This window comes from Crinia signifera, chromosome 11, assembly GCF_055691185.1.
Source record: "Crinia signifera chromosome 11, ASM5569118v1, whole genome shotgun sequence".
Classification (NCBI taxonomy): domain Eukaryota; kingdom Metazoa; phylum Chordata; class Amphibia; order Anura; family Myobatrachidae; genus Crinia; species Crinia signifera.
In genome coordinates this window covers 1,073,392-1,290,891 of record NC_139227.1, presented here as the reverse complement: position 1 = coordinate 1,290,891, position 217,500 = coordinate 1,073,392, and the positions used below count along the sequence as shown (strand labels likewise).

Here is a 217,500-nt window from a genome sequence, read left to right as displayed (position 1 = left end):
GAAGTGCTAGGTGCTTCCACCTCATAATTTTTTCAGCTCAGCCTTTTCACCTTTCACAGAAAATGGCTGACTGCTTCAGGCTGCCATAGACAAGTTATTGGAGACCTGTGTTATAGTGATAGTTCCTGTTCATCAAAGACATTAGGGATTTTATTCCAGTCTTTTTCTGGTTCCCAAACCAGACGGAATAATGAGAGTGATCTTGAATCTGAAGTCGCTAAATCCCTATTTCCGGGTGTTGAGGTTCAAGTGGAATACTCAACTACCAGTTTCAGGCCTTGCCTTTCAACAGCTCCAAAGGTGTTCACTATAGTGATGGCAGTAATTATGTCATATCTACAGACACAGATAATCAGATAATTTTATTATTTGGATGATTTCCATGATGTCATTCAGCATGGATTGATAATCAATGTGGTCAAATCACAGTTGGTTCCCTAACAGGTAATTACAATTTTAGGCATGATCATAGACACCATACTGCTAAAGGTATTTCTGCCAGTAAATAAAGTGCATGCCATTCAAGTGTTAGTACACCAGATCCTGCAAACCAAATGGGTATCGGTTCATCTTTCCATTCAGTTGTTAGAAATGATGGTCGCAGCTTTCGAGGCTTTGCAATTTGGAAGGTTCTATTCCAGGCCCTTCCAACTGGATCTTCTATTCAAGTGGACAGGGTTGCATCTGCATCTCTAACATCTTGTCAGATTGTCCCCTCAGGCTCGACTTTCTCACTTGTGGTGGCTGAATCAGACAAATCTGGTGGAGGGTCATCGGTTTGGACTCATCCAGTGAGTGATTCTGACAACCGATGCCAGTCAACACGGTTGGGGTGCAGTGACCAGAACACTTTTTAAGAAACGGTCCCACCCTTAAATGTATTAGAGTTGTGGGCAGTGTACTGAGCATTGTCTCACGCTGCTCCTCTTCTCAAAGGAAAAGCTTTACAAGTGCAGCCTGAGAATGCCACGGCTGTGGCAAACATCCCCAAACAAGGTGGAACCAAAAGCAAAGCATCCGTGAAGGCGGTTATACCAATACTTTGTTTAGCCTAAAGAAATGTACAAACACTCCCCGCCAGCATCTTCCACCAGTTATTAAATCGATGGGGGATTCCAGAAGTGCATCTCATGGATTTATGGAACAACACAAAGCTTCCGAGTTACTATTCCAGAACTCGGGATCTGGAAGCTCTAGAAGAAGACACATTGACGGCTCAATGGCCATTCCAATTGGTCTATGCATCTCCAACTTTCCAGTTTCTATCACTTTTTCTCAAGAGGATGAAGTGGGAACAGGTAATAGTCCTCCTCATTGCTCCAGATTGGCTGTTGAGATCCTGGTATACCAATCTGCAACTTCTACTAACAGAGAAGCCACTTTGGCCAGACCTGCTTCAGCAGGGTCCTTTTCTCTATCAAAACTTACATTGGCTGTGTTTGACGGCTTGGCTGTTGCACAGATATTGTTACAAAAGTTTGGCATTCCCTCAGTAGTCATTCCAACAATGATTCAAACACATAAAGCCATTATTTCCAAACAATATTGTTATATTTGGAAGGTGTATGTCTTGTGGTGTATGAAAGACTTCTTTTATCCATAACTTTTATGTTAAACCTTCTTCTCTGGTTCCTACGATTAGGATTGGAAGCTGGTCTTCATCTTAGTTCTCTCAATAGTTCAGGTTTTAGCACTTTCAATCTTCTTCCAAAAGAGTTTGGATCCTCTTCCAGATGTTACAGGGTGTGTTAAGGCTTTCAGCCACCTTTTGTACCGCCTATGGCTCTGTGCGATCTCACTCTGATACTGCAGTTCCTGCAGTCTCCACTTTTTGAACAACTTGAGTCTGCAGATCTCAAGTACTGTATCTGCAGACTGCTTTGCAGACTATTGGAAGACCAATTTGTTAATTAAACTCGCATCGACCAGACGAGTGTCTGAATTGGGAGCCCTCTTCTGTCGTTCGCCTTATCTAATCTTTCATGAGGACAGGGCCGAACTTTGAATTCATCAGGATTTTCTACCTAAGGTGGTTTCAACATTCCACATAAATCAACCTATTGTGGTGCTGGTGCTACCTGGCGACTCTCCATCTGCGAAGTCACTAGATGCTGTAAGGGCTCTTTGCATCTATGTTAAAAGGATGGTTTCTATCTGGAAGACAAATGCTCTTTCTTTCTGTATGCAAATAGACACGGTTGGCTTGCCTCATAACAGACCTGGTCTAGATGGATACATATTACAATTCGTCAGGCATACACCACAGCCTCAAGGACAGTTCTGGTATCAGTATCGGTTCATTACATCCATGCGGCTCCAGAATCTTTGTTCAACCGCACAGATTTGCAAGACTCTCAGTGCTCTTCCGCCCGTGAGCGAGGCTCTGGGATGTCCCAATCGTAATGACTACTACTCCAGCATCCCCTATGGATGAAAGAGAAAATAAGATTTTGGTACTTACCAATAAATCCCTTTCTCCGATTCCATCTGCAACTATATTTTACCTGATAGATTCTAGTATATTATGCCTCTGCTTAATGTTGTTTCTATCATTCTTTTTCTTCCTTTATTTTGTTCCATTATTATTGCACATGCCTTACTGTCTCCTTGTCTCCTTGTATCTCCAGTCAATGTTGGTGGTTACATCCAGGCTGTATTAGATCGTAACCTTGCTGAAAACATCTCACGTGTTCTGTATCCAAATGATAATGTAAGTAATAATTCTGTATTATGTCTGTTATATAAACCGAGAACTCTGACTGCTAGGACTAGGCCTCACCTGTAGGAAAATCTATCTAATATATGCTGTGCAATGCCTGTAATACCAGCATTGCATGGCTGGGGGAGTGGCTACAATGCAGAGATCACTCCCAGAGAGGGCAGCCAGAAAGAAGGCAACCCTGAATATATGGCAGCCCTCCTGGAGCACTCAGGTGTCAATCCTTCCAAATAGTGGTTAGTGTGATGAATTGAGCCCATACACTGGATCAGATAAAGTCTTGGTCTTTATATTTCATAGCATATAATGTAATCAGCACAGTAATGATGGTCAAAGCATCATACAAGCACTGCAGGAAGCTCCAGTGTTCTCTACCATAGTCCACACCCCGGCCTATCACACCGGCGATCAGGTACCGCCCAGTCAGAGTAAAGTACCTCCCTGCAAATGCTCATGAAAATATGGCAGCCCAGGGATTAGCAGCAAATCCATATGGAACCACTCACCATAGAATTATATTTCCAGTGTGTACAGTCAGCGCATAGCCCAGGACTTACGTTTTTGGCGGCTGATTGTAGCCGGAGCTGACGTCATAGAACTTCCCTCAGAAAATGTGTGGCATGCACAGTTGTTCGATTATCTTCTGACCTGCAAATTCGCAGTCGTGCGTTTAGGTCTGAATAACCCCCAACGTTTTCATTAAACCCTAAACAAATAACTATTATCTGTTTAGTATGTATTAAAATGTTGAATTTCTATTGTTTTCATTTGATTCACACTCCGGCCACTCCCAGTTTTTTGAAGGTAAAGAGTTGCGTCTGAAACAGGAGTATTTTGTGGTAGCTGCCACACTGCAAGATATCATCAGACGGTTCAAGTCCTCTAAGTTTGGGTGCCGCGATGCAGTCCGCACATCCTTTGAAGCATTTCCTGAGAAGGTAATCATTTCTGCTGCACTTATCTTCATCATCACCCCTATGTTTCCTTTTGCAACGTTTTGTAATGCTAAGTTCTCCTCCTTAGGTGGCCATACAACTCAATGACACTCACCCATCTCTTGCTATTCCTGAGCTCATGAGACTGTTTCTGGATGTTGAGAAAATGGACTGGGATATGGTAATGTAACATTGTGTTATCAGTAGTAGCAAGCATCATGTATTCAGACAGGGAACGTAAGCAGCACATAATGGTATGAGCACAAACGAATGTATTCACCCTTGTCCTAAAACCCGTAGAGCGCATAGCAGCCAGCTCTGCTTGATAACCCCCAATGTTTAGGCTGCCACCCATGCCAATGCATGCCATCTTTCAGTCACATGGACAATCATCTCTATATTATGTTATTCCTGACAGGGACTTAGAACAAGTAATTTGTGTTTGTTCCAGCTAACAAAAATATAGATGGTCTAGCATGGGCATAAGCCAGGTACCCGAAAATTAAATAGATGGTTGAGCCCCTCCCAATGGTTCCATATGACCTACTCTTCTGCTGTTATCGTCACACATTGCAGGACTCTTCAGTACAACGGCGCTGCCAAGGGAGCTTATTCGCAGTCAGCAGTAACTCCAGCATTCACTATGAAATGTGTGGAGAAAGATTTGTCCTAATTCAGCAGCCCCCATAGTCCTTCTTCCTTCGTGCTCCCCTGACAGCTGGAGCCCAGGGGCCAATGCTTCCACTACTGTATCTCTAGGAATTATGCAACTATGGTCCAGAGATGGCCACACTATCCGATAGAATCACCACACCTCTCTGTACCTAGTGTGTTGCTGGATTAGCAGTTTTCACCTGTCCTGTCTCAGCCACATCAATTATAATGATTCATTTACATCCGGACACTAGTCGGAAGTTCTCCTTCCAACAAGTGGACACCTCTGTAGCAGGTCAGCTGGTAGTGATGGAACCCATACTGTATAAATAGACACATTATTGTCACCACTCACTGCAGTGAAGAGGGGAGGAGTTAACTGAGGCTCCCCTGTCAAAGTAAACCGAACAGCTCACAGAGGTAATAATGCAATATGGAGAATGGAAGAAGCAGCAATAGGTTGGATGCACAGAAACACCCAAATCTAAGGGCCATTAGTTTAAACCGAAGGTCTTGAAGTGGATGGGGAAGGTGGGGGAAATATTGGATGGACAAAAATGAAATGATTGTTTCTGAATGATGTTTTCATCTCCGGCCTATTTCAGTTAATCTTCTAATTACCCTGTGTAACAGTAGATGCAAATAAAGTCATACACATATATGGATGACGCAGGTATGTAGTGATAGGTATGTAGTGATATGGGTGACGCCGGTATGTAGTGATATGTATGTAGTGATAGGTATGTAGTGATATGGGTGACGCCGGTATGTAGTTATATGACAATGGTCTAGTACAATTAACAATGCAAAACACACATACTTGATTGATTAGTGCTTCTTTAAATGAAATACAGTTCTAAAAAGCAAAAGTCTTTGGTTAAAGTTATTGCTGATGGCAGAGGTGTTCATAAGAATGAGCTCCTAGATTCCTAGCGCTGTCTTATTCTATATACTGGGTAGATGGTGTCTCCACCGCAACGGTCAGGGCTTCTTTGTATTCAAACGAGAAAGACACAACTGACCTCTTAAAAAGGCCCTATAGGCACATAAGGGAATCTTTTATCTTCTCAGGATATTTCATGCATTCCCATTCATATGGTCAAGATCTCACCTGCGGGCATTGCCCTATATTCACCAAAAGGTATCTTTAGATGGTATCCACAGCCTTCGATTAAGGTCCAGATTTCTCAGAGCGATTTTCTTAAAATCAGCAGCTTTATTCCAAACAGGACACACCATATACATAAAAAGATAAAAATAGTAAAAAGTCCAAGAGAAGGTGTCTAGCAGCTGTGTCTGGTTTACTACGGCCCACTGTCCACCCGAAATAAACAGTGGTAGGTCTAGTGAGATGACTGCACAGGTCCAAGACAACAGCAACGCAAGAACACCAACCTCCACAGCACCTGTGCATGGTCTGTGACCAACAAGTCCCAATAAAAAATATCTGAAGGACTCAATGGCTCACCTAATTGCTATGCACTCCTGCTCTACAGTACATTCTCTGGGCAGTAACTTACCACTAAGGTAGGGGATAGGCTTCTCCTCTCCATCTGCCTCCTGGGAAAGGAATGCCCAGAGGCAACCATCTGTAACACAAATTGTTTATTAGTCAGGAGCTTGAAAGGTACAGGCTCGGTACATAAAGCTTGTCTTAAATCCGGCCAAGCAGTTTCCACTGGTCTATACCATGTTTTCTTGTCTGGGAACTGTTTTTGAAGACATTCGATTAGTGGCGACTAGTTCGCTCTAGTGGCGAAATCTTGAATAAACGCTATAATATCCCACCAGACGGAGAAATGTCCGAAACTGTGTCTTACACTTAGGGTTAGACCAGGTGAGGACGGCTTGTACTGTACTTATATGGTGTGTTGTTATGGAAAGTATTGGGAAGAGCTGAAGAAGCAACGTCACAAAGAAACATGAACAAGCATACAGATAATAACAGCTAATGCTGGGGGGAAGAATTGAATAATGCCAAAAAGAGAAAGGAATGTCTTGTGTAATATTGCCACCGCTACTGTGTATGTACGGAGTAGGCTATGTCAGTGGAGCACGCCAGGCCGCACCTGTTCTGCTCATTCATTGTTTGTACACAGTCTATATAAAGGAATGACAGTGTATATTATAATTTAATACCAAATTATTTAGATACATGAACATATAAGCATCCATATGAGCATTGTAATATTGTTCACAAGGTGTGGAATACTACAAAATCTCCGTTTTGTTCCTCTGTGCTTCTAGAAATTCTTACCACCAGCCTCTCTTCTTCCATAGAACTTTATCTTGGTTCTTGTCTTACCATGTTGCCATACAATTAATTCATTTTGCTGTACATTATTTCTCCCTTGGCTTTATATGGTGATTGTCTTTTGTCATCATTAGCTACCTGCTGTTTTTTTCCATTTCAATAGCTCTTTCTTCCGCAGCATGCCCTCCTTAATTCCTCTAGTTCCATTAATCAAATCAGCTACACCTAATAATAGGCAGGGACATGTAGGACTGCAGCATCTTGGGACATACTGTATCATCTGGTGCTGAAATACGAACAGCAATTCACACACGTAGTCAGCAACCGTTCCCAGCATCCTCTCTGCTCTTTGCCTTTATATTGACACTATTAGGCAGTTTATAGTGAATGATGGGTCTATGACAAATGACAGGTGCTGGTTGGTTGCTACTCTGTCTCTCTCCAAGCTTTGGTACATACACAAAGGTCAATTCTCTTAACTGCAAAAGTTGCGATGTGCTATTGCCACAGTGTTTTAGTGCCAGCAGCAGCATCAAATCACACTTCTGTACAGATTTGCACCACTGTAAAGTGCAGCTCTCCAGCTTATCTTTCTCCAAGCTTACATATGCCCCTATGCAAGGGCAGAGAGAATGACAGAGAGAGGATGACAAGCAGAGAGTGACAAGGAGAGGGTAACAGAGAGATGGACATGTGACAAGGAACAGCAGTGAGACAGAGGGTGACCAGGAGTGGGTGAAAGAGAAACAGAGAGTGATAAGCAGTGGGTTACAGGGAGAAGCAGAGAGTGATAAGCAGTGTGATAAGCAGTGGGTTACAGGGAGAAGCAGAGAGTGATAAGCAGTGGGTTACAGGGAGAAGCAGAGGGTGATAAGCAGTGGGTTACAGGAAGAAGCAGAGAGTGATAAGCAGTGGGTTACAGGGAGAAGCAGAGAGTGATAAGCAGTGGGTTACAGGGAGAAGCAGCGGGTGATAAGCAGTGGGTTACAGGGAGAAGCAGAGGGTGATAAGCAGTGGGTTACAGGGAGAAGCAGAGCGTGATAAGCAGTGGGTTACAGGGAGAAGCAGAGAGTGATAAGCAGTGGGTTACAGGGAGAAGCAGAGGGTGATAAGCAGTGGGTTACAGGGAGAAGCAGAGGGTGATAAGCAGTGGGTTACAGGGAGAAGCAGAGGGTGATAAGCAGTGGGTTACAGGGAGAAGCAGAGGGTGATAAGCAGTGGGTTACAGGGAGAAGCAGAGGGTGATAAGCAGTGGGTTACAGGGAGAAGCAGAGGGTGATAAGCAGTGGGACAGGGAGAAGCAGAGGGTGATAAGCAGTGGGTTACAGGGAGAAGCAGAGGGTGATAAGCAGTGGGTTACAGGGAGAAGCAGAGGGTGATAAGCAGTGGGTTACAGGGAGAAGCAGAGGGTGATAAGCAGTGGGTTACAGGGAGAAGCAGAGGGTGATAAGCAGTGGGTTACAGGGAGAAGCAGAGAGTGATAAGCAGTGGGTTACAGGGAGAAGCAGAGAGTGATAAGCAGTGGGTTACAGGGAGAAGCAGAGAGTGATAAGCAGTGGGTTACAGGGAGAAGCAGAGGGTGATAAGCAGTGGGTTACAGGGAGAAGCAGAGGGTGATAAGCAGTGGGTTACAGGGAGAAGCAGAGGGTGATAAGCAGTGGGTTACAGGGAGAAGCAGAGGGTGATAAGCAGTGGCTTACAGGGAGAAGCAGCGGGTGATAAGCAGTGGGTTACAGGGAGAAGCAGAGAGTGATAAGCAGTGGGTTACAGGGAGAAGCAGCGGGTGATAAGCAGTGGGTTACAGGGAGAAGCAGAGAGTGATAAGCAGTGGGTTACAGGGAGAAGAAGAGGGTGATAAGCAGTGGGTTACAGAGAGAAGCAGCGGGGGATAAGCAGTGGGTTACAGGGAGAAGCAGAGGGGGATAAGTAGTGGGTTACAAGGAGAAGCAGAGGGTGATAAGCAGTGGGTTACAGGGAGAAGCAGAGAGTGATAAGCAGTGGGTTACAGGGAGAAGCAGAGGGTGATAAGCAGTGGGTTACAGGGAGAAGCAGAGGGTGATAAGCAGTGGGTTACAGGGAGAAGCAGAGAGTGATAAGCAGTGGGTTACAGGGAGAAGCAGAGGGTGATAAGCAGTGGGTTACAGGGAGAAGCAGAGGGTGATAAGCAGTGGGTTACAGGGAGAAGCAGAGGGTGATAAGCAGTGGGTTATAGGGAGAAGCAGAGGGTGATAAGCAGTGGGTTACAGGGAGAAGCAGAGGGTGATAAGCAGTGGGTTACAGGGAGAAGCAGAGGGTGATAAGCAGTGGGTTACAGGGAGAAGCAGAGGGTGATAAGCAGTGGGTTACAGGGAGAAGCAGAGGGTGATAAGCAGTGGGTTACAGGGAGAAGCAGAGAGTGATAAGCAGTGGGTTACAGGGAGAAGCAGAGAGTGATAAGCAGTGGGTTACAGGGAGAAGCAGAGGGTGATAAGCAGTGGGGTACAGGGAGAAGCAGAGGGTGATAAGCAGTGGGTTACAGGGAGAAGCAGCGGGTGATAAGCAGTGGGTTACAGGGAGAAGCAGAGGGGGATAAGTAGTGGGTTACAGGGAGAAGCAGAGGGTGATAAGCAGTGGGTTACAGGGAGAAGCAGAGGGTGAGAAGCAGTGGGTTACAGGGAGAAGCAGAGGGTGATAAGCAGTGGGTTACAGGGAGAAGCAGAGGGTGATAAGCAGTGGGTTACAGGGAGAAGCAGAGAGTGATAAGCAGTGGGTTACAGGGAGAAGCAGAGAGTGATAAGCAGTGGGTTACAGGGAGAAGCAGAGGGTGATAAGCAGTGGGTTACAGGGAGAAGCAGAGGGTGATAAGCAGTGGGTTACAGGGAGAAGCAGCGGGTGATAAGCAGTGGGTTACAGGGAGAAGCAGAGGGGGATAAGTAGTGGGTTACAGGGAGAAGCAGAGGGTGATAAGCAGTGGGTTACAGGGAGAAGCAGAGTGTGATAAGCAGTGGGTTACAGGGAGAAGCAGAGAGTGATAAGCAGTGGGTTACAGGGAGAAGCAGAGGGTGATAAGCAGTGGGTTACAGGGAGAAGCAGAGGGTGATAAGCAGTGGGTTACAGGGAGAAGCAGAGGGTGATAAGCAGTGGGTTACAGGGAGAAGCAGAGGGTGATAAGCAGTGGGTTACAGGGAGAAGCAGAGGGTGATAAGCAGTGGGTTACAGGGAGAAGCAGAGGGTGATAAGCAGTGGGTTACAGGGAGAAGCAGAGGGTGATAAGCAGTGGGTTACAGGGAGAAGCAGAGGGTGATAAGCAGTGGGTTACAGGGAGAAGCAGAGAGTGATAAGCAGTGGGTTACAGGGAGAAACAGAGAGTGATAAGCAGTGGGTTACAGGGAGAAGCAGAGGGGGATAAGCAGTGGGTTACAGAGAGAAGCAGAGGGTGATAAGCAGTGGGTTACAGGGAGAAGCAGAGGGTGATAAGCAGTGGGTTACAGGGAGAAGCAGAGGGGGATAAGCAGTGGGTTACAGGGAGAAGCAGAGGGTGATAAGCAGTGGGTTACAGGGAGAAGCAGAGAGTGATAAGCAGTGGGTTACAGGGAGAAGCAGAGGGTGATAAGCAGTGGGTTACAGGGAGAAGCAGAGAGTGATAAGCAGTGGGTTACAGGGAGAAGCAGAGGGTGATAAGCAGTGGGTTACAGGGAGAAGCAGAGGGTGATAAGCAGTGGGTTACAGGGAGAAGCAGAGGGTGATGTGGACACACAGATGGCATCTGGTCTCTATATGAGGGAGCACAGGTGGAAAATAGGTCTGAAAGGGTTCACTGGGACATAAAGGGAAAGCATATGCATAGGAGAAAGGCAGAAAAAACATGGGGGTTTAATGTGAGAGCTTAGAGGGGGTGAAAGTAGAGATAGGGACAACAGAGCAAAGAGAGTGAGAAGGAGAACAAGAGAGCGTTGAGAGGGAAGGAGATGGGAGAGGAGAGAAATGAGAGCAGAGCGGAAGAAGACAGAGAAGGAGAGCATGGAGAGTGGAGAGAGATGAGAGCAGAGAGAGTGGAGAGAGAGAAAAGGAGAGTGGGAGAGAAAATGAGTGCAGCGAGAGAGAAGGAGAGCAGTAAGAGAAAGCAGGAGAGCTGGGAAGGAGAGCGAGAGTGAAGGAGAGTGGAGAGAGTGGAGAGGAGGGAAAGAGAAAAGGAAAGGGGAGAAGAGCAGAGAGAGACAGTGGGGAGATAGGACAGCAGAGAAAAGAGGCCCACTGCGGTTCCTAAGGCCACAGTGGGCCTCCGCTTTTAGGGCCGGCTGGGCAGCAGCGAGGCCTCCTGTCATCAGGGACGGAGCACCGGACAGCAGCGGGGACAGTGGAGGCAGCACTGGGCAGCCGCGGGGACGGTGGAGGGAATGGATGAGTGGCAGTGGAACCCATCATCAGCACCGACCCTCATTTGTTTCTTACGCCGGGCGGCAGTCACTATATTGTGACATCGAGCCCTGGCAGCAGCCTAAGGAGAGGAGGCGGCAGGTCTGGCCATAAAAATAAGAAAATAAAAATTGACTAACAGCAAACTGTAAATGGTAGTAAGGTACAAATTCCAACAAATGAGGATATACCTAAAGAAAGCTCTCCAACTCTGCTGTATAATGTATATGAGCACGTTGAATGACAAATGGACCACTGTTGCCTTTTTTAGTAAATACAATGTGTTCTTGGTCCCCCTAAAAACTTGGTACTTCACTGTGATTTCAGTGGTTCCAGCTGATATACAGCAAGTGCCAGATTTAGCATTATGACATCAACACGCTGGCACAGCAAACTGAGCATCTCATTCCAATATTTTATTTTTAGCTCTGGCCTTTTTTGACCAATAATAATACTGAAAGATATCAATTCCAGTCCTTGATGCACTTAGAGAGCTAACGGCAAAATAATTTACATAGGTCGACAGGACATTTAAGCCCCATACACACGCTAGACGATATTGTTCACAATATGGTTCAGACAGGGCTTTCTGAGCAATATCGCCTAGTGTGTACACTCCACATTGTTGAACATGCTCAGACGAGGGAGTCCTCGTTAGTGATGGTCATGCTGCAGCGGCAGGATGACTCTCGCTTCAGTTTCCCCCTGGCACCCTGCTGGGTCCCTGCCACCACCAGTATCGGCATCGGCAGGGACACGTGTATTGTGCTCTGGAACTGATTACCGCCATATTTACACATCACTGCATCGTAAGGCCACTGTAATAATTCTCTCTTTCTGTCTGTCATGCAGGCCTGGGATCTGACGAACCGTACGTGCGCTTACACCAATCACACCGTGTTACCTGAGGCTCTGGAGCGCTGGCCGGTTCATCTGCTGCAGAATTTACTTCCAAGGCATCTGGAAATCATCTTTGAAATTAATCTGAGACACCTCAATGTACAGTCAATGTTCCTACGTCTATAGAAGTTTGTCATTCTCTCTAGTCTTTGTTTTCTTACTTCTAAGGCCACCTTTGTTCTGCTTCTCTGTACACTTCCCTGTGACATTACATGGCTATTTTCTCATATACATCTTTAGTTCATCTCTCTTTTCCTCTCCGTCCCATGTAGCGTGTCTCGGCCATGTTCCCTGGAGACGTAGACCGCCTACGTAGGATGTCCCTTGTTGAAGAGGGCTCTGTTAAGCGCATTAATATGGCTCATTTGTGTATTGTGGGCTCTCATGCTGTAAATGGTGTTGCTCAGATCCACTCTGATATCATAAAAGACACCGTGTAAGTCTTCCCTGCACAATGCACTTTCCTCTGTCTTCAGTTCCTTTATTTTCATGGCACTTGTTTCCATGTTTGCAGTTTCCACGATTTCTATGAAATGGACCCCCACAAGTTCCAGAACAAGACTAATGGCATCACTCCACGGCGCTGGCTGGTATTGTGTAATCCAGGCCTGGCAGAGGTCATAGCAGAGGTAGGAGGAGAGTGTTTGCTTGTAGCACCATCTTCACCAAATTCTACATACGTCCTTGGTCATTTCTGCAATGAGTGCCGTGTGTATGATGCACCTTGTTTCTGGAGATCTGTGCCGTAGATATCACCGGAAACATGGCCATGCATATTATTGTAATCACTGGAAAATGACACCTGCCCCAATTCTCCTGAGGACTGGCACAGGTACAGAAAGGGCTCTTACCAGGAGTCTGCTGATGGAGAACTCAGGGGTAGATGTATGAAGCAGTGATACGGGAGAAGTGATACAGTGGGCGAGATGTACTAAAGGGAAAATGCGGTAACCCCCCCGTTTTACCGCATTTTCCTATGTACTATTACCCGACCGCACCGTCACCGCAGTGTAGGGTATCGCCACCTTTGGGTGGCGATACCCTATAGAAGCCTATGGGCTTCTTTTCGCCGCCCGACGCCTCCGCCGAAAAACCCGCCGACCCCCCTCTCCCCCTCCCTCTCTTACCTGGTCCAGGTCCTCCTGGACCCGGAAGGTAACACCTTCCTCCCCCTAGTGACGCAGCCAGACGTCCTTCCGGCTGCAGGGGGGAGGAAGAGGCGCTGGGGACAGCTTGCATAGCTGTCCCCGGCGTGAGGGATGCAGAAGGGGGCAGAGAGGTGACGGAGACCCCCCGCACACCACATTCCAGGTATCGCGGGGGGCCTCCGTCACCGCATCGCGATGCCAGCCGCATATGTTAGTACATATGCGGCGGCATCGCGGCGGGGGGGACGCGATGGGCGGCGATGTATTTTAATACATCCCGCCCAGTGCCTGGTACTTTATCACCGCCCAATCAGCTCCTGGTTGTTAAGTTACAGGCTGGGTTTAAAAAGGGACGGTCAGGAGCTGATTGGCCGGTGATAAAATACCAGGCACTTTATCACTTCTCCTCCACTGCTTCATACATCTAACCCTCTAGGAGCCAGGGAAGGTCCCGAACATATTTCTGCATTTGTCATTGGTAGTACATCTGTTGGCAATGGCATATCACTACTTATTTCTGCAATACATTTACCTGGTGCACAATAAAAGAATTGGTCCTATTTTCAGACCCTTTCATTATATGAGATGGACTAACGTGCCGGTGGATGGATTGGACAAGGCAACAGAGGAGATCTCTCTTGCAACCAATAAGATTTGTGCTGTAAGCAGTAGCGTAACTAGCAAGGGGTCAGGGGGTGCAGCTGCTATGAGGCCCAAACTTCCATACCAGCTCCCCTGCACCCAAAACTCCTTCCTAGCCCCGCTAATAACATCCACACTCCTCCAGCCTATTAGTGTCCCGCGCTTGGTGGACATTTAGGGGGACATTTCCTCCCCCCCTCTCTCCACTCTTTGTCTCCCTGACACTGTCGCTCTCTGTCTATCTCTCTCACAGACCTTGCTGCTCTCTCTTCCTAACACTCTCTCTCCCAGCCCCTCCTAAGCAAGTGGACTAGTTCCTGTAACTTACGAAAGTGGTCTGACTTCTATGGAGACTGTATGACCTTATCTAGGATAAGCAAGCACATAGGGCCGCTACTAGAAATCGCGGGGCCCGGGACACCTGTACCCACAGCACCCCCCTGTTGGCGGCCCTGCAGGCACATGTCCTTCCTATTACACATAAGCAGAATAACTTGGTTCTCTGGGCAGAATGACATATCAATAAATGGTGGTGGTTATTAATAGGAAGCGAAAGTGACTGTATGGAGCCACGGGGTGAAACTCTGCCCTTAACTTTTTAGTAAGTGCCACTACCCTGCACTGTAAGAGGGACACTAACTGCACCTACTGGGGCTTATGATATAGGGTAACCCATATTTTTTTGGACAAGAAACCTGCAATCTATGGGTCGCTGCGTGCTAGATGTGGATTTACCAGAGTGGGAAGTTTTCTCTGAGGTTTAGCTGCCCTTAAGGGGGAAGAAACCCACGGCAGCAGTGTGCTCTGGTGCATATAGAATATTTGTGTTTGTTGTGATGTGTGCACAGGTCCCCCCCCCCCCCCCAAAAAAAACAAAAAAAAAAAAAACAAAAAACAATGTAGACCAGTCAAAATGGCAAAATTCTGATACTTTTATATATTGTATCCAATGTTCTGTGTTGGATTTGTTCACCTTTAAAACTCAATATTGTCCTCAGTAAAAAAAATTTTTTTTGAATGTTTAGCTGCAAAAACCAGGTAGTACTAAGGGCTGTTAGTTAATACACGTTGGTTTGTACTCACAGCGCATCGGGGAGGATTATATCACTGACCTTGACCAGCTAGTACTAAGGGCTGTTAGTTAATACACGTTGGTTTGTACTCACAGCGCATCGGGGAGGATTATATCACTGACCTGGACCAGCTAGTACTAAGGGCTGTTAGTTAATACATGTTGGTTTGTACTCACAGCGCATCGGGGAGGATTATATCACTGACCTGGACCAGCTAGTACTAAGGGCTGTTAGTTAATACACGTTGGTTTGTACTCACAGCGCATCGGGGAGGATTATATCACTGACCTGGACCAGCTAGTACTAAGGGCTGTTAGTTAATACACGTTGGTTTGTTCTCACAGCGCATCGGGGAGGATTATATCACTGACCTGGACCAGCTAGTACTAAGGGCTGTTAGTTAATACATGTTGGTTTGTACTCACAGCGCATCGGGGAGGATTATATCACTGACCTGGACCAGCTAGTACTAAGGGCTGTTAGTTAATACACGTTGGTTTGTACTCACAGCGCATCGGGGAGGATTATATCACTGACTTGGACCAGCTAGTACTAAGGGCTGTTAGTTAATACACGTTGGTTTGTACTCACAGCGCATCGGGGAGGATTATATCACTGACCTGGACCAGCTAGTACTAAGGGCTGTTAGTTAATACACGTTGGTTTGTACTCACAGCGCATCGGGGAGGATTATATCACTGACCTGGACCAGCTAGTACTAAGGGCTGTTAGTTAATACACGTTGGTTTGTACTCACAGCGCATCGGGGAGGATTATATCACTGACCTGGACCAGCTAGTACTAAGGGCTGTTAGTTAATACACGTTGGTTTGTACTCACAGCGCATCGGGGAAGATTATATCACTGACCTGGACCAGCTAGTACTAAGGGCTGTTAGTTAATACACGTTGGTTTGTTCTCACAGCGCATCGGGGAGGATTATATCACTGACCTGGACCAGCTAGTACTAAGGGCTGTTAGTTAATACACGTTGGTTTGTTCTCACAGCGCATCGGGGAGGATTATATCACTGACCTGGACCAGCTAGTACTAAGGGCTGTTAGTTAATACACGTTGGTTTGTTCTCACAGCGCATCGGGGAGGATTATATCACTGACCTGGACCAGCTGAAGAAGCTGCTTAACTTTGTGAATGATGAGGGATTCATCAGAGATGTTGCGAAAGTTAAACAGGTATTGTACAGCACTGTCCTAATCCTCTGTCATTATAGACGTACCTGAATATCCATCAATATACTCTATCTGTGCTAACAACCACATGTAATATTAGAACATACATGTCATACACACATACACTAGGGCGCTGCTGATTCTAATGAATTGAACAAGTCCTTTTAATGCATCCCTTCCACCCAGGTGACTGCACCCCCCCCCCCCCCCCCACTGCCATTTCCCCTTGCATGTGCCTGCAGCTGGAAAATTTATTTGATGGCCTCAGGGACCGCAAATAACGGATACTGACTTATATTTGCGAGTATCGGGCCGCGCCGGCACACCTCGTTCTGCCACCAATCTCATGGAAATGCCCAGGGTTTTCACGGGGATGCCCATGAAATACTGGGAGTTCCCATGCCGCAACACCCGACTCCACCACCCCAAGCCCCGGCCCGCATCGCTCCATGTGACCGGCTCGGCAAATATGCATGTCAACGAATCTATACACCCCTGTATATGTGAATACATCATTATGTGTGTGCACAGTCAAAAAACATTGGTCCCCCGTGCAAACACGTGGGGGAACCGAAGGAACAGGAATGACGCCCTAGGAGTGAAACTTTATACGCTGGATGTGCGCAACTTTGTGTGAGTATTTCTAATGTGAAGCCAGATTGCTATAAAATATACCTGGGCAGACTCGTACAAAGTCCTGCATAGTCTGTATTCCGCAGACTCGTACAAAGTCCTGCATAGTCTGTATCCCGCAGACTCGTACAAAGTCTGTATCGTACTGCATAGTCTGTATCCCGCAGACTCGTACAAAGTCTGTATCGTACTGCATAGTCTGTATCCCGCAGACTCGTACAAAGTCCTGCATAGTCTGTATCCCGCAGACTCATACAAAGTCCTGCATAGTCTGTATTCCGCAGACTCGTACAAAGTCCTGCATAGTCTGTATCCCGCAGACTCATACAACGTCCTGCATAGTCTGTATCCCGCAGACTCATACAAAGTCCTGCATAGTCTGTATCCCGCAGACTCGTACAAAGTCCTGCATAGTCTGTATCCCGCAGACTCATACAAAGTCCTGCATAGTCTGTATCCCGCAGACTCGTACAAAGTCCTGCATAGTCTGTATCCCGCAGACTCGTACAAAGTCCTGCATAGTCTGTATCCCGCAGACTCGTACAAAGTCCTGCATAGTCTGTATCCCGCAGACTCATACAAAGTCCTGCATAGTCTGTATCCCGCAGACTCGTACAAAGTCCTGCATAGTCTGTATCCCGCAGACTCGTACAAAGTCCTGCATAGTCTGTATCCCGCAGACTCATACAAAGTCCTGCATAGTCTGTATCCCGCAGACTCATACAAAGTCCTGCATAGTCTGTATCCCGCAGACTCGTACAAAGTCCTGCATAGTCTGTATCCCGCAGACTCGTACAAAGTCCTGCATATTCTGTATCCCGCAGACTCGTACAAAGTCCTGCATAGTCTGTATCCCGCAGACTCGTACAAAGTCCTGCATAGTCTGTATCCCGCAGACTCGTACAAAGTCCTGCATAGTCTGTATCCCACAGACTCGTTACAAAGTCCTGCATAGTCTGTATCCCGCAGACTTATTCAATTTCACCTTACACCTCTTATATTATACACTAGGCCTCCTTTATAAAGCAGCCCAGGCAGAGAGTACAATCCTTATCCTCAGGGATTTCTGCCTTGTATTGTGCATATGCTCCTGGGTACTTATGTATTATCTGGGCTCCCATGTTAAATGCACCCCATTTTTTCATACCCCTACTATCCAACTGCGCATGGAGTTGATTTTATATAGTGTGGCGAGCGCAGCGAGCCACCGTGCCCGAAGCGTGGCGAGCGGACATGGTCTCATAAGAAAAATGGGAGCCCAGATATAACATAAGTACCTGCTCCTGGATGCCCACAGTGGCTTGCAGACCATAATATGTGCTGAGGTGAGGTGATATGTTCCCTGAGGTGAGGTGATATGCCTCCTGAGGTGAGCTGATATGCCTCCTGAGGTGAGCTGATATGCCTCCTGAGGTGTGCTGTTATGCCTCCTGAGGTGTGCTGATATGCCTCCTGAGGTGTGCTGTTATGCCTCCTGAGGTGTGATGATATTCCTCCTGAGGTGAGGTGATATGCCTCCTGAGGTGTGCGGATATGCCTCCTGAGGTGTGCTGATATGCCTCCTGAGGTGAGCTGATATGCCTCCTGAGGTGAGCTGATATGCCTCCTGAGGTGAGCTGATATTCCTCCTGAGGTGAGCTGATATTCCTCCTGAGGTGAGCTGATCTCCTGAGGTGAGGTGATATGCCTTCTGAGGTGTGATGATATGCCTCCTGAGGTGTGCTGTTATGCCTCCTGAGGTGTGATGATATTCCTCCTGAGGTGAGGTGATATGCCTCCTGAGGTGTGCGGATATGCCTCCTGAGGTGTGCTGATATGCCTCCTGAGGTGAGCTGATATGCCTCCTGAGGTGAGCTGATATGCCTCCTGAGGTGAGCTGATATTCCTCCTGAGGTGAGCTGATATTCCCCCTGAGGTGAGCTGATCTCCTGAGTTGAGGTGATATGCCTCCTGAGGTGTGCGGATATGCCTCCTGAGGTGTGCTGATATGCCTCTTGAGGTGAGCTGATATGCCTCCTGAGGTGAGCTGATATTCCTCCTGAGGTGAGCTGATATTCCTCCTGAGGTGAGCTGATATTCCTCCTGAGGTGTGCTGTTATGCCTCCTGAGGTGTGATGATATGCCTCCTGAGGTGTGCTGATATGCCTCCTGAGGTGTGCTTATATGCCTCCTGAGGTGTGCTGATATGCCTCCTGAGGTGTGCTGATATGCCTCCTGAGGTGTGCTGATATGCCTCCTGAGGTGTGCTGATATGCCTCCTGAGGTGTGATGATATGCCTCCTGAGGTGTGATGATATGCCTCCTGAGGTGTGCTGATATGCCCCCTGAGGTGTGTGGATATGCCTCCTGAGGTGTAATGATATGCCTCCTGAGGTGTGATGATATGCCTCCTGAGGTGTGATGATATGCCTCCTGAGGTGTGCTGATATGCCCCCTGAGGTGTGTGGATATGCCTCCTGAAATGCAATCTGCTTTATAAAAGACACGCACTGCTGTTTGACCTACAGTACTACAGTATATCACCTTTTCTTTCACAATGATCCAGATTTAGGCCCTTATTCTGATTCGTGCGGTACGGCCCGCGTGCGGCCGTACCGCCGATGTTTTCCGTCTGCACATGCGCAGAGGTCAATCTGCGCATGTGCAGGCGAATTCGCCGCACATAACGTTACTACGCCGCAAAGGGGGCGTATAGGGGAGTGAGGGGCTTCATGCCCTCATTTCCCTATGTATACGCCCCGCGTTTCATGGGCGTTCCCATGCAAACGCGGGGCGTACGCATGCTAATGAGGGCATGACGCAACTCATGGGGGCGGAAAGCTGACGTCGCCGGATGTCAGCTTTCAGCCCCCATACAAGCTACCACACGGACGATTGTCGATCGAATGCAGGGGGCAGCTCCCAACATGGTGGAGGCGTACGCCCCGCCATTTTCATGCGGATCGGCAGCCGTCCGTGTACGGACGGCCGTGCCGATCCGTCTTGTAGGCGGGGATTCGTCTGGTGCGGTCGGAGCCGCATATGCGGCTCGACCGCACCAACCAGAATAAGGGCCATAGTTTTCTGACTTTGTTATGTAGAATTTTAAGCCCAAATTACTTCATCTGCTCAGGTATTTTAATGAACCACTTTTACTGAATCAGAGAAAATTGAGTAAATCTTTGTGCAGACACAACATAATTAACACATTCTCTATGTGCTGGTAAAGCGCCTTTATAATTGGGAGTTTTTCTACACAGCAGATCATCTTTAACAGTGACAGAGAATGAACGGTTTCTGTATCTACAACTATATGTATGAAAGGAAAATCTAGAGGCTATGCCACCACCCCTGACAATTACATCTATCTCATTAGGAAAACAAGCTGAAGTTCTCACGGTATTTGGAGAGTGAATACAAAGTGAAGATTAACCCAAACTCCATGTTTGACATCCATGTGAAGAGAATTCATGAGTACAAGCGGCAGTTACTGAACTGTCTACATGTCATCACCATATACAACCGTAAGTGTAACATGGAAGAGCAAAGGAAATGACTGACTCCTTAGTATACTTTCCTTTTCATCTTATGTTGTTTATTTGATTGGTTTGCAGTAGAAAGTCACACTGCAAATGCCTTCCACTGCTTGCTCCTACTGGGGACGTTTCTGTATTGGTGCATAGCACTGGCTTGTGTGATATGGAACTGACTTTCACAGAAGTAAACCATACATACCAACCCTGCCAGAATGAGCGGGACGGTCCCTAAAATCAGGTCCCCTATAAGAGTGGGCAACCCTCCCACATTTAGCGGGGCCCACCACATCGGGCTCCCTCTGCCGGTCAAATATCAGCATTCGCTGCTCTAATAATAATAATAATAATATCTTTATTGGGTACTTGTTTCCTAGAACGGCCACAGTCGCGGGCATCGTGTACCTTTAAGTTAAGGTACACGATGCCCGCGATGGACCCGATTTCCTTTGAAATCAGGTCCATTTTGCCGGCAAAGGGAAAATCGGGGGCATCGCGTCGGTCGCGACCATTAACATTGGCCCTGATGCGATGCCCCCGATTTCCCCATAGGCTTCAATGTTAAAATAATTTTTAACATTGAAATCGGAAGCATCGCGTCGGTCTTGTGCCATTATAATGGCACAAGATGAGATGGACTTGATAAAGTCCATCTCACATAGTAAAAAATGTGAAATGGGCCAATATGACCCATTTCACATTATATATGGCCCCGTCGTCACCCCACTATTGACGTGAACCCGAAGCGTGGCGAGCGCAGTGAGCCCGCGTGGGGCGGCAGTGCGCGTCCTCCGACCTTTTCATTCCCCTACTATCCACGTCGGCGTGGAGTTGAGAATATAAAGTGTGGCGAGCGCAGCGAGCCACCGAGCCCGAAGCGTGGCGAGCGGACGCCTATACCTGTGAAGTTATACGTGTCCCCTTGCGGGGCTTGCTACGCTCGCCACGCTTCGGGCTCGGTGGCTCGCTGCACTCACCACACTTTATATTCTCAACTCCGCGCCGATGTGGATAGTAGGGGAATGAAAAGGTCGGAGGACGCGCGTGGGGTGCAGTTTACGCTGTAAAATTGGGGGTCTAGGGAATATCTTACATTGAATCCAATGTAAAATCGGGTCCCAGGGACCCTATTCACATTTGATTCAATTAAAAAATCGGGTCGGTCACGTCGGTCGCATCGCGATTTTTCCGACACAACCACCCCGATGGATGTGGCTTTATTGTCATAAAATGCCCACATGTGAACATTAACCAAAAATCAGGTGTAAACAGTGCCTATTCTCCTGGATGCCCACAGTTGCTTGCCCACAGTTGCTTGCCCACAGTTGCTTGCAGACCATGTGTTAGCACCAGCAAGTAAGAAAGGTTACCCAGTAGAAGGTGCTTTAGCTTCCTAGCTATGGAGTATTTGCATCAGAGGCCTTTAGTTTTGAGCAAGATTGTACATTGCAGATTAAGATCATTCTAAAAAAATTTTTAAACAGGCATATTTCAGATGTCAGGACTAACCACATGCAATGAACTGATGGCTGGAACATTTGGCACGGATCCCAGCCTGATGGTCATTGTAACAACTGTTGCAGTTAAATAGGGGGTAATGCATAGATGGCCACAATACGAACCAAGTCATAGGCATGAGATGCTTTGTGTCTTATTCTCTATCTCCCCCACAGGTATAAAGAAGGATCCCAGCAAGCAATATGTGCCCAGAACAGTGATGATTGGAGGAAAGGTAAGTACACAAAGGCATGGCTGGCAAAATAGACCTGGTACATGGGTATCTTGCTCCACCCCCCCCCCCCCCATGTGGCCATTGTGTAATAGCTTGGATTGTAGGGTAGTAATGCCAATTGTGCCATCTGCCACATGTTGCCACACAATACCCATATGCTGTTAATGCTTCCAAGGCAATCTCACTGTCACTGGCATGACAACAGCGTTAAGGTCATGCAGCCAGCAGCCAAGGAGGATGTGAGTGGACAGTTGAGGGTGAGACTGGGGGCTGCTTGTCTAGCAGGGATAAAGGAGCCCCCCACACAGTCCTCCATTGTATGGGGACTGGTCATCGCCACAGTGGGCTGCTGCTGCATGTGTCTGCTGAAGGTGGCCCCATCCCTGGTTACTCCATGCCAGCTACTCACCTACTGCCCACCACAGTGCCTCATTAATGGGCCATTGCACCAATATTGATGATGCGGCCCCACTTCTTGTGACACATTCTCGAGGCTCCTCTGTTCCTCTGGGCAATGCAGGTGTCCACTTTGACCCCCATTCCCCTGCGTTGCCAGGGCCTTAATAAAGGAATAACATACTCCTGTGTGCTGTGAAAACATCGGCCAAACTCCTGTGTGCTGTGAAAACATCGGCCAAACTCCTGTGTGCTGTGAAAACATCGGCCAAACTCCTGTGTGTTGTAGTCAATTATCGCATTATATGTATCAGTTATTACATACAGGGACAGAGCATGTGATAAAGCTCTGTCCCTGCGATTGGTCTCCGAAACACTATCAGGGTCATTTTTAGGAAAAAATACCCAAATGCTTTGCGTCATTGTCAATGTCAACACTACCACGGCACCGGCACTGGCACCGGCACCCCACTGCGCCATATAGTCAGGGCTGCCTCCTTCTGTGACCACCTGTGTTGTTAGTGAGCTGCCACTTTGCAGAATAACTGAGCTGCACCATGGCTTACATACTGTAGCAGCAAGGTGACCCAAAGACTGGCAGTCCTCACCAGAGCACCCTGGGTAGGTGAAAATTATTATTATTATTATTATTTATTTTTACACAGTGATCTGCTTGTGCATCCATCAAACACACACACAGCTCATCACACTGTACCTGTCCCTGCACGGCTCTCTACCTAGGGGCAAAAAAAGCTGTACAGAGCCCCCCTTATTTACATGTCAGTCCTATGATTCACCAGCTGAAGCTTTTTTTTTAATTAAAATACACCTAGAAATACAACTGTCCAGCCATATTTTTTCTATGTTTTTACACTAAAGCCTGCACAGAACTTAGTGATTTATGCAGGCTTCAGTGTAAAAAAAACTAAATATTAATTTAAAAAATGGCGTGGGGTCCCCCCCCCATGGCCTTAACCAGCCCCAGGCTCAAAGTGCCGGTCCTGGTTTTATAAAAAAAATCATGGGGCAAACCAGCCAAAGCATTTACCCCCGTGACTGGTCAGCCTAGGCAGGGATCCTGGGGAAGTGGGGACCCCCCAATAAAGGGTTCCCCCCTTCAGAATTTACCTGCCCAGGCTGAAGCCTGGGGCTGTCCCCGGTGCTCCTGGGCTTTGGGCACCGAGCTGATGTTTGTGTTAAAAATAGAAAAAACTATTGTGTATTGTTGTGGAACTATGGGTCCCAGCAAGCCTGCTGTACTTGTATTGTAGTTCCACAATAGCACAAATATTATGTTATATAAACACACACTGATACTATTAAAGTAAAACAATTTTACCCCCTAATTAAAACAAATATACAAAACAGGTTAATTTCTGGCTGTGCTGCCTTAAGGTCCGTGCGCACTGTGTGATATGCGGTGCGATATAATTAATGATATCATACAGTGCGGTCACCAGAACCCACTCACTGCCGATATCGTCAGATTGGACTGCGTGTTCAGCTGGTTGGGGTTATCGTTAACGATCTGCGGGAGCACGCATTGTAATGATGTAGCGGGGATACACTGAACTATGACATTTGCATGATGACATTGTTAATGATATCGTTAGAGTGCATATCGTTTATGCAGATCGAATAGAACTTTAGAGAAAATAAACTCTATTTTCCGGGGCACTCAGGGCCGTTGCCACCAACAGGCATCTTTAGGCATTTGCCACTGGAGGGCAGCACTTTGGAGCAGGGCACATCCCCCCCCCCCCCCCTTCTCCCCGTGGAGCGCCTCTGGCGCTGATATCACAATACATTTGTGACCACTGAGCAAGTTTTAGTAACAAGTGTTACAACTGTATACATTTATTGTGGGACAGTCTTTAATGGGGTTCTGTAGACTTTATTTGAACACTGAATTGAAGTTATTTCTAAGGGTACAAGGCTACCAGGTATTATCATGATTATGGGCCTTATTCAGTAAGGATGGCAAGTGTAAAGCACAATGGAATCTGCTGCGTATATAAGGAACTGTTAATAAATAAATGTTTGCAGCAGCTTAGCACTATTATCCTCAAGCAATGCAAATGCAGGATTAGGTGCACACTACGTCCTATCTGCATTTGTGATGTAATTGGAGTTTAAGAGGAACATTGCAACCATCGATTGTCCCTCTACGACTGCAGCCAGAGTAGATCTCGGTTTGTTCAGGCTTCCTGTCACAGGCAGCTTGCTAGGATAAGGAAACTATTCCTTGCGACACAATCCTTGGAATGGCCAGTCCTGGAAAACGCCCCCATGTCAGCAAATGCTGGAAACCCCACCCCTCCCACGAATACCCCTCCTGTCAGTCAGGCAGAACTGCTTGCTTTTCTGCATTGTGATCGCAGGTCATGTTTTGCAATGTGCAAGTGAATAAGGTATAATAAAAATGACTGTAGTATCAATTTGCCAATATAGTGATCAATTGCTTTATTTTACACTACTGCAGGGAATTGATTGACACAAAATCCCTTTGTGTATTATATATCTTTGTTTGTTCATTTTTTTATCCTAAATTGGAATAAAGGATTTTTATATAATTGTACATAAGTAGTAGCACATGAATTTTGTACTAGATGCGATCTACTACATAAAACAGGAACGTACGGAGGGCATCGCAGCCTGTATGGGCACCTTACCATATTATTCTTGCACATTGTTTGCATTTATTTTAAGGCGGTGAAAACTAATAACACAAACAAAAAAAAATAATAATAAAAACTCATTATCATGTTCAATTACAGATTTTATTATTAAAATATATATTTAGAATTCTGCTTTTTGTTGTTTTAGAAACTTGCACTTTAAGCCAATGCCAGGACCATAGTATTTCTTTGTGGCATTTATCAAAAGAAAATAAATAAGGCATCTTTTGGCCTACCATCTTGTCATTACAATAACAATAAACTTGGGGTCGTTTTTATTTGCCGTATATTTATAAACAAACTAACATTATTTTCTGAAATTCGGAGTCTTCTGAAGAAGAGAAATCATGGTAACATTTTTATGATTACTGCATTAAAAATACTAATATTGATTTTGGAGTGCGACCAGTACGAAAAGAGGCTTAACACAGGGGTGAGAGAACTCTTGGGAGCGAAGGGATTAAACTTGGATTTAGAAGGAATAACTCTATTGTGACAAAATGCATAAAAATATTGAGTTTCTGGACCTCTATGAGGCGCTCACCTTGTGCACTTTTAAAAGATCATAGAACTTCTTTGTGAGTTTTGATCAGGCTCTGGAAGTGTTGAACAGAAGACCCCTCCTCATTTTTTATTGGTGTGGTATTGCTCACAGACCGTGTCTAGACAGACAGTCAATAAATTGACACCAAAGCTTAGACATGCATTAGTTAGACACTGACAAAAGTTAGACAGTCATTAGTAAGGCACTGACAAAAGTTAGACATGCATTAGTAAGCAATGAAGAAGGCAAGTCCGATGCTTGGTTGCATAGGGAGAGGTATCAGCAGTAGAAAGAAAGAAGTAATAATGCCACTGTATAGGTCATTGGTACGACCTCACCTAGAGTATTGTGTTCAGTTCTGGAGGCCATGGGCGGGATTCTCTAAAATCCGCAGCCCTCTTCGCCGGCCACCGCATTTCTAATGACCGCATATTCTCTAAAATATGCGGTCATTAACGCAAGGGACAGCTCTTGCGGTAAGAGCTGTCCCTTGCGATGCGGCGCCGTTGCTGGACTTCCGGGTTTATGACCCGGGAGTCCGTCTGCGCATGCGCAGACTGACGCGCCGGCCGCAGGGCATGCTGGGAGGGATCCGTGACGGATCCCTCACACACCGCTGCGGTAAGAAGCCCATAGGCTTCTGCAGGGAACCGCCAGCTTTTGCTGGCGATTCCCTCCGCAGCGGTGACACTGCGGAGGGGGGTTAGAGAATACAGAAATGCGGTAAAAACCCCGATAACGGGGTTTTTACCGCAATTCTGTAATAGAGAATCTCGCCCCATATCTCCAGAAGGATATAAATACATTAGAGACTGTACAAAGAAGGGCAACTAAAATGGTGCATGGTCTACATCACAAAATGTACCAGGAAAGACTAAAAGATCTTAATATGTATACTTTAGAGCAGAGAAGGGAAAGGGGGGACATGATAGAAACTCTCACATATATCAGGGGTTATAACAAGGTGCAGGTGGGAGACATTCCTCACAGGAAGAGGAGCAGCAGAACACGAGGACATGCACTGACACTAGGGGGAGGAAGGTACAGGTGGGAGACATTCCTCACAGGAAGAGGAGCAGCAGAACACGAGGACATGCACTGAAACTAGAGGGAGGAAGGTACAGGTGGGAGACATTAGTCACAGGAAGAGGAGCAGCAGAACACGAGGACATGCACTGACACTAGGGGGAAGAAGGTACAGGTGGGAGACATTAGTCACAGGAAGAGGAGCAGCAGAACACAAGGACATGCACTGACACTAGGGGGAGGAAGGTACAGGTGGGAGACATTAATCACAGGAAGAGGAGCAGCAGAACACGAGGACATGCACTGACAATAGAGGGAGGAAGGTACAGGTGGGAGAGATTCGTCACAGGAAGAGGAGCAGCAGAACACGAGGACATGCACTGACAATAGAGGGAGGAAGGTACAGGTGGGAGAGATTCGTCACAGGAAGAGGAGCAGCAGAACACGAGGACATGCACTGACAATAGAGGGAGGAAGGTACAGGTGGGAGACATTCTTCACAGGAAGAGGAGCAGCAGAACACGAGGACATGCACTGAAACTAGAGGGAGGAAGATTCAGGGGAAATGTGAGGAAGAATTTTTTCACAGAAAGAGTAGTAGATAAGTGGAATAGCCTCCCAACAGAGGTGGTAGACGCAAATACAGTAGTACAATTTAAACATGCTCGGGATAAGCATATTGATATCCTTACAAAAAAAATAAGGATCAAATATGGTTTGAGGTAACATGTTTAAAAAAAGGGGCAGACTAGATGGGCCAAGTGGTTCTTATCTGCCGTCAAATTCTATGTTTCTATGTTTAAGGCACTGACAAAAGTTAGACATTCATTAGTAAGGCACTGACAAAAGTTAGACATTCATTAGGCATGTCTAACTAACTAATGTCAATGTCTAACTAATACATGTCTAACTTTTGGTGTCAACCTATTGACTGTGTAACTAGACATTGTCCGCCGTCTGGAACCCATTTTTTATCATTTCTTCTCGTTGTGCATGATGCTGTCCATGTGAATGTGAAGTGCAGTTGCTGTTGTTGTGTAGGACACATTTTTGGAGAAATACAATACCTAGAACAATATAACATTTATTGCGTTTTGTGTGCACAGCTAATTTGAATTTTGGATTTCTCATTTTTGTAATAAATTAATTAATATGAAATGAAATCATGCACATGGTGATTTCACTGTTTGAAAAGGAGACTATTTTTAAAGCGCTTGGTAGTATTTGGTATGAGTAGGATAGATGATCAATTCTTACTGTTAGTCGATAATCCCCAAAATATCTGTTTGCCAAAATCATGTAAAATGTTCAGTGCCAAGAATCCTCTGTGTATCGCCTGCTTTTGGAAATACCCCACACATTCAGAAAAGTCAATTTATGGCTATTGTCTATTATCTATTTTTAATAATACATTTTGGATCTCAGTTGGTGTTAGTCTGGCTACACAAGCACAAATCTGTGATCTGTTGGATAAAAACATGGCCGTGCAGACAGTCGCGAATGTACCTGGCTTCTCTAACACAAGGTGTAAATAGATGTTGGCGTGTGATAAAGCAGAGCGTGACAAAATTACAGATGTGCACGTTTATTATTACTATCCATCTCTTTGTTTACGCTTCCTCTCTCTGGCAATATATCACTTTCTATCCATCATTGTCACATTTATTCTCTCTCCATCTCTGTCTCTCTGTTCTCCTGTCTTCAGTATTCTCAGTGTTCCGTCTTCCCTCTTGTAATATTGGTCTCTCTATCACTTCTTGATAGGCTGCTCCTGGGTATCATATGGCTAAGATGATCATCAAGCTGATCACTTCTGTGGGAGACGTTATCAATAATGACCCAGCAGTTGGAGACAGGCTGAAGCTCATATTCTTGGAGAACTATCGTGTTTCCCTTGCAGAAAAGGGTATTTTCTTTCAATTATAATCTCATCTATAGGTCAGATGAAAACATTTACAGTATATATAATCAAGAACTAACATCCATCCTTTCTTTTATTCATATATGGACAATTTAAAATGTGTATGCAAAATTAAAAAAATGTATATATGGTCTATATAATAAATATATATATATATATATATATATATTATTATTATTATTATTATTATTTTTCTCAAGATGTGTACTAAAAACTAGTTAAACTTTAACAAATGAATGCGGTGATACTTTTTTTTTATATGTAATCATGTGATAACTAGTAAAAAGTTAAATAACTACAATGTAATAAAATTAAATAAACAAAAGATGTGTAATATAGGGCTTGTAGGGGAGGTAATTCAGTTTTTTCTAGTTGTTTAGTCAGAAAATATACACGATTAATGGTGATGATTAAAAAAAGTTAAGACCTTTTAATTTTTATACAGTATTTGTGTTTTCTCAGTGGTCCCAGCAGCTGACCTCTCAGAGCAAATCTCCACGGCCGGAACAGAGGCATCAGGCACCGGAAACATGAAGTTCATGTTGAATGGTGCTCTTACAATTGGCACCATGGATGGGGCTAATGTGGAAATGGCTGAAGAAGCGGGAGAAGATAACCTCTTCATCTTTGGCATGCGAGTGCCTGATGTAGACCGTATGGACCGTGATGGGTAAGAACTCAAATGGCCTTTTCCTCTTACAAGCTGCAGTCGCTGTTTTCTTGCTTATACTAGTTTTTGCTCTGGCACCTGAATTGCATTTTGTTAAAGGACAGATGATGATGACCAAGGAGTTTGGAAGTCTTATGTAAGTCCCCCTTTACTTACATTCTGCCTTATTTCAGACTCCAATAATATAGTTACAGATGCTAGAGAAATACATGTAGATTGTGCACATTCTTTCCAACAGTGAGCCTATAAGGTGTAGTTTTCCCTTGGTCTGAGATGGCACCTTGTCACTAGATCCTATGCATTTCACATTAGGATCCGTGTAATGTAGCTCTGCCAAACTGTGTTCCTCATCTTTACAACACAACTACAGTACTCAGGGCATGATTAACCATATGGTGGAGCTGCAGCTCCAGGCCGCCACATAACAATAGGCCCATCATCCTCACAGCATGATAATTACCAGACAGACACCAACTTAGCAGGGTTAGCCATAAATCACAAGTATAAAAATGTCATTTCTATTTTTTACACATTAATGCAATTTTTGTAATTTTATATATTTATAGAGACATTTTGGCTTCTAGTGTATGTGTTCTACATGGCATTGACCTCACCTCCTCCCCTTCTCATTATAAGACCTGGAACATGTTCAACTCCAGGCCCATGAGGCTTTTAACCAGTGGTGTAGCTAAGGAGCCACAGTGCCCGGAGCAAGGGCATGTTTCACGCCCCACAGGCTGCTCCCCCTGTACAATCACAACAGGACCCCACAGTCTGCTCCCCCTGTATAATAATAATAACAGGACCCCACAGTCTGCTCCGCCTGTATAATAATAATAATAATAATAATAACAGGACCCCACAGTCTGCTCCCCCTGTATAATAATAATAACAGGACCCCACAGTCTGCTCCCCCTGTATAATAATGATAACAGGACCCCACAGTCTGCTCCCCCTGTATAATAATAATAACAGGATCCCACAGTCTGCTCCCCCTGTATAAAAATAATAACAGGACCCCACAGTCTACTCCCCCTGTATAATAATAATAATAACAGGACCCCACAGTCTGCTCCCCCTGTATAATAATAACAGGATCCCACAGTCTGCTCCCCCTGTATAATAAAATGACCCAACAGTCTGCTCCCCCTGTATAATCACAACAGGACCCCACAGTCTGCTCCCCCTGTATAATAATAATAATAATAATAATAATAATAATAACAGGACCCCACAGGCTGCTCCCCCTGTATAATAATAATAACAGGACCCCACAGTCTGCTCCCCCTGAATAATAATGATAACAGGACCCCACAGTCTGCTCCCCCTGTATAATAATAACAGGATCCCACAGTCTGCTCCCCCTGTATAATAATAATAACAGGACCCCACAGTCTACTCCCCCTGTATAATAATAATAATAATAACAGGACCCCACAGTCTGCTCCCCCTGTATAATAATAACAGGATCCCACAGTCTGCTTCCCCTGTATAATAAAATGACCCAACAGTCTGCTCCCCCTGTATAATCACAACAGGACCCCACAGTCTGCTCCCCCTGTATAATAATAATAATAATAATAATAATAATAATAATAATAATAACAGGACCCCACAGGCTGCTCCCCCTTTATAATAATAATAAAAGGACCCAACAGGCTGCTCCCCCTGTATAATAAAAGGACCCCACAGGCTGCTCCCCCTGTATAATAAAAGGACCCCACAGATTGCTCCCCCTGTATAATATTGACAACAACAGAACCAAACATGCTGCTCCCCTGTATAATCACAACAGGACCCCACAGATTGCTCCCCTGTACAACAATAACAACAACAACAGGACCCCACAGTCTGCTCCCCCTGTATAATAATAATAACAGGACCCCACAGGCCGCTCCCCCTTTATAATAATAATAACAGGACCCAACAGGCTGCTCCCCCTGTATAATAAAAGGACCCCACAGGCTGCTCCCCCTGTATAATAAAAGGACCCCACAGATTGCTCCCCCTGTATAATATTGACAACAGAACCAAACAGGCTGCTCCCCTGTATAATCACAACAGGACCCCACAGATTGCTCCCCTGTACAACAATAACAACAACAGGACCCCACAGGCTGCTCCTCCTGTATAATAATAGCAACAGGACCAAACATGCTGCTCCCCTGTATAATAATAACAGGACACCACAGATTGCTCCCCTGTACAACAATAACAACAGGACCCCACAGGCTGCTCCTCCTGTATAATAAAAGGACACCACAGGCTGCTCCCCCTGTATAATAATAATAATAACAGGACCCCACAGGCTGCTCCTCCTGTATAATAAAAGGACACCACAGGCTGCTCCCCCTGAATAATAATAATAACAGGACCCCACAGGCTGCTCCTCCTGTATAATAAAAGGACCCCACATATGGCTCCCCCTGTATAATAATAACAACAGGACCCCACAGATTGCTCCCCTGTACAACAATAATAACAACAGGATCCCATAGGCTGCTCCTTCTGTATAATAAAAGGACACCACAGGCTGCTCCCCCTGTATAATAATAATAATAATAAAAGGAGAAAAGGAAGAAGCCCCAGCCCACTACCCCAATGATCTACCTGGCTACAGTCAAGTGTGTCCCGGTGTCTGTCCGTCGGCTCCGCCTCCGTCCCTCCACAGGCTGTCTAGACTCCAGCCGCTCACCCCTTGACACTGCCGGCTCCCCCATCCTGCTCACACACTCCCTGCTGTGCCCGGCATCAGTACCCCGTACCGCCATAAAAACCCGGCAAGCGCCGGCTATGGATGCTGGTACCAGTGATGCGGCACCATGACCTTGTGACTTTATGGTGCCTCATCCCTGGCACCGGCATCCCAAACCAGCGCTTGGCAGGTTTTTATGGCGATACGGGGTACTGATGCCGGGCACAGCAGGCGAGCAGGGCGGGGGAGCCGGCGGCAGAGTGCACGGCTCTGATGCCCGGTGACAGTTCGGCACCCAGAGCTTGTGCTCCACCGGCTCCGCCCTAGCTATGCCTCTGCCCTTAACATGGCCCTGACAGTACTGACATTTTACTAATCTTCTGACCCACTTGGTATCATTGTAAACAGCTCAGGAAGGTGAAGGAGCCAAATGAATGTCTTATATTTATGTATCAAGCAAAGGCGTAACTCTGGGAGACAATGGAGTCATCTGCTGCCGGGCTCCTGCTCTCAGGGGGTCACCTCTGCTCCTGCCAGTTTGAATCAGTTAATTGAAAGCAATCGATATGGCTTCTGTGGTTGACTCCCCTCCTCACTGGACAATAGACCTCGCACTCTCTTTAGTGTGTCACACCCTGTGTTAGAAGCAGACACCTTTCTGATTGGGCTATTTGCCCCGCGTAGGATTGTGGTTATATGGTGGTGTAACACTACAAAGCTCTGCCTAATAGTAATGGTTGTGAATCTGAACCCTTACTGTGCAGCAGGCCTGCCACTAGGAACTTCGGGGCCCGGGACTGATTTCCAGAAATCCAAAATAGTTTGAGGACCCCTGGTCTAGATAGACAGTCAGTAGGTTGTCAGGGTATTTGGACCTTTATATACTTTTCCATCCATGTGGACTACGATTGAGAATGGTAGATTGTGCCAAGTAATGCGAGGCATCAGGCCCGAAGCATGGGGAGCGTACCTGTTACACTAATTGGAGGTCCATGTCAACACATGTCGACATTGGCAAGAAAAAAATAGGAAACTCATGTCAACCTTTTCATGTGTCTACCTCTTTCATGTCGAACTTTTCCATGTTGACCTTTTCACCATGTGGTCCTTTTAACCCTGTTGACTTATTGCATGTCAACCTTTTGATGTCAACCTATAGACACTGTCTACCTGGACGCCCAGCGCTGCTTAGTGTAAAATAAATAAAAATAAATACAAATAAATCATAAAAATAAATAAGGCTGCACAAAGCAGGCGACATACTAAAACTGGCTGCCTGAGGTGGAGGCGGGGCATAGGGGAAGGAGGAGCCTGGGCTACCTGGAGGCAAAAGTTTAACCAGTTTTATGCCAGGTCCATCGGTTCAACCCTATACCCTAGCGTCAGCCCTGTATCTCCTATGGATTTTGAAGAAAGAGATTTAACAGGTAACAATATAAATCTCTTTTTTCTAACCGCAAAGTTGTATGCTGAGATGTACAGTTCCACAGCAGCTAGAGTGCTGCATATTGGTTGTTTCCCATACCCAGGGTGCAAGTACACAAGTGCTGTATTTTTGGATTACTTCAGGACAGAATGCAGCAGATTTTGTTAGTAACTGAGGTGCATTGTGTGAGTCTGTCAACTGGTAGAAAAGCCAATTCCTTCTGCTTATCCGCTATCTTGTGCTATTCATGGCTCCTAGCGAAGCCAATGACCTTAATCGTTTTATATTAGAACATCTTCAGCGCACCCATTCTGACATCACCATCTGATATTGAAACAGCATATAAGAGAGGTGGCGTAACTACAATTTGGGCGCCCTCCTGCCACTAAAATATGTGCGCCCCCCTTACCCCTGCATCTGCCATCTGGTCCGTGCTCCATTCTCCTGTCTGCGGTCCCAGCACGGCGCTTCTCCTATTACAATGTCACATGCAAAATGGCCGCCACCTTATTGCAGACCGTTATTTAGGATGCAATAGGAGGTCGCCGCCTGCTCTAGCATCCTTAACAATGTCTGCTGTGAAGAGGGCGGCCATTTTGCAAAAGACATTCTAAGAGGTGGTGGAGGAGCGCCATGGCTGCAGACAGCAGGAAGCTATGCTGGTCCCGGCGGCAGCAACAGGTAAGTGGTGGCGGCGGCCCCAATAACAATATCTTCCGCAGACCCCCGCAGCGCCCACACTTACCTAGCACCTCCAAGCCACCGCGGGGTCTGCGGAGCTATGGTTAAGCCACTGGTTAAGAATGTATATACATAACTTGCATTATTATAAGAGCACTTTTTATTTAATGCTCCATATAATGGGAGAATGTCTGTGATTTCTGTGCAGCTACAATGCTCGGTCGTACTATGAGAGGATTCCTGAGCTCAGACAAGTGATTGATCAGCTTAATTCTGGATATTTCTCCCCCAAACAACCTGACCTCTTCAAGGACATTGTCAACATGTTGATGAATCACGACAGGTAACAATTTCTCCTCTTTCAGTCCGGTATTTCCTCATGCCTCATATTTTCTCATCGTCTTTCCAGCTCATCACGTCCCTTTCCTTCGATGCCCACTTGCTCATCCTTCATCCTATCTCACCAATGCTGTTTTATTCTCTGCAGGTTCAAAGTATTTGCAGATTATGAAGATTATATCAGATCCCAGGATTCTGTCAGTGCCCTCTACAAGGTGAACTGTCATAGTACAGACTGACACCGTGACACACATAGCAAGGCGATCACGCTTTCCTCCTGACACTTAATGAAGCCATAATTCTGCCCTCCTCCTGCAGGATGACAATTGCTGACACTATAATGTGATGATCCCTGCCCTTTCTCAGTAGTTTTACTTATGACAAATGTGACAGACACAGTAGAAAGCAAGTGACACTTAAAGCTTTAGAGAAGGAAGCTGACTTAAGGTTGTTTATTTTGTTACAAGGAGATAATTCATTCAGTGTATTTACGGCATTTCTTCACTTTTTTCTTCACCCTACTCTTTCATTTCTCTTACGCAGAACCCAAAAGAATGGACTCGCAAGGTGATCCACAACATTGCTGGTTCTGGAAAGTTCTCCAGTGACCGGACCATTGCCCAGTATGCCAGAGAAATATGGGGTGTGGAACCCAGCACCTTGAAAATCCCACCACCCGATGTTCCACGTGATTGAATTCTTCAAACTTTGTTACTTGATGTCTTCCAAAGTCAAACACTTCTGCCTCCCCAAGGCACCCAAGGCTCTCAAGATGTGATCTATGCAGCCAACAGTCTTATATCTGCCACAGTGACTAGTAATACATCACTTCCCATCCCACCACCGCGTAGAAAACACAAGTAATTCATCACAGTCCCTCATACATTTAGCAAATAATGCGCCTTACACTCATCAGGAGACCCACACATTTCTCACCTGAATCACATAGTTCTGTTACCTGCTTTTCTGGGTTATCCAACAAATATACAGCTGCTTGTCAGACCATGCTGACTATCATATCCTCAATGAAGGAGAGAATAGACAGCACATGCAGCTGCCCGCAAGATCTTTCTGCCCAGCATCGTCTGCTTCCTCTATGGCACTTACACCAGTCACTCTGTACTGGATGCTAGTAATTCCGTATTCCTCTTCTATGTCCTTGTCCTTATATATTTGATTGTTGAACAGATAATCCCTGAGTTAAATCTAAGGTACAATGACATTCCCCCCAACATGACCCTCTCCAGGAGCGACACAATGCTCTGTTTCTGGACTTCCATTGGAATGTATGATTGCCATCACCTGCTTTGAACAGGTTAAGTAATACGATTGGCGTCTGTACACAGGTGATGGTAATCATAAATGAAGAGGATAGTCCAGAAGCAGAGCAATGTGTCCCTCCTGGAGAGGGTCATGTTGGGAGGTATGCAATGATAAACATGCATATTATATTTATGTTGGATTCCAGTTACTTCTTATACAAGATTATCAAATGTAACCCTAGGAGGGCTTTCATTGACCTACAAAGTCTTCAGGAACAACAGTACCTTCTGTATAACATAATCATCAAACAGCTAGCATGTATTAATATGAAAACTATTGGATAGCACTAGTAGACCCTGGGATTGTTATTTAAAAATGTCTCCTGTTATTTAATAAAGTTATAGTATAACTATCTCTGTGCCTGGTCTGATGTGTAATACTTAGTATATAGAAATATTGCTGTATTCCGCCCCACATCCTGCCCACTGCCTTCTTGCATTCCTCTTTCTCTCATTTCCTCATTCTGTCTCTCTTCTTATCACTTTCCCACAGGCTTCCCCTCCTCTTCCTTTTGGGACCAAAGTGAATATCCGATTCTAGATGTCTCTTGTTTTTTTATGTCATCACTTAAGCCATTTCCTTGTAAAGCCTCTGACGATGCCACGTTCCATTCCTCCCGTTCTGTGTTCACATTGCAGACTAGAATTGTGCACATGGCCTGATGTTCTTCTCTCGTTCTAGATGTATGTACAGCTTCGTTCTTCAGAAGCCATGGCCTCACAGAGAGACCAAGATCAGAGAAATAAATTCCATCTCTGACCTTTCCCATGAGCTATTAATACTGTCACTTCCCACACAGTGAGAGACAGAAGTGCAGCGATTCCTTGTTGTTCCCCATTCAGATAAGGTAGCGATCCCCTGGGTGATGTGTGCCCACAATGTGAGACATAAATATACTTCTATATAGAGACAGAATTAGGATATAAACAGACATCTAAGTAACCAGGTATAATAATCACTGGGGTAAATGTACCAAGATGGGACTTCTATTGAAGATGGGATGTTGCCTGTAGCAACCAATCAGAAGTGCCTTCTTATTTATTTAGTGTCTTCTTTAAGATAATAGATAGACTCTGGTTGCTATGGGCAACATCCCATCTTCAACAGAACTCCCATCTTAGTAAAGGTATGGTCTATTTATATGTGCTCTGCAATGTATACAGTGTAACGCTTAGGGCTCAGGGAAACATATAACTGACCTCTAGAAAACTAGGTAAAACCAAAGATATTTCATTGATTCTTATAAAATCACATCAATCTGGAATTAAAATCATGCAGAGGTTTCCAAGTGTTCCCCGCCGAAAGGTGACACCAAAATACCAGCAGCTCCTGCTCAGGGACGGGAGCTGGATGCTGCACTGTAATATTATATGCAGCCTCTGGCTCCTGACACTGGGTAGGAGCCATGCATCTCACAGGAAGCTATGTCCCCATTTCACAGACCGCTGCACCGTGTGTGATCAGGGTGAGTGGCACCTCTGTGTCTTCTGACCAGGTTCTGACAGCCAACCCTGTGAGAGATGGGCTGGTGCAAAAGCCCAGACACAATGGCTGCCTGCTCAGACGTATTACACTTCCCGCAGCTTGGGACATAGTAAACTCTGGAAAGGTTTCCTTACCTGCAAATACTTTTGTTGGGTCTCCATTGTCAGCATTGTGAAAGAAGAGGCACATGTTAAAGAGGAAGTTAATGAATAGGAAGATCAAAATTAGCAACCAGTTCTCATCAAAGTGTCTACCCAGGTCAACAAAATGAACATTTTCACAAGGAAATTGAGAACAGGGGAAATACATTTTTGGTTAGTGCAATATCTTAGTACTGTGAGTATGTCACTCCCTGAATGACATTACTAATAAAGACAGTGAGTACCACACCATTGTCTATGCCAGTGGTTCCCAAACTGTGTGCCGTGGCTCCCTGGGGTGCCTCAGGACACATGCAGGGGTGCCCTGGGTTGGTGGTCCAGGACCAACTCAGATCATGAATGGTTAGTTATTTATGAGCAAAACCAGTGCTGGTGGCTGACAATAATAAAATGTATACAAACAGAAGCAAATCCTGCACTTTACCACATAACTGATCCTAAGAATCGCATATAAACCCAATCTAATTAATTATTTTTTTTGGCCTAGGGGTGCCGTGAAAAAATTCTGATACTCAAGGGTGCCTTGATTCAAAAAAGATTGGGAACCCCTGGTCTATGCTGTAATAATAACTAGACAGTAATAATAACTAGACAGTGTGCCAAATGTAATAGGGGGAGAGTTTCAGAAATGAGAGATTTTGGGAGAGTTTTCCCCCTTTTTTTTAAAGCACCAATCAATTACACTGCAAAACCAGGTTGATTTTGCCACGTAATTGATTGCTGCTTTAAAAAAAGGGGAAAACTCTCCCAAAATCTCTCACTTTCTGAAACTCTCACCCTATGACATTGGCCCAGTATTTGCTCTATTAACTAGTCAATAAAACATATGAGGGGCTATCTAATTCTGTGCAATTGGGAATGGAATTTTGAGCGTTTATTTTTTGCAATATTTCCCAATGTTTCACCACCATATATTTAGTGGGGATTTTGATTTGCATGCCTATGGCAGGTAAAACGACATACTTGATAAGCTGCGTCTCGTGACAGCTTATCGGGGCTAATAGGATAGTACCCAGCAAAAGCAATTACACGTGATCAATGATTGGGGGTAATTGGATAACTCCCAGGGAAAACTACTTCACTCTGTGTAAATACAATCCAAACATATTCTATAGTTTCCCAGTTATACTTACAAACACCAGAAAACTAGCCACTGTTCCCACTCACAAACTACTACTGTTTATTTACTATTATTTATTTATTTACAGTTTCTTATATAGCGCACCATATTCAGTTACAGTGTCTTATATAGCGCAGCAGATTCCGTTACAGCGTATTATATAGCGCAGCAGATTCCGTTACAGCGTCTTATATAGCGCAGCAGATTCCGTTACAGTGTCTTATATAGCGCAGCAGTTTCCGTTACGTTGTCTTATATAGCGCAGCAGATTCCGTTACAGTGTCTTATATAGCGCAACAGATTCCGTTACAGTGTCTTATATAGCGCAGCAGATTCCGTTACAGTGTCTTATATAGCGCAGCAGATTCCGTTAGTGTCTTATATAGCGCAGCAGATTCCGTTACAGCATCTTATATAGCGCAGCAGATTCCGTTACAGTGTCTTATATAGCGCAGCAGATTCCGTTACAGTGTCGAATATAGCGCAGCAGATTCCGTTACAGTGTGTTATATAGCGCAGCAGATTCCGTTACATTGTCTTATATAGTGCAGCAGATTCCGTTACAGCGTCTTATATAGCGCAGCAGATTCCGTTACAGTGTCTTATATAGCGCAGCAGATTCCATTACAGCGTCTTATATAGCGCAGCAGATTCCGTTACAGCGGCTTATATAGCGCAGCAGATTCCGTTACAGTGTCTTATATAGAGCAGCAGATTCTGTTACAGTGTGTTATATAGCGCAGCAGATTTCGTTACAGCGTCTTATATAGCGCAGCAGATTCCGTTACAGTGTCATATATAGCGCAGCAGATTCCGTTACAGTGTCATATATAGCGCAGCAGATTCCATTACAGTGTCTTATATAGTGCAGCAGATTCCGTTACAGTGTCTTATATAGCGCAGCAGATTCCGTTATAGCGTCTAATATAGCGCAGCATGTTCCGTTACAGTGTCTTATATAGCGCAGCAGATTCCGTTACAGCGTCTTATATAGCGCAGCAGATTCCATTACAGAGTCTTATATAGCGCAGCAGATTCCGTTAGTGTATTATATAGCGCAGCAGATTCCATTACAGAGTCTTATATAGCGCAGCAGATTCCGTTAGTGTATTATATAGCGCAGCAGATTCCATTACAGAGTCTTATATAGCGCAGCAGATTCCGTTAGTGTATTATATAGCGCAGCAGATCTCTTTTACAGTTTCTTATATAGCGCAGCAGATTCCGTTGCGCTTTACAATAGTAGACAGTGATAAGACAAACTGGGTAACAACAGACAGACTTGGAGGTTGGAGGGCCCTGCTGCAAGCTTACCATCTATAGGTATATAGGAGGGAAACAAAAGGACAGGCACCAATTATAGCATAGCAGTCCCACCAAGTTACAAGTCCAGAAGGGAAGCAAAATAATACATAAGTGCCTCAGAGGGTTATGTGTGCGGTATATAAATATGACAGGCTTGCCTGAAGAGGTGAGTTTTTAGGGAATGCCTGAAAGTTTATCACTATGGGCATTATTCTGGTCGATGCGGTCCGTTCCGAATTCTTTCGGAGGGAGGGCGCTTTTTAGCCGTCTGCGCATGCGTAGGCAACGCTATGCGCATGTGCCACGCATGGTCTCCGTACTCGTTCTCACTAATACCGTACAGAAATGTCCACCGAATTGACTCGAAAAATATGGGCGTTTTTGGGCGTCATTCGGACTTACACAAGGGCGTGGTTTCAAAGTGGGAAAAACTGGGCGAAAAAATATGGGCGTACACGAGGGAGTGCACGAATTCTGGTAGGCGTGCATTCGGACAGCACACCGACTGCAAACGAACCAACACTCATGAAATATGCGGTCTTCATAAGCAAGTTTCACTTTGCGGAGAGCACTTGTTCATGTGCTAGGCATTCGGTTCGCCCAATTAGTACACCCGCACCTGAAGCACTGTCAGCTGAACACAATACAATCCACTCCTCTACTCATTAATTATACTCTTTTCATTGCTTCAATTGGAAGCATTGCTGCCTAAAGTGTATACAATTTTTGCCATTTCATACATAGCCACAGCAGAATCTTTAGGAACACATCAGGTGGCTTCACAACAAAAGAATATGACCAACACTTCAAGAACAGCAGACAGTAATGGTAGCAGAAAGAGGGCAACAGGGGAACCAACCAAAACATTCCAAACGAAGGAACCACAAATTAGTGTACCCTTTGCACGGGATTGGGTTGCACACATTAGGTTGACACACACAGCAAAATGAAAGAGCTTCCCGTCCGTTCTGATGCTGTAAGACCGTGCAGAATCTTTGTGTGGCCACCGCACACGCACAGTTTGGATGTTGTCCGAAAACACACCCTCTTCTTAGAGAGCGAGTCCGTCCGAATGCGGAGGACCTGTGGGCGTTTGTTCTTACAATGTCCGCACAGCGTGGCGTGCGGTCCGCTCCGAAAGAATTCGGAAAGTTACGCACCAACCAGAATAACCTCCTATGTTTAATAATATTAACAACTCCTGCATACAGTATATCACAGGTCCTGTGTAACTTAAATGTATCTCGCATAAAATGTTCTATACCTTATTTAATTACATCATTTCTACAGATCTTTATCATACTCATAATTATAGTGTATAGAAAGCATCATGCCATTCATAACACAACAGTATATCTGCCATGGACCGTGTGTATGCGCTAGTGTTGGGAAGCTGCTCGGTATGGAATTTGAGAGATGGGATTAGCTTTGTAGATTTGGTGTGTGTGTCGGGCAGAAATTAAAACGATAATGTAATGTTTACAGTCTGTTTAGAACATTTAGAGCAGAGGGTGTAGATGTTCCGGTTGTGACATATGGGGCCTACACACGTAGCGATGTAGGGGCATTTTCTCAGTGATCTCACTAGATTGCGTAGAACGTTCAGCACATCTCTCTGTGTGTAAGCCCTAATTTACCCGAGGTAAAGCCCAGGCTGATTCTTATCCCAGTAATATGAAGTAGGAGCCTTGCCAGAAGTTTAATGCGACAACACTGGAGATTGGGGTGTGGTATGTGGCTCCAACAGTCGGGATCCCAACAGTCAGTATCCCGACGCCAGGATCCTGACTGCCGGTTCTCCGACAGGGGGGCGAGTGCAAAGAAGCCCCTTGTGGTCTCGCTGTGCTTGCCATGCTGCGCTCGCCATACCATGGGCCCAGTGTCTCGCCACAGGTTCTATTCTCCCTCTATGGGGGTTTTGGACCCCTGTGAGTCGGGATCCCACAAGTCAGAGTACCGGCAGTCGGAATCTCAATGTCTGGATACTGACTGTTGGGATCCCCACTGTCGCAGCGTCATCCGGCACCCGGAGATTGTCAGGTTTCTTTCCAGTGTTCACCCTGGTGGCTCCATCTCTGACCAATGCATTTTGGGATATTTATCCACCTATCCCTGATCCTAATCTCTAACCCTCATGTGATTGCCTAAACCAGTGATGGCTTACCTTGATACTCCAGCTGTTGTTGAACTACACATCCCAGCATGCCCTGCTACAGTTTTGCTATTTGGCCATGCCAAAACTGATGCAGGACATGCTGGGATGTGTAGTTCAACAATAACTGGAGTGTCAAGGTTACCCATCACTGGCCTAACCTACCCCCCCCCTTCCCCCAGCAGTTTAAGCCTAACCTCACCCTGCAGTCTTACTCTGTAGCTCCTCACACTGGACCAGATTCTCTAAGCATCAAAAGTGATAAAACAGAGAGTGATAAACAGCCAGCCAATCAGCTCCTGTCTGACATTTTCAAACACAGTCTGTGACATGGCAGGTAGGAGCTGATTGGTTGGCTGTTTATCACTCTCCATTTTATCACTTTTGAAGCTTAGAGAATCTGGCCCAGTGGACTATCTGTTAATGGTGTGACGTTTATATGTTGACAGGTTGACATCCTCATCATCTCTCTCCCTCTGTTGACAGTTTGAGGAAGTCAACCTGGTGGCCCTCGACAGCTCTAAATGTGTCAATGCTACACATTTTGTTGGATTAGTCTTACAGAACCTGAAACAATAGAAGCACTTGAATATAAAAATTTCCATCTACAAAGTATGATTTCTGGATTTCTGATAAATGAAAAAACAAAATAACTAAAATTACATAATTTGGGCCTTCTGTTTAATTAACCTCAATAATATTGATTTCCAGTCATTTTCAATAAATGTGGACCACCGTACAGCTTACAATATTGTTCACCAACATACATCTGTATTAAAAAATGAATTCCAGACTTTTGGATCCAATTTTAAATCAACAGGGCTGGTATATGTGGAATAATGCTTAAGGCAACACTTTACATAGCCAGCACCCTGGGTTTGAGTACAGAGTTTGGCACAATCACAGCTGCAAATATTGGTTATATTTAATAATCACTACACTATACATTAGTTAGCTGTTATTATTATTATTCTTTATTAATTTATTTTGTGGAACAGACGCTTGCAAAGCATTTCACAGAATGAGTTAAGTTCAGGTGTAATCATGTTTGGCTAACCTTCTAAACTCTCTTTGTCTCTACTGTCATAAGCTACTGTATTAAACTCCGCACATGGTTTAGCTTCTACAGTTACAGCACTGTACGCTACTGTATGTCCCCAAACGGCATTGAGCACTAAACTGACTGATTGAAAAAAGTGTTAAATAAACCTCAATTTTATGGAGTATACTCTTGCAAAGCATTTCACACAGTCAGCTCAGTTTATTTATTATTAACAGTTTCTTATATAGCGCACACATATTCTGCAGCACTTTACAGAGAATATTTGAGCATTCACATCAGTCACTGCCCCAATGGAGCTTACAATCTATATTCCCTACCACAGGTACACACACACAGACATTCTAGGGTTAATTTGTTGGGAGCCAATCAGCCTGCCAGTATATTTTTGGATTGTGGGAGGAAACTGGAGTACCCGGAGAAAACCCACGCAAGCACGGGGAGAATATACAAACTCCAGTCCCACTGAGCCAAAGCACACGGCAAACAGCTCAGCAACGGCTCCCTCCATCAGCCTCCTACCTTCACTGCCATTACTAAGGGGCCTATTCAGACCTGTTCATAATGGGCCAAATTTGACCCCGTCCCTGGCTATCTGGGTTTGTGCATGCAAGAATATGTGCATGAACGTAGTTTCGTCGTATCTGTACGGATGTCCTTAATGTTCTTCCCTCTCATATGGCATACCATCAATTGCGTTTGTTTAAAGCTGGGTAACCCTCGATCACTTGTTACTATTGGCCATAGCGCCATGGGACTAGAAATGGAATATTTACATGTCCATGGACTAACTTCCATGTTCTTTCATTTATTTGGTATGAAAAGATCCTGTCTCTGTATTTAAAGGACCTCTGCTTTTAATTTTTCAAAAAGCTTGTGGTTGTATCCGCTTTACCGGAATTTTTATATAACCTTTTCTAGTTCCTTGTCAAGGATGGATCTGTCGCCTGTAAGTCTTGCCACTCTTATGAACTTGGGCAGGCCTTCTTTAAGCAGCTCACCAAAATTCCCCAACCATAAAAACAGGGTTTCCTGACCACAGGATACAGTGGTCGGATACAGTGCAAGTCTGATACAGTGCAAGTCGGATACAGTGCGGCCCTAATACAGTTGATGTCTGATACACTATGGGTTACAATGTGGGTTGGATACACCAATAGTTCACTTACTTTGACAAGAGCTGTTGGCAGTGAGAGGGTGTCCTCACTGCAGGGGTGACTATGGTGGCATCAGTGTGGGGGTTCAGGAGTAGCTGGCAGTGTTTGGGGTGGATAACCTCACCCATGTGCTCTGCCTATTGAAATCTGTGGGGAGGTGCTTATTGGCTGAGAGCTGTGACAGATGATGCTCTCAGTCAATTAGCGGTCAGTCCATTGATTTCAGTGGTGCGGATCCAAAACCCGTGAGATCCAACAGTGTGGGGATGATGTTTTACTTTGTTCTGGGATACAAATCCAAGCTCCTTCTCTGATCATATCGGATACTGAAAGTTCGGGTGGACTTGGATCTCTAATTCCATGTAAAGCTAAATGTATTTTTTTTATTCATAGTTTCTTATGTTCATACATTGAGTCCTATTAGAGAAATAGCGGTATACAAATACTATTACACGTTGAGTATCCCTTTTCCAAAATGCTCGGAACCAGAAGAATTTTGGATAACGGATTATTCCATATTTCAGAATATTTTTATATTTCAATGAGGTATCTTGAGGTATCTTGCATTTATGTTGTGCAAACACATGAAATACAAACAAATATATTTTATTTGTGCATAAAACAAGGTTCCAAAACATGAAAGAAAGTTTGAACTGAATTTGAATACCAAGCAATCATTGCACATATTTAGTGCCAGTTGTATCATATCCCCGGTAAAGCTGGTACAGATGTCCCAAGTAGGTTTTAGCAAAAAAAATAAAAAATTAAATAATAATAATAATTTGTTCACTTTCTGGAATGTATGGTTTTCGGAATAATTTGGATAATGGATACTCAACCTGTATTATCATTATCATTATTATTGTAATTATTATTGATAATAATAATAAACATTTACTATTGGATAACTTAATCCCTTTTTTATGTCATAAAAACTAAAATCTGACAGTATATAAGAACCACTTGGCCCACTTCATTTTAACCTTTTCTTATCCTTATGGCAAACTCAAACCCTAAATAATCTTTAAAACTTTGCAAAGATATCTCTATGTCCAGGGCTTAAAGTGGTCCTGGAAAGGTGGTGGAACTCGTTTCCTCTGCATGACATTACATATGCCTTGCCAAAAAAGGAAGCCGCTGGGAACTGGGAATGGGACGAACGTCGTCAGACAGCCACAGTGTGTGAGAATACTAGGAGAGGCAGGCCACAGGTGGAAGAGTACCATGAAGCTGCCAGGATTTAAGCAAGGTGGAGGTGGCTGCAGCTTGTCAGTGACACTAGCACCACCTGCATCATCTATTCACATGAATGGTGCGGCAGGCCATTCTGTTAGAATTATTGTGGAGGTGGAACTAATTCCATCTACCATAAAGGGCAGTGGAACTCCGTTCCACCTCGTACGAAGAAGAGGCACTGATGAGGAGGGGAGACAGATGCACAATTTGGAGACAGCGGTCATGGGCAGTCATTGGTATGTGGGGCAGAGGCACATATGCGAAGGTGCATATAGGGTGGTAGGAGGCAGAGGCTCTCATTAGAAAGGGGGTTTCATAGACATGCTTGGTCAGGCAGGAGGTAGAAGCACTCATTGGGAGGGGGTCAGAGTCACTTATGGGGAGGGAGGGAAAACAGGGACATATGGGGCTAGGAGATGATACGTGCATGTGGGGACCTAGGAGAGACATTGATGGGAATTGGGGTCAGAGGCAGGTGGCAGAGGCACTAAATGGAAAAATACTCATGAAAGCCGGCAAAGAAGGAGCATTAATGAAAGATGGAGGCATTGACATATGTGGGATTAGCTGTGATGAATTAATGAAGCCTTCTATGAGAGGCAGAAGGGACAGTGAAGCTGATGCTGATAAATCATTCGGCACGGCTACTGCAGCACCACTCCTGGCCATTGTGTGTACTGCAGAGCACTAAAACTCTTCTCTCACTTATATTGTCAGCACCCAGCTCCATGTTGTCATAGATTAAGGTTTATACACCTAATCTTCAACACTAGAGATTCACAAGGGGGGGGGGGGGCACTTTATCTTAATTTATCACTATATTTAACACCATCCTCAGTATATTCCTGATGGACACAATCACATTACGGTACTTAGAACGTTACAACTGCTACCTTGCCTTGAACAAAATATAAGTTTGTGTACCCATGATATGTGCAATTTGTACACAGTATCCCACATGAGATGGACTTATGTTGGTCAGAAATTTCCTGTGGAATCATCCACTATTAAAGGGACCTGATGGGACTATTAAAGGGACCTGATTACTTCATTTGGTACTTGCTTAAAAGATTTTTCTTTATGATAATTCATTTTATTTACAGTTGGTCGGATGTGCTATGGGGCGGCATATGCTAATTTCTTTATATTTGATTTAGAACAATCTGTATTTTTTTTAAATACCATCATTTCAGATCATATCATTTTTTGTTCACCCGTTATATAGATGATTTATTGGACCTGTTATTGATCTTACTCATTATATTGATCTACATATTGCTGGCAAATAAACATTATACATTTACATACAATACAAGCAGTTCTCATGGTAATTTTTAGATTTATCAATTTGTTGTAATTAATAATTATATATATAATCATTTTATTTATATAGCACCCGTTCTGTACTTAACAGATAGAATAAACGTAATACAGGAACAGTGAAGTGTAGAAAAGCTTTTTATAAACTACAGAGATCTTGGACATAGTTATGGGAATTGCAGAATGCTTGAGTAAATGAGACAGTATGGAATCAAAAGCTGCTTCAGGTGCCTTGGGCCTTGGTCATATAGGGATTTGAAACTCATTAAATTATTCTTAAAAGATGATTCGCAATCTTGTAGGCACCCAGTGGAGGGTTGGGTTGTGGCTGGTTGGGTAACAGTCTGCCAGCTGTGTTTTATACCAGCTGTAATTGCTGGGAGACAAATCGAATTAAAGAAGGCCATATGGTTACCAGCCTACAACGATTTATTGTGTTACACTAGTTTCCATCCTAAACCCTTAATCAAAGGTCTTCCTTATTCCCAGCTGTAACAGATAAAACATCACCTGATCCTGTGCTTGCTAAAATAATAAATGGATAGTATATCTAAGTTTATACAATGTGGGCATCACCCAGACCATTTAGAAGAACTAAGGCCCTCATTCTGATTGATGTTTTAGCGATGCGCATATTCGAATATGCACATTTGCAGGACTGCTGTATGGGCAGACTTGCTGGGTGCGCCCAGATAAACGCTGGGTGTCCTCCAGCTCTCAGAGCAGGACACTGCAAGTCTAAGTCAGCAACAAAGATAATAAAGGGAATGGAGAATTTAAGCTACGAGGACAGTTTGGACAATTTGGGATTGTTTACGCTAGAGAAAAGACGTTTTAGGGGGGACATGCTCAACATGTACAAATATATCAGGGGGCAATATAAGGAACAGTCAAGCGCCCTTTTTACTGCAAGGAAGGAATCTAGGACACGTGGGCACAAGTTTAAATTAGAAGAAAGAAGATTTCGTTCCCTTAGAAGGACCATTTTTTTCACGGCCAGGGCAGCCAAACTATGGAACTCTCCTCCTGGAGATGTGGTGTCGGCAGACACAATAAATACATTTAAAATAAAGTTGGACACACATTTATTGGTTAAAAACATTCAGGGGTACAAACAATAATCATATTCTGTCTTTAAAAATATCAGAATATACTATATAACAAGGGATGAGCTAATAACCCAGGTTGAACTCGATGGAAACACGTCTTTATTCAGCCTTAACCACTATGTAACTACGTAGACAGACATTTACAAGCGGTGTAGAAATCATTCAATGCTCGGTAACCTTCAAATGATTTCGGGCCGCACGCTAGCCTGCGATTCGATGCATATGCAAATTTTCCTTTCGCAGATCGGCGTGTATATTCACTGGAGGGGAGGGGGGTGGGGCAGGCATTCGCACACCTGGCGGGTAGCGTTACAAGGGTTGCTAAGCAGCCAGATAACTCTGCTTGGTGAGCCAACCAGAATCAGGGCCAATGTGATCACTTGCTTAACCCCTTCAGTGGTGTTTTTTTTTTAAGGGAGCGCTCCCCACTGGGTGAGTTTTTTATGGGGAGCGCTCCCTAAAAAAACCCCACCACTGCCTCCCTGGGTCCACAATTAGCCGCTGCTGATAAGCCAGAGGGGAGGGGGGAGGAGGAGGGGGAGGAGGCTCGGCTAAGGGGAGGGAGCCGGACAGCGCTGAAGCTGCCTGAGTTCAGTGATTTAACTCCGCAGCGCTGCCCGGCTTAAAACAGTGGCAATCCTGAGGATTTTCCAGTCTTGCCAGACTGGGCACTGAGGCACAGCCTGGAAAATTCTCGGGATTGCCACTGAAGGGGTTAATAGTTCACCTGATACAAAGTCTGATGTATCATTCATGCCCTTGGTTAATATGTTAATTCATGTTAGCCCTCGTATTAACAAAGTCACAAATAAACTCTCTCTAATCATTCAGACAGATCCAGAACTTAATTAGAGCAAGACAAGATTAATGCCTTGCTATATACGAGGCCACAACTTGCGTGATATACTTGTCAAGACCAGCATTTCAGTTAATAAGGCCCCTACTATTGGTGATAAAATTGCGTCGTATAAGATGCACCTGTGTGACTTACCGATACCTTTTACCCGAATGTGGATGGTAAAATATATTGCCTGGCATTGTAATGTGGTCAAGCTCACATGTGGTGTTACCGGTACCTTGAACTCTTTACTCCGGCCTGTCATGGTCCGTCAGTGGTCTTCTGGTTTCACTCGCCTGAACTCTGAGGGCAAAGGGACAAGGAACCCCAAGGACCAACACCCCCCACACACAATAACAGGTTCACCACACGTGAGGACGATGAATAAAAGTTTTATTTGGCAGCTCTGGATCACGGGTCACCGTTATGAGTAAGTAAGGAGTAACAGATGTACTGACTGGCAACAATAATGGAGGCGATAGAGCAAATGTATATCGTGCGCTATGAGACCCTATCACACAGGTCGCAACTCGCACGGTACACAACACTTACTGTTACATTTAGACAAGCAATGGAAAATACATTCACCTTAAAACAGCTGAGCAGTATTATGCAGTAAGTACTACACAACAATACAAAACATTTAACGGATACTGTGCGCGGTGGGGCCCCAGTCGATATTGGTTCGCACAATATACTGCAAAAACACAAACAGTATCACATCACCAATATGAGCATACAGGTCAGACAGTTTAGAAATGCAACAATATACACTGGGTAACAATGGAACTCTGTTAAAGTACAATAGTCCCTCTAAACTGCGCAGTTTACCCCTAAAGTTAGGTACCTTGGGATACGGTTCTAGATCAGGAGGTAGTAAGGCTGCGGGTTACTGAGTACACTGACACTAATGGGGTTGATGACTCGGGAGCAAGTGGCCACCCAGGAGGGGCTAGCGGCGGATACCTGGGGTTCTGGTGCTGTTGCCAGCTCCTTCCGGTCACCGCTGAATCAGGAGCATGCTGCTGGAAGCCGCTGCAGGGCACTTGGGACCACTGCTGGGCACTTGGAACCTCTGCTGGGCACTTGGAACCTCTGCTGGGTCACAGAGATGCTGTAGGGATCACTGGTGCAGCTGGCTATGCGGCGGATACCTGGGGTTCTGGTGCCGTTGCCAGCTCCTGCCGGTCACCGCTGAATCAGGAGCACGCTGCTGGAAGCCGCTGCAGGGCACTTGGGACCACTGCTGGGCACTTGGGACCTCTGCTGGGCACTTGGGACCTCTGCTGGGTCACAGGGATGCTGTAGGGATCACTGGTGCAGCTGGCTATCCCTCAATAGCTGGTGGGGCCTGCTTCAGGCCCCTCTGCTGGTGCTACACACAGGGGTCACCTGGTGTCTCCTCTCGGGAGGTCCCCAGCGTCCTTGCTTCTTAACGCCGGGTCCTGCTGTCAATCACTGCGCGCCTCTGTCTGCCACCGGGTTGCGCGACTCTCCTGTCCTGTCTCTGGCCGGGGTCTCTCCCCCGCTCAGCCCCGATCTCACTCCTCTGCAGGCCGGTTCTTCCTTGCAGCACTCCCTTCTCCTCACGTCCCTCTCTCTCCAGGTCAGTACGCCCTGGCACAGCCTGCGGCGTGCCTCTCTTGTTACACACTCTGGGCCACACCGCTCACTCCATACGTTGGCGCCAGCCCTCCTCTCTCCCCAGTGGCACTTGATACATCCTAATCTGCCTAGAAACAGGCAGAGATGCCCCCTCAGTTTGGCACCCTCCTCGAATAAAAAAAGGGTATTTTAAGCTGCAGGGTGTCCAGGTGGGCACTGGTCCCTCAGCTATTCATACCAGAAGTCCACCATTTTGTTTATGGGCAGACATATGGGCAACATGAGCAGGTTCTGGGGTACCACAGTATATCTTTCACAATACCAAATTTACCATTTATCAAATGATGTGCTCATGCGTCCTCTCCTACATTGGCAAGATGGAATGCGGCGCCTGTTTAAAGATCGCATAGCGGCTCACTGATCATCAATCAAAACTGCTATACTGTAGCTATGGAAACTAACAACCTGTGTCTCGGCACTCAAGTGTAACAAAGCTGCGGGGCGGCTGCCACCCTCCGCGGTAACCCGGCGGGGGATGCTTAGTGCATCCCAAAATGTGGTAAAACCCCCGATAACTGGGTTTTTACCGCATTTTTAGCTTAGAGCAGTCATTTTCAACCTTTTCACCTTATGGCACACTAAATAAGATTTTAAAATGGCCAAGGCACACCCTGAGATCCCCACAGTGCAAAACACAATGCCCCCACAGGAAAAAAAAAGAAACGTACAGTATTTTCCCCCATATAAAAACAATCACACTGGTCCCCACAGGTAACACAAATAAAATACAATGGCCCTTTACATGAAAAGAAGAGACCAGTAAATAACAATTAAACTGGTGGTGGCTGTAAACTGGTTTGGGCATCTCTAGATCTGGAGGCACACTTAAGAACAGCTCAAGGCACACAAGTGTGCCATGGCACAGTGGTTGAAAAGCACTGGCTTAGAGAATCTCCCCATGTATCTATCTCTCATTCCTTTTTTCCCAAAAAAATGTACCAGTGTAATGTGGGCTAGGTGAAATGAGGGAGATTGCTAGACTAATGAGGAAGAGAGGGAGATTGTTGCTATGTCAGGGAGTCTCCTGCAGAATGCAGGAGGGGAGGTAACTATGATGTAACAGTGTAATGTGGGCTAGGTGAAATGAGGGAGATTGCTAGACTAATGAGGGAGAGAGGGAGATTGCTGCTATGTCAGGGAGTCTCCTGCAGAATGCAGGAGGGGAGGTAACTATGATGTAAAAGTGTAATGTGGGCTAGGAGACATGGGGGAGATTGCTAGACTAACGAGGGAGAGAGGGAGATTGCTGCTATGTCAGGGAGTCACCTGCAGCATGCAGGAGGGGAGATAACTATGATGTAACAATCAGGGCCGGATTTGTCACTAGGCCCGTGAGGCACATGCCTAGGGGCGGCACCCTTTTAGGGGCGGCAGCTGTCAAGCCACTGCCAGTTACAATCCTCTGCAGTCTGCACCATTTGAAATTTTTATTTTAAATATAGTGCTGCGGGCTAACAGTCCCTCCCACCATCTCATTTTCCCCTCGCCGGGGGCTGGTGAGAGAAAGACCCCCCTCCAGTGCTGACGCAGTCCCACGCTCACCCTGCTGCAGTTCTATCCCCCTCAGTGGCGCCTCCTCAGTCCAGCGATACTCCCCTCCAGCAGAGCTGTTGCGGTCAAGCTCCTGCTGCCACCGCTACATGCTCCCCTCACCAGTGCTGGTGAGGGGGAACTACCAGAGCCAGTCAGCGGCGGTCGAGTTGCGCTACCTCCATCCCACGCTCCTTACCGCACTGGTGAGAGACTGAGGCTGAGCTTGCCAATGAGGACCCAGCGGACCCTATGTTAGTCAAGTGATAACTGCTGCCATGGCTTTCAGGTAGTCGGGGCCACAGTGAGGAAGCAGGGGGAGGCACAGTGCAGCCTGCACTGGCAGTGGGTGGGGAGTGGTGGACATTAAGAGGAATAAGGTGTTGGCTGAAGCCTTTCATACCCCTGCACTCTCTCTCCCTCCTCCTCTCTATCTCACCCAGCCCCCTCTCTATTCTCTGTTTTTCTCTCTCCACATACCGGTCTCTCTCCTCTCTTCTATGCTCTCTCCACCTGCCCCACCTTTCTCTAACTCTTTCTCCTCCCCTCCTGTCTCCTCTATTTCCCTCTGTCCCCCCCCCCCTCATCTTTCTCTCCCCCAGCCCCCCTCATGTCTAATAGGGGGGCGGCAAAAATGTTTGTGCCTATGGGCGGCCAGACCCCTAAATCCGCCCCTGGTAACAATGTAATGTGGGCTAGGTGACATGAGGGAGATTGGTAGACTAATATGGGAGAGAGGGAGATTGCTGCTATGTCAGGGAGTCTCCTGCAGAATGGAGGAGGGGAGGTAACTATGATGTAACAGTGTAATGTGGGCTATGTGACATGAGGGAGATTGCTAGACTAATGAGGGAGAGAGGGAGATTGCTGCTATGTCAGGGAGTCTCCTGCAGAATGCAGGAGGGGAGGTAACTATGATGTAACAGTGTAATGTGAGCTAGGTGACATGGGGATATTGCTAGACTAATGTGGGAGAGAGGAAGATTGCTGCTTTGTCAGGGAGTCTCCTGCAGAATGCAGCAGGGGAGGTAACAATGATGTAACAGTGTAATGTGGGCTAGGTGACATGAGGGAGATTGCTAGACTAATGAGGGAGAGAGGGAGATTGCTGCTATGTCAGGGAGTCTCCTGCAGAATGCAGGAGGAGAGGTAACTATGATGTAACAGTGTAATGTGGGCTAGGTGGCATGAGGGAGATTGCTAGACTAATGAGGGAGAGAGGGAGATTGCTGCTATTTCAGGGAGTCTCCTGCAGAATGCTGTAGGGGAGGTAACTATGATGTAACAGTGTAATGTGGGCTAGGTGACATGAGGGAGATTGCTAGACTAATGAGGGAGAGAGGGAGACTGCTGCTATTTCAGGGAGTCTCCTGCAGAATGCAGGAGGGTAGGTAACTATGATGTAACAGTGTAATGTGGGCTAGGTGACATGAGGGAGATTGCTAGACTAATGAGGGAGAGAGGGAGACTGCTGCTATTTCAGGGAGTCTCCTGCAGAATGCAGGAGGGTAGGTAACTATGATGTAACAGTGTAATGTGGGCTCGGTGACATGGGGGAGATTGTTAGACTAATGAGGGAGAGAGGGAGATTGCTGCTATATCAGGGAGTCTCCTGCAGAATGCAGGAGGGGAGGTAACTATGGTGTAACAGTGTAATGTGGGCTAGGTGAAATGAGGGAGATTGCTAGACTAATGAGGGAGAGAGGGAGATTGCTGCAGAATGCAGGAGGGGAGGCAGCTATGAGCGAGCATCAGCACACAACACATGCAAAGAAAGTCACACAACATACTGTTAGGTACGAACAACCTCTCAAATGCAATCTATTGGAAAGGCATACACTATAACTACTTGCATCTATGAGAGGAAACCCACATTTTCCTGCTTACCAATTGTACAACTTACATTCAGAGATTATTTGCTTATTACATACTGTGACAATAATAATTGTATGAAATTGTTTTAATTTGCATTTCTTACGCGGTGTCTTATTGTCCTCTTTGCTTCTAAATCACACTACTTACATGTTGTTTTAGTGCCTTTTGTTCTCACTATATGAAACGGCTGATGTCACATGTCCTGTCTTCGTCCCACTGCCCGCAAATATAAGTCAGTCTCCACTGCGTGGCCTGAAGACATGTGCGAACCCGCCGTAAATTCACTTACGCTTTCAGGTGAGCCTATCGACCCACAAGCGATGTCTATCACGGAATGGACCACCTCCGGGGACCCGATGAGCCCCGGGATGTAACTAGAAGGAAAAGATACCTGTAAACCTTAATCAGACCTCTCCGCGAGGGTGGGGGGTGCGGAAGGGGGGGGGGGGTGGTGACGTGGGCACCCACGGGCAGCTGCGAGCTTCGCCGGTAAGGAAAAAAGTTCCTTCCCTCCCTACTCCAACCTAGCCCCAGGAAGAGCTGCCGCTGAGCCAACTGTTCCTAGTACCAGGCTTTCTGCAGGGGGTATATACTGTCTAATAATTACTATACCCTTTCTTGTAAATGCAGGCCTAAGATGGCTGACAGGTCTAGGACACAAAATGGCTGGCAGGCCTAGGACACAAAATGGCTGGCAGGCCTAGGACACAAAATGGCTGACAGGCCTAGGACACAAAATGGATGACAGGCCTAGGCCTGTAATTGAGTTTAGGCAGGGAGCCTCCGATGTGAGCTCAGGCCTAATGTCTGTAATGGAGGCTCAGACCGGAGGCCTGTAATGGAGGCTCAGGCCGGAGGCCTGGGGATGGGTACAGGCAGGAGGCCTGGAGATGGGCACAGGCAGGGCCGGCAACAGAAATCTTGGGGCCCTATACAATGATATTTCTGGGGCCCCCCACCTAATCCCAAATCCACACAACCCTCTTCTGGATGAGCCTCATTCAACCTTTCACTGCTCCAGATCCTGTTTTCAGGTGCGGACTTGTTCTCAGTCCTGCTGGCCTAGCTCCTGGCTGCTGTTTCCTGCTGGCTCCTGGCTGCTGCTTCCTTCTGGCTCCCAGCTACTGCTGGCCTGTCACTTTTACTAAATAATGCCAAGTACAGGAGCCAGAGACTGAGGCCACAGTGCCAGCAGCGGGTACATCTGTGCGCCCGTGGCCCCAGGCCATATGCACACACAGAGTAGATGGCTAAGCGCCGAGCAGCAGGGCGCACACAGTGAGTCAGTCAGACTCAGCCACACACAGATGGTGCACAGTAGACTGACAGGCCAGCTAGTACAGGCTGTGGCCGTGTTGGGGCATGGAGGCTCTGGGGCCCTTCGGATCGCTGGGGCCCGTCACAGTTGTCCCCCTTGACCCCCCCTGTTGCCTGCCCTGGGCACAGGCAGGAGGCCTGGGGAGTATCCCAACCTTGGGTTGGGACCAGAGCACAGGCCAGGAGGGCCTGGACTTGCCCACGGGCCTACCGCCCGGTGGTCTAGGGGGGATCACAGGTAAGTTGTGGCTGCCCAAGGCCACTTACTAGGTCCGGCGGGAGAGGATGCAGCAGGGAAGTTCGTTAGCTCTTCTGCTTCTCAACTGCTGCATGGTCCTCAGCTTCTGGCTTCAGGCGCATCTGTAGCCCCTGCCGCTGTTTCTGGGTCTTCTGCCGCCATCTCTGCCGCCGTCTTTTCTTTCTTCCTTCTTAGGGAGATCTTCACTGCTCCCTCTTTGCCGACGGACTGAGCTCCGCTGCTCCGCAGCGTCTAATATAAGACGCTGAGAGGAGGCAGAGCTATGACGCGGCGAACCCAGATTGGCCTGTCGCGTCTCCCTCTGATTGGCCGCCCCACCGCGAGCGCTGATTGGCTCGCGTGAGGCGCGCCATTTAAAAGGCCGGCCGCCGATTGGAGGGACTTGAATCCTCCCGGCCGGGACCAAACCGCCAACGCCACCAGACCGAAGGGGAGCCAACCGGAGGGAGACGGAGGTAAGCCTCCTCTGTCCCCTCCCCAGCACAGCCCCCTCCCTCATGCCTTCTCACACATGCGAGGGGATGTGTCTGAGCGATATCTTTTACTATATCCTCAAGTGTGTATGGGCTTTACTCTGTACCTCTTTTGCTTTGCTTTTGGTACTGTAGGGATGATACTTCAAACAGGTTGTGTGTGTGTGTGTGTGTGTGTGTGTGTGTGTGTGTCAGGAGTTCCTATAGAAATCTTGTGAACTGATAATGTCAATAACAAAGCACATCAGCCTCCGAGATGCTAGGACAGAGGAGAGAGTGACAGGACTGCGGACACATGGGGAGAGTGACAGGACTGCCCTGTGTTCGGCAGCAGAAGAGGATGTTGTTGTGTTAGGGTTAAAGACACTACTATGTTGATTATCTGTTGCTGTTTCCTGGACAGATGCTTTGGGAGGAAGTATAACTCAACTTGTATCAGAGGAGGGTGTTTTGGGCGTTGATAAAGTGACAGAGGAGAGCTGTGCACTGCCACAACTGCTGCAGAGAGGTGAGGGGTATGTATGTGTTACTGTACTAGTGCAGATATAGCGCTGTTATTGTGTAGTGGTATGTGTTACTGTACTAGTGCAGATATAGTGCTGTTATTGTGTAGTGGTATGTGTATGTGTTACTGTACTAGTGCAGATATAGCAGTTATTGTGTAGTGGTATGTGCACTTTGTGTTACTGTACTAGTGCAGATATAGCAGTTATTGTGTAGTGGTATGTGCGCTTTGTGTTACTGTACTAGTGCAGATATAGCGCTGTTATTGTGTAGTGGTATGTGTATGTGTTACTGTACTAGTGCAGATATAGCAGTTATTGTGTAGTGGTATGTGCGCTTTGTGTTACTGTACTAGTGCAGATATAGCGCTGTTATTGTGTAGTGGTATGTGTTACTGTACTAGTGCAGATATAGCAGTTATTGTGTAGTGGTATGTGCGCATTGTGTTACTGTACTAGTGCAGATATAGCGCTGTTATTGTGTAGTGGTATGTGTATGTGTTACTGTACTAGTGCAGATATAGCAGTTATTGTGTAGTGGTATGTGCACTTTGTGTTACTGTACTAGTGCAGATATAGCACTGTTATTGTGTAGTGGTATGTGCGCATTGTGTTACTGTACTAGTGCAGATATAGCGCTGTTATTGTGTAGTGGTATGTGTATGTGTTACTGTACTAGTGCAGATATAGCAGTTATTGTGTAGTGGTATGTGTATGTGTTACTGTACTAGTGCAGATATAGCACTGTTATTGTGTAGTGGTATGTGTATGTGTTACTGTACTAGTGCAGATATAGCAGTTATTGTGTAGTGGTATGTGCACTTTGTGTTACTGTTCTAGTGCAGATATAGCACTGTTATTGTGTAGTGGTATGTGCGCATTGTGTTACTGTACTAGTGCAGATATAGCGCTGTTATTGTGTAGTGGTATGTGCGCTTTGTGTTACTGTACTAGTGCAGATATAGCGCTGTTATTGTGTAGTGGTATGTGTTACTGTACTAGTGCAGATATAGCAGTTATTGTGTAGTGGTATGTGCGCATTGTGTTACTGTACTAGTGCAGATATAGCGCTGTTATTGTGTAGTGGTATGTGTATGTGTTACTGTACTAGTGCAGATATAGCGCTGTTATTGTGTAGTGGTATGTGTATGTGTTACTGTACTAGTGCAGATATAGCAGTTATTGTGTAGTGGTATGTGCACTTTGTGTTACTGTACTAGTGCAGATATAGCGCTGTTATTGTGTAGTGGTATGTGTTACTGTACTAGTGCAGATATAGCAGTTATTGTGTAGTGGTATGTGCGCATTGTGTTACTGTACTAGTGCAGATATAGCGCTGTTATTGTGTAGTGGTATGTGTATGTGTTACTGTACTAGTGCAGATATAGCAGTTATTGTGTAGTGGTATGTGCACTTTGTGTTACTGTACTAGTGCAGATATAGCACTGTTATTGTGTAGTGGTATGTGCGCATTGTGTTACTGTACTAGTGCAGATATAGCGCTGTTATTGTGTAGTGGTATGTGTATGTGTTACTGTACTAGTGCAGATATAGCAGTTATTGTGTAGTGGTATGTGCACTTTGTGTTACTGTTCTAGTGCAGATATAGCACTGTTATTGTGTAGTGGTATGTGTGCATTGTGTTACTGTACTAGTGCAGATATAGCGCTGTTATTGTGTAGTGGTATGTGTATGTGTTACTGTACTAGTGCAGATATAGCAGTTATTGTGTAGTGGTATGTGCACTTTGTGTTACTGTACTAGTGCAGATGTAGCAGTTATTGTGTAGTGGTATGTGCGCTTTGTGTTACTGTACTAGTGCAGATACCACTGTTATTGTGTAGTGGTATGTGCACTGTGTGTTACTGTTCTAGTGCAGATATAGCACTGTTATTGTGTAGTGGTATGTGCACTTTGTGTTACTGTACTAGTGCAGATATACCACTGTTATTGTTTAGCGGTAGGTGCGCTTTGTGTTACTGTTCTAGTGCAGATATAGCACTGTTATTGTGTAGTGGTATGTGCGCTTTGTGTTACTGCACTAGTGCAGATATAGCACTGTTATTGTGTAGCGGTATGTGCGCTTTGTGTTACTGTTCTAGTGCAGATATAGCACTGTTATTGTGTAGTGGTATGTGCGCTTTGTGTTACTGCACTAGTGCAGATATACCACTGTTATTGTGTAGTGGTATGTGCACTTTGTGTTACTGTACTAGTGCAGATATACTGTTATTGTGTAGTGGTATGTGCGCTTTGTGTTACTGTTCTAGTGCAGATATAGCACTGTTATTGTGTAGTGGTATGTGCTCATTGTGTTACTGTACTAGTGCAGGTATAGCGCTGTTATTGTGTAGTGGTATGTGTATGTGTTACTGTACTAGTGCAGATATAGCAGTTATTGTGTAGTGGTATGTGCGCTTTGTGTTACTGTACTAGTGCAGATATAGCGCTGTTATTGTGTAGTGGTATGTGCGCTTTGTGTTACTGTACTAGTGCAGATATACCACTGTTATTGTGTAGCGGTATGTGTGCTTTGTGTTACTGTACTAGTGCAGATATAGCACTGTTATTGTGTAGCGGTAGGTGCGCTTTGTGTTACAGCACTAGTGCAGATATAGCGCTGTTATTGTGTAGTGGTATGTGCGCTTTGTGTTACTGCACCAGATATACTGTTATTGTGTAGTGGTATGTGCGCTTTGTGTTACTGTACTAGTGCAGATATAGCACTGTTATTGTGTAGTGGTATGTGCGCTTTGTGTTACTGCACTAGTGCAGATATACCACTGTTATTATGTAGTGGTATGTGCGCTTTGTGTTACTGTACTAGTGCAGATATAGCGCTGTTATTGTGTAGTGGTATGTGGGCTTTGTGTTACTGCACTAGTGCAGATATACCACTGTTATTGTGTAGTGGTATGCGCGCTTTGTGTTACTGTACTAGTGCAGATATAGCGCTGTTATTGTGTAGCGGTATGTGCGCTTTGTGTTACTGTACTAGTGCAGATATAGCACTGTTATTGTGTAGCGGTATGTGTATGTGTTACTGTACTAGTGCAGATATAGCACTGTTATTGTGTAGCGGTATGTGCGCTTTGTGTTACTGTACTAGTGCAGATATAGCACTGTTATTGTGTAGCGGTAGGTGCGCTTTGTGTTACTGTACTAGTGCAGATATACTACTGTTATTGTGTAGTTGTATGTGCGCTTTGTGTTACTGTACTAGTGCAGATACACCATTGTTATTGTGTAGTGGTATGTGTGCTTTGTGTTACTGTACTAGTGCAGATATAGCACTGTTATTGTGTAGCGGTATGTGCGCCTTGTGTTACTGTACTAGTGCAGATATACTGCTGTTATTGTGTAGCGGTATGTGTGCTTTGTGTTACTGTACTAGTGCAGATATAGCACTGTTATTGTGTAGCGGTATGTGCGCTTTTTGTTACTGTACTAGTGCAGATATAGCACTGTTATTGTGTAGTGGTATGTGCGCCTTGTGTTACTGTACTAGTGCAGATACACCACTGTTATTGTGTAGTGGTATGTGTGCTTTGTGTTACTGTACTAGTGCAGATATAGCACTGTTATTGTGTAGCGGTATGTGCGCCTTGTGTTACTGTACTAGTGCAGATATACTGCTGTTATTGTGTAGTGGTATGTGCGCTTTGTGTTACTGTACTAGTGCAGATATAGCGCTGTTATTGTGTAGTGGTATGTGCGCTTTGTGATACTGTACTAGTGCAGATATAGCACTGTTATTGTGTAGTGGTATGTGTGCTTTGTGTTACTGTACTAGTGCAGATATAGCGCTGTTATTGTGTAGTGGTATGTGCGCTTTGTGTTACTGTACTAGTGCAGATATAGCGCTGTTATTGTGTAGTGGTATGTGCGCTTTGTGTTACTGTACTAGTGCAGATATACCGCTGTTATTGTGTAGTGGTATGTGTGCTTTGTGTTACTGTACTAGTGCAGATATAGCTCTGTTATTGTGTAGTGGTATGTGCGCTTTGTGTTACTGTACTAGTGCAGATATACCGCTGTTATTGTGTAGCGGTAGGTGCGCTTTGTGTTACTGTTCTAGTGCAGATATAGCACTGTTATTGTGTAGTGGTATGTGCGCTTTGTGTTACTGCACCAGATATACTGTTATTGTGTAGTGGTATGTGCGCTTTGTGTTACTGTACTAGTGCAGATATAGCGCTGTTATTGTGTAGTGGTATGTGCGCTTTGTGTTACTGTACTAGTGCAGATATACCGCTGTTATTGTGTAGCGGTAGGTGCGCTTTGTGTTACTGTACTAGTGCAGATATAGCACTGTTATTGTGTAGTGGTATGTGTATGTGTTACTGTACTAGTGCAGATATAGCAGTTATTGTGTAGTGGTATGTGCGCTTTGTGTTACTGTACTAGTGCAGATATACCACTGTTATTGTGTAGTGGTATGTGCGCTTTGTGTTACTGTACTAGTGCAGATATAGCACTGTTATTGTGTAGTGGTATGTGTATGTGTTACTGTACTAGTGCAGATATAGCAGTTATTGTGTAGTGGTATGTGCGCTTTGTGTTACTGTACTAGTGCAGATATACCACTGTTATTGTGTAGTGGTATGTGCGCTTTGTGTTACTGTACTAGTACAGATATAGCACTGTTATTGTGTAGTGGTATGTGTATGTGTTACTGTACTAGTGCAGATATAGCACTGTTATTGTGTAGTGGTATGTGCACTTTGTGTTTCCGTTCTAGTGCAGATATAGCACTGTTATTGTGTAGTGGTATGTGCGCTTTGTGATACTGTACTAGTGCAGATATAGCACTGTTATTGTGTAGTGGTATGTGCGCTTTGTGTTACTGCAATAGTGCAGATATACTGTTATTGTGTAGTGGTATGTGCGCTTTGTGTTACTGTACTAGTGCAGATATAGCACTGTTATTGTGTAGTGGTATGTGTGCTTTGTGTTACTGTACTAGTGCAGACATAGCACTTTTATTGTGTAGTGGTATGTGCGCTTTGTTTTACCGTACTAGTACAGATATAGCACTGTTATTGTGTAGTGGTATGTGTGCTTTGTGTTACTGTACTAGTGCAGATATACCACTGTTATTGTGTAGTGGTATGTGCACTTTGTGTTTCCGTTCTAGTGCAGATATAGCACTGTTATTGTGTAGTGGTATGTGCGCTTTTTGTTACTGTACTAGTGCAGATACACCATTGCTATTGTGTAGTGGTATGTGCGCTTTGTGTTACTGCACTAGTGCAGATACACCATTGTTATTGTGTAGTGGTATGTGCGCTTTGTGTTACTGTACTAGTGCAGATATAGCACTGTTATTGTGTAGTGGTATGTGCGCTTTGTGTTACTGTACTAGTGCAGATATAGTGCTGTTATTGTGTAGCGGTATGTGCGCATTGTGTTACTGTACTAGTGCAGATATAGCGCTGTTATTGTGTAGCGGTATGTGCGCTTTGTGTTACTGTACTAGTGCAGATATAGCACTGTTATTGTGTAGTGGTATGTGCGCTTTGTGTTACTGTACTAGTGCAGATATAGCACTGTTATTGTGTAGTGGTATGTGCGCTTTGTGTTACTGTACTAGTGCAGATATACCACTGTTATTGTGTAGCGGTATGTGCGCTTTGTGTTACCGTACTAGTGCAGATATAGCACTGTTATTGTGTAGTGGTATGTGCGCTTTGTGTTACCGTACTAGTGCAGATATACCACTGTTATTGTGTAGTGGTATGTGCATACCTGATGTATATGTATATACCTGATGTATATGCGTATACAGTACCTGATGTATATGCGTATACAGTACCTGATGTATATGTATATACCTGATGTATATGCGTATACAGTACCTGATGTATATGCTGATGTATATGTGTATACCTAATGTATATGTGTATACCTGATGTATATGCATACATCTGATGTATATATGTATACCTGATGTATATGCTGATGTATGTGCTGTTGTATATGTGTATACCTGATGTATATGTGCATACCTGATGTATATGCTGATGTATGTGCTGTTGTATATGTGCATACCTGATGTATATGCGTATACTGTACCTGATGTATATGTGTATACCTGATGTATATGCGTATACTGTACCTGATGTATATGCATATACTGTACCTGATGTATATGCGTATACTGTACCTGATGTATATGCGTATACGGTAGCTGATGTATATGCTGATGTATATGCCGATACTGTACCTGATGTATATGTGTATACCTGATGTATATGTGCATACCTGATGTATATATGTATACCTGATGTATATGCTGATGTATATGTGTATACCTGATGTATATGTGTATACCTGATGTATATGCTGATGTATATGTGGATACCTGATGTATATGTGTATACCTGATGTATAAGCTGATGTATATGTGGATACCTGATGTATATGCGTATACCTGATGTATATGTATATACCTGATGTAATTGTGTATACCTGATGTATATGTGAATACCTGATGTATATATGTATACCTGATGTATATGCTGATGTATATGTGTATACCTGATGTACTGTAAATGTGTATACCTGATGTATATGTGTATACCTGATGTATATGCATATACCTGATGTATATGCATATACCTGATGTATATATGTATATGCTGATATATATATATGCGTATACCTGATGTATATATGTATACCTGATGTATATGCTGGTGTATATGTGTATACCTGATGTATATGCTGATGTGTATGTGTTTTCCTGATGTATATTTGTATACCTGATGTATATGCGTATACCTGATGTATATGCTGATGTATATGTGTATACCTTATGTACTGTATATGTGTATACCTAATGTATATGTGTATACCTGATGTATATATGTATACCTGATGTATATGAGTATACCTGATGTATATATGTATATGCTGATGTATATGTGTATACCTAATGTATATGTGTATACCTGATGTATATGCATCTATCTGATGTATATATGTATACCTGATGTATATGCTGATGTATATGTGTATACCTGATGTACTGTATATGTGTATACCTAATGTATATGCGTATACCTGATGTATATGTGCTGTTGTATATGCGTTTACCTCATGATATATATGTGTATACCTGATGTATATGTGTATACCTGATGTATATGCGTATACTGTACCTGATGTATATGCTGATGTATATGCGTATACCTGATGTATATGCGTATACCTGATGTATATGTGTATACTGTACCTGATGTATATGTGTATACCTGATGTATATGCGTATACCTGATATATATATGTATACCTGATGTATATGTGTATACCTGATGTACTGTATATGTGTATACCTAATGTATATGCGTATACCTGATGTATATGGGTATACCTGATGTATATGCTGATGTATATGTGCTGTTGTATATGCGTTTACCTGATGATATATATGTGCATACCTGATGTATATGTGTATACCTGATGTACAAGATGTGTAACCTTTCATAGAATTATACTGTAATGCGCAACAAATACACCAAAAAACTTCAGGATTTCACAGTGGCAATTTTCAGCTTAAACTTGTTTTCTAACATGAAAATGTAGATTACTGACCCAAACCTGTCCATCTGCCCAATAATGGTTCATTCCAAGTGGTTTGTTTCTTATTAATTTTCTGCTAATATTCTAAATGCGTCTTCTGCGATGTGTTGTCTGATGCTATGGATTGTCTGTTTCTGGGATGGGATAAAACACATTGATCTAATTGGAATGCAAGTGTACCAGCGCCGGCTGTTATTAGTGAATAAATATACTCAATGTATAAAGTTAATAGTTGTTTTAATACAAAATACAATGTAAAAAATACATATGGAATTCCATTAATGCAAAAATATTGAATTTAAAAACATATTATAGAGCATATTACCACTGGATGTGTTTTTGGATGGTAATTCGGATATGTTTCCTTTAAATGTATAGCGATAGACGATTGACCAGGTAGCCAGCAATTTCCAATGGGTTATTGGTGGAGAGGTGTCAGATGGTATTGTCCAAGTAACCAATATGGTATTTTTGAGGTAAAACCTGGATGAACAAGCAATTCTTGGGTCGTCTCGGATAAGCCTCCGGATACAATTGAGTTAGGAGATTATATTTATATTCCCATTGAGAAGATTCTGCTCCTGAAGAAGCTCAGGGATTTTACCTTAGGGAAACGCGTTGAGCCACCTTTTGAGAGTTTTATTTCAGCAATTACCAACCAATTGGTGAACATTTATATGGACATACCATCTTTATCCACAAGAAACATCTTCTCGATGCAATGCGATTTTTTTATGTAATTTATTCACTGCTCTGTTTGCCCCAGGGGATCACATCGCACCACCACCCGCAAAATCGGGTGCGATGCCATGCCATTAGCTATACACTTGTATGACATACAATGAGGTTTTAGTTACCCCCCACTATCCACGCCACCCCGAAGCATGGCGAGCACAGTGAGTCCCGCGAGGGGACGTAGAATACATGTAAAGTAATGCGCATGCTCTCGCCACACTTCGGGCTCGGTGGCTCGCTACACTATATAAAAACAACTCCTCACCGACGTGGATAGTGGTGGTATGAAAAGGTCGGGAGGACGCATTCCGTCACCGCTCGTCACACTTTGGGGTGGTGTGGATAGTGGGGGGTGACTAAAACCTCATTGTATGTCATACAAGTGTATATCTAATGGCATGGCTTCGCAGCTCCCGATTTTGAGGAAGGTGCGATGCGATCCCCTTGGGCCAACAGAACAGTGAATAAATTACATAAAAAAATCGCATCGCAGGGCACTAAAGGGTGTGGTACGGGACTCCGACGGTCGGGATCCCGACAGTCCTTATCCCGACTGGCCGGATCCAGACAGCGTGGTGAGCGCAACTAAGCCCCTTGCGGGCTCACTACGCGAGCCACCTATTCTATTCTCCCTCTATGGGGGTCGTGGACCCCCACGAGGGAAAATAGCGGGTGGCCGTCGGGCACCTGGCTGTCGGCGTTTTGACAGTCGGGATCCCGACATCGGGTAAACGACTGTCGGGAACCCGTCCGGCACCCGGCACTAAAATGGCCCATGCAATGCAATGTGATGCGATTTTAGTACTGAGAATAGCCCTGTACGCAAATAGAGTACTGGGTGCCCTACTAGGAAACAAGTACCGTAATTTGTCCAAGTTATTTGTGATATTCAACATTTGATCCAGTTTTTTATGGCATAGTGGATTGTCACTTTGTTGAAACTGAGCAAGCCATTTCTCACTATGGGTGGGATGTATCAAGCAATTGTGGTCCCACATCCCACCGCACATCGCCTACTAACATAACTATGTACTAACATATGTGATTAGTATTTCAAAGGGCAGCTCATGTGATAAGAACTGCCCTTTGCTAAGCAGCCGGCGGGGGGTGAGCGGGTCTCCGCGGTTCTCCCCTCCTCCTATGCTAGCATCCCCCTGCTGAGATGGCTGCAGGATCTGCCGGGCTCCTCCTCCCTGTACCCGGTAGGTGCTAGGGAGGAGGAGGTCACTGGTCAGGGCAGCACAGCAGAAGACTGCCCAATATCAGGGGAGGGGGGCAGTGCAGGACAGCGGGGGTCATGAAAAGACCATAAGCTAGCGTAACCCTCTGCAGCGAAACCTCGGCAGGGGGCATTGATGCATCTGAAAATGCGGTAAAAACCTTGATAACAGGGGTTTTACTGTAGTACATCCCGCCCTATATCATTTGGTTTCCCAGATATTGCTGTTTTTCTTTCTATGAGAGAAAACCCTCAGATCTGCTCAGTCATGTCAGCTACAGACTTTCTGGTTCCAAAACAGGAAGAGTCTGCAGTTCACATGCATAGACCAAGCGCCACCAATAACGTGTGAATCGAGCTGTGCGTTTCTTATGTCTGTGTCTGCGCATCTGCTATTTATACTGTGTATCTGCTACTTTATACTGTGTATCTGCTATTTATACTGTGTATCTGCTATTTATACCGTGTATCTGCTATTTATACCGTGTATCTGCTACTTTATACTGTGTATCTGCTACTTTATACAGTGTATCTGCTACTTTATACAGTGTATCTTCCATTTTCTACTGTGTATCTGCTACTTTATACTGTGTATCTGCTACTTTATACCGTGTATCTGCTATTTATACTGTGTATCTGCTACTTTATACTGTGTATCTTCTATTTATACTGTGTATCTGCTATTTATACTGTGTATCTGCTATTTATACCGTGTATCTGCTATTTATACCGTGTATCTGCTACTTTATACTGTGTATCTGCTATTTATACTGTGTATCTGCTATTTATACTGTGTATCTTCCATTTTCTACTGTGTATCTTCTATTTATACTGTGTATCTGCTACTTTATACTGTGTATCTGCTACTTTATACTGTGTATCTGCTATTTATACTGTGTATCTGCTACTTTATACTGTGTAGCTGCTACTTTATACTGTGTATCTTCCATTTTCTACTGTGTATCTGCTACTTTATACTGTGTATCTTCCATTTTCTACTGTGTATCTGCTACTTTATACTGTGTATCTTACATTTTCTACTGTGTATCTTACATTTTCTACTGTGTATCTGCTACTTTATACTGTGTATCTGCTACTTTATACTGTGTGTCTGCTACTTTATACTGTGTGTCTGCTACTTTATACTGTGTGTCTGCTACTTATACTGTGTATCTTCCATTTTCTACTGTGTATCTTACATTTTCTACTGTGTATCTGCTACTTTATACTGTGTATCTGCTACTTTATACTGTGTATCTTACATTTTCTACTGTGTATCTGCTACTTATACTGTGTATCTGCTACTTTATACTGTGTATCTTACATTTTCTACTGTGTATCTTACATTTTCTACTGTGTATCTGCTACTTTATACAGTGTATCTGCTACTTATACTGTGTATCTGCTACTTTATACCGTGTATCTGCTACTTATACCATGTAGCTGCTACTTTATACTGTGTGTCTGCTACTTTATACTGTGTGTCTGCTACTTTATACTGTGTGTCTGCTACTTTATACTGTGTGTCTGCTACTTTATACTGTGTGTCTGCTATTTATACTGTGTGTCTGCTATTTATACTGTGTATCTGCTACTTTATATCGTGTATCTGCTACTTTATACTGTGTGTCTGCTACTTATACTGTGTATCTTACATTTTCTACTGTGTATCTGCTACTTTATACTGTGTGTCTGCTACTTTATACTGTGTGTCTGCTACTTTATACTGTGTATCTTACATTTTCTACTGTGTATCTTACATTTTCTACTGTGTATCTGCTACTTATACTGTGTATCTGCTACTTTTTACTGTGTAGCTGCTACTTTATACTGTGTATCTGCTACTTTCTACTGTGTATCTTACATTTTCTACTGTGTATCTTACATTTTCTACTGTGTATCTGCTACTTTATACTGTGTATCTGCTACTTTATACTGTGTATCTTACATTTTCTACTGTGTATCTTACATTTTCTACTGTGTATCTTACATTTTCTACTGTGTATCTGCTACTTTTTACTGTGTATCTTACATTTTCTACTGTGTATCTTACATTTTCTACTGTGTATCTGCTACTTTATACAGTGTATCTGCTACTTTATACAGTGTATCTGCTACTTTATACCGTGTACATTTTCTACTGTGTATCTGCTACTTTATACAGTGTATCTGCTACTTATACTGTGTATCTGCTACTTTATACCGTGTATCTGCTACTTATACTGTGTAGCTGCTACTTTATACTGTGTATCTGCTACTTTATACCGTGTATCTGCTACTTATACTGTGTATCTGCTACTTATACCGTGTAGCTGCTACTTTATACTGTGTGTCTGCTACTTTATACTGTGTGTCTGCTACTTTATACTGTGTGTCTTACATTTTCTACTGTGTATCTGCTACTTTATACTGTGTGTCTGCTACTTTATACTGTGTGTCTGCTACTTTATACTGTGTATCTGCTATTTATACTGTGTATCTGCTATTTATACTGTGTATCTGCTACTTTATATCGTGTATCTGCTACTTTATACTGTGTGTCTGCTACTTATACTGTGTATCTTACATTTTCTACTGTGTATCTGCTACTTTATACTGTGTGTCTGCTACTTTATACTGTGTGTCTGCTACTTTATACTGTGTATCTGCTACTTTATACTGTGTATCTGCTACTTTATACTGTGTATCTGCTACTTTATACTGCGCATCTGCTACTTTATACTGTGTATCTTACATTTTCTACTGTGTATCTTACATTTTCTACTGTGTATCTGCTACTTTATACCGTGTATCTGCTACTTTTTTACTGTGTATCTGCTCTTTTTACTGTGTAGCTGCTACTTTATACTGTGTCTATTGTTTAGGGAAAGGGGGGTATGGGGATAGACCAGGGCACAGGTGTAGAGCAGTAGGATAAATTGTGTTTGATTCCACAGTACTGTGTAATTATCTATATGAGTACAGGACTCGTATTCAATTAAGAATGTGGAGGTGCTTCCTAGAGAGTAAAGATATAGTATATTGGGAAAGAAGGGAAAGACTCTCTTTTTGTTGGGGCACTCTTATACAATAATTAGTACAATTAAGAAAATAATTTTTCCATAGAAATGGGTGAAAAGGTGACTGCACAGGTAAATCAATTTTAATGGAACCCTTTAAATTAGTGATACACTATTGGTGTGTTCAGGGAAATTCCCTGATACAATTTTATTGGTTTATTAAAATTTAGCTTTTAATTAGAATTTAGTAAAAATAGACACTAGACATGGACACACAAACAAATAACATAAATTGATACATCTGCCGCATAAATTAAAGGTATTTCTGGGATGCAATCCCGATAGATATTCGAGGGATGAGCTCCCTCTAGTAATTTAGAAGTATTATATTTCTACACGTCTGAAGTAGTCAAGCACAAAACAGAGAAAAGTATATATAAAGAAAAAATGTTACTTCAAGACCTCTAAAGAGAAATGATACATATACTGCCATAAGATTCTCTCCCTCTAACCTACAAATTCTTAAACAGTCTGAATAAGGTGATTAAACACGAATATACCATTTGGAATTGTTTATAATAAGGCTGCTATACGCAGCCAAACAAGGTAAATTGATCTGAGCATATTACAAGGAAAGTGCAAACATTGTTGTGTCTAAATGAGTGTGTATTCAATGTGTCCAAACGGCATTGTAGACAGTGAAAACTTCTGATACAAGAGTAGCAACATACAGCATTTCTCTTTAGAGGTCTTGAAGTAACATTTTTTCTTTATATATACTTTTCTCTGTTTTGTGCTTGACTACTTCAGACGTGTAGAAATATAATACTTATAAATTACTAGAGGGAGCTCATCCCTCGAATATCTATCAGGGGGATTACATCCCAGAAATACCTTTAATTTATGCGGCAGATGTATCAATTTATGTTATTTGTTTGTGTGTCCATGTCTAAATGCTACATTTTAATAAACCAATAAAACTTGTATCAGGGAATTTCCCTGAACACACCAATAGTGTATCACTAATTTAAAGGGTTCAATTACAATTGATTTACCTGTGCAGTCACCTTTTCACCCATTTCTATGGAAAAATTATTTTCTTAATTGTACTAATTATTGTATAAGAGTGCCCCAACAAAAAGAGAGTCTTTCCCTTCTTTCCCAATATACTTTTTACTGTGTAGCTGCTACTTTATACTGTGTAGCTGCTACTTTATACACGTGTCAACAGGTAAACTGCTTGGGGGAAGAAACTTTTTAGGCTTCTTGTGGACTTGGTGGGAATGGCCCTGTAGCATCTGCCTGATGGCAGCAGGTTAAACAAGCCATGGCCAGGATGTAGTTGGAACTATCTTCATTGCCCACTTTTTCGCTCTGGACAGGTCCTGGAGAGAGGGAAGGTCCATCCCGTTGATCTTCTCCGCAGTTCTAACTACCTTTTGGGGGATTGTCCAGAAGGCAGACTTAAGGGTGGTGTAGCAGTGGTCAAGGGTACGCCCTTCCCTTGTGGGCATGTGACTTGTTGTTTGAACTTGGGTAGCTCCTGGCTTAGGTTAGTTCTGTTGAAGTCACCCAGCACTATGAACAGAGTCTGGGTGTTTTTGCTCCATGTCAGATATGCTGGTGGCCAGGTGGTGCAGGGCTTCCTTTGCGCAGGCAAGGGGGGGATGGACACTCCCACTAGGACAATCGAGTTAAATTCCCGGGGAGAATAGAAGGGTTTGCAGTTGATACATAGCATCTCCGGGTGAGGGCTGCATGATAATGTATGCCTAGGATTGTGACATTGGTGCACCATCTATCATTGATGTAGAAGCAGATTATTATTATATTTTTATTTATAAGGTGCCACAAGTGGTACGCAGCGCCATACATATAGAACACATTAGAACAGTACAGGGTACACAGAACTAGACATAACTCAATTAAAGCACAAAACCTGGCAGGGACACTGGGGAGTCAGCAATGTGGTCATCCAGCCACGTCTCTGTGAAGCATAAGACAGATGATCCGGCTCAGTGTCTCCTATTCATCAGCGACCAGAGATGGTCGCTGATGAAAGGGAACCTCTGCCGGGGGAGCCGCAGAGGTAATCAGATGGTCGCAGGAGCAAATTCCTGTGACCAGCGATTATAATGAGGCAGAAAACGGGAGCGCGCACCCAGCGATTTATCGCGGGGGCACACTCCCATCACTGGTTCTCATCTCTAGCAATTTCATTTTTTGCTTCCTTTAAAAACCGTGTTTTTTGCTGCCCTGTGCAGAAAGGATGCAGCAAAGGTGAATGGCCTTTGTTGGAGAGTGAACCGGCGACCATGGAGAACCATTCACAGAGGTGGAGGGGAAGTAAACCCCCAGGGCAGTCAGGTGGTGGCCCCAGACTGAGACGCCGCCCATCAGCTCCCAGCACAACAAGCAGAGGCCAACCTGGATTAAGCCTCAGTGTATACCTGTCCTGGTCATGGAGGAGAGGCTTTCATGACGGTGCCTTAGTGAGGTGGAAGCGTAGGGGTCACCGGTCTGCACTCTCCGCGATCCTGCTGTCCCTCCTCATGGGAAGCACAAGGTCAAGCATGTCAATATATCTCCCCTGTGTGTACGGGGCTTAATGGACAGAACCATGTGCACTGCAGGTGGGGCAGATGTAACATTTGCAGAGATAGTTACATTTGGGTGAGTTATTTTGTTTCTGTGCATGGTAAATACTGACTGCTTTATTTCTCTACCGTCCAATGGGATACTGGGCTTCACTACTATGGGGATTGAGACCTCCGCAGGAGAGACAGGCACATAAAAGAACTTTCAGTGTGGGTGCACTGGCTCCTCCCCTCAATCTCCCTCCACTAGTCAGTTTTGAAAAATGTGCCTCAGGAGAGGCAGTGCTTCTGGATGCTCCAGAGTTTTTTCCACATTTATTTTCAAGTTTGTTATTTTGGGGCGCTGTGGTGACCACACAGCTGTCCTGCTTCGTGGGTGTCAGGGGAAGGGTCAGTCCCCGACCTCTTCAGGTGCAGAGCTGACCCTGCTACAGGACAATCCAGTCCTGCGTGGGACTTGTCACCGCACAGCATTGCGCTGTAGCGAGCAAGTCCCCTAGCCGCCGCACACCCCTGACAAGGTCTGAAGACATCGGTGGTGAGTACAGGCTGGGGGTCCCACAAGGGGTCCCCGCAGCCATTTCTGGTGCGGCAAGAGGACGGCTAGTAATGGCGGCTCTCCAGCAGGGACCGCGTGAACACCGCGTCTGATAACTGGCATAGGGGTGCTACCGCTGGACCACCAGGGACACCCCTCAGGGTATAATGTATGATATATATATTTACACCTTTAATAATGTCAGTATAATTATATGTAAGCGCCAGCTCCGTGTAAGGGGGCGGGGCTTCACTCAGAGCGGGACCAAGCTCTGCTGGGCGCGCGCTGTCACTTCCTGCTTCTTCACACGCTGCCAGACTCCATTACAGGGCTCCTCACTGGCGTGGTGGATCCGGGTACTTGCAGCACGGCAGAGACAGCAGGTTTTTTATAGCGATTTAGCGCTGCTGCGCTATCTAGCTTAGTCAGACACTGTGTTGTTTATATCACTGTGTTTAGCGTTACCAGCTCACCCAGATCTGTGAGTTCAGGTTAAGGGTGCACTTGGCTCCCCAATTGCTCTGTTTTTTCCCCACTGTCTAGTTACAGACACAGCATAAAGCAAAGCACATAGTCTGTTTTCACTCAAAGGAAACACATCCAGCAGTGTGTGCACGTGTGTGACTGCGTGGGGGTTGTGTTTGTTGCTACAGACATTGTAGTATTACCTCATCATGGTGAAAAAGTTCACTTGTATGGTGTGTAGCACCAAGTTTGTGCCCAAGTCACAGTCCCAGGTTACTTGTGAGGCTTGTATGTCACCACAGCCCAGTAGTGCTGACACCCAGATCAGTGGGGTTCCCCCACAGCTTGCGGGGCAGTCGCAGGCAGACGAGCAGGAGCCTGCGTGGGCCTCCAACATAAAGACCTTGTTGGATTCTGTGGCTTCACAGCTTTCCACTAACACTCAGCAAACGCAGAGGGTTCAGAGGGAATTGTCCATGTTAGCTGCTAGGGTGGATATTCTTCATACCCAAAATGTACCTCCTCCGCCCGCACAGCCTCAAAAGAGGCAGGCTACTGCTATGGATCCTGACACAGATGAGGACGATGAGGACATATTGGAGGAGGGTGAGGAGCAGGGTCTACAGGAACCAGCTCCTGAGACGGCAGTGCATGGTCCCGAGCCCCTTATCAGGGCCATTAGGGATGTTTTAGATCTCCCAGTAGAGGCACCCACAGAAGGAGATCCTTTCTTCATGACTCAGAAGAAACAGCCAGTGTACTTCCCTGAGCAGGCAGAGTTAGAAACTGCTTTCAGGGCTGCATGGCAAAACCCTGATAAGAGGTTTACTCTTTCAAAAAGGTTCACAAATGCATATCCTTTTGAACCTTTGGGCAGAAAGAAATGGGAGGAGCCACCGGTAGTGGACTCCTCTGTTTCCCGCCTCTCTAAGAAGGTGTTGTTACCAGTCCCAGGGGTATCCACCCTTAAGGACGGGGCGGACAGAAGGCTGGAAGCTACCCTCAAGTCCATATATACGGCTAGTGGGGCATCCCAGCGTCCAGTTTTAGCCAGCTGCTGGATGGCCAAGGCTATTCATACCTGGTCAACCCACATTCAGGAAGGGTTGTTGGGTGACATGACTGTGGCCCAGATAGGGGACAGCCTGCGTCACATTCAGGACACCGCAAAAATCCTGTGCGAGGCACAAAAGGAATTGGGCGCAATAAACGCGCGCAATTCAGCCATGGCGGTTTCAGCCAGACGGGCCTTGTGGCTGCGGCAGTGGTCTGCAGATGTAGACTCAAAGAAGAGTGTGGAGGGTATTCCCTTTACAGGAGAATGGCTGTTTGGCAGTGAATTAGACGGTTGGATTTCCAAAGCCACTGCAGGAAAATCTACCTTCCTTCCATCAGCCCCCACGGTTGCAAAGCGTACCTTCACAGGTGCTTTCCAGCAGTCCTTTCGTGGGAACAGGTTTCGCCCTAAGGCTAGGGGCGCCTCCAATGCCAGCAGGGGCACGAGAGGCAAGTTTAGGAAGCCTAACACCTCCAACACCCAGGACCGTCCAAATGCCACAACTTCCTCTAAGCCTGCAGCATGACGGGGTTTTCCCGCCACGAGACTCTCTCGCGGTGGGAGCGCGATTGTTGCATTTCAGCCATGTGTGGGACGCCTCGGGTCTGGATTCCTGGGCCAGAGGTCTCATTTCTCTAGGTTACAGGCTGGAATTCGACAAACCCCCTCCCAGACGATACTTCAGGTCGGCACTTCCAGCATCCCAGGAAGATCAGGTGCTCCTTCAGGGGGCCATTACCAGGCTGCTTCAGTCTCAGGTAATTGTACCGGTGCCAGACACGGAGCAGGGCCAGGGATATTATTCCAACTTATTCCTGGTACCGAAGCCAGACGGCTCAGTAAGACCCATCCTGAATCTAAAGTCACTGAACCCCTTCCTGCGCGTGTTCAAGTTCAGGATGGAGTCCTTGCGCTCTGTGATCGCCAGCCTAGAAAGAGGGGAGTTCCTGGCCTCTATAGACGTCAAAGACGCCTACCTACACATTCCTATCTGGCCCCCACACCAAATCTATCTCAGGTTTGCCTTGGGAAACGACCATTACCAATTCCGGGCGTTACCTTTCAGCCTGTCGACAGCCCCGCGGGTTTTCACAAAGGTAATGGCGGAAATGATGTCACTACTCAGGCTCCGAAGGGTGAATGTAGTGCCATACCTGGACGACCTGCTAATAAAAGCAGGGTCGGCGGAGGCTTTAAGCAGTGCTCTCAATCTGTCCATACAGGTTCTAAGAGACCACGGCTGGATCCTAAACATGCCCAAATCATCGCTGGTTCCAACCCAGAGGATGGTTTTCTTGGGCATGATCCTGGATACATCAGAACAAAAAGTCTTTCTGCCGATGGAAAAGGTCACTGCAATACAACAGCTGGTCAGGGAGGTCCTACAGTCACCTCTGGTACAGATCCATCTTTGCCTCCGGCTTCTAGGCAAGATGGTGGCTTCATTCGAAGCAATACAATTTGGCCGCTTCCATTCCAGGACTTTTCAATTGGATATTCTGACAAAATGGTCCGGCTCCCCCCTGCAGATGCGCAGAAGGATTGGCCTTGCAACAAGAACCAGGATCTCGCTACAGTGGTGGCTAGATTCATCCAATTTGTTGGCAGGCAGACGGTTCCAGATCCAGGACTGGATTCTGGTAACCACGGACGCCAGCCTGAGGGGCTGGGGAGCTGTGACACAGGGAGTCCGCCTACAGGGTCGATGGTCTCCACTGGAGTCAGGCCTTCATATCAACAAGCTGGAGTTGAGGGCGGTCTACTATGCCCTGTTACAGGCAGCTCCATTGTTACAGGGAAAGGCGATCCAGGTCCAGTCGGACAATGCCACCACTGTGGCCTATATAAATCGGCAGGGTGGTACCAAGAGCATGCCTTGCATGAGAGAAGCGTAAAAAATTCTGTCCTGGGCGGAACAGAATGTCCAGGCCCTGTCTGCCATTTTTATCCCGGGGGTCGACAATTGGGAGGCGGACTTCCTGAGTCGTCACGATCTTCACCCGGGAGAGTGGGGCCTTCACACTCAAGTGTTCAATGCCATAGTGGATCTGTGGGGGCTCCCTCAGATCGACCTGATGGCTTCACGATTGAACCACAAGGTAGCAATGTACTGTGCACGGACCAGAGACCCAGGGGCGATAGCGGTGGACGCTCTCACCTGGACCTGGGATTTCCAATTGGTGTACCTCTTCCCACCTCTCCCATTGTTGGCTCGGGTGCTAAAGCGGCTCCGGCATCAGGGGACGGAGGCCATACTGGTGGCACCAGACTGGCCAAGAAGGGCCTGGTACGGGGACATTCAGGCCATGCTAGTGGAAGACCCGTGGCGTCTGCCCCTAAGAGAAGACCTGCTCCTCCAGGGCCCGTTCGTCTTCCAGGACTTACAGCGGCTACGTTTAACGGCCTGGAGGTTGAGCGGCAGATCTTAGTCCACAAGGGTCTCCATCCCTCTGTCGTCACTACAATGATAAAAGCCAGGAAGCCGGTGACGGCTGCTCATTATCATGTAATATGGCGCAGATATATTGCCTGGTGTGAGAAGAATGACTTGCCTCCGGCCAGTTTTCGATTAAACAGTCTGCTACGTTTTCTTCAGGCTGGCCTGGATAAGGGACTCAGATTGGGTTCCTTAAAGGTCCAAATCTCCGCACTATCTGTGTTTTTTCAGAAAAAGATTGCGGCCTTGCCGGAAGTGCAAACCTTCTTACAAGGGGTGCTGAGGATTCAGCCCCCCTTTGTGCCTCCCACTGCACCATGGGATTTGGAAGTAGTTCTTACTTTCTTAAAATCAGCCCGGTTTGTTCCACTGGAAGAGTCTGAGCTGCGACACCTCACTTGGAAGACTGTTGTTCTGCTGGCTCTAGCTTCGGCCAGGAGGGTGTCCGAGCTCGGGGCCTTATCTTGTCGGAGCCCTTACCTTGTGTTCCACAACGATAGGGCGGAACTCAGGACTAGACCACAATTCCTTCCAAAGGTGGTGTCAGGGTTCCACCTAAACCAACCTATTGTGGTTCCTTCTAGCGCGACACACCCAGATATACCAGATACCTTGGATGTGGTCCTCACCCTTAAGGGGTATGTCAAGCGCACAGCTAGGATCCGTAAGACGGACAGCCTGTTTGTGCTTTATGATGCGCAGAAGAAGGGTTTACCTGCTTCAACGCGTACCATTGCCAGGTGGATAAGATGTACTATCCAGCAGGCTTATGCATCAGCTGGTTTGTCGCTTCCTTTTTCAGTAAAGGCTCACTCAACCAGGTCTGTAGGTACCTCTTGGGCGGCTGCTCGAGGGGTGTCGGCAATGCAGCTATGCAGGGCCGCTACTTGGTCAGGGCAACACACATTTGTTAAGTTCTACAAGTTTGACACCCTGGCCAGGGAGGATTCCCAGTTCGGGAATGCGGTTCTACAGCAGAATCCGCACGTTCCCACCCGTTCTGGTAGCTTTGGGACCTCCCCATAGTAGTGAAGCCCAGTATCCCATTGGACGGTAGAGAAAATAGGATTTTGGGTACCTACCGGTAAATCCTTTTCTCGTAGTCCATATGGGATACTGGGAGCCCGCCTCAGTGCGGCTTTTTCTGCTGTCAGACCTACTTTATTGTTAGGCTTATTGCCTTGTTTTCTATAGGATAAATATGACTATAGATTTGTTCTAGTTACAGGTGTCCTCTTAAGTTGTTAGGATTCACCTCTTTTATATGTTTTTTGTTCGTTTGGGTGTGCTGGATGAATCTCACCACAATGCATTATCACATACTCCTCACATGCTCTCCTTCGGCACAGTTTTTGCATTAACTGACTAGTGGAGGGAGATTGAGGGGAGGAGCCAGTGCACCCACACTGAAAGTTCTTTTATGTGCCTGTCTCTCCTGCGGAGGTCTCAATCCCCATAGTAGTGAAGCCCAGTATCCCATATGGACTACGAGAAAAGGATTTACCGGTAGGTACCCAAAATCCTATTTTTTACACTGCAATATAGATGGTTTGAAGTACAAACCCCACCCAAATTTTACTTGCTCACATGTTGCAATCAATCCGCCCCACCTGCAGTGTACATGGTTTTGACCATTAGAGAGAGAATTTGCTTTTGCAAGTGAACCAGAATCAGGCCCTTGGTGTGCTTTTGATGTTATTGCACATTTGTATGTTTCACAGTGTAACAGCAAGTTTCTTAAAGTTACCTGCACAGTGGAACTGAAGAGTCGGAACATTGAATTTGGGCTGGGATTCTGACAGTCGGATAAAAAAAATGATTTGCTCAAAGCAACTGACCTGTTAGATAATAATATGGGGCTCAGTAGTGGAAATAGGAGTGTGATTATTTGATTCATGAATAGTATTAAAGCTGTGGCAATTCTGAGTTCCCTTTTTTTTTCATAGTAAACAGCAATAAATGTTATTTTTCAGCACAACACAATGCATGGATATGACCCAGGGTTGCCTATAATAATGGAATGGCCGGGAGGCTCCTGAAAATTGGGTTTCCCTCTCGGCCCCCCGGAAAGGTGCGCAATCCTCCCGGAATTTTCTGTGTAAAATGGGTTTGGCTAGGGCTGGCAAATTTCCCAACACTGAAGATGCTGGGTAAAAGTTGTGAATTGCAAACATTTCTGTCTGAAGGTGGTATTAGAGGAATACTAAGATCTGGAAATAAAAGTTGTACTCTGTGGTTTGAATGTGATGTTGTGCAGGTAAAGAGATGGTGGTATTGTGTTTTCTGCAAACACTACAGCAGCTCTGAGAAAGGAAAGATGGTTATTTGGCAGTAAAAGTGACAGATAAACTGAATGCAGCATTTGTTCTTTTGCATCATAAATCACTTTATGGAATATGTCTGATGCCTTTTAGGCACATTATAATAACTACAGTGATATATACAAGATGCGCTGTTTGTAGAGATTGTATCGAAGTATTCTCACAAGTATCATATTGTTTCAAGCAGCTGCTTAACATACAAAATATAGATAAGGCCAGGCAATATCTTTTTCCATTTTGAATGTCCATATACAGTATTCCTAGTCACATGCACCTTTCCAGTTTAGGGGCTTATTTGTCAAAGAAAATCTGGGGAATATCTAAACTTGTCTACTTTTGAAAAGCATGTCAGGGAGATTGTGACGTCTGGAAAGGACATGGACTGATACACACGGGAGCCATATCATAAAATGACTTACAGCCAAATGTAGGTGAACCCCAAGGCAGTTAGGAACTACTGCTTGGGATCTACTGATCCACTGATACGTGTCATGTCATGTGTTTTACATGTGGTTCCACATAAGTGGCCATGAAAAACCTTATTTAAAATGCATGTAGCCATAAGGAACACATACCTCCCAACTTCTGCAGATGCCGGGAAGGGACAGGGTGCGCACGGTGATTTTAGGAGGCGTGGCCTATCAGAAAGGGGGTGTGGCCTATAATTGCAGTGCTGCCGCGAGACCACGCCCCCATTTCTCGCCACTGTGGGGGCATGCCCAGCAGCTCTATGAGCTGCTGGTCAGCCCTCAGCCCCTCTGCCTGCAAGAATAAACGCTGTGCGCATGTCAGGGAGTCTACTGCAGAATGCAGGAGGGGAGGTAACTATGATGTAACAGTGTAATGTGGGCTAGGTTACATGAGGGAGATTGCTAGACTAATGAGGAGAGAGGGACATTGCTCCTATTTCAGGGAGTCTCCTGCAGAATGCAGGAGGGGGGGTAACTATGATGTAACAGTGTAATGTGGGCTAGGTGACATGAGGGAGATTGCTAGACTAATGAGGGAGAGAGGGAGATTGCTGCTATGTCAGGGAGTCTCCTGCAGAATGCAGGAGAGGAGGTAACTATGATGTAACAGTGTAATGTGGGCTAGGTTACATGAGGGAGATTGCTAGACTAATGAGGAGAGAGGGAGATTGCTCCTATTTCAGGGAGTCTCCTGCAGAATGCAGGAGGGGGGGTAACTATGATGTAACAGTGTAATGTGGGCTAGGTGACATGAGGGAGATTGCTAGACTAATGAGGAGAGAGGGAGATTGCTGCTATGTCAGGGAGTCTCCTGCAGAATGCAGGAGGGGCGGTAACTATGATGTAACAGTGTAATGTGGGCTAGGTGACATGAGGGAGATTGCTAGACTAATGAGGGAGAGAGGGAGATTGCTGCTATGTCAGGGAGTCTCCTGCAGAATGCAGGAGGGGAGGTAACTATGATGTAACAGTGTAATGTGGGCTAGGTGACATGAGGGAGATTGCTAGACTATTGAGGGAGAGAGGGAGATTGCTGCTATGTCAGGGAGTCTCCTGCAGAATGCAGGAGGGGAGGTAACTATGATGTAACAGTGTAATGTGGGCTAGGTGACACGAGGGAGATTGCTAGACTAATGAGGAGAGAGGGAGATTGCTCCTATCTCAGGTAGTCTCCTGCAGAATGCAGGAGGGGAGGTAACTATGATGTAACAGTGTAATGTGGGCTAGGTGACATGAGGGAGATTGGTAGACTAATGAGGGATAGAGGGAGATTGCTTCTATGTCAGGGAGTCTCCTGCAGAATGCAGGAGGGGAGGTAACTATGATGTAACAGTGTAATGTGGGCTAGGTGACACGGGGGAGATTGCTAGACTAATGAGGAGAGGGGGAGATTGCTCCTATCTCAGGTAGTCTCCTGCAGAATGCAGGAGGGGAGGTAACTATGATGTAACAGTGTAATGTGGGCTAGGTGACATGAGGGAGATTGGTAGACTAATGAGGGATAGAGGGAGATTGCTTCTATGTCAGGGAGTCTCCTGCAGAATGCAGGAGGGGAGGTAACTATGATGTAACAGTGTAATGTGGGCTAGGTGACACGAGGGAGATTGCTAGACTAATGAGGAGAGAGGGAGATTGCTCCTATCTCAGGTAGTCTCCTGCAGAATGCAGGAGGGGAGGTAACTATGATGTAACAGTGTAATGTGGGCTAGGTGACATGAGGGAGATTGGTAGACTAATGAGGGAGAGAGGGAGATTGCTGCTATGTCAGGGAGTCTCCTGCAGAATGCAGGAGGGGAGGTAACTATGATGTAACAGTGTCATGTGGGCTAGGTGACATGAGGGAGATTGGTAGACTAATGAGGGAGAGAGGGAGATTGCTGCTATGTCAGGGAGTCTCCTGCAGAATGCAGGAGGGGAGGTAACTATAATGTAACAGTGTAATGTGGGCTAGGTGACATGGGGGAGATTGCTAGACTAATGAGGGAGAGAGGGAGATTGCTGCTATGTCATGGAGTCTCCTGCAGAATGCAGGAGGGGAGGTAACTATGGTGTTACAGTGTAATGTGGGCTAGGTGACATCAGGGAGATTGCTAGACTAATGAGGGAGAGAGGGAGATTGCTGCTATGTCAGGGAGTCTCCTGCAGAATGCAGGAGGGGAGGTAACTATGATGTAACAGTGTAATGTGGGCTAGATGACATGAGGGAGATTGCTAGACTAATGAGGGAGAGAGGGAGATTGCTGCTATGTCAGGGAGTCTCCTGCAGAATGCAGGAGGGGAGGTAACTATGATGTAACAGTGTAATGTGGGCTAGGTGACATGAGGGAGATTGCTAGACTAATGAGGGAGAGAGAGAGAATGCTGCTATGTCAGGGAGTCTCCTGCAGAATGCAGGAGGGGAGGTAACTATGATGTAACAGTGTCATGTGGGCTAGGTGACATGAGGGAGATTGCTAGACTAATGAGGGAGAGAGGGCGATTGCTGCTGTGTCAGGGAGTCTCCTGCAGAATGCAGGAGGAGAGGTAACTATGATGTAACAGTGTCATGTGGGCTAGGTGACATGAGGGAAGGTAACTGAGAATATTCCGTGAAAGTACCATATCTCTGCTTCAGTCCTCATCTTGATCACATTAGCAGCCCCTATAGATTTTGGATTTAGCATTTTCCATTGCATGCGATCACTGTGGGTGAATTGTAATCACATATTTGGCAATTTGATTGCTATAAATTGTCTGGTCTAGGAATTGCCTTTTTTTATCATATAGTTTTAAATGTAGAATGCGGAACAATGTGATACAATGTGATACAATGCGGAACAATGTGATACAATGTGATACAATGTGATACAATGTGATTGTTGTATATGTGTGGGATATAACATTACGTCTACAAGCATTAGCGTGACCACTATAGGTTGATAGTCCCTAGATCCACATGCATTTGGGCGACATGGTCATTAGGTCGACACAATCATTAGGTCGACAGGAGTTTTTCATGGTTTTTTTATTTTATTTAAAGGTGGTTTTTCATACTTTACTATCCCAGTGGGCACAGAGTGAAAATATAATAGTGTGCCAAGCGCAGTGCTGCCCCGTGCCCGAAGCATGGCGAACGAAGCGGTAAACTAGTACAGTGTCCATCAAAAAGTAAAAGACAGCGCTACCGTGCTGCGTATAATAATGATAGCAAGGATGGATATATAAACAAACAATCTTATTTATCACATTAATAAAGAGGGACAATCAGTCCATCAATCATATAATTACCGGACGGTATTACAAACAAGGATATAAAAAAAAAAATCATAAAAACACAAGAGAATACGAAAAAAGTCAAATTAAAATTTGTAGTAATTCTTAATCTTTTTCCGATCAATATTAACTTTATTTATTAAAGAAGTATTATACACATATGTTAATAATATTATAATTGTGTAACCAGATTAATATAGACGGGTCTCTTGCTGATAAGTCTCCAGCAGGAAAGATGTTGGGAACAGCATATACTTTGTAGCCAGGGTAATTCAGGCAAGTCTCCTAGTTGTTAGTGGAGAGCATCCGGTAACGATGTTATTATATGCAGTGTATTACTAGCGATTGTGATATTGTTACTCCTCCTGTATCACAGCGGAGGTATAGTTACCGCTTTCCCGACCTAATGAAGATCGACTACAGTAGTCGACCTAAGTTCTGTCAACCCTATGACCCAGAGCCACTTGTATAACTGAGCCACTGTGTTTTGTGTTATTGCTATTAATACTACTGGTTTACTAAGCTGCAGTGAGAATGTGACAATATATACAATCACCCAGACATTTGCATTGAGTCTCTAGGCACTGATCAATGGTCTGTTCCTATGACGTTGCCAAATAATACTGTAAGTCCACAAGTGTGATTCTTGAAATGGTGATATGCCCCTTTAATGTATTTACCACATAGTGGAGGTCATTCTGGTTGGCTCACAAAGCAGCGGTAGTTTGCCGCAAGCCTTGTAATGCCGCTAGCTAGGTGTGTAAATGCCCACCGCCGGTTCATGGCAAATGTGCCCTCCGCACTACGAATGGGTGTTTTGCATAAACATCCATTCGCAGGGTAGCGTGCGGGCCTAAAGTAATTCGATGGTCGCCGATCATCGTATGATTTCTGTAGTGCTCTCAAATCTAAGTCAGTCTCTGGGGATTAGCAGCGTCCAGCTCAGAGAACTGCTATGGCAGCGGACGTCCAGTTACGTCAGCCGCCCCTTCCCACCCGCATTTTCCTGGCTGCACCCAGCGTTTTGGTGGGTATGCCCAGCGCAGGGTGTTCGCATGCCTCCTCCACGCCCCTCCCAGTGCCAGCGCCGTGGAGACTATGCAAGTCTCCAAAGACGACCGCACAGAAGCCTTGCACACGCGCATATGCGATTATGCACATGCGCAGGGCTTCACCATCGGTCCCCCGTGCCAATGCATAGGGGGCGCTCAAAACTAGAATGACCTCCAGAAACCGCTAGAGGCATGTATCTGTGGGATATATTTTATTTATTTTTTATTAATGGTGAGAATCTTGCTTTAACGGACTGCATTCGTTACATGTTATTTGCCCCTTGCGTGACCACTTTGCCAGCCACATTTATCATGTGATCCCTTAGTTTGTGTTGATGTTATGGTGACTGGACAATCTCATGTTAGAACTAGAATATTAAATTCCCCCATTTCATAGAAACAATGGGGGTGATTCAAGGTGGTTTGCAAAAGCAAACTCCTTCTTTAATGGACAAAACCATGTGCACTGCAGGTGGGGCGGATGTAACATGTGCAGAGAGAGTTTGGGTGGGGTGTGTTCAAACTGAAATCTAAATTGCAATGTAAAATAAAGCAGCCAGTATTTACCCTGCACAGAAACAAAATGATTTGGAGAAAGATTCTGTCACACGCAGCCGCGGCGGTGCGCGGCGGGCTTACTACTCACCCGTTCGCGCCCGCCGTCGGCTAGCGTGTAGTGGTCTCCAGGTCAGCGGCAGCAGGCAGCGGCAGTCTGGTGGGCAGCAGGCAGCGTGGGACGCCAGCAAGTGTAGCGGTATGTGCTGTAGGGGCGCCGGGAGGCCGGCGTCGCCATCTTGATTAAGGGCAAATAGCAGATTGGTCCTTGTCTGAGGTTTCCGCCCATACTGACCTGACAGCCAATGGCAGCCGCCCTCTAGGGATATAGGGGATCTGCCTAGGCCTGTTCAGTGTCAGTACAAAGAGTCTCCAGAGGCGTTCACAGCTCCCAGCTGACTCCGGCTCTCTGACTCACCTCTCCTGACTTGGTGCCTTGCTTCAGTGCTCTGTGTTGGTCTCGATTCAGCTTAACCCCATCGCTGCCAGATCTCTCCACAGCCTGGTCTCTGCCTGCATCCCTGAGCTTCCTGGCCTAAGCTCTTCAAGTTGTCTGCTTCCAAGCAACTTCCCATTCTTCTGTCATCATCCATCTTCTTTCAGTCTTCAAGGATCCCTCATTACCATCAAGTACATTCTCTTTCCGGATTTCTTCATTTCCCAAGACCCCAACCTGCAGTCCGCAGTGCTTGAACTGTCATTGTTTAAATGAACTTTTTCATCTTTAACAAAGTGCCGTGCCGGCTCAATTCTTATTATTGCTAAACTGCCACTTAACAAAGTATTCAAGCGTGTATTGTTCTATTTATGAATTCTATTATTAAACCTGCACGATTTAATCCTTCCTCCTCTGGTCCGTCTCCGGTTGCTACACACCACACGACTTCATCCAGCCCTTCAGTCGTGACAGTTTGTACTGACCCGATGGAGTCGGGTGAAGAACAGGCTTCCATGGCGGACGCACTTCACAGCATCATGGCTCGTCTGGAGCAAGTGGAGGCTACCCAACGTCAAGTGGCTCAATTCCTTCAGGTCTTGGCTCCGCCCCAGGCGGCTCCCTCAGTTTCTGTGGCTCCAGCTCCAGAGGTTCCAGTCCCTGGTCCTACACCTGGACCAATGGTTCCTCATCACATGCAATTACCAACCCCCAGCAAATATGATGGTTCTCCGAAAGGATGCCGTGGGTTTCTGAACCAATGCGATGTGCATTTCACCTTACAGTCTTCTCACTTCCCTACTTCCAAGGCAAAGGTGGCTTATATTGTGTCTCTCCTAGCAGGGTCAGCTTTGGACTGGGTGTCCCCTCTCTGGGAACGTGCTGATCCCCTGCTCAATGACTATGAAGCTTTTATTACCTCTTTCCGTCACATCTTCGACGAACCTGGCAGAGTGTCGTCTGCCGCTACTGAGATCCTGAGAATTCGCCAGGGTAGTCGCTCAGTGGGACAATATGCTGTGCAGTTCCAGACTCTGGCTTCGGAACTAAAGTGGAACGAAGAGGCTCTCGTCTCCGCCTTCTGGAATGGGCTGGCAGGTCGTATCAAGGACGAATTAACTACCCATGACTCTCCTGCTACTTTGGCTGAACTCATCTCCTTGTGCAACAAAGTAGATCTACGGATGCAGGAGCGTCAACTAGAGAGAAATCGCTCCGACCGTCTCCGCCCTCGTTTCACCACCAACGCTGTTCCTGTCCCTAGACCTGGGTCCTCCACAACCACACCACCAGACGAACCCATGCAGATCAACCGCTCTCGGCTTTCCTTTGAAGAAAAATCCCGTAGACGTCGTGAGAATCTTTGCATGTACTGCGGTTCTTCCGCTCATCTGTTGTCTTCCTGCCCACTGCGTCCGGGAAACGACCGCTCCTAACCTCCCCGAGGGAGGCCAGGTTAGGAGTTCTGCTTTCATCTCCCTCTTCAACTGTGCCCACCATTCCTGTTACTCTTGTGTGCCCTCAGGGAAAAATCAAGGTCCAGGCTCTACTAGATTCCGGAGCAGCCGGGAACTTCCTTTCTTCCTCTTTCGTTCTTCAACATTCCTTGACGGTGCAACCTTTGGCCCATCCGTTGGCTCTCACTGCAGTAGATGGGAGTCGCATCAGCAGCGGGCAAATCACCCTTCAAACCGATCCAGTGACAGTTCTCGTCGGTGCCTTACATCAAGAGACTCTAGAATTTTTTGTCCTTCCTCAGTCCTCACACCAGGTAGTCCTGGGCCTACCATGGCTTACTAAGCACAACCCTCATATTGATTGGACCAGTATGGAGATCACAGCCTGGGGTACGAACTGCCTAACTACGTGCATGCCTCGTGTCATTCCACTCCATCAAACTAATCCTCAAGAAGTAGGAAGTTCCAGTCTTTCGTCTTCACCAGTTCCACCCTTGTCGTTACCCACACCATATCTTTCTTTTTCTGACGTCTTCAGCAAAGGAGGTGCCGATACCCTGCCGCCTCATCGTTCCTGGGACTGTCCGATAGAGTTGATACCTGGGAAGTTCCCACCGCGGGGCCGCATCTACCCCTTGTCTCTGCCAGAGACCAAAGTCATGTCTGACTACATTCGAGAGAACTTGGATAAGGGGTTCATTCGCCCGTCCACTTCGCCAGCCGGAGCAGGGTTTTTCTTTGTGAAAAAAAAAGATGGAACCCTCCGCCCGTGTATCGACTACAGGGGTCTGAACGATATCACGATCAAGAACCGCTATCCTTTGCCTCTGATCACCGAATTATTCGACAAAATCCGAGGGGCTTCCATCTTTACTAAACTGGATTTAAGAGGGGCGTACAACTTGATCCGTATACGATCTGGAGATGAGTGGAAGACGGCGTTCAACACCCGAGACGGCCACTATGAATACCTGGTGATGCCCTTTGGTCTTTGCAATGCTCCAGCCGTCTTCCAACAATTTGTAAATGACATATTTCGAGACTTATTGTATCATTCCATTGTGGTGTATCTCGATGACATTCTCATCTTCTCATCGAACCTCCATCTCCATCGGCAAACAGTAGCTGAGGTCTTGCGGCGCCTTCGCCAAAATAAATTATTCTGTAAGTTAGACAAGTGCGTCTTTGAGGTCACCTCCATTCCATTCCTTGGCCACATCCTCTCCAGCACTGGGATAGAGATGGATCCAGAGAAAGTAAGAGCCATCTTAGACTGGACAGCGCCCACCACGCTCAAAGGCATCCAGAGGTTCCTGGGCTTTTCAAATTACTATCGTCGTTTCATCCGAAACTTCTCCACCCTTGCTGCACCTCTTACTGCTCTAACCCGTAAGGGTTCTGATCCGAGTCGGTGGTCACCTGAAGCCTCTCAAGCCTTCCAACAACTAAAGGATGCTTTTGTCTCCGCCCCAATCCTTCTCCAGCCAAACCTCGACAAACCCTTTATTCTTGAGGTGGACGCATCCTCAGAGGGGGTAGGGGCAATCTTGTCGCAGAGAGGGGAGGACCAGGTGCTTCATCCCTGTGCCTTCTTTTCCAAGAAGTTTCTTCCAGCGGAGAAGAATTACCCCATTGGAGAGCAGGAGTTACTGGCAGTCAAATCAGCGTTGGAGGAGTGGCGGTACCTCCTGGAGGGGGCACGACATAAAATTACGGTGTACTCCGACCATAAGAACCTTTCATTCCTCAAGCAGGCCCAATGTCTTACAGCTCGTCAAGCCCGCTGGGCCATGTTCTTCGAACGCTTCGATTTTCAAATCAAATTCAGACCCGGGACGATGAATGCCAAGGCCGATGCCCTTTCACGCTCTTTTGAGACTTCCGCTGATCTTGAGACTCCTCCTCGACCCATCCTCGATCCTCTGGTCTTTGCTCAAGTAACAGTCCAGCCTTCACCTCCACCAGGCAAGACCTTCGTTCCTCTCAATCTCCGAAAGAGAGTGCTGTCCTGGGCACACGCTTCCCGTTTCGCAGGGCATACCGGGGCACAGAAGACCTTAATGTTCCTGTTGCGGTCATACTGGTGGCCTACCATCCGTCGCGATGTAAACTCCTTTGTCGCTTCCTGTGTAAAGTGCGCTCAGCATAAGTCCTCCAGAACAGCTCCTGTCGGTCCTCTTCTACCTCTAGCCATACCAACAGAACCATGGTCCCACCTGTCTATGGACTTTATTTGCGAACTTCCTCCCTCCAAAGGGCATACAGTAATTTGGGTGGTGGTCGACCGCTTTTCAAAGATGGTGCACTTCTTCCCATTGAAAGGTCTTCCATCTGCTCCAGTGTTGGCTCAGCTCTTCATTTCCACCATCTTCAAACTCCATGGGTTGCCCAAAGAGATTATTTCTGACCGTGGCGTGCAGTTCGTCGCAAAGTTTTGGAGGGCCCTCTGTTCTGCTGTTCAAGTCAAGCTCAAGTTCTCCACTGCGTTCCACCCACAAACCAACGGGCAGACAGAACGAGTCAACCAAGACTTGGAGGCCTTCATTCGTTTGTTCGTCTCTTCCTCTCAAGACGACTGGGTAGACCTTCTGCCTTGGGCGGAATTTGCGCACAACAATTCTTATCATTCTTCCTCCGGCACCACTCCCTTTTTCACTGTCTTTGGCAAGCATCCCCGATCTCCGGAGTTCTCAGATCTATCATTGTCCGAAGTCCCTGCAGCTGCTTCTTCCCTACAACGGTTTGCAAAGATCTGGTCAGACGTCCATACAGCTCTCCTCAAAGCATCCGCTCGATATAAAAGGATGGCGGACAGGAAAAGAAGAGCAGCTCCTAAGTTGAAGGTCGGAGATCGAGTATGGCTGTCTACCCGCCATATACGCCTTCGGTTACCGTCCATGAAGCTGGCTCCTCGGTTCATCGGGCCGTACCCGATCACTCAGGTGATTAATCCGGTGGCCTACAGACTACAGCTCCCTCCTTCCTTAAAAATATCAAATTCGTTCCATGTGTCTCTTCTGAAACCTTTGCGTTTGAACTTATATCAGAAGAAGGTGCCTAAACCGCCCAAGATTGGCTCGGAAAGAGAAACAGAGTTCGAGGTGAGGCGCATTATCGACTCACGTTGCCGCAATACCCATCTTCAGTATCTGGTAGAGTGGCTTGGATTCGGTCCTGAAGAGAATTCCTGGGTTGATGCTGCAGATCTTCATGCTCCTCGTCTGGTGAGACAGTTCTTTCAAAGAAATCCACACAAGGTGCGTAGGTGCCCTGGGGTCACCCAGAAAGGGGGGGGTACTGTCACACGCAGCCGCGGCGGTGCGCGGCGGGCTTACTACTCACCCGTTCGCGCCCGCCGTCGGCTAGCGTGTAGTGGTCTCCAGGTCAGCGGCAGCAGGCAGCGGCAGTCTGGTGGGCAGCAGGCAGCGTGGGACGCCAGCAAGTGTAGCGGTATGTGCTGTAGGGGCGCCGGGAGGCCGGCGTCGCCATCTTGATTAAGGGCAAATAGCAGATTGGTCCTTGTCTGAGGTTTCCGCCCATACTGACCTGACAGCCAATGGCAGCCGCCCTCTAGGGATATAGGGGATCTGCCTAGGCCTGTTCAGTGTCAGTACAAAGAGTCTCCAGAGGCGTTCACAGCTCCCAGCTGACTCCGGCTCTCTGACTCACCTCTCCTGACTTGGTGCCTTGCTTCAGTGCTCTGTGTTGGTCTCGATTCAGCTTAACCCCATCGCTGCCAGATCTCTCCACAGCCTGGTCTCTGCCTGCATCCCTGAGCTTCCTGGCCTAAGCTCTTCAAGTTGTCTGCTTCCAAGCAACTTCCCATTCTTCTGTCATCATCCATCTTCTTTCAGTCTTCAAGGATCCCTCATTACCATCAAGTACATTCTCTTTCCGGATTTCTTCATTTCCCAAGACCCCAACCTGCAGTCCGCAGTGCTTGAACTGTCATTGTTTAAATGAACTTTTTCATCTTTAACAAAGTGCCGTGCCGGCTCAATTCTTATTATTGCTAAACTGCCACTTAACAAAGTATTCAAGCGTGTATTGTTCTATTTATGAATTCTATTATTAAACCTGCACGATTTAATCCTTCCTCCTCTGGTCCGTCTCCGGTTGCTACACACCACACGACTTCATCCAGCCCTTCAGTCGTGACAGATTCGAGGGTGACCCCTAGGCAACGAACTTGTCGTGTTTTCAACAGTTATGGATGGTAACTGTTCTTGGCTGGTGGGAATATAATTAATTCTGTTTTGGAAGTATTGAGTTCGAGAAGACTTCCAAGATGAGATGGCAGAGAGACATTCAGAGACTCGGCCCAAAACCACTGGTGACAACTCTGGGGTTGATAGATAGATTTAAGTACCATCCGCATACAAGTGATACTGAAATCCAAAAGAGCTGATTAGTTTGCTGTAGATTGAAAAAAGTAGAGGACCTAAAACTGAGCCTAGAGTGGAACTCTGACTGAAAGAGTTAGAAAAGAGGTAGAGTCAGAAAGCGAACACTTAAAGAGCGATCAAATACAGTAGGTAAGATGAGAACCAGGAAATGGCTGTATCATTAAGACCTAGGGAGTGCAGTGTTTGTAGGAGAAGAGTGTGATCAACAGTGTCAAATGCAGCAGAATGATCTAAAAGAATGAGTAGTGAGTAATGGCCTTTAGACTTAACAGTGACCTGATCATTCACAACTTTAGTCAGTGCTGAGAGATTTAAGAAAGTATGTGAGGCGAGAGTAGAAGAGTCTCTCGAGCAGCTTGGAGAGGCATGGGAGATGAGAGACAGGATGGTAGTTAGTGTTAGGGTCAGAATTGCTTTTCTCAGAATGGGAATAATCACTGCATGTTTGATCAGAGAAGCAAACGTACCAGTATCAAGAGATAGAGTGCAGATTTTGGTTAAGGTTGGGACAAGCACAGGAGACAGAATTTTAATAACTCAGGTGGGGAAGAAAGTAGATTAGAGATTGTGGAAGAGCATACCATTTCATCTCGGATGTTATCAATCTTGTCCTTAAAGTAGGAGGCAAGATCTTGTTCACTGATGGTAGCCAATGGGGGAGGAGGGGGAGGGTACAGAAGAGACCTAAATGTGTTAAAAAGTCACTTAGGGTTGGTGGAATTAGAAGAGATGAGAGATTGATAGTATGTTTGTATGGCAGAGTCTAAAGCATTGCAGTAGGAGTGGTAGCTAGTCTTATATGTGAGGAAATCAGTCATTTTACGATATTTACGCCATTGGCGTTCTACTTTACGTGACTGATTTCATAGTTGTCTTGTTGTTTTGAAGTGCCACGGTTGCCATCTTAGCCTGTGTGGGGTGTAATGGGAAGCTGGGGCCACTTCATCAAGGGCTGTTTTCTTGAGTCTGGTACAGGTGGGAAACAGCGAGAGTCACGAGAGTTACAGTAAATGTAGAAATTAGTAGGAGCTGTTGTTGCAGAGGGGTGGAAAGTTGTGGAAAATTAATAGCATTAGTAATCCTATGCATACCTCCCAACATGACCCTCTCCAGGAGGGACACAATTCTCTGTTCCTGGACTTCCCTCTTAATGTATGATTGCTATCACCTGTGCTGCAACACCTTTCTTATCAATTTACCTGTTCAACACAGGTGACAGCAATCTTAAAGAAAAAGGAAAGTCCAAGAGTAGAGTAGTTTGTCCCTCTGGCATGGGTCATGTGAGCTTGGGGTAATGGAGGAGAGCGACAGGGTAATGAGATTGTGATCAGAGAGAGGGAAGGGAATGTTAGTAAAATCAAAGACTGAGCGCAGCCTGGTGAAAACAAGGTCAAGGCATTGGCCTTCCTCATGCTTAGAGGAGTCAGACCACTGGGAGGCCGATAGAGGAGGTTAGAGAGGAGTTTGGAAGCATGCGGAGATTGTGGACTGTCAATAGCGAATTTGAAGTCACCCAGAATGATGGTGGATATGTCAGAGGATAAGAAGTGGGGGAGCCAGACAGAGAAAGGGGAAAAAACCCTAATAGAGTGAACTTCAAATTATGTGAATGAAGGAACTGGTGGTAGAACTGAGTCTGTGATGGATTGTGACAGTAATATACCAACCCCGCCTCCTTTACAGTTACCGGGCCTGGAGGTGTGAGTGAAGTGGAAACCACTATGTGACAGTGCTGCAGGCGAGGCCGTGTCTGATTGTGTTAGCCAGGATTCTGTAATGGCCAGCAGGTTGAAGTTGTGAGAGAGGAAGAGGTTGTGGATGGATGTTAATTTGTTGCAAACAGAGGCTGCATTCAATAGGGCACATGTAAGTTGTTTGGGGTGTGGTGGGAGGCATGTGATATTTATGAGGTGAGCAGAATTTCTATAAGGCTTGGATCCAGTTAAATCTGAGTGGGACAGGTGGTTGGGGCCTGGGTTTGGTGACATGTCACCAGCTAATAAGATTAGAAAGGAGAGATAGATATACAGTAGGAGGATGCTTGTGGTTTTTTTTATATTGGTGGTTGGATGTGACAGTACACGTAGAGAAGTAAAAGCTCATGTTTATTAGAGGGGAGTGAAGAATAGAAGAGGCAATGTGCACAGAGGGGTGAGTGTCAGGGACAAAATAAGATGGATGAAGTTTGGTGAGAATTCCCTGTAATGAAATGAGAATTAGTAGTTTGGTGAGCATGGTGTACTGCAGGGTTGCCAACCCTCCCGCAATGGCCGGAAAATCGGGTGCCCCTCCCGGCCCCCCGGAAAGGCGGGCAACCCTCCTGGATTCCTGCGTTCCCCTTATGTACCTGGTGGTGGCGGAAGCTCTAAATTGCCGCGATCCGTGGATTTTCGGTGTAAGTGGGCGGGGATAAATATGCAAATAGCACATGTTTCGCCCCACCCCCTCAATGGAGACCCGCATATTTGCATTACTGGGGGCAGGGACTGATGATGTCTCCATCAAAGCCCCACCCCCAGAAATGATGTTGACTGTCTCCTCTCCGGGGTTCACTCTGGAGAGGAGATTGTAAAAGTCGGCAACCCTGGTGTACTGTAGTCTCTCACTAATACCCCTATCACACTGCAGATAGAACACGGTATATTGCAGTGTTTTTAAGCATTTCACAATGGTTCTAGCTGCAGTGTGAAAGGGTGAGTGAATTTACCAGGTTACAAAGACCTGGTATTTGAAACCGTGTTAAAAGAAGGCTCCTACATGTTTCAAAGCCAAACCATTTGCAGTGTGAAAGCCTCAGACACGGTATACTGAACACATGACTGTGCCATAGAAGGTGATAGGCTGTCTCCCTGCCTGATGTCACAGTCCTGAATCAGGAAACCAGAGAAATAGCATTGGAAGTAGTAAAGGAGAGTTGCTGGTACATTTCTACACTACAGAATATACAGTAGTTATAGCTACATGGACTGATGAGGAGGGAGAGTCAAACATAAGCAATACACATAACATTCTGCTCACAGACATGGCATTACATGATACAAGATATATTCTACAGTGTAACTGATATTGCTAGCATAGGGACTATGTAAAAACCGGACCCGGACTAAACCCCGGACCAGGCATCAAAATCAGCAGTCCGGAGCTTGTAGTGTCCGGTCCGGGGGATTCCCTGTGATAGCCATCATCAGGGACATGGGGAAGGGGAGATTGCTGCCCGAACCGTCCAGTTTTTGCTACATGCCCGGACCATACAGGGAGGCTTTATTCTCCCCCTCCTCCACTCCCTGGTGACAGGTGTCACAGGCAGCCCCCCCCCCGGACAGGACACTCCCTGTCCATACCCCTAGCATACATCACTGCCTAAATGAGTTTATGGTGACATCGTTTTCAGTGATAATCTCACCATTAAATGCTGTATCTGCCTGAATCCATGTGGAGAATTGAAAATGGCAACTTGCAGCATCTTTGGCCCAGAATGCATTGCTAGCTAGCTACAGAGAGCTAAGGGGGACAATATACTTCTGGGATAGACCTGAGCTGACCACAGGAGGGCGTGGATTATGCAAATCATAGAAACAAGTGAACGCAACAGAAACCTTTGCTGAAAGGCTGCCAGAGAGTAATATGTATTGTAATTACCTTGCTTGATTTTGTTCAACTGTTTTTTTAACTGCTCTTTTAGAAGTAATTCCCACTTTGTAATTTCTCCCTGAGATAACGGCCCTCTGACTAGATGCAGAGATATACCAGGTCTGATTGGGAGAGGCTACAGCTGAGAGCCAAATATACTCCAATAAATTATACCTCACTGACAACAGCTTCAGACAGGTAATACAAAGACTAAAAACGCACCCGTATCAACACAACACTGCTTATGCAGAGGCATACCTCCCAACTGTCCCGCTTACCGCGGGAACGTCCCGATATTCGGGGACGTTCCCGCGTCCCGCCCTGGGCCGCCATTGTCCCGCAGTGGGGGGTGGGGGGACAGTTATGAGTCCCGACCTCCCAACTACAGAAGTTGGGAGGTATGCAGACGGCATAATACACATTAGCAGTTATAGTGATTTCATGATATCAATACAGTTCACATACATTGGGGGAAATTTACTAAGATGCAGTCCTATTTTTCAGCAGGAACCAGCAGGAACTCAGTTCCTGAACCTCTAATTAAATATGACATCATCAGTAACTGAAAATCTACTTTCCATAAGATAAGTTTTATTTTAAAGTCACCTGTGAGTGCCTTTGTTTCTAAATACAATATATACATCTATCTCTCCCTCCCTCTCTCTCTTATATATGTTTTTTTTTATTTAATTAATCCACCCCCAGACCTGGAGTCCCTGAACCTATTTTTCCAGAAAAATAGTACTGCTAAGATGTGTATTCTACTTCCCATGTGATGTTGCTATGGGCAACTAATCAGATCCTGTCTACTATGTTCTAGACCAGTGGTAGCCAACCCTAGCCCTCGAGAGCTTCCAACAGTTCACATTTTCCAGACAACCTAGCTGCTGCACAGCTGCACTCATTAATCACTGACACATTTTTAAAGATCCACAGATGGAGCTAATTAGCTCACTTGTGATTCCGTGAGGAGACCTGCAAAACATGCACTGTTGGTAGCTCTCGAGGACTAGGGTTGGCTACCCCAGGTCTAGAACATAGTAGACAGGATCTTATTGGTTTCCCATAGCAACATCACATGGGAAGTAGAATATACATCTTAGTAAATTTCCCCCATTGAGTTTTACTGCACAGGGCTCATTGGAGTTAATACAGAGCAGTATGCTGGGACTTGTAGTGCTGGCATGCAATTCATATATCTAAGATACATCTGTTTGTCCATATTTTTAACAACCAATAGGTTTTAGATTGATTACAGATGCATGCTGTTTTGCATCAAACTAGGTCAGGCATTCCTAACCACGGTCCTCACGGCACACCAACAGTGCAGGCATTCCCAACCACGGTCCTCAAGGCACACCAACAGTGCAGGCATTCCCAACCACGGTCCTCAAGGCACACCAACAGTGCAGGTTTTAGTGATATCCAGGCTGCAGCACAGATGGTTTAATCAGAATTCATCAGATACTAATTAAGTCACCTGTGCTCAAGCCTGGATATCTACAAAACCTGCATTGTTGGTGTGCCTTGAGGACCGTGGTTGGGAAAGCCTGCACTAGAGGTACAGTATAAACACCTCCACCTTTGATAAAACTGACTTCCGCCAACATTGTCTCAGTACCACTGCTCTGACTCGGACCAGTTGCCACCACAAATGTCCTATCAGCATATGCACCTGGATGATATGGTGAAAGGTCCCGGCACCTGACCTACCGAATCTTCTGAGGAACAAGAAGCAAATTCGCTCACCTATTTGGATTCATGTAGTGGTTCTCAATCTCGTTCCTCAGAACCCCACACAATGCACGTTTTCCATGTCTCCATACAGAATCACAAGTGAAATAATAAGCTCCACCTGTGGATCTTTTAAAATGTGTCAGTGAGTAATGAGTGCACCTTTGCACATGCTGGGTGACCGAGAAAACAAACGGTACTTGTTTCCTAGCACGGCCACAATCTTAAGTAATCGTGTCCCTTAGTTAAGGGACACGATTACCCCCGATGGACCCGATTTCTTTTGAAATCAGGTCCATTTTGCCGGCTAGGAGACAATATCGGGGGCATCGCGTCGGTCGGGACCATTAACATTGGTCCCGACGCGACCGACGCGATGCCCCCGATATTTCCATAGACTTCAATGTTAAAAAATATTTTAACATTGAAATCTTGTCGGGAAAGGTAAAATATCGGGGGCATCGCGTCGGTCGGGACCATTAACATTGGTCCCGACGCGATGCGACGCGATGCACCCGATTTTTGCATAGGCTTCAATGTTAAAATATTTTTTAACATTGAAATGCTGTAAAAATGTGAAAAAATGTGAAATGGGCCAATATGACCCATTTCACATTATAGATGTCCCCGTCGTCACCCCACGATAGACGCCAACCCGAAGCGTGGCGAGCGCAGCGAGCCCGCGAGGGGCGGCGGTACGCGTCCTCCGACCTTTTCATGCCCTACTATCCACGTCGGCGTGGAGTGAGAATAGAATAGTGTGGCGAGCGCAGCGAGGGGACGCGGATACCTTCACAGTTATACGCGTCCCCTTGCGGGCTTCACAGGTGTCCGTGGCAACGCGGACACCTGTGAAGCCCGCGAAGGGACGCGTTTACCTGTGAAGGTATCCGCGTCCCCTCGCGGGGCTCGCTACGCTCGCCACACTATTCTATTCTCACTCCACGCCGACGTGGATAGTAGGGCATGAAAAGGTTGGAGGACGCGTACCGCCGCCCCTCGCGGGCTCGCTGCGCTCGCCACGCTTCGGGTTGGCGTCTATCGTGGGCTGGGGTTAACGCGCTTAAATTTGGGGAGGTTGGGAATTTTTTTCATTGAATCCAATGTAAAATTTACATTGGATTCAATGAAAAAAATCGGGTCAAAAATCGGTCGGTCGCGTCGATCGCATCGCATGCGACCAAATCGCATGCGATGCGATCGACCCGATTTTTCCGACACGACCACCCCGATCTGAATCGGTGTGGCCGTGCTAGGAAACAAGTACCAAACAAACTGTTGGGGGTAGTGGAGGACTGACATTGGGAACCAATGCACTAGCGGTTACTATGTCATAGTCAGGGTCGGCACCACCACTAGGCAGGTCTAGGCATTTGCCTAGGGCGCCGGCCACTGGAGGGCGGTAGTGAGCTGGAAAGCTCTACCACCGCATCAGCAGCAGTAGAGGAGCGCAGGACAGAGAGCCAGAGGAAGGAGCAGGTGTTCGGTGAGTGAACACTATCCCCCCGCCAGCACAGCGGCCACATCGCGCATCCCTCCCCCCCCCAGCCGGGCAGACACACCACGCACCCCCCTGGCGGCCGGGCGGACACATCGTGCACCCCTTCCCCCCGGTGGCCGGGTAGCCACATCGCGGAAACCCCCCCCCCCCCCCCCCCGGGCAGACACACTGCGCACCCCCCCGGGGACCGGGCGGACACATCGTGCACCCCCCCGCGCGCGGCTGGGCGGTCATGTCGCGCACCCCCCCTCAGCAGTTGAGCGCTAAGGCACCCCTCCCACCTGGGGCGCTCCGGCCTGGCCCTGGTCATAGTTGCCTACTTGACCCTCTAGTTCAGGGAGAAAATGCTCTGTTCCTGGACTTCCCTGGTAATGTATGCTGGGAGGTATGGATAATGTGGGACTGCCATCACCTGTGGGGAGCTAGGTAACTGATAAGAAATGTGTCACCACAGGTGCTGGCAATCATACATTACCAGGGAAGCCCAGGAACAGAGCATTGTGTCCTCCTGGAGAGGGGCATGCTGGGAGGTATGGATAATGTAGGATTGCCAGCACCTGTGGGGAGCTAGGTAACTGATAAGAAATGTGTCACCACAGGTGCTGGCAATCATACATTACCAGGGAAGCCCAGGAGCAGAGCATTGTGTCCTCCTGGGAGAGGGGAATGCTGGGAGGTATGGATAATGTATGATTACCAGCACCTGTGGGGAGCTAGGTAACTGATAAGAAAGGTGTCACCACAGGTGCTGGCAATCATACATTACCAGGGAAGCCCAGGAACAGAGCATTGTGTCCTCCTGGAGAGGGGCATGCTGGGAGGTATGGATAATGTATGATTGCCAGCACCTGTGGGGAGCTAGGTAACTGATAAGAAAGGTGTCACCACAGGTGCTGGCAATCATACATTACCAGGGAAGCCCAGGAGCAGAGCATTGTGTCCTCCTGGAGAGGGGAATGCTGGGAGGTATGGATAATGTATGATTGCCATCACCTGTGGGGAGCTAGGTAACATAAGAAATGTGTCACCACAGGTGCTGGCAATCCTGCATTACCAGGGAAGCCCAGGAGCAGAGCATTGTGTCCTGCTGGGAGAGGTATGGATAATGTAGGATTGCCAGCACCTGCGGGGAGCTAGGTAACTGATAAGAAATGTGTCACCACAGGTGCTGGCAATCCTACATTACCAGGGAAATCCATGAACAGAGCATTGTGTCCTCCTGGGAGAGGGTCATGCTGGGAGGTATGGATAATGTATGATTGCCATCACCTGTGGGGAGCTAGGTAACTGATAAGAAAGGTGTCACCACAGGTGCTGGCAATCATACATTACCAGGGAAGCCCAGGAACAGAGCATTGTGTCCTCCTGGAGAGGGGCATGCTGGGAGGTATGGATAATGTATGATTGCCAACACCTGTGGGGAGCTAGGTAACTGATAAGAAAGGCGTCACCACAGGTGATGGCAATCATACATTACCAGGGAAGCCCAGGAACAGAGCATTGTGTCCTCCTGGAGAGGGGCATGCTGGGAGGTATGGATAATGTATGATTGCCATCACCTGTGGGGAGCTAGGTAAGTGATAAGAAAGGTGTCACCACAGGTGCTGGCAATCATACATTACCAGGGAAGCCCAGGAACAGAGCATTGTGTCCTCCTGGAGTTGGGCATGCTGGGAGGTATGGATAATGTAGGATTGCCAGCACCTGTGGGGAGCTAGGTAACTGATAAGAAAGGTGTCACCACAGGTGCTGGCAATCATACATTACCAGGGAAGCCCAGGAACAGAGCATCGTGTCCTCCTGGAGAGGGGCATGATGGGAGTATGGATAATGTAGGATTGCCAGATCCTGTGGGGAGCTAGGTAATTGTACCCGGAGGAAACCCACGCAAGTACAGGGAGAATATACAAACTCTGCACAGTTAGGGCCATGGTGGGTATTGAACCCATGACCTCAGTGCTGTGAGGCAGTAATGCTAACCATTACACTGTCCTTACTGCCCATATTTCTTATCAGTTATCTAGCTCCCCACAGGTGCTGGCAATCATACATTATCAGGGAAGTCCAGGAACAGTGCATTGGCTCCCTGAAGGAGAGGGTCAGGTAGGCAACCATGTAGTACAGGCATTCCCAACCACAGTCCTCGAGGCACACCAACAGTGCAGGTTTTGTAGATATCCAGGCTTGAGCACAGGTGACTGGTCTCAGCCGGGCAGCCGGGACCGGAAGTCATCACTGAGACCAGGTTACCGGAAGCTGAGATACGTACATTGCAACTATATCACGGAACGGGACACTCTTAATAGGGGAAACAAGCTAAGATATGCCCCTCTCATACCATGGACCAGCTTTAGTAAAATATTATGTTTTTTATACATTATTGTCGGAACCGCCGGACCGGAAGTGACGATGACGCACTTCCGGTCACGAACATGACGCGGCGCTCGCTGTACTATAAATACCAGCCCAAGGTGGATGCCAGTCACTGCGCCCAGGAAGAAGAGCACCCAGATGCTTGAAACGCGTCGGCAGTGACTGGTATCCACAATCCCTATCAGGACCAACCCAGTGCAAAGGTATGTGGAGCCTCAAGCAGGGTGCACAATCCGGACTGCATCCTGCCATATTCCATCCTTGCTGGCTCCAAATACCCTTAGGGGTAAGAAGATTCACACTTCTAATATTTGCTTGTGTTTTGTGTGTTTACACACTGTATTGTGTTTTACATGTTCTTAACATTTTAATTGTGTTTGTATCAATAAACCCTGTTATATCCTAAACTTTGGCGCCAAGCACAATTATCACACCTATTGCTCACAAAAATCACTGACCCTTATACCTGCCACAGCATCACTGACCCTAATATACCCGCCACAGCACCACTGACCCTTATACCTGCCACTGCATTACTGACCCCCATATACTGACTACTACATTACTGACCGCTTTATACCCGCCACTACATCCATGACCACTCTACACCCTACACTACATCACTGACCCCTCTATACCCGCCACAGCATCACTGACCCTAATATACCCGCCACAGCACCACTGACCCTAATATACCCGCCACAGCATTACTGACACCTCTATACCCGCCACAGCATCACTGACCCCTCTATACCCACCACTGCTTTACTGATGCTTCCATTCCCTACAATACATCACTGACCACATTTATCCTACATAACATCACTGACCCCCATTTACCGCCACTGCATTACTGATGCCTCTACACCCACCACAACATCACTGACCCCCATATACCGCCACAGCATTCCTGACACCTCTATACCCACCACTACACTACTGACCTTTATACCCGCCACAGCATCACTGACGCCTCTATACCTGCCACTGCATTACTGACCCCCTTATACCCGCCTCTACATCACTGACCCTTATACCCGCCACAGCATCACTGATCCCTCTATACCCACCACTACGTCACTGACCCTTATACCCGCCACAGCATCTCTGACACCTCTATACCCACCACTACGTCACTGACCCTTATACCCGCCACAGCATCACTGATCCCTCTATACCCACCACTACATCACTGACCCTTATACCCGCCACAGCATCTCTGACACCTCTATACCCACCACTACGTCACTGACCCTTATACCCACCACAGCATCTCTGACACTTCTATACCCACCACTCCATCACTGACCCTTATACCTGCCACAGCATCACTGACCCTAATATACCCGCCACAGCACCACTGACCCTTATACCTGCCACTGCATTACTGACCCCCATATACTGACTACTACATTACTGACCGCTTTATACCCGCCACTACATCCATGACCACTCTACACCCTACACTACATCACTGACCCCTCTATACCCGCCACAGCATCACTGACCCTAATATACCCGCCACAGCACCACTGACCCTAAATACCCACCACTACATCACGGACCCTTATACCCGCCGCAGCATCACTGACACCTCTATACCCACCACTCCATCACTGACCCTTATACCCGCCACAGCATCACTGACACCTCTATACCCACCACTCCATCACAGACCCTTATACCCGCCACAGCATCACTGACACCTCTATACCCACCACTCCATCACTGACCCTTATACCTGCCACAGCATCACTGACACCTCTATACCCACCACTACATCACGGACCCTTATACCCGCCACAGCATCACTGACACCTCTATACCCACCACTCCATCACTGACCCTTATACCCGCCACAGCATCACTGACACCTCTATACCCACCACTCCATCACTGACCCTTATACCCGCCACAGCATCACTGACACCTCTATACCCACCACTCCATCACTGACCCTTATACCCGCCACAGCATCACTGACACCTCTATACCCACCACTCCATCACTGACCCTTATACCCGCCACAGCATCACTGACACCTCTATACCCACCACTACATCATGAACCCTTATACCCACCACAGCATCTCTGACACCTCTATACCCACCACTCCATCACTGACCCTTATACCCACCACAGCATCACTGATCCCTCTATACCCACCACTACATCACGAACCCTTATACCCACCACAGCATCACTGACACCTCTATACCCACCACTACATCACGAACCCTTATACCCACCACAGCATCTCTGACACCTCTATACCCACCACTCCATCACTGACCCTTATACCCACCACAGCATCTCTGACACCTCTATACCCACCACTCCATCACTGACCCTTATACCCACCACAGCATCACTGATCCCTCTATACCCACCACTACGTCACTGACCCTTATACCCGCCACAGCATCACTGATCCCTCTATTCTCACATTATGGACAGGTCATAGCTGGAGAGACAAGGTATAGCTCAAATTGATTAGCAGGGTCACATTTTTTTGACCAATAAGTAATAATAATTCAGCAATAAATGAGTTCATATTAACTAAATCGAATGATATTTTCGATCATCTGCTGTCTTGTGACCTGTGTCATCTCATACCCATTGCGGTCATTTTGTCATCAGCCATCTATGCTCTGTGCTTAAATCAGATGTCGCCACCTCAAATCTTAATTCATGGCTCATTTACAGGTTCCAGCTGTACACAGGACTTCACAATATCCTGTGCTGTACTTCCCATCAGACGTACATATTACCACACCACTCTCCGTCTGTCTATCCTGCTGTCACTGTTACTCACTATGGGACAGATGTATTATCCTGTGCTGTACTTCCCATCAGACGTACATATTACCACACCACTCTCCGTCTGTCTCTAATGTCAATCCTGCTGTTACTGTTACTCACTATGGGACAGATGTATTATCCTGTGCTGTACTTCCCATCAGACGTACATATTACCACACCACTCTCCGTCTGTCTCTAATGTCAATCCTGCTGTTACTGTTACTCACTATGGGACAGATGTATTATCCTGTGCTGTACTTCCCATCAGACGTACATATTACCACACCAGTCTCCGTCTGTCTCTAATGTCAATCCTGCTGTCACTGTTACTCACTATGGGACAGATGTATTATCCTGTGCTGTACTTCCCATCAGACGTACATATTACCACACCACTCTCCGTCTGTCTCTAATGTCTATCCTGCTGTTACTGTTACTCACTATGGGACAGATGTATTATCCTGTGCTGTACTTCCCATCAGACGTACATATTACCACACCAGTCTCCGTCTGTCTCTAATGTCAATCCTGCTGTCACTGTTACTCACTATGGGACAGATGTATTATCCTGTGCTGTACTTCCCATCAGACGTACATATTACCACACCAGTCTCCGTCTGTCTCTAATGTCAATCCTGCTGTCACTGTTACTCACTATGGGACAGATGTATTATCCTGTGCTGTACTTCCCATCAGACGTACATATTACCACACCAGTCTCCGTCTGTCTCTAATGTCTATCCTGCTGTTACTGTTACTCACTATGGGACAGATGTATTATGCTGTGCTGTACTTCCCATCAGACGTACATATTACCACACCACTCTCCTTCTGTCTATCCTGCTGTTACTGTTACTCACTATGGGACAGATGTATTATCCTGTGCTGTACTTCCCATCAGACGTACATATTACCACACCACTCTCCTTCTGTCTATCCTGCTGTCACTGTTACTCACTATGGGACAGATGTATTATCCTGTGCTGTACTTCCCATCAGACGTACATATTACCACACCACTCTCCTTCTGTCTCTAATGTCAATCCTGCTGTCACTGTTACTCACTATGGGACAGATGTATTATGCTGTGCTGTACTTCCCATCAGACGTACATATTACCACACCACTCTCCTTCTGTCTCTAATGTCAATCCTGCTGTTACTTACTCACTATGGGACAGATGTATTATGCTGTGTTATGGGGCACTGAAACCATTTCTCTCCATGGTGTGGGCTAAATGACGGGGGCTATGCACCCCCATCCTTATCGGCGCTGCCATATAAATGACAGCTGCACGGAGGCGATGCCCTATCCCCAACACAGAGACAGTGCTTTCCCTGCTGCTGGCTCTGGGCTGCGCTGGAGATCTTGTGTATGCCCAGTACAGCCAGCATGAGCTGATGCCATGTCTCCTGAAGGGGACATCGCCGGAAGGGGGAGATTGCGCCCCCACGCTGCTGGCTCCGGGCTGCGCTGGAGATCTCGTGTATGCCCAGTACAGCCAGCATGAGCTGATGCCATGTCTCCTGAAGGGGGCATCGCCGGAAGGGGGAGATTGCGCTCCCCCGCTCCGGCGGACAAGATTTGAATACTTTCTGTTGCTGTCCCCACAATTCTGACATGTCAACGTTGGACACATGAAACTGTCAACATGTGATTTTCATGACTTTTTTTTTTACAACCTTTTGTCACCGTCGACCTTATTAACTATTAACGATTCAAAATCATCGATGGTTTATGACCGATGTAGAATAGTTTTGTGTGAGAACCAGATGGTTTCCCTCCATCGATTACAAAGCATAACCGAATAGGTATTTTCTTACCCAATGGGCCGGGAAAGGGAGCATAGATTCGACACCCGTAAAGCCCTGACCCTAGTTTCTAATTGGCCCATTGGCTAGGCAGTCAAAAAAAAGGGGGGATGGCCATCAATAGTTAAAACCATTGAGGGCCATACACCACATAGTGCAAATGACTATCAATGGTAGTATACTATCACCATCGATGGCAACCAGGAGGAACCCTTATTAATCCATATAGCAATTTCTATAACTTTCCTGCCAATGAACATTGTTAAAATGCAGCTAAAAGTAAGGGGGTTATTCCTTCTTAAATGGACAAAACCATGTGCACTGCAGGGGGGCAGATGTAACTTGTGTAGAGAGAGTTAGATTTGGGTGAGTTATTTTGTTTCTGTGCAGGGTAAATACTGACTGCTTTATTTTTACACTGCAATATAGATCTCACTTTGAAGTAAACCCAAATCTAATTCTCTCTGCACATGTTACATCTGCCCCACCTGCAGTGCACATGGTTTTGTCCATTTGAGAAGGAATTTGTCTTTGCGGGTGAACCAGAATAAGGGCCTAATTGTACTATAGTGATAAAAAAATACTATTTTTATGATAACTGAATTCAAATAAATAGATTTCTGTTTCTAATAATATACTTAATAATGTTGATTTGTAGTCTGCGAAAGGAGGCGTGGCCTTGTCTCCATGAGGTCACTTCCCCTGGTGCATGACATTTGGGGGTGTGAGTATGTGTCACAATCTCATTTTTCATCATCTAGGGCAGGGGTGGAGAACCTTTTTTGTGCCAAGGGCTGTTTGTTTGGGGAAAAAATCCTTTGGGGGCCATGAGTAAAAATGTTTCTTACAAATTGTCCTGCTGCAGCCGTCCCACGCTCCGGCGGCTGCCGCTGAATAGGACTGACAGTCTCCGGCTGCTGTTGATTAAGAGGAATCTCGCGAGAACTACCGACCTCTTGCGAGAATTCCCCTGTACTTGACTCCCGGCAAAGCCGCCGGGCGGGCCCCCGGGCCTGAGGTTCCCCACCCCTGATCTAGGGATTGCCCAATACAGTCTATCCTGGAACTTGTATCATGTATTTACCACTGGGCATTTCGCCCAACTGTTGGGACAGTGCACAAAAGGCAGGACTGTGTTGCTGAAATAGGGACAGTTGGGAGGGACAGATGTGGCCAAGTTGGTTGTTGCCATGATGCACTTGCACCTGTGCATACCTCCCAACTTTCCAGCAGGGGCAAGAAGGACACCCACAGCCAAAAAATTTTTGGGTGTGGTCTAAAAAGGGCGTGGTCTATACTTGCAGGGCCGCGACCGTTTTCACAGCTGTGGGTCCTGAATAGACGCTGTGGACATGCTTACAGCATCTATTCATGGGTGACAGTGGGGACTCCTAACTGCTATCCCCTTCGCCTGGGTACACTACTGGCCCCGGGCAGATGCAGGGATGTCCCCAAAACCCCTGACGTTCTCGCGGTAACCGGGACAGTTGGGAGGTATGCATTTGCATGCATTTATATAGTAACTACTTGCACATGGGTGAAAATGACCTGCATAATTGCAATAAGGCATTTCCCATGGAGTGCAGCTGTTCGCACATGCATGTAGGCAGGCAAGCTGGACTTTACAATGCAGAAATGTCTGCAGGGTATGATGCATGGGACCACTATACTATATCTCACCGTGCCACTATCCTTCTATATATTTCCTGACGTTTCTATCATGTTGCAGCTGTTCACCCATGCCTGTATGCCGGCGTGCTCGTCACGGCAATCTAGTTACACGCGCCAATAGTCACAGGTGTAATCCGCAGGGATTTATCTGTACATCATATATTAAAGATACTAGAATAAATTATGCAATTACAATTATACAATGGGTGACATGATATTTAAATGTATGGTATTGGGGGTAGAGTTTATTTTTCTGGTCTATTGTATCTCGTAGATAAGTTATTCACTAGCATTGAAGTCTCCCGGTCCTGCACCATGGCTACCCGTGGGTGGGCCAAGTGGCTTAAGGCACATTGTGCTCTGAATTGCAGAATTGTGTCCATGCCCACCACTTTACCATGCTGTTAATCTTGGCATTGTATAGTGAGAGGCAGGGCCACCATGATACTATCAGACTGCCATGCCCTCTCCATCAACCCTGTCCACTCCACCCTCGCAGAGTACTCAGCCACCATGATACGATCATACCGCCATGCCCTCTCCATCAACCCTGTCCACTCCACCCTCGCAGAGTACTCAGCCACCGTGATACGATCAGACCGCCATGCCCTCTCCATCAACCCTGTCCACTCCACCCTCGCAGAGTACTCAGCCACCATGATACGATCATACCGCCATGCCCTCTCCATCAACCCTGTCCACTCCACCCTCGCAGAGTACTCAGCCACCGTGATACGATCATACCGCCATGCCCTCTCCATCAACCCTGTCCACTCCACCCTCGCAGAGTACTCAGCCACCATGATACGATCATACCGCCATGCCCTCTCCATCAACCCTGTCCACTCCACCCTCGCAGAGTACTCAGCCACCGTGATACGATCATACCGCCATGCCCTCTCCATCAACCCTGTCCACTCCACCCTCGCAGAGTACTCAGCCACCGTGATACGATCAGACCGCCATGCCCTCTCCATCAACCCTGTCCACTCCACCCTCGCAGAGTACTCAGCCACCGTGATACGATCATACCGCCATGCCCTCTCCATCAACCCTGTCCACTCCACCCTCGCAGAGTACTCAGCCAGGGAATGTCTCTGGTCAGCCCAATATGACCAATGGTCATATTTTTTTGTTGATTCGCCTATTCTCTAATGTAGTGTGTGCATATATCATCATACAAGTGAGCCCGCTCTAAGCAAATGCTTCGAAAGCTAGTCTGCTACCTTGTGATTGCTTCTGTCTTTGTGCATGTGTGAGAGAGAAAGATATGTAGTTATACTCGCTACCAACAGATGGCAGTGTTCCGGAGACACACAAATGGACACTAGACATATATAGATATAGATGATAATGTGCAGTTATTGTGAATCTGATTGCAGCAAGAGCACTGTATACATTGTATTAATGGGGACAATATTATCATTACTTATGAGTTATGTGAATAAACACTACTGATGTTGCAAGATACCCAGGGGGATAAGATGCTAGGTAGGGGTTTCCAGAGCCAGAGGAAGCAAGCTATGAAAACAGGAAGTTAAAACAGTAAGATCACAACAGACAGAGGAAGAGGTTACCCAAAATCTGGGAGGGGTATGCTTGTATTTTGTGTTTACATATCACTTCACCTTTCTGCAATGGAAGTAACAGTATAAGAAAGTGCTTAGTGCATGCCACAGGTATGTGATTTATCTATGCGGCACAATCAATACTTCGGGTTTACTGGATAAAGTTTTTGTTTAGTAATAATTTTGAATGTTAGAATTTCTGTGCCTAAAATACAAAAATATACAGTATTTCTTCTCACATGAATCCCTTATTTATTAGTCTGTAGCACTGCTTCACCTGTAACCTTCATTATGTGTAGGCTGTTTTCATAGAACAGCAATTACTTCTATTGCTGGAACTACCGGGATAATGGTTTTCCAGGTACAAAAACTGCATAGCGATTTATTTAGTTATTTTTGTTGTTTGTATGCAGCTGGTGTGTTTGGCAGAATTGAGGACCTCTTGGGAACTCATCTTACAGAACCTTTGCAATTGTCAATGAAAAAACAGAAATGGATACTTTGGATCTGGACAAAGGCCTCACTATTGATGAAATGATAGCAGTATGCATCCAAAATTTTGGTAAGAGCTTGATGTGTTTTTTTTTTTTTAATATACAGGATATGTAAATATATAAAGAACACATACCTCCCAACTGTCCCGCTTTCCGCAGGAACATGCCGGTTTTTGGGGACATTACCCTGTCCTGCCCGGGGCCGGCAGTGTCTTGTTGGCAGATGGGCAGTTGGTAGTTCCCCCTCTCACCCATGAAAAGACGCTGTGTGCATGTGCACAGCGTCTCTTCATATCCCCCACAGCGGTGAAAATGGGGCGTGGCCTCGTGGAGCGTTGCGAGTGTAACTGTGTCATTTGAAGCCATGATTCTTAAGATGAACGGGTTTTGTGATGCAGTGGTGAAGACATTTAGGAGTAAATTTACTAAGATGGGAGGAGTTCTATTGAAGATGGGACGTTGTCCTTAGCAACAAAATCTTATTTATTTAGCACCGTCTAGAAGATATAATCTGGTTGCTATGGGTGACATTCCATCTTTAATAGAACCCACATCTTAGTAAATTTACCCCTTTAAGTTATCATGCCCATGTAAGTAAGGAATTATGTTTTGGAAAACATCTGTCTCTTTGTGCACAAAGTTCTCAGTTTGTCTGGTTACATATATTTATTTACAGTTCCTTATATAGCGCAGCATATTCCACTGAGCGTTACATCCGCTTTTGCACAATGGTTTGGATAAAGGGTTAAGCAAAGGCTCAGATCTCTGATCTCTCATCTTTTTCCAGAAGACAGTTACATTAAATGCAGAGATGTCTACAGGGTATGATGCACTTGTGACCACTATGTACTCCTCAATGAGTAAGTTAGAATCAGAATTAGTCGTGGAAGGCATCACAACAACCTCCTTTTGAACACTTGATTCCGAGGAGGTGAAGTATCTTACTTGGAAAACCAGGTTTCTTGAGGCTATTCCCATGGCTCAGAGGGTGTTGGAGTTATCTTGTCGATCTTCTTATATTATCATCATGAGGAAAGGGAAGTTCTTTGGTTGAACAAATCTCTTCAGCCTAAGGTGGTTTTTTTAATGTCAGATAAATCAGGACAAGAAAAGCTCACTGGTCTGTGCCTTTCTTTCCCTGCCCCATATAAAGCACTGGTTATAGATTACTCTGGCACTGGTAAGAACCGGTGTATTGAGGAAGAGGAACGTCTTTATTAATGATGTAAGAGAATTGTGTAGGACATCTCTGCTTAGGAAAACTGATCTTTCAATTCTTTATGGTGCCTACAAAAGAAGATGGCTTGAACAAAATCACATGATGCATAGAGTGATCACATAATTGGGCAGGAGTACCTGTCCCTTGCAATGTAAAGTGAGGACTTTTAGAGCTTTTTCCATATATGATCACACCAATATTCTTTGAGTGGATCCCCCTATAAGAACAACATTTTAGACATTGCCATGGTCCCGTGTCCACATATTGTTATTAATGAAAAAGTGGCATTTAAATCCTTTTCTATGGATCAGTTGGGGGGACATTCAGGAGCCAACATGATTGTGCTATTATTTTAGATTGTGTTCTCTTGTTTACAGCCCCTAATTACAGAGATGACGTGTTCTCTTACTCGCTCGTTAAGGTTTTCTCTGGTTATGACTTTTGTGACTTAGTTAAGAAACAAACTGAGTTTCCTACAGGATGGGGATATAGTTAAAAGAAAATATAAAGTTTAATATGCAAAAGGCATAATGGGCCAGTATCTCCCAAAGCTTTCTATATTTTAGTGTAAACACACCAACTTCAGTTTTACAACAAGCCCTGACCAGATTGAATCCACCAGGTTAATTCCAAATAAGACCGCTATATATTAAGGACAAAGTATTGAACAGCTGCCCACCAATGTAATCAACATTAGGATTCATCACACGGTCTCTAATGACATATATATACACCACGTGCTATTCACCAATATAAAAGGTCCTACTCATGCATAAAAAGATGTATAAAATAAATAATAACCATATAAAAAATAAGTGCACACTGCACAGCAATAGCATTTTATTAAGAAAAGACTAATACAAGTATATTGGGGTACAAATGATAGAGCATTTAAACTGATAAAACTAGAAGGGACTGAATGAAAATGTATTGTAATAATACTCAGAATGTAACAAAATATTTTAAAACATAAATCAGGTTAGTAATGATGGAAACTGAAAAATGGATTACAAAAGTTAGCAAGTGTAATCCCTAATCATTTTTTCAGTAGGTAAACGTCAAGTAAAATAAAACTCATAATATTGGACTACTAAATGATTATTATTTGTAAAGAAGTTTTCTTTTTTGTAAATATATTTTTTATGGAAAAGCAGGACACATTTTGTATAATAAAAGCCTTTAAGTGTTATTACTTGTCTAGCCGATGAGGATAAAGCACCTATCTCAGATAGAGTATATCTAGGTACAGATACACATGTAAAAATCCCTGGGGCTGTCCACTGCTGTATATTCTTTGTGTGATGTCTCTTGTTTGTCCACCGGTGGAAAGTGAAAAGGAAATCAGATGATTCGTTCCCACTGTTCACTCTCCGTGTTTGTTACACCTGACATTATAGGTCATTAACTATCCTTAGAGACTTCCCTCTATAGCTGGAACCCTTGGGGAACACTCACCCAGTAGTTCTGCCCCACGTGCCACAAAATATATATTTGTTTTTCCAAGAGCCAAGTTCCTCAGACACGAAAGCCATTCATTTCCCCATAGACAAATTTGTTTGCATAAAATACAAACTACAAACTCTTATCCGGGTCCGTATCTGGAAAAACATGCAGCTAAATCCATCTAATATCCGGATTTTGCAAGATCAGCTCACCATATTCCAATAGTAGAATGATCAGCAGCAAGTTAGATCTCGACAGCGTTCCCCTCAATTATAAATATGTGCTGTGTATATTATTCTATACCAAAGAGCATAGCTGTAGTGAGTGCAGGGTGTGCCGTTGCTTTTGGACTTGAAATCTAGGGGTCCTGTCTCTTGAGCCTCGCCAAACACAGATGTAGCCTTCTCTGGAGAGCCAGCAGCAATACAGTGCATAGAACAATACAAAAGGGGATTAGCATAGGATTAAGTTTGACAGATCTGGCTCACTTAATCCTATTAAAGGGCTGGATGAGGTTGACTCTATCTGTAGTTATATACCACGCTTCTGGAATTACACATTAAGAAACTGGCTCCGGCCTTTTGCCCAGCCTAAAGGGATTAGCAATCACATAGATAGTGCTTGCTGTCTCTTTTTTCAGTAATTAACCTCACTTACAGTATATGATCCATCTTGCACACTCCTGTTTTATCCTCGCAGGCGCAGTTAAGGCACAAGGTGGCATATTGTAAACTGGAGCATTACAATGTGGTGTAATAAGAACTGAACTCTGGACATTGTATTCTATAATGTGATCTACGACACTACTATAGAATGTAAATTGAACTAGGGAGCGACTATGGCACATACATTTAACATGCTAACTTAACATGGGTACTAATATGGGGTATAAAATGAACTAGGGCACTATGATGGGGTGTAAAATGAATTAAGACACTGCAATGCTTCCTAAAATGATCTAGAGCACTGGAGGATGATGAGACAAGGCGAGAGAGAAGGTGAAGAGATACCTACTCATTTCGAGTGCAGAGTGATCAAGAAAGATCACCATAAAGTGTCAGAGCTGGAATTTATATGCCCAGTACAATGCTCAATAAACCTGCAAAGTAGTTAAAGCTCTAACTGAAGCCTCAAGTGAGCTACAGTATGTGGATCGATTATATTCAGCATATGCTTGTATTATTTATTTTTCTCTTACCTCTGACTTTTACCATTGCCTACAGTGATGTATATATTGGCTCTGTCCTGTTTAGACTCTGATGGGAATCCTAAGGACCGAGAACTGGTGCAGATGTTTCTGATGATGCATCCTTGGTACATCCCTTCCGGGGACCTTGCCAAGAAACTCTTTGCACTATATCCTTTGGAATATTTGATATATCTTGTTTATTTCTGTATCATTGTGTACACACACACATATATGTCTGCACAATGGGGATTGAAGACAACAAGGCTCAATGAGCAGCATAAATATACAATAGCCCCCCCCCCCCCCCTCGAAAAAAAAAAATTCAGGCAACCCTGACTACCTCCTCTCCCCTTGGTACCTGCTTGTTAGGGGATACCCTCTGGCCACCGTGGGTCCGAAGTCCTGACAAAGGCTTTGCTTATTGCTAATGGATTCCCCTCTTCGGCTGCCAATAAAATATATCTCCCAAAATGGCCAAAGCCGCTAACATCCTTAATATTAGTCTTCTCTGAGATGGCAGCCATCTTGGGAGGGACATTTTCATTGTAGGCAGGTGTGTGGTATACAGTAACATAAATGATACATGACAATACAAAAGTAAATGGGGGTTCGGAGTGGATTAAGATGATTTCAACATTCCTATTAATGTTCCCATAGAAACCTCTGCCTCTAAACTCCTTAACCTCACATCTTCACTCACACATCACCCTCTCAAGTGAATGGATGCTCACTTAATCTGATTTCTCCAACTTCCCAATCCCCTTCTCTGACCATCACTTGCTCTCTTTTAACTGATCCCTCTCTGCTTCTCCGTCTCCACCTCATAAGTCTAACATCACTAAGCATAACATTGAGGCTACTGATATCGCATCCCTATCCTCCCTCTTTAACTCACTTCTTTTTCCTATTCTCTCTCTCTCGTGTCCTGAACAAGTCACTCTCCTATGTAATGTTTACTTTACTTCTGCTCTAGATTCTGTCGCTCCACCAACCACTATTCACCCTCGCAAACTAACACCTCAACCCTGGCACACCAAATTCACCAGATACCTGTACTGACAGTGGAGGAAATCACACTCTAAGAAAGACTTCCTCCATTTCACACACATATGCTTTTATCCTTCAGTGCTGCCCTTTCCCTTGCTAAACTAGCATACAGTACTTCAAGAACCTAAGTCCCAGTCTAAAACCCCCTGACGCCTCTTAGCCACTGTGAACTCCCTCCTCTGCCCCCCCCAACTTCCCTTTTCCTACTCACTCTGATTTTGACTTTGCCACTTATTTCACATGCAAAATTAACACCATACGTCAGGACATCACATCTCATCCCATCCCACCAGACAATCAGACACCAACCACCTCCTCTCCCTTACCACCCCTCCCCATCCCTCTTATCAACTCTGAGAGCCTTCTACCGTTTATCTGGTGAGGAACTACCGACCAATCTCTCTCCTCCATTTTGCCACCAAACATTCTTAAGCATATTGTCCACAACCTCCTTACTGCCATTCTATCCTCTCACTCCCTACTTGAGCCATTCCAGTCTGGCTTCCATTCACTTCACTCCACTAAAACTGCCCTCACAAAAGTCTGCAATGATCTCCGTGCTTCAAAATCTAAGGGCAACTACACTGTGCTTATTACCTGTGCTGGTTGAGAGGCGCTCCATCTGTACGTGGAATTCCTGACATGTCCACTTCATTCTATTCTTAATACTGGAGCCTGGCTCATCTTCCTCACCTAATGCACTACATCTAGCTCCTCTCTTTTACAAGCGCTTCACTGGCTTCCCTTCCCTAAGTGAAGCCAGATGCAGTCTGGCTTCACTGTGACTGGCAGTGACTTCCTATTGGAAGCCCGACCTGCCAGTCACCGAAGGCAGTCCCATTGAGAGGTGTTCCCTCCCTCCAGGATGCCTCTATATGGGTTGCCCATAAAAAAATGGGTTTTGCGCAGGTGCAGTACGAGGACGATACAGCATATGCACCAGACTCGGAATATGCCTCTATGGGCTGCTGCAAAAGCAGCCTATAGCGGCTGGGGGCCGGCGCATGTGCAGTACCAAAGAAGCTACTGTGCATGTGTCAACCCTGCGGTTCGGACTGCGACTGATGGGTCGGACAGGGACCTTGGGATTGTGATTGACAGCAGCAAGGAGATTGGGGAGAGCTGTGCCAGTCGCACAGAAATCACAAACTTATTATGCGGGTGGACCCTCTTTGTGCACTATTAGTATTCAATATTTCGATATGCGAGGGTGTGCTACCATAGACACAGAATGAATATATTGGGGAGGACAGAGAAAGGGTGTCTTTGGTTGGTGCACCAAAAGAGAATTTAATGATAAAACATGACTTTTATTGGTTTTATTAAAATAGTTGCGAAGATATAAAAAAAACACGAAAAACACATAGGACAACATTGAGTGATTTAAAAAGGATCTAATATATCTGCACTGTATGCTTATCCAGGATGTAACAATTATCAGATACAATGTATATATTCCTGGGGCTCACTATGCAGTAGCGATTAGCGCCTGAACACGGGTGTGATCCCGTTTCAGCGCTACCACTGGCAGCTGGGTTACCACAATGTACATACACATAGCATACACACTGTAAAACTGTCAATACCAGACATAACTTTTCCACTCTTAAATTTCAACCACCGTGCTTTATAAAATTATTCAGGGACAGTGTGAAGTGGCGTCCCACTAGGTGAGGATATATTATATCCTTTTTAAATCACTCAATGTTGTCCTATGTGTTTTTCGTGTTTTTTTATATCTTCGCAACTAATTCAATTAAACCAATAAAAGTCATGTTTTATCATTAAATTCTCTTTTGGTACACCAACCAAAGACATCCTTTCTCTGTCCTCCCCAATAGATTGACAGCAGCAGCGGTGGGGAGGAGCACAGCGATGGCGGCAGCGGAGGGGGGCCCGTATCGCCTCTCATTCCTTACTACTTCCTCCCACTCCTATCTCTATGCTTAGCTGTTCCCGTTCCAATGAACATGCAGCTCGTAGATTTTGGTGACTTAGTTTTTCTGTGCAGGGTAAACACTGGCTGTGAAGTAGTGGATACACACTAATGATATGCTAAAAATCTAATTATCTATATCATTATCGTGCATGTCGTTTAAAAAAAGAATCTGATGTGTAGCCAGCTTTAAATCTTTTTAGTCCAAGCACTTCTAAAACAGCTTCTTAATATAGACTGCGTTCCTTTTCCTGTTGTCCTGCTTTGTCCTTCCTGACATCTGACATCAGAGTAGAGCCTGGAGCTGACTCACAGGCTGTCTCCCTCTAGGACAAGGTTTTTGTCTCTGTTTTGCTGTCTTATTCTCGATTTTACCAAACACCAAGCTGCTTGATAAAGGTCCCTTGTGTATGGACCGAAACGTCGGGGCATGTTTGGATTATCATTTGATTAAATTTGCTATTTTTACTTTTGGATTAATTTGATTAATTTATCTGACAACACCCAATGGAATAGTGTTGTCTTGGTGAGTGCCCCACATCTCCAGTCTGAGGATTGGGGAACAAACTATACTGTGGGCACATCAACCCTTTGTCGGGCACCCCACTGTTGTGACTTTCCAAGTGCGAGTGCGGTCTCTCTCCCCCCATTATTTATATATATATATATATATATATTTTCTCCTCCAGAGGACTATGCTTCAGTATTTGCGTCCGGAGCTCAGTCACCCACACGTGTGTGGTAATACAGCTTAGCATACCGACGGCTACTACGGACTATTTAAAAATAACTTTGCACACCAACACTGGGTAAAGTCAGCAACGTTTCAATGTTATTCACAACATCGTCATCAGGCTTACAAACATTTGGGATTACAAACCTTAAATAGGACACCATCACTACAGTGACAAACCACATTTCCGGACTCAGGACCGCCCACCCGGCCCGTCGATGCAAAAGGACGTCATCAAGCTGATGCCGTAACCACGGACGCCAATGACCTCCTTACAAGTATACAATGTGCATAGCAACCACCAATTAACTGTAATAATATGAAAAAAGAGAGAAGAACAATTTCAATATAAAGCATGGACTACTAGAGTGATATAAACAATGGATTTTATAAAGAATTATTAGAAACATGTTAAGCTAAATTGTTCATTCAGACTCTTGGGTGCTAATGTATTTACACGCATGATCTACTGGCACTCTTTACGTAATAATGCAGCTCCACGGTCACCACCCCCATTTAAAAGGGGGGACGTAAGTAATCAATCATACGGTACCTCAAAGACTCCAAACTATGCTTCATTTAAAAAAAATGTCTAGCGACAGGCTGTTCACTCTCTCCTGTTTCTAATGCTAGTTTGATCGATGATCTGTGAGCAGCCATTCGCTCACGGAACGTACGCTCCATTTTTTCGATATAAAATAAACCACAAGGGCATATAATCTGGTATACTAAAAATCTCATTTTGCAGGTGAGGTGGAATCTTATATCGAAAACATGGCCAGATAATGGGTGAGAAAACTTGTTACCTTTAATTAAAAAACCACAAGTGATGCATTCACAGCCATAACATCCATTTTTTGATGTTAAGAAATGAGTAGGTTTTTAAACTCCTTGAGACATATCCGTATGTACCAGATAGTCTCGCAAGTTTCTGCCACGCTTATAACAATTCAGGAATCTGGTATTATCAAGACCCAATGATTGGTCTGAAGAAATTAACGGCCATTGTTTTTTTATTACCACACCAACCTCTCTGCTAGTGGGATAATATACTGTAGGCCATGGGAAAATGTTAGCTTTATTATTGGTGACCAACTTTCTCGTTAGTAAACTTGATCTATCAAGTGATAATACTTTATCTTTGGCACTCTACAAAAGACTTAGGATATCCTCTTTCATTGAATTTAGTTGACATTGCGTCGATCTGATTGGTACATACGGATATGTCTCAAGGAGTCAAAAAACCTACTCATTTCTTAACATCAAAAAATATATGACTCATCTTTTCTCCTAATTCCAGTGTTGCTTTGAGTTCTCAAGGGAGTCGTGGCTCAATGGGTCCTGATGATACTGGTGGCTCTGAGCTGGATGCAGCATCTCCCCTTCAGTACTCCGTACTATGAGCCTATTTCAGTACGGCCTGCATATCACCAAAAATTTATATTCTGCCATTTTCTGGGATCTGCGTGTTCATGAGCCATGAATTTGTGGTCACGTTCTGATGGAGCATTGCAGGGGATAAACTGGACAGTAGAGGAGTGTGGGGAACGTGGGTGGGGGGTGTGTGTGTGCAGTGGCTGCATGATGTCACTTGTAGCCACTGCGACCCAATAGATGCATCTGGTTTTGCAGCTCGGCTGTGCAGACTGGCGGTTATACAACGAAGCACTCATATAATAGCAATGCAATTTCAAAATTCCTTTGCCCTAGGACAGATATATTCATTATTGATAGTAATTTGATTGTATATATTTAATCAATATCTTCATGGACACCAAGCCAGTATGCTGCCACTTGGGTGTTGCTGCTGTGGTTGTTAGCTGAACAATTCTACCATGCAGCTTTTGGTATACTGTCCTTCACTCTGGCAGCCTGACAAGGGTCGGTTGTTGAGTGCCCCCCAGTCTTGCTGCAATTGGATTTTTGGTTACTTCCTGAGGCTCAGATGTGCTGTGTTTTGTTTTTGTCCGCCTGTTCCCTACTGTACTGTTTGTTGTTGTTCTAACTGTCCCACTGAGTCACATCTTCTCCATACTGGGCTTCTAAGGCTTTAGTGGGAAGAGCTAATTTCTTAACATATTGTAGATATGTGCCAGCTCCTGCTCACCCAATGGCAAGACCCATCGCCCAGTGTCCCCCATCCTGACACTGGACTGAGCAGTAAGATTCATTTAGTGTATTTGGAGGAGAGGAAACCGATAGCTTCCATTAAACAACCACATAAGAGATTAAGTGCCATAAAGCTAACCCTAACCCCCAACCCTAACCCCCAACTCTAACCCTAACCCCCAACCCTAACCCCTTACCCCCAACCCTAACCCCCAACCTTAACCCTTTGAGGAAATTATGCAGAGGACACTCATTTATATGTCATTGATCAGGGTCAAACTGTGTACAGTATGCATCAAATATCCAGTCAAATAAAGTTACACCCCTGCAAAAAGTATTCAAAAATATGAGCTAAATATAATCCTATTTGCATATTGACGCATTGAACATATAATTATAAATAAATGAATCCTAATAATATTGCAAATATGAAATAATTGCCGTTCGCAGGGTCTTACTGAGTGCAGCAGTTTCCATCATTACCATTTCCTCCGGCCGAGCAAGAGAAATCGGGGCAGCTGCATGTAGGGTAATACCATGAAAAGCCGAATAACTGAAGGAATGGTTGACTAAATCTATGAGACCCAAGCGGCCCCCACATTTTGAGAGAAGATGCAGAATTTTGTATAATCCTTGAACTATGGGCCTAATTCAAGTTGGATCAGAAGGGGTGGAATTTGGCCCCGTTCCGATGGTGGGCAGGTCTGCGCATGTGCGTATTTGTGCAAACGCCTTTTGTGAGTATGACACTCGCCATGGCGTTCATATGGTTGGGGGACGGAGGGGATCAGCATCAGGGGTACGCCCAGCTTTGTGTGGGCATCCCCAGGAAAATGTGTGGGGCGGGTGGCTGACATCACATGACGTCAGCGCTGCCCCATTTCTGGCGGATATCGGCTGTAATAAGTCAGTTCAGACTGAAGCCCGGAGAAATCATTTGATGGTGAGCGATTATTGAATGAGTTCTCCTGCTAGAGGCCGCGTGCGAGGGGATTCAGATGGCTGGGGGGAGGGCAGGCATACCGACTCGCTAAGCTGCCTAGCGAGCTGCTCTGAATCAGGCCATATATTCCATTCCATACCATTCACCATTTATAAAGTTTCTTACATAGCGCAGCAAATTGCGCGTTACAGTTGGATTTGTGTTTTGGAACAGCTGTCCGGGCATAAGAGCGTTGGCGTCACCCACAGAATGTTGCATCAGGTTTCGCACATAATTTCCCTGGGCCACCAAACCTCTTGCCTTGCCCTTGTTGCCTATTGCCGTAGTAATTTCACACACTGAGCGGCTGTTATCCTCTGGTTACAATGTGTATATGGCTTTTGTTATATTAGCTGTGCTAACGCTGCGTTGCCGCTATAACGTTATTATATATACCATAGCAAACTTCTGTTCTCCTTGACCACTTTTTACTTCAGAGGCTGGTGATAATGCGGAACGAGAGCGGATCTGCCATCTTGTGAGGTACCGGCATGTGCACCCCCTCTTATAATGATGATTACATTATTTTAGGTCAAATGCAAATTTTCAGTACATAATATTAACATGGGTTAACAACTTTCAGTACATGGTCTGTGTACATTCTGATTATAACCCAATCATAAAACACAAAATGTATCTGTTATATTTGAAGGTTCTGGATAGCTGAATACCCAGCTGAATTTGATCTCAATCCAGAATTGGGAGAACAAATTCGAGACCTGAAGAGGGCACTGGAAAACAAGGGAAACCGCAGAGAGAGCAGCCTCATAGACATCGAGAGTGTGTATGTACAGTGAGATCCAGGGTCTGAAATACTGCAAACCGTCAGCTGCTAAGTAAAAGCATACAAATGACACTTGCACATGTTGATACAATATGCCAATTCCTATACACTACATGTCACAATCTCCCTGTACAGGATGAGTTCCAAGATATTTCTGCTTTAAGGTCACACGTACTGGCTTGGGATTAAGGAAATGCCATTTAAGAATATCCCTAAAATCTGTACGGGAGAGGGGTTTTGTCCTGTAGCTGAAAGCATGGCTTATTCAGAACACGGGTGTGTATTAAAGTGTCATTAACATTTAATTGTAGTGGAGCCTCCTGCGTAGGTTTTTTTATTCTTAGTGTATTTTACAGTGTATACAATTTGCTGTTGGACTAAGGTGGAGAGACCACATACCCAGATCTTCTGTGTCTGCATTTGCTTCACATTGTAAACAACTGCAAAGTATATGCAGACAGACCCCAAAATCTTTCTATAAAATATAAATTACACAGGGGTCAATGCAATCTTTATTCTATGGTAAAAATATTAGGACATAGGGCCTTATTCAGAGCTGATCGCAGTACAAATTTGTTCTCAAAATGGGCAAAACCATGTGCACTGCAGGTGAGGCAGATGTAACATGTACAGAGAGAGTTAGATTTGGGTGGGGTGTATTGAAATTGAAATCTAAATTGCAGTGTAAAACTAAAGCAGCCAGTATTTACCCTGCACAGAAACAAAATAACTCGCCCAAATATAACTCTCTATGTACATGTTACATCTGTGCACGTGGTTTTGTCCATAAACTCACCATCGGGTATCCCCAGGCCCACACTTTACAATTAACACACTAAACCGTAACTTAAACCTTAACTTAATAACTTAACCTAAAATAAAGACATGGACACAAAGTGCTGGCGTTTCAAAAAGAATGTCAAATTTATTTTTGACAATTAAACTATGTGACTATAAATGGTGGCAGCACTAAAGAATGGTCACTAGAGGAAAAGTGGGGTTAAAGATCACTACACATACACACCATCGCTGGTGATCACTCTCCCTGGTTATCCACCCAGGCAGGTGGTGTGGCCATCCCCTGTGCAGAAGCATGGCCCATGACAATCGATTTCAAGGGATAGTGCACCCCACTATCTACACACACACACAGAGTTCTTAAAGGATGACCGTTCTTTACTGCCGCCGAAGAAGAGAAATAGGGAAGGGTGGGTGGGGCTTCGCAGGACAGAGGAAGTTCACTTCTAGCATGTGACCTTTCCTACCCTGCCTAAATTTCTCCCCCTGCACTGATAGGCCTTATGCCCATCCTCATTATCATATCACCTGACTAGCTACCAAGTGCAGCCTGCAGGAACCCATCAGTGGTTTATGTTCCCTCATTGCTAAATCAGCATTCGTGCTTCTTTTGAGAAGGAATTTGCCTTTGCGAGTGAACCCGAATAAGGGCCATAGTGCAGAACTTCTGGTACAATCCTCTTGGAGGGATTTAATCACCATTATTTTGCCATTATAAAGATGTCAATGTTCAGGAGAATTTCTCTAAAATGCTGAGAGCATTATGATGTGGGACAGGTACATTGCTGTATTGATGGGAGATGGATTTTGAACTTGCAGATGTGTTTGCTATAATTTGTTATGCTCAGTGGCGTAGCTCAGTTTTGGGGGGGACGCCCCCCGCCGCTGCCCTGCCCCGCCCGGCACCGCCAAGCACCCCCCCAAATCCCCAGCAGCCAGTTACCTATCGCGCTGGTCCCGGTGGCTCCGTTCTTCTGCTGTGGACCACCACAAAATGGCCGCCCCCATACAGCAGACAGTTTCAGAGAACTGTGTGCTATATGGGGGCGGCCATTTTGTGGTGGTCCTCAGCAGAAGAACGGAGCCGCCGGGACCAACGAGATAGGTAAGTCTGCGGGGGATTCGGGGGTGTAACTATAGCACCGCAGCCCCCGGCGCCCCCGCATGCACAGCGCCCCCCGCGGTGGCGGGGGCTGCGGTGCTATAGTTATGCCGCTGGTTATGCTCCTATAATAAGTGCAAAAGTTATTTCCACTTTGTGTTTCAGCCCATCTTATGGCTGGAAAAGACAAGTCACTCAGAGAGCACATGGTGGGCGGATCAGGAAGACATCTCTCCTGTTTGATCACCTGGACCCCAGTGAACTTGCAGAGCACCTAACACATATGGAATTTCACTCATTCTCCAAGATCTTGGTAAGATAGTCATGTAAAGTCTCCATGTTCTAATAACACTAAATAAATATATATATATATAATTTCCGTTTGTGAAATGAAACGTTGTTAGACTACTCTTGACTGGTGTCATTATTATTGGGGACCCGAGTGCCACTGTATCTGCTTGTTATTTCTGATCCCAACGTTGCTGTGATCTGTAGGCATCGGGGCCAAGTTATTTCCATTGGAAGAGTGCCAGCTCTACTGCGTGTGTGTGTATATATATATATATATATATATATATATATATATACAGTGGTCGAAGTGGAAATTTTGAAGTGGGGGTATGGAAAAGTAAAGAGTGAATATAGTGCGCACCTTCGGACACCCCCCTGTCCATCAACGTCCCCTGCCAGACTGCCCCGTTGTACAGGGGTATTACAAAAGCACAATATGCGCTGCTGAGTGATCAGAGAGCATCCTGAGGGGGAAAAAAAAGTTGTTTTTTTTTATCTTCAGATTAAAGTGGCGGTATGGCATACCCCCGTATACCGCCCCACTTCGACCACTGTATATATATATATATATATATATATATATATATATATAGATCCACAAAGCCTGCACTCACACCTTCATCTATGTACACTGGGTGGGGTGCCTTAATTGGACACAGGTCTCACCTGTGACCAAACAATATAACCAATTATCTCACAATTAAGTGAGAAAAAAGCACTCTCCACAAACTTTTTTTGAGAAAAAAAGCTGAAAAAATCTTTTTAAACAGTAAATAAATGATCAAAATGCAAAAAACCTGTTGCTGATAAAGTCTCTATCTCCAACGTTTCGATCACTGCAGTGATCTTTGTCAAGGAGTACAAGACACATGAAGTCAAAGGGCGGTATTCAATGAGGCTGATTCGCCAGGTTTTTATGGCGATTTTGTGCTGTAAGGCGAATTTTTGACTAAAACGGTGAATCACCCTATTCAATGACCAGATGGCGAATACATTTCAAGGTTTTTTTCACCATGATTTTTTTTTTCAGCTTTTTTTCTCAAAAAAAGTTTGTGGAGAGTGCTTTTTTATCACTTAATTGTGAGATAATTGGTTGGGTACTTGTGTGTTCTATCACGGCTCCCATCTCATCCCATCTCATTGCATACCATAAGGCTTAAGATGGTATGCAATGAGATAAGATGTGCTGCGATGGGACCCGATCTTATACAATTTAAAATTGTATACCACTATCCATGTCGGCGTGGAGTTGATTTTATATAGTGTGTCGAGCGCAGCGAGCCACCGAGCCCGAAGCGTGGCGAGCGGACGCGTAATAAAGTATTACGCGTCCCCTCGCGTGGCTTGCTGCGCTCGCCACGCTTCAGGTTCGGTGGCTCGCTGCGCTTGACACACTATATAAAATCAACTCCACGCCGACATGGATAGTGGGGGTATAAAAAAAGGTCGGAGGACGCGTACCGCCGCCCCTCGCGGGCTCGCTGCGCTCGCCACGCTTCGGGTTGGTGTTGATAGTGGGGGTGGCGTGGGGGTGCATTTAACATTAGGTTGCTTATACAATTAAAAATCTTATAGGGGGGCCAATTGACCTTGAAAGCAACCATTAGTGTGCTTATACAATTTAAAATCTCATCTCATCTCATCGTATGCCATTGTATGCCATATACAATGGTATACAATTTTAAATTGTATAAGATCCCATAAGATGGAAATCGTGGGAGCCGTGATAATACACAAGTACCATTGGTTGTATTGTTTGGTCACAAGTGAGACCTGTGTCCAATTAAGGCACCCCACCCAGTGTACATAGATGAGGGTGTGAGTGCAGGCTTATATATATATATATATATATATATATATATATATATATATATATATACTGACACTTCCATATTGTGATGATGGGTTGGGATCATTTGATGTACAGCATGATGGTCGACACCATTAGGTCGACATGGTTCTAGGTCGAAAGGTCATTAGTTTGACAGGTCGACAGGTCATTAGTTCGACATTGTTTAGGTCGACATGGGGTTTTTCACAGTTTTTTTTTACCTTAATGTTAACACAGTCGACAGGGACACAGTTTAAAATGCACCGCTGCGCTTGCAATGCATCAGGCTCGGTGCCTCGCTGCGCTCTGCACACTATTTTATTCTCCCACAATGCCCTAGTGGATAGTAGGGCATGAAATACCACCTGTCGGCACTTGTCGGCTCAAAAAACAGCGAAAAACCCCATGTCGACCTTTTGACTGTCGACCTAGACACGGTCGAACTAACGACTTGTCGAACTAATGACCTTTTCCCATGTCGACCTAGACCCCTGTCGACCTAGACTATGTCGACATTTCCCAGGTCGACCTAATGACTGTCGACCATCATGCTGTAGACCAAATGACCGCATCCCATTGTAATACAGTATAAGCTAAATTTGACAAATGTATATGTAGTTGTACAAGACCATTATATAATTATTATGATGATTGTTGAGTTTTCCTAAAATGAAATACATGAAACAATCCATAATTAAATAAAAATAATGCTTTGTCTGGATTGTATGTAATTGATATATAAATCACTTTAGAGGTTTAAAGTTAATGAATTGACATTTCATTTCCGCATGGCCGTGGTCTGCGTATCCGGATCATGTCGCATTTCCATATTCATTTCTGTTGTAGTAAAGCCGGAGTGACCCAGCCAGTTTCCCAGTTTCCCAGTTTCTATGAATATTGACATTTTGCACCGCCAGAATAATTTAACAGAACAAAATGATGTTCAGGGAAGATACAGATGAAAAAAGCAAAATGCTGGGAAATCACAATATGGAACAGGAAACTGAGAGGAAATTAGGATAGCAGAAATAGTGTATTCCTTGCTGTGTTGCCAGTTTTTTTCTTTGGTACATGGCTGATATATTCTGATTGCTAGACTCAGTGTAAATGCAACTGTGATATCACTGGTTATTGCCTAATCTATTCAGAGAATTTGTATGACTTAAGCTAGTGTTGCACAACCATTTCCCAGCCGTGACCCCAAGTTTTAGTGTTCTATTGGCTTGCAATCCCAAATAGTGTGTCATCGATCTGAGACCCTAGGTACAGTATCAGTGTCAGCATTGCATTGTTCTGCAAATACATATTTCAGTTTTCCATTGGTCTATGAGCCCGAGTTTTAGCATACCATTTATCTGGGACATCAAGTGTCAGCACCAATGTTATGCTCTCAGGCAAATGGAATACGCAAACTTGTGGCCCCAATACAAAGAAAGTCAGGATCAATACTTTTAATCTAGGATCACAAGTTAACAATGGTCTTGACCACAAGTTTCAGTATATAATTGGTCGGGGATCACAAGTTCAGTGTTCCATTGGTCCTGGACCTCTAGTTTCAGTGTTCCCTTGGTCTTGGACCTCTAGTTTTAGTGTTCCATTGGTCCTGGACCTCTAGTTTCAGTGTTCCCTTGGTCCTGGACCTCTAGTTTCAGTGTTCCCTTGGTCCTGGACCTCTAGTTTCAGTGTTCCCTTGGTCTTGGACCTCTAGTTTCAGTGTTCCATTGGTCCTGGACCTCTAGTTTCAGTGTTCTCTTGGTCCTGGACCTCTAGTTTCAGTGTTCCCTTGGTCCTGGACCTCTAGTTTCAATATACCATTAACCTAAGATCCCAAGTAAATTCATTTGTTTATATGATCCTTTAAAATATACCAACATTAAACAACTCCATGTGATAGTGTCCTGTACATTTATTTTATGTAGTTTGGTACTATTATGTTTTATTACTATCCTAATAAACAAATGAATGCCATCTACCTAAAAGCACTGGTGAGGTCCTTCTTTATAAATGACCACTAAATAAATGGAAGTGGGTGTATCGCGCTCTACCCGAGGACAAGACAGGTTGGGCTGTAGGGGTTTGGGATGGGTTGGTGCTGCAAGTCCTGGGTTTGTCCACAAACCTTGGGTACTTGGTATGATTGGGGGGGTGGGGGGGTGGACTGTGCACTCTACATGGGGTATCAGTAAGTTGAAACTGTGTGGGTGCGTTTATGTAAATAGAAGACATACACTGGTGTGGTTGAAGGAATATATTTATTGAACTAAATAAATGGGGGTGCCTCAAATGGGGTAAGGGTAGTTCTTGGTGTTAGGTACGTGGGGGTACGTACCAAGTAAAACTCACAGTTAGGATACCGCCCTGTCACACTGGGGGGGAAATGGGAGGTGTGAGAAGGGGGTCCTATAGACTGTGGTGTTGTGGGGTACAAAGTCAGTTCCTGGAGTATCACTTAACAGGTGGGCCCGTGTGCTGTTGCTAATGGAGAGCTCTTGTGGGAATAAGGGTGTCAACAGATCCCTTTTTCTATCATAAGCCCTAGATGTGGACTTAGGTCTCTACCATGTAGCCGCAGCTGGATTGATTGGATCGGTGTAAAAACGCTTCACTGCTGTGTGTCAAAAGTTGCTGGTGGTAAAGTTGTATTTGACAACAGTGTGAAGTGCGAGCCCATGTCAAAGGGGGGTGGGGTTTAGGCAAGGAGCGGCACCCCACAACCTTGCCTCTTACCCTGTCCCTGCTCAGGTTGAGCGATGCTGTGCAGTTCCATACGTAGCCGAACAGGCGGTGGTCCAGTCCTTAGGTGATGTAGCTTGCGAGTGAGCCTTGCACTCGACCTGCCTGGGACTCGGGTCCTGGTGTCCGTTAGGTGCCTGGTTCTCCCCACTGTTGGGATGACAATACTCGGTGCTCCGGAGCATGTCACTTCAGTGTCAGTGCGCTCAACTCACTTGCCGGGAGGAGACTTGGCGCCGGATGGCCATGATGCTTCATGTGTGGTGGCTTGTGGGTGCTGTAGGCCAACGCGTTTTGGCTGTAAAGCCTTTGTCAAGGATTACTGATTGACTCAGTGCCCACTGTAATGTAGACTTGTCTCAGCACTTGATTCATGTGATTGGTTGGTTGATGTGGGCGTGCTGGAGGGGTGTCTACTGGGGGTTGTACGGTGATTAGCGATTCCCCCCCCCCCCCCACGTCAAATTGGGCATCACTTGTTTAATGGCTTTGAATGTCATTTTGGATGGGTCTTTGTTATGGACTTCCTTGAAGTGTTGTGACAGACTGTGTTGTTCGAACCCTGTTCTGATGTTTCAGATGTGTTCATATATCCTGTTTTTGAGGGGTCTGATCGTTCTCCCTCTGCACTGTGTGCACCCCCCCCCCCCCCAACATTAGATAAATTATAGACTTTTTTTTTAAAGATATAGGATTTATTTTGATTACAAAAATGAATCAATTGAAAAATATTTGACATTAAAATAAAAAACCCACAGAGAAAACAGAAAGAAAATCTGTAGGTCAACATGTCTTGTGTGATTTGTACCTCACACTGGAAAGTGTTGGTGGATGGGGAAATCACATTACAATCGTGTTCGCTTTCCTGAATGCTATTTTGTTAATCATTAAATTAGTCTTATCTTGGAAGTGCAGTTATACAGGGCATCAACAGGAAAAAGTAGAGAAGAAAGGTAAAGGAAATAATATTGTTTGACATATACTGTAAATCCTTATGGATATGGCTGCCTTTTATTAAGTACTTTAAACAGGGTTGCCTACCCTACCGGAATGGCCGTGAGGCTCCTGAAAATCGGATCCCCCTCCCAGCTCGCCAGAAACATGGCCAACCCTCCTTGATTCCGGCACTCCCCACCCACCCCTGCATCTCCCCCACGGCAGCGTTAATTTCCCGCAAATACAAAGATAATGGGAGGATAATTACCAAAGGAGTTTCTTCAATACTCCAGAAACTGTCATACAATACAAAGATGGGTAATCAACCTTGACCAGCGCTAGATAAATAAAGGAAAGTTTACTTCCCTTATGAGGCTCCGTGTGTTAATTTTCCTCGATGTAACAGTGGATGCGCTAAATGTCCTCCTGTGCTTTAATCATGTTTAACCATGGAATTGCACATGTAAGAAAACATATCGCATCTCATAGCGCATAATTTAATATCACATTAAAACGCACATTAAAAACACAATGGTTCCTTAGTGGGAAAAAGGTCTCATCACAAAAAAGCACATAAACAGTAAAAAGCAATGTAAAGTGGCGAGTGCAAATGGGAAGGCCTGAGGATAATTACAAGATGGTAAATAACTGTCCAATTACAGGTCAAAAACAGCGTACAAATAACAAGTGATGTCCCGGGCATAAACAGGAATCGGCTCAGCTGCGGCAAGATATCCCAGAGATTCCCTTTGTCCTGCCTCCACCGACGTGTTTCAAACCAAACGTATTCTTTATCAAGGTGTAACTAGAGTGTATGGCATTATCCTATTTAAGGTTTTAGTTGTCCAATCAAAAAAGTCCATATTGAGTGTCCCATTCGCAGCGTGAGACGGCAAACACCGGTACTTCCGATATCGTCGTCATGATCGCATCACTTCCGCCTATGTCACTTCCGCTTAGCGTCCCAACACATCGGAAGTCACGTGATTCGGCCGGTGGCTTGGGCTTTCTACACACATAGCCCCGGCCTTCTCATATATTCCACAGGGTTACTTCCGCCCTTACTTAGTATTGGCAAGGTGTTTATTGTTATCTATGTGGTTCCGCTGTATCCTTATGAAGACGGAAATAAAGATATTCAATAATGGAAATAATGCATAAAAACAATGAATACAATAAAAAACTTTTTTTTTTTTTTTTTTTTTTAATAACTTTTTATTGAATTTTCAATAGACACACAAAAGAGATGTCAACATTGCGTAACACAGCAAATATGGCACATCGGTCAGGGATCCGGTATATATAAATGACAACATTGGCATGAGACGTAAGACACACACATTAGGGGGGGGGGGGGGGTAAAAGGGAGCGATTAATTAAGTATTGTTGTTAAATTGTCTAGGAGCGACACATAATCATAAGTATAATAACAATCAAAACACAGTCAATAAAATACATTTCTATAAAAACCATTTGAGATCAAAGTCTGCGTTTATCCCGTTACGTCGTAGGGTATTAAAATTATATATCATTTGCATTTCCATTTTGGCTAATTGTATGCCCAAATCTCGTCTGCGGCAATGTCCTTCAATCAATTTAATGCCTACAAACATTTTGATGTGTTCAATAGAGCATGCATGATGGGTTTTGAAATGCAAGGACAAAGAATGAGTTTGTAGTCCTTTTTTAATGTTCCTTATATGTTCCCCTATACGTATTTTGTGGGGACGGGAGGTTCTCACTATACAGTACAAACCACAACTACGCCCAGTCAGATAGATCACATTTTTGACATTACAAGTGATAAATTCTTTGATTTGGTGATCTATACCATTAATGATCACCTTTGATGTTACTTACTGTACACCACATCGGTGAAAACCTCTGCTTCTAATACCTCTTCTTATTGCATTGGGAGGATGCATGCTACGTGTAAGGTGATTGCCCGGATTTACTACCCTTCTGTAACTGGCTCGTTTTTTAGGAGGTTCTTGTTTATCCGCACCGATTGTTCTAATGTCTTATGTTGGCTGCTATAATCTGTAATGAAAGCCCATTTCTTTATATCTGATCGTTGAGAGCCTTTCTTATCCTGTAAAAGGATGGTACGGTCAATTGTATCCACCTTTTCTCTCTCTCTTGGTATAAATATCATATCCGCTCTCTTTGAATTTCTTAGCCATGACGGTTGCCTGTAATTTTTGTCTTCAGTGCAATTGCATTTTAAACGTTTGAACTGGCTCTGTGGTATACATTCGAGCCAGATTTTGTGATGGCAACTATCCAAATTTATATAACTTTGAGAGTCTGTGGGCTTAGTGTAACTCTTGGTTTTTAGAGACCCATTTTCCTCATAAATAGTAATGTCTACATTTATCGCTAATGTTAAAAGAAAATTCGATATTAAAATCATTAGTGTTTTGCAGATTTCGGGGCGGGGCTAAATATGCAAATTACGTAATTTTGCCCCACCCACTCCTCGAAGATCCGCAAATTGCGGGATTGCAGTGCTGTGCTTGATGACATCTAAAGCAGGCCCCGCCCCTTGAAGTGTTGCGGACAGTCTCCTCTGACTTGAAACTGTACACATCTAAATTTAACATGAAAAATATTAAATAACATATTATTATTAGTCAGACATTTTATATTACCAGCCTATAATGCTTCCAGGTTTTTACACTAAGGACCTGCTAGTTGCAGTAACTTCTGAGATTTTTCACATTTAAATCACCAAAATCTCAACATTTACCACAACTAATAGGCTATTACATTCTCCAAATGTTCAGTACAATGCAGAATAGTATTGTTTTAGTAACATCAAAGTTGCATAGTTCTATAAAGTACACTGGATTTGATATGTTTGCTGTGGGTGGTATTAAGTTGCCGGCACAACAGCAGCATCCTGATGTGCAGAATCCTGGCACCTACTAGGTAGTTTTTGTAATCCTTACCTTCTACTTCCCTTAAACCTCCCTACCTGCAGCCTAACACTAACACCCATCTTACTGCCTAACCCTAACCCCCATTTTACTACCTAACCCTAATCCTCCCTTCCTAGTGACTAATGCATACCCTCCTCCTAACATTTCCCCCATTCCTACAGCCTAACCCTAACCCCCACCTTACTGCCTAACCCTAATCCTTCCTTCCCAGTGACTAATGCATACCCTCCTCCTAACATTTCCCCCATTCCTGCAGCCTAACCCTAACCCCCACCTTACTGCCTAACCCTAATCCTCCCTTCCTAGTGACTAATGCATACCCTCCTCCTAACATTTCCCCCATTCCTACAGCCTAACCCTAACCCCCACCTTACTGCCTAACCCTAATCCTCCCTTCCTAGTGACTACTGCATACCCTCCTCCTAACATTTCCCCCATACCTGCAGCCTAACACTAACACCCATCTTACTGCTTAACCCTAACCCCTATCTTACTGCCTAACCCTAATCCTCCCTTCCTAGTGACTAATGCATACCCTCCTCTTAACATTTCCCCCATACCTGCAGCCTAACCCTAACCCCCACCTTACTGCCTAACCCTAATCCTCCCTTCCTAGTAACTAATGCATACCCTCCTCCTAACATTTCCCCCATTCCTGCAGCCTAACCCTAACCCCCACCTTACTGCCTAACCCTAATCCTCCCTTCTTAGTGACTAATGCATACCTTCCTCCTAACATTTCCCCCATACCTGCAGCCTAACACTAACACCCATCTTACTGCCTAACCCTAATCCTCCCGTCCTAGTGACTAATGCATACCCTCCTCCTAACATTTCCCCCATTCCTGCAGCCTAACCCTAACCCCCATCTTACTGCCTAACCCTAATCCTCCCGTCCTAGTGACTAATGCATACCCTCCTCCTAACATTTCCCCCATACCTGCAGCCTAACCCTAACCCCCATCTTACTGCCTAACCCTAATCCTCCCTTCCTAGTGACTAATGCAAACCCTCCTCCGAACATTTCCCCCATTCCTGCAGCCTAACCCTAACCCCCACCTTACTGCCTAACCCTAATCCTCCCTTCCTAGTGACTAATGCATACCCTCCTCCTAACATTTCCCCCATTCCTGCAGCCTAACCCTAACCCCCACCTTACTGCCTAACCCTAATCCTCCCTTCTTAGTGACTAATGCATACCCTCCTCCAAACATTTCCCCCATTCCTGCAGCCTAACCCTAACCCCCACCTTACTGCTTAACCCCCATCCTCCCTTCCTAATGACTAATGCATACCCTCCTCCTAACATTTCCCCCATTCCTGCAGCCTAACCCTAACCCCCATCTTACTGCCTAACCCTAATCCTCCCTTCCTAGTGACTAATGCATACCCTCCTCCTAACATTTCCCCCATTCCTGCAGCCTAACCCTAACCCCCATCTTACTGCCTAACCCTAATCCTCCCTTCCTAGTGACTAATGCATACCCTCCTCCTAACATTTCCCCCATTCCTGCAGCCTAACCCTAACCCCCATCTTACTGCCTAACCCTAATCCTCCCTTCCTAGTGACTAATGCATACCCTCCTCCTAACATTTCCCCCATTCCTGCAGCCTAACCCTAACCCCCATCTTACTGCCTAACCCTAATCCTCCCTTCCTAGTGACTAATGCATACCTTCCTCCTAACATTTCCCTCATTCCTGCAGCCTAACCCTAACCCCCAACTTACTGCCTAACCCTAATCCTCCCTTCTTAGTGACTAATGCATACCTTCCTCCTAACATTTCCCCCATACCTGCAGCCTAACCCTAACCCCCATCTTACTGCCTAACCCTAATCCTCCCTTCCTAGTGACTAATGCATACCCTCCTCCTAACATTTCCCCCATTCCTGCAGCCTAACCCTAACCCCCATCTTACTGCCTAACCCTAATCCTCCCTTCCTAGTGACTAATGCATACCCTCCTCCTAACATTTCCCCCATTCCTGCAGCCTAACCCTAACCCCCACCTTACTGCCTAACCCTAATCCTCCCTTACTAGTGACTAATTCATACCCTCCTCTTAACATTTCCCCCATACCTGCAGCCTAACCCTAACCCCCACCTTACTGCCTAACCCTAATCCTCCCTTCCTAGTGACTAATGCATACCCTCCTCCTAACATTTCCCCCATTCCTGCAGCCTAACCCTAACCCCCATCTTACTGCCTAACCCTAATCCTCCCTTCCTAGTGACTAATGCATACCCTCCTTCTAACATTTCCCCCATTCCTGCAGCCTAACCCTAACCCCCATCTTACTGCCTAACCCTAATCCTCCCTTCCTAGTGACTAATGCATACCCTCCTCCTAACATTTCCCCCATACCTGCAGCCTAACCCTAACCCCCATTTTACTGCCTAACCCTAATCCTCCCTTCCTAGTGACTAATGCATACCCTCCTCCGAACATTTCCCCCATTCCTGCAGCCTAACCCTAACCCCCACCTTACTGCCTAACCCTAATCCTCCCTTCCTAGTGACTAATGCATACCCTCCTCCTAACATTTCCCCCATTCCTGCAGCCTAACCCTAACCCCCACCTTACTGCCTAACCCTAATCCTCCCTTCTTAGTGACTAATGCATACCCTCCTCCAAACATTTCCCCCATTCCTGCAGCCTAACCCTAACCCCCACCTTACTGCCTAACCCCCATCCTCCCTTCCTAATGACTAATGCATACCCTCCTCCTAACATTTCCCCCATTCCTGCAGCCTAACCCCCATCTTACTGCCTAACCCTAATCCTCCCTTCCTAGTGACTAATGCATACCCTCCTCCTAACATTTCCCCCATTCCTGCAGCCTAACCCTAACCCCCATCTTACTGCCTAACCCTAATCCTCCCTTCCTAGTGACTAATGCATACCCTCCTCCTAACATTTCCCCATTCCTGCAGCCTAACCCTAACCCCCATCTTACTGCCTAACCCTAATCCTCCCTTCCTAGTGACTAATGCATACCTTCCTCCTAACATTTCCCTCATTCCTGCAGCCTAACCCTAACCCCCAACTTACTGCCTAACCCTAATCCTCCCTTCTTAGTGACTAATGCATACCTTCCTCCTAACATTTCCCCCATACCTGCAGCCTAACCCTAACCCCCATCTTACTGCCTAACCCTAATCCTCCCTTCCTAGTGACTAATGCATACCCTCCTCCTAACATTTCCCCCATTCCTGCAGCCTAACCCTAACCCCCATCTTACTGCCTAACCCTAATCCTCCCTTCCTAGTGACTAATGCATACCCTCCTCCTAACATTTCCCCCATTCCTGCAGCCTAACCCTAACCCCCACCTTACTGCCTAACCCTAATCCTCCCTTACTAGTGACTAATGCATACCCTCCTCCTAACATTTCCCCCATTCCTGCAGCCTAACCCTAACCCCCATCTTACTGCCTAACCCTAATCCTCCCTTCCTAGTGACTAATGCATACCCTCCTCCTAACATTTCCCCCATACCTGCAGCCTAACCCTAACCCCCACCTTACTGCCTAACCCTAATCCTCCCTTCCTAGTGACTAATGCATACCCTCCTCCTAACATTTCCCCCATTCCTGCAGCCTAACCCTAACCCCCACCTTACTGCCTAACCCTAATCCTCCCTTACTAGTGACTAATGCATACCCTCCTCCTAACATTTCCCCCATTCCTGCAGCCTAACCCTAACCCCCATCTTACTGCCTAACCCTAATCCTCCCTTCCTAGTGACTAATGCATACCCTCCTCCTAACATTTCCCCCATACCTGCAGCCTAACCCTAACCCCCACCTTACTGCCTAACCCTAATCCTCCCTTCCTAGTGACTAATGCATACCCTCCTCCTAACATTTCCCCCATTCCTGCAGCCTAACCCTAACCCCCATCTTACTGCCTAACCCTAATCCTCCCTTCCTAGTGACTAATGCATACCCTCCTCCTAACATTTCCCCCATACCTGCAGCCTAACCCTAACCCCCATCTTACTGCCTAACCCTAATCCTCCCTTCCTAGTGACTAATGCATACCCTCCTCCTAACATTTCCCCATTCCTGCAGCCTAACCCTAACCCCCATCTTACTGCCTAACCCTAATCCTCCCTTCCTAGTGACTAATGCATACCTTCCTCCTAACATTTCCCTCATTCCTGCAGCCTAACCCTAACCCCCAACTTACTGCCTAACCCTAATCCTCCCTTCTTAGTGACTAATGCATACCTTCCTCCTAACATTTCCCCCATACCTGCAGCCTAACCCTAACCCCCATCTTACTGCCTAACCCTAATCCTCCCTTCCTAGTGACTAATGCATACCCTCCTCCTAACATTTCCCCCATTCCTGCAGCCTAACCCTAACCCCCATCTTACTGCCTAACCCTAATCCTCCCTTCCTAGTGACTAATGCATACCCTCCTCCTAACATTTCCCCCATTCCTGCAGCCTAACCCTAACCCCCACCTTACTGCCTAACCCTAATCCTCCCTTACTAGTGACTAATGCATACCCTCCTCCTAACATTTCCCCCATTCCTGCAGCCTAACCCTAACCCCCATCTTACTGCCTAACCCTAATCCTCCCTTCCTAGTGACTAATGCATACCCTCCTCCTAACATTTCCCCCATACCTGCAGCCTAACCCTAACCCCCACCTTACTGCCTAACCCTAATCCTCCCTTCCTAGTGACTAATGCATACCCTCCTCCTAACATTTCCCCCATTCCTGCAGCCTAACCCTAACCCCCATCTTACTGCCTAACCCTAATCCTCCCTTCCTAGTGACTAATGCATACCCTCCTCCTAACATTTCCCCCATACCTGCAGCCTAACCCTAACCCCCATCTTACTGCCTAACCCTAATCCTCCCTTCCTAGTGACTAATGCATACCTTCCTCCTAACATTTCCCTCATTCCTGCAGCCTAACCCTAACCCCCATCTTACTGCCTAACCCTAATCCTCCCTTCCTAGTGACTAATGCATACCCTCCTCCTAACATTTCCCCCATTCCTGCAGCCTAACCCTAACCCCCACCTTACTGCCTAACCCTAATCCTCCCTTCCTAGTGACTAATGCATACCTTCCTCCTAACATTTCCCCCATACCTGCAGCCTAACACTTACCCCCATCTTACTGCCTAACCCTAATCCTCCCTTCTCAGTGACTAATGCATACCCTCCTCCTAACATTTCCCCCATTCCTGCAGCCTAACCCTACACTGCCTAAACCAACCCTCCACCCCCCCCCCCACCTCTTTATATGGCCATAACCAGCCCCGGCATACTTATGTTCTGGATTCTGATAGATGGGATTCCAGTGCTGGCATTTTGGGGTAAATCAGACCTGATCGCACGACCACGAATGTGCAGCAGCCAGTGATTAGGTAGACGCCGCCCCACCTTACATAACATTGTGTACGCTGTGCCTATGGATGTGTGCGCCTAGCAAAGACTTAGCAGCCAAGCAAAAATGGGCAAGTTCCGTAGCAAGCCGCACACCACCATATGATATTTTACACTGGTCCCTCAGAGCAGCCGGGGTCTTAGTCTGTGGATCTGGCCCGGAGCTGACATCACACACCCTCTCCTAACCCTTAACACTCCTATTAGACAGACGGTTACAGCCCCCAGATGTCAACTTCCTGTCAATCACCTTGTGAACAGCTTGCGAATAGATAAAGTAGCAGGACAGTGTTGTGCACGTGCATTGCGGCCTATACAATTATGCTGTTCATCATTAATAATTTGCTGTACATATTCGCAGCAGGTCTGAATCAGGCACTTTGAGCAGATCCCGAACGCCAAGAGGTGAAACGCATTGTGTTTGTGGAGGTAGTTGCAGAGATCGGAACACATTTAGCTGAAAAATCAAAGCACGTGAACAGAAAGTTTACATGCTGGAACAAATTGTTAAACAAAATAATCAAATATGGACAGCTGAAAATTGCTTTGTTCACTCTTTCCTTTCTTTACGTATGATTTTGGTGGTTATGGAGGGGTGTTAGACCTTTTATTCATTTTATACTTTATTGACTGTATGATGATTACTTTTAGAGCATTGATAGTACAGTAATTGTATATGTTTTGCTGTTCAGCCTAATAAAGCTGAGTGAGTACAGTTTCAAAATTGTAGTTTGTACAACCAATAACTATATTTATCAGGTGTTAATGTGGTTGTAGAGAAGAGAAATGAAAATACTTTATTTAGGTAACTAGTCAATTAAGCTGAAAGAAGGCAATTTTTCTGGAAGCTACAGTGTCATGAAAGAGTTTATTTTGTAACTGTCATTTATAATGTCATGGGTCCTACCCCCCTATAATATTATCACTCAATGCTGAAAAAGTCTTGAACACAATTTCATGGCAATTTATGCTTAAAATGAAACTGCAATTTGGCGTCTCTTTGGTCCAAACTTGTCTTTTCTCCAGCAAATTTTCCCCTTAACTAAAGGTGCCGGATAGATTTTAGGAAAAATACAATTGCTTACCCAATTTCCTGGCCAAATAATCTTCACATACACACACACACACACACACACACACACACACACACACCCACACACCCACACACGATTGAGTAAATGATCAGAGAATTAGATGAGTCATTTAATGACTGTAGATCGTATACACATCATTGTCACATCGGTCATCACAACTCCATATACGGAATGATGTGTGCCAAATCTATACATACATACATGTACTCAGTGACCATGTTCGCGATGGGACCTGACATTGGCAAGTATATACTCACTTGCCAATGCCGGGCCCGAGGAACGATGGTGAGGGAGAGGTGCCATTCTACATCCGCCAGCATTGTCCTCCATTGTCCTGCATGTACAGATGTCGCAGGACATTGCTAATGACCCACAGGAGCGTGCATCGTTAACAACTGTCATTATCGCGCATACTGTATTACAGTATCTAATATATCATCTAGTGTGTACGCTCTTTCATTTTCTTTAACCCTAGGATTTTTGTGCTAAAGCAGATTATAACCAACAGCACAAAATCTATTGACTTTTCTTATTAACTATTTACATTTACTTTCCCTTCATTCCTTTTATTTCTGATACATTATTTTATACAAATTCTAATCTATTGTATATTTTGTTAAATCTATCCATGTTTATCAAAACAAATTCTTTTAAAATATGTAATTGGTCCTATGTAATATTGCCTTCTAAAATGAAGGTTTCTGTAAGTGATCCAACCTTCTCTGTTACATTGCAGTATACATGTGCTTGTTCTTCGGCAATACAGGTTGAGTATCCCGTATCCGAGTATCCGTTATCCGAATTATTCCGAAAACCATACATTCCAGAAAGTGAAAAAAAAATATTTTTTTGCTAAAAACTCACTGGGGACATATGTAACAGCACTACTGAGGACATGATATGTAACTGGTACTAAATATGTACAAGAAAATGATTGCTTGGCATTCAAATTCAATATCTGAGATAGTACACAAATTTTGTTTCATGTTTTGAAACCTTGTTTTTTGAACAAATAAAATATATTTGTGTGTATTTTATGTGGTAATAAAATATATTTGTGTGTATTTTATGTGTTTATACAGCATACATGTAAGATACTTCAAAATACATCATTGAAATATTAAAATATTCCGAAATACAGAATAATCCGTTATCCAAAATTCTCCTGGTCCCGAGCATTTTGGATATGGGATACTCAACCTGTACCATATACGTACTGTACCGCTGTAACATGCAGTCACATGCTGACAACTAACGTGGGCTTAATTGTATGCTTTTGGGAAACTCAAAGGCTCTAATTTAGTTACTTGTGAGGTTCCGTAATAGCCACACACATTGTTTTGGTGTATACGTTATTTCCAGCAGTTAAGGCTAAGATAATGAAACCATATTGCTTGCACCACTATGAAGTGAGTGAAGATCATTACCTAACATTTTCCTAAAATACATAATACATTATTATTAGAGACAGGATTATATGCAACATAAAAAGCTTGAAATATGCATGACAAATACTTAAAATATGCATGAAAAGCGTTAAAATATGCTACACTAAATAATAAAAAAAGTAATTTTTAACTTATTTATTTAAAAATCAACATACAAATAGTTGCAAATAAACCTCAAAAATAGGTCCACAGCATCTGCAGATGTCTAGTGCTGTACACAGGATTTGTTTTCTTCCTGGCTGCTACAGCAGACTGCAGCATCCAAAGCTCTTCTTGCATCAACTGCACGGACCCTCATCTCCAGCGCCAATGGATCAAATGTCATCATACCGTGTGAGGGCGGCGCAGTGGAAGGCTTCTTCCCTGCGCCACATACTCACTGTGACATGACATTTCCTCTGCGCCGCGTGATGTAACAACCCTTCCGCCCCCGCCTCCTCTGCTGCAGAAGTCTGTCTCTTGGTGTAAAGTCCCAGGCCAGGGGTAGGCAAAGGTTCAGGAGCTTCGTAATGGCATCCACCCCGACTGACTTTTATCAACATGGATTGGCAGCCTAGAGCAGAATCAGACATAGCATACATCCAAGGTTCCCCACACTGCGCACATATTGCCCCAGCCTGCACACTCTACTACTACCTGGCCAGCAGCAGCAGGGCAAAGCAGTGCTGTGACTCACGAGTGGAAAGAAGGTGGGGCCTAAAATATGCACCATCACTAGATTTTAGGTAAAATATGCAATAACCAGTGAGAATGGGCAAAATATGCAAATGCATATAATCCTGTCTCTAATTATTATATTTCCAAGACCTGAAGTTCGGTATTTCTCATATTAAATAGCTGTAACATTGTTGACATGTTTGAAAAAAGACAAAAGTCTATCATGTTCAACCTATTTTTACCTGGGTTATCTGTGTTTATTGAGAATAAGAGAGAATAAAAGCCAAGTTCTGCTTATTGTGGATACAGAGCTTGCTTTTGACCTGATCGCAGATGACTGCGAGTAGTTAGCCACCACCCAGACAAACCTGCCCTGTGTAAATCTGCAAGAGAATTGTGAAATTATCGCAGATCGCTATCAATCGTAATGCCAAACGCTATTCACGGACCATTTAATTATTTTTCCAGTCTGTGCAAATGTGAGTCTGACTCGGCTGTTCATCTGCGACAGAGACAGGCTGGTCGAGGCTGGCGCTGACATCACAGACCCTCCCTTAAAATACCTGGACATGCCTCCATTTTTTTGGACAATCCCTTAGAACAGCCAGTGTCCACCCCCAAACACCGGCTTCCTGTCAGTCAACCTCTTGCCAAACTGCAATTACAATCCATACGCAATTTCTGTCACTATTTGGCATTGCGCATACATGCTAAGTTCCATACGCATGCACAGTTTGATAATCGTACAGTCCTTGGGAACGGGTGCATTGCGGGCAGAAAAAACGGTACATTCGGTACACTGGAATTTTGCCGGTACTGTAACGGCAAAATCAGTACTATTGGAGGGTATGCAATACATCTCGGGGCTGTGTCTTCCTGCTTTGCCTAGGTAAAGATGTAAGGCAGGATATGTTATACCGGCATGCGTCTTGCATTACCCCAGTGTGAAGTATTGCTGCATTTACCTTACCATGAGAGTGTGCCTTATGTACTGTTGTTAGCTAGCAGTGTGGAAGTAATGGTCATCTACTGCACTTTCACTTTCTGTATTTTACGCATGACTTTATTTTCTAGTGTTAATAAACATGTCTGAAAATTTTTGAAGCCAATCAGAGACTTTGTATTTGACATCTGATGATATCTATTATTTGCCTCTGATAAGCATTACTTTGTGTTCTCACTTTAATTCTAGTTTCAAGATTATCACAGCTTTGTCCTTCATGGCTGTACTGTTGGAAACCCTGTCTTGGAGAGATTCATAGCCCTTTTCAATGGTGTTTCTCAGTGGATCCAACTTATGGTGCTCAGCAAACCTACTCCACAACAGAGGGCAACTGTCATTAAGCAGTTTGTGCAGGTGGCAGAGGTATGTACTGTATGCAGGTATTTACCATACTGATGTCTCAGGCATGTCTAAGCTGTAACACTCAAGTCCATGTCATTCAAGAGAAAGTTTGTGGTGTCTCATTAGGGAATTATTTAATGAACGTCTACATATATGTATTTTAGTGTACCTAAGGTGTTATTTCAATTTAACTAACAGCTTCTTCTTTACTACAGAGACTTCTGGAGCTTCAAAACTTTAACACCCTTATGTCTGTTGTTGGCGGCCTAAGCCACAGCTCCATCTCCCGTCTCAAGGAAACGCAATCGCACGTGTGCGCAGAGACCACTAAGGTAAATGGAATATGTTTTCTGCATTATGAGACATACCTTCTCTCTCTCTACATACACATACATGAAAAAAAAGACCATCGCCATTACCAGTTTGCCATGCTGTGTATAATCAGCCGTTCTGCTGTTGCAAATGCTCTGGGGGGCCTGCTGATAGAGCCTCTGTCGGTCATCCTGTTGATGAAGACACCAAGCGTCCCGCTGATGGAGCGGTGGCGGTTCCAGCTTAAGGAGTAGTGACAGGTCCCTGCAGATGGAGCCGCAGCGAGTCCCACTGAATGCCTCTGCAGGTCCTAGCGCCTGGCAGCACTCGCCAATCTGCTAGACAGTCGCAGACTGTTGCTGCTCTCATTTAAAAAAAAAAAAAATGATAGAGGGGGCACAGACCCTTGTGCCCTCCCCCTGAATCTACCACTGTACACATATACACATACTGTATATACCTTGGGTATTTGTATGGGTTATCTCCCACACCGTAACTTTTGTAATGTGCCCAACATGGCTGCTTCACCAGGTACATTTGTGGGTAGGTTGAAAAATGCATGGAACTGTCAGTTGGAGTCCTACTCCTTGAGTTAGGACACAGCAGCCACCCACTTCCAGAAACTACTGTGCAAGAGATAATGGTAAATGAATTAGCGATGCGAAAGGTGTGTTTGATTGGTTCGCAAGGTTTTGACTCATGATCAAAAAAGACAAGCGTTTTCCAATTATCGCAAAAACTTTTGGAGCATGTGCAGCCTAATTTTTCTGACAGAGTGATAACAGGTGATGAAACTTGGATCTTTAAATACAATCTGGAGACCAAAAGGCAAAGTGCAGAGTGGCACACATCAACGTTGTCCCCCCCCCCCCCCCCCCCAAAAGGTCCGAATGAGCAAATCAATGACCAAATCCATTCTTGTTGTCTTTCTCGGGTGTGGTCCACAAGGAATTTCTATCTACCAGCCAAATGATGCATTTTACACAGGAGTTCTCAGTCACTTGAGAAACAGGGTCCTAGGCATCCGCAAAGAGATTGCCACTTGCTTTGTCCTCCATTACGATAATGTGCCAAGCTACAGTACACATCACTGCAAGTGAGTGTTTTGGCCAAGCATAATGTGACAACGCTGCCTTAACCACCCTACAGTCCAGATCTGGCACTGGCCGACGGATCAAATGAGGCTTAAAAGGACACCGTTTTCAGACTGTAGACAAAGAGAAAATGACAGACACGCTGGTAATGGTGTATCGATGGTCCAGGGTCATACTTTGATGATTATTAACCCTATGTATCTGAAAAATCAATAAAATATTTTTTTCCAGATTTACATAGTAGTTAAGTTGAAAAAAGACTTACGTCCATCAAGTACAACCTTTTGTTGCCAGTTATGTCCCTGAATATATTTATCCAATGAATACTTGTCTAACCTTAATTTAAATGTAGTTACTGTATCTGCCGAAGACACTTCCATAATTTTACTGCCCTGAAGCCCTTCCTTCTTAGTGTATTAAACCTTTTCTCCTCCAGTCTAAGTTCATGCCGTCGTGTCCTAGATTTTGGAGTAAATAGGGTGCCTGATAGGTCATTGTATTGGCCCTTAATATATTTGTATGTGTTAATCATGTCTCCTCTTAAACGTCTCTTTTTCAGCGTAAACAATTCTAATTTGGCGAGTCTGTCCTCATAGCTTAAGGCGTCCATCCCTTTTATAGGCTTGGCTGCCCTTCTCGGACACTGAGTACTGCACCCCAGTTTGTTGTCAACTTGGACTCCTAGGTCATTTTCCAAATCTGATTTACACAATTCTACCCTGTTTAAATGATATGCAGCCCCTTTGTTATGTCTCCAGAGATGCATGACATTTGTCCACATTGGACCTCATTTGCCATTTTTTTGGGCCACTCATCTAGTTTATTTACAAGAGGTAACCAGTTTGTAAAGCAGATTTTAAATAATACATAGGCTTAACTATTTTTTGCATCTTGCTCTGCCCTGTTTGATAGGTCTATGATTCTCTGTTGGAGCTTCTTACCTCCTCCGATAACTACTCAAGGTACAGGCGCAGGTTCGCACTTTGTGAAGGTTTCCGTTTTCCTGCTCTGGGAGTACACTTAAAAGACCTTATGGCTTTGCATGTGGCTCTGCCGGACTGGACTGACAAAGCCAGAGGGGCCATTAACATCTCTAAGATGCATCAGGTATATAAAGTTGTTCATGAACTCACGGAAACACAGAGGCAGAAACTTACAGTGACTGCAAACAATGATCTTCTCAACTTGTTAACGGTAAGAGACTTCAAAGCAAGCACATATTTTACACTTACAAATAGAGGCAATAGGGTATATTTATTTAATGCAATTCTACAATATCACAGATATTCTTTTTTTGCAGCCTGTTTTTTGCTTGGCAGAAAGCGTCAATTGTGAGCATAAAGGTTTGGTACTTGTGTAGTTTCACGGCGCCTTGCGGGGCTCGCTTCGCTCGCCCACGCTGCGCGCTCGCCACGCTATCTAAAATCAACTCCATGCCAACGTGGATAGTGGGGGTATGAACTATCCACGTTGGCATGGAGTTAAGTTACTTTATTTTAGTTTGGCGAGCGTACCCAACCCGGAAGTAGCACGGTGCCATGCTGGCGCCGTGAAACTACACAAGAACCAAAGGGTTTTTTTCACACGCATGCGGAAAGTGTGCGTCCAATAGGTGAACAAATATAGAATTTTTAAAACGCTTATTAAAATAATGTAGTAGTAAGAAGTGGCGGTTTTTCCCTATGGGCTGCAGGACTGTAGCCTCCCCAGGTAAAATCCGCCACTTTAGTGAAGCCAGATGCAGTCTGTGAGACTCCACTGGCTTCACTGTGACTGGCAGTGACTTCCTATTGGAAGTCTGACCTGCCAGTCACAAAGGCAGTCCCATTGGGAGGTGTTCCCTCCCTCCGGGACACCTCTCTATGGGCTGCCGTGCAGAATCAACGTTTGTGCATGCGCAGTACCTATATCGGTACTACGTACATCGCTGGTCCCGGTGCCGGTCATTTGTATAGTACAGGTGCCGGGACTATGTTTACTTCTATGGGCTGCTGCCGAAGCAGCCCATAGAAGCTGGCCATATGCGCAGAAGTTTATACTGCGCATGCGCCACTCCCAGCGCCTGTCATCAGAGCACAGGCGCCGGGAACTCACTGCAGGGACCAGCAGCGGCGATGAGGGGTGGGGGGGGGTGTGCCTGCATCGCAGTCAGAGGCAGCCCCGCCCCCCACAAAAGGTACGGGCCACCACTGGTAGGAAGCATACTGTTGCCTAACCATATATTTTATAATCTCCAGCAATGTTCCCTCTAATTTTACGAAGGCTGTGTGCGGCAAAAGATTTTGGCTGTGCAACTTTGAAAGGAAATGTTTATTTTTGTGCGTCACTTCTATATATAACTGGAAAATGACGTTCAGCATTTGTGTTAACTTTACTTCAAAATGATATTAAACATTTAAAACATTTAAACATTCAAAACACAGCACATGATGTAGTTAATGGGTGAAACACACATTAATTTAGTCCACAACTGCAAAAAAGGGACCACTGCTGCTTTGTGCGCTCTGTTGTAATGTCTGTGCGCATGCTCGGCGAGTTGTGTGCGCGCGCACACGCGCACAGCTTAGAGGGAACACTGATCTCCAGTGTATCCTACTGCATGGTCCTAGTATTTTATATACAGTACAGATGTATTAAGCCTGGTTAAGAGATAAAGTGGAGATAATGCATCAGACAATTAGCTATGTTTGAAAAATGACAGGAGTTGATTGGCTGGAGCATTATCACCTTCCACTTTATCGCAATATCAGACTCGGCAGAAGTACTGGAGCCGGTTATACGTACAGGGGAGGACCCCAAACTTTATTTTTTTCTTTAAATTATATGCGCACTTCAGTGAAATCGGAGGAAACATGCTGGAATACTGGTGATGTGCAACTCTATAATCCCCTACACATCAAGCTTGTCCACAGGGTTTTAATATATGCTAAATATTACATTTCCCCATTAGTGTGGATCTGGATTGTTATGTGATTTCTGAAATTTCTCTATATGGATCCAACCTTTTCTGTTGATTTGGAGACTTTTTCTTTATATTTAATTAGGATCCACTTTATTTCTTTGTATGGATGAGGCTTTTTCTGTGTATTTATTATGGATCTATCTTTCTTACTATTGGGTGATCTGATTACAATATATGGGCATGCTGACCGGAGTAACACTGTTCTACCTAATGCATACCCATTTCTCCCAACATCACATTACAGGGGGGTCTATCTGGATGTCTATTATTGTAAGCCCAGACCAGGCTACTGGGTGCCGTATGTTGCTCTGACGGTTGGGATTCTGGCGGTCATTACTCAGACATCAGAATCCCGACTGTTAAATGTCCAACAGTCAGGATCCCGACTGACTGGGCTAATCTTCCTCGTTGGAGTCCATGACCCCCATAGAGGGAGAATTGAACCTTTGGTGACCGCAGCAAGCCCCGGTCCGAGACCCGGCTGTCTGAGTATCATACCACACCCAGGCTACCACCACTAGAGGTTATATATGTCAGGGACTACAAATAACAAAACCAAGTTGCAGCCAAATGACATTGAAAGTATATAAAATGGAACAGAGTCATTTTACATCCTATGATAGAACATGGGGTTTGCACTTCTTAATTATTTTAATTAGAAAGGCAATCATGGCAGAATGATTATTATAAATCTGTAAGATAAGACAGATTGCTGTTACATCTCAAAACTGAATATGAAAAAAAAAATATTTCGAATATATCGTTATTTAATGTTGGCACTTGGTAACTGGAGCCTGCTGTTTGATACTTTCCTTGGCACTGTTCATTGGCAAATACTGGAACCTAGGATTGATCACATTTTCAATGATCTTTCAAAAAGAAATGATGTGAGTGAATGCACTAAACTAATAGTAGATTTTATCATTTATCTCCTTTTTATAGTTAAATGAAATATTTTCTTTTGATCATCTTGCCCATGTCAATTCTGTATATTAGGTTTCTCTGGACCAATATCGATCAGAGGAAGAAATTTACCAGCTGTCTCTGCAAAGAGAACCAAGGGCACGTTCATCGGTAAGACTACTGTAGAACTGAAGACTGTTTCTGTTTGCTGGGGGTGGGTGGGTAGAATTGTTAGGACAGAACACAGGAACTGGACCACATAGGAATAAAAAATGAAATAATAATTGTATAGTGAATACTGTTTCTTTGTAAAACACAGCCTGTGTGTCCATGTGTACAGTGTGACTAACTATACATGTTCCAGACGCCTGTCCATGTGTACAGTGTGACTAACTATACATGTTCCAGACGCCTGTCCATGTGTACAGTGTGACTAACTATACATGTTCCAGACGCCTGTCCATGTGTACAGTGTGACTAACTATACATGTTCCAGACGCCTGTCCATGTGTACAGTGTGACTAACTATACATGTTCCAGACGCCTGTCCGTGTGTACAGTGTGACTAACTATACATGTTCCAGACGCCTGTCCATGTGTACAGTGTGACTAACTATACATGTTCCAGATGCCTGTCCATGTGTACAGTGTGACTAACTATACATGTTCCAGACGCCTGTCCATGTGTACAGTGTGACTAACTATACATGTTCCAGACGCCTGTCCATGTGTACAGTGTGACTAACTATACATGTTCCAGACGCCTGTCCATGTGTACAGTGTGACTAACTATACATGTTCCAGACGCCTGTCCATGTGTACAGTGTGACTAACTATACATGTTCCAGACGCCTGTCCGTGTGTACAGTGTGACTAACTATACATGTTCCAGACGCCTGTCCATGTGTACAGTGTGACTAACTATACATGTTCCAGACGCCTGTCCATGTGTACAGTGTGACTAACTATACATGTTCCAGACGCCTGTCCATGTGTACAGTGTGACTAACTATACATGTTCCAGACTTTGGGACAGATGCGTGACCTAGTGTTAAGTGCATATGCTGCACTTATCGCTAGTTAACTGGGGGATAACGCTTTTTGAAATGTATTACTGGTACACCTAACATATGCTAGGGACAGCCTGCCAATTATCGCTCAGCACGGTTGTCCCCTTCAAACCCCCCCCCCCCCCCCCAGCAAATAGCAGCGCGGGGCAATGTATTTACTGTCACCTAGGCATTAAGCCGCTTCGCCATCCCAAGGTTTGTGTTGTCCTATTCCCACTGCATGGACAATGCTAGCCCTGCTGCTGGCTCCAGGCTGCGCATGAGATCTTGTGCATGTACAGTGAGCTGGCCGGGAAGGCAGAGACCACATGTCAGTCTGAGCTGGTGAGCTGTCTCCAGGAGGGGGACATCGACGAAGGGGGGAGTTTGCTCTCTCCTGCTCCCTTCCTGTTTCGCCTCGTTAATGCAGCAAATCAGGAAGTATTATAGTGGCGCGATAAGCGCCGCAATAATACATCTGCCCCTTTGTATCTAAGGCTTAAGGGGTGATATATGTATAAGGAAGTACACTGTAAGATGCAGTGAAAGGTGATAATGCACCAGCCAATCAGCTATGTTTGAAAAATGACAGTTAGGAGTTGATTGGCTGATGCGTTATCACCTTCCAATTTCTCTCCACTTTATCTCTTTACCAGGCTTAATACATCTGCCCCTCAATTTGCAAACAGCAAACACTACCATTGTCCATGCTTTCTTTTTAAGATAAGACCTCCCACCCAGACAAGTCCTTCCTTTATTAACTATTCATTCTGTAGAAAAGAGGGGTTGGAAGTAATGGTGAGAGGTAGAATTTGGAGTTGCCTCCTAGTACCTCCACTGGTTGGTTGCTTGCTGTGTGTTACAAACCAAAGTGCCAGCTCCAGATATGACCATCTGAGATATCCTGCAGCTAATGTAGAGGACAGGGCAAAGAAAATATATATAATGGAATGATTCAGATGTGAATGCAAGTCATCCATAATTGTTCCTGCATTGTATGTACAGAACCAAAGGTGCATATCTGTCCGTAGGCACAGTTTTACAGCTATCATCTATCCAAGTAAACTGTCTCCTATTTGAATGCTTGGTTTAATGTTGGTCGTCATTGTAAATGCACACCTCCACCAGCCCTCATACTTGGTGCAATAGATACATCTGAAACCAGCATTCTCACTGGTGTGCAGCACAAAATGCCATCTTTATACCCTCACTGATCTTCTTCGCCTGCATGAAAAGGCCCCTCACAGCCCTGTTACACCCCTTCAGACACAAGTGGAGATTTGACTGAAACGCATATGACTCTGTATTTGCATAAGTTTGTTTCCAAAGCACATTCTACAAACAAACATTCTTTTTTATCTTTGCATCGGAAGCAATGTCACCATTGAAAGAGAATGCTTGATTTATATAATAATGTATCTCAAATTCCTTTTTCATGTCTTCTTCAGCAAGTAGTTGTCAAATCACCTCCATCTCCAACACTTCCCATGGAGGAATGGGCTTCCCTCAAAGCAAAACCAGACCAAGCTTTGTTATGTCAACACATAGAGAAAATGGTGGAGGTAAGTCCTTCATTTTGGTATGGAGAAAGCATCCATTTTACTTGAATATTACAAAATTGCATGGGGTGCTCCGATACTTCCCTCTGCTGTGGTGGAGGCTGTGCAGTGGTTAATGAGCTGTGTACAATGGGAGGATCTTTTTGAATCTCAGATAATGACTCAAGTTCACCCATTGTGCAAAATGTTGATTTACTAACTTAAGTCAACTAAATTCCTTTCTTTTTTCCTTTGGTAAAGACAGACGAATGAAGGCCCCATACACACCGGAAAGATCAGGATCGTCTAACGATCGTCTAACGATTTTACGTGCACTTCCCTGGAGCGCTCTCCCGCGGCTTACTCACGATGTGCTAACGATCGTGTTTCTTTTGCAAACGATGTACTTACGATGTTGATACGATACGACGTCGCTCCCGACGGTCGTACGACCATCGGATGTGCGGATCGTGAGTACATCGTGTGTGCACTGGCCATGGTCGTTTATGACATGTAATTAAGGGGCTGGGCTAGCAGAGGGGGGACAAAGACCAGTAGCCATTTTAAAGGACCTCATTTCTGCTTTGTGACTAGTGAGGCTTGGTGTATACCTGCTGAACGCTGCACATTGTTATTTTGGTCTGCTTTGTTTTTGCCTGGCATTACAAAGTGTGCTTTTATTTTTCCCATTCTGCTTTTTGCATTATGGATTCTTTCCAGCAAGAATTCCTGCTTTCCTACGCTGTCCTCAGGGTGAGGAGGATGAGGGCCCAGCGTAGGAAGGCTCGGTCCTGCTGGACCAAGCAGTGGCTCCTAGGCCGACAGGCGCGGTCTCATATGCCCCTGTTGATGGAGATTCGCGAGAATAATCCCCAGGATTATAGGAATTTTCTTCGCATGGACGATGACACCTTCCAGGAGCTGCTGCGTCTTGTCACCCCCCTCATCCAGAAGCAGGATACCAAGTACCGCATGGCTATCCCTGCTGAGGACCGGCTGGTGGTGACCCTCAGGTTTCTGGCAACAGGAGGATCGCTGGCGGACCTCAAGTTTGGAGCCATCATCTCCCCGCAAGCTTTGAGCCTGATTATACCGGAGACCTGTAAAGCGATTGTGAAGGTCCTGCAGCATCAGTATTGCAAGGTAAGGAAAAATGCAGCACACAATTGTAGTGAAAACATTATTTTTTTTATTTAAATAATTTAACCGTCAGATTCACAAATACTTATAAATGTATTTTTTCAAGTATAAATATAAAAAGTGCAAAAACAGTAATGCAAATACCCCCCCAAAAAAACAATTGTAATGGCTTTGGTCTGCCATGAGGTAGAGATCAGTATGCCACATGGTGCTTGTAGCGCAGATAATGCATGTCCCCTCCACCTCACGTGGCGCATAGTGCAGATGCAATAGTCCCGGCCCCATTGATATGCACTATGCGCCACGTGGCCCTGTCCTTTGTCTGCACCACATGTACCATGTGCCATACTGCACATTGAGTACACATACATTAAAAAAGTGCTTTGTGTTTTTTTAAAATATTGCTATAAAATGTTAATGAAGTTTGCAATGCGGTAAGGGGCAGTATGGCAGACGGCACATGTAGCGCAGACAATGAAAGCACCCTCATGCCTGCATGGCACCTAGTACAGAAGCATTGGTCCCGGCCCCATTGCTTTGCACTGTGCGCCACAGTATCATGAAGGTCCTTTCTTTGTCTGCGCAACATGCACCATGTGCCATACTGATCCATGCATGGACCTATAGCAAAAACACACATAATATATAAAACCTAGGCAAAGTGCCCTAACAAGTAAAAGAATTAACATAAAACCACAGAAATGCCTAATTGCCGTGCGTTAAGGGGCAGTATGGCAGACGGCACATGTAGCGCAGACAATGAAAGCACCCTCATGCATGCATGGCACATAGTACAGAAGTATTGGTCCCGGCCCCATTGCTCTGCACTGTGCGCCACAGTATCATGAAGGTCCTTTCTTTGTCTGCGCAACATGCACCATGTGCCATACTGCTCCATGCATGGACCTATAGCAAAAACACACATAATATATAAAACCTAGGCAAAGTGCCCTAACAAGTATTAACATAAAACCAAACCAATGCCTCATTGCCTTGTGGTATGGAGCAGTATGACAGACGGTGCTTGTAGGGCAGATAATGAAAGGGCCATCAGGATTACCTGTTGCATACCGCAGATGCAATGGTCCCGGCCCCATTGTTCTGCGGTATGCAACAGGTCACCATAGCCATTATCTCCGCCACAAGCACCGTGTGCCATACTACTCCATGCCAACTTTTAAATAATTGTATGGAATGTGCTTATAAATCTTGTAAAACCGGTGTTTCGTCTTGGTCCGTGCTGTCACTCAACAATGATGTATACAGGTGACTGTAGCGAGGAGGTGTAGCCGGTTGGGTACAGGATTGCGCACTCGGTGGGGTGGTTTCAGGCAATGAGGCAAGTGCTGGTGAGGGTACGGCACTACTAGTAGATGGCGTCTCCTGCCATGGGAGAAGTCCAACTAATTTGGTTTGAATTGTCAGAAGGCCAAGACGGCCCCTAAACAGGAGTTCGCTAGTGAGACGTTCGAACGCCATCTGTTGTTCCGGATTCAACTTCCGCAAGCCCTCAGCCACGTATTTGCCGAAGGTGTCATACTGGTCAGGGGGCCTACGCAGCACCTGCTCTGCTCGTATAAGTATATCATCATCCGGGTCTGGGTCAGGGACTGTCTTGGTCCTGCGTTTTTTCTTTTTTGAGAATAGTTGTGGCGGGGTGGGGGTTTCTGGCACTCCACAGATTGTTCCAGATGAGTCAATTGCAGGTGGCTCAGGGGTTGGCGATGGGGTTGGGGTAGGGGTTGAGGTGTGGCCAACCTCTTTCTCTGTGCTTGTTGTCTGTTGAAAAGAAAATAACAACAATTAGTTAACATCTCCTTTTCTTTTTTGTTCCAGTTCCCCAACACCGTGCAGGAGTGGCAAAACATCGCTGCTGGATTCGACGAGGCGTGGAACTTCCCTAATTGTGGAGGAGCCATTGATGGGAAACACGTCCGCATCAATCAGCCACCCCACAGTGGTTCCTACTACTTCAACTACAAGGTATACTTCAGTATTGTGCTGATGGCTGCGGTTAATGCAAACTATATATTCATCTTTGTGGATGTCGGCAGGAATGGGCGGGCTTCAGATGGTGGAACTTTGAAGGACACAAAGTTCTACCAGAGGCTCGCCTCCAACACCCTGCACTTGCCCACAGTCAAAGAAACGAAGCATGGGCTGAACTTTGTTTTCGTGGCGGACGAGGCATTTGGGCTTCATGAACACATCATGAAGCCCTATGCCAAACGTGGTCTTGACCACGACAAACGGGTCTTCAATTACAGGCTCTCCAGGGCACGGCGGCTTGTGGAAAGTGCATTTGGAATTATGGCTAGTAGATTCCGCATTTTCCACACAGCCATCAACCTGCGGCTGGATAAAATCGACTGGGCCGTCATGGCGTGCTGTGTCCTGCACAATCTACTTCGGCGCAAAGAAAGGGCCCATCGGCCGGCAGGACCAGCACCACAGGAGGACCCAGACGAGCCTAAGGAGGTTGCACCAATCGTGTCCCTGGAGACGCCGGCCCAGCAGTACCGGGGGTCAGCAAGAGCCAAACAGGTCAGGGACCAATATAAGGAGTACTTTAATGGCGTTGGTGCTGTCCCCTGGCAGGAAGACCACATTTAAAAAATGATGGGACTGCAAAGGAATGCTCTATAGGAGCCTAAAACAAACAAAGGAGGAAGGGGTGTATACACATTGGACCAGTACTTACCGACAACGGCTGGGAACTTTCATCCAGGCCCACAAACACATCGTCTGCCTCACTCTCCACCATTAGGTACAGTCCCGACCTTGGCACCTCCTGGCTCAACATGAAGGTCAGCAGGTTGTAGTACCATAACGACGTCTCGTATACATCTGCAGTTCCTGCACCGGACCTTTTGGACGATTGCATTTTCTTGTGTTCTTTAAGGAACACGGTCATCAAGTTCTGAATTTTTTTACGGACCCAGTCCGCATCAGCCTCGGGATTGTAGCTCTTGCTGAATTGGGCCAGCTCCTGAAGCGCTTGAGCTCTTTTAATTTTATTGCTGTACTCCTTTGATTTAGTTTTCCAAAGGCAGTCCAGCTCCCTATATTTCTCAAGGAACGCCTCTATAAATTCGTGTTCCTTGGCAATCGCCTGGGCCATTTCTGTAAAAAATGAATAGATTTAGAAAAAACCTATGTACATACTTTTTGACAAAACAAGTTGTCTTCATATAAACAGTATATGTAAATATGTTTCAATACACTGTATATTATTATTAAGAATACATGTTTGGTTTTAAAATTATTAAACAAATTTTAATAAATATTATTATAATATTTTGTTTACAAAACTTTTTTAAATCCTGGGGTGGGAGAACATCACCTGCAAAAGGGCAGCTGGATGGTAACATTATGCTTTGGGTAGTGGGTAGGCCGCAGGGGGGTGGGGTGGCCTGTGGTGGCATACTGTGTAGTGGGTAGGCCGCAGGGGAGCATAGTAAGCTGTGGTGGCATAATGCACCTGGGGCCTTTGCCATTGGTGGGCAGCGGGTACACGGGGGGGTGGGGTGGACTGCAGTGGCCTGATAGCAATACACATTGGTGGGCAGCGGGTACACGGGGGGTGGGGTGGACTGCAGTGGCCTGATAGCAATACACATTGGTGGGCAGCGGGTACACAGGGGGGTGGGGTGGACTGCAGTGGCCTGATAGCAATACACATTGGTGGGCAGCGGGTACACGGGGGGTGGGGTGGACTGCAGTGGCCTGATAGCAATACACATTGGTGGGCAGCGGGTACACAGGGGGGTGGGGTGGACTGCAGTGGCCTGATAGCAATACACATTGGTGGGCAGCGGGTACACGGGGGGGTGGGGTGGACTGCAGTGGCCTGATAGCAATACACATTGGTGGGCAGCGGGTACACGGGAGGGGTGAGGTGGACTGCAGTGGCCTGATAGCAATACACATTGGTGGGCAGCGGGTACACGGGGGGTGAGGTGGACTGCAGTGGCCTGATAGCAATACACATTGGTGGGCAGCGGGTACACAGGGGGGTGGGGTGGACTGCAGTGGCCTGATAGCAATACACATTGGTGGGCAGCGGGTACACGGGAGGGGTGAGGTGGACTGCAGTGGCCTGATAGCAATACACATTGGTGGGCAGCGGGTACACGGGGGGGTGGGGTGGACTGCAGTGGCCTGATAGCAATACACATTGGTGGGCAGCGGGTACACGGGGGGTGGGGTGGACTGCAGTGGCCTGATAGCAATACACATTGGTGGGCAGCGGGTACACGGGGGGGTGGGGTGGACTGCAGTGGCCTGATAGCAATACACATTGGTGGGCAGCGGGTACACGGGAGGGGTGAGGTGGACTGCAGTGGCCTGATAGCAATACACATTGGTGGGCAGCGGGTACACGGGGGGGTGGGGTGGACTGCAGTGGCCTGATAGCAATACACATTGGTGGGCAGCGGGTACACGGGGGGTGGGGTGGACTGCAGTGGCCTGATAGCAATACACATTGGTGGGCAGCGGGTACATGGGGGGGGTGAGGTGGACTGCAGTGGCCTGATAGCAATACACATTGGTGGGCAGCGGGTACACGGGGGGGGTGGGGTGGACTGCAGTGGCCTGATAGCAATACACATTGGTGGGCAGCGGGTACACAGGGGGGTGGGGTGGACTGCAGTGGCCTGATAGCAATACACATTGGTGGGCAGCGGGTACACAGGGGGGTGGGGTGGACTGCAGTGGCCTGATAGCAATACACATTGGTGGGCAGCGGGTACACGGGGGGGTGGGGTGGACTGCAGTGGGCTGACAGAAACATACCTGCAGTCCGGTGCACGCTGGAGCAGACGTCGTGTGATCTCTGCTGCATCCACGAGGCTCCAATATGGCTGCGGTGGGAGTGTCCAGGATCTCTGGCGTAAACAACCCGGATCGGATGGATGGTCGCGACGACGTTAGCGCACACAATGTGCTAACGATGTGCATAAAATCAGCACACAATCAGAGGTCGGATAGGCTGATTCTGCTGCAGGAGGCAAAATCTCCAATGCGACATACGACGTGCCGGGAGCGCGCATCCAATCGCAAACGACCAGGATCGTGAGTAAAATACAAACGATTGTGCACCAATTCAGGCACAACCATCCTTACAACCGTCGAAATTTGCCCTAATCGTGCCCTAATCGTTCTGGTGTGTACCAGGCCTAAGAGCGTACAATAATGGTAATTCCCAGTATTAGAACAATACAAATCTTGAAGGTTAAATCAATGGACAAATTATTGTTGTTGTTATTATATTTATAAGTCATACAGTGTTTGACTCTTCAATAGATAATCCTTCGGGCATGTACACTATACCATTTAACTACACAAATAAATGTTCCTTTGTTTTTTTTACATTAATTTACCTGTTTTAAATTCACTTTCATATTGTGAATCTGGAATAGAGAAAAAAACGAGAATTTTTAGTTTCATGTCCCATAAAATCTGTTTCTATGAAACCATCTGGGGGCACTGACGACAATGTGATATAGTGGGTGCTAAAAGGAGCAGGGACATCCGACTAAGGACCTTATACAGGTCCACACGCAAAGCCGAAAAATGTGCAGCTTTGCTTGTGGATTAAACGCCGGCCGCATGACCTCTGCCCTCCACTCACATGCCGAGTTCTAATTTAGCATAAACATTCATTCGCAGCATCCATGCGGGGAGGAAATCATTCTACAGTCACCGACCATTAAATGATTGTTAAGGTGCACACAAATCTAAGACACTCTCTGGTGACTTACAGTAGGTTTGTGTGCCCCCTGTACAGGAAGAAGGCGGGCAGCGGACATGCGGTGATGTCTGCTGCCGCCCCCAGCGCCCAGCGCCACCCCCCGCACTGCTAGATGTGAACGGGATGGCGAATAACCAATTTGCCGTGCCCACATGCGCATACGCACGGTGACAATTCTGAGCGGTATAACATCACTCAGCATACATCGATGTGCCAGCGCTGTGTGATGAGCGATCTGTTATAGTCAATAGCGACATACGGAGCCGCACAACGCTATTGCTATGCCCCCACACACAGAGCGATATAGGGGCATTTTCTGAGTCATATTGTTAAGTTACGTAACATCACCCAGAAAACGGCCTGACATCACTCTGTGTGTAGGCCCCTTAAGAGTAGGTATCGGAAAGGGGCAGTTAAGTTGACTAAGGGTAAACCAGTGGGGCAGGAAATGGGGGGCTCTGTGTCTGATAAAAATGAAATTGAAGGTGTGACGGAAGAGACTCTGTAATAATCCAACATTTTACAGGACACATGATAAAAGGTTGAGGATAGGTTTATACCGAAGCTTAGTCTAGAAGATCGAGTACTTACCAAAAGGATTTCTTTAAATAAAACCACCATAATGTGCACTTGCCACCTTACTTATTACCCCTTTCACATCCCACCCGGGTATTGCCCGGGATAGTGACATGTCGAACCACCGTTGAGATGCGGCGTGAAAAAACCAAAGCGTATAACATGGGTTTGACCAACTCAGCAATTCGACCTGGGTTATAAGAAGGGTTAAACCTGGGTCACCCATCTGAATAATGGGGGGCCTGGGATTAATGTGAAAGCAACTGCCCTGGGATCAAGATCCCGGATGTGAACCTATGTTGAGAGGCCGTATAGTTTAGGTCAATCATTTGATCAATCATTTAAGGCATATTTTGTGCTTCTCATATGATTTTTGTTTTTTCCACAAGCCTATAATGTTTCCTCTATCCACAGTCAGTGTTTAGATTGTTTGATGAAGACGGTGATGGTCACATCTCCCATGAAGAGTTCCACACTGTTCGTAGCAACTTTCCCTATCTCTGTGCCTTTGATGAGATAGATCAAAATCAGTAAGTGTAAACTCATGTTCCTCCATTAGAAGCAGCTATATAATGATATGGAAGAATATGGGGTAAAGTACATGCTTTTAATGTGCCAAACTTAATATATATATATATGCATAATTACATTGAATATATTTTAGTTTTTATAAATGATAAAATAAAAAGATTTCAAGAGTTATTTTTTGCACTAAAGATATATGCATTGGGACAGCATGGTGGCAGCATTGGGACAGCATGGTGGCAGCATTGGGACAGCATGGTGGCAGCATTGGGACAGCATGGTGGCAGCATTGGGACAGTATGGTGGCAGCATTGGGACAGCATGGTGGCAGCATTGGGACAGCATGGTGGCAGCATTGGGACAGCATGGTGGCAGTATTGGGACAGTATGGTGGCAGCATTGGGACAGCATGGTGGCAGCATTGGGACAGCATGGTGGCAGCATTGGGACAGCATGGTGGCAGCATTGGGACAGTATGGTGGCAGCATTGGGACAGTATGGTGGCAGCATTGGGACAGCATGGTGGCAGCATTGGGACAGTATGGTGGCAGCATTGGGACAGCATGGTGGCAGCATTGGGACAGCATGGGGACAGCATGGTGGCAGTATTGGGACAGCATGGTGGCAGTATTGGGACAGCATGGTGGCAGCATTGGGACAGCATGGTGGCAGCATTGGGACAGCATGGTGGCAGCATTGGGACAGTATGGTGGCAGCATTGGGACAGCATGGTGGCAGCATTGGGACAGCATGGTGGCAGCATTGGGACAGTATGGTGGCAGCATGGTGGCACAGGGGCTTGATTTGTTGTCTCTCAGTTTTGTGGTGATTGGTTCAATCAGGGCCTATCTGTTAATAATTAGTTACATCATTTTTACAGACTACTTTTTTCTATGCCATCTGTTACTTATTGAATAAGGGAAGTCATTTTTGCATCATTTTTATGAACTCAGGATTTAGGATTGAAAAAAAAAAAAACTAAATTCCAGGATTCCCAGGATTTAATTGTATAAAACCACAGACATACTCCTGTCTGTTTCTGCCTAGCAAGAGTTCTCATGTGTGTGTGTCCAGGGTAGGAGAAGGTTCTAGCTATACTCCTGTGGGAGGATGGTGGGAGGGTGTAGGAGGTGGATCTGCTTATAACAACAACATCCTGATGTTCTAAATCCCTGTTAGGAATGTTTATGCTGTCCCAATCACACTTCTGCCCTCTTAGCTTCAACCATCCTGGTGAAGATAAGTCTCTCATACGAATGCACTACTTCACCTACCTTTATTCATGTGATGCATCCTGGAAGACACCACTTATCCACCTCCTTCCAGACTCCCTCATTACTCTTCTCCCCCTCCAAAAGTTCCAAAATAGGACTGACTGAAGGATCGGAGGTTCATAAATTTTCATGAGAGCGCATCAGCATTGAGGTGAGGGGCGATGTTGCATCTCAGGTTTGCTTTGTTGAAGGTCCAAAACCAGTAGGACACACAAGCATTCGCATCCAATGTAAGGGCACATGATCTGTGCAGATAGACCCTTAGGAACTCTACTACCCATTTAAATGCCACGCACTCTTGCTCTACAGCAGATGCAGAATTACCATTTTTACCCCTTTTCATGTCACCCACTGTTTTTCCCAGTCACACTCTGCCTGCCCCTGCCTCTTCCTGTCACCCTCTGCCTCTCCCTGTCACCCATTGCTGTGTTGCATATTGTGAACTTGGGATGGGGTGGATCTGACCACCCACATGTTCTGCCACTGCTCTACAGTTAAGTACTTGCGCTGGGTAATAATTTCCGGCTTAAATACAAAATAGTTTTTTTCCTCACAATTCACCTCTTGGGACAGAACTGTCCCAAAAACATCAGTACGCAAAATAATGGTTTCTGAAAGTCCGGTGCTGCAGCACATGATTCATGAAAACCAAAGGGTTATTCTTATTGGAACATTCCCTCTGCGGTAGAGAAGGCTGTTTTTGCTTTGGCAGCAACAGTTAAGGGTATCTACCAGTATCCTTTTGCCAAGTTAAGAGTTGTTAATTATTGGCTTTTCGTTAGATTCTCGACCAGCTCATCAACTCAGAGTAAGCATCTGCGATTATCTGTTGTTTTTTTCCCATGGATGACAGAGAAAACATCCTTGTTTTGTTTTCCAAGATCTATAACCTCACCTCTTTTGGCTGTGACTTAAATGAGACTTTAATGACAATTAGGAGTTTTTATGGCCAACAAAGAGGGTGTGCTGGCATTTCCCTTTCAAGGCTTTAATAAATGTGATAAATCTGTATCTCTCTCATTGTACTTCGGCATACTTTGTAATATTCTTTGTAATTTTCAGACCAACTTGCTCCCACTTACTCTTGCAGGATTTTTGTCGGGCAGCACCCACTTTATGGAATTCACTTCCATGCACATTAAGACTCTCCTCTAGCCTCCAAACTTTCAAGCGTTCCCTGAAAACTCCCCTTTTCAGACAGCTTATCATATTCAGGACCCCCACACAACCTCCAGTAGCATTCTTATCTAATTGCATCCCATAAGGACTGTCCTGTAATCTGGTGGGACTACCATGCCATGGAATTCTATGATTCCCGCCCCCCCCCCCCTAAGGAAAAGACCAGTGTTCTACTCACCCCACCCCCTTGACATCACCTCCCCCTGCCTAACCGTAACTTCCACCACTGGGGAGTCGCTGACGCTATGTTGCCCACATACCCCTATCATGCCTCATAGCCCAGCCTCCTGCTCTCATGCACCCTAACTCCCACCCAGTAGGAGGAGACACTGACTCAGGGTCACCGTCCTGTACTCCTGTGCTGCCACGCTGGACCCTCACACACTGGCAGAAGCTGCACAGTGTCCCACACCCTCCTCTTTAGTCCCCCTTATGCCCACACACCCCTATCACTACCCAGCCTCCTGTTTTCCTGTGTCGTGACCTCCGCCAATGGGGAGCCGCTGACCCAAAAACACCCTACTATACTATTGCACACACACACACTCCCACCTAAACAACCACTTTTTTATTAAACAAAACAATACACACCCCCTTCCAAATCCTATGCTCTCTATTTAACACATTTCACCTATAACTCAAGTTGCAATGCAGGCCATCTTTCATACAATTCTAACCATATTTCTCACAATACAAATGTTCACAAATGAAGGGGGCGTAGCCCCTTACGACGGTGTGAAGAGCGCCCGTAGGGCACGATGAATCACCTAGTTCCAATAATAATGTGCAAGATCTTTATTCCAAAGCAAACAAAAGATCCAAAAAGAAGTGGTATGCTCTTCCTCAATTACCTCCTCAATTCCCAACCTAAACCTTCTGACAGGACTCACCCCCCTTCTCTTTACTTTATACTACTTATAAAGAAGTGTCAGGAATCATCATGCATCACAGCACTACTTATCTGCGTGATGGACTCGTTTTTAGCAGGTTTTGTGTGTGTGTCTACTGAGCGAAAGTAGGAGTACTGATGATTTTGCTGTCATTGTTCCCTGTGCGTTCCAGTTTCAGTGTTGTAGAGTTCCCACCATCTACGCTGCTGGGCGCAACCATGACACTCGGTCCATCTGACCCTTGCTTGTCCAGTAAGACTGCTGTATTAATTCCTTGGTTTCAGGCTTTCATTTGTTTCAATCTTGGACACTGCAGCAATCACTTGTTGCAATGCTGCAATCAGATCTAGGCAAGGGGGATAAAAATCCTGCTCAAGCAATTCATGATTGCCTTGAGCAATGTCACAGAGCAAGCCTCATTTGTGACTCTTGTGTTTGGTCTGCAGTGATGTATACTTGGTTGTATCTCCACACCCCTGGACTAGCTACTTTGGATGCAAGTATGGTATCCTGGTACCTTGCTCCAGCCATTCCTTTTACCAAAAACCAGCTGATACAGTTACCCAGTCCCAGCTGATTCAGTTGCCTGGTACCAGTTGGTTCAGCTCCTCGTTTTTCATCAGTCCTGTCACCTGGTTACAGCAAGTCCAGTTATTCAAGTCCTGCCCATCTCAAGTCTTGCCGGTTTCATTCTTGCTCAAGCTGTTATTACCACGCCTGCCATATGGATACAGCAAAGACACAACTTTCTTGCAGGGGTTCTTAGTAAAGTCTGCCAATGGGTATAGACACTTTGTTCCTCTATATTAGGTCTTAGCCATTTACCCTGGTGATAGCAGACTGTATCACACACAGATTCCTGCTCCTTCACAGAAGTTATCTTAGGCTGCCTAGTTTACAGTACTTGGCTTCTGCTATTGTTCCACTACAGTACATTTTGGATACAGAAAATCCATTTGTCCTGACATAACTTATCAACAAACTTCTAATTCTCTACTACCTCTCCACCTGAGCCTGTACCCTCACAGATAAGTAAAACTCTGTCTCCTGTGCTCATCCCAACCTTAACTAAAATCCGTAATATATCTCTTTATTCCAGAGTCTTTCCTTCACTGTTTAAGTGTGGAGTGATTACTACATTTTGAATGATAAAAATCCTGACCCAAACTCTCTCTGAAAATCCCATTCCATCTCCCTGCGCCCAAGCCCCTTCTAACTTCTTGAGAGATTTGTCTACATTCACCTCACACACTTTGTTAACTCTGTGAATTCTTCTAGATCTATGCTGCATTTGACACTGTTGACCACTCTATCCTTATATAAACACTAAAATATATATTTTGTCTTCAGTACACACCCCTTTCACGGTTCTCAGTCTATGTATCTACTGTAGTCGCTCTTTCTGTGTCCACCTCTCTGGATCCATCGCCTCTATCAATTGCAATATTACAAGGCTTAGTCCTAGGCCCTATGTTTTTCTCAATCTATACCATATTTCAAACTCAGCTCTTTTGGATTCCAGTATCATCTGTATGAATGATACGGAAATCTACCTATCCTGTCCAGATTTGTCAGCATGTGTATTGGTCCATGTCACTCCATGTCTGTCTGCCATTTCACCTTTAATGTCCACTTACCACCTCTACCATTATATTACCAAAACTGAATTCTATTTAGACTGACCAATAGTACTTACCAACCTGACTATCCCTGTTGAGAGCTCGACAATCAGTCCTACCCCACAAGCTCACTGACCAGGTGTCATCTGTGTCTATGAACTGTCCTTTGTACCCCACAATTTATCTGTATCAGAATCATATTATATGTATTTTAAAAAAAGCTACACTGCAAAAACTTTATGTTTATTGCAATAGTCTTCTTACTGGACTTACTAAAAAGTGTCTCTCACCACTACAATCCATTCTGAATACAGCTGAAAGAGGGCATTAACCAAACTATACCAACCTTCATCTCTTCACTTTTCTAAAAATATCTCCCAGCGTGACATCACAAGATTGACATCTCTCATCCGCTGTGATATGCCCCATTATCGATTGCAGGACTTTCTTTGGGATGCACCTATTCTGTGGAATGCAATCCCAAACATAATACAACTCTCTTCTAGTCTCCAAACCTTCAAGCGTTCCCTGAAAACTCACTTCTTTAGGCAAGCTTGCCAAATTCCGAAACTACCTTCATACTCTTCAGAAACTTTCCTTTCCAATTACATCCCCACTGTATATTCCATACATAATCTTTTTTCTCACTTTCACATCATCCTGACCCCTGGCCAACATACAGTCCATCTAGAACCTTTGCACTTGGGTGGACAATAGAGAATTCCTATCCTAGTGTATCAATACCCAATCCCCTTACATTTTAAGTTTGCACTCAAGGCCTCCCTACCTCTATGACTGCTATTACCCAGTTTTATTTTACTGTTGTTTCCAATTGTGAAGAGAAAAGGAATTTGCCGCGCTATATAAACAATGCAATTAATCCATTTAGAACAATACACGACTGTCATTGTTAGGGGTCCTGGACAACGAAGCTAAAATGCTTATGCTCAAACCCTCCCGGAGCAGAGCATAGCCGCTGGGCGTGACTAACCCAGTGGTACCTGTCCCATATTCCTGGTGGCCCAATTCACCCCTTCACCTGGGAAAGCAGAGACAGTCTAGCAGATGATTATCTTCCACTCCTTGTTTACCAGATAGTAGTGGACATCTGTGATTCGGCTACTCTCAATCTATGACTGTGAATAACTGCATCATGGGTCTCCATCTCTTCTGCACACAATTAGGGGAGCCTGCAAGGACCCGAACTGAGTGGGTAAGAACTAAGCCACTGCCCCAGCCCCTTGTGTTTTGAATCCTGTAATACCTAGAATGTAATGATTATAATCCCAGGTATTATTGACACACAAAAACGTCTGGGATCTGGAATCCTGGGATTAGATTCTCTAAATGAATGTGTATTATACGTAGACATGCTTGGGAAGATGAAAATTAATGTAAACCATAAATGAGAAAAGCAATCAAAATGTTACACATTCAACATGTACTTTTGTTTAAAATGGTTTCTTTTGTTTCTCATGTTATTATTTTTTTCCATGAAATATAGGAAAAAACATCCAGATTTTGTTTCTTAACTCCAGGTCAATTTAAAGCATGGCATTGGAGGTTTTCCTGTGCCCTGAACAAATGTGTTCCTCTAAAAAGGGTGTTTTGGCTGTGCTTGTATATTTAGTGCCGAGCTAGATGTTCTATTTTAGCGACTTGTTTTGTTGTCTCTTTGTGTCTGCCGAGCATTATGTTATCTTTCCTGTGTTTGCTGAGTACATCCTTGGAGCCTCTGTGTAAAAAGTGTATTTTTAAAATATGAACAATGTCAACAACTATATGCATTTGCCAAAGCGCGAAAACACTCCACATGGTGGTGAATAGGCTTGTGATAACTCAATACAATGTAAAATACAGGTTTTTAACTTCTGTCCTTTTAAAAGTAGGATTTTGTTAAGTATTTGCCACTGTGTTTCTATAATTTGTGCAAATTGCTTTAAATATATGCATTAACCCATTTGTCACACAACTTTATGGTTATATTTGTGTTTTAATTGAACGTACCAAAATGCTCTGTACTGTAGATGTGAGACCTCTTTGTAGTGGTTTCTCTCCGATTGTTCACTAATGTGTATGTTTTGTGTCTTATGTGTAGGGATGGAAAAATCAGTAAACAGGAGATGACGTCATATTTTCTGAGAGCAAGCTCCGTGTTGGATTGTAAAATGGGATTTATCCACAATTTCTCAGAGCGGACATTCCTACGTCCTGTGTCATGTCAGCACTGTGGAAACCTGGTGTGTGTCTATGCCACAAAATATGTTCAAACAATCTTATTGATAAATTGGTGCAAGGCGTATACATTGTAATAAATATACATAAACTCAAACATAATAAAACACACTATAATTATAGTAGAGTATAGATTCATAGCCATTCTGTAGTCCAGTACTGTAGGTCTACTATTAACAATGTATAAAATATTACATGGGTGCTGTAATCTGAAATGTACTTACTAGACATATCACAGGATGATACAGGAAAGGGACCAATGGGTCAGCACGAGTGTTTATGGCAAGTCTTCATGTGGCAGGCGGTGTATTCATAGGGCCTGATTCAGAGATGGCAGCAGTATCACAACTGCTGTGACATTGTACTCAGTGCTTGTGCTGTAATATGCTAATGTTGCAATTTGCATTTTGTGTAATGTAATTAGACTGAACCTTAACGGCTTCTGTGATCTTCTGCTGCATCAGATAACTCTGCATCATGGGCCTAATTCAGACCTGATCGCAGGACAAATGTGTTCTCAAAATGGGGAAAACCATGTGCACTGCAGGTGGGGCAGATGTAACATGTTCAGAGAGAATTAGATTTGGATGAGTTATTTTGTTTCTGTGCAGGGTAAATACTGGCTGCTTTATTTTACACAGCTGGAGCCAATGAAACTGCACCAAGAACGCAGCCACTGACCTAGGCATGCCAAGAAAAATGGGCCAACATGGCTGATGTTTTCTGCTGGTTGTCACTGCCCCTTCCTGACTATAAACAGCTGCAGCTGCATCATTGCATGCAGAGATCTATACATGCACAGTACAGTTCCTGCACATGCACAGATCGGAAAACATTGGAGATGTATGCACAGAGTCAGACTGCCCCACAGGGGTACAGGGGAAACCCACGGTGGGCCCCACTGCCTAGGGGCCCACCTCCTTCTCTAGGAATCCGGTTTCAGACTGTGCAAATGAATTACACATAATACATATTTTACATTATATTGCACAGGACTGCGGCGCATTCCCTGCAGTGCATTACTGTTATCAATCTGGTACATTATCATGTATCCACTAGCAGTATTTACTATTTACCAGTGGGCCCGGACCATGCACTCTCTAATGGTTAGGTAAGCATCTGGGTTGGATGATCATACCTCCTCTTGAATCTGACCACACCCTTAAATATGAGCCACTAAGGGTGCGTTCCCTGAGTGGACCCTTCATGCCCCAGTCCAACACTGTGGATAAAATGCAACAGGGTGCGATTTAAAAAATAAAATTATGGAGAGACTATTTTGCACCACATCGCATGTAATCGGGTGCAGAATTCACTTGTGATTTCTGAGTAACGGGAATGTGCAATCTTTAGTAAAGGTGCGATGGGGGTGTGCATTGTTTAGTAAAATTTTAGCGAAAAATGGCGTGGGGACCCCTTCCCCGATCATAACCAGCCACTGGCTCTGTGAGCCAGACCTGGTTTCCCAAATACAGAGAAAAAAACAGGAAACTGGCACGGGGGTTTTTTTTGACTGGTTCTGGGTCCAAAAATACAGGACTGGGGTGCAAAATTTGTCGGAGGTCCCCCATATTTTGGACCAGCACCTGGCTCCAACAGCCAGAAGGTCAATGCTATAGCCGGAGACACTTTTTACACAAAGTTCCCCTGGCTTCTACACCACCCCCTGGTCCCAATAAAGGGTTCCCCCCAGGCTTCATCCATCCAGGTTTGAAGCCAGGGGCTGTCCCTGCCACCCCTGGCCTGGGGTTGGTGGGCAGATTTTTGTTTGTAAAAAATAGAATTTAAATAAATCTTTGGGTTGTGCTGGAGAACTATAAATCCCTTTTACCCTTTCCTGGAAATCTCTCAGCACGCCTGCATTTTTCCTGACACTCCCAATAAATAGCCAGGTGACACAAACGCCGGCATCCTGTCAATCCACTTGCGTACGGCCACCAATTAAAAAGATCCTGTCAATCCTGCCAGCCGTACGCATGTGCAGTTGATCGATATTCGCCTGACCTTGGATTTCGCAGCCAGTCCTGGATAATTCCCATAGTTTTAATGGTACGTCCAATATTTGTAATTTAGGAAAGTCCTGATTCATTTGTTGAAAAAGTGGAAACTTATCTTTAGAAGTGTTTAACTATTTTGGTATTTAATTTACGTTGTAAGCAGAATAGAGATGATGGGGGAAGTTTACTAAAGGAAATTTGTAAAAAATAGGTGTATTTGTATCCAGAAATACACTTATTTTTGACATTTACTATCCCAAAGATGTGCTATCAATACCAATACGAATTACCATATTTTCGGTATAGTAAATGTCAAAAATAAGTGTATTTCTGGATACAAGTACACCTATTTTTTACAAATTTCCTTTAGTAAACTTCCCCCCGATATGACATTGTGATATTATTGTAACTAACTGTGACTCTGTCTCTTTCAGATACTTGGAATCTATAAGAAGGGACTGAAATGTCGAGGTAAAATGTAATGTTCCTCATTTGGTAGTAATCTGCTAAGGTATTTTATTACTTTCCAAGTATGACCTCTGATAAAGTTTCTGTGCATATTACAGACAAGGGCATCTCCTATATGGCTCCAAACTCTAGGAGACCCATTTATCATTTTATATTTGCGGCTAATTCCCTGAAAACACAACGTTTTCGGTGGTTAGCCACATATCTTAAGTACCAACCAAATGTTTGACAAAAGGACCGCAGCAGGTATCTCCGATGTCCACTGCCCTTCCTCCTGCCCTGCTCACGGCTGCGTTGCCAATAGTATTAACTCATTATTTTTTATATTAATTTAGGTACAGTATTAAATGTATTAAATGTCAGGCAGCATCTCACCGGGTCCCGTTCTGAGATGGCGGTAGCCCAATGTAGCCTATGGGCTACATACCACATCGCCTGCAGGACAGTGTGGTCAGTGGGTCAGCACTAACCACGCATGCGCAGAACTCCACCGTGGTCAGTGGGTAAGCCCTAACCACACATGTGCAGAACTCCCCCGTGGTCAGTGGATCAGCACTAACCACGCATGCGCAGAACTCCCCCGTGGTCAGTGGGTCAGCCCTAACCACGCATGCGCAGAACTCCCCCGTGGTCAGTGGGTCAGCACTAACCACGCATGCGCAGAACCCCCCGGTGGTCAGTGGGTCAGCACTAACCACGCATGCGCAGAACTCCCCCGTGGTCAGTGGGTCAGCACTAACCACGCATGCGCAGAACTCCCCCCGTGGTCAGTGGGTCAGCACTAACCACGCATGCGCAGAACTCCCCCCGTGGTCAGTGGGTCAGCACTAACCACGCATGCGCAGAACTCCTTCGTGGTCAGTGGGTCAGCACTAACCACGCATGCGCAGAACTCCTTCGTGGTCAGTGGGTCAGCACTAACCACGCATGCGCAGAACTCCCCAATGATCAGTGGGTCAGCCCTAACCACACATGCGCAGAACTCCCCCCTGGTCAGTGGGTCAGCCCTAACCACGCATGCGCAGAACTCCCCCGTGGTCAGTGGGTCAGCACTAACCACACATGTGCAGAACTCCCCCGTGGTCAGTGGGTCAGCACTAACCACACATGTGCAGAACTCCCCCGTGGTCAGTGGGTCAGCCCTAACCACGCATGCGCAGAACTCCCCCGTGGTCAGTGGGTCAGCATTGACCACGCATGAGCAGAACTCCCCCGTGGTCAGTGGGTCAGCCCTAACCACACATGCGCAGAACTCCCCCGTGGTCAGTGGGTCAGCACTAACCACGCATGTGCAGAACTCCCCCGTGGTCAGTGGGTCAGCCCTAACCACGCATGTGCAGAACTCCCCCGTGGTCAGTGGGTCAGCACTAACCACACATGCGCAGAACTCCCCCGTGGTCAGTGGGTCAGCCCTAACCACGCATGCGCAGAACTCCCCCGTGGTCAGTGGGTCAGCACTAACCACGCATGCGCAGAACTCCACCGTGGTCAGTGGGTAAGCCCTAACCACACATGTGCAGAACTCCCCCGTGGTCAGTGGATCAGCACTAACCACGCATGCGCAGAACTCCCCCGTGGTCAGTGGGTCAGCCCTAACCACGCATGCGCAGAACTCCCCCGTGGTCAGTGTGTCAGCACTAACCACGCATGCGCAGAACTCCCCGGTGGTCAGTGGGTCAGCACTAACCACGCATGCGCAGAACCCCCCGGTGGTCAGTGGGTCAGCACTAACCACGCATGCGCAGAACTCCCCCGTGGTCAGTGGGTCAGCACTAACCACGCATGCGCAGAACTCCCCCCGTGGTCAGTGGGTCAGCACTAACCACGCATGCGCAGAACTCCCCCGTGGTCAGTGGGTCAGCACTAACCACGCATGCGCAGAACTCCCCCCGTGGTCAGTGGGTCAGCACTAACCACGCATGCGCAGAACTCCTTCGTGGTCAGTGGGTCAGCACTAACCACGCATGCGCAGAACTCCTTCGTGGTCAGTGGGTCAGCACTAACCACGCATGCGCAGAACTCCCCAATGATCAGTGGGTCAGCCCTAACCACACATGCGCAGAACTCCCCCGTGGTCAGTGGGTCAGCCCTAACCACGCATGCGCAGAACTCCCCCGTGGTCAGTGGGTCAGCCCTAACCACGCATGCGCAGAACTCCCCCGTGGTCAGTGGGTCAGCATTGACCACGCATGAGCAGAACTCCCCCGTGGTCAGTGGGTCAGCCCTAACCACACATGCGCAGAACTCCCCCGTGGTCAGTGGGTCAGCACTAACCACGCATGTGCAGAACTCCCCCGTGGTCAGTGGGTCAGCCCTAACCACGCATGTGCAGAACTCCCCCGTGGTCAGTGGGTCAGCCCTAACCACACATGCGCAGAACTCCCCCGTGGTCAGTGGGTCAGCCCTAACCACGCATGCGCAGAACTCCCCCGTGGTCAGTGGGTCAGCACTAACCACGCATGCGCAGAACTCCACCGTGGTCAGTGGGTAAGCCCTAACCACACATGTGCAGAACTCCCCCGTGGTCAGTGGATCAGCACTAACCACGCATGCGCAGAACTCCCCCGTGGTCAGTGGGTCAGCCCTAACCACGCATGCGCAGAACTCCCCCGTGGTCAGTGTGTCAGCACTAACCACGCATGCGCAGAACTCCCCGGTGGTCAGTGGGTCAGCACTAACCACGCATGCGCAGAACCCCCCGGTGGTCAGTGGGTCAGCACTAACCACGCATGCGCAGAACTCCCCCGTGGTCAGTGGGTCAGCACTAACCACGCATGCGCAGAACTCCCCCCGTGGTCAGTGGGTCAGCACTAACCACGCATGCGCAGAACTCCCCCCGTGGTCAGTGGGTCAGCACTAACCACGCATGCGCAGAACTCCCCCGTGGTCAGTGGGTCAGCACTAACCACGCATGCGCAGAACTCCCCCGTGGTCAGTGGGTCAGCACTAACCACGCATGCGCAGAACTCCCCCCATGGTCAGTGGGTCAGCACTAACCACGCATGCGCAGAACTCCCCCGTGGTCAGTGGGTCAGCCCTAACCAAGCATGCGCAGAACTCCCCCGTGGTCAGTGGGTCAGCACTAACCACGCATGCGCAGAACTCCCCCGTGGTCAGTGGGTCAGCACTAACCACGCATGCGCAGAACTCCCCCCGTGGTCAGTGGGTCAGCACTAACCACGCATGCGCAGAACTCCCCCGTGGTCAGTGGGTCAACACTAACCACGCATGCGCAGAACTCCCCTGTGGTCAGTGGGTCAGCACTAACCACGCATGCGCAGAACTCCCCCGTGGTCAGTGGGTCAACACTAACCACTCATGCGCAGAACTCCCCCGTGGTCAGTGGGTCAACACTAACCACGCATGCGCAGAACTCCCCCGTGGTCAGTGGGTCAGCACTAACCACGCATGCGCAGAACTCCCCCGTGGTCAGTGGGTCAACACTAACCACTCATGCGCAGAACTCCCCCGTGGTCAGTGGGTCAACACTAACCACGCATGCGCAGAACTCCCCCGTGGTCAGTGGGTCAACACTAACCACGCATGTGCAGAACTCCCCCGTGGTCAGTGGGTCAGCACTAACCACACATGCGCAGAACTCCCCCGTGGTCAGTGGGTCAGCACTAACCACACATGTGCAGAACTCCCCCGTGGTCAGTGGGTCAGCACTAACCACGCATGCGCAGAACTCCCCCGTGGTCAGTGGGTCAGCCCTAACCACGCATGCGCAGAACTCCCCCGTGGTCAGTGGGTCAGCACTAACCACACATGCGCAGAACTCCCCCCGTGGTCAGTGGGTCAGCCCTAACCACGCATGCGCAGAACTCCCCCGTGGTCAGTGGGTCAGCACTAACCACACATGCGCAGAACTCCCCCCGTGGTCAGTGGGTCAGCACTAACCACACATGCGCAGAACTCCCCCGTGGTCAGTGGGTCAGCACTAACCACACATGTGCAGAATTCCCCTGGCACCTGGCTCAGCATAACACCGGTAGGATTGCATATTGCAGATATTTCTCCTCTTCCATCCTGTGCATGGAAGCCTACATACATTATCTACTGCGAACCTTATAGCATCCCTTCACTTATATCTCTGTTACTGCCAACACGCCATCATCACATCATACTGTAATTCCCATGGCTGCACACAGTGACATTCTTGTTGCTTCTTGCATACAACACTAGCAAGATATTATTATCTTAACTATTGCAATTCCCTTCTACTTGATTTAACCTCTCTGCAGATCCTCATCCACAGGTCTTTACTAATTATCTCTCATTTCTCCTACCATTACTCTGCTGTGTGACTCAGGGCTCTTCACATTTCTGCGTGTTTAACTCCATATTTTAATGCTGACTGTCAGACTGTATTAGAGTCATATTATCATTATTATTATTAAATTTTCATGTAATGTTTTCAGTCGCATGTTGACTATAGTACGGTGTACACACTGGGCTGGTTCTAGAGTGAATATTGTCAACTATATCAGTGGTGCTGACCAATATCAGTGTGTACGCCCAATATCAGTCAGTGACATCACCCGCCCCCCGCTCCCCACTCCGTGCATGCAGTTACTGACAATATTGTCGGATTTAGCTGCATGTACAGACGAAGGGGGGGGGGGCACATGCTTCGTTAATGACATTGACTGTACACACTGGGTGATAAGGACATTGTTATATGGACATCGTCCATATCATTAACCATATATATCACCTAGTGTAAGACGATTGCCAGTATGATCCTATAGGGGCTGATTCAACGTTCCATCATAACCTCATGCAGTGATGTTCCGTGGAATATTACCGGTTAGAATACAATAGATATAGCAGCAAAAACTTGCATCACCCCATCATTGGTGCAAGAGGTCCTCCTGGAAACGACCACGTCTGCATGCATGCACAACTTAGGCAGCAGTGTCACCAGCACACCAAGCGCACCATAGTCAAACTTCACAAACATGCCACCCCCCCCCCCGCTTCCTGCTTGGTACTACTCATACATGCCCTTCAGCCACAAGGACATACAACTCGGCATCGCCTCTGGCTCCCTCTGCCCGGCTACGGAGCACGTAGAATACTGACTTCACCTCAGTCCTTATGTGATGATTGTGAGAATATAGAAGTTCACCTGAGACAATTACTGAGCTACCCTTTTGTTATGGCTTTGTCTGCAGCCTGTGGGGTTACCTGTCACAAGCACTGTAAAGACCGACTCTCAGTTGAGTGCAAGAAAAGGTCTAAAAGTATCTGTGAAAGACGAGAAAGTTCACACCAGGGGCGCCATTTTTCATTTACCCTTCCAAGATCCTTCAAGCGATCTTCCTTACCACAAGGTACCTTTTATCATTTGTTTTACACTTTATTATGTGTACACTATGTCTGCCTCCCATTGTCTCCTATCCCTACTGTCTTTCCTACCTTGTCTCTTAAATCATGACTGCGTATTAGGTCTTATTCCATTCCAACCTTCCTTCCTTGCTTCTGTGGAACCATCAGTGCAACCTGTTTAGCAATAATAGGAAATGTTTAAATTCTAAAATAGAAAGTGGATGCAGAAAGCCGTCTCTAACAGGCCGCAATGTGGCCTATGCAGAAGTAAGAAGTTGGAAGGAAGAAAGTAGTTCTCATAAAGGTTATAGCTCAGGGGTGGCCAGCCAATCAAAGGCAATGAGCCCAAAAATATATTATAGTAAGAACAAGAGCCATTTCCATGCCCACAAGTCCACTCCCCATTTTAAATGTTTTGTGGCCTAGCTACATGCGGCACATTTATGCCATAGAAAAAATCTTGTTTAAGCACTACAAAATGCCAAATGAGACCTTACTATAGTATTCTAGCAGGATTCAATTGCACGCTAAGCCTACAGCTCAATCCATACCCCTCACTACTGATTAAAATAACTTACAAGCCTAGGAAGAAAGCTGGACCAATAGGGCAAAGCACTGGAGAGAGCAGCATACACACACCCCTGAGGAGCTGAAATATAGATGGCCACCAAAGGGTCCTCCCTGGTATCTCATTTTAGAATTTCGTCCAAGCAAAAGGGCTGGACTTGCCAAGGTGGTAAAGCATAACACAAGAGAACTCAGCGGTGTGTCAGCATAGCGGGGGGATTTGTAGAAGAGCTAAAAATGCTCCTCAGGGAACAGAGACATCAGTGGAGTGTCAGCAGTGGGAGCAGCTGGAAGAGCTGACATCCTCAGGGATCAGAGACATCAGTGGAATGTCAGCAGTGGGAGCAGCTGGAAGAGCTGACATCCTCAGGTAACAGAGACATCAGTGGAGTGTCAGCATGGTGGAGGGCAACTGGAAGAGCTGACATCCTCAGGGAACAGAGACATCAGTGGAGTGTCAGCAGTGGGAGCAGCTGGAAGAGCTGACATCCTCAGGGAACAGAGACATCAGTGGAGTGTCAGCAGTGGGAGCAGGTGGAACAGCTGACATCCTCAGGGAACAGAGACATCAGTGGAGTGTCAGCAGTGGGAGCAGCTGGAAGAGCTGACATCCTCAGGGAACAGAGACATCAGTGGAATGTCAGCAGTGTGAGCAGCTGGAAGAGCTGACATCCTCAGGGAACAGAGACATCAGTGGAATGTCAGCAGTGGAAGCAGCTGGAGGAGCTGACATCCTCAGGGATCAGAGACATCAGTGGAATGTCAGCAGTGCGAGCATCTGGAAGAGCTGATATCGTCAGGGAACAGAGACATCAGTGGAGTGCAGAGCCGGCCCTAGCCTAAATGACGCCCTAGGCAAGATTTTGGCTGGTGCCCCCTAGCACCGCCACTAGTTCCGCCTCTGACCCTGCTTCCCTTTCCCAGCACCATCAACCCTCATCATAGCAGTCATCATTTTGGTGCTCCTACCAGCAATATTTTAAATAGAAACAGTGCACACATTCAGTGCGCAGCCCAAACAGGGGTGTGTTCTTGCTGGGAAGGGGCATGGCCACACAATACTACCCCCAATTCAAATTATGCCACACAGTAGTGCAACTTTATTCACATTATATCATGCGATGGTGTCCCTTATTCACGTTACATCACCCAGTAGTACCACTTTACCTCATGTACATTACTCCTCACATTATTTACATTATACCCTTTTAAGCACCTCCATGGCCACACTGCAACTCAGCACAAAGCAGTGTGTGCTGGGCAGAGGAGAAGAGCTGCAGCTGCTGCTGTCACTTAAGGGGAGGGGGCCCGGGGCCCCCACTGGGCCCTTCCATCAGACTTTGGCCTGGGTAATTTGTACCCTCTACCCCTTTCTCTTGGCACCCCTGATAATACCACACAGTAATGCCCCTTACACATGACACACATTATTAATGTCCTTATAACCATAATGCTCCTTACACATTATGCCAACTTCATACACATGACACACATAATGCCCCTTACACATATGTTGCACATTATTAATGCCCTTATACACATGACACACATAATGCCCATTACACATATGTTGCACATTATTAATGCCATAATACACATGACGAACATAATGCCTGTTACACATATGTTGCACACTATTGCACAACCAACCCACCCGCAGACAGCACTCGCACAGCCGCTAACACTGTGACTTCTGCCTCTGCTTGGATACAGATGTTTCCTCATACATCTTGACTCAATAGGCCATGCAGCTCCTGGCCAGTTCTGCTAACGTTGGGTGCCTTTTTTGCTGAAAATTCGTCTTATTTGCATTGTTATGACCAGCACACACAAGGAGCTTCCGATGATTAAAATGATATGTGGCATGAATATATTCTGTGTGCGACTGTGTCTGTACCTGCATATGTTAGTGATTTCCATGAATACACTAATTCATATGCAGATACAGCCTCACCCACACACAGAGTATAGGCATGCTGCATATCATTTTAATCAGCAGAAGCTGCTGATGCCCCTAGGCATTCCAAATGCCCTAGGCAATTGCCTAGTTTGCCTATGCCTAAGGCCGGCTCTGGTGGAGTGTCAGCAGTGGGAGCAGCTGAAAGAGCTGACATCCTCAGGGATCAGAGACATCAGTGGAGTGTCAGCAGTGGTAGCAGCTGGAAGAGCTGACATCCTCAGGGAACAGAGACATCAGTGGAGTGTCAGCATGGTGGCGGGCAGCTGGAAGAGCTGACAGATGCTGTTAACAGAGACCACACCGATTGTGTGCTACTCCGCTTTGTGCTGGCTTCTGACTGCCGCTTTCCTCCTCTGACTGCCACAGTGGCAGTGCCGCAGGTGTAGAAGCCACATCTCATTAACCCCTTCCTGACGCAGCATGTTTTTGCCTTCCTGACAGAGCCCTTTTTTTCAAATCTGACATGTATCACTTAAGTGGGGATAACTTTTTTTTGCTTTTACTTATCCCAGTGATTTTGAGACTGTTTTCTTGTGACACATTGTACTTCAAGTTAGTGGTAAATTTGGGTCGATACAGTCTGTGTTTTTTTGTGAAAAATACCAAAATGTCGTCAAAAAATGGAAAATTTAGCAATTTTCAAAATGTTAAATTTTCTGCTTGTGAGACAAATAATCATACCACTCAAAATAGTTAATAACTAACATAGACCATATGTCTACTTTATGTTTCCATCATTATTTCAACATCCTTTTAATTTTTTTGGACACTAGGAGGCTTAAAATATGAATAGCAAATTCTCAAATTTTCAAGAAAATTTCAAACACTGATTTTTTTTAGGGACCAGTTCAGTTCTGATGTGACTTTGAGGGACTTGTATGTGAGACACCCCCATAAATGATGCCATTTCAAAAACTGCACCCCTCACAGTATTCAAAACAGCATTTTGGAAGTTTGTTAACCCTTTAGGTGTTTCACAGGAATTAAAACAAAGTGTAGGTGAAATTTCAAAATTTCATTTTTTTTTGCAGATTTGCAATTTTAATACATTTTTCTAAGGAACACAGTAGATTTTACTAGAGAAATGTGACTAAAAATTGATTCCCCCAATTCTTTTGTTTTCATAAATATCCTATATGTGGCCCTAGTGTGCACGTTGACCAAACCACAGGCTTCATAATAGAAGGAGCACCTACTTGATTTTGGAGCCTCCTTTTTATGAGATTATTTTTTAGGCACCATGTAGGTTTCTAGGCACCATAAGATGCTAAAAGTTAGGAACCCCCCCACAAGTGACCCCATTTTGCAAGTGATTTTTGGATTTTGCAGCTCAGATTCTGGTGGAATGTTGGTGGGTGCTATGTCGCATTAGCAAGACCCCCGAAGCACCAATACAGTGGAACCCCCCCCACAAGTGACCCCATTTTGCAAACTACACCCCTCAGTGAATTCATCTAGGGGTATAGTGTACATTTCAAACCCCCAGGGGTTTCACCAATTTTGATACAACTGGGCTGTGCAAATGAAAAATTAAATTTTTTACACAAAAATGCAGTTCTGGCTCCAAATTTTTCATTTTCACAAGGAATGAAGGAGACAAAGCACCCCAAAATCTGTGCCCCAATTTCTCCCGAGTATGGCAATGCCTCATATGTGACCAAAAAATACCAGTTGGGTGCATGGCAGGACTCAGAAGGGAAGGAGTGATTTTTGGATTTTGCAGCTCAGATTCTGGTGGAATGAATGGTGGGTGCTATGTGGCATTAGCAAGACCCCCGAAGCACGGTGAAACGATGAACCTAATAATCCATAGATTTGTGGTATATTTTAAAACACTCCTTTATACATAGGCCGGGTTTGTCGGGGCAAGTTTCACAGTGGAAAATAGTATCCTTTCTTATTCCCTTTTTATAGCAAACTTTGCACCTTTTTTGTGTCCTGCCCTTTCTTGCAGTGGAGGGGATTTCGTTAGGAAAATGCTGCCCTGGTACAATACGGGGGCCAGTACTAGAAGTACTGGGGCCCTCTGCCTGCTGGTTCCCAAATATTAGGCCCTTTATGACTTCCTCTTGAAAGTGCATAAATGTCCCCCTCTGGCTGGTAGAACGGAATAGCACGTAAGCGTTATACAGTGCCATCTGGATGATATACACGGCCAGCTTCTTGTACCAGATTTTTGTTTTCCGCAGGGGACTGTACGGCTTCAGTACCTGATCTGAAAGATCCACTCCGCCCATGTACTTATTGTAATCTAGGATACAATTAGGTTTTGAGGTGTGGGTACTGGTACCTCGTACAGGGATGGAGGTGGTACTGTCTCCATGAATTGTTGTCAGTATAAGGACATCCCTCTTGTCCTTATATTTGACCAACAACATATTTTCGGTGCATATTCCCCTGCTTTCACCCCTTCTCAGTAATTGGGCAACGTGCGTTTTTGGGAGGCCTCTTTGGTTCTTGCGCACAGTACCGCAAGCTGCTGTACCTCTTGAACCAAGGGCCTTAAACAGGGGGATGCTAGTGTAAAAGTTATCCACATAGGTGATAACCTTTATCCAGGAAGGGGTGCACTAAATCCCAGACAATTTTTCCACTAACACCTATGAGGGAGGGGGGGCATTCTGGCGGTTCAATTCTTGAATCCTTCCCTTCATATACCCTAAACCTGTGGGTGTACCCTGAGGTGCTTTCACACAGTTTATACATTTTTATGCCATACCTTGCCCTCTTACTGGGAAGGTACTGGCGGAATTTAACCCTTCCTTTAAAATGTATAAGGGACTCGTCGATACAAATAAATTTTTCAGGGATGTACATCTCTGCAAATTTGGCACTGAAATGATCAATGACCGGCCTGACTTTGAATAGCCGGTCAAAGGTGGGATCATCTCTGGGTGGGCACTGTGCATTATCGGTGTAATGTAAAAATTTAAGGATTGTCTCAAAACGAGTCCGAGTCATGGCCAAACGGTAAAATGGGGTGCTGTACAGAACATCTGTACTCCAATATTGCCTAATTTCTGGCTTTTTTACTATGCCCATATGTAACACCAGACCCCAAAACGTCATCATCTCTACTGCATCTACAGGGGTCCACCTAGCAAATCATGACGTGGGGTTTTGAGCAATAAACTGCTGGGCATATAAATTACTTTGGTCCACCATTAAATTTATAAAATCATCAGAGAAAAATAATATGAAAAAGTCAATTTCTCTGAGACCTGTTGAATCAAATTGGATTCCTGGGATGGCCAAAAACTCAGGAACCTGGGGCTCAAAATTGTCTGGTGGTGGGGTCCATACGGGATCAATCATTTGGGGGGGGGTCTCAGCTGCTCTACGGGGGCGTCTTTGAGGGGGTCCCTCATCACTAGAGGAGGAAGAGGAGCTTAAGACGAATCCTTCAAATTCCCCGCTTGCATCACTGGCTGTGTCAGAGTCAGAGGCAAGCATGGCATATGCCTCCTCCGCTGAATACATTCTTCTGGATGACTGGGATGACATTTGGGATGCCATTTTTATTTTTGTGTTTCTGTAAGTGTAATGTTTCAACACGTGTATAGTGTAGGGGGGGTACAAACTTTATTTCAACACGGGGGGTATTTAGTGTGTAGTGTGTATGTAGTGCAGAAAAAAAAAATACTTTATACAGGAATTTGATCCCAATAAAAAAAAAAAGGTCCTGCGCCAAAAATTGAGCACAGATGTTGGTCAGTAACGTCCGTCACTGAACAGCGCTCAAAGGCAACAGGACACCCACAAAAGCAACGTGGGTGTAAAAACAATTTAAAAAAATAAATAAATACCACAGCACTCTCCAAAAAAAAAACAATTTAAAAAAAACTGCAGAAAAAAAATTATATCAACCCTGTGCCAAAAATGCTGTTCAGTGATGTACGTCACTGATCAGCGGCCACAGGACACCCACAAAAGCAACGTGGGTGTAATAAACCACAGCACTCTCCAAAAAAAAAAAAACAATTTAAAAAAACTGCAGAAAAAAAATTATATCAACCCTGTGCCAAAAATGCTGTTCAGTGATGTACGCCACTGATCAGCGGCCACAGGACACCCACAAAAGCACCCACAAAAGCAACGTGGGTGTAAAAACAAAACCCCAATGCAATCCCCCCCCCAAAAAAAACTGCAGATCAGTGATGCAGTGATGCGACACTGATTAGCAGTGAGGGGCAGCAGGCAGACAACTGTGGGTGCAACCTGACAGGGTATATATATAAAAAAAAAAACCTGGACCCCCAAAAAGTTGCTGATCAGTTAATTAATTTAAACTGATCAGCACAAAAGGGGGGGCAGCAGTCAGTTGCACAGGCAGCACAACCTTTGGTGCAACTGACAGGTATATATATATATATATATAAAAAAAAAAAAACCCAAAAGTTGCTGATCAGCACAGATATACTGATCAGCACAAAAGGGGTGCAGCAGACACAAAATATAGCACTCTCTATCACTCTCTGTCACTATCTCTCACGATCTGTGACTCTATGACACTGCAGCAGCAGGACACAGGAAGTCACAAGATCCAGGAAGCATCCAGCTGCTGGCAGCACGCTACCAGCGGTGATCAGTGGTGATCAGGTAAGTATCAGGCAAGGTTCAGGTATGTATATCACGACAGAGTGGCCGGTGACCGCTCTGCACGCAATTCCAGACCGGAATGGCGTCTGCAGCGCAGTCACCGTTAGTTTAAATGACGCGCCTTGGCTGTGATTGGTCCGTCGGTCCGACAAACCAATCACAGCCTTGGGGGCAGGTGGGGTGAGGTGGGGTGAGGTGTGGTCATCACCGGTGACCCCCTCATGCCCCCCTCACACCCGGCGGTGATTGACACCTGTGTTACCGAGCGTCTGATTCACCGGTAACACAGGAAAACGCTGCGACTAGCTGTTCACATTGAACAGCCAATTACAGCGATCGCCGACGGGGGGGAGGCATCGCCACCCCCCCTGGGCATGCAGGGACATGTCTGCTGTCAGGGACAGCAGACATGTTTAAACTGTCACCGCGTCTATAGACGCGGGGACAGTTTAAAGTCATGACGTATATATACGTCATGTGTCGGGAAGTACATCCCGGCCATGACGTATATATACGTCAAATGTCGGGAAGGGGTTAAGAAAAGAGCCACGGGTTGGCCACCCCCATTATAGCTACTTATTGCAGGGCATTGGACAGCCAGGCGTTATTACCAGGGATGTGCAGTGAGGTAAATGACTCGAGTCCCTGGCAAGTACCAGAGCCAGATTTGCACACAATATATGAGCCATGGGGTACATACTGTACCAGCATTATACACATGTGCAGCAGTATACACTGCTGGAGATTAGCTGAGTTTTTATAAGATATGTGCATAAAATGGAGCCTCACCTGCCATAGACATTTTACTCCAAAGTTTAGTCCAAATATTAGCATAATAAAAATAAGATTCTTTTTATATATTATTAGTATTTTTGACATACTTTATAAATTCAAACCGCCGGCATATACGCTAGTACAGTATGACAGGAAAGGCTGTGCCTCACCTCACCGCATGTTGGTTGTTACAATAATTACTCCTGTTGCTGTAAGTTTCTACCTGTCATCAAAGATGTCTGCAATGCCTTGAAGGAAGTAAAAAAACAACAACAAAAAACAATAGAAAAACAGGTGCTGGGGTAAAACTGTGCCCAGCTAATAATAATAACAACTAAATGGTACAACTGCAGATGAACTCAAACAGTGGGGTGCTGGTCTCCATAAATAAAATATACAAAATAGAAAGAGGGAGGACAAGGACTATTCTAGGATAAATACATTTTTTACTGAGGTAATGAAATGTAGAAGTTAATGCATATGTCCATGTTCTGTACAAACCTATGAATGTATGTATATATTGCCGTATTCATGTTCAGTAGCAGATTCTGCTAAATGGGATGGGATGGCAATCAAGCATGCAGTACCAAGCATGCAGTACCAAGCTACTGCTTCCTATCCCATGCTGGGCCTGTCCAATGCAGAGCAAGGCCGTCCATCAATCTAAGGTCCACCTAGTGATGCCATCAGAGTCTAATTGGGATCACATTACTAGAATCGCAGTGATCGTAGCAATTGCAGCGATTAGAATAGATCCCAACCTGCGCAGCCTGGCTGTGACGTTAGGGACACTGCTGCCATGGTTCCTGTTGCAGCCATTGTGTGTGATGTCAGACAGCCTCCCCAAAAAACACACCTGCATAATCTGGACCACTCTCAGAAAATGCTGTGATGGACCCCCCCCCCCCCCCTTCCCTGATGCCAGCTGCTGTCACTCAAAGTGCAATTGCATCCTTCCGGGATGTGGTCGCAATTTGAAGTCTGTAAATGCATGTTACAGTCATACCTTATTGAATAAGGGCCATAGAGCATTGGTGCAGTGTGTAAACACGGGGACTCAGATGAAGACTTTTGGTGATTTATTTTGTACATCAAGTCACAGCATAGCAGGTTCAATCCATATGCAGTCAGTTGGTATTACAGGCAGTAGCATACAGGCACTCAGCATAGCAGACTATTGAAAGGCTCCAATGGTCCCTACCATAAAACTATCAGTTGGGTAGCTAATCCACCATAAAGAGCAAGGTGACTCTGCCCTGGAAACCCTTATATCAGGAAATCCCAGATGCTGCTGATTACACGCTTTGGATTCTTCTACTGCTACCAAAACCTGGTCTGGATCCTCCACATTACGTTCATCAACCACCCTGGTGAAGCTACACAATTTTTAGGTGAGCTCTCAGCCTCACCCAGCCCTACTTGTCATCCGCCTGGGTACACAGCCCTCCACCACTTTCCAGAGGTCAACCACCTCCCTTCTTTATCCTCCCTTAGGGTTGCTTGGAGGATCAGGACCTACTAATAGAGGACGATGCCTCACCTCAAACCTTAATGGCTGCAAGGCTAAAAATGGGTCACACGAGCATTCACCTCTTTGTTTGTATGCATCCACTGTAAGGGTGCATGGTCTGTGACCAACAAAAACTCTTGCTCCAATAAATAATACATAAATGACTCAACTGCCCACTTAATGGCCAAGCACTGCTGCTCAACAGTTGAGGACTTGCGCTCTCTGGACAATAATTTATGGCTAAGATGAACTTCTCTCCATCCACCTCTTGGGAGAGGATTGCTCCCGGAGGCATCCGTCCCAGAGGCATCCGTCTGTAGCACAAATTGGGGCAGATGTACTAAGCCTTAAAAAGAGATAAATGCAAGTGTGATAAGGAGAGCTAAATATCCAGCCAATCACCTGCCAACTGCCATGTTACAGGCTGTGTTTAAAAAAAGTCAGTAAGGAGCTGATTGGCTGGATGTTTATCTCTCCTTATCACACTTGAATTTATCTCTTGTTAAGGCTTAATACATCTGCCCCAATGTTTTCTAAAGTCAGGAGCTTGAATGACAGGCTTGGTACACAAAGGTAATCTTAAATCCTGCCAAGCAGTTTCCACTGGTCTAGACCACATTATCTTGTCTGGGGACCATTTGGAGACTTGTCTGGTCATCAGGATTTCTCCAATCATGATTGGCTAGTGGGTGGGCCTAACTCCCGGTCTGTGGGTGGAGCCACAGATGTAAACACAGAGTTCCAGGGGTCCCAGAGAAGCGCTGAAGCCGGCAGTTGAGTGTGTTTTCTTTCAACATCAACCCCACATGGATTCTACTGGACAAGGGGACCAAACTACTATCAACATAGGTAGGTATCTGTATGAATGAGCTCCGTATTTATTTCTCTGGTGTGTGTGTGTATTTATTTAACTATTTGTACTGCTGTGGAACTACAAGTTGGGCCCTTTAATGCCCCACATGCTGGGACTTGTGGTTCTCCAAGTCCCCGCATGTGGTGCAGGCTTGCTGGGACTTGTTCCACAACAATGCACAATAGTTTCTTCTACTTTTACACATTTATCAGCCCAATGCCCACCACCCAGGGGCATCAGAGACAGCCCCGGGCTTCAGCATGGGCCAGGAAATACTAGAGGGAGGGGACCCCTTCTTATGGGGTTTCCCAGTTCCCCAGGATCCCTGCCCATGCTGACGGTCAGGGGGTAAATGCTTTGGCCGAGGGGGACTTTTTTAAAAAGTCTCCCCCCAGCTGTGACATTACCCTGCTGACTGGTTGGGCCCGGTGCTGGTTCTTGAAATACGGGGGACCCTTATTCATTTTGTCCCCTGTATTTTGGGAACAAGGACCGGCCCTTGTGCCTGGTGCTGCTTTTATAAAGTTAATAAAATAAAGCAACATAAGTGATTTTTACCAGATGGTCATAGTAGTCCAGAATGTGGATAGCTGGTTGCCACAAAATGTTCTTGTCGGGATGTCCGGTAGACATGGGTGATTAGCTGGAATGGCACTGCTGAATAGGGTCTCTGTAAGTATTTACACTGGAGTGTTTCCATAGGAGAAATAGCTTGTCCTTTACCCAGTACATATGGCTGCAGGATAGCGATCCTCAGGAAATTGGGTGTCAAGGATAGGGGGGTTCAGCTTTACGCCTTTCTCTGGGTTAAGCCTTCCAGCTTCATCAGGAGCAGAAGGACCCACTCGCAGACAGACAGGTCTGTCCTGCACAATTCCTATCAGTGGTGTAAGTTCATACCAGGTGCCTGGAGGCGACATAGATGGTAGTGCCCCCCCTCCCACCCCCACACACACAGCATTGGTGACGCCCAGATAATGCAGACAGCCTTGGGTACGGTTGGCCGCTGCAGCAGCCGCAGCAGCCGCAGCAGCCACAGCAATAAAGTACCTTGGAGCCTCTGCTGCATAAGTAAGGGCACGGGGCCTGCCCTGGCGCTGTATTTAGCACTGCCACCGGGCCAACCACCTTGAAATACAGACCTAATAAGCGGAACATCGTGAGGCAATGGAGCCAGTGCCCCCTTTAAGGCTGGTGGGAAAACCCGATCGTGAAGGTCGGGGGGGGGGGGGGGGGGTTCGGGGCCTCAGATCTCGGAGATCCGAGCCCCCTCATCCCTAAACCATAGTAACTGCATCATATATATATAAGAAGGCCATGCACATAGGTTTTGGTGAAAGGCAATAGGACTTACGCACACTGATGTGATCTCGGTTGTACATATACAATGCATTAATTATCTAGCATTATTTTACATCTTGTGGTTAGAGATAATGTTTATTATATTTTAGCCATCATATATATATGCTTGCTGATTCACTTTGATCATATGTAATGTTTTGTTTTTTTAATTCTGTAATTTTTATTGATTTTTACAAAGTAAAAGAACCCGCTAACAGGGAGACACTTCAATATACATATGGTTTACGACAGTTGTATGGCATAGTACATCATGAGATCAGAACATTTTACAACATAAAATTACAGGATATACATAGCACTTCCCGTATATGATATTGTATCAGAAATACCTGAAGGCGCCATTCGGGTAAATATCAAGTATAGTAGAACAGGAGTACATGTGGTGCAGACGTGCCATAGTTACCGTACGAGTCACTCCTCACAAAATGTCTACATACCAAATCAGAGAAAATGATCTAGAATATTGGTATTTGAGTGTCAATATCCCAAAGCAAAAATAGAAACCCCTATTAAAGCAACCCATCCATTAACCCCCCATCCTGTATGACCTATCCCCAACGCAGGTATACTTGGATCCCTAAACTTCTTACCCCCCTCCCATTAACACTAAATATCTAACCCCCCCCCCGCCCAACCATATATACCTATGGGGACAAAAGACTAATGACCCCTGACTAGGGTGTAACTGGCTCTCCCTCCACAAGGATATATAAGTAGACATTCACAGAGTATTCCGTTTAGGGTCAACTAAGGAGAAGAAAGATCTTCAACAGCAGCCATAAAAATTGAACAAAAACATAATTAAGCAGAACTTTCACAATAGTAAAGTAAATTAGAATATCAGTCCGGCCGTCCCAGTGTATCCCAACAGGACATAGGTAGGGTAAGAGTCCCAAGTAGAGGTAGAACAACATCACGGATCATAACGTTAGGGGTGCTGCTACCAAACTCCAATCCATCCAGCTTAAGGAGAAATGTCATCATTGGGAACGGAGTGTCTGCAAGATAATGTTAAGGCATATATAGAAGCGATAAGACTGTAGTTGGGATATAACCGCAGAGATGCGTATGTTCACGATGTGGATGGGCACAGAAATTGTAACCATATTAAGGTCACACACAGGAGACATAGTGAGCTCAGCTTTGGATTTCATATAGGCGGATACAGAAAAACAAGTATCTGCCAATAGTCCTACAAGGTCTGCAGGTTTCATAAGAGCACTGTAGGTAGGCAGCATGTCCTCATCCCTGAGGTGTAGGAGATGGAGGGTGCAGTGGACTCTACGTGTTCAGGATATATAGATACGATTTGAGTGTAACGAACAGACCTAGCAATATTAACCCCCTCATCACCTTCCACAGCGGGGAGGGGACAGGATATTTCCAAATGTGCTATTGCAGGTGCAGGAGCATCATGGCCATAGGAATTGGGTATAGCAACATTTACTACTTCACCACATTTTTCAGTGGCCCATGGAGACACAGCCAGATGTATTGCTTCAAGACCACGCATGATACTATGAGTGGAGGCTTGAAAATACAGATCGTGCAGAGGAGCACAGTACAATAGCATCAATCCAATTAAAGGGAGAATGACCAGCAATATGGAACAGCTAGCACCAAACCCTCCGGTATGGAGAGGATACAAGTGACTGCTGGGATTTAGAGGAGGGGAGGAAAGTGAGCAGGACCACGGCTCCAGTCACAACCTGTATTCCCCGCAGGATCACCAAATTAAGGAGCTCCAAAATGGCCGCCGCCACACCAGGAGCGCTACTACAAGCGGGCCAGACAATGGGGAGCCGCCGGGAGGGGTTCGTCCGGACCACCACAATTATTATTATTATTATTATTATTATAATTTTATTTATAAGGCGCCACAAGTGTTTCGCAGCGCCGTACAAAGGAACAATACAGGGAGACAAAACTTGGCATAACATTGAATAAATAACAAAAATACAGTACAAATAAAGAGCACCACAGTTCAATACACATTACAGCTTAAATGTAAGTAGTGAGGACCCAATCAACATACAACTAGAGGCTTGAGGCCAATGATGGAGATGAGTATGAAGATGGTCACTGAGTGTTGGAGTAAAGGAGAGCTGTGAGTGAAATGTGAAGAGAAGTGGGCTTTGACAACAGGAGGGAAGAGGGCCCTACTCGGAGGAGCTTACAATCTAGTAGGAAGGGGAGACAGACAGATTACAAGAGGTGCAAGCGAGGGGGTGGTGGTTAGATAGCAGGATGTAAACAGGCAAGGGGTCGGAGAACCAGCTGGTTTATGCAGTGGAAGGGTACGCTTTGATGAATAGACACAACACAGCAGAGTTCGTCCTGCAGAAAGCGCAGCAGCACAATCAGAAAGCGACCGGAGCCATTCAGCTCAGCCCAGCTCGCAGTGGTGACAGGGCTCTCAGCCCATGGATTACGCCGGTTCACAGAAAGGCAGAGAGGAGATAGATTGGGCTTGTTGCTGCAGGGGAAGCTGAAGAAGATATCTAGGTCTTGTAGCTCAGGTAGGAAGGATATACAGTCCAAAATAAAGATATTTAGTCGGATCTTAGGCGGGAGAGCCAGAAAGCACGTCTTCCCCTAGTCACTCCAGGCCACGCCCCCCTGATCATATTTCATGTTTGACTATTTTCTTTATACAATTGTATCTAGGTTGTAATATATTTCTATATACTTTATTCCATGCACTTTACGTTTCACTTGCTGCATCTTTACGGTCTCTTTACCCAGTGCATGACCCAAATGTACTAAACTCCTTTAGCACTTGCTGCCATCACTGCAGTATAATACCAAAAATATTTAACAGCAGAGAAATTGTTGCATCAGCATGGCTATTGAATGGCAAGCTAGTTAAAAGGCTGCTTATAATAATAATAATAATAATAATAATAAGCTTACTTATTTTGTACGTTTTCTTCCCGTCACATCCAGACACCTCACCATGGATACGTGAAGTAGCGAGCACAGGAATAGGAGAAAAAACACTTCTTTCAAAGCACTGAGTTAATGTTCCAGCCATGCTATTAATGACAGCCTCAGGCTCTAGGCTAAGACCATAAGCTGTCACATGCTCCACTCTCACATCCATTCCTTTTCATCAATGTGTTCCCAGACCCTGTTTTGAAAAACGTCAAAGCTGCCATGCATTAAGACTTCTGAAATGTTTGCAGTAGAGTGGCCACTCACTGTGCTACAACAGTAGGAGAAAAACTGTTTAATGACTTGCACTGATTGCAGTGCACCACAGTCTTATCAGCATGCAAAGCCGCCTTAACCGCCTTATTGGTGCACCACAGTCAGTCCTATCAGCATGCAGGGCCGCCTTAACCGCCTTATTAATGCACAACAGTCTTATCAGCATGCAGGGCCGCCTTAACCGTCTTATTGGTGCACCACAGTCAGTCCTATCAGCATGCAGCGCCGCCTAACCGCCTTATTAATGCACAACAGTCTTATCAGCATGCAGGGCCGCCCTAACCGCCTTATTGGTGCACCACAGTCGTATCAGCATGCTGGGCTGCCTTAACCGCCTCATTGGTGCACCACAGTCTTATCAGCATGCAGGGTCGCCTTAACCGCCTTATTGGTGCACCCCAGTCTTATCAGCATGCAGGGACACCCTAACCGCCTTATCTGTGCACCACAGTCTTATCAGCATGCAAAGCCGCCTTAACCGCCTTATTGGTGCACCACAGTCAGTCTTATCAGCATGCAGGGCCGTCCTAACTGCCTTATTGGTGCACCACAGTCTTATCAGCATGCAGGGCCGCCTTAACCGCCTTATTGGTACACTACAGTCTTATCAGCATGCAGGGCCGCCTTAAAAGCCTTATTGGTGCTCCACAGTCTAATCAGCATGCAGGGCCGCCTTAACCGCCTTATGGGTGCACCACAGTCTTATCAGCATGCAGGGCCGTATTAACCGCCTTATTGGTGCACCACAGTCTTATCAGCATGCAGGGCCGCCCTAACCGCCTTATTGGTGCACCACAGTCTTATCAGCATGTAGGGCCGCCCTAACCGCTTTATGGGTGCACCACAGTCTCATCAGCATGCAGGATCGCCTTAACCGCCTTATTGGTGCACCACAGTCTTATCAGCATGTAGGGCCGCCCTAACCGCCTTATGGGTGCACCACAGTCTTATCAGCATGCAGGATCGCCTTAACCGCCTTATTGGTGCACCACAGTCTTATCAGCATGCAGGATCGCCTTAACCGCCTTATTGGTACACCACAGTCTTATCAGCATGCAGGGCCGCCCTAATCGCCTTATTGGTGCACCACAGTCTTATCAGCATGCAGGGCCGTCCCAATCGCCTTATTGGTGCACCACAGTCTTATCAGCATGCAGGGTCTCCTTAACCGCCTTATTGGTGCACCACAGTCTTATCAGCATGCAGGGCCGCCTTAACCGCCTTATTGGTGCACCACAGTCTTATCAGCATGCAGGGCCGCCTTAACCGCCTTATTGGTGCACCACAGTCTTATCAGCATGCAAAGCCGCCTTAACCGCCTTATTGGTGCACCACAGTCAGTTGTATCAGCAAGTGGGGCCGCCCTAACCGCCTTATTAATGCACAACAGTCTTATCAGCATGCAGGGCCGCCCTAACCGCCTTATTGGTGCACCACAGTCGTATCAGCATGCTGGGCCGCCTTAACCGCCTCATTGGTGCACCACAGTCTTATCAGCATGCAGGGCCACCTTAACCGCCTTATTGGTGCACCACAGTCCTATCAGCACGCAGGGTCGCCTTAACCGCCTTATTGGTGCACCACAGTCTTATCAGCATGCAGGGCCGCCTTAACCGCCTTATTGGTGCACTACAGTCTTATCAGCATGCAGGGCCGCCTTAAAAGCCTTATTGGTGCTCCACAGTCTAATCAGCATGCAGGGCCGCCTTAACCGCCTTATGGGTGCACCACAGTCTTATCAGCATGCAGGGCCGTATTAACCGCCTTATTGGTGCACCACAGTCTTATCAGCATGCAGGGCCGCCCTAACCGCCTTATTGGTGCACCACAGTCTTATCAGCATGTAGGGCCGCCCTAACCGCTTTATGGGTGCACCACAGTCTTATCAGCATGCAGGATCGCCTTAACCGCCTTATTGGTGCACCACAGTCTTATCAGCATGTAGGGCCGCCCTAACCGCCTTATGGGTGCACCACAGTCTTATCAGCATGCAGGATCGCCTTAACCGCCTTATTGGTGCACCACAGTCTTATCAGCATGCAGGATCGCCTTAACCGCCTTATTGGTGCACCACAGTCTTATCAGCATGCAGGGCCGCCCTAATCGCCTTATTGGTGCACCACAGTCTTATCAGCATGCAGGGCCGTCCTAATCGCCTTATTGGTGCACCACAGTCTTATCAGCATGCAGGGTCTCCTTAACCGCCTTATTGGTGCACCACAGTCTTATCAGCATGCAGGGCCGCCTTAACCGCCTTATTGGTGCACCACAGTCTTATCAGCATGCAGGGCCGCCTTAACCGCCTTATTGGTGCACCACAGTCTTATCAGCATGCAAAGCCGCCTTAACCGCCTTATTGGTGCACCACAGTCAGTTGTATCAGCAAGTGGGGCCGCCCTAACCGCCTTATTAATGCACAACAGTCTTATCAGCATGCAGGGCCGCCCTAACCGCCTTATTGGTGCACCACAGTCGTATCAGCATGCTGGGCCGCCTTAACCGCCTCATTGGTGCACCACAGTCTTATCAGCATGCAGGGCCACCTTAACCGCCTTATTGGTGCACCACAGTCCTATCAGCACGCAGGGTCGCCTTAACCGCCTTATTGGTGCACCACAGTCTTATCAGCATGCAGGGCCGCCTTAACCGCCTTATTGGTGCACCCCAGTCTTATCAGCATGCAGGGACACCCTAACCGCCTTATCGGTGCACCACAGTCTTATCAGCATGCAAAGCCGCCCTAACTGCCTTATTGGTGCACCACAGTCTTATCAGCATGCAGGGCCGCCCTAACAGCCTTATTGGTGCACCACAGTCTTATCAGCATGCAGGGCCGCATTAACCGCCTTATTGGTGCACCACAGTCTTATCAGCATGCAGGGCCGCCCTAACCGCCTTATTGGTGCACCACAGTCTTATCAGCATGTAGGGCCACCTTAACCGCCTTATTGGTGCACCACAGTCCTATCAGCATGCAGGATCGCCTTAACCGCCTTATTGGTGCACCACAGTCTTATCAGCATGCAGGGCCGCCCTAATCGCCTTATTGGTGCACCACAGTCAGTTGTATCAGCAAGTGGGGCCGCCCTAACCGCCTTATTAATGCACAACAGTCTTATCAGCATGCAGGGCCGCCCTAACCGCCTTATTGGTGCACCACAGTCGTATCAGCATGCTGGGCCGCCTTAACCGCCTCATTGGTGCACCACAGTCTTATCAGCATGCAGGGCCACCTTAACCGCCTTATTGGTGCACCACAGTCCTATCAGCACGCAGCGTCGCCTTAACCGCCTTATTGGTGCACCACAGTCTTATCAGCATGCAGGGCCACCTTAACCGCCTTATTGGTGCACCACAGTCCTATCAGCACGCAGGGTCGCCTTAACCGCCTTATTGGTGCACCACAGTCTAATCAGCATGCAGGGCCGCCTTAACCGCCTTATTGGTGCACCCCAGTCTTATCAGCATGCAGGGACACCCTAACCGCCTTATCGGTGCACCACAGTCTTATCAGCATGCAAAGCCGCCCTAACTGCCTTATTGGTGCACCACAGTCTTATCAGCATGCAGGGTCGCCTTAACCGCCTTATTGGTGCACTACAGTCTTATAAGCATGCAGGGCCGCCTTAAAAGCCTTATTGGTGCTCCACAGTCTAATCAGCACGCAGGGCCGCCTTAACCGCCTTATTGGGGCACCACAGTCTTATCAGCATGCAGGGCCGCCCTAACCGCCTTAATGGTGCACCACAGTCTTATCAGCATGCAGGGCCGCCTTAACCGCCTTATGGGTGCACCAAAGTCTTATCAGCATGCAGGGCCGTATTAACCGCCTTATTGGTGCACCACAGTCTTATCAGCATGCAGGGCCACCTTAACCGCCTTATTGGTGCACCACAGTCTTATCAGCATGCAGGATCGCCTTAACCGCCTTATTGGTGCACCACAGTCTTATCAGCATGCAAAGCCGCCTTAACCGCCTTATTGGTGCAGCACAGTCTTATCAGCATGCAGGGCCGCCTTAACCGCCTTATTGGTGCACCACAGTCTTATCAGCATGCAAAGCCGCCTTAACCGCCTTATTGGTGCACCACAGTCAGTTGTATCAGCAAGTGGGGCCGCCTTAACCGCCTTATTAATGCACAACAGTCTTATCAGCATGCAGGGCCGCCCTAACCGCCTTATCGGTGCACCACAGTCTTATCAGCATGCAGGGCCACCTTAACCGCCTTATTGGTGCACCACAGTCTTATCAGCATGCAGGATCGCCTTAACCGCCTTATTGGTGCACCACAGTCTTATCAGCATGCAGGGCCGCCTTAACCGCCATATGGGTGCACCACAGTCTTATCAGCATGCAGGATCGCCTTAACCGCCTTATTGGTGCACCACAGTCTTATCAGCATGCTGGGCCGCCCCAATCGCCTTATTGGTGCACCACAGTCTTATCAGCATGCAGGGCCGTCCTAATCGCCTTATTGGTGCACCACAGTCTTATCAGCATGCAGGGTCTCCTTAACCGCCTTATTGGTGCACCACAGTCTTATCAGCATGCAGGGCCGCCTTAACCGCCTTATTGGTGCAGCACAGTCTTATCAGCATGCAGGGCCGCCTTAACCGCCTTATTGGTGCACCACAGTCTTATCAGCATGCAAAGCCGCCTTAACCGCCTTATTGGTGCACCACAGTCAGTTGTATCAGCAAGTGGGGCCGCCCTAACCGCCTTATTAATGCACAACAGTCTTATCAGCATGCAGGGCCGCCCTAACCGCCTTATTGGTGCACCACAGTCGTATCAGCATGCTGGGCCGCCTTAAACGCCTCATTGGTGCACCACAGTCTTATCAGCATGCAGGGCCACCTTAACCGCCTTATTGGTGCACCACAGTCCTATCAGCACGCAGGGTCGCCTTAACCGCCTTATTGGTGCACCCCAGTCTTATCAGCATGCAGGGACACCCTAACCGCCTTATCGGTGCACCACAGTCTTATCAGCATGCAAAGCCGCCCTAACTGCCTTATTGGTGCACCACAGTCTTATCAGCATGCAGGGCCGCCCTAACAGCCTTATTGGTGCACCACAGTCTTATCAGCATGCAGGGTCTCCTTAACCGCCTTATTGGTGCACCACAGTCTTATCAGCACGCAGGGCCGCATTAACCGCCTTATTGGTGCACCACAGTCTTATCAGCATGCAGGGCCGCCCTAACCGCCTTATTGGTGCACCACAGTCTTATCAGCATGTAGGGCCACCTTAACCGCCTTATTGGTGCACCACAGTCTTATCAGCATGCAGGATCGCCTTAACCGCCTTATTGGTGCACCACAGTCTTATCAGCATGCAGGGCCGCCCTAATCGCCTTATTGGTGCACCACAGTCTTATCAGCATGCAGGGCCGTCCTAATCGCCTTATTGGTGCACCACAGTCTTATCAGCATGTAGGGCCACCTTAACCGCCTTATTGGTGCACCACAGTCTTATCAGCATGTAGGGCCACCTTAACCGCCTTTTTGGTGCACCACAGTCTTATCAGCATGCAGGGCCGCCCTAATCGCCTTATTGGTGCACCACAGTCTTATCAGCATGCAGGGCCGTCCTAATCGCCTTATTGGTGCACCACAGTCTTATCAGCATGTAGGGCCACCTTAACCGCCTTATTGGTGCACCACAGTCTTATCAGCATGCAGGATCGCCTTAACCGCCTTATTGGTGCACCACAGTCTTATCAGCATGCAGGGCCGCCCTTATCGCCTTATTGGTGCACCACAGTCTTATCAGAATGCAGGGCCGCCCTAACCGCCTTATTGGTGCACCACAGTCTTATCAGCATGTAGGGCCACCTTAACCGCCTTATTGGTGCACCACAGTCTTATCAGCATGCAGGGTCTCCTTAACCGCCTTATTGGTGCACCACAGTCTTATCAGAATGCAGGGCCGCCTTAACCGCCTTATTGGTGCACCACAGTCTTATCAGCATGCAGGGCCGCCTTAAAAGCCTTATTGGTGCTCCACAGTCTAATCAGCATGCAGGGCCGCCTTAACCGCCTTAACCGCCTTATGGGTGCACCACAGTCTTATCAGCATGCAGGGCCGTATTAACCGCCTTATTGGTGCACCACAGTCTTATCAGCATGCAGGGCCGCCCTAACCGCCTTATTGGTGCACCACAGTCTTATCAGCATGCAGGGCCGCATTAACCGCCTTATTGGTGCACCACAGTCTTATCAGCATGCAGGGCCGCCCTAACCGCCTTTATTGGTGCACCACAGTCTTATCAGCATGTAGGGCCACCTTAACCGCCTTATTGGTGCACCACAGTCTTATCAGCATGCAGGATCGCCTTAACCGCCTTATTGGTGCACCACAGTCTTATCAGCATGCAGGGCCGCCCTAATCGCCTTATTGGTGCACCACAGTCTTATCAGCATGCAGGGCCGTCCTAATCGCCTTATTGGTGCACCACAGTCTTATCAGCATGCAGGGTCTCCTTAACCGCCTTATTGGTGCACCACAGTCTTATCAGCATGCAGGGCCGCCTTAACCGCCATATTGGTGCACCACAGTCTTATTAGCATGCAGGGCCACCTTAACCGCCTTATTGGTGCACCACAGTCTTATCAGCACGCAGGGCCGCCTTAACCGCCTTATGGGTGCACCACAGTCTTATCAGCACGCAGGGCCGCCTTAACCGCCTTATTGGTGCACCACAGTCTTATCAGCACGCAGGGCCGCCTTAACCGCCTTATTGGTGCACCACAGTCTTATCAGCATGCAGGGCCGCCTTAACCGCCTTATGGGTGCACCACAGTCTTATCAGCACGCAGGGCCGCCTTAACCGCCTTATTGGTGCACCACAGTCTTATCAGCATGCAGGGCCGCCTTAACCGCCTTATTGGTGCACCACAGTCTTATCAGCACGCAGGGCCGCCTTAACCGCCTTATTGGTGCACCACAGTCTTATCAGCACGCAGGGCCGCCTTAACCGCCTTATGGGTGCACCACAGTCTTATCAGCACGCAGGGCCGCCTTAACCGCCTTATGGGTGCAACACAGTCTTATCAGCATGTAGGGTCGCCTTAACCGCCTTATGGGTGCACCACAGTCTTATCAGCATGCAGGGCCGCCTTAACCGCCTTATGGGTGCACCACAGTCTTATCAGCACGCAGGGCCGCCTTAACCGCCTTATTGGTGCACCACAGTCTTATCAGCACGCAGGGCCGCCTTAACCGCCTTATTGGTGCACCACAGTCTTATCAGCACGCAGGGCCGCCTTAACCGCCTTATTGGTGCACCACAGTCTTATCAGCACGCAGGGCCGCCTTAACCGCCTTATGGGTGCACCACAGTCTTATCAGCACGCAGGGCCGCCTTAACCGCCTTATGGGTGCAACACAGTCTTATCAGCATGCAGGGTCGCCTTAACCGCCTTATGGGTGCACCACAGTCTTATCAGCATGCAGGGCCGCCTTAACCGCCTTATGGGTGCAACACAGTCTTATCAGCATGCAGGGCCGCCTTAACCGCCTTATGGGTGCACCACAGTCTTATCAGCACGCAGGGCCGCCTTAACCGCCTTATTGGTGCACCACAGTCTTATCAGCATGCAGGGCCGCATTAACCGCCTTATTGGTGCACCACAGTCTTATCAGCATGCAGATCCGCTTTAACTTCGCGACCGTGCAGCATTAATGTAATACTATGCTACATTTGCATTAACCATAGTAAAACACCAAAGACATTCACCATCTATGATTTGGTCACTAGGCATTTGTAGCGCTGTTGTAGTGCTGTCCCTGTGACGGAGTCACCACTAAGCAGCTTTAGGCATTTGCCTGTGGGCGCTGGTCACTGGAGGTGCAGGTCAGCGATGGCTGTGAACCCTGTGGAGCTAGGTGAGCCAGTTTAGAAGAAATTCAGTGACTCGCCAGCTAATGCATCCCCCCCACATGAAGCAGGCGAACAGGGCGGCGGCGGTTGCCCCCCCCCCCCAATACATCTGCCCCACTGTCTGCTTAATACCTCTGCCCCTGTCTCACATAGTGGGGCACATGTATTAAGCCTGGAGAAGAGATAAACTGGAGATAAAGTGGAGATAAGGTAAAAAGAAGGATAAGGTCAAACTGAGAGGCAGATTTATTAAGCTCGGGGAAGTGATAAAGTGTCTGGTTTTTATCACCGGCCAATCAGCTCCTAACTGTGAAGTTACAGGCTTGGTTTTAAAAATGACAGGTAGGAGTTGATTGGCCGGTGATAAAAACCAGACATTTTATCACTTCACCGAGCTTAAGAAATCTACCCCCTCAGTCACCTGGGAGATACTGGAAGGGGAAGCCCAGATGGGACAGTCAGGGAGATTAAGCAGGTATGGTTCTGGGCCCTGTAAAAGCTCCAATTGGTTGCTAAGCAACTGGAACATTTTATGCCCAAAATTGCAAGGAACTTATCTTTGCATCCATGGTAATCTTGTCCATAGAGCTGAGAATACAATGTTCTGGTCATTCTAGACACAAGAGTGGATAATATAAGTAGCTGACCACTTTTCTATAATATTAACCTTGACTGTGGCATCATTTGTTATTTTGCTTTCGTACAAGTTCATTATGTCAGAATGTGTTCCGGAGCTGCTAATCACTCAGAGATTTCTTTGTGGTTTAGAGCTAAAAGAAGAAGATCCGCAGGTGGAGGAGGATGGAGTATTTGATGACCGCTTATAATAATCGCAGTGAGTAATATTATTGATGAGAATACATCATAGTTGGGATAGTTAGTAAAATGAGAGTGTAAGCAAATGACAGTGCTAATAGGACAGTCCACAGCTGCAGTCTAATAAGGAAAAAGAAAACAAACAGAAATATATAGTGAAAAAAGTCATATGGATAAAGTACAAAATCATAAAAACATGAGTGTCCTTAATGCAGGGTAACAACAAACTCATGTTAATGTTCTGTAACAGAAGTAAAGGGCCTGATGCAGTGTGAATACACATTCAAAGAACTGTAGGCTCAAACCGGATGGAGTTAAAATCCCGGCGGTCGAAATCCCAACAATTTCTCCCTCTATGGGTGTCCAAGACACCCATAGAGGGAGAATAAAATATTGTGGCGAGTGTAGCGAGGCACCGGGCGATCCACGACCCCCCCCCCCCCCTTGTCGGGATTTCGGCTGGCGGGATTCCGGTGTCAGTATTTTGACCGCTGGGATTTAGTACTTTGTATACCATAAACATATGCAAAAGCAGGGGGGGGGGGTCCTCTTGGCAAGTTCCTTAATGACTGGTATACTGTATATAATATGAGCAATAGAGCTGCCACCACATCATGCAGTGTAAGGGGCAGAGCAGAGCTGCAGCACATGCCCAGTGTACCAGCTTCTACCACATTACTGTATGGTGGATCTGAGCCCTCAAACATCACAATAGACCAGAGAGTAGCTGCCAGGGGGAAGAGACCGGAGCCTTACCATCATATGGGAGATTGTGAGCTCAGAAATGCAGTACTGGTTCTATTATTTGTGTATATATTTATTATGTGATGTTTAACCTTTTCCTGACCACTTATCTTATTTAATTGTTTGAAACAGCCTATAATATACAACATCTGTACTGTTAAATATTAATACTCTATTTCATACAGTATCCAGTGTATAAAAATATAATAGTACATTTTTAGGGCTGTTACCACTCTGCCAGACTCCCATACTTACCCAATGCGCTGCAGATTGGGAGATTTTGGATTACATTTGGAACCCCCCTCTAAAACTCCTGCATTTGGCACTGATAAAGCTGGTTGTGACTGTGACACTTATGCTTGCTTGCAGCTGGTTAGGCAGGGACGTTCTAATATAGGTGGAGAACAGATTCTAATTCAGTACAAAGATGCATATACATTAGTCACCGCTATATTATTGACAGGTGGTAGGGAGCAGGTATAAGTAATGGATGTTCCCAGCATTAGCAAACTGTTTTGATTTGTGGTTTGCTAATGTGTCACTGGGGCTCCCATTATTGTTACTTTTGTGAAGACAGGTAATTGTGTCTGCGTGTTTGAGGTTGAGCAGTTTTATTATCCAAATATTGTATGTATTTTGCCTGCACATTTTGGGCACAATTTGGGATATCTCTGCATGCATTAACTTCATATTATTTACCAGGAGTGTGCTAAATGCCCTGAGAAATTGTATTAGTATAGAATAGTGCACCCATATTAAACGCGTAATTTTCAAATCTCATTCATTTCCAGACAATTTGATCACTTTGCAGCTCACAATGTTGTTTTCATTCAATTTAGGCCAAGGTATGCAGCAAGCTGGCTGGTTATTAACACACGGAACTTCTGACAGTATCAGTATGGTGTATTGGGGTGCAGCACACACAAACAATAAAGAAGAGCAAAATAGTTTTTTTTATTTAACTTTTTTTAATGCGCAGCTTGTATAACGCTGCGTGGATGCCGAACAATCAAACACAGAACTTCTGACAGTATACTATGGGTGCAGTACACACAAACAATGAATAAAGAAGAGAAAAATTGATTTGGATTTTTTTACTTTAATATCTTAATTTATTTTTAATGCGCAGCTTGTATAATGCTGCATGGGCGCAGAACAATAACACATGGAACTTATGGTGTATACTATTGGGGTGCAGTACACACCAAAAAAAGCAATTTTTTTATTTTTTTATTTTTGGACAGGGCATGTACAACACTGCGTGGCCGTGGAGGCAGAACAATCACACATGGAACTTGTTCTGACATTAATATATGGTGTATTGGATTGCAGCGCAGCACACCACACACCAAAATGGAAAAAAAAATGAAAAGCTGACTGACAGCCTGCCTGTGTACTACTGTACCCCACTACACTGACTGACAGCCTGCCTAGCACACGACCAGTACAGTATATAACCCAGCACAAACCCCTCTGCACTGCACAACACCCTTCTACACTGCACAAACCCCTCTGCACTGCACAAATCCCTCTGCACTGCACAACTCCTCTCTGCACTGCACAACTCCTCTCTGCACTGCACAACTCCTCTCTTCACTGCACAACACCCCTCTGCACTGCACAACACCCCTCTGCACTGCACAACACCCCTCTGCACTGCACAAAACCCCTCTGCACTGCACTACACCCCTCTGCACTGCACTACACCCCTCTGCACTGCACAGCACCCCTCTGCACTGCACAACACTCCTTTGCAGTGCAAAACACCCCTCTGCACTGCACAACAACCGTCTGCACTGCACAACACCCGTCTGCACTGCACAACACCCGTCTGCAGTGCACAACACCCCTCTGCAGTGCACAACACCCCTATGCACTGCACAACACCCCTCTGCACTGCACAACACCCCTCTGCACTGCACAACACCCCACTTCACAACACCCCTCTGCACTGCACATGCACAGCACCCCTCTGCACAGCACAAACCCCTCTGCACTGCACATGCACTTCACTATTCTGTGCTAATGGGAGATAATGCTCTTTCTGAGGAGGGGGTTAATTTATTGCTAAAAGGAGGTCATGTAACTTAGGGGGTCTTCTGTATTAGGGGAGTGCACATTGCATATATCTGCCACAGCTAACTTCCTTTCCCTATCATGGTGCCCCACCCCCCTTCATTGTCTTCTGTATCTGCCCCTGCACAGTAATATACAGCATCGGGGAAACTACAGCAATGCATTCTGGTAAGAATATTCAACTTCACTACCCTCCCCTAACACTGCATTCTTACAGCCTAATTATAAACACCCCCACCCCCATACCAGTCTATCCCTAGGCCCTCCCCGCTAATACCTAACCCTTGTACCCCATTGTCAAAAACTAACCCTCCCACCCAGTTCCCTATCCTTAAATTCCCTCTATTGGCTAAACCTAACCTTCCCCCCTCCCCATCCTAACGGGTCCTGGACAGTTTCCTGAGAGTCAAGACCCCGGCACTCGGGGTCCTGATGGCCACCGGCTATTCTCCCTCGTGGGGGTCCACGACCCCTATAGAGAGAGAATAGAATAGGTGGCGAGCGCAGCGAGCCACTGTGCCCGCAGCGTGGCAAGCACAGTGAGTCCGCAAGGGGCTTTGTTGCGCTCGCCATGCTGTCTGAGTCCGGCCAGTCGGGATCCCGACTGTCCACACCCATATACCACACCCTTCCTAACACTTACCCACCTGCATATTTATAATCTGTATGCTAGGAGTCGGGACTCTGACATTGATATCCCCAGTGAGGTTAGAATTCTGGTAACTGGCCACTAGTTGGGATGCTCGTGTCGGTACTCCGACTGCCAGCATCCGATCTGATGGGATACTAAACTCATCCCTCTCTAGATACCTTATTCTGCGGGTATATGGTGTGGTACATTACAGTTAAGGAAACTTCCCTTTGCATGACCACTCCCCTTTTGTATGTCCACGCCCCCTTTGGCGCACAAGAGCACGTTTCTTCTTTACCATGCCGCCACTTCAAAATTTCCACTTCGACCACTGGTCTCGTGAGAATCCGATGCCAGATTGCCGCGCTCGGCCGTGCTCAGGTTTATGATAAAACCCGGAAACTCGTGAGCACGGCTCGCGGGGCGTCAAACCGGTTGAGTTCGGAGCGGTTTGGATTCTGGGGAATCCGGACCGCTCATCTCTACCCATAGTCAGTTCGATCCACCAGATTTGACCACATATTATCTGCTGTTTACCCAGCCAGGCTGCCCACAATAGTATGGTCACTCTTGTAGAAGTACAATGTTTCGATGTGATGGTTGAACAAATCTATTTATGTGTAATAAAATAACTTCTTAATAGAGATGTGCAGGCTCCGATTTCCCAGATCCGAGCCCGCACGAACATCACTTATCTAAACCCGAATCCGAGCAGTGCTCGAAACTTCCTGCCTGACTCGGATCCGGGCGCGCGGGCAAAACGTCATTGCCTAGCGCCGGATTCTCACGAGATCCGGAACGCTATATAAAGAGCGAGCATCCTGCTCCATTTTTCACTCGTGATTTCAGCTGCTTAGAGATAGGAGTATCAAGGCAATGGCAATACTCAGCAAACTAGCAATAGGGTAGGGGTAAATGGAAATAGTGGTTGGGCTCTATTGAAAGGATAGGGTATAATTTTCATCAGCAATATTCCCTAGAGGTTACCTCTATTCTTCTCCCAATATGACTCCACAGATGTACATAACAAATAAAACACAAAAGAAACAATGTATGTAATCAAAGTCTATATGATAGTCCTTTCCTATAAACACAGGAGGGGTTCCAAAACTCCCTATTATCAAAATGGGATGGTGTTGGGATTATTCTCCTCTTGGATCACATTCTGTGCAGTCACGCAGGCTTACTTTTGCTTACTAAAAGTAAAGAAAGGACATGCATATAAAGGTATCTTTGTAAAGGTGTTGTTCTTTCCAGAATCACCACTAGATGGAACAATCATCCAAAATCACCATGTGACTCCAAAATTGCATATAGTGACACTCACAGTTATGCTTACATATAAAAAGATAGGTACTAAGCACATCAAGGTTTCTTTAGAAGTCCTATTTTGTGGCAGAGTGAGATGGTATTCGTGGTCTTATAAGATATTAAACTGATAAAAACAGATACACAGCACAGCACACTTGCAGACCAACTCAGTGCTTGTCAGGAACCAGGTTCAGTCTGTTTTGTTTTCTGTCAATTTCTGTTTGGCATTTTGGCTCACTGGTTGCCTCCAGTGGCAGGTCTGTTGCCATTACAGCTTTGTGTTCTGGGAGCTTAATTTATTCACTAGGCTGTGAGATATTAAGCTAATCAAGCACTTGCTGGGAGACTGCCTAGAGATCCACCAGGTGTTATCAATCATCTGAGGCCTTGATAAGGCATGCTCTTCTTTGGATCTCTGCCAGTTATAGCTTGCTGTTTTCTGTGCTGGTAGCTGCAGATCTACTGCTCTCTGGTCCTAGGTCCTGCTCCTGTTCCATTCAGTGTAGATTCTGTTGGAGTCCTTCTCACTTCAGTCTGGGTCCTGTTTACAGTCTTGTCCTGTGTTGTCTGGGTCCAGTCAAGTGTCCTATCCTGCTGCAGTCTGGATCAAATATCATTGTCCCCTTGCTGTCCTAGTCCAGGGACCTCCAGCCGTGGTGCAGCCATTGTCCAGCTGCCGTCTCACTGCGGTCACCGTGTAGCCGTAGTCCAGCCGTTATCCAGCTGCCCGATTGCTGCGGTCAGTGTCCAGTCTTGGGCCGGTCACGTAAGTGCTCCAGTGGAGCCTGGTTCCTTATTCTTTATTCCTACGGGCAAGCGGCCCTTCCTCCTTAGTTATAATCATTATTATCCTGGTTCTGCTCTCCGTGGTTCGGAGAGGCCCACAACTGTGGGTTTATGTCTGTTTTGGGGTACCGTCACTTTAAGAGTACTATTTTTATGTTGGCGTGTGTTTGGTTTGGTAGCGCCCTATTGTTGCTTTGTTCTGGTGTTTGCGACTCGGTCGCGCTGTCCCGTCCTTGGCCTGGTGCCGGTTAGTCAGGGTTTTTTTCAGGTAGGCCCGTTAGTTAGATCTGCCTTTTGAGATACCCCCTGGCGATCGCTCACCCCTTGTCACCACATAACTCCTGGCTGCATCGGGGTCGGAGCAGGCTTAACCGGCTCCTTCGAACGCGGCGGCTACAGGCGAAGCCTAGCACTACCGCAGGGGTATTCCATCTGCCCGGGGGACTCAACAGAGTCAGTGTAGGGTTTCGCTGTGGCCGTTCTAACCAGCGGTCCCGGCTACGGGCTCACGCCTGATCTCCAGCTCCCTGCCTCCTGCAGCACCACACCAACATCCTCACGTTACTGTCTCCGGACTCCCATGGTGGGTAACCCCCAAGTCCGTAACAGTGCTGCACCAATCGCCCACTTTTTCAAACTGCCATCCTGTCTGCCACTGCAGTGCCACTCCTAGATGAGCCACGTGTTTGTGCCGCACACTTGTGTGGCTTAGCATAGTCATCCAGCTACCTCGATGCAACCTTTTGCCCTAAAAACAATATTGTGAGGTGTTCAGAATAGACTGGAAATGAGTGTAAATTTATGTTATTGAGGATAATAGTAGTGTAGGAGAAAAAAAAAACACAATAATTCTGCGATTTTTAGCAGTTTTTAGGGTTTAAAAAAAAAAAAAAAAAAAAAAGGTATTTTGGCAAAACCCATTAGAATCCAAAACTTGAAGGTAATCAGAACTCAAAACCCAAAGCGCGAAAAGTGTCCGGTGAACATCCCTGAGTGACACCTAAGTGTACAGCACTGTGGGAGATATGCAGAGGTACAAGCCGAAGTGCAATAGGCAGCACTTTCAGCAGAGTTTGTCATTTTTGCAAGCCATGCACGTTTACGCCACAATATAAAATCTGCAATGATTACACATCATGTGGATGGGCCGTGAGATAACTCCGAGGGCATGAAACTAGTGAGGTGGATTCAAATAGGCAGAACAACAATAAATAACTTTTGTGGCATGTAATTTGTTTTGCTCCTTAATCTTCATTGGATGCTACACAGCAATTAAATTAATGCAGCATTTTTTCTTTAACGCGTTCCTAATATGACAAGAAACAATGCTGCCCACTGACGGCTAGGTGTCACTAGGGGTACTGGATAAGAGAGTGCTTGGACAAAGCTGTGCTCAGTGGGAACAGGGTTAACACCACCGCTGTCCTAGCCATAATACATATTGGGTGGTGTTACACAATACACAAAGCTTCAGCATTTTGTAGCTAAAGGTAACACTATGGGGTATATTCAATGCCCTTTGGCGAGCAGTGTCGATAGCTCGCCGTCACGGGTCAGTATTCAACCGACCTCACTGAACTTGCCATATCCACCTCACTGGGTTTTTCCAGCAAGGTGGAAATGCTGAGTGCGCCCATCAAAATGGTGAGGGTCGCCACTGTATGCAGCAGGTTTGCTGAATTAGCGGCAAACCTTGCCATTCGGGGGTATCCTCACCCCCCCCTCCTGGAACATAGAATAGGGTGATAGGCCGGCGAGGCGGTTAGATTCCCACGGTACATAGAATAAGGCCGGCGAGGCGGTTAGATTCCCCCAGAACATAGAATAGGGTGAGAGGCCAGAGAGGAGGTTAGATTCCCCCAGAACATAGAATAGGGCGAGAGGCCGGCGAGGCGGTTAGATTCCCCCAGAACATAGAATAGGGTGAGAGGCCAGAGAGGAGGTTAGATTCCCCCAGAACATAGAAAAGGGTGAGAGGCCAGAGAGGAGGTTAGATTCCCCCAGAACATAGAATAGGGTGAGAGGCCGGCGAGGCGGTTAGATTCCCACGGTACATAGAATAAGGCCGGCGAGGCGGTTAGATTCCCCCAGAACATAGAATAGGGTGAGAGGCCAGAGAGGAGGTTAGATTCCCCCAGAACATAGAAAAGGGTGAGAGGCCAGAGAGGAGGTTAGATTCCCCCAGAACATAGAATAGGGTGAGAGGCCGGCGAGGCGGTTAGATTCCCCCAGAACATAGAATAGGGTGAGAGGCCAGAGAGGAGGTTAGATTCCCCCAGAACATAGAATTGGGTGAGAGGCCGGAGAGGAGGTTAGATTCCCCCAGAACATAGAATAGGGCGAGAGGCCGGCGAGGCGGTTAGATTCCCTCAGAACATAGAATAGAGTGAGAGGCCGGTGAGGCGCTTAGATGGTGAGGATGGCTTGTTTTCAGCGATCCTCGCCCAAAGCAAGCCACCCTCGCCCCAGAAACCCCTTTGCCGACAGCATTGAATACCAGCTACTGTGTTATCTCTTGTCCTTACAATCTGAAGTAGATTTCTGGTTCCTGTCAGATGCTGCATTTGTTCAGCTATAAATATAAGCATTTGTCTGGCTTGTGTGGCACCACCCATATGATTTTAGCACCTGTTGAACAAACGGATTCTGTCCTTTACACATGCAGAAACCGCAGAATTTAGTTGCGTCCCATATTTACCAAGACTATAGTCACTATAACACTGTACAGCAGCAGCCCCATAGTTTTCCCATGGAAAGGATTTCTGAGGCTATTTAGCAAGCTCCCTAAAAGCTTTGCTTCTCAGAGCTTGCCTCTGTTACCCACCATTAGCCTGTTTACCTTATCGGGGAAGCCCAACTGGAGAAGTACTTCTTACAGTACCTCTTACTTCTTATTTTGCCCATCACAGGGTTTGTGGCCCTGCATGCTCAGTTTCATGCCGTGTATCTGAACCATACTTGCCTACCCTCCCAGAGTGGCCAGGAGGCTCCCGAAAATCATGTCCCCTCCTGACCCCTGGAAAGATGAGCAAGCCTCCTTCTTGTCCGTGGAACCCCCCCGACATTCCCCCACAACTACTACCTCCACAGGTGTAAATCCAGAGATTCGTGGCTCTTCGGGAAGGAGGCGGGGCAAAAATTATGCAAATTGAAACCAAAAGCACTCACACCTTTAACCCAGGTGTCTGCTGGGGTGCCGTTTAGAGAGTACTGTAATGAGGCACTCCCAATTACATACCCAGAAATCCCAATAGAGGGAAAAACAGCACTCACCAGACTTCTCATGAAAGCATAAATCCAGAGTTTAATCCAATCAATCCAATCAAAACGATGCAGAAGTTTTGGTTCTGGTGCGGACCTTTATCAAGGCAATGGCAATACTCAGCAAACTAGCAATAGGGTAGGGGTAAATGGAAATGGTGGTTGGGCTCTATTGAAAGGATAGGGTATAATTTCCATCAGCAATATTCCCTAAAGGTTACCTCTATTCTTCTCCCAATATGACTCCACAGATGTACATAACAAATAAAACACAAAAGAAACAATGTATGTAATCAAAGTCTATATGATAGTCCTTTCCTATAAACACATATTATCAATATGGGATGGTGTTGTGATTATTCTCCTCTTGGATCACATTCTGTGCAGTCACGCAGGCTTACTTTTGCTTACTAAAAGTAAAGAAAGGACATGCATATAAAGGTGTCTTTCTTTCTAGAATCACCACTAGATGGAGTAATCATCAAAAATCACCACGTGACTCCAAAATTGCATATAGTCATTGGTGAATTCAGGGGGGGGGGGGGGCACCCAGGCACATGCCCCCCTGTCATTTTATTTTGTAGCTGAGGACCAGGGCTTTCCAACGAGCCCAGCCCCATGTCTCTAGCCCCCGGGAACCGGAGATATCGCCTGGCAAAGCTGTAATGTTTTTCCCCATAGGATAATATGGGACCCGTTAATTCCGACCCCCCAGCATCACAGAAGGTTGTGGTTGATCCCATTCAATTCCAAATTGCTGGGCCTTCAATATGATATCAGGCTGGTCCATATCGGTCAGTCGGTTCCAGAGTTATTGCGGGTAAACCGATTTTTTTTATTTTTGAAATGTAATTTCATGGCTGTTCATGTTCTTTGAGGGCAGATTACTCTGGAACCAAACGTTCCAGTTTCACTGGACCAAAATCATTCAAAGCCCACTCAAAAGTTCTTCAATATGATACTTGTCTCATGTAAACGGGTCAAATGGTTCCGAAGATATAGCCGGTTAAATGAGATAACTTGTTAAAGGGGGGGAGGGGTGGTTTTCTCTCCCCCTCACACCAGAAAATGCAGGGACTAGGCTGGTATAAAAGGGGCCAACCTGGGAATGCATTTTCTGGTGTGAAAGGGGTATTATTTCAAATAGCCAGGACTTGCTCTGAATACAGCCAGGCTCTGCCACTGTCAGTGGCTATCACTTCTGCCTGGCGGCGGCTGTCCCCCATTTACCGCGAGCATGTATTCCTCCTTGGCAATGAGCATGTAATCCCACATGGCAACGAGCATGGAACCTCTGGCAATGAGCATGGAACCCTTGGCAATGAGCAAGTAATTAAACAACACTTATGTAGCATGATTTTTAATAGGCATTAAGGTGTTTGGCATAATACATAATGGACATACTGTGATGGCGTGTAACTTAACGTGTAATGGACATTATGGTGTAAATGTTTAATGCATGCCTTTGGCGGACAATGTCCATGTTTATGAAGTGTATTGTGAATTCTGGCTCAATCAGTGTGGCATTATGTGAATTTTGGCTCAATCTGTGTGGCATTATGTGAATTTTGACTCAATCCGTGTGGCATTATGTGAATTTTGGCTCAATCCGTGTGGCAATATGTGAATTTTGGCTCAATCCATGTGGCATTATGTGAATTTTGGCTCAATCCGTGTGGCATTATGTGAATTTTGACACAATCCGTGTGTTATTGTGTGAATTTTGGCTCAATCCGTGTGGCATTATGTGAATTTTGACACAATCCGTGTGGCATTATGTGAATTTTGGCTCAATCTGTGTGGCATTATGTGAATTTTGACACAATCCGTGTGGCATTATTTGAATTTTGGCTCAATCCGTGTGGCATCATGTGTAAGGGGCAAGTATAATGGGGTCTAGTATTTTGTTGCATAATGTGTAGAAGTTGTATATGGTGTGGTACACTACACTCAAGGACACGCCCCCTGTTGAGTGGCCACACACCCTTTTCCGGAGTGCGCCTTCGGCGCGCGCACAACTACATGTTTCACTTTTGTCGCCATGGTGGGCCTGCGTACTTTAAATGCCAGGGCCTATTTTTAATCCCATTCCCACCCTCTCTCTGCCGCTCTCTTAGCATGTACACTGGCACCACTAACACCGCCCCTCCCCCACCCACACCCTGTTTTATCATGGTGCCCCCCCTCTGTCATTTTATCCTGGATCCGCCCCTGCATATAGTGACACTCACAGTTATGCTTGCATATATAAAGTAGGTACTAAGCACATCCAGGTTTCTTTAGATGCCTGCGTGACTGCACAGAAAGTGATCCAAGAGGAGAATAATCACAACACCATCACATATGTGGCAGAGTGAGATGGTATTCGTTTTTCATCCACTCTCAGCCATAAAATGGAAACCAGAAACCAGGTAAAATGAAGAAATGACATTTATTGTAAAACAACTTAAAAGAGGATAATTACTTAAAAGCAATTTGAATTAAATTTTAGGATACAGGCGTTCTCTGATGGTAACAATCTAAAAGGTGAGGTATAAACCCGGGTAGCTCACCATTTTGGATAAATGTAAGGAGAAACAACAAGTTCCAAAGTCCAGAAATTCCTGTGGCTCCCCCGATTCACACCAATGCGTTTTAACCATAGTCTTTATCAAGGTGATGAGGGGGCTTACTCAATGTTCTCATTTATATACAGGTTGAGTATCCCTTATCCAAAATGCTCGGGACCAGCATAATTTTGGATAACGGATTATTCCGTATTTCAGAATATTTTAATATTTCAATTATGTATTTTGAAGTATCTTGCATTTATGCTGTATAAATACATGGAATACACACAAATATATTTTATTTGTTCAAAACACAAGGTTTCAAAACATGAAACAAAATTTGTGTCCTATCTCAGGTACTGAATGTGATTGCCAAGCAATCATTGTCTTGCACATATATAGTGCCAGTTACATATCATGTCCCCAGTAGTGCCAGTTACATATCATGTCCTCAGTAGTGCCAGTTACATATCATGTCCTCAGTAGTGCCAGTTACATATCATGTCCCCAGTAGTGCCAGTTACATATCATGTCCCCAGTAGTGCCAGTTACATATCATGTCCCCAGTAGTGCCAGTTACATATCATGTCCCCAGTAGTGCCAGTTACATATCATGTCCCCAGTAGTGCCAGTTACATATCATGTCCCCAGTAGTGCCAGTTACATATCATGTCCTCAGTAGTGCCAGTTACATATCATGTCCCTAGTAGTGCCAGCTACATATCGTCCCCAGTAGTGCCAGTTACATATCATGTCCTCAGTAGTGCCAGTTACATATCATGTCCCCAGTAGTGCTGTTACATATCATGTCCTCAGTCGTGCCAGTTACATATCATGTCCCCAGTAGTGCCAGTTACATATCATGTCCCCAGTAGTGCCAGTTACATATCATGTCCCCAGTAGTGCCAGCTACATATCATGTCCCCAGTAGTGCCAGTTACATATCATGTCCTCAGTAGTGCCAGTTACATATCATGTCCTCAGTAGTGCCAGTTACATATCATGTCCTCAGTAGTGCCAGTTACATATCATGTCCTCAGTAGTGCCAGTTACATATCGTGTCCTCAGTAGTGCCAGTTACATATCATGTCCTCAGTAGTGCCAGTTACATATCGTGTCCTCAGTAGTGCTGTAACAGTTGTCCCCAGTAAGTTTTAGCAAAAAAATTTTTTTTTTCCACTTTCTGGAATCTATGGTTTTTGGAATAATTTGGATAATGGATACTCGCATACGGGATACTCAACCTGTACCTTAGAAAAGGGGTGGTTCTTACAATCAAAGGACTGTCAATCACGGATAGATGGGTTTTGTTATGTATATTTCTATACACTGTAACATCCGGATGTTAAACAGTGTATAGAAATATACATATCAAAACGTGCAGCATATTCTTAAGTACATAATTACAAAATGCTTAAAAAACTAGGCTTATTTGAGCACTCTAAACGCTAAAATTTTCATATGAAAATGTGTTGTTATGTAACCATTTTAGTTTACTCTAGAAAATATCATTGACGTAAGTTATCCCCTATTCCTTTCAATAGAGCGCAGCCACCATTCCCATTTTTTTAAATATTTTTTTATCAGGAGAAACCACCTGATAGGTAAGAGCGCTGCTTTTCCTCCTGCGCGCACAGTCTTATTTTTTATTCTTACATGAAGGGGGTAGAGTACATGTGGTTTAAGAAAACTGTTGTCAGATCCGGGAGCCCACCACAGACCAGTATACGCCGGTCACACCATGGACATGGCAAGATGTTAAGCTTAAAACAAAAGAAGGATTAAGTTCATGTAATGCTCATTGCACAACCAAACCTGAGCAACGCCGGGTACAATCAGAGAGTATATAAATGTTTTACAGTTTGTGCAACAAAAACCAAACAGACGTTTCTTTACATTTCAGGCGGCCGAAATTTGGATATTTATCTATTCCCAGGAAAAGACTTACTGTGCGAAGACCTGTGTGGGCACAAGCATTGCGGCGTGTACTGATCTTCCCTGCTTTGCCTACAAGGATCTTTTATTGTAAGGCATGAGTGGCTGTCAACGTGTAGTACAACTGTTTCCACAAGAAGGCTGCTGTATATCTCAAACCATTCATGAAAATAAATGCACAGATCAATTTCTGTTTCATTATTATTATCATTATTTTGCTGGGTTATTATTAGGCCGCGGATATTAAGGATCTAAAAAACTAGAATAATATTTTTCAGTCAATGTTTTACGATCTTATAGGTTTGAAAAATGTCAGTTTAGGTGTTTATATGTTATCTGAAAATAAAAACAATCCACGCAACATATTATTATGTTTGAAACAATGGCCCTCATTCTGGTTGACTCGGTACCCCCCCCCCCCCCCCCCCCCCCCACACACACACACACACACACACACAGACACGAAAACACATCTCCTCACATTCCCCGCTGCTAGACCAACGAATGATTTCTCCAGGGCTCGCAAATATAAGTCAGTGGAGACTGTGGCGTGGAGATTGACTTATATATGGAGGCTTCCGGCCAAAGACAGGGCGGGGAAGACATTTGCATGGGATTGCCCATGAAATGCTGGGTGTTACTATGCCCCATCTTCCGCTCTCCTGACCTGTGTGAGGGCCACACCGACATTGCGCTCGCACAGAAGCCCTGCACATGCGCATAACTCATAATGCGCAGGGCAAACCATCCGTCTCCCGAGGGAACATGCAGGGGACCGACGGAATCAGAATCTGCCGCATTGCGCCTTTATTACTGCATGTCAGCAGACGCACTGCATACGCTACAGCAGGCATTCCCAACCACGGTCCTCAAGGCACACCAACAGTGCAGGCATTCCCAACCACGGTCCTCAAGGCACACCAACAGTGCAGGCATTCCCAACCACGGTCCTCAAGGCACACCAACAGTGCAGGCATTCCCAACCACGGTCCTCAAGGCACACCAACAGTGCAGGCATTCCCAACCACGGCCCTCAAGGCACACCAACAGTGCAGGCATTCCCAACCACGGTCCTCAAGGCACACCAACAGTGCAGGCATTCCCAACCACGGCCCTCAAGGCACACCAACAGTGCAGGCATTCCCAACCACGGTCCTCAAGGCACACCAACAGTGCAGGCATTCCCAACCACGGTCCTCAAGGCACACCAACAGTGCAGGCATTCCCAACCACGGTCCTCAAGGCACACCAACAGTGCAGGCATTCCCAACCACGGTCCTCAGGGCACACCAACAGTGCAGGCATTCCCAACCACGGTCCTCAGGGCACACCAACAGAGCAGGCATTCCCAACCACGGTCCTCAGGGCACACCAACAGAGCAGGCATTCCCAACCACGGTCCTCAGGGCACACCAACAGTGCAGGCATTCCCAACCACGGTCCTCAAGGCACACCAACAGTGCAGGCATTCCCAACCACGGTCCTCAAGGCACACCAACAGTGCAGGCATTTCCAACCACGGTCCTCAAGGCACACCAACAGTGCAGGCATTCCCAACCACGGTCCTCAAGGCACACCAACAGTGCAGGCATTCCCAACCACGGTCCTCAAGGCACACCAACAGTGCAGGCATTCCCAACCACGGTCCTCAAGGCACACCAACAGTGCAGGCATTCCCAACCACGGTCCTCAAGGCACACCAACAGTGCAGGCATTCCCAACCACGGTCCTCAAGGCACACCAACAGTGCAGGCATTCCCAACCACGGTCCTCAAGGCACACCAACAGTGCAGGCATTCCCAACCACGGTCCTCAGGGCACACCATCAGTGCAGGTTTTAGTGATATCCAGGCTTCAGCACAGATGGTTTAATCAGAATCCCTCAGATACTAATGAAGTCACCTGTGCTGAAGCCTGGATATCACTAAAACCTGTACTGTTGGTGTGCCCTGAGGACTGTGGTTGGGAATGCCTGCCCGACACAGCAATTCTGTAACAGAACTCATCTGTATGTATAAATTACATACAAACTACTCATTCCACACATTTCCACAATACATTTATGTAGTTTTAGCTTAAGTAACAGAATGGGGTCTTTTTTGATTCTAACAGTCAAAATAAGTAATTTAAGGACCTATAGAAATTCCCTGGTATTCCCTGGTACATAAAAGGAAACTAACATTTTGAATGTAACAAGAAAGGATTAAAATAGGTTACAAACAGGGCTATTTCTGTACAGGCTTCAGCAGGAACTGAGGCCCTTATTCTAGTTCACTCTTTCTGACAAAATATTTCTTAGATGGACAAAACCATGTGCACTGCAGGTGGGGCAGGTGTAAAACCCCACCCAAATCTAATTATCTCTGCACAAGTAACACCTGCCTCACCTGCAGTGCACATGGTTTTGTCCATCTAAGAAATATTTTGTCTGAAAGAGTGAACTAGAATAAGGGCCTCAGTTCCTGCTGGAACCTGCACAAAAATAGCCCTGGTTACAAATATAGGATTACTTAGTTGTTATTAATTATGGATCTATAAGTAAATAGGGGAATGGAAACTAGGGACTCAAGGGTAATTATGCCACTATATAAAGCATTGGTGAGACCTCACCTAGAGTACGGAGAACAGTTCTGGGCCCCACACTATAAAAAGGACATCATAGAATTAGAAAAAGTCCAAAGGCGAGCAACAAAGCTTATTAGGGGAATGGAGAATTTAAGCTACGGGGAGAAATTAAGCAATTTGGGACTATTTACATTAGAAAAGAGACGTTTAAGGGGGGACATGCTCAACATGTACAAGTATCAAGGGCCAATATAAGGAACTGTCACACACCCTCTTTTCTACTAGAAAGGAATCTAGGACACGAGGGCATGAGTATAGATTAGAAGAAAAAAGATTTCATTCAGCTAGTAGAAAGAATTTCTTTACGGTCAGAACAGTCAAACTCTGGAACTCTCTTCCCAGAGAGGTGGTAATGGCTGGCTCATTAAATGCGTTCAAGGCAAAGTTGGACAAACATTTGCTGGGAGAAAGCATCCATGGGTACAAGTAGGAAGTGTGATTTGTCTGTGAAATACCAGAACCTACCAAATCAGCAATGGATATCTATACCAGGTTGAACTAGATGGAAGCAAGTCTTTTTTCAGCCTTACCTACTATGTAACTATGTAACTAAATGAATAGCTAATTGTGAATTGTTAAAGTATCAATACACATGGCAGAATATCTGTCTCATACATATGTAGCCGGCTACATCTTTGCAGGGGCCCGCCTCCTCCTCTGCCATTGCCGCCGGTCCCCCTCACCGCCCGACCCCCCTTCCCCGAACTGGGCAGCGTCTCCCTGAAGCGGAGACAGGCAGGGAGACGCTGCCCAGCCGCCGTGACACTGGGACTCGCGTGCGCATCCCAGTCCCTATCTCCGGCGCTCGCCAGATAAGGGGATCTGGCAGGCGCTGGCAAAGGATGAGCCAGGCTCCATCTGTATATCCCTCCCCCCTACCTTGTATATATTATGTCTAAGTTCTGCAATGTGACATCAATATTCAGTGTGAAATAAAGCAACAGCCTCAGATACCACAGTTCCTGTTTAACTGTTTAAATTGGAAATGTTTGTAAAATTAAAATGTAGCCTTGTTAATCTATAAGCCATTGATTAAGGATACATTGTATTATCATTGTATTATCTGATACCAAGCATGAAATAAGCAAAGCAGTTCATTCAAGGACACATGAGCAAGGTCATACCTCCAGCTGTATAACTGATCCAAACTACACCCTAGGATCAGAGGTAGATTTTCCACAAGGCAACCTAGGCAACTGCTTAGGGCCCACAAGGTCCCAAGGGGCTCCATAAAGATATCCTGACAATCCAAAACGTTCCCAAAGGAGCATTGCATGAGTACCGCGTGACGTCATGACATCACATAGACCCGCCAACACTCCCAAAGTCCCTTTGATTGGATAAATAATATTAAGACATACAAAATGGTTGTCCACTGTATGTGGGCAGTCAGTTTACTTTAAATGTGATACAGGTATTAAATCTACTCCCAAAAGAACTAAGTCAGATTTGTACGCAATGCCGATGTTCACGCAGCTGAGCATTTATCGTAGACTCCAAGGTACTCTATCGATGCCACCTGCAATCAGTCGCAAAAATATAGTGCTATGGATTGTTTGAGGAGGGCCCCAAACTGGTATATTGCCTAGGGCCTCATGAGGTCTAAATTTGCCCCTCTGCCTAGCATGCAGTGTCAGATCTTTCTCGGCCACCACAAATGTGAACTAGAGGCCAGGAAATAGAAATGGTAGCGCGGGTTATTTATAGTGCACAAATGACGCCACTAATTATGGGTCACTTCAGTGTTTCTCAGTGACTCAATACAGCATAATACAAAAACAGGTGAGTAGCCTTCACCTGCGCGTCATGCACCAAAACACACTTCCCTTAAATCGGGAGATCTTGATGATATGGTCCTGGATCTTTTTAGTAGACTCCTCTTTAAGGTGATTACTCCTTTGCAGTTATTGCTGACTTGCAAAACAAGGATCATATATAGTATAACACCGTTTTAATTAACATCCACGTACATAAAAGTACACAAGTACTTCACATTAAAATCACAATAAATTGCTGATAATAACAATAAAAGATGCACAAACACAAAAGTCTCCCAGGGTCAGGTGTTGGCTGTGAAAAGCGTAATTACCAAAAGAATTGGAACTGTTTGCGTGTGTAACATTGCAAGCAGCCCGGGCAATGGTCAAGTCCTGTCTGATGGTATCTCGCCTGCCAGCTATCTCTCTCCGGGGAATCCGCCAATGTGTTTCTACCTGTTCTCGGGTCTTTTTCAAGGCTTGTTAGTGTGTGCTGCTTTCTTATGTGTCCCTATGAAGATCTCCCCCACCAATCGCAAATCAGGGAAGTCGGTCCCAGTCCTTTACATATAGCTATAGAAACCCCAACAGATGCTTCCTCAATGTTAAACGCTTCCTCAACTTTGCGATGGACGCAGCACTTCCACCCACATCTGAATGAGAGCCATGAAGCTGGCGGCGGGCCCAGTGTGCGTCGCTACGCTCGGAACACTAATTTATTCTCCCTCTATGGGTGTCATGGACACCCACAGAGGGAGAAAGTGCCGGGATTTGAACTACATCCCGCTGGTAGATTCCTCAATAGCATCTCATTTATCAAATACTGTACTTTTTTTTTTTCCATTGAACTAGGTTAGAGGGCTAGCATTAGACTAGAACACAGGTTTTCAAACTTGGTTTTGAGGACCCCAAACAGTACATGTTTTCAAGGTCTCTTCGCATAAAACACGCAGTTATTACTCAGATTCTGAAAAAAAAACAGAATTCTTACCCAAGCTCTCTCTCAAACTACCGTTCCATCTCTCAACTTCCATGCACCTCCAAACTACTTGAAAGACTTCCCTACACTAGCCTCACATACTTTCTTAACTCGCACAACTGTGTTTGTTTCTCTGATTCTACCTCCTCTTTGCTACCTCTTTCAATTGGAGTACCTCAGGGATCAGTTTTAGGTCCTCTGCTTTTCTCAATCTATACCTTATCTCTTGGCAAACTAACCAGCTCCTTTGGATTTCAGTATCATCTGTATGCAGATGATACTCAGCTCTACCTATCCTCCCCAGACCTGTCCCCATCTGTATTGAGCCGTGTTTCTGAATGCCTTTCTGCTGTTTCATCCTGGATCTCATCTCGCCACCTCAAACTTAATATCTCAAAAACAGAATTAATTATATTTCCACCAATAAATAGTAGTTACCAACCTGATATCTCCATTGCTGTTGAGAAGATGACAATCACTCCTATCTCTCAAGCTCGCTGGCTAGGTGTTATCCTTTTCCTTTTCTCTGAACTCTCCTTTGCTCCTCACATTCAATCTGTCTCGAAATCATGCCACATGCAGCTAAAAAACATTTAAAATTTGCCCTTACAGATGGGTCAGGGTCCATCTTTGCAGGGGATGGCGCTGGCGTCGCCAGCCGCCATCCCCCGCCAGCGCCATGGCGATGGTGAGAAGGGGACGCGCGCGCACGAGAGGCGCGCGCGTCCCCTTCCGACGGCGCTTCGATCCGTTCCCCCGGGTCCCCGCCGGCTTGCCGGCGGTAACCCGGGGTCCCCGCCGCCTGCCCGCACCCCCCCCTAACCCCCCCTAACCCTGTCCGTCTCCCTGAGGCGGAGACGGACAAGGTTTTCCGTCGCGCCAGCGACGGAGACTGAGACGCGCGTGCGCGTGAGACGCACGTGCGTCTCAGTCTCCTCGCTGGCGAGGCTGCTGGCGGGTCGCCAGCGCGTACGTTCTGGCGACCCGCCAGCAAGGATGAAAGACATAACATACTGTACCTTACACAAGACACTGCAAAAACTCTAATCCATGCTCTTATCATCTCACACATTGATTATTGCAATAGTCTCCTTATTGGCCTTCCCCAATACAGACTCTCACCACTACAATCCATAATGAATGCAGCTGCATGGCTAATCTTCCTAGCCAGACGTTCATCGTCTGCAAAGCTACTCTGTCAGTCACTTCATTGGTTACCTGTATTCTACTGTACGTTCTTAGACTCGGGATGGTGAATACCAGACCGGGAATTGGCTTTCCCTGACTCAGGGGTGCGGAGTCTAACTGTACCGTTGGTTTTTGCCAGTGACCCCTCCACCTCCTCCTCTCACTGCACATGGTACGCCGGTTGCGGTCCGGTTTCCCACATGGTGCTGGTAAACACTGGGAGTAAGGCAGGGTAAGTTCTGGAATGCCTCATACACTGGGAGTTCACAGGAAGCAGTACTCAGGGAGCAGGCAGGAGAATAGTCACAGAACAAGCCGAGGTCATACACAGGATGTCACAGATGCAGTACACAGGGAGCAGACACGAGACGGATCGAAATGGGCTGACAGACTTGGGACCCCCACTTGGGGTGATGGACATGAAACCCCCCCCTGGGGTGATGGATTTGGAATCCACTCCTGGGGCAGTACTCAGTGCCCCTTCTTGGGGAGCCACACTCGGAGAACCCTCCTGGGGTGTGACGATCAGAGGACCCTTCTGGAGTGCAATGCTCGGAGATCCCTCTTGGGGTAATATACTCAGAGACCCTTTTTGGGGTAACACGTTCAGAGACCTTCCTGGGTTACAGTGCTCAGGAACCCCTCCTGGGGTGCGATGCTCAGAGACCCTGTCTGAGGTATGGCACTCTGAGATCCTGCTTGGAGTCTGACAGTCTGAGAACCCTCCTGATGCATGCCACTCTGAACTCCTTCCTGAGGATTGAAACTCTGAGAAACCTCCTGGGACATGACAGTCTAAGACTCCTCCTTGGGTATGACCCTCCGATACCCCTTCTGAGGTACAAGACTCTGAAACCCTTCTTGGGGCTCGCCATTCCAAGACCCCTCTTGGAATTCGACACTGTGAGAGTCCTCTTGGTGTGAAGCTTTTTGACGCCCCTCCTGAGGCGTAATACTTGGAAGCCCCTCTTGGGGCAAATCACTAAGAAGCTCCTTCTGGAGCACAACACTTGGAAACCCCTCCTTGGGTAAAACACTAGGATGCCCCTCCTGGGGCAAGATACTTGAAAGAACCCCTTCCTGGGGTTGGATAGACAGCACCCCCTCCTGGGGTTGGACTGATGGGGCCCCCTCTTGCGGTGAGACTGACTGGACCCCATCTTGGGCTTGGAACGACAGGGACCTCTTGGAACTTGACACTCGGGTTTTACTGCTTTTAAGCAAAATATCTTAGTTCTCAGACCCCAGTGATAGCCACGAAACTCTTCCTGAGTGGGCACAGAAGCAATAATATTATTCCTGGCCTCACGGAGGGAGCAAACCCCAATCAAATAGTCCTGGGCTTCACAATAAAAAACACAAATTTAAGGAATTGCACTGCTGGCGTTCCTCATCTGACAACTGGGGACGAGGATGACTCGGGTACCTGTCCTTAGAGGGCACAGATGCAGATGCCACTGGGGTGCCTGGACTGGCATCTGAGGATCTTGCAGGCTCCGAAGCCATAGTGGAAGATACCTTGCCGCTAGTAAGACTGCTTAGTAGGATGGTAATCACTGAGAAGACCTTTGACAATAGTTCCTGCAACTGCTGAATTAGTTGATGGAGAATCCTCAATGTCTCTGACACTGGTTCCACAGGTACTGGTGGTGGTGAAGCAACTTCCATCCACTGAAATAGGATTTGCAAATACTGGATAATCGGGGTCTGATCCAGTTCTTGCTTTTGGATGCTGGCAGCTAGCTGCTCCATAAGAGATGGTCCGATGATGGAATCCATTTCCACTTTTGGGCCAGAGTATTCTGTCACAGTCTTAGAGTCGGGATGGTGAATACCATACTGGGAATTGGCTTGACCTGACTCAGGGGTGCGGAGTCTAACCGTACCGGTGGTTTTCGCCAGTGACCCCTCCAAGTGGGATTTGGGCTTTGCTGCACATGGTATGCCGGTCATGGTCAGATTTCCCACATGGTGCTGGTAAACACTGGGAGTAAGGCAGGGTAAGTTCTGGAATGCTCATGGTCAGACTAGCTAGATCATACACTGAAAGTTCACAGGAAGCAGGCAGGAGAATGGTCACAGAACAAGCCAAGGTCATACACAGGTTGTCACGGATGCAGTACACAGGGAGCAGGCACGAGAAGGGTCAAAGCCGGGTATTTAACAGGAAAACACTAGCAGTAGTACAGAAGGATTAAGCAAGAGAGTTGTCACGGAAGAGCCAAGGTCAATCACTGGAAGTCTGGAGAATGAAGTACAAGGGACACTAAAGCAGGTTGTGAGCCTATACTCTGAAGGGAATACCTGCCAGGAAGTGCCTATTATAATGTGCTCATCTGTCAGACACTGGGCTATTACCTCACAGGTTTGCTAATCAAGGAGACCATGCAAGGTCTCACCCAGGTGCTGTAATCAGCCTGCAGTGTTTAAAGTAACACAGAGCTGGTTAGCAGCATGGGGCAGAGGAATGCAGAGTAGAACCAGAAGGAATTCACAAGTCAGGAAAACATTTAAAATACTTGAATGTTGTGACACTTACACAAAAGGCCATAAACCAAACTGCACCAGCATACATCTCTTATCTTATCTCAAAATATCTTCCAACCCAACCTCTACGCTCCTCACAAGATCTGCATCTCTCATCCACACTCATTACTCGCTCCAATTCTCGATTGCAGGACTTTCTTCAAGCTGCACCCACTCTGTGAAATGCCCTCCCAAGCACAATAAGGCTCTCCTCCAGTCTCCAAACCTACAAGCCTACCCTAAAACTCAACTCTTCAGGCAAGCTTATCAAATTCCAGAACCAGCCACTTAACCTTCATATACCATTCCTATCTAATCATATCCCCACTATACAGTCCACACATATCCACTCTTTTCTTCACATTTTCCATCCTCCTGACCCCTGGCCAAATTGCTGGGTCACTGTATCATACAAAACACCAGGAATCTTTGCATTCTGGTGGACTTTATGCAATAAAGAATGTCTATTGTTGTGTATCAATGCCCATTTCCCTATAGATTGTAAGCTTGCGAGCAGGGCCCTCATACTTTTGACTGTCTGTAAATACCCAGTTTGTTGTATCACTGTCTCCTTTGTAAAGCACAATGCAATATGCTGCGCTATATAAGAAACTGTTAATAAATAAATAAAATAACTCCACCTGTGTATCTTTTAAAATGTCAGTAAATAATTAACACATCTGAGCCTCGGCTGAGGAGCTTGGACTTTTGAACTGTTTGGTGTCCGTAGAACTGAGTTTGAGAACCTATGAACTAGACCAATAGTTTCCAAACTTTCTCAGATCATGGCACCCTACTTATTCATGGTAACCATGGCATAGACCAACAGTTTCCTATTATTATATTATAAAAAAGATTGATATCTGTTATGTGATAGTAGCACATTTTTTGTTTTTCCATGTTTCTTCTAAACGACAGCAACCAGCATTGATTTTGACTATCAAATAAAACAGAAGAGCTCTGCTGGGAAATGGTAGGGTGGGAGTGGTAAGAATGCAGTGGCACACGATAAGCAGGACAGCATGTGATGTGGAAATGGCTGCTCTACAAGGCTATGAGCAGCCCAGCCTACAACGATTCTGTTTCAAACTTTTAATTCAGGATTGGACCTCCCGCATGTGTCTTCCCTGTGAGTATGAGGTGGCGCAGAGTTTGAGAGTTAACAAAGGCAAAGGGTCTATAGTGAAGCTTTTGGTACTTATGAGTTATCCGGGCGCCCGATTTCTAAATCGGGTCGGATCGGGCACATCGCATCGCATCGCATGCGACCATCGGATGCGATGCGATGCGATGACCCGATTTTTCTATAGGAATCAATGTTAAAATGGACAGAGTCCATTTTAACATGGAATTCAATGGGAAAAAGGGGTCCTTTTCATACCCCTACTATCCAAGTGGGCATGGAGTTGGATATAAACCTGTGGCGAGCGTAGCGAGCCACCGAGCCCGAAGCGTGGCGAGCGTAGCGAGCCCCGCGAGGGGACATAGAATACCGTCCCCTCGCG

General features: G+C 45.9%; 3 protein-coding genes across 7 annotated transcripts in view; 2 read left to right on the top strand and 1 right to left on the bottom strand.

The window, feature by feature from the left end:
* The window catches only part of PYGM (glycogen phosphorylase, muscle associated), a 90,636-nt gene extending 54,842 nt beyond the window's left edge, over nt 1-35,794 (top strand). Inside the window, 14 exon segments of the mRNA XM_083165000.1 lie at nt 2,628-2,710; nt 3,514-3,657; nt 3,743-3,835; nt 11,810-11,956; nt 12,130-12,293; nt 12,372-12,486; nt 15,812-15,913; nt 19,899-20,046; nt 21,729-21,787; nt 28,196-28,337; nt 28,815-29,022; nt 34,033-34,167; nt 34,312-34,378; nt 34,707-35,794. Of these exon segments, the coding sequence (XP_083021126.1) occupies nt 2,628-2,710; nt 3,514-3,657; nt 3,743-3,835; nt 11,810-11,956; nt 12,130-12,293; nt 12,372-12,486; nt 15,812-15,913; nt 19,899-20,046; nt 21,729-21,787; nt 28,196-28,337; nt 28,815-29,022; nt 34,033-34,167; nt 34,312-34,378; nt 34,707-35,027 (1,928 nt within the window). The 3' untranslated portion in view covers nt 35,028-35,794.
* Nucleotides 35,795-55,914: 20,120 nt separating this feature from the next.
* RASGRP2 (RAS guanyl releasing protein 2) lies at nt 55,915-207,107 on the top strand. 5 transcript variants are annotated; one of them, XM_083164806.1, is made up of 17 exons: nt 55,915-56,056; nt 107,135-107,283; nt 111,131-111,233; nt 118,306-118,356; nt 118,526-118,657; nt 120,723-120,870; nt 139,091-139,264; nt 139,459-139,575; nt 141,562-141,843; nt 144,608-144,685; nt 147,012-147,125; nt 154,987-155,102; nt 162,158-162,299; nt 164,726-164,762; nt 169,937-170,095; nt 193,580-193,646; nt 206,889-207,107. In XM_083164806.1, exons 2-16 carry the CDS (start codon nt 107,214-107,216, stop codon nt 193,636-193,638), a joined length of 1,782 nt encoding a protein of 593 aa, XP_083020932.1. In that variant the 5' UTR covers nt 55,915-56,056; nt 107,135-107,213; the 3' UTR covers nt 193,639-193,646; nt 206,889-207,107. The 5 variants fall into 5 exon arrangements, with proteins under 5 accessions (XP_083020932.1, XP_083020931.1, XP_083020933.1 ...); XM_083164805.1 differs by having other exon boundaries at nt 56,000-56,063; XM_083164807.1 differs by lacking the exon at nt 55,915-56,056 and adding an exon at nt 94,727-94,822.
* LOC146045398 (uncharacterized) lies at nt 149,439-151,362 on the bottom strand. Its single transcript, XM_083164179.1, has 2 exons — nt 150,943-151,362; nt 149,439-150,020 (listed from the first exon to the last, which is right to left on the bottom strand). The coding sequence occupies exons 1-2, from the start codon at nt 151,360-151,362 to the stop codon at nt 149,442-149,444; spliced, it is 999 nt and encodes a 332-aa protein (XP_083020305.1). The 3' UTR covers nt 149,439-149,441.
* Nucleotides 207,108-217,500: the final 10,393 nt, after the last annotated feature.

Bases quoted from the DNA above. Each gene is read 5' to 3' on its own strand.
- LOC146045398 (XM_083164179.1), bottom strand. From the start codon at position 151,362: ATGGCCCAGGCGATTGCCAAGGAACACGAATTTATAGAGGCGTTCCTT. The intron at 150,021-150,942 runs GTAAGTACTGGT...TCTTTTCAACAG, and splicing joins AAAGTTCCCAGCCGTTGTCG to ACAACAAGCACAGAGAAAGA.
- RASGRP2 (XM_083164806.1), top strand. From the start codon at position 107,214: ATGGATACTTTGGATCTGGACAAAGGCCTCACTATTGATGAAATGATA. The intron at 139,576-141,561 runs GTAAATGGAATA...CCTGTTTGATAG, and splicing joins TGTGCGCAGAGACCACTAAG to GTCTATGATTCTCTGTTGGA. The intron at 170,096-193,579 runs GTACCTTTTATC...TTTGTGGTTTAG, and splicing joins GCGATCTTCCTTACCACAAG to AGCTAAAAGAAGAAGATCCG.